The sequence below is a fragment of the Dendropsophus ebraccatus genome, chromosome 8, assembly GCF_027789765.1.
Source record: "Dendropsophus ebraccatus isolate aDenEbr1 chromosome 8, aDenEbr1.pat, whole genome shotgun sequence".
Classification (NCBI taxonomy): domain Eukaryota; kingdom Metazoa; phylum Chordata; class Amphibia; order Anura; family Hylidae; genus Dendropsophus; species Dendropsophus ebraccatus.
This window is the reverse complement of record NC_091461.1, coordinates 99,917,587-100,205,944: the sequence shown is the minus strand read 5'-3', so window position 1 is coordinate 100,205,944 and position 288,358 is coordinate 99,917,587. Positions and strand designations below refer to the sequence as shown.

The following is a 288,358-nucleotide window of genomic DNA, read 5'->3' as shown; positions in this document are numbered from 1 at the left end:
GTGTGTCAGTCAGTAATGTGTGTCAGTAATCTCTGTGTCAGTAAGTGTGTGTGTGTCAGTCAGTAATGTGTGTCAGTAATGTCTGTGACAGCAAGTGTGTGTGTCAGTTATGTCTGTCAGTAAGGGTCCATATACACAGAAAGATTATCTGACAGATTATCTGCCAAAGATTTGAAGCCAAAGCCAGGAATGGATTTGAAAAGAGGAGAAATCTCAGGCTTTCCTTTATTACCTGATCTCTGTTTATAGTCTGTTTCTGGTTTTGGCTTCAAATCTTTGGCAGATAATCTGTCAAATAATCTTTCTGTGTAAATGGACCCTGAGTGTGTGTGTGTGTGTGTGTGTGTGTGTGTGTGTGAGAGAGTCAGTAATGTGTGTCAGTAACATCTGTGTCAGTAGTGTGTATGTGTCAGTCAGTAATGTGTGTCAGTAATGTCTGTGTGTTAGTAAGTGTGTATCAGTAAGCGTGTGTCAGTAATGTGTGTTTGTATATGTTAGTGGTGTCTCAAGTGATTGTGCATAGTGGATGAATGAGGGGCCCGCTGAGGCTCTGTCGCCCAAGGGCCCGCAAAAATATGGAGCCGCCCTGCTCATCAATTATGGTGGAAAAACTGCTCAAATCTGTCAGCTCACTGAGGGCTGTTACAGCTGTATATGTCTAGAGAAGTCTATGGAGTTGGGAAGGGAAGGAAAAGTGAGCTTCAAGGTGAGGCAGGGACGGAGTCTGCAGAGGAGAAAACTGGTAAGTAAAAAAAAGCATATACAAGCTATATAATGGCCACACAGAACAGCGCATCCTATTAAGTTCCCTAATGCTGCGTTTACACGAAACGATAATTGGCCCAATCGTACGATTACGATGTCGAGTAACGTTTTTTTTTTTTCAGAACGATCATCGTTTAGACGGTACGATATATCGTACAGAAAATTCGTTTTGCGACATTGGTTAAATTGGCGAACGACTGTTCACACGGAACGATCTGCAAATTTTTTGCGAACGATCAATGACGATTTGAGAACATGTTTAAAGATCAAAATGAACGATTTCTCGCTCGCCGTTTGATCATTTGCTGCGTTTATATGTACGATTATCGTCCAAATTCGATCGTTATCGCGCAAATTCGCATGATAATCGTTATGTGTAAACGCAGCATAAAGATGCAGGTAGGATACAGATACTTTTATATTTAAAGGCTGGTCACAAACGCTGTCTCTATTCCAAGTTGGCTGATAACAGGGAGCAATAGATAGTATTTACAAAGGCTCTCCCCTGAAATGCCCCCATTATTTCAGTATTTTTTCTGTGTCTTTGAGGGTGATGTTTGTGTCGAGCACACGCATGTACACATAGATATGCGAGCACACACACACACACACTGACAGCTCTGCTCACAGATTCCCCAGCTCAGCAGACGAGGGTCTGGCAGCCAAAGATCGATCGCCCCAGAAGGTGATGGATTGGGAGAATCTGCTGACATGAAACGTGTGAAAGGACACATTACCATGAGAAGGAGCAGCGTCCCCTACTGAGGGAGGATTCCCATCTGTGACTGTACAGGGACACTACAACTGCTCTCATCTCTCCATGATACCTGCCAGCACTGCAGCCACTGCTCTCTGTATCAGCCCTATAAGGTTTGGCCAGAGGTTGGTTAAGGTAATATTATTTATGTGACCGATATCAGCCGCTCCTCTTATAATACTCCAGCACTGATATAACCTCTAGGGAAATCATATGTGACTGACATCAGCCGCTCCTCTTATAATGCTCCAGCACCGATATAACCTCTAGGGAAATCATATGTGACTGACATCAGCAGCTCCTCTTATAACGCTCCAGTACTGATATAAACTCCAGGGAAATCATATGTGACTGATATAAGCGGCTCCTCTTATAATGCTCCAGTACTGAAATAACCTCCACAGAAATCATACGTGATTGACATCAGCAGCTCCTCTTATAATACTCTAGCACTGATATAACCTGCACAGAAATCATATGTGACTGACATCAGCGTCTCCTCTTATAATGCTCCAGCACTGATATAACCTCCAGGGAAATCATACGTAACTGACATCAGCGTCTCCTCCTATAATGCTCCAGCACTGATATAACCTCTAAGGAAATCATATGTGACGGATATCAGCGGCTCCTCTTATAATGCTCTAATACTGATATAACCTCTAAGGAAATCATATGTGACGGATATCAGCGGCTCCTCTTATAATGCTCTAATACTGATATAACCTCAATATGTGATTGAATCCCCTTCTTATAACGATCCAACACTGATATAAAGGTAACGTTGTATATGTGTGTTAATTGTTGTAATCTTACTCCTATGTGTGATACATTGTACATGGCCGCACACACAGTTCAATATGTCCGTGCAGCAGGTGACACGTTTTGGGTCGGTGCTGTCGGGGGGGACAGTTCGCCCCCCTATCCCTTAGCTTTTAGTTGTTCTTTAAAAATGTATGCATCCCCCGCTACTTGGCCTATTCACTATAGTTCCTTTTAGAAGGATCTGATATTGCGCATGAAACATCTTGCGCCCTGTGTGATACATTGCATGCAGCGGTGAGCACCCGGCACCTGCAGCAGGTTCCGCTCAGCGTCTCTCTGTCCGCCGGCGCCCCTGTCTCTGACCAATTTGTCACTGGATGTCAGTAAACGCCATCATTAGCATTTCTCGCACATATTGACACGTCTTGTTCCTGAGCGCTGAGTGATTTGTGTGGACAGAGGCCCCGCGACGACTTTTATCTCCATGGCAAAGATATTGACAGAATAACATTAGCGTCCCTCTCCGGACGACGGCGACTTCTGGACAATCAGAGGCCGACAAGGAGTGAAAGTAATGAAGACGAGAGAGAGGAAACAGAGATCGCTGACACCGAACCCCAGGGCGTCCCAACCCCAGCGTTCAGTGACTAAACACAGCAAAAAAGGATAAAGCACAATAACCATTCCATATACAGAAGAACGCGGAAGACGACAGATCCGTCTAACTCATGATTATCAAGAAACGTATCTGATCTGGTTAAAAGAGATCATCTTCCTCGGGGTGTCTCATATCTCCAGGGGAGCACAAAATTACAATGTATTAGCAAAGTGAGTAAGTTATGTTGCAACAAGGGCAAACTGGATGACCCCTCCATACCCTCTTTCACGCATAGTAATCAAATATTATATCAGGAAAGAAATTCCAATAATTAGGCATCCAATGGTCTAGAACAGTAACTTTCAACCAGTGTGCCACGGCACACTAGTGTACCGCGACACATGGTCGGGTGTGCCGCGGGGAAAGTTCCCCAAACTATGGTGCCCATGCAGATCGCCCTGCTGCTGCTGTCCGCCTCACCTACTGGCCGCCTGTAGTGCCCGGACGTGCTCCTCCTATCCAATCAGCGGAGACCGGGAGCGTGGTGCGCTGCGGCGGGCCGTGATGCACGCATCCAATCAACGTGTGCGCTACGGCCCGCCGCAGCGCACCACTCTCCCGGTCTCCGCTGATTGGCGGAGCACGTCCAGGCCCTATGGGCAGCCAGTAGGTGAGGCGGACAGCAGCGGCGACCATCTCGGAGGAGGTGAGGAGGAAGGGGGGGGGGGGAAGAGAAACAGGAGAAAACAATGGGGGAGAGAAACCTGGGGATGGGGAAGAGAAACATGGGGATGGGGGAGAGAAACAGCGGAGAGAAGCAGGGGGGGAGAGAAGTATGGTGGAGAGAAGCATGGGGGAGACAAGCACAGGAGACAAGCAGGGGGGAGAAGTATGGTGGAGAGAAGCAGGGGGGAGAAGTATGGTGGAGAGAAGCAGAGGGGAGAAGTATGGTGGAGAGAAGCACAGGGGGGAGAAGAAAACAGGCCCAGGTTTCACACTGAGTGAGTATAAATACATTTAGAATCTATATTATTAACTATATGTATAATATGTACTGTTTTAGTGTCATTTCGTGCCATTTTGGTTGGTGGTGTGCCCCGGGATTTTTTAAGTATAAAAAGTGTGCCGCGGCTCAAAAAAGGTTGAAAATCACTGGTCTAGAAGAAAGGCAGAACCTATAGCGATCTGGGATCATAATCCACCACACAACCCCATAGAGCCACATTACACAATGGCCAACCAGATAAAACATGGCGGCACCCGGTCCCCCAGATAAAGCGTTACTCCAGCTCTAATGGAATCCCTCCTTTATAATGTCCTGATATGTTATATATTACAGTGTCACATCCTCGTTTTTAGACCACAGACTAACAAGACGTCTTATGGCACATTAGCTGCAGCTGTTACAAAGCCACAGATGTACAATAACTGAGATATGAGCGCTGCGATTTGTCATCAGTTCCGTTATTCCTTAAAGTGTCACTGTCGTTTTAGGATTTTTTTTTGCAGAAATCAATAGTCCAGGCAATTTTAAGAAACTTTGTACTTGGGTTTATTAGCCAAATATGCCATTATCTGCATTCAAAATGACTTTCCCCAGTCCCCCCCCCCCCCTTTCTCTCTCTCTCTCTCTCATTCACTGCTATGGAGAGGGGAGGAGGGAGATTAGTTGGCAGCAGAGAGCAGAGAACAAAGGATTACACAGTGGGACCTGGGTGAATGCCGGTATTCAGAGGTCAGAGGAAATAGCCTGGTGATGTAGCTGTAAATTAACTCTTTGTTGTTCTGTTTTGGTGCCTCATCTCCCTCTACCCCTGCCCTCTCCATAAGAGAACAATGAAGATGGGGGGAGACCTTCAAACTGCTTTTTTCATGATAAAAATGCATTTTTCGGCTAATAAACCCAATTGCAAAGTTTCTCAAAATCGCCTGTACTATTGATTTCTACAAGACCTCCTAACTGGATGCCACCCTATGATGAGATGATCAAGAGGGCTCTCTAGAGCAGTTCTCCCAGCATAAAATGTATTCTGGGGACACCCCCTTGAAGTTTCTTCCGTTAAGAATGGTGCCATTGTATTGTCCTAAATGGGAAACATTTGTCTTTGTGATGTTTAAAACCACAGGAAGATCCTGCAGTTAAGATCACATTTGCACCCGTATTGGTTTCCTTTCACCATGACCGCCGTTCATTACACAACGCTGTAATAATTATCAGATAAAACAAGAAACACAAAACACGAGAAATCACGGCGGCGACACGGTCGGGTTGCATCATGAGATCAGTCAGCCGCTTTTCTCTCTCTGTGACCTTAAAATTGTTCATTAATATTTCAGATTCCTTGGAATTTGTGCTGCAAACCGCCGGCGTCTCCAGGGAAAAGCGTGGAGCAGAGCAGTGACAGGCGAGACACCGTCTGTAAGGGTTATATGGTACGAGGGGACCCCAAAAACTGCAGAGCCGGAAAGGTAACCAGCAGGTCCAGTAACCACTTACAGCTGGATTCTGATTGGCTGCCATGGGCACGTACATCACTAACATAGATTTGCGTATATATGAGGCTGTAAGTGGCTACAACTAGAAAATCGATATGAAAGGTGAAAGACCGTCAGCGGCAAACGGATCTAGTCCGGTCCGCTCAGCGCAGGAATGAGATGTGGGAAGTAAGAAGATGTGAGTGTGAACAAGGCCTCTGATCAGTAATTAGCGTGGCGCTCTAGGCAGGTGGCGCGCTCCGTTAGTCACCACCGTTCCGCCCACAGACTTATCCGTAATTATTATTATAAAACCCGTCATTTCATTTTAACCGCCGCAAAGAATAAATGGCACCATCCAAGTTTTACTGAGCAGAAAGGTTACAGTGTAACAAGCGGCGGCGGTTACCCCGGAGACACCGCGTCGCCTCAGTCGTCACATAACTCCCCGTAATGATGGACACATTACAGCGAGAACTTTACAGGCTCTGACACCGCGCCATGGCATAGCGAGAGGCTACAGTCCGTGATTCCCCGCACATCACCTGACGGATGGTTTATTTTATTGTTCGTGTGTAAAAAAAAAAAAATCCACAAAATCGGGAAAAACGGTAAAAAGCGCAAAAATGAAATAAAAAGAAATTCCCGGAAGCTGAAAATAAAAAAAATAATAATAAAAAATGCTTTAAAACCCAGAGAGAGGAACAGTGACGGCCATAAATCAGGCGCCACCGCCGCCACAGAGTCCTCCGCACGTCAGGCCGAGGAGCTTTCTGCTGCAAAAATGTCATTGGGAAAATCTGGTGTCTGACAAAATCGTAAAACATGACCGGACGCCATCATGACCGCCACATCATCCCTCTTAGCATCCGTCGTGTACTACAGGATCGATGGCCAAGATCTCTGTTTCCTATTGGTGAATAGAATTATTCCAGATCACATCTAAAGGCTGCAAGTCTGCCCTGACCTGCTCTTGTTCACACAGCTGAGGGTTTGTTACAATGTATAAGTAACAACAATAATCTGAGGTACCTCTTCTGTCCTGATCTTGTCTTCCTCACAAAGCTGATGCTTTGTTACAGTGTGCTAGTGAAGAGAATAATCTGTGAGCTAAATGCAACAGAAGCACACTCATCTTCCATCACTCTCATCCTAATCTACTCTTGCCTACACAGCTGAGGGTTTGGTACAATGTATTAGTAGATAATCGATGAGTAAAACCAAGAAGCCGTACAGATCCTCACAGCACTTCTTCGACAAGATATTAGGGGGCAAACTAGACAACCTCTTTATAATCTACTGACATCCTCCTTGCATCAATAATCTAGAAATCTGGAGCAGACGCCATGTTTTACACAGAGATGGAAATATTAAAAGATCCTTCAAAGAGGAAGAAGACTATACATTATAACATTCCAATAATCCGGCATCCAGCAGTCCAGAAGAGACGCAGGATTAGACCCTCAGGGTGACAGCCACCCTGAACTATAATCATCCAGACTAATCAAATTTGTGCCATCATGCCTGATAATCTGCAAAATATCCCATAATGGCAGTTTAGAACTCATATCGGGCTTCAAAATGTGAGACCCTGTGCAATGTTCTTCACAGAATGGATCTATTCAGGGTAAAGGCCTAGGCAATGTTCTGCAGATCTGTTTAGGCCCGTGGCAATGTTCTGCGGAGTGCAGATCTGTTTAGGGTAAGGCTCCAGGCAATGTTCTGCAGAGCGCCTGTTTGTTTAAACCCTGGGCAATGTTCTACAGATTGCAGATCTGTTCAGAACTTGGGCAATGTTCTGCAGAGTGCAGATCTGTTTAGGGTAAGGCCCCAGGTAATGTTCTGTGCAGCGCGCATCTATTCAGGCCCTGAGCAATGTTCCGCAAATTTCAGATCTATTCAAGACTTTGGCAATGTTCTGCAGAGCATGTATCTGTTCAGGCCCCAGGCAATGTTTTACAGAATGTGGACTTGTTCAGGCCCTGGGAAATGTTCTTCACATCGCAGATTCGTTCTGGCCATGGAAAATGTTCTGTAGAGTGCGGATCTGTTCCGGCCCTGAGCAATGTTCTGCAGCACCCAGATCTGTTCAGGCCCCAGATGATTCATCACTCTTACAGCCGGTGAGACTCAGGGGTTCATTCCAGTAAAGTATTTGTCAGCTCTGAAATATGACGATAAATAGGATATCATGGCCGACAATACCGACCCCGCGCATTCACGACTATTTATTATGTTACTGTGACCCTGCCCAACCCCCGGGCATGACTGCACCACCATCTAGGGCAGCGCTTCTCCACCTGAGACTCTGCAGCTAATGCAAATTTACAGATGGAAGTTGGATGCCCTGGATTGGGGTACACTGTCACAGAGAACGCCCTAGTCAAAGGCTGTCAGGGCATGATGGGGTCTGTAGTTCTGCAACAGTTGCAAAGCCCTAGATCAGGGCATACTGGCACACCTCTGTTGAAGATTGTCAGGGCATGCTGGGAGTTGTAGTTTTGCAACAACTGGAGTTTCACAGGTTGAATAACATTGCTCCCGGGGTTCATGAACAACAAATACACTGAGAGAGACACTAATATCACGTGCGCTTTCTTTTATTAACTTGTTTTCCAGCCTTATAATTAAAGTGTCCCTGTCGTTATAACTTTCAAAATCTACATCAACAGTAGATGTGATATAAAGCAAGTTTGCAAAATACATTCATAATTTTTTAATTATCATGGAAAACACGGCTTTTCCTGTCTTCTGACTCTTTCTTTCCCCTCAAAAACAGGAAACAGTCAGAAAACAGGAAGTCCTGTGTATCCCAGGCCATCTGAGCGCTCACAGAGAGAAGGCAGTCATGTGATTGATGGACACATTGAGCCGTGACTCTCTGTACTGGCCAGAATTCCTGTATTTAATCTGTTTTTTTTAAACCAGCACAAGTCAGAAAATCTGCCTTCTGGAGACTGGACCTGGATTTCTGGTAAGTACAGCTTTGTTTTACAGCACGAGAACAGCAAAAAAAATAATGAATGCAATAATAAATTGCAAACTTGCTTTATATCAGATCTACTGTTGATTTCGATTTTTTTTTTTTTTTTTTTTTGAAGCATACCTGATTTTTAACAAATCAAAAGTGGTCGTGGTTTCAAGCAGTTTTGCTTTATACTTTCTTCAAATCTGTGTTATACATAAGGCCAAACTGTGCTCCATGCTCCCTCCGTGCCGATATTTGCTCTTTTCTCTGTTCTAAAAAAAAGACCCAACACAAGAAGTCCCAGTCCTTTGTGCACTCATACAAGAAAAAATACCTGTTAATCAGGCAGGTTCTATATCATCTAAGGGCAATTAACTGTTTTTTTAAGGTTAATTATATTATTAACTTTTGCTAATTATATTAATACTATGCAGCTTACCAGGAGACAATACTCTGTGTTATGCAACAATTCATTCAGTGTAATGTCACTGTGTGGTTACAGAGGTTTTGTGCTATGTGACAGGAGAGCTGACCATACAATGCGAGCACCATCGGGATTCTCTGCTACAGAATGTAGCCATACACATGTACAGTGAAGATTTGTCCCACTCAGTGCGTACTCAGGAATAGTTGTTAATCAATACCAAGCCATGTCTGTGAGCGTGCAAAGGACTAGGACTTCCTGTGCTTCGTCTAATTTTTTTCAACAGAGAAAAGACAAAATATCGGTATGGAGAGAGCATGGACCGCACTTTGACAGGAAGGGAGACACCTAGTGGCCATAAGTATAATGCGGATCTAAACATGGGGAGCTAAAAATAAATTGTGTGTATATATATATATATATATATATATATATATATATATATATATATATATATATATATATATGTATAGTATATTGCAAAACTGCTTGCGATCACAACCCCTAATGATTTAAAAAAAAATAATAATAATAAATGATCACAGTGCCTCTTTAATCGCATTGCATCATTACATACAGTCATCACGGCACATGAAGCAACCGTCAGCCCCACAGCCGCCAACTTCTCTATTATCAACAATCAATGCTCTGTAATAACAATCCATGGGACTAACTGGTCAGATCCATCATCCTCCAATCAATTTTATCACTGATCCCTGTACACTGTGGTGCAAAGTCAACCCTTTCCTGGCCTGGGGCTCCACAGCAGAAGACTCCACTGAGTCTGCTCCATTATGGCGCAAAGTGGTGTTTACACTTCAGCTCCACTCGCCTCACTGCAACTCAGCTGCAATATCACACACAACCTGAGGACAAGAGGGGCGCTGTTTCTGGAAGGAAGTATTTCTGTTTTTCTAATCCTGGAGAACCCCTTTAAAGCGCAGCAGGCTAGGCATGGGATATAGGCACCAGATATATGGGGAATTTTTTTGGGTGTTTGTCATCCATTTGCTTTTTAACACATTTTAGTGTATGTTCAGTGTATATTTTTAACAGTATTTTTGCATTTTAGTTAGCAATGTTGCAGACAGAGACCTTTACTTTTAATGAATAACTTTATATACGCTTCCTAACACACGGTTCTGTCCACGGATACGTCAGCTTACACATTTGCTTTGCACTTTCGAATATGGAAACGTAAAAAAATATGATGCGACTGCAGCCTGACCGCCTGTACATAAAAAAAAAAAAAAAAAAAATCAAACAAACCGTCCAATGAAGGAATAAAAAATCTTTGTGGCAGATCTGCAATGTAAATGGAGCTGCCCGTCCCTGAGCGGCCGTAACGCGCTGGATGCCCTTAATGAACATAATAATGATGATGTCGGCAATTACAGGCGATCTGGAGACGGGCACCGGATTAACCCGTCCGGCACGAGAGCGAATGCACGGCGGGAAAAGAGTGAATTAAAAAGCGATCTGCATATTACGGGACGGAGGAGGAGGAGAGAAGGGGAGACGAGAGATTTCCTCAGTCTGCAGGCGTAAGAGGGCGAATGAATGGCGAGGGCAGAGATGTTTACAGGACGAGGGGGGGGGCATCACAACATCTGGTTAAGTGCTGCTCAGGCCGCTGCCAGGCTCGGGAATTAGCACAACACTTGTGTCGGGAAATGCAGCTCACACTCACGCCACCAGTCCTGGAGAGCAGCTGGAGAGCAGGATGGCAGTGCACGAGGAGGTGGCCAATACACAATTTTAAGGGGGGGGGGGGGGGCTGGTTACAATTTATGATTTGTGTCAATTAACTTGCACTTTTTTCCTGCACTAATATCACTTGTAAAAGATTTATCAGGAATGATGAATTCTGCACATTTTCCAAATGACTATGTTGCCCTCTGGATTTTAAAAAAGTCCCCAAGATGGGAAACATTGATCTAACACAGCTGAAGGATGTCAGGGCATGATGGGAGTTGTAGCTTTGTAAGCACTACAAAGCCCTAAAATGGGAAAATTGATCGAATAGATTAAAAAAATCTTTGAAATCAGCTGGTGTCAAAAAGTTACATAGATTGGAATATTCTTCTATTTAATAATTTCCAGTCTTCCAGTACCTATCAGCTGCTGTATGTTCTACAGGAAGTGGTTTATTCTTTCCAGTCTGACACAGTGCTCTCTGCTGCCACCTCTGTCCATGTCAGGAACTGTCCAGAGCAGTAGCAAATCCCCATAGAAAACCTCTACTGGTCATGGACAGAGGTGGCAGCAGAAAGCACTGTGTCAGAGTGGTAGGAACACACCACTTCCTACAGGACATACAGCAGCTGATAAGTACTGGAAGACTTGAGATTTTTAAATAGAAGTAAATTACAAATCAATATAACTTTGACACCAGTTGATTTGAAAGATTTTTTTTTTTTTTTTTTTTTTTTTTGCTAGAACCTCTTTAAGGGATTAACTGTAGGCTGACATGACATGCTAAGAGTTGTAGTTCTGCTATAGCTAGAGAGTGCAAACAGGCCCACAATTGGCACAAATGTATAATAAACACAATAAGACGGCTATGCAAAAAGAGCAGTGTTTGCAAACTTGCTAACAATTTCACAACAGGAAGATATTTATTCTAGCAACATTTTTAATGTATTTTTAATATTTCACATTTTTTTTTTTTTTTTTTTACAAAAAAAAATGTAAAGAGTCTCTGACAGCAGAACAACAACCAACGCACTCATCACACTTAAAATTGTATTTATGTCCTTATGTACAAAAAAGCAGACAATGGGGGATTTATCATTGCTCTTGCATCCGTATCTGCGCAATTTTTTTTATTCACGGCCAGCCTCACTTTGGAATATTGACTATGCATTTTACTTTTGGACATATTTAGGGGGGCGTGGTTTGACCAGAATTCTTTTTTTTTTAAGATATATTTGCTGTTTGCAACTCTTAAGAAAAGTTGCTAAATTTGTGATTCTCATCTTTGGGTGACAAGAAAAAAATCTGAAAAAGTTTGCCTAACGCATCATATGTAACATGACAATATATAGGATTTGGAACGTTTGATCCTAGGTATAGGTTTACTAACTCATGGCGATCGCTATGTGTAAACAGGTTTTAAGCGAATGACAAAGAAAATCTTTCCAGTCTCTGTAAACTCTATAAAAGGACCCAAATACCCTACAAATATCGCATATAATACCACTATTGCAATGCTGTTTTTTTTCCACGGCTCGTAATTCAGAGCATAAGTTTTCCGAACAAGTCACTACGTGACCTGAGATCCTGCACAACACTGGTCTCTGTTTCTTTAAATCATAGGAAGCCTGATGGCCGTGTCACTCTTTAAAGTTTTGCAATCCTGAGACCTTCAGCTCGTCAGGAAGGAAGCCGGATCCTTATATTCTCCTGTAGGAATGTCGCTCTCACCACCAATACGCTAACCGCGGTGCATACCGAGGTGATGACATCAGAGGCGTCCACCACCACCGTACAACGACTCCTCGCTGTGACACACTGTATCCGCTGCAGCTGTCAATCACTATTTGTAACTTTCCATCTGGAGTCACGTTGTGCTGGTGAATTCACACGTGGCAGAATCTGGCCGACCATTGATGTGGATGGGGTTGTGTTATCAGCAGCAGCACAAGGGATCTCTATAGGCCCCAGTCAGATGAACAGGGCGGTCGCAGAAACGTCTGCTCCAAACCTGCTGCGTGTGAATTCAGCTCGAGCTCCGCAATAAAATAGTTTTACAGGAACCTAACAAATTTTACCGGACGTAATAATTGTATAAAAACACTGGATTACGTGTATTTTTGGTGTCAATCTCCCTAAAACGCGTTACCATAAACACAAAGGGGACGTGGCTGGAATGGTGCGGGATTGGAGTTGATCACATTGGAGGGTAAGTGACCTCCCCCATGGACGTGCAGTCTCTGATTAGACATTCAGGGCATGAAGCTGGCACAGAAATCGCCAACCCTCGCCAAGTTTGGGCAGATGGGCTCCCGACTGCGCTGTTTTTTTTTCCCACTATCCCCGAATCGCTTTCTGCTAGGAAACTCACCCACGTCAACAGAAGCCGTAGGGTCACGGTTGTATGGTCAATGTGTGTGTATGGTGGATTCAGTGCACCGTTCACATGGCCTGAAATGGGAAGGGGGGGTCTGGTGGATTAACCCTTTCATTTCAGATCATTCATTAACATCATAACTGTAACCACTCCTGAAACTTCAAATAATTGTAACTAGATGGCACGCCGCACCTCGACTACAGCCTGGATTTCACACAATATTTTAGCAGGCTGCACGTAAGACAATGTTCACATCATGGATGCTGATGTTCATAAATATGCATCAATGCCAAATTTTCAAGCCTTTCTTTTATTCTTTTTGTAGCATTTTTATGAACATTTTTAGTTTACATTTTTTGGCATGTTTTACAGGTGTTTTCGCCAAGTTTCATGCTCATGCTCTCTTTATTATGTAAAAACTTTGTTTGCAGATTCGGGTATCTTAAATGTGTTTATGCGCAAACAATGAAAAAGGTGCAAAAATTCACTAAGGTCGCATCACTTTTTCAATTTTTTTTTTACACTCTTATTAATTAAGGCTGTAAAAAAAAACTTTAGAAACAGTAGATTCGCTCTGGATTGGTTGAACATTTTGACTTCCCATTTGTATTTAAGAAATTTCACACAAAAAAATGCAAAAATTCTGCAATTATTTTCCAAGGCGAAGGGGGGTGTCATTACTTTTGCAATGAAAAAAATAAAACAGTGATGAAAAATATCCCTGCAAGTTTAGAGGAATTTATAAGAAATCTGTCTCTATGTCAGTCCTGTATCTGATTGGTCTATAAAATTAATGACCCCTCCCCCCCATCGCCCCACCACCCTGGGGTCCAGGACCCTGATAACTGTCCATCAAGACAGGTGAGACAAGGTCTGAGCCGCTTATCTCCAGTCTGAGATTCACAGTCGACGTGTTTTTATGGCTGCAGCGATGGAGGACGGGGCTCAAAGCGAATCCTTTTTAGCAGCATAAAGTTAACCTGGTGTCTAATTCAAGTCGACAGCAAAGGAAAGTAGCTTCAAGTGGAGAGAAAGAGACAGGACATCTCAATTACCCTCAGTGGCGTCGTAACCAGACGTTACAGCCACACGGAAGACGGAAAATGCTAAAGCCGCGCTCTACGAGGGGGAGAGAAATTTACACTCCGAGAGAGGAGAAAAAAAATGGAGAATAACTATTGCTTTACTTTAAAAATTACCCGTACTCTCCTGCGGGAGTTTTTATCATCTGAGCCGCGAGTGTGTGTCATTTTTTTTTTTTTTTTTAAAGTCAGCAGGATCCGGTCCTGAGCTCGCTGCCGTGCCATCACCTGTGTCAAATGATGGCACTCAGCTCTTTCTCATTGAAACACACAGGTAGCGGAGGCAGTGCCTTTACTGGAGGATTCTTTCCCCTAACAATCCAATATTTTTTTATTTTTTTTTGCAAATTTCGAAGGACAATAACTCATAATAAAAACTCCCATACCTAGCGATACCATAGATCACGTGATCACAAATATTACATTTTGTTACATCCTTACTGGTTGTATTAATCAGTCTAGATCGGTGCTCCCCAAATTAGGGGCTCCCCAGCTGATGCAAAACTACAACTACTATTGTGGGAGTTGTGGAGAGGCTAGGTGAATGCACCAAAAGCTGTCCAGGCATGATGGGAGTTGTAGTTTTGCAACAGCTGGAGAGCTACAGGTCGGCAAACACTGTTCTTGATCATTCACACTGAACCGTAGAAAAAACTATGGCAAAGTGGCATCGTAACTTTACAGGTCCCTGAAGAATGGTCTAGAGCCCCACATAGGAGCATATAGTACAGATTCCTATTCTCCTCTCTGTTATGATATCCTATGGGTATAGTCTCAGTGTGAATAGCGCCATGAGTTATGAATGTTTTCCCTAGTTTCCCTGGTTGGTGTCAGAGGCAGCACTCACTCTAGTCCTCCATCTACAGATCTACTTCTAGTCACTATGTGCTTTATATATTTCTACCCAGATAATGGAAAATTAGCCTTTGGATTTTTTTTGCCTTCCTCTGGATTAACACTGCAGGGTAACAGGAAGAAATGGATGGACATTTGTCTTTTTTCACCCTTACATACTATATTACATTGTAAATCTTCACAGCTACAAATCTGCATCCAAACTTTAGACAATAGGAAGCGGAAGCACTTACACCTTTCGTTCCTGTCCTCCGGGCTCGACGACGTCTCTCTGTCCGATATCAGGCCGGACACAGCAAACAGTTTTTTCCCAGTATCGTCCACCTTAAGTCCTCCAGGGGACCCTGTTGGGATCTGCGTCCCAAATTCGTACTCTTTTCCATCAGCATCAGAGAAGCGCAGGTGCGGGGATTCCGTATCATGGCAGCTCTTTAGGCGTTTGGCTGGGGTGAACGCAGACTGGTAGCTCTCCCGCTCCTCGGGGGAGGTGAAAGGTCGAAAGGCGCCCACGCCACTGTGGTTCAGCATGCTGATTGGGGAGCAGTCTAAGTTCGGAGGGGCAAACTGCGGGTGGAGGTGGAGGAGGGAAGGTGGAAAGTCACGGTTGGAGAAGGCTCCGGGGACCCCCCCCTGTCTATGGTACATGGAGGTGAAAGTGTATGAGCCATTGGTGAACGGAATGTGCACCTCTTTATCTACTGATACAGGTACCCCAAAAGGTCGCGGCTGCTGGCAGGGTATGGAGGCATCTCGACTGGCCTCGGCAGTGGAAGCCAACACCATCAACGCAGGAGAGGCCAGCGGGTTGGGAAGGAAGGAAGAGTTCTCCATCTTAAAGGCGGCTCGGTGCAGATCCATCTCTGACACTTTGGTTCTTGCCAAATCAAGAATTTCGGTAAAGATTCCTTTGGTGGCTGAGGCGACAGGATCTTCACACCAGACGGGAAACGTCACTTCATTTCTCCCTTGTGAGACCTGCATCCACACAACAAGAAAGTGAAAGAAAGATGTGAGCCCTGAGCGTGCAAAAATCAATACATCATTATTGTTTGTGTTAGCGCCATTTAGCCACTGATTCCCCCAATACACAACGAGGAACAAGATTATCAGACACAGGCACAGATCTGCAGCACGGGGGGAACTGAGCCGACACCACATTTACACGACCAAACGCTGCACGATCAGACAGGCATCTATTATTATCCTATTGTAAAGGAGCCTATGCCACGCAGCAATGATAGGGGGGCAGCATGAAGACGGAAACATAGAAGATATAGATGATACTGCACACACACAATGTACACATGCATCATATACACTATACACATACACAGTGTACACATCACTGACACACAGCATATCTAGTACATAGACATACACCTGTAAGATATAGAAGACACACAATGTTCGCACTATATATACTATGTAAACATATACAGTGTACTCAAACACTGACAGTATACAATACACAGATTTACATAAGACATAGATGATACACACAATGTACACATACACTGACACAGCATGTGCCAATGTATATATACACTGTGCATTAAAATATACTATACAAGCCTACTGTACATATACAATGACACACAGCATATATAGATATACAGCTATAAGATATAGTAGAATTTGCACATACAATGCAAACATACACCTAAACGGCATGCACAATATACACTGGAAATATATACACAGTGTATACAATACATAGATATACACACATTACACATGTACACTATACATTTGCATATACATGGTCTACAATACACATTATACATATGCACATGCAATACACACTTTTCTTACACACCCAGTTCACACTATACATACACACTACACACAATACATACTATGCACACATAAATATTATTCATCTATCTGTCTATGGCATTCTGGGGGTGTCTCTTGTCCCCTCTTTACATAGGTGCCCCCAATTTTACACCCGATCTGCTGATGGGATGTTTTTTTCCCAGAACAATCCGGATACTTCCGAATCATTTCACAGAATGTAACAAACAACCTAATAATACACAGGATTTTGGTTGCCCGCCCTAGAATTCATTTCCTTGCACGGTCAGGACTTGTTAGACACCCGATGGAGAGATCAAACGACAAGAAGCGCCGACCGCTAAGAATTTCCCAGCGCTAACGATAAATTTTCCCTCATTTTTATCGTCCGTCATTGCCCTTTCACAGCGGACGATTATCATTAGGAATCATTGTTATCTGTGGTGTTGGAGAAGAAGCGGCCACGTCTTATCTTGCAGGGGGGCAGGGAAGGTCGTGTGTGTGTATGAGGCGAGAGGTTGGGGGGACGGTGGACGGGAGCGCTGTACATCATGTGGATGTATGAGGACATGAGGGGTATTGTCTGCTGAACAGATACACGGCCAGATATAGATTAAAGTGACAAGAGGATAAAAGCTTGTGGAAGAAAGATAACCAAATCACCTTCCCGGCTGCACACAGCGCCCGGCCCTAATGAGCGATGACTCCCCTCTCGTTGGGAAGCGTCGGCCACATTTGCTGTAATTCTTCCCGGCCCCAGAATGATCTGTTTGTTCTGGTAAAAGCAGCTCTACATCTGGAGCTGACACTTTGTACCTGTCGTCTGCCTATCCCCGGCCGCACCATCTCTCCCCTCATCCTGCTAGAAAGTCAAATATTCTCACCCCAAGGGAGTTGCTCCCTGTTTGTATTGTAATTTTGCTCCTCCACAATTCATGGAGAAAATATCGAATTTTAGGATCAAATAAAAAGACTAAAACATTTTTTTACACTGAATATATTAAATTAGAAGGAGGATCTGGGGCCGGCGAGGGGATGGGGCCACCGGAGCCCAAGGGTTTAAGAAATAAGGTAAAGCCCCTGGGTGTCTGGGATCTGCAGCAGCCAGGAAGGGGTTAACCTGCAGCCACTTCTACTCCTAGTGAAGGTATTAATAAGCCGCCATGTAAACAAACCAGGTGAATGCTGCGGCCGGGCGCAGGAACACCTTACGGGAACATATTGCTTTTCTCCCCTTTGGAGACCCATAAAAACATCTCTTTTTTAAGTTTATCATATAAACCGGCGCGGCCTTTTCTTTTAAATCAAAGAGTAGAAGTTTAATAGTGAGGATGAAAGACTTTATACGGAGGGAGCAGGACGCGGCCCCGAGAGCCCGAGCTGGTAAAACGGCGACATCATAAAGCACAAAGCCTTAAAGACAAAGTCATCTATTTCTGATTAGTTTATGAGGAGGCGAGCGAGAAAGAACGAAAGACGGCAAAAATCTGCTGCAACAAAGAGGCCAATAAACTAGGAGAGCAAGCACGATTCCCTGGTGTCAGCCATAGCACAGGGATACAGGGAAGTCAGGGCTCTGAACATTTAGGGGCTGCACCATTGGCTTCAACGGTTATTCATTGTATCATGTACAATGCATAAGAACTGTAGGGGCCCCACAGAGCAGTGACCCCCCCCCCCCCTGCACTTCTTTCTATAGGGCTGTTCAGGTGCTATGTGTGTGTGTGTGTGTGTATATATATATATATATATATATATATATATATATATATATATATATATACAGCTAGTTATACATGTGTACAGTATAGTTATAAATATCTTTTTATATCCGTATAGTTATTGTATCTATTGTAGCTATATATGTGGATTTTTTTTTTTAGAAAAAAAAATCAATCTCTATATATATGTACAGTTACTATCATATAGTTTTGTGTATGCCTGTTGATAATTATAATATGTATATAGTTTTACTAGTTATACATAGTAATTGAATATATATATACGTGTGTGTGTGTGAACAATTATTATATGTACATACCTACAAATGTATGTGTATGGTCATTTGTATATATTTATGTGTGTGTGTGTGTGTGTGTGTGTGTGTGAATAGGTAGTATTGCATTACACTTACTATACTATACATATACTTACTAATATATATATATATATTATATATATATATAGTTTTATTGTGATGCACAGTTATTATGTGTGTGTGTGTATATACTAAATTACTGTATTGTTATTATTCTCTGTATAGAATTGTTACATTGTATATAGCGCAGTCATAGTCCAGAGCCATGTTCAATGTTCTACCAAATACAGATCACAAAAGATAAAATTACAAGCAACGGTAGTAACATAGTCCTGACCATAAGAACCTACAATCTATAGACTATAACCTACGTATATGTTATATGCGGGCTGAGAGGGTTAATGGAACATCACGGCGCCTGTGTACATCTATCTGTATCTTTTCTCTCTCTATGCCTCCCATAAGGACATAGGACGTTAGCCGTGACTTTTGCCCTGGCGCATCGCAGCCTCAGCCGTCAGGTGAGCACATGATTCAGGACACAGACCCCGGGTGTCGCAGCATTTCCGATGCCACCTCAGTGAATTGTGCGGCTCAGCAGACGCCCTCAGATCGCTTCCTCATTTGGCAGGCGTCCGAGTGGCATCAACCCTGAATTATCGCATTATATTTCTCTCATTAACTTATTTTCTCGCTTCCAATTTTTTTAAATAACTCTCACGTTAAGTTAAAGGAGAGGAACCGAGACAAAGGGATCGACGACAGTGACAATTACGATGATGTCAATCTTCGACCTTCAGCGGCGTGAGTTGTTTTTTTTTTTTTGTTTTTTTTTAAGTTGGGGGACATGTTACAGATATAAACCTTTGTTTTGGGGCCACATTGAGTTATTTCCACGACACAATCCTTCAACTTTCTGATCCTTTAACAAATCAAGTCTGTGCTACTGAATATTCATGGGATCTACTGGAAATACAATGTGTCCTGATCAGAATCACAATCCAGAGCGGTCATTGTCATTGCTGTGAATGGTGACGTTGGACTCATTGTAGCAGGAAAGTAACAAAATGAAGCAGATTCACCTCCGGCTCGGGAGATGTTTCTCTCTGATGTCTGACAAAACCAGGAGACCAAATGACGGCTCTGACTGTAACGTCCCATTGTCCCGATTCAGAGAGCAAGAAACAAACACAACAAAAGCTCAGGACAAATTCACACGACTGCGAGAAATTTACAACCATGGAGTTTTCAGCCAGCAGCATCCTCTGTGCCTGCACCCAGAGGAGACAGAGAGGACACAGCATCCACAAACCACAAGCCTTATGGAAATCTATAGTTAATACAGTGCGAATGTCAAGATGTCATCATCCGAAACACAGGACCCTAAATAAGAAAAAACTAACAGACCTTCTTAATTAAAAAAATATGGATTGCCGGGTAATCAGCCAAAGCCGAGCATTGAACACCTCAGACAAGAGAGCAGGCGAGCGGCAGAAACCGATACACCGCCGTCCGACGGCTACTATGCTGATTTTTTTTAATTTAGCACCCTGTGCAAATCCAGATTAAAATAACTCCGGCTATTGATCCGGGCAGTGGGATTGACATTAATTTTAGTTCACTTCTCACTTTGCAAAGGGATCAATAGTAAGTAATAAGGGCTGACATCCCCGCTGAATGGTGGAGAAAGGAGACTTGGAGACAGCAATCGAAGAGGCAGCCATATAAATCATCAAATACTTTTCCACAGCATGAGACAAACTCCGAAGCGATGGCTCAACCGGCAACGGGAAATGAACTAAACAAGTGGAGTCAGATGAGCGCACAAAGAGAACCGGACACTACATCAAAAAATAAAAATAAAAAAATAACTATATATATATATATATATATATATATATATATATATATATATTAGGAACAGTGCAAGAGTGAAATCCCCTGATTATCATATTACTGTATATTAAATCTGATACCTAGATTCTATATCTTAGAATTTCTGCTCCATATGTGTCCTGTATAAAGAGACACAAGCTGTATTTGTTTGTATCAATTTATATTTTACTGTATTAATATTTTTATGAAATATGAAATCTAATAATGTCATAATATTTTTTAATTAACAATGTAACAAATTAATAAAACCAAACCTGAGGTTTGTAATGTGACTTTATACAGTATGACCTCTTATTTCTTCCATTTTTATTACACTCTATAAAGCTAAATAAATGTGAAGGAATAAAATAGAAATAAATAAAGAACTTCAGATATGATTAACACAAGGAAATGAAGGGATGGATTTACTCTTATTTGGTCCATTGTGATCTGTCTGCCATGTAACAGAATCAAAGGCGGCTATAAAAACTGCAGCCGGCATCAGAAATCTGTTTGTAAATGTTTTAAAAAAATTTAAAAGGAAAAGAAAATTTCCCCTTTTAATGGTCTTGTGCACTTGAGCCATTGCCAGTGAATTTTCACCAGGTTTATAGGAAGTTGATCGAGCGTTTACACACAACAGGTTGCATTACAGCGGTCGTGTAATTATATGCAAAAGCCTGGAAAATGAATCAACACATTGTCCCCACTCTGGGGAGACGACGAAAACAAAAAAAAAAATTACAGACCCCTTCAAACCCCAAAACTGAGACTCACAGCCCCAGAGATTCCTCATAGAGAAATAATTAAATTAAAACTAGTAAAAAACCAAGAGATAGAACTTTATAATAAAATCAAAGGTAAAAATGGATTAAAACCTAAAACTAAGATAAACCCAAAAATATAAATGTTAAACGTTTATACATCTACAAATATAAAAACTTATATAATTACATAAATATATTACATAGCTACTGCTATATACACAAATAAACCACACAACTACATACACATATGTATGAATTCTACAACGTCATATATATATATATATATATATACATACACACACACACACAACTACAAATATAGATGCTTAAATAATTACATACATATCAAATAACTACTATTTATCCAGTGATACACACACAAACATATGAAACCCTACAAATACAGTTATATATATATATATATATATATATATATATATATATATATATATATTACCTAAACACACACATAAACAGTAACATTACATATTTCCACAAACATACAAGTATGCCTATGTATAAACACACACATCAATAAGTACATATATAAACAAGCACACACACACATCTATATATACATGTATATATTATACCCTATGGACATGGACATTTAAAACCTGCAGATTTTCTCACCAATGGGACAATAATCTCCATATTTCATCAGCAAAACCTTCTATTCCAGATCCTGCAACTGAAAATCTGCTCCTGAATTCTAAGTGAATTCAGGATTTTTTTAAATGTATTTTTAAATTTATTTTTTTTTTCCTTTAAAACGTTTTAATTTTTTTTTCTCATTTCTTTAAAACGTTCATTCTCTTGTGATTTACAGATGAGATGAATAATCTGTAATCCTGGAGCTGGTATTATCTCTGGACAGTGAGAATATAGAAAGTTCTCTGCAGATTGCTGGCTCCTGCTTGTGCTGTGCAGGAACTTCTCCCAGAATCATCCCTCAGCTTCCCCACCAGGATCCGAAGATGCTGACATCCTGGACCACTGGTGTTCTCACAAGAGGCTGATACTACATGAGACCCCCTAAACCATATGAGGACCCTTGTACCCACCTGGAGCATAGCATCCCAAACATCAACATCCTGCAGTCACAGTGCCTGGTGTGAGCCCCTCAGTCTGCCCAGTACCGGGGGTCTCCTCAGCCTGCTCAGTACCGGGGGTCTCCTCACTCTGCTCTGTACCGGGGGTCTCCTCACTCTGCTCTGTACCGGGGGTCTCCTCACTCTGCTCTGTACCGGGGGTCTCCTCACTCTGCTCTGTACCGGGGGTCTCCTCAGCCTGCTCTGTACCGGGGTTCTCCTCAGCCTGCTCAGTACCGGGGGTCTCCTCACTCTGCTCTGTACCGGGGGTCTCCTCACTCTGCTCTGTACCGGGGGTCTCCTCACTCTGCTCTGTACCGGGGGTCTCCTGCACTCAGTCTGCTCGGTACCGGGGGTCTCCTGCACTCAGTCTGCTCGGTACCGGGGGTCTCCTGCACTCAGTCGGCTAGCTATTGGGGTCTAGCAGCCTGTTTGGTAGCAGACACTAAATGAGCCCCTCATCCGTCTCGGTAGCGGGGGTCTCGTGCTCTGTGGTGGCGCCGCCGCCTGTCCCCCCGCGTCCCCCGCTCGGTGAGGAGGAGGATGCTGCTGCCGCTCACCAGCCACTTCCCTGTGCTGTTATTTACCAGACTTCCCAACAATCGGCAGAAGACCCCCCGCCGAGCCCCCCGTGTCCCCGCAGGAAGGAAGAGGCAACAAAAGTGGCAAAATTCTGCAAACCTGAAGCCGGCGGAGTTAACCCCTGAGAGCCCGCACCCCCGGAACCGGCTGCAACTAAGTAACCAAAGTAACGGAAAGCTGCAGCAAAGCGCCCAGCGGTGCGACACTCTGCGACATCCCGGTAATAGCGAGCATATCCCTCAGCTAGGGAGCAGGTCTGCCGGTGAGTGGCACCGTCCTCACACACGATTTCCTGGCTACAATTTGCATAAAGTTGCGGCAGAAAGTTGCACTTTCCGTTTCCCTCCCCCGGGACCGGCCGGACTCACCGTGAGCAGCTGTAGGGCGGCGGGAGAGGCGGGCAGGAGGGCTCCCTGGCTGCGGCTGGCTCCCCGGGATGCTTGGCTTTGCATGTGATAGCGGAGCTGGCTGTGTGTGAGCGGATCCCGGCGACTGAGCAGCAGAGCACACAGCAGCACACAGCGCTCTCTGCCTCTCACTGCTCTGCATACATTACAGGACAGAGGAGGCTGGATGAGAGCAGAGCACACAGGGCTGTCCTAGCCTGCACCCCGCACTCCACAGGGGCTCCTGCCTGACACTATCAGCTGACTGACCCCTCACAGGGCTCCTGCCTGCCACTATCAGCTGACCTTTACAGGGCTCTGCCTGCCTGCCTGCCACTATCAGCTGACTGACCCCTCACAGGGCTCCTGCCTGCCACTATCAGCTGACTGACCCCTCACAGGGCTCTGCCTGCCTGCCTGCCACTATCAGCTGACTGACCCCTCACAGGGCTCTGCCTGCCTGCCTGCCACTATCAGCTGACTGACCCCTCACAGGGCTCTGCCTGCCTGCCTGCCACTATCAGCTGACTGACCCCTCACAGGGCTCTGCCTGCCTGCCTGCCACTATCAGCTGACTGACCCCTCACAGGGCTCTGCCTGCCTGCCTGCCACTATCAGCTGACTGACCCCTCACAGGGCTCTGCCTGCCTGCCTGCCACTATCAGCTGACTGACCCCTCACAGGGCTCTGCCTGCCTGCCTGCCTGCCACTATCAGCTGACTGACCCCTCACAGGGCTCCTGCCTGACACTATCAGCTGACTGACCCCTCACAGGGCTCTGCCTGACACTATCAGCTGACTGACCCCTCACAGGGCTCCTGCCTGCCACTATCAGCTGACCTTTACAGGGCTCTGCCTGCCTGCCTGCCACTATCAGCTGACTGACCCCTCACAGGGCTCTGCCTGACACTATCAGCTGACTGACCCCTCACAGGGCTCTGCCTGCCTGCCTGCCACTATCAGCTGACCCCTCACAGGGCTCCTGCCTGCCTGCCTGCCTGCCACTATCAGCTGACCCCTCACAGGGCTCCTGCCTGACACTATCAGCTGACTGACCCCTCACAGGGCTCTGCCTGCCTGCCTGCCTGCCACTATCAGCTGACCCCTCACAGGGCTCTGCCTGCCTGCCTGCCACTATCAGCTGACCCCTCACAGGGCTCCTGCCTGCCTGGACTCTGCTACTGACACTGAGGGGAAGAGATGATGTACTAATCTGGGGATAATACCCTGCTACTGACACTGGGGGATAATACCCTGCTACTGACACTGGGGGATAATACTCTGCTACTGACACTGGGGGATAATACCCTGCTACTGACACTGGGGGATAATACCCTGCTACTGACACTGGGGGATAATACCCTGCTACTGACACTGGGGGATAATACCCTGCTACTGGCACTGGGGGATAATACCCTGCTACTGACACTGGGGGATAATACCCCGCTACTGACACTGGGGAGATGGGGTACTAACCTAGGGTATAATACCCAGCTACTGACACTGGGGGATAATACTCTGCTACTGACACTGGGGGATAATACTCTGCTACTGACACTGGGGAGATGGGGTACTAACCTAGGGTATAATACCCAGCTACTGACACTGGGGGATAATACCCTGCTACTGACACTGGGGGATAATACCCTGCTACTGACACTGGGGGATAATACCCTGCTACTGACACTGGGGGATAATACCCTGCTACTGACACTGGGGGATAATACCCTGCTACTGACACTGGGGGATAATACCCTGCTACTGGCACTGGGGGATAATACCCTGCTACTGACACTGGGGGATAATACTCTGCTACTGACACTGGGGGATAATACTCTGCTACTGACACTGGGGAGATGGGGTACTAACCTAGGGTATAATACCCAGCTACTGACACTGAGGGATAATACCCTGCTACTGACACTGGGGGATAATACCCTGCTACTGACACTGGGGGATAATACCCAGCTACTGACACTGGGGGATAATATCCTGCTACTGACACTGGGGAGATGGGGTACTAACCTAGGGTATAATACCCAGCTACTGACACTGGGGGATAATACCCTGCTACTGACACTGGGGGATAATACCCTGCTACTGACACTGGGGAGATGGGGTACTAACCTAGGGTATAATACCCAGCTACTGGGGGATAATACCCTGCTACTGACACTGGGGGATAATACTCTGCTACTGACACTGGGGGATAATACCCTGCTACTGACACTGGGGGATAATACTCTGCTACTGACACTGGGGGATAATACCCTGCTACTGACACTGGGGGATAATACCCTGCTACTGACACTGGGGGATAATACCCTGCTACTGACACGGGGGGATAATACTCTGCTACTGACACTGGGGGATAATACCCAGCTACTGACACTGGGGGATAATATCCTGCTACTGACACTGGGGAGATGGGGTACTAACCTAGGGTATAATACCCAGCTACTGACACTGGGGGATAATACCCTGCTACTGACACTGGGGGATAATACCCTGCTACTGACACTGGGGGATAATACTCTGCTACTGACACTGGGGGATAATACCCAGCTACTGACACTAGGGAGATGGGGTACTAACCTAGGGTATAATACCCAGCTACTGACACTGGGGGATAATACCCTGCTACTGACACTGGGGGATAATACCCTGCTACTGACACTGGGGGATAATACCCTGCTACTAACACTGGGGGATAATACTCTGCTACTGACACTGGGGGATAATACCCAGCTACTGACACTGGGGGATAATACCCTGCTACTGACACTGGGGGATAATACCCTGCTACTGACACTGGGGGATAATACTCTGCTACTGACACTAGGGGATAATACTCTGCTACTGACACTGGGGGATAATACTCTGCTACTGACACTGGGGGATAATACCCTGCTACTGACACTGGGGAGATGGGGTACTAACCTAGGGTATAATACCCAGCTACTGACACTGGGGGATAATACCCTGCTACTGACACTGGGGGATAATACCCTGCTACTGACACTGGGGGATAATACCCTGCTACTGACACTGGGGGATAATACTCTGCTACTGACACTGGGGGATAATACCCAGCTACTGACACTAGGGGATAATATCCTGCTACTGACACTGGGGGATAATACCCTGCTACTGACACTGGGGAGATGGGGTACTAACCTAGGGTATAATACCCAGCTACTGACACTGGGGGATAATACCCTGCTACTGACACTGGGGGATAATACCCTGCTACTGACACTGGTGGATAATACTCTGCTACTGACACTGGGGGATAATACCCCGCTACTGACACTGGGGAGATGGGGTACTAACCTAGGGTATAATACCCAGCTACTGTCACTGGGGGATAATACTCTGCTACTGACACTGGGGGATAATACCCTGCTACTGACACTGGGGGATAATACTCTGCTACTGACACTGGGGGATAATACCCCGCTACTGACACTGGGGAGATGGGGTACTAACCTAGGGTATAATACCCAGCTACTGACACTGGGGGATAATACTCTGCTACTGACACTGGGGGATAATACCCTGCTACTGACACTGGGGGATAATACCCTGCTACTGACAGTGGGGGATAATACTCTGCTACTGACACTGGGGGATAATACCCAGCTACTGACACTGGGGAGATGGGGTACTAACCTAGGGTATAATACCCAGCTACTGACACTGGGGGATAATACCCTGCTACTGACACTGGGGGATAATACTCTGCTACTGACACTGGGGGATAATACTCTGCTACTGACACTGGGGGATAATACTCTGCTACTGACACTGGGGAGATGGGGTACTAACCTAGGGTATAATACCCAGCTACTGACACTGGGGGATAATACCCTGCTACTGACACTGGGGGATAATACCCTGCTACTGACACTGGGGGATAATACTCTGCTACTGACACTGGGGGATAATACTCTGCTACTGACACTGGGGAGATGGGGTACTAACCTAGGGTATAATACCCAGCTACTGACACTGGGGGATAATACCCTGCTACTGACACTGGGGGATAATACCCTGCTACTGACACTGGGGGATAATACCCTGCTACTGACACTGGGGGATAATACCCTGCTACTGACACTGGAGGATAATACCCAGCTACTGACACTGGGGAGATGGGGTACTAACCTAGGGTATAATACCCAGCTACTGACACTGGGGGATAATACCCTGCTACTGACACTGGGGGATAATACTCTGCTACTGACACTGGGGGATAATACTCTGCTACTGACACTGGGGAGATGGGGTACTAACCTAGGGTATAATACCCAGCTACTGACACTGGGGGATAATACTCTGCTACTGACACTGGGGGATAATACCCAGCTACTGACACTGGGGGATAATACCCAGCTACTGACACTGGGGGATAATACTCTGCTACTGACACTGGGGGATAATACCCTGCTACTGACACTGGGGGATAATACCCTGCTACTGACACTGGGGGATAATACTCTGCTACTGACACTGCGGGATAATACCCTGCTACTGACACTGGGGGATAATACTCTGCTACTGACACTGCGGGATAATACCCTGCTACTGACACTGGGGGATAATACCCAGCTACTGACACTGGGGAGATGGGGTACTAATCTAGGGTATAATACCCAGCTACTGACACTGGGGGATAATACTCTGCTACTGACACTGGGGGATAATACTCTGCTACTGACACTGGGGAGATGGGGTACTAACCTAGGGTATAATACCCAGCTACTGGGGGATAATACCCTGCTACTGAAACTGGTGGATAATACCCTGCTACTGACACTGGGGAGATGGGGTACTAACCTAGGGTATAATACCCAGCTACTGACACTGGGGGATAATACCCTGCTACTGACACTGGAGAGATGGGGTACTAACCTGGATATAATACTCTGCTACTGACACTGGGGGGAGCCTATCTGACAATGAAGGAGGGGGTATAACAGTGAGGGAATGACTGCTACTGACACTGGAGAGTATGGTGAACCTGAGTAATAATATATGACACTGGGGATAATATATGACACTGGGGATAATACCTGATACTTTGGGGACAATATCTGACTGTGGTCTATAATATTGTTCACAGGGCATAATATCTTGGGAGGGGGATAATATCTTTCACTGCGGGAGGGAGGAAGGGATATTGTGTGACACATATCTGACACAGGGAAATAATATCTCACATGGGGGGGGGGGTAATATCTAAATCTGAGGGATAATATCCAACATTGGTGGGATAATATCTCACACTGGGTGGGATTTATGTGACACTGGCCATAGTACCTGACTCTGAGAAATAATATCTGATGCTGTGGGGATAATATCTGAACAGGAGTCCGTGGAGCGTCGGTTGCGAGTGTCAAGACACAGGAATAGCCAGTTGCCACGGGGTGCATCCAGATGGTAAGCGCACCACAACACCCTGATAGATAGTCCCACTCGGTTAAGAGTATTGGAACATAAATAGGAAAACAACAGGGTGGCCCCTTTTGTGTCAAAGTCTAACACAAGGTGTGTGTGTATTGTGACATAATAAGGGCGTGCCAAGGCAGGCATCCATCCACAGACAGCTGTTTTGGGGTATTTGCCCCTCGTCAGTGTGGAGCAGGATTCTAGCTAGTTGGGGCAATGACAAATCAACCAACAAAACACAGTAATCACTGAACTCAAGGAGATCGGTGAAAAGATTCCAATGAAGTACTAAATCAAGAGTCTCCACTGGATGGATGCCTGCCTTGGCAAGCCCTTGTCACAATTGGCAAGTCATGTCACACTACTCACACCTTGAGTTAGACTTTGACACAAAAGGGGCCACCCTGTTGTTTCCCTATTTATGTTCCAATACTCGCAACAGAGTCGGACTTAAGGGGCTACCTATCAGGGTGGTGTGGTGCTCTCCCCATTGGGTAGGCTCTCCCCTTGGGTAGGCTCTCCCCATCTGGAGGTACCCCGTGGCAACAGGCTAGGGATATCTGGCTATTCCCGTGTTTTGAGACTTGCAACCGAGGCTCCACGGACTCTTTTACATATTCAAATTCATCAGTGGGGCATCAGTGGAGACTCTTGATTGACTACTTCATTGGAATTTTTTTCACTGATCTCCTTGTGCTCAGTGATTGCTGTGTTTTGTGGGATAATATCTGACACTGTTCTATAATATCCTACACAGGGAATAATACCTGACACAGGAAAATAATATGTGACACTGGGAAGAATATCTTACAATGGCCATATCTGAATCTGAGGAATAATATCCAACATTGGTGGGATAATACCTGTCACTGGGGAATAATATCTGACACTTGGTGATAATCTTTGACACTGGAGAATAATATCTTATGCTGGGAGATAATACCTGACACTGCAGGATAATATCTGACAATGGGCATAATATTTGACACTGGTGATAATATCTCACAATGGCCGTATCTGAGGGATAATATCTGACATTGGGGGGATAATATCTGAAAAGGGGGTAATATCTTATACTGGGGATATCTTACGCTAGGGATAATATTTGACGTTCAGGCTGTGTTCACACACAGTTGAAAAAAAGCAAAATACGACAGTAAAATAGGTATAAAATGCAGCTGTATTTTTAATCTAAAAATATGCTTCAATAAAGGGAACCAATCACAGCTATAACGCATATATAACACAGTTAGCAGCTTTTAATAGGGTCCCTAAAGCGTTTACTTACAACACGTTGCGTGCCATCCTCCTAGAAGGGATATACCAGAAAACGTTTTATTCCAGTGTGTGCTTCAGGGATAGAGGCCGGAACTAGTCATCTGGGCTGTAACTAGTCATGGCTCTCTGCCTGTTAGTATGCTCTGCAGGGATGATTGACAGGCAAAAAGGCCTGGTAGAAGGCAGAGCTGTGACTAGTTATGGGCTGGCTCTGCCCAACGGACTAGTTACCGTCTCTCTCCCTGCAGCACGTCTAGATATAAAACAACAATTTCTTCTTTAAACCCCCAAGAAGAATGGCAAACCAAGGATGATAAGAAATTATATTATGAGCTGCTAACAGCGTTACATGCGTTATAAGGCCATGTTCACATGGCGTAAGAGACCGGTCGTTCCGTTCCCGGCTGGTTCACGGAGCGGCCGGTCTATGAAAAGATCATCCCCGACGGTACTGCAGTGCCCGTACGCGCACGCATCCGAACTCCCCACAGCACACAATGAAGCCAGCGTCCGGAGACGTTCGCTTCATTGTGTGAACTGACAGAGCTTTCTGCGGCCGCTATGTCAGTTCTTTGCAGCGCCTCGAGAGATCCCGGCCGGAGCGTATACTATATGTATACTCTCCGGCCGGGATCCCATAGAAGACTAAACAGTGTAGCTTTTTGTAAAAAGTACGGCCGTTGTTGCAGATTGCAACAACGGCTCTACTTCTACGAAAAGTTACGCTGTGTGAACATGAGATATAATAGCTGATACTCAGGGATAATATCTGACACTGGTGTATTATATCCAACATGTGATATAATAGCTGATACTTGGGAATAATATCTGAGACTGGGGGGATAATAACTGGGATATAATATCTGACACTTCATGATAATATCTGACACTGAGGATATGTGACACTGGAGGGGGGGATTATTTCTGACACTAGGGATACTAAATAACTCTGAGGGGATTGTCAGATAATATATGACGAGGGGGGGGGGATAATATTTTACAATAGGGATATCTGACTCTGAGGGATAATATCTTACGTAAGGGATATTATCCGACACTAGGGATAATGTCTGACACTGGAATATAATATATTACACTGGTATAATATTTGACATAGGGCATTAAAGCGGATAATAGTGTATAATATCTGACAGTGGGTATAATACCTGAGACTGGGGAGGTAATAACTGGGAGATAATTCTGACTTGGAGGATAATATCTGACACTAAGGGGGCAGGGATTATATCTAATACTGGCCATAATATCTGACACAACCCCCATAATACCTGAGACTGCGGAATATTATCTGACACAATGGATAATATATGACACTAGGGGAAATCTGACACTGGGGAATAACATCTGACAATGGGAATAATATCTTACACTGGGAGATAATATTTAACAGGGGGGAGGGGATTATTATCAGACCCTGAGGAATGACATCTGACACTGGGAAGATAATATCTTACACCAAGGGGATAATATCTGACACTGGGAGATAATATCTGACACCAAGGGGATAATATCTGACACTGGGATATAATATCTGACACTGTAGATAATAACGGCCATTGAGGGATAATATCTGGCTCTGAAGGGATAATATCGACATGAGGCATATAAGCTGATATAATATCCGACACTAGGGGAGATAATATAACTTGGGAATAATATCTGACAATAGGGAAATATATCTGACACTGCTGGGATAATATCTGACACTAGAGGGATAAAAATAAATCTGACACTGTAAAATAACATCTGACACTTGGGATAATATATGACACTGGAGACAATATATGACCTTGGAGAATAACATCTGACACTGGGAGGGATAATGTCTGAAACTGGGAGGGATAATATCTGACACTGGTTGGATAATATCTGATATCAGGGATAATATCTGATACTGGTTGGATAATATCTGATATCAGGGATAATATCTGATACTGGTTGGATAATATCTTATACTGGGAATAATGTCTGATTGATATTAGGAATAATAGCTGACACTTGGGAATACTGGTGATTAAAGTGACTTTGTACCCACAATCTGACCCCCCCCCCCAAACCGCTTTTACCTTCGGATAGCTGCTTTTAATCCAAGATCTGTCCTGGGGTCCGTTAGGCAGGTGATGCAGTTATTGTCCTAAAAAACAACTTTTAAACTTGCTGCCCTGTGCCAAACTGGCGTGGCCGAAAGTGACTATGCATAAGGCTGGCATAACCTCTCTGTCCCTCCTCCCCAGGTATTCTCCTATTCATCACCTGTGTCAGCACGGCTCATGGGCTGGATCATTAAGGCACCTGTGTAGTGTTAACTGCAGAGGAATAGGAAAAATCCTGCCAGTGGCATTCCTAATGATGAGGAGGGCGGGAAGGAGGGATGGAGGGGTGGTGCAAAGTTAGGGCACAGATATTCTAGGCCACTGCAGTTTGGCACAAGGCTGCAAGTTTAAAAGACAATAACTGCACCACCTGCCAAACGGACCCCAGGACAGATCCTGGATTAAAAGCAGCTATCCGAAGGTACAAGGGGTTTGAAGGGGGGACAGATTGTGGGTACAGAGTCGCTTTAATACCTGAGATTGGGGGGAATAATAACTGGGAAATAATATCTGACACTTCATGATAATATCTGAATAACATCTGAAACTGGTAATAATATATGACACTGGGTGGGGGGATTATTTCGGACAGTTGGTATAATATATGACACTAGGGGCATTATATCTGAACCTGGGGATAATATTTAACTCTGAGGATGATATCTGACACTGGGGGGATTATATACAAACAATGGATAATTTTGATATTTTAAATATTCTGCTTCATATTATTTCTGACACTAGGGATAATATATGACAATAGGAGGAGAATATCTGATGCTGTGGGGATAATATCTTACCCTAGGAGTAATATCTGACACCGAGTTATAATATCTTACAGTACAGGACAATATCTGATGGGGGGGGGGGGGAACTACAGGACAATATCTAAAGGGTGGGGGGCGTAATATATGATACTGCAGGATAATATCTGACTCTTAGGGATAATATCTTACTTTGTCTGACTGGCGATAATATCTGACACCAAGGGATAATATTTTACATGGGGGATATTATCTGACACTAGGGATATAATATCTTACATATTAGACATAGGGTATAATAGCTAATACTGGTGTATAATATCTGACGGTGGGCATATTACCTGAGACTGAGGAGATAACAACTGGGACATAATATTTGACGCTGGGTATAATATCTGACACAGGGGATAATATCTAATACTAGACATAATATCTGACACAAGACGAATAATACCTGAGACTGTGGGGATAATATCTGACACAGGGGATAATATATGACACTAGGGGATATCTTACACTTGAGTAATGTCTGACACTGAGGGGTAATATCTGACACTTTGGAATAACATCTGACTGACACTGGGGGGGTATGATAAAAAACAAAAACAAACAGAAAGTGCAACAGCAACCCACAGGTGCAAGTGCTTACCGTATATACTCCTCCTGATGTACACACGATAAAACCCTGCTCTGTAGATATTGAAAAATGAGGATCTTAGCAAACTCTTTGATCAGAGTGTACCATGTCACTATGTTAAGGTGTCCTCAGAGACATGGTCCCTACTCTAGCATTTTCACACTAGCAATGGCCTCTCCTGGGCTGAACAAGCCTACAACTGGGCAGATAGGATCCAAATAATCTCTTTTTATAGCACCCTTGGGACATGGGTGGAGTGCAAGCCAACCGGACACTGAGGGGTAATATATGACACTTTGGAATAACATCTGACTGACACTGGGGGGATATGATAAAAAAACAAAAAAAAACAAATAGAAAGTGCAACAGCAACCCACAGGTGCAAGTGCTTACCATATATACTCCTCCTGATGTACACACGATAAAAACCTGCTCTGTAGATATTGAAAAATGAGGATCTTAGCAAACTCTTTGATCAGAGTGTGCCATGTCACCACGTTAAGGTGTCCTCAGAGACATGGTCCCTACTCTGGCATTTTCACACTAGCATTTTCACACACAGGGTATATACGGTAAGAGCTTGCATCTGTGGGTTGCTGTTGCACTTTCTATTTTTTTTTTTTGGTCTGTACTTAAAGTGACACTGTCACCTCCTTTTTGCATTCTGACATCTCTACACAGGTGTAAAGGGTAAATTTAGCGTTTTTCATACCTTATTTTATATCATACGTCATGGTGCTTGTTCAAATAAAAAGTCATCTTTTATCAACTGCAGATTGTGTTAAGTGGGTGGGGTCTCGCGGTATTAGCGCATCTTAGCCCCAACCACAAAGCCACAGTTGGCCCCGCCCCCTTGTCGGCCATTGGAACAGGCTGGCCGAAAGGTGTGGACCCTACCCCCTTTACGTTGGCCAACCGATGCGTGTCAAGGGGGCGGGGCCAACGGTGCAGTTGTGGGTGGGGCTAATGCTGGCTAATGTGGCGCTAATGCCGCGAGGCCACGCCCACTTAATACAATCTGCAGTTGATAAAAGGACACTTTTTACTTGAACAAGCACCATGACGTATGATATGAAATAAGGTATAAAAAACGCTAAATTTACCCTTTACACCTGTGTAGAGATGTCAGAATGCACAAAGGGGGTGACAGTGTCACTTTAAGCCACATGCAGCGTGCATCCTGCAGTGTGAACAGAGGCATAGAGGTGCTGCCATTTTTCATTTTTTTCTGTTGAATGTGGGGGGCGTGACTACCTCCTGTTGGCTTGCACTCCACCCATGTCCCAAGGGTGCTATAAAAAGAGATCATTTGGCTCCTATGTGCCCAGTTGTAGGCTTATTTAGCCCAGGAGAGGCCATTGCTAGAGTGAGAATGCTAGAGTAGGACCATGTCTCTGAGGACACCTTGACGTGGTGACATGGTACACTCTATTTGACTGGGGGATTATATCTTACACTGGGAATAAACACTGGAGATAATATCTTACATTGGGGAAGGGGTTATATCTGACATGGGATAATATCTGGGGTTTTTATCTTACACTGGAAATAAACACTAGGGATAGTATCTGCTATTTAGAGATAATATCTGATACATGGAATATAGTCTGACTGGGGACACTGAATGATGGATCATATCTTGCTATTTGGAATAATACACAAAGGCAAAGCAATATGCAAAGCATATATGAACTTGTGAAACTGCCCTCACAAAAGTGGCCAATGACCTACCAACTGCCAAAACCTCACACCAATAATATGTGCTCCTTCTTTTTGACCTATCTTCTGCCTTTGACACAGTCAAAAATTCCCTCCTCCTTTATTTTAAATTGTTGACCGTGACAAACTGTATCTCATCTGTAATACACTGGGCGAAATGAAAAGGCCACATAAGACAAACAATTAGGGTCCTATTACACTGAGTGATTTTTAACGATTAACGACTAACGATTAGCGATCGCAAACAAGATTGTTTATCGTTAAAGGTGCGTTTACACGTAACGATTATCGTGCGAATTTGTGCGATAACGATCAAATTTGAACGATAATCGTACGTGTAAACGCAGCGAACGATCAATGTTCTTAAATCGACGTTCGTCGTTCACAAGAAATTCGCAGATCGTTCCATGTAAACAGTCGTTCGCCGATTAAACCAATGTGTGAGATAGGCTTAAGCGATCACAAAACAATCGCAAAACAATTTTCCATACGATATAATGTACCATCTAAACGCTAATCGTTATGAAAAAAAAATCGTTACTCCGACATCGTTAATCATACGACCGGGCCAATTATCGTTTCGTGTAAACGCACCTTAACCTGAAATCGTTGACCATATTACACAGATCGATAATCATTAATTACGATCATTACTATGATCGTTATTGTGATCATTACTATGATCGTTTATTCCTTCTGATCCCAGAAAAACAATAAACAATTTGCAATTACACTGAACGATTAGTGAAAAAATGCGGAACTTGAGCGAACGAATGTGGAATTACAGCGAACGATTAACGATAATTTTAGGTTCAGATCTATATCAACGATCAACGAAATACCAACGATTTTTCTATCGTTGCCTGCAATTACACAGAACGATTATCGTTTAAATTCGAACGATTTAACGATTTTCCGCAAGATAATCGTCCCGTGTAATAGGGCCCTAACATATATTAGTGTAGAGATATACAACTCACTGTCCAAGAAACTATTTGACTACAAGAATACTGAAGAAATTGGTCAGAAAACAAAGCATGAGTAAGCAGGAGCTGACGTACTTGCAGCACATATCCTTTAGCTTGGAGCTGAGGCACTGGCTGTATGAGAAGAGGGGGTGGAGCCTGTGATAAGTAGTGCCCCACCCCCATTACATGCAGCCTTTTTCCTGTTTCTGTTACCAAGACAGACGGAACCCAAGAACAGAAAGTAAACAGTAAATTCAGTAGAAGTGTGACCCCTAGTGGCAAAGCACACTTTTTAATAACAATAAAATATAGACTTTATTAAGTCACCATTTAAGCTTGATTGACTGACGCTGATCCCGGCTCGGAAATTGATGTATCTGGTCTGCTGCAGACCAGAGCAATACAAGTATAGTATACATTTGTATACAATACAATTAAGTATACTACATATGCACAAGCCAAAAAGACAGAAATGGCTGCACATCGCACCCATGGCTGACACAAAAGCTTATTCAGCTACATTTAAAACCAACATCAGAAGTTAGTATATAATTTGGCCAAACCATATTGCCTCATGTACCACGTGCAGGTCTTCTGATACACATGAGTCCCTAACCAAAAAACATCACTGTGCCAGTCAGCGACCACAATCCCCGCAAAACGTGGACAAGCAGAGAAGGGGGGCCACGGAATGGCCCTGCAACCCCATTGTCACAGGACCAGACCCTAAAGGGCCCCCCCAGACCCCGCAGGCGCCACCGGCGGAAAAAGTGGACGCCAAGCAACACAAGTGTGAACAAGCTCTTACCTCTCTCCATTCCTCTGCAGGTAGAATGGGAGAATACTAGGAGATCGTCCCCTTATGGACACAGGTGCTTCCTGCTAATTTGGATCACATGGGTCTTACACAGCACGAGTGCTAGCCACAATGAAAAAAGGGACAGAATACATAAAAGAGGTAAGAGCTTGTTCACACTTGTGTTGCTTGGCGTCCACTTTTTCCGCCATTGGCGCCTGCGGGGTCTGGGGGGGCCCTTTAGGTCCTGTGACAATGGGGTTGCAGGGCCATTCCGTGGCCCCCCTTCTCTGCTTGTGCACGCTTTGCGGGGATTGTGGTCGCTGACCGACACAGTGATGTTTTTTGGTTAGGGACTCATGTGTATCAGAAGACCTGCACGTGGTACATGAGGCAATATGGTTTGGCCAAATTATATACTAACTTCTGATGTTGGTTTTAAATGTAGCTGAATAAGCTTTCGTGTCAGCCATGGGTGCGATGTGCAGCCATTTCTGTCTTTTTGGCTTGTGCATATTTTATGTATTCTGTCCCTTTTTTCATTGTGGCTAGCACTCGTGCTTTGTAAGACCCATGTGATCCAAATTAGCAGGAAGCACCTGTGTACATAAGGGGAGGATCTCCTAGTATTCTCCCATTCTACCTGCAGAGGAATGGAGAGAGGTAAGAGCTTGTTCGCACTTGTGTTGCTTGGCGTCCACTTTTTCCGCCGGTGGCGCCTGCGGGGTCTGGGGGGGCCCTTTAGGGTCTGGTCCTGTGACAATGGGGTTGCAGGGCCATTCCGTGGCCCCCCTTCTCTGCTTGCGCACGCTTTGCAGGGATTGTGGTCGCTGACCGGCACAGTGATGTTTTTTGGTTAGGGACTCATGTGTATCAGAAGACCTGCACGTGGTACATGAGGCAATATGGTTTGGCCAAATTATATACTAACTTCTGATGTTGGTTTTAAATGTAGCTGAATAAGCTTTCGTGTCAGTCATGGGTGCGATGTGCAGCCATTTCTGTCTTTTTGGCTTGTGCATATTTTATGTATTCTGTCCCTTTTTTCATTGTGGCTAGCACTCGTGCTTTGTAAGACCCATGTGATCCAAATTAGCAGGAAGCACCTGTGTACATAAGGGGAGGATCTCCTAGTATTCTCCTATTCTACCTGCAGCGGAATGGAGAGAGGTAAGAGCTTGTTCACACTTGTGTTGCTTGGCGTCCACTTTTTTCCGCCGGTGGCGCCTTCGGGGTCTGGGGGGGCCTTTAGGGTCTGGTCCTGTGACAATGGGGTTGCAGGGCCATTCCGTGGCCCCCCTTCTCTGCTTGCGCACGCTTTGCGGGGATTGTGGTCGCTGACCGACACAGTGATGTTTTTTGGTTAGGGACTCATGTGTATCAGAAGACCTGCACGTGGTACATGAGGCAATATGGTTTGGCCAAATTATATACTAACTTCTGATGTTGGTTTTAAATGTAGCTGAATAAGCTTTCGTGTCAGCAATGGGTGCGATGTGCAGCCATTTCTGTCTTTTTGGCTTGTGCAATTAAGTATACTACACTGATCTCTATGAGAGATAAGTGTAGTTGTAGGGGGACTTCTAATTGATGTGTATGTTAAGAAAAAAAAAGTATTTTTTTATTAATAGAAAATCCTCTCCCCTAATAAAAGTCTGAATCAACCCCTTTTTTCCAACTTAATAAATAAAAAATAAACAAACATATTTGGTATTGCCGTAATCACAAGAACTATTAAATTATCACATTTCTGATCTTGCACAGTAAACGGCGTAAGCATCGGCGTTGCATCAAATCCAGAAAAATTGTAATAAAAAGTGATCAAAAAGTCACATATAGGCAAGTAAGGTATAGATGGAAAGTACAGATCATGGCGCAAAAAATGACACCTCACACAGTCCCATAGAGCAAAGGATTAAAGCGTTATAAGGATGGGAAATAGAGCGATTTTAAGGAACATTTAGTTGTTTGTTTTTTTCAAAGATTTTCATTTTTTAAAAGCTGTCAGATAAAATAAAAGCTATACAAGTTACATATCATTGTAATCGTAACAACTATATATAACAAGTCACTTTTACCATAGGATGAACAGTATAAACATAACCCCCACCCCAAATAAAAAAAAAATGTATATATATATATGTATATATATATATATATATATACAGTGTGTGTATATATATATATATATATATATATATATATATATATATATATATATTTAATTGCACCACACACATTAATTATTTTCTGGTTTCACAGCATATTTTATGCACAAATTAGGTCTGTCATTGCAAAGTACAATTATTGACGCAAAAAATAAGGCCCCATGTGGGTCTCTAGGTGAAAAATACAAGCACTATAGCCTTTTAAACACAAGGGGGAGATTTATCAAACATGGTGTAAAGTGAAACTGGCTCTGTTGCCCCTAGCAACCAATCAGATTACACCTTTCATTCCTCACAGACTCTTTGGAAAATGAAAGGTGGAATCTGATTGGTTGCTAGGGGCAACAGAGCCAGTTTCACTTTACACCATGTCCCCCAAAGAGGAAAAACGAAAGCGCAAAACTGAAAATTTTCTCAGACCTTAAGGAGTTATTATCAATCCCATCTCCACCCCCCCCCCAGGTTTTACAAAACGTATCTATCTCTAAAAGTTTGTGTATTTCAATAAATTAATAAAAATGATAATTTAGATCACAATCTGAAGACCTCTTGGCATTTATTTTGCCTTCACACTAGTGAAGAACCGTGCTGCCATGCTCACTTCCTCCATTCAGTCAAGTAGTCTGTTTCCATGTTATTCTTATTCAGAGAATCACGGACTACCCTTGAGGGAGCCCCTTCCTCTGAAGAGCCCTCAGAGCACATTTGGTGGTGTTGGAGTTGGTGGTCCTTATCATTCGTCTCTACTTTACATTTAACAATCTAACCTCATTCATCACTGCTACAGTCCTTACCACAAAAAAAGTTTTATTAAGAGTACAGAGGGGATACTCTAAAGAGTACAAAGGGTGATACCTACATTGGGCATACTGCCTACTAGGGAGGCACTTACTGCTAGGGGTTACCTAGCTAGGAAGGAAGCTACCTACGGATGGACCCAAGTGCTATATGGAGGGCCTAACTATTGTTTGGATTCACACAGGGAGCCTAACTACTATATGGAGGCACAAAGTGGCCTAGTCACTATAATGCGGCTGCACAGAGGGACCTAACTACTATAGAGGGTCACAGAGAGGCCTATCCAGTGGCGTAGCGACCGCGGTCGCAGGGGTCGCCGCCGCGACCGGGCCGCTACCAAGGGGGGGCCCGCGAGGCCCCCCCTTACCACTGCACTGCCCGCCTCCCACTCCCTCTTGTGACCGCAAGCAATGTTTTGCTTGCGATCACAAGAGGCAGGGGCCCCCGGCTGTCTTGCGGCCCCCAGGGAGCTCTGTGTGCGGCGGGGGGGGGGGGGAGTACTTCCAGCGCAGGGAGCATCGCGTTAAGAAAAAAACAGGTCCCACGAAGCTCCGCCCCCTCCACGCTAAGCCCCGCCTCCGCCGGGGGAACCCCGCCAGCGCGTGTGACCTGGGGGCTACAGAAATCATGCAGGTGAGTATAGATTTTTTTTGTTTTTAAGGGGATGATGGGGGTGTAGTGGTATGATGATGGAACAAGAGGATGATGGGGGTGTAGTGGTATGATGATGATGATGGAACAAGAGGAGGATGAGGGGTGTAGTGGTATGATGATGGAACAAGAGGATGATGGGGGTGTAGTGGTATGATGATGATGGAACAAGAGAATGATGAGGGGTGTAGTGGTATGATGATGATGAAGGAACAAGAGGATAATGGGGTGTAGTGGTATGATGATGATGATGGAACAAGAGGATGATGAGGGGTGTAGTGGTATGATGATGATGATGGAACAAGAGGATGATGGGGGTGTAGTGGTATGATGATGGAACAAGAGGATGATGAGGGGTGTAGTGGTATGATGATGATGGAACGAGGATGATGGGGATGTAGTGGTATGATGATGATGGAACAAGAGGATGATGGGGGTGTAGTGGTATGATGATGGAACAAGAGGATGATGGGGTGTAGTGGTATGATGATGGAACAAGAGGATGATGAGGGGTGTAGTGGTATGATGATGGAACAAGAGGATGATGAGGGGTGTAGTGGTATGATGATGATGGAACGAGGATGATGGGGATGTAGTGGTATGATAATGGAACAAGAGGATGATGGGGTGTAGTGGTATGATGATGAAGGAACAAGAGGATGATGGGGGTGTAGTAGTATGATGATGATGGAACAAGAGGAAGATGAGGGGTGTAGTGGTATGATGATGATGATGATGATGAAGGAACAAGAGGATGATGGGGGTGTAGTGGTATGATGATGATGGAACGAGGATGATGGGGATGTAGTGGTATGATGATGGAACACGAGGATGATGAGGGGTGTAGTGGTATGATGATGATGGAACGAGGATGATGGGGATGTAGTGGTATGATGATGGAACAAGAGGATGATGAGGGGTGTAGTGGTATGATGATGATGGAACGAGGATGATGGGGATGTAGTGGTATGATGATGGAACAAGAGGATGATGAGGGGTGTAGTGGTATGATGATGATGGAACAAGAGGATGATGGGAATGTAGTGGTATGATGATGATGGAACGAGGATGATGAGGGGTGAAGTGGTATGATGATGGAACAAGAGGAGGATGAGGGGTGTTGTGGTATGATGATGGAACAAGAGGATGATGGGGGTGTAGTGGTATGATGATGATGGAACAAGAGGATGATGAGGGGTGTAGTGGTATGATGATGGAACAAGAAGATGATGAGGATGTAGTGGTATGATGATGATGATGGAACAAGAGGATGATGGGGGGTGTAGTGGCATGATGATGGAACAAGAGGATGATGAGGGGTGTAGTGGTATGATGATGAAGGAACAAGAGGATGATGAGGATGTAGTGGTATGATGATGATGGAACAAGAGGAGGATGGGGGGTGTAGTGGTATGATGATGAAGGAACAAGAGGATTATGAAGGAACAAGAGGATGATGAGGGGTGTAGTGGTATGATGATGATGATGATGATTATGATGGAACAAGAGGATGATGTGGGGTGTAGTGGTATGATGATGAAACAAGAGGATGATGAGGGGTGTAGTGGTATGATGATGAAGAAACAAGAGGATGATGAGGATGTAGTGGTATGATGATGATGGAACAAGAGGATAATGAGGATGTAGTGGTATGATGATGATGGAACAAGAGGATGATGAGGGGTGAAGTGGTATGATGATGAAAGGGCAGGAGGATGAAGGGGTAGTAGTATTATGGTGGAGGTGGTTGTAGTATGATGATGGAGGGGCAGGAGGATGAAAGGGGTAGTAGTATGATGATGGAGGGGCAGGAGGAGGGGACAACATGGGGGGCATCTGTAAGGGGAATAAAATGGGGGGCATCTATATGGTTGATAACATGGGGGCAATCTATATGGGGGATAACATGGGGGGCATCTATAATAGGGACAACACAGGGGGCCATCTATAAGGGGGAAACATTGGGGGGCCATCTATAAGGTGGACTACACAGGGGGTGTATACAATAGGGGGATATGTACTATAAGGGAGTCACATAGAGTTAGGCTACCCACTAAATGAGGGTGTAAAGGGGCCAATACAGATGTGCAGTTTGTAGAGAGATGAGGATGGTGTCAGTGTGAGGAGCCTAATATGTTTGTCTGGCAGATTCTGTGGATTCGTGGCTCCAAAAAGTTCTCATAATGGCCCTGGGCAGATGGAGAAGATGAAAAGGGAAGAACTCCGATCAGAGAAGACGTCCCCTGTGAGTCACCTGATATATTTGCACTGTAATGTATATGGTGTATAGAGCCTGTGTAGAGCTGGGGCCACCTCTATATGACTGGATGAGGTGATATTGGTCTATGTACAGAGGATTTTATTCAGTAGCAGCGGTTGTGTTAGTCAGTATGTGGTAAGGGGGGGGGGGGGGGGGGGCCCAAGTTGACCTCTTGCACCAGGGCCCAAGAGACATTAGCTACGCCCCTGGGCCTATCTACTATATGGGGTCACAGAGGGGCCTATTATATGGGGCACGGAGTGGGGCTAACCTCTATAGGAGACAAAGATGGGGGCTTTTCTACTATTTGAGGGGACAGAGGGGCCTAACTACTACCTGGGGGCACAAAGTGGGCACTGTTACTGTCTGGAGCAATACAGATTGGAAGTTTGTAAAGAGGTGAGGATAATGCTGGAGCAAAGAGCTCAAAATGTTTGGTAGTATGACAGGAAAGGTCAGAGAAGATGGCCCCTGAATGTCACTGGGAATATATCCACTGTAATCACTTATAGAGTGAGTAGAACCTGTGTACAGTTGTACAGGTGGCCGTACTGGAAATACTGTTTGTTGTATAGTGGATTTTATTTAGTGATGCTATGGGGGTATTTGTCACTATGTGGTGGTCAAGATGTGGTGATAATATTGGTTTCCAGGTACCTAGCCCAACATTAATAGTAGTTATATTTTTGTATATAAGAGCAGTATTATAGTAGTTATATTCTTGTGCATAGGGGCAGTATTATAGTAGTTATATTCTTGTATACAGGAGCAGTATTATAGTAGTTATACACGACATGGAGAGAGAGGAGCGGCCGCACATCCCACATATGGCTGACTCTAGTGCCGATAGGCCTATTTTAAAAACCGTCAGGGTGTCGGTATATAATTTGATCAAACCATAATAGCCCCGTGTACCACATGCAGGCCCCCTGGTTCACACGGGTCCCTATGCTAACTCACCACCGTGTCGGTCAGCGACCACCACCCCTGCAAAGCGTGCACGTACAGGGAAGGGAGGCCATGGAATGGCCCTGCAACCCCAATGTCACAGGACCAAACCCAAAGTGCCCCCCCAAAACCTGACCAGCACCACCGGCGGGGAAGGCTGCCCCCAAACAACACAAGTATGAATGTGGTATTGCGCTCACCAATGCTGCTGCAAACAGAATGGGAAAGACATGAGGTACTAACATGTGAGCACAGGTATATCCTGCCAATTTGGATCATGTGGGTCTTAAAGGTGAGTGCCAGCTGTTCAGAAAAGACAGAACTGTAAAACACGACATGGAGAGAGAGGAGCAGCCACACATCCCACATACGGCTGACACCAGTGCCGCTAGGCCTATTTTGAAAACCGTCAGGGTGTCGGTATATAATTTGATCAAACCATAATAGCTCCATGTACCACGTGCAGGTCCCCTGGTTCACACGGGTCCCTACGCTAACTCACCACCGTGTCGGTTAGCGACCACCAACCCCACTAAGCGTGCATGTGCAGGGAAGGGAAGCCATGGAATGGTCCTGCAACCCCAATGTCACAGGACCAAACCCAAAGTGCCCCCACAAAACCCGGCTTGCACCACCGGCAGGGAAGGCTTCCCCCAAACAACACAAGTATGAATTTGGTATTGCGCTCACCAATGCTGCTGCAAACAGAATGGGAAAGACATGAGGTACTGACATGTGAGCACATGTATATCCTGCCAATTTAGATCATGTGGTCCAAAGTATTATGGTAGTTCTATTCTTGTATATAGGAGCATTATTATAATAGTTATATTCTTGTATATAGGGAGCAGTATTATAGTAGTTATATTCTTGTACATAGGGGAAGTATTATAGTAGATATATTCTGGTATATAGGAGCAGTAATATAGTAGTTATATTCTTGTACATAGGGGCAGTATTATAGTAGTTATACGGACATGAAGAGAAGGAGCTGCTGTACCTCACACCTATGGTTGACACTAATGCCTCTCAGCTACATTTAAAAAACAACGCCAGGATGTTGGTATATAATTTGATCAAACCATATTGCATCATGTACCCTGTGCAGGTCTTCTGGCCCACATGAGTCCCTACACTCATTACACAACCAACACTGTGTCGGTCAGCGACCACCAACCCACAAAGCAAGCGACAATGCAACCCCAATGTCACAGGACCAAACTCACTGGGCACCCCCACACCCCACAGGCACCACCGGGGGAGAAGGCGGCCGCCAAGCAACACAAGTGTGAACAAGGTATTACTACTCACCAAACCACCATATATGTACACCACCAACATATGTACACAGGTGCTCATTATAGTATATTCTTGTACAGAGGAGCAGTATTATAGTAGTTATATTCTTGTATATAGGGAGCAGTATTATAGTAGGTATATAAGCACAAGCCATTGAGATAGACAGTAGAAGCCAGCGGCACTCACCGGGTTAATGCAGTAATCGTGGTTTATTTACAAGATGTCATCATACAGGCAACTTCAGGGCAGGGAGAGACAGGTTCAAGGGTGCTGTGCACCGTGGCTACAGCCGTTTCGCGGGCTAACTTTCCCGCTTCATCTGGCCAGATCTGTATAGTTATATTCCTATACAGAGGAGTAGTATTATAGTAGTAGGGGGCAGTATTAGTTATAGTCTTGTATATAGGAGGTAATATTATAGTAGTTATACTGTACTATAGATCTTTGTATATAATATAGAATTGATTTGTAGCTTTGTTCTTTCCCCCTTTGCCCATAAATTTCTTATTATTGGTTAACAACAAAATGTTGAATTAAGATCGATTGAATGTTATTTCAATAAATTTAAATACACAAGGATTTCTGCATTTCGGTGTGGTCTCTTGTCTCACTACCATTGGATTTCTTTAGTAGCTGTACACTATGACAATTTCATCAGGACATGTTTATGGCTGATACGACACAGTTAAGTCACCTGCAGGTCGCTCAGCATTTCTTATTCTGCAGCTAAAAACTGTTCACATGTGACATCAAAACACAACTAATAAAAGTGTGGAGAAGCAAGTCATCAATTACCAGGCGGCACGTGCCAGGCGGCATCATTTATATTTCACAAACATGTCAGTGATGGCGCTGGGTCAGTGCCCGGGGGTACTCTGGTCTCTCATCTATCTGCTGAGTGCTGATTCTCTCCTTATTACAGACTCTGAAGGGTTAATGAAGCTCCTTTTTGTGCAATGGGTAACATAGCGGCAGCTATCGGTTATCACCAAGCTTTTTCAGAATCTGTACATTTTCACCTTAGGACGAGAGAAGATGCTTTAAGGTTTCCCAGTTTATTTACTGACAGTTTTATGTTTTTTGTGCAGACTTGCCCTTTAAATGTTGGTGAATCTCTGGTCCGCTGTCATTGCTGCGGTGACAGGCGAGCGCTTATCTCCACATAATGATTTGTGTTAAATGGAGCCAAATCATTATCCTAATAACTAGAAAACTGTGTAATGATTTTACGGATATCATTAATATTATCTTGTCACCACAACATCCCCCCTTCTGCTCCGCGAATGAAGGATTTGATGCCTGGGTGAAATATTAGCATACGTAATTACATTTGATTAATACAATTATTGCGGGGAATGCTAATAGTTCACTAGTCCAGTGTAAAATTAGATTCTCCGCCAGCAGAAGACTCCCTTAGCCCGGGGGATGTAATGGTCTCTATACTGTGATGTGTATGGCGGCAGAGGGCACCGCCATATTGATGACTCCGCTGTAGGTAACATACACATAGCTGCAGGGAAAAGTATAGGAAAGAGGTGTCGGTTACTCAAAATTCTGCATCGCCAGAGCTTCCAGCAGCACCTCTGCTAGTATCAATCATACAGGCCTATGGACTAAACCATAAATACAGGTGTATACCAATGGGAGCGTGAGTAGTCAGGAATCATGTAAGATATCTATTATTTATAAGTGAAGCTCTGTCTATCCGTCCTCCAAAGACGTCCAAACACTTCAACCGTTTGACCCCAAATTTAATAGGTACTGGGGCAAGTGTGTGTGGGAGGCAGTGCAGCTGCCCCGGTGCAAGGCGGGTGGGGGTCTTGAGTAGAGTATATTATATCTTACTAATGTAGGGTGTGTGTGTGTGTGTGTAATGTACCATATGTCATAATACAGGGCTTAGTGCATCATACCTCATTGGAGGGGGGGGGGGGGCAGCACAGGGCATTATACCTTATTGAGAAGGGCACAGTGAATTACACCTCATTGGGTGGGCATAGTGCAATATACCTCATTAAGGGGGGGGGGACTGTACATTATACCTTATTAATTATAAATGAATCTTTGCCCCAGGTGCAGATAAAAGTAATGCACCATATATCATAATACAGGGGCTTAGTGCATTATACCTCATTGGGGGGAGCAGCACAGTGCATTATACCTTATTAAGGGCACAGTGAATTACACCTCATTGGGTGGGCACAGTGCAATATACCTCATTAAAGGGGGCACAGTGCAATATACCTCATTAAGGGGGGGGGGCTGTACATTATACCTTATTAATTATAACTGAAACTTTGCCCCAGGCGCAGAAAAAGTTAGCTATTAGAGATGAGCGAACCGGGTTCGGGTTCGAGTCGATCCGAACCAGAACGTTCGGTATTTGATTAGCTGGGGCTGCTGAACTTGGATAAAGCTCTAAGGTTGTCTGGAAAACATGGATGCAGCCAACGACTATATCCATGTTTTCCACATAGCCTTAGGGCTTTATCCAACTTCAGCAGCCACCGCTAATCAAATGCCGAAATTTCGGGTTCAGATCTACTCGAGCATGCTCCAGGTTCGCTCATCTCTATTAGCTATGCCTCTGCATAGGTACACTGGGTTTTCAGAAAGGTTACTGCCAGACATACACAGCACTCGCTAACTATTCTTGCCATGACACTGTATATATTATCCTATTAGTATCCTCATTGTGTCGCTTTATGATTTCCACCTGGTGACACTGCGTTTACCTTATATATCCTGGCGCTCTTTGCACGTTGACCCCTGTTAGGCTTGAGTTTACTGATTGCCACCCCCGATCTGTCATCCTGGCAATGAGACATATAAATTGATGCTTTCTGTAAGCCGCACAAAATCAAATCTAAGAAGCGTCACAACATCGCTCCAATGTGACACGGAATTAAGAAAAAACAATTCTTAAAGGGCCGCTCCATGAGATTTAATATTCCTGGCCTGGAACCAGCTTGGAATTAATCACGGAATCCCAAATCTAATTGGAGCAGGAATTCCGGATCTCGGCATCCTCTGTCCCTGTTGCTGCTTTGCGTTATTATAACATTATTTTATATTACAGGGGTAGGTCTAAAGAAATCCCATTATGGCTCATTTTTCATGCCGTACCTGGGGTTCACCGCGTTCAAATGCAGGGGCTGAGCTTGTGACCTGCCCTCCCGGCTCCGCTTTTCATGTACAATTTATAATAATTACACTGAAGAGAAGAAAGTTGTGTCTAAAACCTGAAAACAATAATTGTGATGAATGTTGTTTCTGGTAAAAGGAAAATCCTAATAACCAGGAGCAAAGGAGAACAACGCCGCTGCCATGTGTAATCCCAGCCTGGGGGGTATATAACAGCCAGCCCGTCATACTGCTGTCCCCGGGAGATAGGGGGTCACACTCCACAAGGATTACGAGTTCCCGGTTATATAAACAGTTACAATGTATCACTAAGTTTATAAACATATAAACCAGCACCAGAGACACAGAGATGACATCCATCACCCTGATATATGATTGTCCTGCACTTCATTGGGTTACACTGATTGGGGAATCCGAGCAAATGGTGGTAATTACTATTAGGAACCAATAGTCATACCAGTTACAGACTTTTTGGTTATTTAAGGGGAATGTTTCCCATTCAGAACCCTGAGAGTAGAGGGGCTACAAACATCTGGTGTACAAGAACCCATTATGTCACATAAGTTTCTTAAAGGGAAACTATCAGAAGGTTAGACGAATCTGACCTGTTGATATGTCCTTCTTACCTTCATCCTTGGCACCATTTCCGTGTAGTATGTAGTTATATCCTTAGGCTATTTAGGCGGTTTGGAGCACTGGGGGTGGGACTACCCACAGCAGCAATTCATCCCCAGTCCCCAGTGCTCCAAACCGCCTAAATAGCCTAAGGATATAAATACAAACTACACGGAAAGAGCACCAAGAATGAAGACAAGAAAATTACCTTCAACCCTTAAGTTTCCCTTTCAGTGAAGCAGGGACTCCTATCAACTTGCCAGGAGGTCCTATTTCTTGCAGTAAGCTACCAGGGGTAGAGTATTCTCCTATTACTTAGGCTGTGTTCACACATGGCTTTTTGTTGCATTTCCATGTGATTTAGCCACAATTTCAGCTAAATTATGGTAAATGATGCTATTTTAAGATGATTTGCGCAGCTGTGGTTGAATAGCACCATTCATATAACAATTTTACTGAAATTGCTACAAAAAAAAGGCTTGTGTTAACACAGCCTTAGAAACATAGAAGATAGGTCCATCTAGTCTGCTTTTCTATTAAAATCTTCAGCAGAGGAGACCCATAATGGTTTATTCTATCCTTGCCATTTCGGTGGTATAATGGCATGTCCTACTTTTTTTTTCATATGGTCTGGGTTGTGTGCATAAGGTCATAGCCTTAAAGGGATATTCCACTCAAACATAAATTTTGATATGTTGCTGCCCATGGCACGACTTAACAATTCATTCCACACTTGTTAATATCTATTCAGATGTTGCAGATGAAGCCAGTCAGGGACTTACATTAACCGTCTCAGAAGGGAAGGAGAGGGAGGGGAGATGGGGAGAAAGGCTCACAGGCAGATTTCTGTGTTTTCAGTAGAAAGCAGCAGCTGAGAACTGGGGGAATGAGACTGAATAGATAATAACAAGTAAAGAAGGAATTGTTAGTCTCACCATGGGCTGCAACATTTCAAAAGTTATGTTTCAGTAGAATACCCCTTTAAATGGGTTCACATACTGTCCACAAATATGGACAGTAATCACGTGTGTGTGTGTGTGTGTGTGCACAAGAGGCCTAATCATTTAAAAGGGTACTCCAGCATGAGAACACTTTTTATATAGTTCTACAGTTATAGAAAATATTAGAGCTTATTCTTACCTCATTGCGCTCCCCCCGGTGTTCTCCTGTAGGTAGATACATATGCACACACATACACAACATGCACATATTACACACAGATATGCACAATACATAAACACATACATGCATATAAACAAGGGCACATTGTATTTATGCATACAAAGGGCACACATATATGCACAATACATACATACACAGATATAAACAAATGCACATTATATAGGCAAATACACTCACACACCTTACATATTCCTACAAAGACCACCAAGCCTGCCCCAGGCCAACTGACAACTTCAGTGTCGGACTTGGGTATCTGGGGCCCACTAGAGGAAATGATCCTAGGGGCCCACCAATGAAGAACCAATGAAAAACAACATGTAAGTCAATGTTAGTGCAGGTTCTAAAGCTGGGGGCCCACCGGAGGATTCTCCGGTCCTCTGGTGAGCCAGTCCGACACTGGACAACTTCCTACAAAAAGAGGCAACTACTGTAACTTAAAATGTTACTGTCGTTTTTTTAAGTTATCATGAAAAACACAGCACTTCCTGGGTTCTGACTCTTTTTTTTTTTTCAGAAAATAGGAAGCCGAGTGTGTATCCCAGGCCATCTGAGCGCTCACAGAGAGAAGGCAGTCATGTGATTGATGGACACATTTCCTTCAGGAGACTGGACCTGGATTTCTGGTAAGTTCAGCTTTTTTTTTTACAGCATGATAACAACAAAAGAAATAATGAATGTAAATTGCAAATTTGCTTCATATCACATAAACTGTCGATTAGATATAACAACAGTGACACTTTAAACAATACAATTCTCTTTATTCACATTAAACACTTTAAAATTACACAAAGTGGAGTAACTTTATGCACACAAGGAGTACTGTCGCAACAATGTAAATGCAAAAATATCCAAATCACATAGCTACAGTTAGGGCCAGAAATATTTGGACAGTGACACAAGTTTTGTTATTTTAGCTGTTTACAAAAACATGTTCAGAAATACAATTATATATATAATATGGGCTGAAAGTGCACACTCCCAGCTGCAATATGAGAGTTTCCATATCCAAATCGGAGAAAGGGTTTAAGAATCATAGCTCTGAAATGCATAGCCTCCTCTTTTTCAAGGGACCAAAAGTAATTGGACAATGGACTCTAAGGGCTGCAATTAACTCTGAAGGCGTCTCCCTCGTTAACCTGTAATCAATGAAGTAGTTAAAAGGTCTGGGGTTGATTCCAGGTGTGTGGTTTTGCATTTGGAAGCTGTTGCTGTGACCAGAGAACATGTGGTCAAAGGAACTCTCAATTGAGGTGAAGCAGAACATCCTGAGGCTGAAAAAAAAGAAAAAATCCATCAGAGAGATAGCAGACATGCTTGGAGTAGCAAAATCAACAGTCGGGTACATTCTGAGAAAAAAGGAATTGACTGGTGAGCTTGGAAACTCAAAAAGGCCTGGGTGTCCACGGAAGACAAGAGTGGTGGATGATCGCCGCATACTTTCTTTGGTGAAGAAGAACCCGTTCACAACATCAACTGAAGTCCAGAAGACTCTCAGGGAAGTAGGTGTATCTGTCTCTAAGTCAACAGTAAGAGAAGACTCCATGAAAGTAAATACAAAGGGTTCACATCTAGATGCAAACCATTCATCAATTCCAAAAATAGACAGGCCAGAGTTAAATTTGCCGAAACACACCTCAAGAAGCCAGCTCAGTTCTGGAAAAGTATTCTATGGACAGATGAGACAAAGATCAACCTGTACCAGAATGATGGGAAGAAAAAAGTTTGGAGAAGAAAGGGAACGGCACATGATCCAAGGCACACCCCATCCTCTGTAAAACATGGTGGAGGCAACGTGATGGCATGGGCATGCATGGCTTTCAATGGCACTGGGTCACTTGTGTTTATTGATGACATAACAGCAGACAAGAGTAGCCGGATGAATTCTGAAGTGTACCGGGATATACTTTCAGCCCAGATTCAGCCAAATGCTGCAAAGTTGATCGGACGGCGCTTCATAGTACAGATGGACAATGACCCCAAGTATACAGCCAAAGCTACCCAGGAGTTCATGAGTGCAAAAAAGTGGAACATTCTGCAATGGCCAAGTCAATCACCAGATCTTAACCCAATTGAGCATGCATTTCACTTCCTCAAATCCAGACTTAAGACAGAAAGACCCACAAACAAGCAAGACCTGAAGGCTGCGGCTGTAAAGGCCTGGCAAAGCATTAAGAAGGAGGAAACCAGCGTTTGGTGATGTCCATGGGTTCCAGACTTAAGGCAGTGATTGCCTCCAAAGGATTCACAACAAAATATCGAGAAAATTTTTTTTTTTTTGGGTTATGTTTATTTGTCCAATTACTTTTGAGCTCCTAAAATGTGGAGTGTTTGTAAAGAAATGTGTACAATTCCTACATTTTCTATCAGATATTTTTGTTCAACCCTTCAAATTAAACGTTACAATCTGCACTTGAATTCTGTTGTAGAGGTTTCATTTCAAATCCAATGCGGTGGCATGCAGAGCCCAACTCGCCAAAAATGTGTCACTGTCCAAATATTTCTGGCCCTAACTGTATATACACAATCAAAGCAGACACCAAACAGCCCCAACTTATCTCTGCAAAATTGCATGGGTTCTAATGCTATTGCACTTATGTCACTTCTATATAGCAGCCAGATGCATGCACTTTTGCACTGCCCCCGGCCCTGGCTACCCTTGAAGGGTACGTTCACTCATAGAATATCCGCAGCGGATTTCACGCTGTGCTAGGAAATTAAACAAAGTGACAGAACCTGATGTTAACTGTGTGCTGTGCCAATTTGGATAATTTTGTCATGCCATTTACATTGCTGTGACAGTACTCCTTGTGTGCATAATTTTACTCACACATTTTAATTTGTTTGATGTGAATAAAGAGAATTTTATGAAGTTATAGTAGATGCTTTTTTGTAGGAAGTTATCATATTAGTGCATATAACCTATGTACATAATTATTACACACACAAATATGCACAATACATACATACACACACATCATACACAGGAAATGCACATTACATACGTGGTAAGTGTAGTACAGGTATAGGTGTTGTTGTGACAGCTCAGCCAAAGATGGTATTGTCATGACGCCAGTGCTTGTCCAGCATACAGGTGTGATGTTGGTACCTGCTTTGTGTTGTGGCTGGCTGTAATCCCCAAATGGTAGGTGGCCTGCAGGGTTGTAGTGGGTCCCTTGGGCTCTTGTCATGGTATTCCTGAGTGGCAACTGACCCACCTGGACTATCGGTAAGGCCACCCACAGAGAGGGGAAAAAATAACCCAAGGTGTGTGGTTTGTGTATGTATGGGTGCTGGTGCAGACAAAGTATGATGGATTCTCAGTCATATAAAAATAGAACAACTTTACTGTGCAGTATTTCAGTAGTACAACACACTCTAGTAGAATAGGTCAATCTTCACACAGACCTTAGTGTTTAACTCGTTTGTGCTTGAGGAGGTGCTTGAAGGAGTAGTGAAGAGGTAGTTGTAGCAGTACTTGGAGAGTTGAGTAGAGTGGAGGAGAAGAGTTGGTCCAAGGAGCCCTGACCCAGTGTAGCAATGTACTCTGCCAGAACTTTGAAGAGATACTTTTGAGTGAGAAGTTTACATGTACCCGTGCATAGACTATGTCTGACCACCCTACAGTGTTGAGTGACTCGTCCTAATAGGGTGATACAAGCCCAAGCCAAGGTTATCTGTGTGAAGCTACAATCCTGGAGGTGTCCCAGTTACCTGCACTACGAGATAGGATACATAGACCTTCCTTGATAGCTTTGCCCTATCCAGGCTAGTTCCTCTTGTACTTAGGATACTGCCTTACTGGCTCTCGGTGTGGGTTAGGGTGTTCCTGGACTCTTCTCCATTTTTAGTGCTTAGCACTGCATAGTAGATATAGTGTTAGTAGTAAACAAACTGGTTGCCTCTAGGTGCATCTGAACACACTAGTGTCTTAGACTAGACTTCAATGAACTGGTAACTTCCTCCCACACAGAGCTAACTCCTCCTACAGGGGGTAAGTGTGTGTGGAGAGCAGGGATAGGCAGAGAAAGAGAAAGCACCTCCTATAGGCTAGCACAGAACACATGGTACAACAATAACATTAACCCATTCCTAACTTCAGCTGTGCATATAAGAACATAAACATATAGGAGATACAGACTGGAGATCTAGTGGTAAAACAGCAAAGTAGTCTTTATCACCACTTAACCTGGAGTGAAAACTTTACAACAGGTGCCTAAGGCACTGAATAGTGGGACACCACACATATATGCATAGACAGTACTTACACATGCACAATACATAGACATATACATACTTTATGTACACAGACAGGTTTACTTTTTGTGCAGGAAAGCACCAGCCGGGCATCACCTACTACATGGAGCGATGGGCGGCTGGTGGCCGGTGATCTCTTGACATGTTAAAAGACAATGATCAGTCGATGAGCGGGGGTTTACTCACTCATCTGCTGACCGCTGTCACTATTACACAGGGAGATATCTGCCTTATTCGGCAGATAATGGCTCCATGTAATAGGGCCTTAATCCTTACCTTGGAGCCCAGACACTTCAGTTCTCTTTTGACATGAAGCTTCCGCCCTGTAAACTAGAGGAATATAGGAAGTTATTTCAGGGTGTGAAAACATTTCCACCTGCATCATATCAGTCAGTAAATGGAGGCAGAGCCGGAACAATATAACAGTGCGACGTCCTGCCAAGAATGTTCTATGACTTTTTGTTCCTATAGCACAGTGTAGTCATGAACACTGCAGATCCAGACCCCTCGCCAGCCGCCATATTGTTGGAGCGTCATTAACGTGCTTTAATACTGAGCCAAGATGAAGAATCTTCAAATGTTCTCAAGACACAAAGAGAAAGTCTTCACAGCACAACCGGACTGAGTGCGGCGCAGCCACCGCCTGTCGGATGTGTCCTTGGGCCAATGTTTAAGACAGGAATAAAAGTCGCCATCGCGGAAAAGTAATGAAAAGATATAATTTGATTCGGAGCTGAGAGGCACTTGTAAGAAAATCAGGATTTTATACAAAAGTTAAAAAGTTAAAACTTTTATGTGGCATTAAAAGTGCGCTGCAGCGGCCATTTCACAGGAAAGAAGGCGAACTGGGAGAAAGGCAATTTACTTACAAAGCGTCTGCGACCGTGACTTTATGTGACTCGAAGCAAAAAAAAAAAAAAACCTCTTCCCTGGCCCGTCCCAGTCTGCGCTCATTAAAGCCATTGTACATCGGAGCTGACGTTCTGAGCCCATTAAACACATATGATATCACTTAAAAGGACGCATGGAAAAATATTTTGCTGATTGGCACAGCAGAGCGCCCTTCTCCGCCCCTGCAACAGAGACTCGTAAACTGTCGCCTGCGTAGGGGGCATTCCACTAAACGCAACTACAGCTCCACTTCACAGCCCAACCTAATTGATCTAACACAGTTCATTGAAGGGGACGTTCAGGAGTAATGAGGACCCCGCGGGGGAAGGGGGATGTTGGGTGATAATCTAAGGTGGTAACTGTGGACATCACACATCAATAAAGGGGCAAAGAAACTGTGTATGTACATCAGATAATTTTACTCCAGTACTTAATATTCTGCTGGTGGAGTCACTATGAGGGACATTTATCAAGACTGGCACACAAGAGGTGCACCCTTAGTAAATCTGGTGGGACCTGTACCTGTTCCACAGCGGGTGCAGAAATCTACAGCTGCTTCAGAGAAGGAGTAAATTTCTGCCTGGTAGATCAGGAGCAGGAGGAGGCTACGCCTTCTCCTCACCTTGCTGCGCACCCCTGCCCACCCATTAGGCAACTGAGGTGTATGCCACTGAAAAGGTTGTGATTTTTGCACAAACCATGCTGCTTGCACAAACATCAGTGCCTTTTCAGTAGCGTACACCAGAGCGGTTAATTATAAATGTCCCCCTATGTACATACATTATATTATTTATCCTTTACTGATCTTGAGTTAGGGCCCTATTATTGGCCGGTAATCGTTAAGTGTAATAGGTCATGTTAAAAGGTCACGGTCAGCCGACATGCACAATGTCGGCTGATTATTGTCTTAAAGCATGTGTTGTGTCCCACCACAGGTGTTTCTTGTGTCACACCTATCGCAAAAGCTTTTTAATCAAAGCTAAGTGGTGATGAAAGTAGTTTCTTAGTTCGCAACTAGATGTCATTGTTTATTATGTCTGCTCTTATGGATGGCACAGCTGAAGCTAACAAAGCATTACTGTTTCTTATATATTATGTATTTTTATTGTTCAATGAAGATACTCTTCTGACCTATCCTTTCTCTTCTTTTCTTTGCACACATTCCTTTCCACCACTCACAGGGTCTTTTACGTACCCCTGTAGGAAGTAATCAGTTTGTGGGAGGAAGTGTAGCGTCAGTTCTCCTTAGATTCTCACACAGAGAGGACACACAGAGCAGACGTCCCTGCTATAGCAAAGCCAGGGCCTGGTTCTGACAGGACCCTTGTCCAGGATCAGTCTAGCCTTAACAGTGTGTTGGTGAGGTAGTGAGACACGTGTATAAAGCAACCAGGGACACTTAGTTTCTCCAGTATCTACCGTTTATCTACTATGCAGTGCTAGACACTACCAAGGGAAAAAGTCGGGGACAAACCCATCCCATGCCGAGAACTACTCTACAAAGTGCAGGGGAGTATCCTAATGTACAGAGAAAATAGCCTGGATAGAACAAAGAAGGTCTACATATTCTATCTTGCAGCACAGGTGAAAACGTGACACCCTCGGACACTTAGCTTCACCCAGGTAACCATGGCTGGGGCTTGTATCACCCTATTATGACAAGTACCTCGACACTGTAGGGCAGAAAGTGGTCAGACATTAGTCTAAACATGGGTACAAGTTAACATCTCAATCTCAAGGTTCTAGTATTTATCTAAAGTTCCGGCAGAGCACAAGTACTACATTGGGTTGGGACTCCCTTGACAAACTCCTCTCCTCTACGCTGCTCCACTCTACACTCAGCTATACAAGCACTGCTAAAACTAGCTCTACTATATTCAGTACTTTCAAGTATCTCTGCAGCACAGACCTGGTTGAGCACTATTACCTGTACAAAGATTATCTATTTGCTGCCAAAGTGTTCTGTATTATTCAGAGACTGCACAGTAAAGCTGGTCTATTTTTGTCACTAGGACTAGGTGGGTCGATTACCACTCAGGACTACCGTGACAAGAGCCCAAGGGGCCCATCACAACCTGGCAGGTCACTGACCATTTCAGGGGGATACAGTCAGGCACTCTGTAAAGCAGGTATTAGCACCACACCTGTGTGCTGAACTAGCACTGACGTCATGACATTACCACCTTTGGCTGAGCTGTATCATACCACTGATAACATCACTCCCAGAGGTCACCACACGTGTTCTATCAGAACAACAACTACAGCAATGATCTGCTGGCTGTTGCTCCGTCACCCCCCCAATCTCTGCCAGCCCGCCCATCGGGCGAGCCGGGCGTACGGGAGGTGTACACCAGGGAGAAGGGGGGCGAATCTGCACCAAATCCCCCCAGCAAGTGGAGTTGCACGTGAATCCCCCCCAGCAAGTGGAATTGATTCTAAAAAGTTTTATTCTGGTCTCATCTGAACACACAACCTTCTCAGTTGACTCCTCTGGATCATCCAGATGGTCATTGGCAAAATAAATTCAAACCGACCTGGACATGTGCTGGTGTGAGCAGGGGGACCTTGTGTGTCCTGCAGGATATTAATCCATGGTGGCATAGTGTGCTACTAACAATAATCTTTGAGATTGTGGTCCTGGCTCTCTTCGGGTCATTAATCAGGTCCTTCCGTTGTAGTTCTGGGCTGATTCCTGACCTTTTTCAGAATCATCTTTAACCAACAAGGCGAGATCTTGCATAGAGCCCCAGACCGAGGAAGATTGAGAGTCATCTTGTATTTCTTCCATTTTCTTATAACTGCCCCAATAGCTGTTGTCTTCTCACCAAGCTGCTTGCCAATTGTCCTGTAGCCCATCCCAGCCTTATACCAGTCTACAATTGTGTCCCTTGTGTCCTTAGACAACTCTTTGGTCTTGGCGATGGTGGAGAGGTTAGAGTTGGATTGATTTAGTGTGTGGGCAGGTGTTTTTTATGCAGGTAATCAGTTCAAACAGGTGCAATTTATACAGATACAGAGTAGGAGGAGCTTCTTAAAAAAAACTAACAGGTCTGTGAGAGACAGAATTCTTGCTGGTTGGAAGGTGATCAAATACTTATTTCATGTAATAAAATGCAAAATAATTATTTAAAAATTATACAATGTGACTATCTGGATTTTTTTTGTCTCTCACAGTTGAAGTGTACCTATGATAAAAATTATAGACCTCTACTTTCTTTGATTCCTCAGTGTATCAAATATTTATTTTGCCCACTGAATATTACTTATCCTGTACTGATCCTGAATTACATCCTGTATTATACTCCAGAGCTGCACTAACTATTCTGCTGGTGCGATCACTGTTTACATACATTACAGTACAGTACAGATAACAGACGTTCATGAACCACTCGGGAATTTTCAGTAAATATCTAAAAGTCCCATCAAAGTCCCACAAAAATCCTCTTCTAAAATGACAGCAGCAGTCACAGACTCACCACACATCTTGCCGCCCACGCTCCCCGGCATCCCCACGTACCGCCGGGTTCACTGTCCGACGCCACCCGCCAGCCTTGTCCCTGATTGGGTGCGTGTGCCACAGCCGTCCGCCGCGGCCCCACGCAGCTGTGGTCACCAGGAAGCAGGAGTGTCGCCCTGCGCTCTGGTAAGCTGTTGGGATGTTGGGGTGGAATCATGGTCCCCCTGGGAAGGGGGGGGGGGGCGGCGACAGCCCAGGTTTGCCTCAGGTGGCAGGAAGCCTGGAAACGGCCCTGCCTACAATGCAACTAAAGGCCCTATTACACAGAGCAATAATTGTTCAAGTCGGCCTGATTCGGCTGACTATCGCTCAGTGTAATAGAGACAACGATCAGCTGATGAAATGAGCTGAGCTGTGATTGATTACTGTGGCAGTTTACACCAGTGTATACCTTACACCCTTTAATAAATCCCCCCAGAAATGTAAACACTTACTTATACTATAAACAAAGCAAAGTACAGGTAACCAACATACACAAAAAACCATATTGAGGTATTCTGGTATAACAAAACAAAAGCTTAAAGCAAATGTACCATCAGGTACATGGCTACTTTTATCTTAATAGATCCGTGCTGGGACGGGGGTTCCGGTGGCGCCGTCCTTTTTTTTTGAAACTCCACCAGGTTCCTGTGCTCGATGCCAGTCATTTTCCGAGCACCCCCTCCCCTCTGAGATGCAGCTCCATTAATTCTGACAGAGGGGAGGGGATATGGTGACTCCGGGGGGAGTTGGGGTGTAGGGGGGCGGACCACAGTGCCCAGGAAAAGACTGCACCACTGGCATCCCCACACCAGCTCTGGTCGGTTACGGTAAAAAAAAGGAACGATGTAGCTGATGGTATATCCGCTTTAATGTATTAGCATCAGTCCAATACTAGGAGAGGAGACGCAGACTAACTATAAAGGTAGAGGCCCCTCCAAAAAGGCTCTGCCAGCCTCTCGTACTCCAGAGAGTGCAGGTCACAGAGTGTTTTCCTCACCACCTCATCCACAGGGAAGAGTTTACGCTGCGTCAATACTAATCTCTGTGCACTGTACCTGACCATTATGCCGACTAGGAATAATGTGCTCCGGTCCCAGCCACCAAGGTTTCTGAATGCTCCATAGCCCCATTCTGCGTAGAAGAGACAGGCCAAAGGATGGAAGGACTCTAGAGCTGCACTTACTATTCTGCTGGTGGGTTTACTGTATAAATTACGTTACTTATTCTCCATGCAATTTAACAAAATTTTAGGAAGCTAATATCTATGCTGCTGTTTGCATAGTTTATTAGTTATTTTCTTTCTTATACTATATAACTATACAGTGGTATCTTGGTTTAAGAGTAACTTGGATTGAGAGCGTTTTGCAAAAACAGCTCACAGTTTTAGAAAATTTTACTTGGATTAAGAGCATTCATTTGGTTGAAGAGCTCCCTGTACTGGGTGGGAGGGGAAGCGGGGGAGGGGCATGGTCTGCATAGCGTGGTCTACAGCACTGTACTCTGACCCACGAAGTCTCCCTCACCTTCCAAATCATAGTAGATCCAATTCAGACTGGGGCTGCTCTCACACTTAGCTATACACACTGTTGCTATAATGTGCCTGCAATCACACTCAGCTATGCACACTGCTGTATAGAAAAGTTTCTGTCACTGTCCTCCTGCGCAGCTCTGATTCTCACTTCTTGATTGGTCCATGCTGACCACACACACCTCTGACAGCAGTCCTGCTTCTCTATTCTAGCCTGTTGTACTTCACTACTGCATTGTGGGGATCTGCAGCTCCATCCTCTTTCTAGAAATTGCTGGTTTTTCCAGGTTTATGCATTTACTATACGTTATACTCCATATGCTGATTGCTATACTGTACAGTAACTTATAATATTACATAGTCAGCTGTTCCTAAATATTTTTTCCATTTGTTTTACATGTTATTCAGAATAAAACATTATTATTTTTTGGATATGGAACTAATTGTCTGAATTTCTATGATTTCTTATGGAAAAATTTGCTTTGGTTTAAGAGTGGATTTGGATTACAAGCGCAATCCCGGAACGAATTATGCTCATAATCCAAGGCACCACTATTCTTGTAAAGGATATAATAAGACGGTGGTGATGGGGGGGGGGGTCTTATTCCCCTACCCTTTTCTCTTTTCTGTGTTACATACAGAAATTATTATATCTTACTTAATATAACATTATTAGACTTCCAGTACTGACACTTGTGATAAGGACGTCGCTCGCTGTCATACATGATGGAGGATGAAAGGAGGCAGAAGAGGAGCAGGGACAATCAGAACATGGAGGCTCCTATAATGACACGGAGCGGGGGCGACAGACATGTACAGGGATGTAATCCGGAGCTCATGCTGTCAATTAGATGTAATCACCAAGGATCATTACACACCACAGCCTGTACAGTGACAACAACGATAACAGCAGAGTACAGGGGTACCAGGGACCATACACACTGGGGGGCTGTGCTCTGTCTATTACAGCCGTGTGCCCCTCTATCCTGGCCGTGCAGCAACATAGAACTCATAGAGAAACCTTATTTTCATCACACATGGAAATAGAGAAGGTGTAATAGACATATAATAAAAAAAAAAAAAAACAACCTGAAAGCATAAAAGTTCAATAGAAGAAATTAGATCCTAAAACAGTAATATAGAAATAAAATTAATATGAATAATAACAATAATCTTATACATACAATATAAATAATAGCAATGCAAAAACTTAGATAGCTGATAAGGTTGAAAAAGACAAGAGTCTACACAGTCACAGGTTGGCGATCATTGCTATAGCCAAAACTTCAATCACTGATAATTGTTAAGTGTCTGTGTTATAGGAGGCCAATAGTGTCCCATATATCAGATGTTCGTATCACTTTGGAGGAAGTTTTGTGTTCAGTTTTCTAATCTATGACGGTCATTCCTGTGGTCTATGAATCTTTCTACGTGTCGCTCTCATTGTTGTAACCTCTGCTCTCTGCGGACGTACAATTCCACTGCTGACATCTACTGGCTGACCAGCAACTGGCAGCAGTGGACACAGAAATATCCGGGATGTGAGGCCTCCATGTCCTCGTTGCATGTGTCTATAGGGAGCACAGTGTAACACAGGAACAGTCACAGCCGCCTGGGCCTCATATATCCAACTTGTCTTCTCTTCTCTATAGGCTGTGATTTATACAGCTGTACTAAGTATTAGACTATGTTCACACAGGACAGAAAATTCATTAAAATCAGCTAAATGTGGGTGTGTCTATAGAATGACTAACAGTTCTGCTCTCCAGTCCTGTGATGGAAGATGATGATGCATACAGTATGTAATATAAGTGCTGCTTGCTGAATGACGGACATACAGGGCAGCACAGGAGTAATATGTGTGTCTACAGACACTGAGCAGCCATCTGAACTATCACAGCTGGAGCTTTCCTGTATAGTGGAGGAAGATGTCAGGAACCATTGTGAGGAAGAGGAGGAGGACAATAAGAAAAACTGCAGGCGAATACAACATTGGGGTCCGAATAACACGTCTGACCCACAACTCACTGCTCCTGGGCACAGATGGACTATAACCGCAGATGACCATTGGACTGGTCAGATGGATCCAGATCTCTGTACAAACGTGGCTGTTCAGATGGCTCCAGGTCTTCGTAGAGAAACATGGCCCATCAGGTGGCTCCAGGTCTGTGGAGAGAAACATGGCCGGTCAGATGTGTCCACATCTCTTTGTGTTCAAATGTGGCAATTCAGATGGCTCCAATATCTGTGGAGAAACCACACCCAGTCAGATGGATCCAGATCTTTTTGGAGAAACATGCAGTGGCGCCGCAATGATGAGGCGACCTGAGTCGTCTGCCTCAGGCGGCGCCACCAGCTGTCATCATGGGGGCGGCATTCAGTGGCAGATTATAATATGGGCGGTTCGGGCGGCCACCCACATTATAAACCGCCACTGATTGTACCATGTACCGGAGTCCCCCCACGCCCGGACAGCATCTATAATTAGATGCTGGGAGCGGGGAAGACTGTATTCATAAGCGCCGCGCTGTACTGAATCAGCCACGCGGTGCTGTTACTACAGCGCGGCGCTTATGAATACAGTCTCCCCCGCTCCCAGCATCTAATTACAGATGCTGTCCGGGCGCGGGGGTCTCCGGTACCGGCATTCCACGTCCGTGATCCGTCAGGATCACGGAACATGGGAATGCAGCCTTAGTCCCCCGGCGGATGTGCGGCTGCCGGGGGTGTCCCGTCCTGTCCCCGGCAGCACGCGCATCAGAGAGCTCCCCGTGCGCCGGAAGTCACAGCCACAGGCGCACGGGGAGCTCTCTGATGCGCGCGCTGCCGGGGACAGGACGGGACACCTCCGGCAGCCGCACATCAGCCGGGACCAGACCAAAGAGGCTCGACGGGGGAACGGAGGGCAGGTGAGTTATGTGCTGTTTTTGTTTTATCTGCTGTGCAGGGGGGGGGACTATATATAAGGGAGAGGGAAGAGGGGGACCATCTATAAGGGGGGGGGGGAGAGGGGGACCATCAATAAGGGAGGGGGGGAAGAGGGGGGACCATCTATAAGGGGGGGGAGAGGGGGACCATCTATAAGGGAGGGGGGGGGGAGGGGGACCATCTATAAGGGGGGGGAAAGAGGGGGACCATCTATAAGGGAGGGGGGGAAAGAGGGGGACCATCTATAAGGGGGGGGGGAAAGAGGGGGACCATCTATAAGGGAGGGACCATCTATAAGGGAGGGGGAGAGGGGGACCATCTATAAGGGAGGGGGGGAAGAGGGGGACCATCTATAAGGGGGGGACCATCTATAAGGGAGGGGGAGAGGGGGACCATCTATAAGGGAGGGGGGAGAGGGGGACCATCTATAAGGGAGAGGGGACCATCTATAAGGGGGGGAAGAGGGGGACCATCTATAAGGGGGGGGGAGAGGGAAGAGGGGGACCATCTATAAGGGAGGGGGACCATTTATAAGAGGGGGGGAGAGGGATGAGGGGGACCATCTATAAGGGGGGGGGGGGGAGAGGGGGACCATCTATAAGGGGGGGAAGAGGGGGACCATCTCCTAAAAGATCAGCACCCTCCTCTCCTGACATCCTCTGTGCTGCTGGGACTTCTCCTATAGGATTAGCACCCTTCTCTCCTGACATCCTCTGTGCTGCTGAGACCTCTTCTATAGGGTTAGCCCCCTCCTCTCCTGACATCCTCTGTGCTGCTGGGACCTCTCCTATAGGATTAGCACCCTCCTCTCCTGACCTCCTCTGTGCTGCTGTGACCTCCCCTATAAGATCAGCCCCCTCCTCTCCTGACATCCTCTGTGCAGCAAGGGACCAAACATTATGTTTATTGGGGACAGCAGTGGGGGGGGGGGGGGGGGGGCAGTAGTGTATTATAATGTGGGCGGATTGATGGGGGGGGCGTCATCCTATAGTTCGCCTCGGGCAGCAGAGAGGCTAGAATCTCCCCTGGAAACATGGCCTGGTCAGATGATCCAGATCTCTGTGGCACCATGCTGATGGGGGAGGGGGAGCAGGATTTGGCATAAGCAGCATGCATCAATGAGCCCTTCCTATTAGGTGTGAACAGTTTCGTGTGGTAGAGAAGATATCACATGGGGGGATGTTTTCGTGGTGCACTTATACTTGCTGATTGATTCCAGATAGTAGGGTTATTTATATATTGTGGTGACCAAGTCTGTTCCACCTAGAATAAAAAACAAGTGGGCGCCACTGATATAAAAAACAGTTGGCGTTTTTTACGCCGGGCGTAAAATGTCCCCGCAGCTCCGGAGCTCAGGGGATTTATGTAGAGGCGCATTGCCTCTACATAAACCCGATTTCACAGAGCCTCTCCATGCGAAAATTGATAGATGCAAAATGATAAATGCCGCGCCCCCGCCCCACTGGCGAAGTAGGCGTAAAATGGCCAGATGCAGGGCTCCAGATGGCGACCAAAATGGTCGCCAATGCGACTGACATTTTGCAAATGGCGCCCAGATTAATAAATCTGGGCGCCATTTGCGACTGGCCGGCGGCGCGCTGTCTCTTTAAGTATCCCCGGCTGATGCGCGGCTGCCGGGGGTGTCCCATCCTATCCCCGGCAGCGCGGCGCATCAGTGAGCTGCCTGGGGCCCTGACTTCCGGCACAGGAAGCGCACGTCAGAGACGCTTCCTGTGTCAGAAGTCACAGCCCCGGCGTACAGGGAGCTCACTGACGCGCCGCGCTGCCGGGGATAGGACGGGACACCCCCGGCAGCCGCGCATCAGGCGGGGACAGCGCCTGAAGAAGAAGAGGATCGCCGGGGGAGCGGATTGTCAGGTGAGTTTGTGTGTTTATTTTTTTTAAATACTGCTTAGCATAGAGGAAAGGGGGGGGGCATCTATAATGGGGGGAAGAGAAGAGGGGGCATCTATAAGGGGAGGGGGTATCTATAAGGGGGGGGGAGAAGAGGGGGCATCTATAATGGGGGGAGGGGGCATCTATAATGGGGGGAGGAGGGGGCATCTATAATGGGGGGGAGGAGGGGGCATCTATAAAGGGGGGGAAGAGGGGGCATCTATAATGGGGGGAGGAGGGGGCATCTATAATGGGGGGGAGGAGGGGGCATCTATAATGGGGGGGAGGAGGGGGCATCTATAATGGGGGTAGAGGGGGTCATCTATAAGGGGAGGGGGCCATCTATAAGTGTAGGGCAAACTGGCTGCAGACACTGGGAGATAGATATATGCACAATTATTATTATCAGGGCCCCTCAGGTGTCTGTATTGTAGGGGGTCACTTGCATTAATCACTAGGTGAGAGATATATCTATCTATATACACATCTTGTGGGGGGGTCACTATGGCTGCAGTCATAAGTCTAGCTCAGTATGTATAGACTGTTGCAAGCTTTTAAAGGGAACCTGTCACCCCCGGTGACGGGGTGACAGGCTCCCAACCCCCCGTTAGAACCCCCTATACTCACCTCATCGCGCCGGGTCCCACTTCTGAAGATGGTCGGGTCACGGAGATCTCAGCCGCTGCAGCCCGGCGCGCACACTGAGAGATGAGTCCAACGCTCATAGAGAATGACGGAGCGCTGGACTCTCCCGTCATTCTCTATGAGCGTTGGACTCATCTCTCAGCGCACGCCGGGCTGCAGTGGCTGAGATCTCCGTGACCCGACCATCTTCAGAAGCGGGACCCGGCGCGATGAGGTGAGTATAGGGGGGTTGGGAGCCTGTCACCCCGGCACGGGGGTCGACAGGTTCCCTTTAAGTTCAAGTTCAGAAGAGTAAGCCTCATTAAAAGGCTAGCCAAGTGAAGCTGAAGTACTGAGTCAGACTGTATATGGTTGTCAAGTTGCAAGTTTCCATGTTGAACGTTTTCAAACTAAGAAAAGAAAGGATCTAAAGGAGGAGGATGCTGCCGTGGCCTCTGCACACAGTAAGTCCCATTTAACATAACATTAATTTTACATGGTTTAAAATGTTGGCGACCAAATATTCTATTTGGCGCCTAAATTTTTCAGGTTAGGAGCCAATGGCTCCCAGGTAAATTTTTTAGTCTGGAGCCCTGGCCAGATGCGAATATTTTATTCGCAAAACGGCCATTTGCGAATAAATTAAGTCGCATCTGGCCATTTTACGCGAACAAATACAACTTTTTTGCTTGATAACTTTCCCCCTAGGAGTGCTATTCAAAACACAACATAAGACATGAACCTAAAGGAAGAAAAAAGAAGAATGTACCTCACAAAAATATCAACATTAAAGCAAATACTTTATTATGACTAAATAGCAAGGTAGAAAAAAAGGACTCGCAAACAAAAGGGACCCCAAGGTCCCATGGACCCAACAGTATATGCAGACAGAAAAGATAAAAACATGACTTGAATCAATGGCCTGATCCTACATCCAGGATACAGGCCCACCACTCCCTGGGCAATAATACCTGCTAGTCTGTACCACAAAGTCTTAGAATGTCCCCGGCACTACTCCTATTAGTCCATTCAATTGTATTTCTTTGCGCTATACGGCTTCGGACACACTTGGGACTATATAAATTGCAACGGAGGTGCACCTCTCAAATAGACAAATTGTGCATACAACAAGTTCACTAAAAAAGCTGAGGGCACTCACCGAATCATAGCGATACTTCTTTATTTCGGCATGTATTGAAATCTTCAGTGGCACATGTCGTTATTGAGCAGACGCCAAACCTGTTCATATGCATAACACAAACATGACAGCCATTTCGCGCACATGCGCCCTTCATCCATTCATGCGAAATGGCCGTCATATTTGTGTTATGCATGTGAAGAGGTTTTGCGCTCAATAACGACATGTGCCACTGAAGGTTTTAATACATGCCGAAATAAAGAAGTATCGCTATGATTCGGTGAGTGCCCTCAGCTTTTTTACCTGCTAGCCTGTGCTACCTTAGTGGATATATCCCATCATATATTGATCAAAAGAGGAAACCCAGGTAGGCTAAACCTTTACCAAAATACAGGTCCTATGAGTGGATGGGACCTGTAACTTGGCAATGGTTTGGCCCACCTGGATTTCCCTTTTTGATCAGTATATTAAGGTAGGGAGGAGATCAACTCAAGCATGCTTGAGTCCAGTCGTTCGGCATTTGAATACCAATGGCTTAAGAAGTTGGGAACTCCAGGAAAACATGGATATAGCCTATGCCATAGGAATATGACAGTGAGTTTTTCATACTTTCACAGCATCAGATCCAGATCCTATAGACATCTCTGGGACAGGGTGGAATCATGTCAAGGCCAACATGTAATGAGCAGCAAGAAGTGATCCTGTCCACATTGGTCAATATTCCTGCAGAACAATTGGATCACCTGGTGCTGCGGTACTATAGTCGTCCAAACCACTACTAGATGAGGAAGGTCTAATAAAAAAATAAAATAAATTATATATATATATATATATATATATATATATATATATATATATATATATTACAATACACAATAACAATATAGAATTTGATTACACCTTATACATAGAACACCACAATCCTCAAAATGATTGATTCAACATGATAATATTGCAATTCTATTATATTGTATACTTAAAATACTACAATGCCCAATGTGAGGACAGAACAATTTTCCTATAGACATGAAGCATAGGGTGACCTGAGCACTGGGCGGTTGTACTGTGCAGAGGATCATAATAACAGAACCTGTGAATTACTAGTGAATATTTCTCATCTCTTCTTGCTCCAGGCGAGGGTTCTTCTCCATTTGTTCCTCTTGTCCTCCTGACCCCGTGTCTGTGTGGTGATAGTGAAGATGTCTTGGCTCTTATCTGTATAACCTGGTTACAGGTGCGGCTGCTGCATACACATGTAATCACACATACGAACACGGCTCATCACCACACATTACCAGATACTCCGTGACAGGGCAGCCGGGCTCCCCAGGGTTTGGGGATTAATTTGCTTTCATCTCCATGTTACAGATTTCCATTTAATACCAGCATCCCTATGAGTCTCCTGTGTTATATATATATATATATATATATATATATATATATAGACTATGTGCCGCTGCTGGCCAACATAACACATCGGCCCATCTCTGAGATCACCTGGTTGTTCCATAATGGGGAAATAATAGAACAAGGCACCATGGTTTTGGACCACTTTGGTGCCTCAAGACCTGGATGCCTTATGATCATTGGGGAACAATGACTAAGTTCCCTCCTGAACCCTCTAGTTCTTTCTGTCCCCTCCTCCAGACTCCTCTGTCCCCCTCCTCTAGACTTTTCTTTCTGCTCCTCTGTCCCCCTCCACCAGAACTTTCTACTACTCCAGACTCCTTTGTCCTCCTTCAGGCCATATACATCAGTTTCTGGTGTAATGGTAAAAGTTATCGAGCCTGGTGCATTTTAGGCTTCATGACAGTACAAGGATATCAAAAAAACCCTGCGGTATGGACCAGTGCTGCGGCATGCATATAGCAGAATAAGCACGTGGACACGGGGTGAACCTCCTTAAGATGTCAACAGCAAAATCACAAAACCGCTGTTATACCTTGCACTGGAGATAGAGACGGCAGGACACTGTCAGACACAAAACAAGAATACAAGATCTGTACACAGCAGCTTGTTGATGGTTTCCACCTCCACTGAATTGAAAACAACAATACAACCTAATCAAATATATGTGGTGACTATGAGGGGATTTACATGAAGGGTCCTGGCGTTGGCTGCAGTAGATGAAGGGTTAATCCCAGCGGGCTCCATTGTGATATGTGAATAGGAGAGGATGGATTGCCTATGGCAGTAAAGGATATGGAAAATAATCGGAGTGCCCGCTGTAGTGTCCTCCTGAGAGCCGCTGCTGTAATCATTGAGCTCTATATAGGGCTATTTGTTTACAGGGTGGCAGCTTTATAGGCGCTTGTAAGGCTGCACATAAGGACGCCAATTTACCGCCGCACTGTGTTTTCATAAGCCGACCTCTCCATAAATCTGTATTAAAATCAAAATGGAAAATTTAAGGGAGCAGGAGACGGGAGACGGATGGGAGGTCGACGCCGCTTATGGCTCCAGTGTCACTGTGGCCGAGGCCGCGCTTCGGTTCAGGATGCGGTCACACAGGTGGGAGATGTATGACAGACAACAGGCGGCTGGAGTGGCAGAGTAGGTGTCCAGGGAAGGTCAGAGGTCAATCGAGTAATGGTGACACCTCGGGAGTGCATCAAAAGAGACAGAGACAGAAAATATGGGATCTAACCAGACAAGAGATTTATTATCCGGTTAATATTCCCTCCATGGTCTGCAGAGCCAATAATGGAGAAAGGAAAAGAGGCTGCGATGCTCTTCAGAGAGGAACGCTTATACGTGCATCACAGGTTTGGTTGCCAGTTCCATTATAATTGACAGCAAGGATAGTACAGCTTGCAGCAGGAGCTTGGCCCAGACAAAACCGTTATTATACGTCAATGGAGTCTGTCCAGCACTGTGGGTATTGTTGGTTGTGAATGGTAACCGTGATGCAGATGACAACAGAGCCTGAGATGTTGGAGAAGAGAGATGTACCTCAACCAGTGACACTACAATTCCCATCATGCCCTGACAGGTTACACTGCTCATAGAAGTCTATCAAGAAGGCAAGTAAAGGAGGGGAGGATTGAGGGAGAAAGAGAGTAATAGAAACATAGAGAGACTCTCATCTTTTCCCAGAGCTGAATTTACAAATTACACTGCTGAATACTGCTCTATAATGTCTTCCATGCTGCTGCTTCTGTGGCTGTACTTTAGAGATATAGGGGAGCAGGATCCTCTCTTCTGAGGGTGTGCTATAGATATATAGGGGTGCAGGATCCTCTCTTCTGAGGGTGTGCTATAGACATATAGGGGAGCAGGATCTCCTCTTCTGAGGGTGTGCTAGAGAGATATAGGGGACCAGGATCCTCTCTTCTGAGGGTGTGCTATAGAGATATAGGGGAGCAGGATCTCCTCTTCTGAGGATGTGCTATAGAGATATAGGGGGGCTTCTAGTATAAGTGTAAAAGTAAAAAAAAAAAGTGTCATTATAAATAAAAAAAACCCTCCTCTAATAAAAGTTTGAATCACCCCCCCTTTCCCCATGTTATAATAAAAATAAAAAAATAAATAAACATGTTTGTTATCGCCATGTGCGTAATCGCCCGAACTATTAATTTATCATATTCTCGCACGGTAAATGGGTTAAGCGCAAAAAAATCCCAAAGTGCAAAATTGCGCATTTTTGGTCGCATCAAATCCAGAAAAATTGTAATAAAAAGTGATCACATAATATAAAAGTTATACATGTTACATATCGTTGTATTCGTAACAACATATATAACAACTCAGTTTTACCCCAGGGCGAATGGCGTAAAAACAAAAACCCTCCAAATGAAAGAAATGCTTTTTTTTTTCAATTTCACCTCACGCTGATTTTTTTCTCTGGTTTCGTAGTGCACTTTATGAAAAAAATCAGCCTGTCATTGCAAAGTACAATTAGTGGCGCAAAAAATAACAGCTCATGTGGGTTTCTAGGTGAAAAAATGCAAGTGCTATGACCTTTTAAGCACAAGGAGGAAAAAAAGAAAACGCTAAAATTGAAATTGGCCCAGTCCTCTAAGGGTTAAAGGAAGACAAGGATGCGGGAAACATCATATGGGGCTGAAAATATTCCATCAAAGCTGAACTTGTCTTTTGTTATCTATATAATTGTCATTAAATTAGTGTTACACTCACATGCTTTTCTGCAATTGTATTCCGTTCACTGACAGCAAACATCCTAAAAAAAAAAAAAAAAAAAACACTGAGTAGAAATTTATGATTTGTGTCCTTTTCATAGCACTTTGTAAAGACATCCTTCATTTCACCGTAAAATGTACTGCAAAATAGAAAATAAATTAGACGTGGACTAAAACGGGCAAAAAAGCCTGCAGGTCTGAGATTTTTAAAGCGGTACTCCGGAGGAAAGAAAATTTACTGGTAATTGTTTCAAATTAATTGGAGTCAGAAAGGGTCCATTTACACAGAAAGATTATCTGACAGATTATCTGCCAAAGATTTGAAGCCAAAGCCAGGAATAGATTTGAAAAGAGGAGAAATCTCAGGCTTTCCTTTATGACCTGTTCTCTGTTTATAGTGTGTTCCTGGCTTTGGCTTCAAATCTTTGGCAGATAATCTTTCTGTGTAAATGGACCCAAACATATACAGATTAGTAAATTACTTCTATTAAAAAAACTTAAATCTTCCAGGACTTATCAGCTGCTGTATGTCCTGCATGAAGTGTTGTATCCTTTCCAGCCTGCCACCTCAGTCAGAATCAGTAACCGTCCAGAGCAGGAGCAAATCCTTAAAACCTCTCCTTCTCTGGACACCTCCTGATACCGATAGAGGTGGCAGCAGAGAGCACTGTGTCAGACTGGAAAGGATATACAACTTCCTGCAAGACATACAGCAGCTGATAAGTACTGGAAGGCTTGAGTTGAAGCAATTTACAAATTTCCAAACTTTCTGAAGTGAGAGTACCTCTTAAAGTCGTTCACTTTGTAGTAAAACAGATGGTAACCCATTAACAAACCTTGCCGTGCATGTACATGAGTTCAGAAGCGAGTTACGGCAGCTATCAGTAGCCGGGTACTGAAAGTCAATAACAGACAGCAGCAATTACGATGCTGTCCACTATTAACCCTTTAAACTCTACACCGTGGCCGTGGCCACAAGGGTCTGTTCTGGGTCCTGTTCTTTTTGATATGTTTATAAGTGACATAGGAGAAGATTTTGTAGGTACGGTCTGTCTGTTTGCTGATGACACAAAAGTGTGCAATAGGGTTGATATTCCTGCAGGTGTCAATGGAAATCGCAGTTCAAAGTTTCCAAATTTGAAATAATGCACTTGGGGAGGAGGAATCCTCTATCCGGGTATCATATCTGCAGTTCTGTGTTGGCAAAGACTTTAGAAGAGAAGGATTTAGGGGCAGTGATTTCTGACAGCCTAAAAGGAGAGGTCCGGCAAAATATTTTATTAAAACATTGTATTGCCCCCTAAAAGTTATACAAATAACCAATATACACTTATTACAGGAAATGCTTATAAAGTGCTTTTTTCCCTGCACTTACTACTGCATCAAGGCTTCACTTCCTGGATAACATGCTGATGTCACGCCCCGACTCCCAGGCTGTGGCTGCTGGAGAGGATGATGGCAGGGGGATGCTCAGTGTCCCTCCAATGTCCTGTGTCCCTCAGTGTCCCCCTGCCATCATCCTCTCCAGCAGCAGATATGGTTGGTAAATCTACAATAACTGAATTTAAAATTTCTATCTATTCTGAGATAATAAGAAGGGAAATACTAAAAGGGCGGACTAGATGGACCCAGTGGTCTTTTTTCTGCCGACAATCCTCTGTGTTTCTATGAGTGGCACTTGTCACTGACCAATGGGATTGGTTTCCCTGAAAGCTGGAGATCTCTTGTCTCCATGTTGCCCAATCAGTGATCTGTATCTAGTAGCAGAGCACCAACATTACTGATCAATGCTATGCATAGCATTGACCAGTATAAGCAATCTAATACTTGCTTACAAAAGTCCCCTAGAGACTAAAAAGGTGTAATTTTTTTTTACATAAAATAAACAAATTTGTTATTGTAGCTTGTGCAATTGTCCAAACTATAAAAATATAAGCATACATAAGCCAAAAGAGGGGGGGGGGATCCATGATTGTGGTCATTATAAAGTAAAATTGTTCAGAAAAAAAAAAAACAGGTGCTTACACAGTCCTTTAAATTAAAAAAAATGAGAGTTAGGCCTTATCACACATTCCGTAATTTTGTTGTGGATCTGCAATTATGGACAAAATTAGCGCCCACTGATGCCTATAAGGCTAGTCACACTATCCATTGTTTTATGGATCAACAATCCTTGCCACAAATAAAATAGGAGATGTCCTAGTACGGACCATAATATGTGACATCTGTAACGTCTTAAATAAAAAATACAGATTCCCCAAGAAAGATCACAGGCTGAAAGCGATCCTATGACCTCTTTTAGGGGTTGGGCATCTTTTTTTTTAACTAGTTTTACTTTATTAGAGTAGCTTCACACGTACAAGATTTGCAGCGGATTTCACGCTGCGAGTTTGCAGCGAAATCCGCTGTGAATCCTTGAAGTTGAATGGAGTTACATACCCGTAGTGCAATTTTCATTCTGCTGCCAGTATGTAACCCGGCCCCTTTAACCCCCCGCAGCTTGTGCCCGGAGCATACATTACTTAGGTGCTCAGCGCCGCGGTTGCATGTGAGGCTCCCGGTGGTCCCCATCACCGAGAGCACTGATTGGCTGATGGGGACCGACAGGAGTCGGGAGCCTCACATGCCGCGGCGCCGAGCAGGTAATGTATGGTCTGGGCACAAGCTGCGGGGGGTTAAAGGGGGGTATGTAACCCAATTTAACTTTAAACTACATGGATATGCAGTGGATTTTGCTGAAAACTCACAGCGTGAAATCCGTGAAATCCTGTACGTGTGAAGGTACCCTTAATGAGCAGATCTACAAAAAAATACTGATTGCGGATGCAGTACAGCCAATTTTTTTGTGTGTTTTGGGGACAAATTTGCAGATATTAATGTATGGACCAGAAAAAAATTCCTAAACGTGTGAATGAGGCCTTAGAGCTCTTAAAAGGTGAGGAGGAAAAAAAGATAAAATGCAAAAAAAATTTATTTGTTTTGTCCTAAACCCTTTTGTTTCCTTAAAGGTGAAGTCCGGCGATCTCCGGTGCTGACACGACCCGACCCGGCTGATGGGGACAGGCCTTTTCCTTCCAGTCGTGATGTCAACACAACTCGGGAGGAAAATGCCTTTCGGCAGGGCTCCCGCCGCTCACTGTAAGCACGGGGAGAGGTAAGTTAATACTTGTAATCAATTTCCCCCCTGCTGGCCAGACTTCTCCTATAAGGGGTTAACAGTGTTCTGCAGGTCAGTACAATTACGATGATTCCCAATTTTTTTTATATTTTTTTGTTGTGTTTCACTAACTCTAAAAAATTTTAATAAAATCAAAACAAAACAAGAAAACTTTGAATCACAGTATTCTGACCGCTATAACTTTTCCATATTTTCATGTATGGAGCAGCAGGACAATTACTATGCACTATTTTTAATCCTTTGCCTCAACTAAAAAATGAAAAAATTATAACTGTCAGAATACAAAAAAGAATTTATTTTTTTTAGCAGGGTTTTCTCAGCATTACAACTGATGATATTACTACGGGATTGTGGCTGATAATGGTCCAGCCACTGTGACCCTGACTGAAAATGAGGTCCTAAGTGCCTCTTTGTGAATGGGGCAGCAGCATACTGGATCGCAGCTTCATTCATGCACTATGGGGCTGTTCAAGATAGCCGGTGCCATATTCCGCTATATTATCCTCTAACCCTGTTATACTACTAGAGCTTGAATGAAGCAGCAGTGTACATACAAGTGGAACAAATTATGGAGGGCCTAGCCTGTGTTTGTGAAATTTTCAAGGCATACAGCTAAAAACCTTCCTCAAGCAACTGTGGGGTCCAAATGCTTATTGTACCCTGAGAATAATTTTTTGAGCGGTGTGGTTTCTAAAATGGGGTCACTTCTGGGGGGTTTTCATCGTACTGCTACCACAGGGGTTGTACACATGCACATGGACTCCCAAAATGGTTTCAACAAAATCTGCTGAAAATTTCATAACAAACTTTAGGGTGCTTATTCTCCAGTGTTCTTCGTAAAATTATATATAACATTTATTATTAATTAAATTATATTCATTAAGAAATTAAATGCTAAAACAAAGTAATATTGAAATTCTTTTTTTTGTAAATTATTTAAATTTTTACAACTTATTTCTAAAACATTCTGTAAAACATTTGTTAGGGTCAAAAGCTCACTATCCCTCTCACCCCCCCTAATTCTTTAAGGGGTGTAGTTTCCAAAATGGGGTCTTTTGTGGGGGATCTGTTAGGGCCAGTTCACACGGCGTAAAAGCCTCCGTATTATACTTGCAATCTATGGGAGGTTCGCCCGCCTCCTCTCTCTACTCGGAAGAATTGACATGTCAATTCTTTCCCGCAGAGAGAGGAGGCACGCAAGCCTCCCATAGATTGCCAGTATAATACGGAGGCTGGCAGGACCCGCCGCGGAATTCCGCCAGTTTTACTCCGTGTGAACTGGCCCTTACTGTTTGGTATGTCATTTCCTTTGCAAACTCAATATAGTGTATGAAAAAGAAGCCCAAAAAGCCACAGGGTAATGCTTTATTTTTCTGTGAGGCAAGAAGAGCATCAGGACCACACATGGAATTTCTAAAAACTGTAGAATTGGGGCTCATAATATGCTCCCTGCTCCTCACTCCTTCCCTAGAACCCCCTTATTAATCCGCATCTACCACTTTTCCATTCACTGCCTGGGTCTGTCCTATGGGGTAAGCTTCCTCTCTCACTTACTTCCAGAGTCTCTGGACTTTTACTCTTTTGAGGAGTTTTTCACCATCTCGCTTTGCGCCATTAGATCTTAATTTAATAACCTCTTCCCCAATTCTGGAATTTTTCTCAGTTCAAGAGCTCTCGGATGCTGCAGACCTCCACAGACCACTGCCAACCGGTAGGCCTACGCTAAATGGATTGTAGACCTCCCATCCCTCACCCCTGAGCACCTATGTACTACCATTATTAGCGCCAGGGATCTCCTAAGTCACTTCCAAGTCTTCCTCTATTACCTTCTTGTGCGTTTACAGAGAATTAGTGTTCCTGCCTCCGACCTCTGTTTCAGGTTTCCTTTTTAGACTCTGTATGGGACTGTCCCAAAATACAGCCTTTATGGACCATTTTGACTTCCCCTGTATTTGTACCCTAACTATCTGTATACTAGGTATCATCTAGGTAGAATGTGAACAGGCTCAACCGTAGCTATGAATATGTGATATAAGTTACTGTACAGTAATGGAGAGGATGGGAAACACAAGGGCTGACAGAGACTGCAGGGAGCATGAAGGAATGAGCAGGGCAGATGTGGGCACATACATGCAGTGCTCTCTGTCCGGGGACAGAGGGGTTACAGCTATGAAGAGATTACCTCCACAGTCCTGTCCTCTGATGCAAGCCCCAGCCTGAAGTGGATCTGCTATGATTTGGAAGGTGAGGGAGACCTCCTGGGTCAGAGTACAGGGCTGTAGACCCCGCTATACAGACCATGCCCCTCCCCCACTTGCGCTCCCACCCAGAACAGGGAGCTCTTAAACCAAAGCAATGCTCTTAAACCAAGCCACAATTTAGAAAAACTGTGAGCTCTTAAACCAAAACGCTCTTAAACCAAGGTACCACTATACATTTTTTTTTTTTTTGGGGGGGGAGAGTAAGTCATTACGCTGCATGCCACGTGGTAAAACTGTCATGTTATCTATGTTCCTCAAGTCAGTACAATTCAAACCATAGGCAATTCATATAGATTTTATTTTACTACTTTTTAAAAAAAAATATTGCTCTCTTCAGATTCTTATAACACTTTTATTTTTTCATCTTTGGGGCTATTTTTTTTTTTTTTGCGCTATACAGTGGTACCTTGGTTTAAGAGTAACTTGATTTAAGAGCGTTTTGGTTTAAGAGCTCACAGTTTTTCAAAATTGTGACTTGGTTTAAGAGCATCGCTTTGGTTTAAGAGCTCCCTGTACTGGTTGGGAGCGCGAGTGGAGGAGGGGCATGGTCTGCATAGCGGGGTCTACAGCCCTGTACTCTGACCCAAGAAGTCTCCCTCACCTTCCAAATCATAGCAGATCCACTTCAGGCTGGGGCTTGCATCAGGGGACAGGACTGTGGGGGTAATCTCTGCATAGCTGTAACCCCTCTCTTCCCGGACAGAGAGCGCTGCTATACTGTGCCCATATCTGCCCTGCTCATTCCTTCATGCTCCCTGCTGTCTCTGTCCGCCCTTGTGTTTCCTATCCTCTCCATTACTGTACAGTAACTTATAATATCATATATTCTGCTGTTTCTGAATGTTTGTTTCATTAGTTTTACATGTTATTCAGAATAATAAATCATTATTTTGGGGTGTGGAACCAATTGTCTGCATTTCTATGAATTCTTATGGGAAAAGTTGCTTTGGTTTAAGAGTGGATTTGGATTACAAGCACAGTCCCGGAACAAATTATGCTCGTAATCCAAGGCACCACTGTAATCTGTAATTTTTATTAGTACCTCACTTTGCAATTTTGCACTTTGGTGGGTTTTTGCCATTAACCTTTTACTGTGTGAGATCAGGAATGTGATATTTTAATAGTTTATGTGATTTTTGCACACAGTGATACTAAGAATGTTACTTATTTTTTGTTTAATTAAAAAAATGGAAAAGGGAGGTGATTTTAAGTTTTATTACAAGATGGGATTATTTGTATTGTACATTTTTTTTTACCTAAAACATTTTTGTAGGCCCCCTTGGGGACTCTAAAGAGCAATACCATGATTTCTCACAGAGATCAATGCAGTACATATGTATTGCATTGACCGATGTTATCAGCACTCAATTGCTAAAGGCTGAAGGCAGCTTTTATCAATCCCCAAGGCAGAACAGTGCTAATATGCAGAAAAGACCTTGGGCAGTAAGAATAACTGATCACTTTGCGGAGAACCGATATCCCCACCGGAACACCAATGAAAGCCATTTTGACCACCCTTAAAGGGACTCTGTCACCTCCAAAACGCTTCCTAAACTTAAGATATCAGTTGATAGATGTAACAAAGTTGATTTTATATCTGCATTTTTTTTTATCTTTGTACGTACTTGCATTCCTTTGCGCTAAGCCCAAAAATGAAGGTGTCTAAGTAGTCCTCTCCATTATATTCATGAGCTAAGTAGTCCTCTCTATGCATCAACATGACCAGTTTGCAGGCTTACAGCTTGGAAATGCAAAAGAGTAGAAAGCTACAAATTACATATTCGGAATCAGCATTGTTTATCCTTTTTAGAGACGCTTTTAGTTTAGGGTTTGAGGGAGGTGGGTTGAAGGTGACAGAGTCCCTTTAAGGACACATCAGCGTAAGGGTGCTGTCCTAAAGAGGTTAATGAGGTGACCAATTCCTCCTATTATCGTGTATTCAATAGAGAGAAAAAGTACTGACACTCCTATGATATCGCGTTGTATACATCTAGGGGGAGACTTATCAAACATGGTGTAAAGTGAAACTGTCTCAGTTGCCCCTAGCAACCAATCAGATTCCACCTTTCTTTCCTCACAGACTCTTTGGAAAAGGTGGAATCTGATTGGTTGCTAGGGGCAACTGAGCCAATTTCACTTTACACCATGTTTGATAAATCTCCCCCCTAGTGAATACATATGTACCCTTAAAGGGGAACTCCGGATAAGGAAAACTTGTTTTCTATTAAAAGTACATTAAAAGTTATATAGATGTGTCTATACAATGTATTACCGTATCTGTACGGTTCTGCAACACTGGTAGCTGATAGAAATCCAGGAAGTGAAAAAAAATGGCCTCTGTGCCAATCCACATTGTCTTCTGCTCCTGCTCCACTGATTGGCTGGGCGGGAGAGCAGTACGCCGGGACCTCGTGCAGCAAGGACAGGTAATGTATACAGAGTAGGAGGGGGAGCCGGGCGGGAGCTGAAGGGGTTAAGCAGCCGGTAGAATTACATACATGCATCGGTCGTTCAGACCGCTGTGTGTATGTGGTGAAAGTGATCTGCCAGGACCTAGCCGACTCGCAGCGTTATTAACGCTGCGAGTCGGTATGTGTGAAGCTACCCTAAGGGTGCCTTCACACCTACCGACTCGCAGCGTTAATAACGCTGCGAGTCGGCTAGGTCCTGGCAGATCACTGTCATTACATACACGCAGCGGTCTGAACGACCGCTGTGTGTATGTAATTCTGCTGGCCGCTTAACCCCTTCTGATGCCGGCCGCCTCCCGCTCCGCTCTGTATACATTACCTGTCCTCGCTCCACGGGGTCCCGGCGTCCTGCTCTCGCGCCCGGCCAGTGTGTTGCCCTGCCGCAGCCACTGATTGGCCGGGCGGGAGGGCAGGACGCCGGGACCCCGTGGAGCGAGGACAGGTGATGTATACAGAGCGGGAGGCTGCCGGCATCAGAAGGGGTTAAGCGGCCAGCAGAATTACATACACGCAGCGGTCGTTCAGACCGCTGCGTGTATGTAATGACAGTGATCTGCCAGGACCTAGCCGACTTGCAGCGTTATTAACGCTGCGAGTCAGTAGGTGTGAAGGCACACTTAGGAGACAAATCTTCCATGCTTCTGTCTCACATTGTGTGTGTCTGCTAGACACAGGCTGATGATGCAGAGAGGGGGCAGGGTGTGATTCACCATCTCTGACCGTTCAACTTTGCTGAAAAAGTCTACAGAGAAATTAGGGCTGTGTTCACACATGTTGGAGTGTCATTGCAGTACTGCAGTATCTGCACAAAAATAATGCAGTAACACAAATAGACAATGCTAAACAGCAGAGAGGATAAGAGCCGGCACTGCCAATCCCACCTGCACAAAAAAGAAGGCATAAACAGTATATCCCATGTAAGATAATATCGGATAAAGTCCTTTTTGCTTTATTCCAATATCAGCATTACAGGTACAGCGTGCTGCGCGGGTGGGACCACAATGAAATGATAAAGTACTACAAATAATTCAGTAACACAATGAAACTGCAATGTGTGAACACAGCCTAGATGTTCTGCAACAGCTTTGGGCGGGGAATGGGCAGGGTGGAGGACTGTGATAAAACAGCTGAGGGAAAGCATTGCATTCTGGAATCTGTAGTACTGTGTACAACTGATAAACTAGGAAATACAGAAACACAAAACAGAACAAAACCCCCCAAAACAAATGAATTTTGGTAGTTTCAAAACTGGGATAGATAGGTAAGTATTGTTATATGCTTCTGCAGAAGTTTAATTTTTTTTTACCTCTACTCCTTTAAAACAATTTTTTTTCAATTTCACCTCCACTTTGCTTTAAAGAGGACCTGTCACCCCCCGTGCCGGGGTTACAGGCTCCCGACCCCCTGTTAGATCCCCCCGGGTCCCGCTTCCTGAGACGGTCGGGTCATGGAGATTTCAGCGCCCGAAGCCCGGCACGCGTGCTGAGAGATGAGTCTGATGCCCATAGAGAATGACGGAGCATCGGACTCCCCATTCATTCTCTATGGGCATCTGACTCTGCTGTCAGCGCGCGCGCCAGGCTTCGGGCGCTGAAATCTCTGTGACCCGACCGCATCAGGAAGCGGGACCTGGCGGGATCACGTAAGTATAGGGAGATCTAAAAGGGGGTCGGGAGCCTGTCACCCCGGCACGGGGGGTGACAGGTGTCCTTTAAAGCTAAACTGTAGCCAGCTAATCACCCCCCCTCAAACCGCTGGTACCATTAGTAGCCCATTTAACAATGCGCCCAGTTCCTTGGTTTACCTAGAAATGAGTCAATGAGGTGTGGCCCAGGGCGGCCGTGTCCTTCCTTCTTCTCTACCCCCCCCCCTTCCTATCTGTCACATCCAAGGCAAGTAGGTTGCGCCATTACTGTTGTCATCAACAGATCGTACATGTTTTGTAGCATCTGAAGTAGCGCAGGCACACTAACACGGTCAAGCCTCTCATTCTAGGCCACCACATCAGTGCACCTGCGATGTCTTCAACCAGCGTCAGGGATTTCTTATTTATGCGGCGCAAGTGCCATAAGAGGGCCTGCAAAGTGGAGCCCCTTGCCTCTCACAGCGCATGTGCTACATAAATAAGAAATCCCGGATGCTGGGTATAGACAGCGCAGACACACCGTATTAGTAGCCTAGAAGAGGCTTCACTGTATCGTGCCTCAACAGTCATGGTGCGACCTTGGTACTGGGGGTGGGACAAAGAGGAAGGGGGTGGAGAAGAAGGAAGGAGATGCGTAGCAAGCCGAGGACACAGACACCCCGGGCCACAGCTCAATGACTAAGCTGCTGTTGAATAAAGATTATTTTTTAGGGAAACCAAGGCACCGGGCGCATTGTTGAATAGGTGACCGGGAAGGACTTTATTAGTCCTTCATTAGATGAGCAGACTAATGGTACCAGTGGTTTGGGGGGGGGGGGGTGATTTACTTACTACAGTATCACTTTCATTCCTATGAACCACCTAAGGTTCCTATAGCCTGTTGTGAATTCTTTGAGGGGTGCAGTTTATAAAATGGGGTGGTAGGACCAGCAGAGATGTGCATGTCCGAGAGCGAGGGCGAGCTGCGGAGTCTGCAGCGTGTGATCCACCGGGATTCCGTTGTGTGCACATACCCTCATTCATGATCCAAACAGTTGATAATGTTAGATAGTTGTCAGGTCACAAGACATATGGCACCTTGCCTTTATCTATCTGTGCTTCCAGGATGTAGAAAGATGCTGAAGTGCACCAGGCTGGAACACCTCCTTACATCTATCATCCATACCTGAACCTGCAAGGGACTCAACTTCCCGATCAAGTAAGGAGGTGTTACAGCTTGCTGCACTTCAGGAGCTCAGGAAAGCAACATTATCTCTTTGTACCATGGAATAAAATACAGCGAGACCCCATACACTCCACTATCTGCTATACAGCGATACCCCATACACTCCACTATCTGCTATACACTGAGACCCCCATACAATCCACTATCTGCTATACAGCGATACCCCATACACTCCACTATCTGCTATACACTGAGACCCCATACACTCCACTATCTGCTATACACTGAGACCCCCGTACACTCCACTATCTGTTATACACTTAGACCCCCATACACTCTTACAATACAGCGAGACCCAATACACTTCATTATCTGTGATGCAGTGAGACCCCATACACTCCACTATCTGCTATACACTCCACTATCTGCTATACACTTAGACCCCCAAACACTCTTACAATACAGCGAGACCCCATACACTTCATTATCTGTGATGTAGTGAGACCCCATACACACTATGGTCTGTGATACAGTGAGACCCCATTCACACTATGGTCTGTGATACAGTGAGACCCCATACACTCCATTATCTGTGATGCAGTGAGACCCCATACACTCCACTATCTGCTATACACCGAGACCCCATACACTCCACAATCTGTAATGCAGCGAGACCCCCATACACTCCACTACCTGCTATAAGGCAAGACCCCATACACTCCACTATCTGCTATGCAGCGAGACCCCCATACACTCCACTATCTGCTATGCAGCGAGACCCCCATACACTCCACTATCTGTAATACACCAAGACCCCATACACTCCACTATCTGCTATGTAGCGAGACCCCCATACACTCCACTATCTGTAATACACCGAGACCCTATACACTCCACTATCTGCTATGTAGCGAGACCCCATACACATTATGGTCTGTGATGCAGTAAGACTCTATACACTCCATTAACTGCTATACACTGAGACCCCATATACTCCACTATCTGCTATTCACTGAGACCCCATATACTCCACTATCTGCTTTACACTGAGACCCCATACACTCCACTATCTGTTATATACACTGAGACCCCATACACTCCACTATCTGCTATACACTGAGACCCCATTTACTCCACTATCTGCTATACACTGAGACCCCATACACTCCACTATCTGTTATATACACTGAGACCCCATACACTCCACTATCTGCTATACACTGAGACCCCATACACTCCAGTAACTGCTATACACTGAGACCTCATACACTCCACTATCTGCTATACACTGAGACCCCATACTCTCCAGTAACTGCTATGCAGTGAGACCCCCATACACTCCATTATTTGTGATGCTGCGAGACCCCTGCATAGCGACACAAGGATCCTTCCCCTCACACCCTGCGTGGTGAGGCCTGAGCCTGGATCCGCTCCATCCATAGAACAGACTGTGCTAATCACCGAGTCATTGTGTCCACCTGTGTGTACTTTAGGCAACCGAAAAACACATGAAAAATACAACTAAACTGCAGTGTGAGAACAAGGACTAAAGAGAGAAACACCCTCACATAGCAGAGGAAGCTGCTGAGAGTGCACACATCCTACAGCCTGAAACCTGCACCAAACAGCCATGTTACATAGAGTCCTGAGAAACCTACAGCATGTGCACATATACCCACACTGTGTGTTACATGGGACTGCAGGTAACAGCTACTACATTATCTGTACTCAGAAAGTTATCACTGTGTTATCTGTGCTGTTACATAGGACTGCAGGTGACATCTACTACATTATCTGTACTCAGAGAAATCACTGTGTTATCTGTAGTGTTACATAGGACTGCAGGTGACATCTACATTGTCTGTACTCTGATAGTTATCACTGTATTATCTGTGCTGTTACATAGGACTGCAGGACACATACTACATTATCTGTACTCTGATAGTTATCACTGTGTTATCTGTAATGTTACATAGGACTGCAGGACACATACTACATTATCTGTACTCAGAGAGATATCACTGTTTTATCTGTGGTGTTACATAGGACTGCAGGTGACATCTACTACATTATCTGTACTCAGTTATCACTGTGTTATCTGTGCTGTTACATAGGACTGCAGGTGACATCTACTACATTATCTGTACTCAGAGAAATCACTGTGTTATCTGTAGTGTTACATAGGGCTGCAGAACACATACTAGATTATCTGTACTCAGATATCACTGTGTTGTCTGTGGTGTTACATAGGACTGCAGGTGACAGGTACATTATCATCTCAGAGTTAGCACTATTATATGTGCTGTTACATAGGACTGCAGGTGACATCTACTACATTACATGTACTCAGAAAGTTATCACTGTTATCTTTGGAGTTACATAGGACTGCAGGTAACTTCTACTACATTATCTGTACTGAGAGATATCACTGTGTTATCTGTGGTGTTACATAGGACTGCAGGTGACACCTACTACATTATCTGTACTCAGAGAGTTATCACTGTGTTATCTGTGGTGTTACATAGGACTGCAGGTGACTACTACATTATCTGTACTCAGAGATATCACTGTGTTATCTGTGCTGTTACATAGGACTGCAGGTGACAGCTACATTATCTGTACTCAGATATCACTGTATTATCTGTAGTGTTACATAGGACTGCAGGTGACTACTACATTATCTGTACTCAGTTATCACTGTTATCTTTTGTGTTACATAGGACTGCAGGACACATACTAGATTATCTGTCCTCAGTTTTCCCAGTGTTATCTGTGGTGTTACATGGGACTGCAGGTAACACCTACTACATTATCTGTACTCAGAGAGTTATCACTGTGTTATATGTGCTGTTACATGGGACTGCAAGTGACAGCTATTAAATAATTACCTCAGTTCTTATATATAGTTATCCCAGTGTTATATATGCTGTTACATAGGACTGCAGGTCACAGCTATTAAATCATTACCTCAGAGGTATTATATATAGTTATCACCGTTACGTGTGGTGTTACATAGGACTGCAGGTGACAGCTACTCCGTTATCAGTACTCTGAGTTATCACTGTTACATAGGACTGCTGTTATATCTGTATGGCGACACACTGGGCTCTGCTACATCCCTATACATAACATCACGTTGCAGCGTCGCTGATGCGCTGGATGCCGGGGGTACCAGGGCCCGAGCAGGCTGCGGCATCACACCTCAGTCCTCCATGCAGGCTGCTTCTAGGCCCCTGTGGCTCCTCATCCTGCTCTCCGGCCTTGGTTCCCATCATTCTCCAGGTGCGGGGATGACACAGGCCATGTGGTCGGAGACTACATTTCCCGTCATGCAGCGGGGGCGGCGCCATGTTGGCCTGACATTCCCACATGATTCCATGCAGGAGAGGAGCAGAGAGGGGTTTGCGACTAAACCCCGCCCGGCTGAGCTGCTATTGGCTGAGTGCGCCGGCAGCGGCGTCGCTGATTGGTGGGCGACATCTGCCCGTCACGGCCGTCTCCATAGACAGGGGGAGAGTGCGAGGTGAGTCGCCGGGTGTTGTGTGTGCGGAGGGGGCGACACCCGGGCCATGGACATGTATGTGCGCGGGCTGTGGGGGGCGAGGTGACCGGGGACCCCGGGGGCCGCGCGGGAGCCTGGGAGGCCCGTACAGCGCATAGGCCTGCTGGAGCTTCAGGCTTAGGGCGAGCAGTGAGGGGCCCCGCATCCTGCTGTACACCTGTGGGGGGCCCCCGTACATTCCACGGCACAGGCGGGGGCCCCCATACATAGCTGGACAGCCGGGGGCCCTCTAGCCATCTCTTCAGAGACAAGGGGTCCGCCATATGGTGCTGTGCAGGAGAGGGGCCTTCATGACACCCCCATACAGTCTGGGGCCCCTCTGTACACATGTATATAGACTGGAGCCCCCCTGTACTGCTGTATACAGTCTATGGGTCCCCTGTACACATGTATATAGGCTGGAGCCCCCCCTGTACACATGTATATAGGCTGGAGCCCCCCCTGTACACATGTATATAGGCTGGAGCCCCCCTGTACACATGTATATAGGCTGGAGCCCCCCTGTACTGCTGTATACAGTCTGTGCCTCTCCCTGTGCCCCTGTATACAGTCTGTGCCTCTCCCTGTACTCCTTTATACAGTCTATGGCTCCCCTGTACACATGTATATAGGCTGGAGCTCCCCCTGTGCTGCTGTATACAGACTATGCCTCTCCCTGTATACAGTCTATGCCTCTCCCTGGGCTCTTGTATACAGTCTGTGCCTCTCCCTGTGCTCCTGTATACAGTCTATGGCTCCCCTGTACACATGTATATAGGCTGGAGCTCCCCCTGTGCTACTGTATACAGTCTATGGCTCCCCTGTACACATGTATATAGGCTGGAGCTCCCCCTGTTCTCCTGTATACAGACTATGCCTCTCCCTGTATACAGTCTATGCCTCTCCCTGGGCTCTTGTATACAGTCTGTGCCTCTCCCTGTGCTCCTGTATACAGACTGTGTCTCTCCCTGTGCTCCTGTATACAGTCTGTGCCTCTCGCTGTGCTCCTGTATACAGTCTGTGCCTCTCGCTGTGCTCCTGTATACAGTCTGTGCCTCTCGCTGTGCTCCTGTATACAGTCTGTGCCTCTCGCTGTGCTCCTGTATACAGTCTGTGCCCCCTCCCACTTGTGTACAGGCTAAGGCTCCCTCCATGCACCTGTATACAGGCTAAGGCTCCCTCCATGCACCTGTATACAGGCAGGGATCCCCCCGTGTACCTTTATACAGGCTAGGGCTCCCCCGTGCACCTGTCCATCCAGTGGCCCTTTGATATACCTACACCTGAGCCCCTGTTTATAATCCCCTACTCCCCCTTCCCCCGATGCAGTGCCCTCCATACACTCCCGTATACCTGAGAGGCCTCTACTCACAGCTGCGACCCTTGCCTGTCTTCTTGTTGGGTGTCTCTTAAAGGCCCAGTCGACCACCTGTTTAGTTTTTTTTCGTACATGCAAGTCTTGGGTGTCACACAGTAGGCCGGGCAGGTCATGTGTCGGCCTTGGGGAGGGGGCTGAGCTGTACTTTGGATCTGGGCATGCTTTGTTTTGTAGTCCTCTTGTCCCACAGACAGATGTCAGCTGGTTGTATCTGATGTGTTAGTGATGTTATAATCTCCTCCTTTGTATAATGGACAGAGCAGATCCCTGGGAATCCTCCTCCTTAGACATGCCAGTAGGGTGACAACCAGTTTGGACGCATTATATAACTCTGGAAGTTGTCACCCTTCTGCAGGGGTAGTCTGCCCTCCTATCATTACACAACCAATAAGGTTGTTTGACGCCTACCAGGTTGTCAACTAAAGAAACTGAATATAAATGAGGATTGGTCTTGGTTAGAATCAGTGACAACTCTACTCTATATACAGTGCCACACCTGTCCACAGAACACTGGTGGTACTGCAGCTCTGCCTCATAAAAGTCAACCCTATACGTTACAGGAACTATAGCCAACCATGACATTGTGCTCCAGACAGAGGAGAATTGCTATGGGGTGCACACCGTTCATCATATGGGCGGAAATCCATCATACATTGTACACAGTGCCAACACCAGCAGAATAGTGAGTGCAGCTCTGGAGTATAATACAGGATGTAACACAGGATAAGTAATGTATATACACAGTGACCCCACCAGCAGAATAGTGACTGCAGCTCTGGAGTATAACACAGCATGTAACACAGGATCGGTACAGGATAAGTAATGTATGTACCCAGGGACCTCACCAGCAGAATAGTGAGTGCAGCTCTGGAGTATAATACAGGATGCAACACAGGATCAGTACAGGATAAGTAATGTATGTACACAGTGACTCCACCAGCAGAATAGTGGGTGCAGCTCTGGAGTATAAGGGTACAAACACACACAGCGTATACGTAGCAGATCTGCAGCAGATTTGATGGTGCAGATTTGATGCTGTGTTCAGTTATTTAGATCTAATCTGCTGCGTATTTGCTGCGTATCGCAGCAGTAAATACGCAGCGTATATGCTGTGTGTGTTTGTACCCTAATACAGGATGTAACACAGGATCAGTACTGGATAAGTAATGTAATGTATGTACACAGTGACCCAACCAGCAGAATAGTGAGTGCAGCTCTGGAGTATAATACAGGATGTAACCCAGGATCAGTACTGGATAAGTAATGTAATGTATGTACACAGTGACTGTAGCAGCAGAATAGTGAGTACAGCTCTGGAGTATACATTAACAAACAAAAGGGTAACAACACTTTGATTTTCAGGCTCCGTATCTCAGTATCCCCTACAGCAGGGGTGGGGAACCTCCGGCCCCTGAGACCTCCCGATGCGGCCCGTGGCTCCCCTGTGATGCGCGCTGCTCTGGAAGAGGAAGGAGCCGGCATACACAGCATCCTCCGGTGTCTGTGACATGCCTGATGGGGGTTAATTAGGCCACCTGGGACATGACTGATGGGGGTTAACTAGGCTACCAGGGACATGACTGATGTGGGTTAACTAGGCCTACCAGAGGCATCACTGGGGGGGTTAACTAGGCTACCAGGGACATGACTTGGGCGTTAACTAGACTACAAGGGGCATCACTGGGGGGGTTAACTACAACAGCAGGGGCATCACTGGGGGTTAACTACAATAGCAGGGGCACTAGGGGAACAATATTTTGCCTTGCCCCGGGTGCTGCAAACCCACGCTACCCTGCTGCGCACGGCATGCGGCCCTCGAATGATTTTATTAATGCCCGACCGGCCCTTGACATGGAAAAAGTTCCCCACCCCTGCCCTACAGCTTTTAACATGAGACCACCATCACTCTATAGACCATCTCCTCGGCTTTGTCATACATAATGTGACTTGTGATTAATTAGCATATGCTTAGTTATGCAGATTCTTGTCATGTAGCTGCATTGTTACTGTTCTCCTAAAAATCTAAATTTTAGTTTTCCATTATTTTGTAAACCACTTTTGGATTTTAATACTGCTTTAATACTGGGCATGTTCCCCATCAGATTCAAGCATGTCTCTACTGAAGTTTTATCCTAGGTAGGGCTGGGAGGTTAATTGAATTAATTTGCCCTGGGGGGGGCGCAATTTGATTTTTAATTTTTTTTAAATTTTTTTTATTGTAAATTCAATTAAATAAAAAATAAATAACCCTTGTGTGCAGCTTGTCATCCAGCAGGAGAGTCTGCTCCACAGCACGACCCTCCCTATCCTGGTCTCAGTGCCCCCTTACGGACGTTGGTGTGGAATGTGGCCACCAGCTCCACGTGGCCAAGAAGCTAATTCCCAAGGTGCAGGGCTGCCCCTGTTGTGGGATTGCGGTGCAGTTACTGGTGGCCTCCAGTGCCCCCTACTGGATCCAGCACTGACAGTCCTTCCTCATGTCAGGTCCTCATAGCAACCAAAACCAGGAGTGGATTGAAAACACAGAAAGGATCTGTCCACACAATGTTGTAATTGAGTGGATGGCCGCCATATAACAGTAAATAACTTCCATTATTTCAATACAACAGCCGTTGTTTTAAAATAACAGCAAATATTTGCCATTAAATGATAGCCATCCACTCAATTACAACATTATGTGAACAGATCCTTTCTGTGTTTTCAATCCACTCCTTGTTTTGGTTGCTATACAGCCTCAAATATACGTAGTGTGAACATAGCCTTAGGGTGTGTGTACACTACTGAATACGTGTGTAAAGGCCACTGCGGATTCCGTCGCTGGCCCCTACTCGCGCGTGCTCGCATCTCCACCTGTGCCATAGACTGCATTGTAGGCACAGACTGATTCCGCCGTCCGTCGAAAGAATTGACAGGTCAATATTTCGGCGGACTGCAGAATCGGCCCGGCCATAAAATGGTATTTATGGCACGAGTGGAGATGCGTGCTGCTGCGAGCAGGGGACAGCGACGGAATCCGCAGTGGCCTTCACGCGCATATTCTTTAGTGTGCATGCACCCTTACAGTGGAGCGAAGATCTTCAGCCGGGTTCTGAAGAGTCCCAGGGACCACCGCTAGAGGGATAGCAGGGATCAACTCCACCACCATCACCGGAGAGCAGTGGGTGATGAAGCACTGTACCCTACCTACCCCAGCTACTATACTGGTATTACCACACCCCTCATCTATACTTATACTACTACTACACCCCTTATCTACTATAACTCTACCACTACACCATACCTAGTTCGAGGCACAGAGAGTGGCTTATATTGTGCATAACTGCATATATGGGGGCACAGCAAGGGCTAACCATGTGTTACAGTGTGAAGTAATATAATTGCTGCCTAAAACAACATTAAGGCTATGTTCACACTTTGTAAGAGACCGGCTGTTCCGTGACCCGGCCGGGTCCCAGAACGGCCGGTCTCTACCAAGATCGTATCGGCCGGATGATCTTTATGGCCGTAGTGTTCTGATGCGGGTGCATCAGCGCGTGCCCACATCAGAACTCCCCATAGTCCACAATGAAGCAAGTGGCCGGAGCCGCTCGCTTCATTGTGTGAACTGACAGGGTTTCCTACGGCCGCAATTCACTGAATTGCGGCCGCAGAAAACTGACATGTCAGTTCTTTGCGGCCCGGCATGGGATCCCGACCAGAGCGTATACGATGTGTACTTTTACATAGCCTAACTTTAACAGTATATGAGGCCCCTGCAAGGAGTAAAATGTTCTATTTATTTTGAACAAAAAAAAAAGATTTAAATTGAGAATTGTCCATAATCCCCCCCCCCAAAAAAATATATATTTTTATTAAATTTTCATATAAAACAGAGCATAGAAACATAGAAAAGTGCCATACACGGCACGATAACTTCACCACAAAACAGGCAAAAATGTGAGACAACAAGAGCTGTCCATAATTTTTATATATTTTTTATTTTTGGCCACATTGCCCAGCCCTAATCCTAGGTGTCTACATACTCCCAATGTTGATGCACACTGGTTGACTCCCTTGGGTTCTACTACAGCTTTGTCTTCAACTCAACCCTCAGGTGTTGGATTGGGTTGAGGTCTGGGGACTGTGGGAGCCGATCCAACAACTGCTCTGTTTGTTGCACCAGAACTTATAGACCTTGGGATGAGCCGACTTGTTGACTCTGATATTTTGCCTGGACGTCCATCTCTTGGATAAATGGACGGGCTTCATTTCATATTCTTCCATGGTAATCGCATGATGCAGTTTGGCAGTTTTCTTGGCCGAGACACCACTATCAGTGAGCCGGATGATGCAGAAGCAGCTTGTTGACGCCTGTACACTTCTGACACGTGTTTCTGTTTTCTTGGGTAATCTTCTTCAAGCCTAATAACACACTGAGCTATTGGGGAACAACAGGTTGTAATTTCTTGTAGCTGCAAGTCACATTTATGTATGAGATAGCCAAGATGATGTTGGTATTATGTTCAGAGCTGTAGTGGATGCTGAGATATGGGGCCTGAAAGTCAAAAGTTCAAAACATTGTTATCCTTTTGCTTGTTGGTGTATACTCCAGAGCTGCACTCACTATTCTGCTGGTGGGATCACCGTGTACATACATTACTTATCCTGAGTTACATCCTGTATTATACTCCAGAGCTGCACTCACTATTCTGCTAGTGGGGTCACTGTGTACATACATTACTTATTCTGAGTTACATCCTGTATTATACTTCAGAGCTGCTCTCACTATTCTGTTGGTCGGGTAACTATGTACATACATTATATTACTGTTCCTGAGTTAAATCCTGGATTATACTTCAGAGCTGCTCTCACTATTCTGTTGGTGGGGTAACCATGTACATACATTACATAACTCATCCTGAGGTAAATTCTGTATTATACTTCAGAGCTGCTCTCACTATTCTGTTGGTGGGTTGCTTGTCAGTGTAATACAGGAGCAGTACAGGATAAGTAATGTAATGTTTGTACACAGTGACTCCACCAGCAGAATAGGGGGTGCAGCTCTGGAGTATAATACAGAATGTAACTCGTGATCAGCACAGTATACGTATGAACACAGTGCCCCCTGGATTATACGGACCAGTAACACACACATATATATAAGATACACCATACACAATAGGTGATAGCCGCAGATCCCCCTTCTGCTCCCTGTGCACAGACTAATGCACAGGTCACAGAGTATGCTCAGTACACTGTCCCATAGAAGTCAGTAGATGATGGATACAACTCCTCTGTTTGCACAGGTCATAGAGTATGCCCACAAGGGGATACCTGATCCAAACCTTTACATATGTTAAAGGGTTATACATGGCTTAGGAATGAGGTGTCCATAATAAGAAGCTATCTGTACATAGTTACATAGATTCATATATTTTTTTTAGATTTTAACTTGTACTGTTTATTGATATAAAGCGTTGAAATGACACCCCCAGACTACTGCCTATGGCCCTTGTGGCTGCTGTAGAGCGCATCACTAAATGTTTTTAAAGACAACATGGCTGCCTCCATAATACTGTACATAAAATAGATTTGATAGATCAAAATATATTGAAAGAAAATTATATATATATATATATATATATTAGTAAGAAAATAAAATAAGATTGGGAGTGAAAAATGTAATAAATAAAGTAGGTGACACATTCCCTTTAAGCCCCGGAGAATGCTGGGATCTGTTGTAGTCGGCTACAGATCAGGTCAGCTATTACTGGAGATAGGTTTTTTTTTTAATAATATGTATATACATTGCAGCCTTATTCATATATGTGAATGTGGGCTGGTCATATAGATACTTTGTGTGTATGAGTATGAATCAGGTGTATACTAGTGAACACTTTGAAGATGCTCCATGTGTGCCGTGCGTGCTGTGTAGATGCCGTGCGTGCTGTGGCTGACGGCTTGTGTAGATGCCGTGCGTGCTGTGGCTGACGGCTTGTGTAGATGCCGTGCGTGCTGTGGCTGACGGCTGTGTAGATGCCGTGCGTGCTGTGGCTGACGGCTGTGTAGATGCCGTGCGTGCTGTGGCTGACGGCTGTGTAGATGCCTTGTGTAGTTGCCGTGTGTACTGTGGGTGACGGCTGTGTAGTTACATAGTTAATACGGTTGAAAAAAGACACATGTCCATCAAGTTCAACCAAGGAGGGGATGGATACAGGGAAGGGGGAGGGGTGATATGTTCTATACATATGCATCTATATTATTTTGGTCTAAGAACTTGTCTAGCCCTGTTTTGAAGCCCTCTACTGTTTTTGCTGTGACCAGATCCTGTGGTAGACTGTTCCACAGATTCACAGTTCTCATGGTAAAGATGGCTTGTCGCCTCCGGAGATTGAACCTTTTTTTCTCCAGGCGGAGGCAGTGCCCTCTTGTCCTTTGAGGGGGTTTTACCTGGAACATCTTTTCCCCATATCTCTTGTAGGGGCCATTTATATATTTAAATAAGTTAATCATATCTCCCCTTAAACGTCTCTTCTCCAGACTAAACAAATGTAATTCTTTTAATCTCTCCTCATAACTAAGATGCTCCATTCCCCTTATTAGTTTTGTTGCCGTCTTTGTACCCTCTCCAGCTCTAGAACATCCTTTTTATGAATCGGGTTCCAAAACTGGACGGCATACTCCAGATGGGGCCGCACCAAAGCTTTATAAAGCGGTAATATTATATCCCTGTCCCGAGAGTCCATGCCTGTTTTAATGCATGACAATATCCTACTGGCCTTAGAAGCAGCTGACTGACATTGTGTACTGTTCTGTAGTCTATTATCTACAAGTACACCCAGATCCTTCTCCATCAGTGACTCTCCCAGAGTAACTCCCCCCAGGACATATGATGCATGCGGGTTATTAGTACCCAGGTGCATAACTTTACATTTATCCACATTGAACCTCATTTGCCAAGTGGACGCCCAAACACTCAGAGTGTCTAAGTCATCCTGTAACATCTGCACATCCTCCATAGACTGTACTGTACTACAAAGCTTGGTGTCATCTGCAAAGATAGAAACATTGCTGTTAATTCCATTCTCAATATCATTAATAAACAAGTTAAACAGAAGAGGGCCCAGTACTGACCCTTGGGGTACACCACTTATTACCGGGGACCATTCGGAGTAGGAATCATTGACCACCACTCTCTGGGTACGATTATTAAGCCAGTTTTCAATCCAGTTACACATTAAATTTTCCAAACCAATAGACTTTAACTTACCCATCAGACGTCCATGAGGAACTGTGTCAAACACTTTTGCAAAATCCAGGTACACTATATCCACAGCCGCGCCGCCATCCAGGCTTCTACTTACCTCTTCATAGAAACATATTAGGTTGGTTTGACAGCTTCTGTCCTTAGTAAAACCATGCTGGTTATCACATATAATACTATTAGCCACTACATACTCCTGGATGTAGTCCCTTATAAGCCCCTCAAATAGTTTCCCCACAATGGACGTTAAGCTTACGGGTCTATAGTTACCTGGGGAAGTTCGAGAGCCCTTTTTGAAGATCGGCATTACATTTGCCTTACGCCAGTCCCTCGGCACAATACCAGTAAGCAAAGAATCACGGAATATTTCATACAAGGGTAGTGAAATTACAGAACTGAGTTCCCTAAGAACTCTGGGGTGCAATCCATCAGGCCCTGGAGCTTTGGTTACATTGAGTTTGTTTAATTTATCTTGGACCATATCTATAGTAAACCAGTTCAGTACATTACATGTGTTAGCAGCACTGGCCCCACCCACCTCAGTACTGGCCCCACCCACCACAGCTCCATCCTCTTTTGTATATACAGAACTGAAGAACCCATTAAGTAACTCAGCTTTCTCCTGATCCCCAGTTATTAATTCCCCGTCGCCATTATTTAGGGGTCCTACATGCTCTGACCTTGGTTTTTTTGCATTAATATATTTGAAGAATTTTTTGGGGTTTCTTTTGCTTTCTATAGCTACCTGCCTTTCATTGTGAATTTTTGCTGCTTTTATTACATTTTTACAGGTTTTGTTGACTTCTTTGTAATGTTTAAATGCTACAGCTGACCCCTCTGATTTATATTTTTTGAATGCCCCTTTTTTCTCATTTATAGCCCTTCTAACCTCGGTTGTAAGCCATGTGGGATTGGATTTTAACCGTTTATATTTGTTACCCATAGGAATATATTTGGCAGTACAGTTATTTAATGTGGATTTGAAGATTTCCCATTTATTAGCTGTATCCGTATGTGACAGCAGCCGCTCCCAGTCTATGCCCTGAAGTTCTGCCCTTAACCCAGGGAAATTGGCCCTTTTAAAATTAAGAGTTTTTGCCCTCCCAACATGTTTTTCTTTTCTACACTTTAAGCTAAAAGTCACTATATTGTGGTCACTATTACCCAGGTGTTCATGGACAGTGACATCCCCAACCAGCTCAGCGTTGTTAGAAATAACCAGATCCAACAAGGCATCACTTCTAGTTGGCTCCTCCACAAACTGGCCCAGAAAATTATCCTGCAGGAGGTTAAGAAACTCCCTCCCCTTTGTGGTTTTAGCTGAACCGTGACCCCAATCTATATCTGGGTAGTTGAGGTCCCCCATTATCACTACTGTTCCCTCCCGGGCAGCCCGCTCTATTTGTCTATTCAACTGGCCATCTACCTCCTCAGTAATGTTGGGGGGTCTATAGATTACACCAAGAATAATTTTTTCACTCTTTACCTCCTTCTGTAGTTCTACCCATAATGCTTCCACATCATCACAGTCATCGCCCACTATTGCATCTTTTACACTCACTTTAATATCATTTCTGACATACAGACATACTCCTCCTCCCCTTCTGCCCACCCGGTCCCTTCTGAACAACGTAAATCCCTGAATATTGACAGCCCAGTCATGTGAGGAGTCCAGCCATGTCTCAGTCACACCAACCACATCAATGGACTCCTCCAGAACCAAGGCCTCTAGCTCCCCCATCTTGCTGGCTAGACTTCTGGCATTAGTAACCATACACTTTATATTACCATTGAGTTTAACCGCTTCATTATAAGAAATGGGAATTATTACTGTGCTGTGGCCACAATCATCCTCACTGTTCATCCGCAACATATGGATCTCCCTATGCACTGTTTTTATCCTCCCCCCACAGGACCCTTCTCCTCCCTCCTCATTGTTCTGTCCCCTCTCTAACCTATCCGCCACTATATTACACACTACATTGTCCTCCCTCCACATCCCTAGTTTAAAAACCCCTCCACCCCTTCTAGGATTCTCTCCCCCAGCACAGCGGACCCCCTTCCATTAAGGTGCAAATTATCTGCGGAAAACAGTTTGTACCCCAATGAAAAGTCAGCCCAGTGCTCTAAAAACCCAAACCCTTCTTCTCTACACCACGACTTGAGCCATGCATTTAACTCCCTAAGCTCCCGCTGTCTTTCCTGCTATGCGCATGGCACAGGCAGTATTCCAGAGAATACCACCTTGGAGGTCCTTCCCTTCAACTTAGCACCTAGTTCTCTAAAATTATTTTTAATAGACCTCCACCTACCTTGTATCCTGTCATTGGTTCCCACATGGACCACGACAGCTGGGTCATCCCCAGCCCCCCCAAGTAATTTATCCACCCTTTCCACCACATGCCGAACCCTGGCACCAGGGAGACAGCAAACCATTCGGTTGAGGCGGTCTTGGCGACAAATTATTCTATCCGTCTTCCTGATTATAGAATCCCCTACAACCACTAGCTGTCTAGGCCTACCTACATTACCATCCCGCCCACTACTAGTTGGACTGTTCCCCCGGCTGTTAGAGAGAACAGGTTCCACTAGAGCTGCCATTTCTGACACGGATGCCCTTGCATCATCACCTAACTTGGCAATTTTGCTTGGGCATATAGTAGGAGAAGTGGCCTTCCTTTTCTTGGATCCCTTACTGGTCCCTCTAACTACATTAACCCAGCTACTTACTTGGGCCTCTTGATCTATATCACCACCCTCCATCTCTAACCCACTAACTTCCTGCTCAGTGAGCCGAAGTTCCCTCTCAAGGTGGCCAAGTTCCCTCAGTGTTGCAATATGCTTCTCCAGATCTCTAACTCGAGCTTCTAGATGGGCAACATGCTCACATCTGTCACAGCGGTACTCACCCTGGAACACCTGCTCCAGTTGTGCGTACATGCGGCAGACTGCGCACTGAATGAATCCTTCCATCTCGCTAGCCATCATCCTCAGTGCAACAAAAACAGTGAAAAAGAAAGAGATTTAGCACTTACCAGAACTTGTAACTCCTTCAACTCCTTTTTTAAACTCCACTTATTTTCAACCACTTGTCAGCAAGCACACACAGTGAGTGCTGAGCCTTGATTTAAGCACCTGAGATCAATTAACCCCACCCCCAGGTGCAGAGCAGACCAGAGAAAAAAAAAACTGTTTGGACCTGTTTAACTAAGGCTAGGTTCACACTGCGTTTTCAGCATCCGTTTAACGGATCCGTTTTTTTTAACGTCCAGAAAAATAGGGTCAGCAACGTTTTTTTGTCCGTTTTGGTCCGTCAAAAAAAACGGATCCGTTTTTTTTTATAATGGAAGTCAATGGAAAAACGGATGCACACAAATGAATCCGTTTTTTGCAATCCGTTTTTTATGCGTTTTTTTCAAAAAACGGATGCGTTAAACGGATGCTGAAAACGCAGTGTGAACCTAGCCTAAGCAACTATGGCACTAGCTATCTATGCACTGCAGCAATGCACACCACACAATTGCACAAAAACAACAATATATCAGTCACTCCAAACCCACAGAATCACCAACAACTCCTTTTTTAAACTCCACTTATTTTCAACCACTTGTCAGCAAGCACAGTGAGCAAGCACCGTGTGTTTGCCGTGTGTAGTTGCCGTGTGTAGTGTGGGGCTGCCGTGTGTAGTGTGGGGTGACGGCTGCGTAGTTGCCAGAAGAAAGAAAAGGTACGTGCTATAATGGCAAAATTGGCACTTCAAAATAATGAAAATATAAACGTACTTTATTAGTCAGGTACAAAATACAGAAAAGACTTTTCTTTTCTGTATTTTGTACCTGACTAATAAAGTACATTTATATTTTCATTATTTTGAAGTGCCAATTTTGCCATTATAGCACGTACCTTTTCTTTCTTCTTACATTTAGCTGCTTATTTGCTGGCATAGAGCACCCATATTTATTTATATATATATATATATATATATATATATATATATGAGAGAGAGAGAGAGAGCTGTGCATGGCCTATTTCTCTTAGATTGGGCTGCGTAGTTGCCGTGTGTAGTGTGGGGTGACGGCTGCGTTGTTGCCGTGTAGTGTGGGGTGACGGCTGCATAGCTGCCGTGTGTAGTGTGGGGTGACGGCTGCGTAGTTGCCGTGTGTAGTGTGGGGTGACGGCTGCGTTGTTGCCGTGTAGTGTGGGGTGACGGCTGCATAGCTGCCGTGTGTAGTCTGGGGTGACGGCTGTGTAATAGCGGTAGTGGAAGAAATAAAGAATAATGGTTAGCTGTGGTGGAGAATGAGGGTAGTAGTCTTAATTCATAGGTTACAGTGAAAATGGGTAGTGGTAGAGCTTCGCATACATCAGAGAATAATCCTAATCCAGGAACACTGCAGTGTGGACTGACACCGGCTGAGCTGACGGGGGGGGGGGGGGTTACTGTAAAGGAGTATGTCTGGCGGAGGACCATATAGCAGCCTGGAGAGGACAGGAGGACGTCTCTGTTACTCCGGGTGTCCTGCTTCTTCTGCTCATTAGAGGACTTATAGACGTGTCCCGGTGTGGTCGCCCTTCGCCCCGTCCTTCATCTCTTGTGATATCCGCCCTATAAACTCCACAGATATTGGATGTGGACGGCCATTCCAGGGTTTATCACTCGGAGATGATGAGCCTGGAGCCCCTCGTACTCCCCCTGGTCTGTGTCAGATGTGATAAGGTGATTCCTTGGATACATATGTTGGAGATCACCTCTTCTCCTCATCCTCCTTGTCATTTTCTTCCCCTGCAGAAGATTTCTCATTTAATCTTAGTTAATTCTTGATCAGATTACCGCACAGGACGCTGACATTTTGAATATTTGGCCCTTGAGCCGTAGCGGGGGCCGTCTTAGTTTCCTCTCAGACCCATCCTGACATGGGGCCCCGGGCGATGACCATTCCCTGTAGGATTGTGGGTCTCCTGGTATGCTGCACTCACTATATACATGCGGTCTGCAGCTGCTCGCAGACCTTTCGCTTTTGTACATAGTTTATATGATGGTAAATGTTAATGGTATCCGATAATTGTCCGGTTTAAGAGACAAATTCATCAGAATCCATTACATTAAGAAGTAGAAGACTTCTGATTAGTTGTCAGCACCAGTTCTTGACGCTGCCACACAAAGACACCGATATTGGTTTCATTCTGCTGATTTTTCTTTCATTTTGTCCGCAGGTTTCCATGTAAATGCAGCAGAGGTTTCAATGCAGTTATCGTCCCTCATCCGGCCGCAAAGACTTCCCTCGCTGCTGCTCTCCAGACCTCTGGGAACCGCGTCCAGCGACCCGTTCTCTGTCCTCCGATCTGACACAGGAGCCGACCCAATGCTCAACAGAAAGCTGGGCTGCCAGGGGTTTGGGGCGTCCGTGGCTGCGATGACCTCCTTCCCTCCACAGAGATACCATTACTTCCTAGTGTTGGATTTTGAGGCCACATGTGACAAACCCCAGATCCATCCTCAGGTAGAGTGATCACATGGCTGCAGCTGCGCAATTGTTCTAATATTACAGATCTGCATCTCAGATCTTCCTGGTGTAAAAATAATTACGTTTTGCAATCAACTGTGGGGAGAATATGTCGCCATATGAGGATCATTGTGTCGGACTAAGCTTTGTGAGCGCAGGCCTTTGAAAAGGGGTACTCCGAAGAGAAAAATGTTTTTAAATCAAGTGGTGTCGTTCATTACTTATCAATTGCTGTATGTCCTGAAGGAAATGGTGTATTAATTTTAGTGTGGCACAGTGCTGCCACCTCTGTCACTGTCAGGAACTGTCCAGAGCAGGTAAAAAAGAGTGCTGTGTCAGTCTGGAAGGAATACACCACTTCCTGCAGGACGTACAGCAATATTGGAATATTTTTTTTTTCTCACTGTCATCCTGACTTAAAATCAACAGTAGATGTGATAAAAAGCATGTTTGCAATTTATTTTCATTATTATTTTTTTATGCCTTAAGGGTGCGTTCACACCTACAGGATCTGCAGCTAATTTTCTGCAGCAGATTTCAGTTAAATAACTGAACACAGCATCAAATCTGATGCTGTGTTCAGTTATTTAACTGAAATCTGCTGCAGAAAATCAGCTGCAGATCCTGTAGGTGTGAACGCACCATAAAAGATATAATTATCTGAAATCCTGGTCCAGTCTCCTGAATCTTTTTAGTCTTGTGCTGGTTGAAAAAAAAGAGACTAGACACATGAGGTCCCGGCCAGTACAGAGAGTCACAGCTCAATGTGTCCGACAATCTCTGAAACATGGGACTTCCTGTGTTAAGACTATTTGAGCCTAAACACAGGAAGTGCTGTGTTTTCCATGATAACTAAAATAAAAATAACAAATGTAAATTGCAAACTTGCTTCAGATTTGCTTTAGATTTTGAAAGTTATAACAACAGTGACACTTCAGCAAAAAAAAAAGAATTCTTTCAAATCAACTGGAAAAAAAGTGGCAGATACTTGTAAATTACTTTTATTGAAGAAAAAAAAAGTCAAGTCTTCTAGTACTTATCAGCTGCTGCATGTACTGCAGGAGGTGGTGTGATCTTTCTAGTTTGGGGAGCTGGAAAGGTTTTCTATTGGGGATTTGCAACTGCTCTGGACAGTTCCTGTAACTGACAAAGATGGCAGCAGAGAGCAGTGTATCAGACCTGAAAGAATACACCACTTCTTGCAGGACGTACAGCAGCTAGTAAGTACTGGAAGACTTGCCATTTTTTAACAGTAAATTAGAAATCTATATAACTCTGTGACACCATTTTTTTCTCCAGTTAATAAATTTGGCCTATGAAATGTATGCCAGATACTTGTTGGATTAGATATCTGGCATAGTTTACACCAGTTTTTGGCATACATTTTAGTAAATCTTCCTAGTCGGCGCACCCCTCTTGCTAAGCCCAACCCTTTTTACTCAAAAGTGACATGAGCCGCACAGAGGAGCTTGTATCAAGACTTGCATCTTTAGTACACCAAAAATCTTCCAGATCTGGTTCATAAATTCTCCACTAGTGTTTTGCACTATAGATCTCTGCTTGCTGGTAATGAATGAGAACAATGGGAAACCAGGGATGCCTGACTTATGGCCTTCCAGCTGTTGCAAAACGACAATTCCCATCATGCCTGTACAGCCAAAACTTTAGCTGTTTAGACATGATGGGAATTCTAGTTTTGCAACAGCTGGAGGGGCGAAGGTTTGACACCTGTGATCTAGACAATTCTGTGATGTAAACTCTTCTCCAGCTGTGGCTTCGCTACAGTGTATCAGCCTGAGGCACAGACTGCTGACCCACAAAGAACAATCTAGACCATGGGTGTCAAACTCAGGCCCTCCAGCTGTTACAAAACTACAATTCCCATCATGCCTGGTCAGCCAAAGCTTTAGCTGTCCAGGCATGATGGGAATTGTAGTTTTGTAACAGCTGGAGGGCCTGAGTTTGACACCCATGATCTAGACTGGGAAACACTGTAGCTGCTTCCCAGTGAGCAGGATGGTTCTAACCAGTGAAGGGTGACAACAAGCAGAGATATTGAGACACATGCCGTATGTTACATTGTTGCATTCGTTTTATTATATGATGATTACATTTTATTTTTGTCATTCTCAATAACAGCCTTTGCCTTTTGAAACTCCCATTGTCTGTCAGACCTCTGCTTTATAAGCTTGATATCTGATGATGTTACTGGTGACAGCAACACTGGGATATTTATCTTGCTTGCACTGTAGCATTGTCCTGTCTGGGAGGAAAAGTAACTTTTGCTCAGCCTGATCTTCATGGTTCATGAACAGAATGCTAGATTGTAAGTGGGTACTGACGCAGGGTAGTAGTAGTAGTAGTAGTGTGGCTGTATATAACTCTTATCTGCTGCTTCAGGGTCTCTGGAAAGTCTTGTGACTGCTCACAGGACCCCGATGGATGGTCTCGTCTCCATTGTACATGTTTGTAGTATTGGGGGTCTGGTTGTGTATCCAGGAGCAGTATTTATTTCTCAGGGTTTCTTTTCTATTTATTGCTGCAAAATGTTGCATGGTAGCAGTTTCCCTGTACGTGGCCCTGCGTCCTGCGCCCCCTGCCCCGCGCCATCGCCCTCACAGGCTTCGCTTTTCATCTGTCATCACGGAGATCAGCAATTAGAACGTGAGGAGCCAAATGCCACACATGACCCGCAGCACAAGGCGGCTGACAAACAAGGCCGGACAAATCGACGGATAATTTATAAGCTTTGCCCTAAAATCTAATTATTTGGCAATTTGAATTTCTCAGCCGTCCGGAGCGCTGCAATAAATTTAAGGCACCATAAATTATTGAGGAGCCGCTGCCGGTGGTGTAAATCAAAAAAAGATAAAAGACGGCGAATCCAGGCTTAGTACATCGGCTTCTAACTAAGAAGATCTGTCAGCCGTCTCCTCTGATCGACTCTCCTGTCTATAGATACAATGGTGAATCTTCCCCACCATCACCACCGCCGGAGTCCGACCACCATTGTCACCGCCGCAGCCTGACCACCATCATCAGCAGATATCCACGTCTTATAGGAAATTCTGCAAATGCATGAAAACATACAAATGATGTCTATACTGTAGTGTCATAAGGGGGTCCCCCATCTGATGCAGCCACCGCGTCCAAGCTCGTAATGAATATGTGCGTGTCCGTTCACTTCTGTGGTTGTTATGGTAACAGCTGAGCGGCCAAGTGTCCGGGATCGGAGAACCCCGCTCACTCATACAAGACAAACAACCTGTCAACTTCTGATAAAAAAAACAAAAAACCAACAAGTAAATTTATACAGCGTATACACAGTACTGCGCTAGCAAAATAGTGAGTGCAGCTCTGGAGTATAATTCAGGATGTAAGGCCCTGTTCACACTACGGAATTGGCGCCGAGATTCCGGGTGGAACTCCTGCCTTCTATCTGTTGCAATAGGAGAGCGTGCGCGTCTCCACTCAAACAATTGACATGTCATTTCTTTAAACGAAGAGGTACAGAGTGGAGGCGCGCGCTCCCATTGTAACTGATAGAAGGCAGGAGTTGATTCCGTAGTGTGAACAGGGCCTAACTCTGGATCAGTAATGTATGTACAAAGTGACTCATCTGATAATAGAAGGGGACATTGTGTGACATCCTTTATAAAATGTGTTCACACATTGTCGCACCATTACCCCAGTCATATAAGTCACTGGGCCGGGGAGGTCTTGGTCTTCCTTCGCCCTGTTTAACTCCTACTATGTGGATTACACAGAAGACCCGTCTCTGTATTACTGCTGACAATGGGAGACATGGGAGCTGCCGCCAACTTCTCATCGCCGCCAAGTAAACTGATTGCAGAATTGTCCGTGCAGAGAGGTGGAAGCAGGATCCCCGGTGGGTGTTAATTCACAGTGTGTCGGCTCTGTATGTGTAACCGGAGGAGCCGGAGTGCTTGCCATATACCGGTGCATGAAACTCAGCACTACAGTCCTATAGCAGTCATGATATTCATGTTTAATGCCTTACAGATGCCCCAAGCCAGAGGGCGTTATTGTACCCAGTAAATGGACTCTCAGATTGTTGTGCAAGTAAACTCTATTAGTCCGCCGTTTACACCAGAGCTGGCTTGTTGTAGCTTCTGTGGTTGTTAGGCCACGATGGTGGCTGTAGTTCTATTTTGTATCAGCTTGATGTCTCGTTTCTGTGGCTATTGGGGTCTAATAGGTGTTGAAGCTGGAGTCTTAGTTTCTGGGCTTTTGATACATGATGGGAGGTGTAGCTTGTTTGAGAACAGTGGTCTACACTGATACAGTCCTGTAACTTTCAGTTTCTGGCGATGAAGTGTCTGTATTTATTGCTGCAATTTTCATAGCCTACACAATAAACAATCACCGGCACATTCTTCATTGCTTTATCCAGCAATGATTGTGTCCAAAAGGTTGTACAGCTCACCTCCCGTGCATCAAATTCACTAGTTTCCAGTGTATTTAATCTTATGGGTAGCGTAGGGACTGTTTTGCTAATGTTGTTCACCTTTTTTTGTATCCAATCCTGTCGGTATCATTAGCACTCTTCTGTATATCCTGCTCATCTCTCATGTATCTAGTCTAAAGGCCCTATTACATGGAACGATTATCATTTAAAAATTTGCTAAAACTTTCAAAATGACCAATTATCTGTCCGTATAATAACACCCAACGATGAAACGACTGAAAAATCGTTCATTTTGGTCTTTTAACATGTTGAAAAACTATTGTTGATAGTTTGCCAATCGTTAGCATATTTGTTTATGTAATAAGTCGTTCGCCGATAAAACATGTGTGGGCTGTCCAGAGAATTGATTAACGACCATATAACGACGTAAAAACGATCGTTTATAACAGCAATCAGTGAATGTAATAACCTCAGAATCGTTCGCTAAAAATCACTAGTTAATGCTAGCGAACGATTGTTATAGCGAATCTTTAAACGATAATCGCTATGTGTAATACGGCCTTTATAGATCTCATCAGGACAGGTGCTGCCCGTCTCCCATATAAATTTTCTTGTCTTCTATAGATGCCACTTGTCTCCCATGTATCTGATCATTTCAGTATTGTCAAGAATCTTTCTTTTTGATGCCACTCTCCTCCTGTGTATCTAATCTTATTGGTATCCTCCGGACTCTTCTGCAGATCTCGCTCCCCTGTGTATCTAATCTTATCGGCATCCTTAGGATTCTTCTACAGATCTCACTTGCCTCCTTTTTTATCTAATCTTATTGGTATCCTCCGGACCCTTCCACAGATGCCGCTCGGCTGCCATGTTGTCAGATCCCCATTGCCCTCTTATCCTCGTCGTGCCGGACTCCTCTCTTCTCTATTTATATGTGGTATTTCATGTTTACCTCGGATGTCATCCCGTAATTTCATAATGCAGAGCGGCCTTGGAAAATTAAGTTAAGAGCCGAGATGAATTGAACCTTCAGAAGGTCCTAACACTTGTCTCTATTAGCTGGACAAACCGGAGACCCCCGTTCCTCCCCCGCCACCCCCTCCCTAATAAAACTTAAAATTAAAAGTCCCATCATGTTGCAGGTTAAATCACATTGTGTGGCGGAATAATACACATTTAAAGCAGCTGATGTGTCTTGTTGTGTAGTAAAGTGGATCTATACGTGCAGCACTCCTCATTCTGGGGCTATATTCATACTGCATGGTAAATGACATCATCTCCTGATCATAAAGATTCACCCTGCTGGTTCAGTCTCTGCACTGATGTTTAGTTAGAAGATAGAGGAATAACTTCCCTCTGTATTTTAGATGTTTGGGAGCTGTTGTCTGTTCACAGGTGTGCTTTCCAGTAACATCCTGCAGAATTATGAATGCAGCTCCGGAGTGTAACTCAAGTTCAATACAAGATGAGTGATTATTTTTCATAATAAGCCATTACTATAAACCTAATTTTGTCAGTGTAGCGACGGACTTGTGGTTACACATTTACACCCGTTCACTGTGTATGAATGTGATCTTATGGAGCTGCCCTCCTTTGCGGCTCATAGAGGGGCCTCCACACTGAGGACCCCCACTATGGCGTCTTTAGTGTTGGCTATGCGCAGGGTTTGTCCCCGTTTACCAGTGTAGACTTGATTCCTGTATACAGCAGGTTGGGGACGTGACTGCGTCCTGTGCCGCCACGTCCCGGGAGACGCCAGCCTCGGCACATAACTCACATCCACTCTTTACACAGAGATAATTGGAGCAGAAAAATATCATCAATCTCTGAGACAATAAATCAAACAGAATCATATTAGTCCATTAAAGGACAGGTCCATAACGTTTAAGCCTGAGACCGTCCTCTTCATTTTCATCAGTCTCTTCCATTTCCCAACCTTTCCACTTTGATCTAAGTAAACTAAATAAAAAGCGCAGCACTTGACCCCCGGCCGCAGCAGGAGCGGCATGTGTTGTACATGGCATTTCTGATACAGAACATCATTGATGAATCCCCCAGAAGCCCTCCGCAGGGGGCCGCACACCGCGATTTACCATCACCAGGAAATAAGATGCGCAATATATCTGGGCTAATATAAAGCCACACCGCCCTCTGTGGTAATGTGCGATCTGTATTTACTAATGGGGTCTTAGCAGAGAGCAGTAAATCGTAGCTGACAGATATCTGTGAGACGCTTTGCTGTGAACCGGAGGGTGAAGATGGATCGGATGCATTACGCATTAATATGGAGGGTGGCTTATCTGCCGCACACCTCCCTCCCATCTACAGCCATCACAGACATTCCCACAAGTTATATGGCAGAAGTATTATGCTGCTTGTAGAGAGGTTTAACTCCTAGCTTTAAGAAGCGACCAGCACTTGCTGCTTATACAAAGATCTGGTGACCTTACTGAGGCATGGAGCACAAATAACATCGTAGAGACAGGTGGCAGTGGGGACATTACTGAGGCCTGGAGCACTAACAATGTCGTGGAGACATTAAAGGAGTTCTCCGCAGTAAGGGTCCTTACATGGCCCGACATGGGGCAGACCGTGATTACCTTTTACATGGCACTATGATTGAGCCGAGCCGCAAAAACGATCCTTGTATCATTTGTGCGGCCATGGAAACTGACAGCACAGATATGTACCATGTTTATCCAAAAATAAGACTCCCTCCTAAAATAAAAAAAACCAACTACCCTATAGCCCAGTGCTTCTCAAACTTTTTCTACTGGAGCCTCACCCAACAGACCAAGGCAATGCCTGGGCCTCACCAGACTGACCAAGAGGATGCCTAAGCCTCACCATATGGTAAGTCCATTTAAAAGCCTGAGATAATGCTAGGGCTAGCTTTCACCCACCTCCCAAGCTCTTTATGCTAATAAAGCAAGACTGTGCAGATCATAGTTACTTTTGGGAAAACTGGCTCCCCAGCTGGGCCTCACCAACAACTAGGGGGCACCTCAGTGGTGAGGCCCGCCTCACAGTTTGAGAAGCACTGCTCTAGCCTAAAGTAAGGTATCCAACCAAAAATAAGGCACCCCCTATCCTACACTAGGGCAGCCCCTGAAAGTAAGGCCGCCTGTCGCCACCCAGGACTCGCCTAATCCCCTCTTTAAGCTTCACTGCCGGTCACGCAGGCAGCTTGGTCCATGGCCCCCACTTCCTCCGCACTTCCCGACCCACAATGCCACCGACATGTGCCGATGCACGCCACCCTTTGATATAGGCTGCACATGTCCCGTTTCATTGGAAGATGTGCAGTCGATAAGCGATTCATTTTAAAGCCTGCTCAAAAGATGCGATCAACCGAGGATCAGGTGGTTTCCCGCTCCTCAGCTGATCACTGACACTTTTATGCAGGCCTATTATTAGCTGAAGGAACATTACCATCGACCTGTGTAAAAGACCCTTAAGGGTATAAACCCACACGCCGTATAAGCAGCGTATTTACTGCTGCGATACGCAGCAAATACGCAGCAAACACGCAGCAAATACGCAGCAAAAACGCAGCAGATTATATCTAAATAACTGAACACAGCATCAAATCTGTACCAACAAATCTGCTGCGTATTTTTTGCGTATCTGCTGTGTATACGGTGTGTGGGTTTGTACCCTAAAACAATTGTTTTCAAATCAACTGTTGCCAGAAAAATATACAGATTTGCAAATTGCAATTTCGTAGCATTAGGGTCCATTTACACAGAAAGATTATCTGACAGATTATCGGCCAATGATTTGAAGCCAAAACCAGGAACAGACTATAAACAGAGATCAGGTCATAAAGGAAAGCCTGAGATTTCTCTTTTCAAATCCATTCCTGGCTTTGGCTTGAAATCTTTGGCAGATAATCTGTCAGATAATCTTTCTGTGTAAATGGACCCTAATGCTACGTATACACGGAACGATTATTGGGCGAATTTTCTCGATAACGATCGAATTTGAACGATAATCGTACGTGTAAACGCGGCGAACGATCGATAAATCGTTCATTTTGATCTTTTAACATGTTCTTAAATCGTCGTTCGCAAAAAAAACGCAGATCGTTCGTGTAAACAGTAGTTCACTGATTTTACCTATGTGTGAGATAGGCTTAAGCGATCGCAAAACAAATTTTCTGTATGATATATCGTTCCATCTAAACGTTGATCGTTATTAAAAAAAAAAAAAAAAAACGTAACATCGAAATCGTTAATCGTACGATCAGGCCAATAATCGCCTCGTGTAAACTTAGCATTAGGGTGCGTTTACACAGAAAGATTTATCTGACAGATTTTGGAAGCCAAAGCCAGGGATGGATTTGAAAAGAGGAGAAATCTCGGTCTTTCCTTTATGACCTGATCCCTGTTTATAGTCTGTTCCTGGCTTTGGCTTCAAAGATCTGTCAGATAAATCTGTCTGTGTAAACGCACCATTAGTAAACTCAATCCTTCCAGCTGTTGAATGTCCTGCAGGAGGTGGTGTATTCTTTCCCGTCTGACACAGTGCACTGGTGAATTGCATTAAAAAGATTAGAAAAAGACCTAAATGGCTAGTATAGTAGTAAAGTATAGTATTTCTGTTAGTATTCTGGTCAGTCTTTTTTTCAACAAAAATTAGAAGTGGATTAAAAACTCAGAAACTATGTAAATCTTTCATTATAATTTTGCCCTGTCAGGTCCACTCCTGATTTCGATTGAAAAAAAGACTGACAGAAATACTGTGTGTGAACATAACTAAAATGTGACGATAAATTAAAGAGGACCTGTCACCCCCCGTGCCGGGGTGACAGGCTCCTGACCCCCTGTTAGATCCCTTTATACATACCTCATCCCGGGACGGAGATATCCTGGTCAGAAGCCGGCGCACGCGCTCTGGAGAGGTCTGGCGTCCATAGAGAATGAATGGAGCTGGACTCATCTCTGCAGCGCGCGCACGGCTCCATTCATTCTCTATTTAAGTCGGACCTCTCTCCAGAGCGCGCGCCAGCTTCTGACCGGGATATCTCCATCCCGGGACCGGCTCTGGCAGTGGGACTCGGCGGGATGAGGTACGTATAAGGGGATCTAGCTGGGGGTCGTGAGCCTGTCACCCCGGCACAGGGGGTTACAGGTCTCCTTCAAGTATTTGCTGTCCAGTTCTCCCGATCTGTACCGAACTATAAGATGTTCCAGATTATCGGCTTATTCCCTAGGTCTCGGTACACACCCTGCACTGCTCTGATTTATTAGTGGCCATGTTCCGTCTCCCCCCCCCCCTCCCTCCTTTCTGTTTGTGACTGTGGGGGCTGCAGCCAGGAAAGGGTTAACCCTCTCTTAATTGCCTTCCTGAGTAGTAAAAAATGTATGAACGCGCTCGTAAAAGTGTCAGCAAGTAAAAATGTTTGCTTTTGGCGGCTTTGATTAAATTTTGCAAACTGTTTGTGAATATTAAGAAGCCGTCGTTATCAGTCGCGCAGTGTTTTTAATGCACGAACCCCCGCGACATCAGTCAGCGCCCGCATTTACATAACCCTGGACACGGAAGCACCGCCGTAAAGAAATATATAGAAATGGTGGCTCATTGCTATGCATCTTTATTACGGGGAACTGACCAATTAATCTTCCCAAGGCACAAAACAAATTGTCGCTCGTCGTCACAGGGGACATAAAGAATGGCGCTAAGCACCTCAAAGTAATGATGGCGCTTTTATCTGCCGCGGCCCCTCGCTGTTTGTTTTATCTTGTTACGCGGATGTTGTTATTACTGACTATGGGCCTTCTAATAGCAAAGTCATGTGACTGGAATAATACCTGATGTCACATATGGGGGCGCACTTGGTGTAGTATAGATGTGCCCCCCATGTCTTTATATCCATACCTGCCAAGTCCACACCTCCCGCCTTGTCCCCCACCTGGTATAGGGATCATTGCCCCTGTTTTTTTTTTCCTTTTAGGTTTCTGGGCTTTATTATAAAAATAAAATTTCATCAATGTATAAACTTTACAACTTTCTAACAGACATTACAGGACATCATCTTACCTGAAATCGTTCACCATATTACACAGAACGATGGTTGTGTTAGTTCCAATGGTTATTGCGATCGTTACAGTGATTGTTTGCTCCATCTGATCCCAGCAAAACAATGGGCAATGTGCAATTACACTGAACGATTGGTGGAAAAATGCAGAACTACAGCGAACGAATGATTAGCGAACGACTAACGATTTTAGGTTCAGATCTAAATCAACGATCAACAACACACGAACGATTTTTCGATCGTTGCCTGCAATTACACAGGACCATTATCGTTTAAATTCGATCGATTTAACAATTTTTTTTGCACGATAATCCAGTGTAATAGGGCCTATACAGTTGTATCCAGCATAGACAATGCTCTGTGAGCTTAACAGCCTGATCTCCAGACTGATACATTGTACATATAGCTAGACCTGCTCCCAGCTGAAGTTGGATTCAGTAGTAGACAATGCTCTGTGAGTGCTGGTCATGTGACCAAACAGTCATCAAGCTGTCACTGAAGCCTCTACAAGCTTTGCCTCCTGGATTTATTGACACTGCATTAAAATGTAGTGGGAAGTTAATGATGGGTGCATCCTTTCTGTCCTCATCCACCCACACTTTGGTTTTTAGTGCTTATAGGCATCTTAAAATGAAAGGGATTTTCCAACTTAAAACTACTCTCCATATTGGCCTCCGGCTCCTTTTGTTTTGAATCAAACCGTGGATATGGCACGTGCCCCGCTGCTCTATTCACTCTCTGTGGAGCAGCCGGAAAGAGACAATTTCTGTTCTCTCCGGCGGTGATATTCATTCTCTATGGAGCCGCCAGAGAGAGCAGAGTTCAAAACATACGACCCGGGTCGGTGGGGCATCTGGGGATTGCCGCAGAGTTTGGAGGTCAGACCCCCCTCGTGATCTCTTGTCTCCTTGTTAGTTTTAAGTTGGAAAACCTTTTTAAAGGCGTTCTCTAGGACTAGATAAACCTAACTTCAGAAACATCGCCCCTCTCATCCTCTGGTTGTGTTTGGTATTGCAGCTCGCTTACATGAAATTGATCTGTGAAATCCCACACAACCTGAGGCCACATGTGGCGCTGTTTTTGGAAGCCGTTTTTCTAATTCTTGATAACGCCTTTAAAGTGGCGATGTATGGGTGTACGGCGGAGCAGGCTGGGCCCAGGCATAGTACTGACCGTTTTGCTCTCATTCCATGGAGCTGCCTATGCTGCCTGGTCCCTGGCTGTGACGGAACGGCTCAGTGGGTAACTTTTAATAAGCCGTCTCTTTGTGCACGATCACAGGGAAGACCACGCGGTCGGATATGACGGGCGGCACAGCACTGAATAATGAGCGCTCACTATTAGGAACCTTTGTGTTACTGACAATTATGTAAGATCCTGCATAAGTTTGTAAATCATCTAAGATGAAGAAGTTTTCTTGTCTCTTGTGATTAATGAGAAGTCAGTGAAAATCTGCAGTGATCAGACGCCACCCCACTTCCTGGATATGGAAGGTCTCTTCCTGCCTGATCCCTGTGGGGAGAGGAGATGCACCCTCCCTGACTTCCACTGAGGGATGCCCCTGCCAGGACTGGTTGCTTGGGACACTCTTCCTGACAACACTTGGTGTCCGACAGGTCGTGTTCACACCTACTATATGTGCTGCCTACCCATGGTCCAGGGCTCCTTCTGCTCCTCTTCTCCCCGAGTCCCGCACGCTGCAGCTCCAGAGCGGCCTGTCTTAGCTGACAGGCCGCTCAGCCAATCACAGGCCGGGACCACCGTGGCCAGTGATTGGCTGAGTGACCTGTCAGCTAAGACAGGCCACTCTGAAGCTGCAGCGCGCGGGACCCGGGAAGAAGAGGAGCAGGAGGAGCCCTGGACCCGGGATAGGTAATTTATACCAGTTTAGCAAGGGCTGTAAGGACATTGGTAACGATGTCCCTGCAGCCCTTGTTAAACGATTATCGGGCCGTGTAATAAGCCCTGTAAACGAGCGCCGATCTAGCAGATCGGCGCGCGTTTACATTTATTATCGGGCCCCTATCGGCCCATCTAATAGTACCCTAAGAGATATTGTAATCTGGATAAGACGTGATGTGGTCCTTTCATGTAGTATATAGCCGCGCTGTGCGGTGAGCTGGGTCGGATGTATAACCTCTGTATTTTCTTCTTGTAGGAAATAATTGAGTTCCCTATACTGAAGTTAAATGGCAGAACCATGGAGATCGAGTCAACGTTTCACACATATGTTCAGCCCGTCGTGCACCCACAGCTCACCCCGTTTTGCACTGAGGTAAGTGTCATTACTGTAGCGCATACACCAATGACCCTTCTCTCCTGCTGTGTACAACATTTATCATGTGGGTTAGATATTTTTGCCCCCTCTTCAATAAGCACACGGAGCCTGGCTTGGGGGATTGTAAAGATTTTCCTGGGGAAGTGAGCATCGACCTGTCAGCTCTGCACTCTCTTCCCCTTCGTTCCAAGCTTGCTGCCTGTGCTATTATTATAGACAATGAGCGTGGAGCAGCAGGAGGGGATGCCTAAATGATCCTTTGATCGTTCGAGTTGCCCGCTAGTTAGTAGCAGTCTGCTTCCGCTGCTGTCGCTGAAATAATCGTGATCTTTCAGCATGTTGAAAGACCAGGATCAGCCAACATCGTGCATGTCAGTTCATTGTTGCCTTTCAACATGTGCTGTTTAACTAAACGATTATCGGCCTGATCAGATGGTAATTGGCAAAGTAAGGCCGATAATTGTTTAGTGCCTTTAGACTTAAGTGCCTGATGATACAGGTATACAGTGATATATGTAGCGCCCTCTCAGTTCCAATATGCGGCGCACACAGTTTAAGTCTTAAGATGATGACTATCCTCGGCTGATGGGGAGTAGTTGTCCTTGGTTCACACGTCTTGTCTAGTAGGTACGACGATGTGAAAAGGTCAGCGCCGCCACTAATTCATGGCGGGATTATGGGCCTGTGTGATAAGGTCAGCGCAGTTGTTGCCGCATTAGTCTGGTGTCAGGACGTCAGGGAATCTGGTATCAACATGTAGCGTGTAATGTACATCAATGCGGCTGGTGCGCGATTCATGTTAGCGGTGGCGATTTGTCCTTGTTAGGTGGTATGCCGGAGGTCACTTCTTCTGGATGATGAGAGTGATTCTGAATTCCATCAGGGTGCAGCGTTTTAGTCCCCTGTCCCCACATATAACCACAGAGAAGAAGCTGGATCAACGACAGTACTTTTCATCTAGAGCTTCTTGCACTAGGGTTTCTATAGCCAAGCGGCTCCTGCTGACCCCAAGCCACCATGTGCGATGCCGAGTGTCAGCTGGAGGGGTAGGACCACTGGTGTATTCAGTGGTGGTGGTTGGAGGTGGGGATTCATCTAATTTACCGCGTGATGGTGGAGTCTGGAATCAGTAGACTCCTTTAAAATAAAACCTGCCCTCTTGTAAATATTACACACCCTGCGCTGCAGGTAGTTTTATTATTACACAATTCTCTGGACAATGCGTTATTACCTAGCACCCCAGACCATGTATTTATACATGCCTCGCACCCCAGACCATGTATTTATTACACAACCTGCTTCCTAGACCATGTATTTATTATGTGTCCTGCACCCTGGATTGTGTATTTATTACAATTCCTGCACCCCAAATTGTGTATTTATTTTGCGCCTCTCACCCGTGAATGTTTATTAGACGCCTTGCACCCCAACCTGTGTATTAAACTCCCTGCAGCCCTGGTCTGTGTATTATTACTTTTCCTGCACCCCTGGAGCATTTTTTTGTTACATGCCCTGCACCCTGGACCATGTATTTATTACACTCCCTGCACCCTAAACCATGCATTATTACATGTCCTGCAACTCGAACCATGTATTATCACATTTCCTCCAACCAGCACCATGTATTTATTACACATCCTGCACCCCAGACAGTGTATTATTATTACACTCTCTGTAACCCTAAACCATGTCTTCATTGCACCCACTACACCCCGGAAGTGTATTATTACACATCCTCCACCACTGGATGATGTATTTATTACACTCGTTGCACCCTGAACCATTATTATTACACGCTCTGCACCCAGGAACATGTATTTATTACACGCACTGGACCATGTATTTGTTACACGCACTGGACCCTGGACAGTGTATTATTACCTGCTCTGCACCCCGGACTATGTATTATTACACACTCTGCACCCTGGACTCTGTATTTATTACACACACTTGACCACGTAATTATACACATCCTGCACCCTGGACAGTGTATTATTACACTCCTTATACCCCCTGGACCATGCATTTATTACACTCCCTGCACCCCGGACCATGTATTTATTATACACACAGCAGCCATCCATTTATGTGGGAAGTGACGTCTCTCTTTCGGGGTGCACCCTCTATAGGAGACTTTCAGGATCCGGAGCTGTATGTTTCCTCATCATAAGAACTTAATGAACTACAAAAGCAAATCCTGCAGCGTCCTCTCTCGTTTTAATTAACATTTCTCCCAGAGACGTATTTATCACTGATCCTCCCCGGTCATTACAGCACAGACGTTCGCCTTAAGTCGCAGCCGGCGATTCATTACCATTAATTATACTTACATTGTGAGTTAATAAACGGCTCCGTACGCGGGGTCAGCGGGAGCGGAGTCACAGCAAGCACCATGTGAACGCATGCGTGCAGGCGTGTATACTTCTCAAAGTTTGGTTCAGTGTATCAGTGTAAGCTAAGGACACATCAGCAGCACAGGACAATGTATATCAGAGCATCGTCTGGGCTGGACACCATCTGTACAGGACAAACTACCCTGGTCTAGTTCTGCCAACTGCTGAGGGTTTGTTACATTTCTATCTATCCAGAACAGTGTAACCCACCCTGTGGCTCCCTGCATGCCCTGACTGCTTTCAGTTGTCGTTTTAGTTGTAGTTTTGCAACATTTGCAAGTGTTGTAAAAGTTTTATAGCATTGTAACTTTGCAATAGTCTTAACTGGGCATGCTGGGAGTGGTAGTTTTCCAAAAGATAGGAGATCTCTCAGTTGTCCTTATTGTTACAAGTATCTGTGTGGACCCCACAGAGTATTGCCTAGACTAGATTGCTTATGGATTGCAAGCTCCTGAGCCCAGGCTTCTGCCAGATCCAGTTCCTTGCTGCCCGGGGCTGTATAATGCTGTAGCTTGCGGTTTCCAGTCCTCGCTGCACTCCTCACCATCTTATATTATAATATCTGATGAGATTTGCTGGATCACTGCTAGGGAATGACTTACCATAAAGTAATCTGCGTTGCGTGCGGTTTCCTCATCTCAGGAAATCCACACCACTTCTCCGCTATTTCTCCTCGCAGCGAATAATCTTCTGCCATTTCTATGTTAATTTGGTCACCGGGGCCCAGGCGGCAGCTGATAATCTCTGTGACACATGTGCTCCTGCGCGCTCTGCAGATTGTGCTAGAGCTGCTCGCCGAGTCTTCTCTGCCACAATGAACATCATCAGGGTTGGAGGGAACCGAACATAGCTAGAGGAAGGAGACCATATCATATGTCCGTCCTGCTTCTGGGGTAGCTGGGCGGCGCTCTCACAAAGTGGCAGCAATGTTCCCTGTCATGCACAGCTATTTGACGTTCTCAGAGTGTTTGCAGCTTTCTGTGTTGAGAACTTTTAAACCACAAGAGGCTAGACTTCTTTGATATGCTACATGGTCATCTTCCCGTTGGTAAAACTTGCCCTCGATTCACTATGGTGACTTTGAAGATGGCGGCAATGTTCCGGACACAGCCTTTAAAATAGACCCCCCCCCCTCATAAGTGAAATTAAAGGATGTTCTAAGACCTATGTCTCTCCCTGTACAAAGAATACAAATATATACAGTGGTGCCTTAGATTACGAGCATAATTCGTTCCGGGACTGTGCTTGTAATCCAAATCCACTCTTAAACCAAAGCAAATTTTCCCATAAGAAATAATAGAAATGCAGTTGGTTCCACACCTTCAAAATAATGATTTATTATTCTGTATAACATGTAGAATAAATGAAACAAACATTCAGAAACAGCAGAATATATGATATTATAAGTTACTGTACAGTAATGGAGAGGATGGGAAACACAAGGGCGGACAGAGACTGCAGGGAGTAAGAAGGAATGAACAGGACAGATGTGGGTACATACATGCAGCACTCTCTGTCCGGGGAGAGAGCTGTTACAGCTATGAAGAGATTACCTCCACAGTCCTGTCCCCTGATGTAAGCCCCAGCCTGAAGTGGATCTGCTATTATTTGGAAGGTGAAGGTGAAGGTGAAGGAGTGCTGTAGACCCCGCTATGGAGACCATGCCCCTCCTCCACTCGCTCTTCCACCCAGTACAGGGAGCTCTTAAACCAAAGCAATGCTCTTAAACCAAGTTACAATTTTGAAAAACTGTGAGCTCTTAAACCAAGTTACTCCTAAACCAAGGTACCACTGTAATTTCTATTGGAAGATTGAATAAGGTTTTATCACAGACAAATATAATTTATTGGTCATTGAGCTGCAATATCCTCACTCAGGAGTCAAGGAAGGCTGAGTAATCTTGTAATCTGAAGCCTATTGAATGGTGACTTCTGAGATTACAGGCAACGAAGGGGTTATCCAGAATAGGAGAGCAATATTCAGCGCCACTTGTGTTTTATAGGCTGTGTCTGGTATCTCCCCATTCCTCTCTATGGAGCCAATCTGCAGAACCAGATACAACCAATAGTAGTGGCGCTGTTTCTGGAAGAAAGCTGACATTTCCTTTTAAATCCTGGAAGCCCCCTGGAATTCCAGACGTTGAGCCTTTTATTAATACTTTTATTGGTGGAATTAGTTTCTAGAAAAGCTGTGTGACAACAAATAATACATCACTCGGCTTTCCCAGACTCCTGAGTGGAGGTATCGCCGGCCTACAGCCAGTATATTTATTCTCGTGGTACTTTTTGTATTCATTGTTGCTTCATTGTTCTACAGCATAGGTGTCAATCCTGCCATCCTCCCTACAATCCTATATATACCGATAGATAGATAGACATATAGATATATGTATAGATATAGATGTTTCCTTTGTAACCTTCTTATTCTACTTTGCGTCTTTGCAGCTGACGGGAATAATCCAAGAAATGGTGGATGGACAGCCGACTCTGAGCCAGGTCCTGGAGGTGAGAGTTATCGGGTAGTATGTTGTGTATATGTATGTGCTCTTATTACACGCCTGTTATTGGGGGGCGGCAGTGTAACCTTGATGAAAGTTCTAATGTTGCTGTGATGTACGATCAATGATTTCCCAGCACCCCCCGGATTATCACCATCACAGGGAATTATGATAAGATGCTCTTGTGATTTGGCCCCGGGCCACTCCGGAGTCCTGTGACCTTCCGCTCCCCCCCCTCCATGGGTAAACATCCCCAGATCTTGTTAATAACGCGGAGAGTCGAGGATGGGGCCGATAAGATCACAATTTTCTTGGCGGTCTGATTGCATGGTCTTATCTGTGCAGGACGCGGCGTCTCCTTCACAGCCACGAGCCGCACATGACATTCCCTTTGTGTCTTTCAGAGAGTCGACGAGTGGATGGCCAAAGAGGGGCTCTTAGATCCCAGCGTCAAGTCCATCTTCGTCACCTGCGGAGACTGGGACTTAAAACTCATGTGAGTATAAAGTGGTGGACGGGTAGTCTCCTGCTGAGATCTGATGAGTGTGATAGAGCCGTAGTGCCTATGTCCTGTTAGTGTATTGGGAGGGGGGCGGACATTGTACAAAATTTTTTTGCAGGTGTTTGCCACAGAGGGTGACAGAGGGGTCTGAAGTAAAGGCCAGGGGGATCTGGAGAAGGGGAGGGGGCAACAGAGTGGTCTGGAAGAGGGGAGGGGGCAACAGAGGGGTCTGGAAGAGGGGAGGGGGCAACAGAGGGGTCTGGAGGAGGAGAGGGGGGAGAGGTCTGAATGAAGGGAAGGGGCGACGGGGGTCTGGAGAAGGGGAGGGGAAAGAAGAGTCTGGAGGAGGGGGAGCGGAAAGAGGGGTCTGGAGGAGGGGAGGGGGCGACAAAGGGGTCTAAAGGAGGGGAGGGGGCTACAAAGGGGTCTAAAGGAGGGGAGGGGATGGGGGTCTGGAGGAGGGGAGGGGGTGACAGAGGAGTCTGAAGGGTCTAAAGAAGGAGGACATCATAGGCTTGTAGTTTTGGAACAGGTTAGGGACCATAGGTTAAGTACGGTATGTCTTCTGTAATGTAGAAAACTATACGTCTGGTTTCACACTATTTTTTGTGTTTAACGTACATGTTTTAAGTGTAGAGTAACGCTTCCCATTGCTGTAGAGCAGGTAAAGCCCTTGCACTGTCAGACATCCATACTCATCAGGTCAACGTGTTTGGCAAAATTCATTGTCCTTAATCATCATCAGAGACATCTAGACGTATCCAGTAATTTCCTAAATGTAATGGTGTTGGAAGTCTTCTTTATTTTCTGCTAGTGTAGACAGCTCCCTTAGGATGGTGTACACTGATACATTGTAACAAAACCTCTGAGGTGAAGTTTTACATACACAGGAGAAGCCCGGCCCTCTAATCTTTAGACTAGTGTTTTCTAAAAGGTCTGCCCCCTGCGTATTCAGCCTTTGGGATCGGACCCCCCATCTCCGGAACGCTCCTGCAGACAGTAATCGCGCTTCTGGTAGATGAGCAGAGCTGTTTGTGTTCTCCATGTTGTGTTTATAGCGTGGCGGAGGGCCCGGTGATGCCAGGCAGTAAATTGATATCTGGATGCGTTATCACTGCTCAGTTTTATTTTGACATCAATTCTTAGATTTGTCTCTTAATAAGAAAATAAAAAACTAACGAGGGGCAGACGGCGGAGCAGACGTGTTTTATGGCGTCCTCCAGAGACGAAGGCTACTGCGAGATTTAGAGGAGGCGGCATCCAGAGAGAGCGCCAAAGGTGACAACAAGACACTTTGGTGTATGCCGCCGCATACTGAAGTATTAGAGTGTCACGTTGTGCTGTTGAGATACTGTATCCAAGCCTGTGCTGTGACAGCAGCACTTACACCACCATCATACTGTCTGCACCCCCATGACCTGCTGAGATACTGTATCTAAGCTTTTTCTGTATGGTTATAAAAGGAGCATTTAACGCCCCTCTCAATCATGTGCCTACTGTATCTAAGTCTGTCATGTGATACTGTCTGAAAAAAGCATCAACCCTCATAATGTGCTGCTGAGCTCCTGTATCTAAGCTTGTCTTGTCATACTGTCACTAGCTTCCATCATCATCTGAGACTGTCCAAGCCTGTCATGTGTTACTGTGTGAGAGTGGCATTACACACCATCATCTACTGACATACCGTATCTAAGCTTCTCCTGTTGTTCCATCTCCATACTCCCATACTCTGCTGTTTAGATACAGTATCTAAGCTTGTCATGTCTCAATGTCTAAAAGGAAGACCACTTCTCTTCTTTGTCTCCAGTCTTATTCACAGTTGCATTTACAATTCTGTTGCTTTTGTTTGCACCAGGAAGCATTGCAATGTGGGAGTTAAGTAGAGATGTAAGAGCAGAATAGTGAGTGCAGCTCTGAAGGAGACAACATGATGTAACAGCGGGATAGTGAGTGCAGCTCTGAAGGATACAACATGATGTAACCACAGAATGACGCATGCGGCTCTGAAGAATACAACATGATGTAACAGCAGAATAGTGAGTGCAGCTCTGAAGGATACAACATTATGTAACAATCAGGATAGTGAGTGCAGCTCTGAAGGATACAAAATGATGTAACCACAGAATGATGCATGTGGCTCTTAAGGATACAAGATGATGTAACAGCAGAATAGTGAGTGCAGCTCTGAAGGATACGACATGATGTAACAGCAGAATAATGAGTGCAGCTCTGGGGGTGACTGTGGTATAAGACTTAACATAATAGCAGAATAGTGAGTGCAGCTCTGGAGTTGACTAGTATAAGACTTGATATCACAGCAGAATAGTAAGTGCAGCTGACTGGATGTGTCTAAAGCATAAAGCCGAGGTAGAGAACACAAATTTACATAGTTTTTTTTTTTGTGTGTGGTGGTGGGGTTATAGGTCGTATGTCCCTGTTCTGGGTCCTATTGGGGTGGGGTCTGTCATTTTTTACGGACTCGGGTGCGGCCTCTGCGGTTCCTCAAGCCATAAGTGAGTCTTTAATGGCGGCTGGTGTTGTTGTTGAGTTTACGGCGGTTATAAAGCAGCGTCTGCACTGAAGTGTTTATAGTCTGTGTCCCGCGTCTTATGTGCACATTAGTGAAAGCTTCTCGGTAAATTACGCCGCTCCTTCCATTTTATTTGCTCGGCGTAATTCTTCTCCGGGAAGAGAAGCTACTCCCCCTCCCCGAATTATCGTGAATTAAGATCTCAACATCTCCTCACTATTTACTGCCTTTCCTTACATTTTTAAACCCAAAATGGCCGATCATTGCAACATCTGTCAGCAAAGAGATGAGCAACACGAGTGCCCCCCCCCATCACCACCACATCACCTGGCTAGATCTATCCAGGTAACTCACTATAGAGGCTCCCAGACCATTACAATATTACACTGGAATAGAAAACATTTTAACTAGGGCTAGGTTTACACTGTGTGTGTTTTCCACTTCCCAGTGATTTAAGCCCCATTTACATGTCCGTATTTTTGGTCTGTAATTGCGGATCCCCAATGTCCTATTGATTTTCTATAGGGCCTGATCAGGTGCTTTTACTTGATCCGTGATTTTGCCTTGAACAGGTAGGGGCTGTAATTGCAGGTTTACCAATAGAAGTCAGTGGGAGCGTCTGTAAGTACGCAGGTAATGTCTGTTAACTCCCCTCCCCCCCCCCCGCCCAATTTGTTCTTTTTTTTTTTTTCTTTTTCTTTTTCTTTTACAAACAATAGATTATCTGACAGATTTTTGAAGCCAAAGCCAGGAACGGACTATAAACAAGAAACAGGTCATAAAGGAAAGACTGAGGTTTCTCCTCTTTTCAAATCCATTCCTGGCTTTGGCTTCCAAAATCTGTCAAATAATCTGTCTGTGTAGACGCAACGTAATACGGATGAATATGGATGAGAATGGTAACCGTGAAACGAACAGAAAAATGCACTGTGACCCTGGCCTAAATTATATCAACCACAATGCATTGCACACACAACACCGCATAAAGTAGCATAACAACAGGTGTGCAAGGAATACTGGTAAAAGAACAGAAAGTTAATTGTCCTATGTTTAAGGGTCCTTTTTAGACTAATAGATTTCTCGGCCACGGGGGCACAAATGAGCGCTGATTTGTAAGATCAGTGCTAGTTTGCACTGCCTTTACACAGAACGATAAATCAAGCTGCCGGCTGCACGAATGATCCTTGTATCGTTTGTGCAGCCCTTGAAACTGACAGCACAGGTATGTATATATCCGTGCTGTCTGTTTCTTGATTACAAGCAGTGCATACTTACCATCCATGCTGCTTATGATTCGGCATCCTCTTCTTCGCTTTTCCGTCCCTGGCTGCTGACCGTATCTTCAGGCTGCCTCTGCCTCCTCCTCCAGGATTGACAGCCGGGGAGGTGGGGCCTGATGATACACCCGGCGCCAAGGATTGGAGAGCCGAAGAAGAGGATGCCGGATAACAAGCAGCACTGTCACTTTTCACAGGCCGATTACTGGCCTACATGAAAGGCCCTTAAGGTTCATTTCACACGTACAGGATACCTGCAGATACCTGTGTGTGTGTGTGTGTGTATGTATATATATATATATATATATATATATATATTTGTATTTAGAACTTACTGATGTCAGCATACACACCAGCAGAACAGTGAGTGCAGCCCTGGAGTATAAAACGGGATCAGTACAGAATAAGTAATTTAATGTATGTGCACAGTGACCGTACTAGCAGAATAGTGAGTGCAGCTCTGGAGTATATTACAGAATATTACTCAGGATCAGTACAGGATAAGTAATACAGGATGAATAGTGAGTGCAGCTCTGGGGTATAATTCAGAATGTGACTCGGGATTAGTACAGGATAAGTAATGTATGTACACACTGACCCCACTAGCAGAATAGTGAGTGCAGCTCTGGGGTATAATACAGGATGTAACTCAGGATCAGTACAGGATAAGTAATGTAATGTATGTACATAGACACCCCACCAATAGTGAGTGCAGCTCTGGGGTATAATACAGGATGTAATTCTGGATCAGTACAGGATAAGTAATGTAATGTATGTACACAGTGACCCCACCAGCAGAATAGTGAGTGCAGCTCTGGGGTATAATACAGGATGTAACTCTGGATCAGTACAGGAAAAGTAATGTAATGTATGTACATAGACACCCCACCAATAGTGAGTGCAGCTCTGGGGTGTTATACAAGATGTAACTCGGGATCAGAACAGGATAAGTAATGTATGCACTTAGTGACATATTGAGATACATTGTATATTAGAAACTGCTACTTTGGAGCTATACAGGAGGCATAAGTGACATCATAGAGGGCACAGAGTAAATAATATATACAGATATTTGTTATTTTATTGTTATCCTTAGAAGAATGAAGTTTGAGTTGTATAAAACTTTCCCGATGTTCGGGCGGCTGGCGGCTTTGGATCAGGATGTGCTGGTTGCAGACAGTGTTGTGATTGGAGCCATCATAACTCACAAAGTCATCTTCTCGCTGCAGGCCACAAACAGATTAAAGATGGAGCAGGGTACTTTGTGGATCGGGGGGCTGGGATTGGGACCCCGGTGCAGGAGGTAATTTAATATGAAGAGGGTGCAGTCGTCTGAGGACTTGGAAGCGGCTTCTTTGTGAGCACTAAATAAATAGGATGTGAAGCTGGAGCAGACGAGTTCTGAAGGACGGAGCAGCAGAAGATTGAAGAGGTGGATGCGGGAACCTGTGCGGCTCCTCTTCTCGCCTGGTTGTCTCTCGCAGGCAGCCTCAGGCGCTCTCTGTATCTCCTGGAGAATGACAGCAGGGTGACACCAGAGAAATAATTACTAACAAATCCCCGAGACTGCAAACAGCTCCATGTCTACAGCAGCGTGTCAGCGAGCATGAGACACCCCGGCCAGCATCAGTGCCGTGTGAAGGCTGCGGACCCCTGCGACGGGCCATCACTATCGGCCTTCATCCCTGCAACCTGCGACCGCCCTGCAGGAAACAGGCTGTGTCCTCAGGCGACTACCAGGTCCTGGAGGAGCGACATTTACCTTCAGATCCTTCCCGTTACTATTTATTGTCCCCTGTAACTGCAGCAAACAAATCCGTTACAATGTGTCGGTCATAAGAAGGACGACGTCAGGAGACGCTGCAGCTCATAGCCTCCAGAGTCCACCATCTTATTATACTCCCCTTCCTCATTTAATTCTCGCATAATTTATTAGTCTTGGATTTAAAAAATGTTAAATCTTTATTGCTGACAACTTTTCTTTTGAACTGAAGTGTTGAGAAATTAGTCATCGACTAGCTGCAATACGAAAAGCACTAAGTGTTAAAAAAAACAAACACTGCAAAAGTGTTGTCAAAATTCCAGTTATCGCACCCCCAGTACATACTGTATCCTCCGGGTTCGCCTCTTTGGGGTTCATGTCCCGTATGAGACGCATCCCATGTCCGGAGGTGACCCAGTCTATAGGGGAATGTGAGGCAGAGCCTCCAGAGCTGTTCTTCCACTGCTTCCATTCATTAGTGCAGGCTGACAGCAGATTGAGACGATGCGCAGCTCCCTGTCATGTCTACACTTCGTGCAGTGATATTTAAAGCAGACGCTCCGCTTATAGACTTGTTGTACCGTGACAAGTTAAAATAAATAAATGTGGAGTCCTCCTGTCAGCGCGGCCTCGCTGCTGTCACCGGCGCGATAATAAGCGGCATCTTATTATGCACGTGTTGTGGTAATTATTTATTTGATATGAGGCTGTCACCGGAGACGGTAAACATGTGTATTGTGCGCGGAGACCAGACCATCGGCAGATTGGGAATAGAAATAGAGAAAACAACAATAATTCAATAAAGCGGACGAGATGCCTGACAGCGACACACAGCAGTTTGTCACGACATGTCAGGTGCCGCCCTGCAACTTGATCATTAGCAGCTTTTCTATAAAGTGTCTTCCCTCTGGAGAAATCCTGTAAGGAGGAGCAGCAGCGTCCTCGGCCACCAGGTGTGTAGTGGAGTAGCCGCCGTGTCCTAATGAGGGTCTGCCGGCCCCCCAGTATAGTAGAGGGGACTTCACTGTGTGCTCTGCCCCTTTGTTGGGGTGTTTTTCTTGTTTGCAGTTTGTTCACACTATCCACTTAGTGGCGTTTTTGTCATTGTAATTTATACTAAATGTTGTGGAGAAATAGAATATTTCTGCAAATCATAAAAAGTAACCTATGGGAATCTATCCTAAAGGTCCCTATACATTTTTGAGAGTTGTACTCACCTCTCGCAGTGTAAGGTGTATGGGGCTCTTCAAACAGTCCACCAACAGACGATTCAATGGAAAATCACTGCCTGACCCCTTTGATCTCAGAGAAATTAGCTGAAGCTAGACAGCTCTGGCGGCAGCTTACCCCTCCTGCCCTCATAGAGAACACATGAATGTTCTGTGTATGGGGAGGATGGGAGATATCATTATTGAAGGTGTATGGCCACCTTAAAGGGATACCTCAACATCAGGTAAAAAAAATAAACGTGTTGTAGAAGCATATAGCATTGCATACCTTTCAGCTCCAGTTCAAAACTACAAAAATTCTGTCTGTTTTGGGGCTCTTAGTTCTGTATTTTGGGGCTGTACTTTGTTTTAGCAGTTTCTTAGTGCTTCCCAGGATGTATTTCTTTTCCTCAGCTGTTCATCACAGTCCTCCCACCCTCCCTACTCCCTTCCCCTAGCACTCCTTCCAGTTCACCACCCATTGCTGTTGCAGAACATCTAATTTCATTGCACAGTATTGCACAGTGGGGTTTAAGCACCTGCTGCTTCATTTACCACAATCCAGCATGTTGTAATCGCACCTTACTGTCCATAAGACTGCATTCATACATGGTATTTTTGTTTTCTCTGATTCTCCTACTGAGTGTTACGCATTTGTGGTAAAATAGACACTTTTTGTGTACATTTGTAGCAAAATAACATGAAAATCATGGTAAAAACACAAAAGAAATGAAACAAAAATGTGACACCTGTATTTCAATTACAAATTTCTTATTCTGGATAACACCAGACACTGTCACCCCCTTTGTGCATTCTGACATCTCTACACAGGTGTAAAGGGTAAATTTAGCGTTTTTCATACCTTATTTCATATCATACGTCATGGTGTTTGTTCAAGTAAAAAGTGTCCTTTTATCAACTGCAGATTGTGTAAGTGGGCGTGGCCTCGCGGCATTAGCGCCACTGGCACCGTTGGCCCCGCCCCCTTGACGACCATTGGTTGGCAGACGTAAAGGGGTGTGGTCTAGACCTTTCGGCCAGCTTGTTCCAGTGGCCGACGAGGGGGTGAGGCCAACTGTGGCGTTGTGGGCGGGGCCAAGTGGCGCTAATGCCGCGAGGCCCCGCCCACTTAACACAATCTGCAGTTGATGAAAGATGACTTTTTACTTGAACAAGCACCATGACGTACGAATTTACCCTTGCAAAATTTACCCGAATGCAAAAAGGAGGTGACAGTGTCACTTTAAGGAAAGCTAATGTTTACAGTGAACTGTACAGTACAGTAACTTTTTTTTTAATCTAAACTAGTGCTGCATTTAATGCTTATACTCCAGTTACCTCCAGAACTGTATTCACAATGCTTATACTCCAGTTACCTTAAGAGCTGCATTCACCATGCTTATATTCCAGTTACCTCCAGAGCTGCATTCACAATGCTTATACTCTAGTTACCTTAAGAGCTGCATTCACCATGCTTATATTCCAGTTACCTCCAGAGCTGCATTCACAATGCTTATACTCCATTCCCGTTCAGAGCTGTATTCACAATGTTTATACTCCAGTCCCCTTCAGAGCTGTATTCACAATGCTTATACTCCAATCCCCTTCAGAGCTGCATTCCCAATGCTTATACTCCAGTTACCTTCAGAGCTGCATTCATAATGCTTATACTCCATTCGCTTTTCGTCACTGTGCTCCTTGGTAATGGCCTTTACCTGGCGGTTAGGTGGCAGTGATGGAGGTGTATAGTAAATAGATCTTTAGAACCCCCCAGGGAGGGTGGATGATGTTGGATCTCATCCTGTGCTGCGTTCCCCACCCCCCCGTTGTGACCCCAGCACGTCGGGGGAGCCGCGGCAGCAGATGGACATTAACCCGCGGTGATTAGTTGCTAGACGGCGACATGAATTTTTGATACACTGGGACCACCTGAGAGATGGAATTCAATTACGCCGCCCTCCGCCCCCCTCTTCACTGTCGCCCCTTCCCGACGTTTATTTCCAGCAGAACCTGTTGAAATTCCGAAGCCTTTATTTGTGGCTCTGACCTCCAGGATAATTAGGGTTAAATTGATAAGCTATCGCCGCGCCGGCACATTGTATCATCCAGAGGATACAGCAATCTGTGCAGCCGGATAAAGATAACCGCTCCTCTCCTATTGTTGTTCAATTAGTGTCCCCCCTCCCCTCCCTCCTGGTACCCAGCGCCGTATTTCACCTCGTGCCATCCAGTGATAATGATGCCCTGTAAAGTGTGAGGGGAGATAGCGCACAATGACCCCTCGTCCATCACCGCACCCAGTGATAAGGAGACGGGAGCATCCATCATAGGGAGCTGGGAGAAAGCTACTATACAGGATGGCGCAGCCTATAGCACCTCCTGGCTGGCTCTCCGCTCTCTGCACACACACAACGTGGCCATACAGAAAGTTATTAAACTCTTCTGAGGATCCAGCGCCGCCATCACCCGAGGGCGCTCGTGTTTATGTATAAGGTTATTATCTAAAATCGAGAAAGGTAAGAGTGCGAGGGCCTGTACGGTATACAGGAATGAGGAAAAGCACATAGACAGATAATATAATCGACATATCTTCTTTCTATCTATCTATCATCTCGTATATACCTGTCTGTCTATTGATCTATATGTCATGACTATATATCTATCTATCCATTCCCCCCCCCCCCCCCTAGTGGATTATCAGATCCAGCAACAGCAGCTTGTTCACAGTTTCTCTGTAGGATTATAGGGTATTATGTAATGTGTTCCATATATATTGATGTGTAATTTTACTTGTTTTGGGAGATGAGTGGCCGTTGTGTCTAGTCCAGCTGGTGACATCACAGCGGTGTGGAGGATTTAGTCTAAATCTTCTGGAATATTATAGCCTGTTATCTGGTATGGCCACTGTTTAACTCCAAACCTTCGGCTTTACAGTTATTGCAAAACTACAGCTACCGTTTTTTCCAGGGCTTGCTGGGAGTTGTAGTTTGCAACATCCGGACAGCCACAGGTTGGGGAACACTGTTACATTGGTTGAAAAACTTCTGATAGGAGCTGTGGTTTTGTGACAGGTTGGACAGCACTGTCTTTGGGTGTTGTGACATGTCACTGGTGAGGATTATGGGACACCGATCCAGTCCTCGCTAAATTCTTCTTTTTTTTTTTTTTCTCTCTCTGACAGGCTGCCGGGACAGTGTGAATATTTAGGGCTGCAGGTCGCAGATTACTTCAAGCAGTGGATCAATCTGAAGAAGGTACTGTGTGTGTGTGTTTGTATGTATGGGTGCGCCTGTGTGTGTGTATGTGCGCCTGTGCGCAGTGGATGTGCGGTGTACTTGTAATTCTTTTTTTTCTTACCAAATACCCCTTTTCCTCAAAGTGTGTTTGTCCTCGGGGAGGGACTGCGGTCAGGGTTATTTGCATGGAAATGAAGTGTAATTTTTTTTTTCCCCCGGGGGGGGGGGGGGGGGGAAGGACGGGTTTCCTGTTTGTCCCTTTATTGTGCAGATAATGGGAGTCTGATGAGGGAGTTTGAAGAGAATACAATGGCCTCAGATCCCTGCCTGTTATCAGCCGTGTCCTGTGCACTCACATACAGTATATCACTATCTCTGATACCTGACATGAATGTAGGATCCAGGGAATCTGCAGCATTCATAATAATGTATCATACAGTACTGTGTGTGTATGTATGTATGTATATATATATATATATATATATATATATATATATATACACATATATACAGTGGTGCCTTGGATTACGAGCATAATTCGTTCCGGGACCGTGCTTGTAATACAAATCCACTCTTAAACCAGAGCACATTTTCCCATAAGAAATCATGTAAATGCAGACAATTGGTTCCACACCCCAAAAATAATAATTTTTTTATTCTGAATAACATGTAAAGCAAATGAAACAAACATTAAAAAACAGCTGGATATATCCTATAAGTTACTGTACAGTATAGCAATCGGCATGTGGTGTATAATGTACTGTATAGTAAGGGCATAAACCTGAAACTCAGCAGTTTGTAGATACAGAATGGAGCTGCAGATCCCCATAATGCAGTAACGTAGTACAACAGGCTAGAATTACCTCCACAGTCCTGTCCTCTGATGTAAGCCCCAGTCTGAAGTGGATCTGCTATGATTTGGAAGGTGAGAGTCTTCCTGGGTCAGAGTACAGTGCTGAAGACCCCGCTATACAGATCATGACCCTCCCCCACTCGCCCTCCCACCCAGTACAGGGAGTTTTTAAACCAAAGCAATGCTCTTAAACCAAGTGACAATTTTGAAAAATTGTGAGCTCTTCTTGCAAAACACTCTTAATCCAAGTTACTCTTAAACCAAGGTACCACTGTATATATAAATAAATATATATATATAATTTTTTAAATTTTTTTTTTTAATTAATAAATGTAAGGTGCAAATTTCTTTTTTAGACACCACCTTCTCTTGTAATGTCTTTTCACAATTTTTCTGTCACCCCCTCCCCACCCTGACATGACTGATAACTTTTATAGAATTTTTTCTTTTAAGACATGATACATCGAAAAAGCGATAATGTAAACAGAATTTCCAAGTACATCAAAAAAGGAGAAACGGAAGACAAAAAATGTACAATCATAACATCACCTGGTCTTACTTATAAAAACATGTAACGTGTCTAAGCTCCAAGATTTCCAGAGTAATAGATTGTATGTACCTGTCCTGCAGTCACCTTTCCCCTGCCTGACATGGCTGATCACAGAGAGTAATAGATTGTATATACCTGTCCTACAGTCACCTCTCCCCAGCCTGACATGGCTGATAACAGAGAGTAATAGATTGTATATACCTGTCCTACAGTCACCTCTCCCAGCCTGACATGGCTGATAACAGAGAGTAATAGATTGTAGTCACCTCTCCGCAGCCTGACATGGCAGTAGCTTGCCTCCACCTGTCCTCTTCATCCCTAGCAGACTGTCTTGCTTACACGTAGCAGTCTGGTAAATGCCGCTCGGTCTGTCTAGAGACGTGCCTGTCACTGCTGTCAGAGTGGATCTGCTCGCTGCCTGCCGCTCCTGTGTAGATGTGATGTGACGGACGGCGAGGCATTGTGCAGTTCACTGACCATTACTCATCGCCATTTGAAGTTCACTAAACTTTTGCTGAACGGATGGCAGCTTGTAGCTGGCAAAGCAAGTAACCTGGGCCGTGACTTGTGTAATGAGGAGCTGGCGCCCCCCTCCCCGGGCCGGGCCCCTGCCTGCAGGAAGGATTTGTGCCCACTCTATGCTGGTCCAGAGCTGCCGGCACAGTCCCCAGCCCCCGCCATGAGTATAATCTGGGGTGACAGGCGTTGACACATGACAGGTTGACGTTTAATATGTCTCTCTGGCGCAGTGTGTGAGGCGGATGCGGAATGGGAAGGGATTTCCTCAGCAGAAAAACTCCATCAGGGAGAGTGATGTGGTACTCTATCAGAAACTGGGCCCCTGCTGGTTCTTCCCATCAGAGATCTGTCCCCACGTTTCCCCATCCACTGTTAAAATAATCTCTTTGTCTGATTTCTTGATTCTCCACCAAATCACAAGTGAAAGCTGGAGAATTTGAAACTTTATATTGCAGGTTGTGACTGCCTAACAATACTTTGGCCATCAGTTATTGAAGATGTACGGAGGCCTTTATACTCCAGTCGTATCCAGAGCTGTATTCACCATTCTGATACTACAATCACAGCCAGAGCTGTAGTCAAAGCCATTTATATGCCAGACATATGCAGATCTGCAGTTACCATTCATATACTGGACTCTAAAAGGTGTTAGGGGTCTCTTCATGTCTTCAGGCATAGGAATAGCCTCTTCTACCTACAGAACATAAGAACATACAGTGATCATGTGACACATAACCTGTGGTCACCCCTAATAGTAATAGACCACCACTAGAGCCCAGTCCGCTGTGAGTATAACAATCATCAAATTGTGTCTGCTCCATATACATTAGAGAACTTTCGTCAGTCCATTGTATACAGAACTGCAGTTGGTCCGTCGTATACAGTGGAGAGAGAACTGCGGTCGGTCCACTATATACAGTAGCGGTGAACGCAGTGGCGACAACAGGACGAACGCAATATCGATAATAAGTAACAAGTAACGATCATTGTTCCGTGTAATTGGGTGAACGATTTCAGGTTGTTCGCCATAGCGGTCGTTTGAGTTCGTTTATCGCTGATCGACGAAAAATCGCTTTGTGTTTTAGTACCTTAAGGCTCTGTTCACACGTCAGAGGTTTTACACTACTTGTGGAGCTGACGGATCCCATTTCAGTTAATGGGGTCCAGCAACACCATTAGGGAATAGTGCATATACAGTATGTGTACATGTATGGAGGAACATTGTATAGATAAAGGAAATATTTAGGTCTCACAATAAACATATCAGAAATCTCACTTGAAGGGTTACTCCAGAGAATATATACAGTTATACAGATCTGTAAATTACTTAACTTAAAAAAACAAACAAAAACAAAACGGACCTTCCAGTACTTATCAGCTACTATATGTCTTGCAGGAAGTGATGTATTCCTTCCAGCCTGAGACACTGCCCTCTGCTGCCACCTCTGTCCATGTCAGGAACTGTCCTGAGCGGGAGACAGTTCCTGACATGGACAGAGGTGGCAGCAGAGAGGACTGTGTCAGACTGGAAAGAATACACCGTTTCCTCTAGGACAGGGGTCTCAAACTCGCGGGCCGCGGGCCAACTGCTGCCCTCGGGACACTAGTTTGCGGCCCCCACCTCAATGGTAGCTTTCCTGTAAGTGCGGCCCTGACACTGTGCTTGTCTTCGAGAGGCCGGGCCGAACTGCTGCAGCCGACCCTGATGCCGGCCCCCCTCTGCCGCGTCATCAGCTTAACTTTATGCTCAGCCAATCGCGGCTGAGCAGCTGATAACGCGGCAGAGGGGGGCCGGCATCAGGGACGGCTGCAGCTGTTCGTCCGGCCTCCCGAAGACGACGGAGAGGTGGTCGGCGGCGGTGGGAGGGGAGGTGTGCGGCGGTGGTGCGGGGCAGATGAGCGGTGCAGGGGCCTACAGCCGCCTAGTAGAGCCTCCGCATGCAGCTCCCCGGTCTCTGGAGGAGGAGGCCGTGGGGACTGCAAGGTCATCGCATCGCTGCAAGTCCTGGGGCTGTTCAGCAGGATCGGGGGATGCACTGCAGACCCCCGATCCTGCTTTACAGCCCCAGGACTTGCAGTGATGCGATCACCTCACCCTGCAGTCCCCGCGGCCTCCTCCTCCAGAGATCGAGGAGCTGCATGTGCGGCTGAGAGGAGAGCGCCGGTGCCGGGGGTGAGAGGAGGAGGAGGGGTGTGTGCCCAGCTCCCCCCAGTCCCCTCTCGGTGACCCCCAGCTCCCCCCAGTCCCCTGTGTCACCCGCCAGTCCCCTCTCAGAGACTCCCAGTCCCCTGTGTCGTCACCTGCTCCCCCCAGTCCCCTCTCAGAGACCCCCAGTCCCCTTTGTCACCCCCAGTCCCCTGTGTCACCCCCAGTTCCCCTCTGTCACCCCCTGCTCCCCCCAGTCCCCTGTGTCACCCCCCAGCTCCCCTCTGTCACCCCCTGCTCCCCCAGTCCCCTGTCACCCCCCAGCTCCCCTGTCACCCCCTGCTCCCCCAGTCCCGTGTGTCCCCTCTCAGAGACCCCCAGTCCCCTCTGTCACCCCCAGTCCCCTGTGTCACCCCCAGTCCCCTGTGTCACCCCCTGCTCCCCCAGTCCCCTGTGTCACCCCCTGCTCCCCCAGTCCCCTGTGTCACCCTCTCCTTCCCCCAGTCCCCTGTGTCACCCCCCAGCTCCCCTCTGTCACCCCCTGCTCCCCCCAGTCCCCTGTGTCACCATCCTGCTCCCCCCAGTCCCCTGTGTCACCCTCTCCTCCCCCCAGTCCCCTGTGTCACCCCCCTGCTCCCCCCAGTCCCCTGTGTCACCCTCTCCTCCCCCCAGTCCCCTGTGTCACCGCCAGATCCCCTCTATCACCCCCTGCTCCCCCCAGTCCCCTGTGTCACCCCCAGTCCCCTCTCAGAGACCCCCAGTCCCCTCTGTCACCCCCAGTCCCCTGTGTCACCCCCTGCTCCCCCCAGTCCCGTGTCACCCCCTGCTCCCCCCAGTCCCCTGTGTCACCCTCTCCTCCCCCCAGTCCCCTGTGTTACCCCCCTGCTCCCCCCAGTCCCCTGTGTCACCCCCCAGTCCCCTGTGTCATCCCCCTGGTCCCCCCAGTCCCCTGTTTTACCCCCCTGCTCCCCCCAGTCCCCTGTGTCACCCCAAGTGCCGTGTCACCCCCTGCTCCCCCCAGTCCCCTGTGTCACCCCCCTGCTCCCCCCAGTCCCCTGTGTCATCCCCCTGCTCCCCCCAGTCCCCTGTGTCACCCCCCTGCTCCCCCCAGTCCCCTGTGTCACCCCCCAGTCCCCTTCTTCTTGTGGAAAACCTGATGCGGCCCAGCCTCACCCAGCGGCCCCCGGGTAAATTGAGTTTGAGACCCATGCTCTAGGACATACAGCAGTTGAGAAGTATTGAAAGATTTAATTTATTTTTTATTTTTATAGAGAACTAATTAACAAATCTCTCTAAATTTCTGGCACCAGTTGATTTTCAAATAACTTATATTTTTCTGTTATTTAAATTATCATGTGGAATCTATTTTAGCCAAAAAATATATAAAGCACTTATTTTTCCCTTCCATAACATGGCATCAGGATAGAAGAACATACAATATCGTGGTGATAGAGATTTTTATTAACAGGGTGGTTTCATAAAGGGATACTTTGGAGAAAATTTAAAAACAACTAGTTGAATAAATTTATACAGATTTTTAAAATACCTCTATTTAGAAAACTCAAACTTTCCAGTACTTATCATCTGCTGTATGTCCTGCCAAAAGTGTTGTATTCTTCCCATTCTGACACAGTGCTCTCTGCTGCCACCTCTGTCCATGTTAGGATTTGTCCAGTAGCAAGTCCCCATAGAAAACCTCTCCTGCTCTGGGCAGTTCCTGACATGGACAGAGATGGCAACAGAGAGTACTGGAAAGTACACCACTAACTGCAGGATATACAGCAGCTGATAAGTACTGGAAGGATTGGGTTTTCTAAATACAGTAGAAGTTATTTACAAATCTGTATAACTTTCATCTCCTCATTCACCTGTGCAGCAGCTGTCTAGTCTCAGCTCCTGGTGCCCGCCTGCCTCGTTCCTGCTCCCGGCCTGCTTGGTGCTGCCCTAATGAGGGAGGTTTATTAGCGGCTGCAATTAATAAGACAATATGAAATCACATCTGAGGGAATTAATCCGCGATTACAGGGGGGGCACAGAGTTCTGCTCCGGAGCAAACGCTTTAATTAATGTATAATTACAGTGTAAACATAATTACAGGTAATGAGCGGATCCTGCACTGTCTGTGGCTGCGCGGAGGAGATGCAGCGGCGGTGGCGTTGTCCTCCGAACAGCAGATTGTTAGCAATCCAGCTAATATTCAATTAGACGTAAAGCTTCCCCCTCTTATAGGTGATGGAGAACAATAAGAAACTGAAGTCTCATAAGACCAAGCAACGGGGGGGGTGGGGGGGGGGGGGGGGGCAGAATTACACGGAAGCCCCCCAACACCCCCTGTCCTTTTTATGTAAAGAAATGAGATCCAGGGTCTTTTCTCTTTTAAATACGCCTCCGAGAAAAAAAGGGCGAACTCTGAAACCGTTCTTTTCATTCTGCGCTTCCGTCTTGTTAACATGTGTTGCCTTTGGGGTAATCAGGGAAAAAATATTATGTCCTTTTACAATTACCGGGTTTTGGAATATTAAAATGTCTCAGTGCATCGGCAGCGGCGCTTTGATTGGTATTCTAACCTTTGACTAGACCATAAAGTGAGCCGCTCTTACCGCCAATATTGCCAGGCTGAAATTTAATTCCGAAATCATTCCAGATAATAGGCAGACAGATAATATATGCATGAAGGATATTATGTTTGGGATAGATGCAGCAGGGCCAGGGCTCAGGAGCTGAATAATAGCCCAGAGTGAGTTATAATCTGGAGGGTAGAAATACCTAAGTGTCAGCCCTGGAATAGGAACCATTAAATCAAAGATGAGCGGAAGGAGCGAGAGGAGAGCCGCCGGCCACCGTCCTCACCGTACAGCCTCCCTGCTGTCCTGCTGCTCCACCTTCTACTCCTGTATTTTTCTTTTTCTTTTTTTTTTTACTTACACTTTGCAGTTTTGCATTTACATCTACGTCCCAACACATGACGGAGACAGAGGGAAACCTTTCTGCAGCCTCATGGGGTCGACCTGTCATCACCTGCTAGAGGACGCTTCGCTACGCTTTTCTAATTGTTAGTTACATAGAACCATGTGATGCCTCATACGGTAAAATTAGTCACCATGCTTTTTGGTAAATGTTGCAAAATTTTTTCTACCATTTTAGGCCACGTTCACACAATTCTTTTGTATTAATCACGGTCGTTGTGGCTGATTTGCAGCAACGGTCGTGATTAATACAAAAGATACATTGCTTAGAAGTCAGAGGAAATCCCGGCCGTAGTGTATACACATAGTATACACTCCGCCCGGGATCCCTAGCAGATGCAGCGAAAACTGACATTTCAGTTTTGTGCGACCGCTATTTATTAAATAGCAGCTGTCAACACCTGGCAGTTCACACAATGGAGTGTGCGGCTCCGGACACACTTTCCATTATGTGCTATGGTGAATTGGAATTTGGATGCACATGGGTGCACCCGCATCCCAATTCAGCATAAATGAAGTTCATCTGAGCGGTACTGCAGTACCGGCCAGGATGATCTTCACTGATACCGGTCGTTCTGTGGGTATGTAGTGTGAACACTGCCTTAAGTGGGATGGATGGTACAGTCACAACCGGTCACACACAGCAGTCCTGGTGATGATGATGATGACAACCACAGATTAATAAAGGGGTATGCCCATCTGCAGTAGATATGCCCTATCCAGAGTATAGGGCATAGCTAAAGGTGGCCAGACCCCTTTGATAACTGCCGGCTAAATGGTAATTCGGCTGACCGCTATCTCTCCATTCTCTACATACACAGGAATATGCGGCACAGATGAGTCTATCCTTTTTCTAAGGCAGCAGAGGGTTTAGTTGCATCCATACTGTTGTGGCTGTGGCTGTGGCTTATCTCTCTGAGAACAAAGGGTTTAGGCAGTGATTTTCCACCATGCCCGAACCCTATTTCCACTGATATCATCTGTATAGGGCCCCATATACCTTATACTGATGGCTGGACCCACCACGTTCTGCGTGGCTTGAGCGATTAATGTCAACCAAAATGCTCCCAAGCGACGACAACTGGTGACCGAAGACTGGGTCATAGGGACCAAGGAAGGACAACTGGTAACCAAGAACAAAGTCATTTGCTTATGGCAGTGTGCTTGGTAGGGGTGGGGCGGTGAAGGCTAGCATGTTTAGTTCAGTTCCACTGTTAGGTTATGTGCACACTACGGAATCTTGTCTTAACACCCATTGCAGATTCCATAGCTCGCATCCGCTCGCGGACTCTGGCAGCCACGCGTAACTCCGCTGCTACCATAGACTTCATTGTATGGTTTGCCAGATTCCTCTGGGTTCATTCTTTGGGCGGATAGCAGAATTTGGCAAACCGTAATATGGAGCCTATGGTAGCAGCGAAGATGCAGGCGGCCACCAAAGTCCCCAAGCGGGTTTGAGCTGCGGAATCAGTGATGCGTGTTCTGTCGGAATTCTGTAGTGTGCACATACCCTAAAAAAGCTTTATGCTTGCTATGATAGAAAGGAGTCCTATCACACAGGAGCAGCTTGCTGGGTATGGGACCCGCAGACTGGTCAGAGAGCCCATGTGACCCCTGCCAGTGTCTACAGTGAGCGTAAGAACTGGATCATTAAGGGATAGAAGAAGGCACCTGATGGATCACATTCTCCATTGTGTGGATGTCTTGGTGCGTTGTTCTGCTGAAAACCTAAGCCTGATCCATGAAAGGTACTACTCCTAACTTACAGGAACAGGGACAGCGACCCAGTATTAGGCAGGGGTTAATAATGTTGTGGCCGGATGGTGAATATTCACTGTCTGTGTGTTATTGCTATATAGTCAGTGACTCTGTATCTGCTGTGTTTCTATTATTCTTCATGGATACAGGATCACATCTCATGAAAGGGACCCGGTTAAGTCTCGACTGTCGTCACCAATGACTTGTGATCCGTAGACAACACATTGTGTTTAATTCTCATAAGTTCAAATAAATATCCATTGATCTGTAATTAACATTGCAATGATTTAATGTGGCCCTGCAGCACAAAGGGCTCGGAAAACGCTTTACACATGCTACATTTAACTTATTCCTGCTCCCAATTCCTCTTCCCGTACAGAGACTAATGTTTATTGGACGTGATAGAGCAGCGTCCGTACATTATCAGGGACGCCAACGTTTGGCTTCTCAAATTTGCCTTTTGGGGTCAATGTAAATTCTTATTAAGCTTTGTCGCTGGATGATCGTCCTGCCAAATCCTCAGTAAATCCTGACAAAAAGTTCAGATTCTTTCACGGAAATCAGAGAATACTATAAAGCATTTCGCTGGAATTTCTGTTGAACAAATCACACAAAGAAGTTTCCTTTAATGTTGGATTCGTTTCTAAGTGATGAAAGCTGATCAGAGAATCCAAATAAAGAGAAATAAATGCATCGGTGCTCACCACCAAGAGAGGGGTCTGTGTAATGTAGACCCTGACTGAACCGAGGCTCCAGATGAGGAAGATGTGCGGAAAAAGCCTCAAATATACATGTATAATACATATAGCGGTAATGCAATCCAAAATAATTCATATATTCAGTGTTCACATATTACTTAGCCTTTACAGTCTCCTGCAGTATTAGGAAAGGGACAGTGACCATGATGAATAATATATTTGCCAGCATTAGACAAGGATCAAGCTAGTGTAAGGCTATGTTCACATGCTGTTTAAACAGTGGTTGTTCCCCTTCAATGGCCGTTGTTTATCGCTACCTATGGGTGGAATTAATAACCGTGATCATTAATTCCGGCTGTAGGTAGCAATAAACAACGGCTGTTCATATGGAACTACCGCTGTTTGTACAGCATGTGAACATAGCCTAATACTATTTCTATATACAAGAATATAACTACTATAATACTGCCTCCTATATAAAAGAATGTAACTACTAAAATACTGCCCCCTATATACAAGAATATAACTACTATAATACTGCCCCATATATACAAGAATATAACTACTATAATACTGCTCCTATATACAAGAATATAACTACTATAATACTATCCCTATATACAAGAATTTAACTACTATAATACTGCCCCCTATATACAAGAATATAACTACTATAATACTGTCCCTATATACAAGAATATAACTACTATAATACTGCCTTCTATGTACGAAAATATAACTACTATAATAATGCTCATATACAAGAATATAACTACTATAATACTGCTCCTATATACAAGATTATACCTACTATAATGCTGCCCCCTATGTGCAAGAGAAAACAACTACAATAACCCCTGCCTGCTGCGGTCAGGCTGGGGTTAACAGCAGTTAAATTAAAAAAAACAAGCAAACAAACAAAAAAAACCTGGAGGATGTTCCGGCCTCCGCGCGCCTCCTGGCCCGTTCCCAGAGCAGGCAGTGTGACGTACGCTGACTGTGCAGAGGATCCCCGAAGCTCTCCCAAGCAGCCAAGCGTCTTCGAGCTTCTCCAACGAGACGCTCAGCTGCTCGGGAGCGCTTCGGGCCAGTGTACCTGGCGTATAATAGGACCCTCAACTTCTAAGAAGATTTTTCGGGGTTAAAAAGTCGTCTTATACGCCGAAAAAATATGGTACTATAATACTGCTCCTATATACAAGAATATAACTACTATAATACTGCCCCCTATATACAAAAATATAGCTACTATAATCAAACTGGGGGAGAAAATCTGAGTTTGCACCAAAGTCCAGTATCATACCATGCGTACCCACGAGCTAGGACTTATACATGGAGGATGTGAGGCTAACGGTATGCAGCATAGGGGTGCAACGCTTGAACAGAGTATATAGATATTCCGACAAGGGAGACAAAGAAGCTTGCACTCACCAGAAAACCGCTGCGGTATAAATCCGTTTATTTCATCTTGATAGATGAGAATGGGGAGGGGGAGTGAAGGCAGGGGCGTCCAGTGGCTACAGCCGTTTCACGTGACTGATCACGCCTCTTCTGGCCTGGTCCCCAGAAGAGGCGTGATCAGTCACGTGAAACGGCTGTAGCCACTGGACGCCCCTGCCTTCACTCCCCCTCCCCATTCTCATCTATCAAGATGAAATAAACGGATTTATACCGCAGCGGTTTTCTGGTGAGTGCAAGCTTCTTTGTCTCCCTTGTCGGAATAGCTACTATAATACTGCCCCTATATACTAGAATATAACTACTATAATACTGCTCCTATATACAAGAATATAACTACTATAATACTGCCTCATATGTACAAGAATATAACTACTATAATACTGCTCCTATATACAAGAATATAACTACTATACTATAAGGTTGCTCACAGCCAGACGAAGCGCCGAGTAGGCGAGAAACAATTGTTGCTGTAAGGAGCACACCTGCGTAACACCTTCCCCCTCCCAGCCCTAGCCTCTGGTGTATGGTCCAATAAACCTGCTTTCTCTGCTTACCGGTGAGTGCGGATTCCTCTTTCTCCATTGCACATTTTGATTGATCTCCTATGTTTCAAGCTCCCCGGTTTACAAGGTTTACCTACATTCATTGTTGACTGCATTGATTTGGTCCTCGGTTCTATTCAAGTGTTGATATCAGCTGGTGCCGGCTGAACTTCTCTCACCTACCATATAACTACTATAATACTGCTCCTATATACAAGAATATAACTACTATAATACTACTATATACAAAAATATAACTACTATAATACTGCTCCTATATACAAGAATATAACTACTATAATACTGCCCCCTATGTACAAGAGTATAACTAGTATAATATTTCCCACTATATACAAGTATATAACTACTATAATACTGCTCCTGTGTACAAGAATATCACTGTTAGAATACTTTGCCCTCAGTCGGCTTTGCTTCTGTTCTATGTTATTTAGCGGTCCTAGTTGCTTCTCTGGTTTCCGTGTTTTGCTTCTTCAGAGCTGAGATTCTGCTGCAGACGTGTACACGGTGAATTATTATAAATGAACACGTCTTTAATTACAGACTTTCCGTTACAATCTGCGCGGCGAGCCGCGATCTCTGGACGTCCTTTACCGGCCGCTGTAATGAGACGTAAATCCAGACTCCATTATTAATTGTGTCCGCACAATGAATCTCGCCGCTTCCTTTGTCCTGTCCGGTTGGTGAGATCTTGTGATGGTTTCATATAAATTACAGACGTCAGGAGTTACATTGTGTTCTGTCTGCTTGCCTCCTTCCCGGATTTTGTTCTGTAGTCTCTGGAGTGTTTGGCGACAAATCGCTCCGTACGGTTCTATTATCTAGTTTGGCATTTCATCTGTGTTTGTCTTACTCTGGGAAAGTTGGGTGGTGATCATCGCTTGCACCTATACGCAGTGACAAGTCCCCCTTTACGTTGATCATTTGTCCTGAAAGTCTGATTTCCCAGGTTCCTGTGCAGTCGCAGAGTTGATCACGGAAATAAATTTGGCATTTGGCCATTTGGTTGTTATCCGGCCTTCCCAGGTTGCGATGTGATGTTGGGTCATGGATGTATTACATGGATACACACGTGACAGATTCATAGCGGCTTTGAGCATCAGGAGGGGACGTCCTCTGTGTACCATATGAAGGGCGTACAGGGAGGGGGATTTTATTGATGTCTGACTCCTCACCGTACAGTCCGTATCAATGTCACATCAAAACGCTGAGATTTACAGACGCCATTCGTATAACTCACGTATGTAACATGCTGAGGAGAGCGCGTCTCTATTTCTGGGATTTTAGGATCCCGTTCAGCCTGACTGTGCTGTGCGGAGACGCCGCCGGAGTGTCGCAGAGTCGGCGCCTGCCGTCATAATTCTCCCTCCTTGTCAGCCCTGACACTTGTCTTTCGGCCGCTATCACTTCATTTGTGGTTTTTATGGCAGAATGAAATATATATGAGCGTGGTATTAAGGCAGAGCATAAAGGCGTCGAGGTCAGGACGAAGGCAGCGGCTTTCGGAGAAAGAGGAACATGAAGCCGCGTCACGGAGGATGAGTCCTGGTAAAGTTACAGAATAGGGGCCACACTGGAGGACCTACTGCTCCCCTGCCCTCCCTGAATATACAAGACCTTATAGGCAAAAGAGTTTCCATCATATCTCCAGTCAGACATGTGCAGTTTCCTAATCTCTATTACCTCCTCACAAAATGAGGGAATAATATACGAGAGATCCAGTCCAGGAACAGTCTACAGATTCAGAGTCATAGAGAGGATATGGTGACCTATGTCTCCAATGTAATCTACAGACCATGACCAACATCAATATTTAGGCTTATCCTGTACTGATCCTCAGTTATATCCTCAATTAAACTCCATAGCTGCACACACTATTCTGCCGGTGGAGTCACTGTGTACATACATTACATTACTTATCCTGTACTGATCCTGAGTTACATCCTGTATTATACTCCAGAGCTGCACTCACTATTTTGCTGGTGGGGTCACTGTATACATACATTACTTATCCTGTACTAATCCTCAGTTACATCCTGTATTATACTCCAGAGCTGCACTCACTATTCTGCTGGTGGGGTCACTATGTACATACATTACTTATCCTGTACTGATCCTGAGTTACATCCTGTATTATACACCAGAGCTGCACTCACTATTCTGTTGGCGGGGTCACTGTGTTCCCTTTGGTTTGGCAGTCTTGTGGTTATCTCCTTAACCTGTGTCATTCGGCCCCTCTCAGACAGCACAGTTCCTTCTTCTTTTTCTCACCTTTGATGCAGTTTTACGAGGATTCTTCTTTATTTCCCTTCTGGGATTTGTGTTTTTATGTTATTTGGAGGCAGAGTAGTTAATATTGTGTAATAAAAGGTGATATCCGCCAAGTGAACGTCAGGAGTTTATAGAAATCATTTATTTAAAATAATCATTACAGCAGGTATAGGTCAGGAGAACAGGACGCGGAATAACCCCCCCCCCCCCCCCCCCCCCCCCCCCCCCCCATTCCTCCCAGTTATCACCGGATACGTGATTAGTCATGTTATTATAGATGGCTTCTCCCGCCTCCGGAGATTGTAGGACTGATTTAGCCATCACATATATTTACATGTTTTTAGGTTTCATGTTTGTGATTTAGTTATCTCTTTTCGGTGTTTTTGAAGCTTTTATGGTCTTTGTTGATCATCGTTAGAAGTCGCGTGGTTAGCGCCACCGTACATCTCCACCCACTGGTGGATCAGACCTCTCTTGTGTTTTATATGTATCCTGCGCATTTTTATTTTCATTCTTTTTTGTTCTCTGCACTTCTGACCTCATCTGTATCTGAGGACAACATGAATGGTGATGGCGATCCGCCGCGCGGGACGAGGACAGGCGATATCCGGACACTCAGAGATGGAGATGTTCAGATTGACTCCTGAGGCGTTACCTCTGCCTTTTTAATTCCACTTGTTTGTGATATACGAGCTGTCCATAAAACCACGATGATACCGGAGGCAGCATTCACCACCCTGAGGAGGGACGCGGCTGCCGCTGTTATTATTCTCCTTATCATTTTACTTTATTATTTTTTTATGAAATACATAAAGAGTTTGATCCTAGCGCCTGTGTCTTCTCATAAACCGTAGCAGCGGACAAGATTTCTGAGTATTTCTTGCCGCAGGTTGTATGGCTCAGTAATAGAGAGTGTGATGTTTGACCACCGGGTGGCGAGTGTCATGTTTTTATTATCTTTATTTTTGCATCTTTTTAGTGAAAGGTTTGTGGAAGTATTCAGCTTCCGGTCTTGATGCTTATATGATTTTTTTTTTTATTTTTATTTATAACAGGGTCACATCTCACCATGTGATAACCTATGTAATACGTCATCACTTGTTTTATCAAGTATGATGACATTTAATGTCAACTGCCTGTTGTTAGGGGATTTCTGTCTCTGTAGAGAGGCCACGACAGAACACAGGGGGCCTGGCCTAGATCAGTGGTGTAAAATCTGCCCCTCCCCAGATAATGCAAATGCTCATTTCTCATCATCCCTGGCCAGCCAAAACTCTGGCTCTCCAGGCTTGATGGGATTGTAGTTCTTGCAGCAACTGGTGGGCCGCAGGTTTCAACTCTGGGCTAGATAATGCGGATGGAATTTAGTGCCGAGACAGTACACAATATTCGTTCTGGTCTAGATTGCTCAAGGAAAGGCTAGTTTGTGTACGCCTGATCCAGTCTTCTTCCAACAGAGGATCCATGCTTTGCTCCATGTGGCCAAAGCTGTGCCTTAAAGATAAATTAAGCCTTCACGCTCATTGCTGACCACCCATAAAGTTCTGAGCAATACATTTAATTCATTGTTCCTGCCTTTAGTCCCCTCCATTATCAACAATGTATTGCTTAGACCGTGGCTGCTTTTGTAATATAATTCCTTGCTTACTGTGATCATCCTGCTGTTTTTGCTCTCATAGCACCTTGCAGCAACTTACATCAGCAAGTACATCAATAACCCTTCTGCCCCGATCTATAGTAGTGTACTGTAGATCCTCCTCCAGCCCATTGCCAACCTGTTCAACCCAATCACTGTGTCAGGGCCTAGCAGAGTGGAGTAGGTGTTGTGCTTGAATGTTAAAGTTCAGTTCTGTGCTGGTAATTTTGGTAACGTTTTCCAGGTGTATTATACAATCTGGCATTGGGTGTGCGGCAAGCTTGCACTGGAAGTATCGAGGGCAATGTGATCTTCTGTTATAAGCTGGAAGCGGATCTGCACATACATTTTTTTTTTTTTTTTTTAATGCCGAACCAAAAAGTGACATTCATATTAAAAAGTCACGAAGAAATGCCCCAAACACTTGGTAAATTTGTATAAAAAGTGAAAGCCATATTAAATATTGCAAAATGTGCCAAAAACGGCATAGAAGACTTGAGTAAATTTCCCCAAAAGTTTATTGAAAGTGGTGGAACTTTTTATTCTTGTACATTCATTGAAAATTATTTTTACACCATTGTTCTTTGATTTGGATCTGTTCTGTCCAAAACCAGATGCCCGTCATACGGCGGGATAAGCTGCACTAAGTGTCCTTTCTGCATCAGCCGGACAGTTATGTCTTATTTTTTAACCTTTTGGCTTCCATAGAAGTGGCTTAACATTTATTTTAGGTTTGACCACTTTTCTTGCCGGATTTGGTCTATGGAATAAGTGGTTAAACATTACAAATGTCTGTGACTCATAGACTAACGATGTACAAGGTGAAGACTCAATGGCTTACATCCATGTCTGTCTGTCACTGACGGCCCCTTCACACACTGGAGACATACTTGACACATCCTCCATAGAAGGTTTGGTTGCTGTGACACCTCCTACATTGCAGGTTTGGTTGCTGTGACACCTCCTACATTGCAGGTTTGGTTGCTGTGACACCTCCTACATTGCAGGTTTGGTTGCTGTGACACCTCCTACATTGCAGGTTTGGTTGCTGTGACACCTCCTACATTGCAGGTTTGGTTGCTGTGACACCTCCTACATTGCAGGTTTGGATGCTGTGACACCTCCTACATTGCAGGTTTGGTTGCTGTGACACCTCCTACATTGCAGGTTTGGTTGCTGTGACACCTCCTACATTGCAGGTTTGGATGCTGTGACACCTCCTACATTTTAGGTTTGGTTGCTGTGACACCTCCTACGTTGCAGGTTTGGTTGCTGTGACACCTCTTACATTGCAGGTTTGGTTGCTGTGACACCTCCTACATTGCAGGTTTGGTTGCTGTGACACCTCCTCCGTAGCAGGTTTGGTTGCTGTGACACCTCCTACATTGCAGGTTTGAATGCTGTGACACCTCCTACATTGTAGGTGCTGTTGCTGTGACACCTCCTCCGTAGCAGGTTTGGTTACGGTTGCAGCAACACCTTTTCCATCGCAGGTCTGGTAACGGTTGCAGTGACACCTCCTCCATTGCATGTCTTTTTGTGGTCACTTTGATACATCTTTCATTGCAGGTCTAGTTGCAGTGACTCCTCCTACATCGCTGGTTTGGTTGCCGTCGCTGTGACCCCCACCCCTACTTTATCACAGGTCCAGATTCAGCCGCTGCAACACCTCCTCTGTTGCAGGTCCGGTTGCAGTCCCTGTACTGGTGCACTGTGGGTTGCTAGAGAAGTCCCAGCGCCCGTTCCCTTTGTAATGATGGAGTAGTTGCTCCTGTTTTGATCTTGCTGCGGTAATTGTCGCCCTCCACCTGCGCGCTTCTTTTTTTCCGTGCATGTAAAAAAGTAATAATGTGTATAAATGGCTTTATTATGGGCCTGCAGCTGCACGTCCGCCCGGAGACCACCGATCTGTGCAGGTTCCTAACAGTTCACGTTCCCGATAAAATATATAGCCCCAGAAAGAAACACAAGCCGATGTTTGTTCTGCCTAATTATCAGAAGTGTTACTTTACGAGGATTGCAGCACATTATACTTTTATTGTGGTGTAATTATAGCGGCTGCCTGTGGTCTGTGTCATAAAACTGCAAAAAAAATGCCTCATTATCCGCCACAGAAGAGCTTTTCCTCCCCATTTTATTATTGTTATTTTTTTCCCTTTTCTCTTTTGTTTTAATTTTCTGAGCTTTGAATTGTCTGGAGACCCCGGGAGATTTGCCTGGTTAACTCTTGTGATGCTGGAAGATGTGTGCCGCCAGCCACTGGCTTCCAAAGCTGAGGTATGGGCTGCTGTATGTGGCCGGAAGACACACGCCTTCAGCCCTTTGCATCCATAGCTGACAAATGGGCTACAGATAACATAGGGACCCTCAGTCTATAGGTCAGGAGCCTGTAGACCTCAGTGTGTGTTCTTACATAGAGGCCATGATCTATAGATCCTGAGCCCTCCTGTATTTACAGTCTGGATACTGCTGTTAGAGGCTGCAGATCACCCAGGGGCCATCACCTATAGATCCGGAACCTGTCTGCAGACTTCTGCCTGTATCCACACTCCATACATTGCAGTAAGTAAGTTGTTCTTTAGTCTTTATATCTTTTTATGATGTTGTTCCCTGGGCAGTGATATCGGTTGCTCAGGTCCAGCATATAGTAGAAGGTGGACAATATTGAGATGTTCCCAAAACCCCTGTAGCATTTAGGGAAGTTGACACGTATTTCTGAACATAAATGACCATTGTATCCTGGCAGTTTCCAGGGACCCGTTTCCTATATGGTTTTTGGTTGAAAGACACATTTTATTAGTAAGGTCCTCTGGTGATAATCTGGTGTCCTTAAGCTGAGATCTCCAGCGATCATCTGTAGTCTATGTAAGTGATCAGTTCTCCTGCTGCACCACCACTGGTGAAGGGAAGCATTGCAGGTTGCACTTTGAAATCATTAGGCTGTATGGAGGTGCTGGGATTTCTGGAGATTCCCATCAGTCCCCCAACCTTACCGCCAACCAATTGTAAAACGAAAATATCAAGAATTTCTGGTGCAGGTTGCTCATACTGGGGGATTATCGAGTTTTGACTCCTTTTTGTCTCTTGATCACATATACTTGGCACTGGCAGCGTTGTCATAGTGTGTAGTGTCCTACTAAAATAAAGATGGGCCTAGATGTGCAGGGTGAGGCCCTCAGACCCCATCCTGCCCTATGCTGACATTAGGCATCGCCTCCTGTAGTTTTGGGTCTCCCCAAGTGCCGCAGACTGGGACTGCCCCTGTACTGTCTATACAGCGCTGTGAAGGTTATATGTCACTGTCTGGGCCGCTCACCCTTCATAGGATTACACGTGTGATATTCACTATGTACAGGCTGCGTGATTGTGTAGGGATTACCGCCGCTGGCATCCTGTGTCTGCAGCCTGCGGGCAGCTGGCAACGCATTGATTGACTCTGTGAATGCTCAGCCGGTGGCGATCGATGAGCTATTGAGATAACGCGGCTTTTCTCATTCACATCATGCCTGATTACAGATCTTCTCCACACGCCGAAGATTCATCTGTGTGACAAGAGGTCAACAGCCGAGCCGGTGCAAGACCTGCGGGTGACACTGTGCCTGGGATTAGAGGGTCCTCGTCCTGAGACTCGCACTCTACTCCAATATATCGGCTAATGTTATCCTCAGTGAATAATGAATCCTCCATCCCTGTGTCCTCCGTGCCCCCAGGACCGGGAAAAGATGAGGAAAATCTACAAGACGAAGAATCAGTGCAGTGGCCACCGTCTGATATGTGTGCGAGTGTCTGCAGGTGGCCCTATCCTGAGCTGCTGCATAAGTGTGAGAGACTGCAGATGGAACTCAGGTGTGCAAGAAACTCTCTAGGTGTCTCTAAGGCTGTGTTCACACTACGTAAAACTACGTTGTTTTTGTGCAGCGGAACACAGCCTATTAAGCAATGGTATCCTGGCCGGAGCGTACACACATTGTATACGCACTGGCTGGGATCTGTGCGGCCCCGCAAATAACTGACATGTCAGTTTTCTGCGGCCGGAATTCAGTGAATTCCGGCCGCAGAAAGACCTGTTAGTTCACACAGTGAAGCGAGCGGCTCCGGCTGATGTGCTGATGTGCCCGCATCAGAGCTCTGCGGCCGGAAATATCACCCGGCCGGTACTTAAGTACCGGCCGAGATGATCCGGCCAGAGACCGGCTGTTCCGTGACCCGGCCGGGGTCACGGAACGGCCGGTCTCATACATTGTGTGAACATAGCCTAAGGGTGCATTTACACAGAAAGATTATCTGACAGATTATTTGCCAAAAATTTGAAGCCAAAGCCAGGAATGGATTTAAAAAGAGGAGAAATCTCAGTCTTTCCTTTATGACCTGATCTCTGTTTATAGTCTGTTTCTGGCTTTGGCTTCAAATCTTTGGCAGATAATCTGTCAGATAACCTTTCTGTGTAAATGGACCCTAATGCTGCGTTTACACGGAACGATTATCATGCGAATTTGAACGATAATCGTACGTGTAAACGCAGCGAACGATCAAACGACGATCGAGATATCGCTCATTTTCTTTCAACAACTTCTCAAATCGTCGTTGATCGTTCGCAAAACATTCGCAGATTGTTCCGTGTGAACAGTCGTTAGCCGATTTAACCAATGTGTGAGATAGGCTTTAAGCGATCGCAAAACTAATTTCTGTACGATATATCGTACAGTCTAAACGCTGATCGTTATGAAAAAAAAAACGTTACTCTGACATCGTTAATCGTATGATCGGGCGAATTATCGTTTTGTGTAAACGTAGCAGTACCTGAGCTACACGGCAACACCTGTTGGGCAATAGCAAATTGCAACCAAATTATGATGGGGGGCTCTGTGATATCACTGGTGATGGGGGCGCTGTGATATCACGTATAAAGGTCTAAGGATGTCACTGGTGCCTAGGGGCACGTTGATGTCAGCTTTGGTGGGAGGTTGTAATGACACTGGTGGTGGTGACACTGTGATGTCACTGGTGCCTGGGCAGAAATACTTGCTCTCATCTGGTGTCTTCCGAAACCTTAAGAACCTAGTAAAGTTTTCTCCTGGAGCGATGTTCATGGTGTCTGTTCGTTGAGGAGTGCGACTCTTTGAAGCTGGTGAATAGCGGGTAAGTGGCGGTGACAGCTTAGTAACTAACCCCCTGCCAGCCCCAAGTCATGACTAGCCTGGCACGGGTGTCCTGCTCTGCTCCCGGTGGTGTCCTGCTTCTCTTCTCGCCTTTTGTTTGGGCCGTGCTTTGAAGCCTTGTCCTTCTCCAGACTGGGCTCGGGATTTCATTAGGAACAGAGATGATCACGGCTTCGCCTCTCGTCTTCTTTCATCCTCCTTTGCTCTTCATTATTACGGAGTCGCCGCGGCTTTCCTCTCACTTGTGCCGAGCCTTTTGTTCTGCCTTTGTCTATTTATCACACTGTGAAGGTTGAAAGAGATGTTATTAATCTGGGGGAATGAAGGCAGGATTAGTGGTATGAATCGGATTTTGAGAGGTGTAATGATAGAAAGAGTCGCTCGGTTGGCGAGCCGGGCAAGTTTGATAAATGGGGAGCACACTATACTGACTCTCACATTGTCGCTGCTGCAAGCTCTTACCCACTGGGGCGAGTCAAGCTGCTCAGATCCGAGAGCCATCCCGCAGAAGCCTCACCTGATCCAAGACGCTGGGACATCAGCCGCAAATATCCCCCCTCCCCCGCCGCAGGTTTAATGGGAAACCAAGACACACAGAGGATGAAGAGTCATTATTATCATGTCTCTCCTCCCGTCTCCTCCACATTTACAGCCTCATTCTGATGTGCCGATCCCTCCATGTGTTGTGGCGAAACCGACGTTGACAAATGCTCCCGGTCTTCACCTTAGAAAACTGAACGTATTTGGCTTTAGGACAAGTTCAGATCTGAGGATGGTGTGTCTGATTCTAGTTTGGCCCAAGCAGCAGCCGATGCCTGGAAACATGGCGGATGAAATGCTCAACACGTTTGTGACGGGAAACAATCCTGTGTAAAAAGTATCAGTGGTGTCTGAGTATGACGGCCGAGCCGTGCCCTCTACAGTGCACAGTAAAATCTGAGATGTTTCTGGCAAGAAAGTCCACATCTCCGTGTACTGGAACACATGGATTTTTGATGTGGATCTTTAAGCTCATTTGACTTTTGATTTTTTACTTGTATTTTGACACAGATCCCGGTCCAGTCTGGGCCAGATACGCTTCAAAGAGAATAAGGCCTCATTCACACGTTCAGTAATTTTTCTGGACCGCAAAACCTCCCGCTATTTTTACTCCGTGGTCCATAGAAATTCATCCGTATTTGCCTCTTTTTCCAGGACATCCGTGAATTTAAAACAGACTGTGTGAATAGCCCAATATAAATCAACTTGCTCTAAGTTGAACCGTAATTACGGACCCGCAATTATGGACAACTTAACTGAACGTGTGAATAAGGCCTTATAATTTTAAGTCCCATTGAAAAATTTTTAATCTGATTTTAACATTTGTATCGAGAAAATCTCTCTGGAAACCGTTCCTGACATTTTAAGGAATTAAAAAAAAAAAAAATTAGTTTTGGACATTTAATTCTTCTTGGTGACGATGATTTTTGGACTGAATTCCGCCTATTTGCTCAGGGTGAACTGGGCCTTACTGATGATAACGACTTATTAAAGAAGATAACACTCAGCAGGCAACTCTGTGTACATACAGTTATAAGAACACAATTTGTCCAGAATTTTTTGGGTGGTACGAGATGAGGGAAGCCTTAATTTACCTTTCAGGCACAATGTGGACCCTCTGAAAATCTTTCGTCCTGGATGACAGGCTCAAAGATTGCAGGATCACAGCTTATAGTTTCTTCTTTCCTGCACATAGCTAAACTTCACCCACACTTTGTATTTCTTCTCTGGCCTCTCTAAGCTTCTCCTCTCCTGTGTTTAGTCCCTTTACAAGCCAAGCCCCTCCCACTTACTGTGTTCTGTCTCTGTCCTCTCTAAGTCCTGTCCTCACTTCCTGTATTCTGTCCTGGTCTTTCTGCTACTTGAGAGGGATGGAGTCTAATACACAGTAGACAGCAGATTACAGAGAAATGAGACATCTAGGGGCCAAGACTTCAGAGCTTTTTCTAATTTTGCGAAATTAAGTAATACAGATCCATAGGTGATATCTCATGAAGGTGAGGGATGTGAGGCCTGCACTCCTTACTGATACATTTTACCTGCACTGATACATTGTAACAGACTGTGAGGAGAGATCTGTGCTGCTGGTGTGTTTAGTTTGCAGAGCATTGCCTACAATGATACATTGTAACAGACTGTGAGGAGAGATCTGTGCTGCTGGTGTGTTTAGTTTGCAGAGCATTGCCTACACTGATACATTGTAACAATTTCTCTGTACAGAGTTTCAGATGTTTTCTTAAAAAATACAAAGAATGATCCAGTTCACTGACCGTAAGCAGAGATGTTAACAATTGTGAGTAATTACAAATGAGTAGAACTTCAATGGCCCGACGACTCAGGATGAGATACATAACTGCGCAGGTGATGGGAGGGCGAGGGTTAAGCAGTGGTGGGATAAGCCGCTGTGATTGGCCGGCAGCCCTGCTGTAATCTTGTTTTCTGTCACAATGATCATAATTGTTGTTTTCAATTAGCGGCCTCATTTGTTGTCAGTAATCTGGCGGCGGGTGTCAGGGCTTGTTAGATAAGGCCCCTGACAGCAGCCACGACTTCATCCTGCCAGGACGCCGAGGACGCTGACAGCCGAGTGACAAACTGCCGTTAAATATGCTAAAATCTTCCCCCGACTATTTCACCTTCACACAGCCGCCAAAATAAATTGGGGAAGTTATCAGTGGAACATTTGTGAATGTGCAGAGCCGGGCAGCGCCTCCAGCAGGTAATGAGGCCCCGGCGCAGATATCATTTAGCATGGAAATTGCCTGACACGATGGCTGAACCTGGCAGCGGCTGCGTCCCGGGGATTCTGCATCGCTGACTCTTCACCTCATCACATGCAGACCCGCCCCGAACATGAGAGACAAGCTGGGCTACTGGATGTATCCAATAGGTGCCCCCCCCCCCCTCCCGGGTTTGGAGGATTAGAATTAATCTGATTCCGGGCAAAACTTGCAATTTAAGTGATCAGCTATATTATTCAAAGGAACTCCTAGAAAGTGTCAGTCTGCCATGCGGCACCCCCACAGGTGTAAGGGAGCATTACACAGGGCTCCTTGAGGTCACAGAGGTTTTGTGTCTGCCAGTGCATTGGATGGTGCTCTGCTTTGGCCGATAGATAAAGGGTCTGAATAGGGATCTCCCCTCTAATAAACAAGTCATTCTCTTTATAGGGTATACCAGCTGTGAACAGAACTACAACTCCTGTTGGCCCCTGGTGGATATGTAAATGGGTTTTCCTATAAATTCTTATGTTAGTTTTCCATGTGTTAAAGGGGTTGTCCAGGGAAAAAATGTTTTCTTTCAAATCAACTGGTGTCAGAAACTTATATACATTTTTAATTTACTTCTATTTAAAAATCTCAATTCTTCCCATACATATAAGCTACTATATATCCTGCAGGAGATGCTGTTTATTTACATTCAGAAACAGTGCTCTCTGCTGACATCTCTGGCTGAGTCAGGAACTGTCCAGAGCAGGAGAGGTTTTCTATGGCAATCTGCTGCTGCTCTGGACAGTTCCTGACTCGGCCAGAGATGTCAGCAGAGAGCACGGTTTCTGAATGTAAATAAAACACTTCCTGCAGGTCATACAACAGTATATAACTATGGGAAGACTCGAGATTTTTAAATAGAAGTAAATTACAAATCTATATAACTTTCTGACACCAGTTGATTTGAAAGAAAATATTTTTCGCTGGGCAACCCCTTTAAGTAAAGTTCAGATATCACTTAAAGGGGTAGTTCACACACATTTTTTTTTTTATTTCAAATCAACTGTAATTTACTTCTATTAAAAAGTTTCAAGTCTTCCAGTACTTATCAGCTGCTGGATGTCCTGCAGGAAGTAGTGTATTTTTCCCAGTCTGAAGAGCAGGAGAGCTTTTCTGACAGTTCCTGACATGGACAGAGGTGGCAGCAGAGAGCACTGTGTCAGACTGGAATGAATACACCACTTCCTGCAGGACATACATCAGCTAATAAGCACTGGAAGACTTTAGATTTTTTAATAGAAGTAAATTACAGATCTCTGGCACTTTCTGGCACCAGAATGAATTGAATTTTTTGTGAATAACCCCTTTAAAAACTTCTGACATGTCATAGCAACGTGTGGGAGGGGGGCTTGGTGAGAAGACCCCCAGTGATCATCCCAGTGTTTAGGGATACAGTTTTGTTTTTGACATATTTTTGCATGATACAATGTTTATAGTAATTCAGTTATTAGAAAAATACTGTGTATATAGTGATACATTATATAGTCATACACTGTGTATGGTGCTGTGTATATAGTGATACAATGTGTGTGGTACCATGTGTATATAGTGTGAGCCAGTTTCACTTTACACCATGTTTGATAAATCTTCCCCTATGTGTGTGGTGCCCTGTATATTCTTATACACTCTGTATGGTGCCATGTGTATAGTGATACTTTATGTATGGCGCTGTGTGTATAGTGATAGTCTATGTAATGACAATGTATATGGTGATATATTGTGTATAGTGATGTATCTGTATAGCAATAGTGTGTGTAAATGGTGCCATATTGTGTATACTGGTACAGTATGTGTATATGGTGAAAAACGATGTATAGTGGTGACACCTTGTATGTATAGTGATGCAGCTGTATAGCAATAGCGTGTGTATATGGTGCCATATTGTGTATACAGTTACAGTGTGTGTGTGTATGTGTGTGTATGGTGAAACATGATGTATAGTGGTGACACCTTGTATGTATAGTGATGCAGCTGTATAGCAATAGCGTGTGTATATGGTGCCATATTGTGTATACAGTGTGTGTGTGTATATATATGTATATGTATATATATATATATATATATATATATATATATGGTGAAAAACAATGTATAGTGGTGTAACCTTGTGTGTGTATAGTGAGGCAGCTGTATAGCAATAGAGTTTGTATATGGTGCCATATTATGTATACTGGTACAGTATGTGTATATGGTGAAACACGATGTATAGTGACACCTTGTGTGTGTGTATAGTGATATAGTGCCTATAGTAATACATTGTGTACAGTGATAGAGGGTCAGTAATAATGATATGTTATAATTGGATGTTACAGTGCTCGCACGGTTTACTGCTCATGGTCAGTAAGGAGCAGCTGAGGGGTCTGCACTGTCCTCCCGTGTTTTATGAAGCAAAGGATCCTTAGATGCCACTTCTGGGTTATTGATCAACGCCCGTCTGGCAGAGTCAGTGAGGTTTGGGAGGCTGTGCGGCCCCCAGATCCACAGCGCGGGGCCCATCCAGCTAATTATTGGGATGTGATAATGCAGTTAGTTCACTATTAAAAAAAGCCCCTGATGGGATTAGTATGGATGTAATATCACATGATATATCATTATATCGTTACCCGCTGACACATGTAATTGAAATACACTTATTACAGCCGGGGGTCGGGTTTCATTCAATCACCGGCCCCTCCGGGGAGAGCCGCCGCATCGGAAATAATCGTCAGGAGGGAAAATTGCAATAAAAATAAAACAAGCGGCTCCTATCAGCTCCCGAATCCCTCCACCCGGGGATGTCGCCGCGGCTTCTGGAGGGCGACTGTAGGGAATCCCAGCTTCATGTCCACGACTCATGCTCAACGTGTGCACTAAGTGTCCCTCCACCTGCGCTGACACTGACACAGAGGACCCGGGATCTGATTGTATTTAACGTTTTGTCATAAGGCGGCTCATTATCCAACACCGGCAGGAGACGAATAATCCAGGCGCTGAAATCACAGAAGTGGCATTTTTATTGCCAACAAAAACCCGGATTTATATGAAAATGTCTTTATGTATTTCCCTCTTATGAGCTGACAGCCGGCGCACGTGAAAAGCGACCGCGACTGGCGAACGGCTCAGATCTTCGTCAGAAGTCTCTGCGTGCAGACGTGCGTGTAAATATCTGTATTGTGTGAATTGCAATGTTTTACACAACTACTAAGTATCTGGGGTGATATTGTTATTAATCGTATCGACTCCTGCCGCCGTGCTCCTCTCCTTCTGTGCGCGCAAGTGCACTCGGCGACTTTTAGTTTTGTCTTTGTGTCATGTGACTGCCCAGAGTAGATGGCCGCCACGGCTTTACAAGCGTCAGGTTAACTTGACTTTGATCCTTGGATTGTGGCGCGGTCCTGATAAAGCCTTTGTGCTCGCAGATCAATACATACGAGGCTGCGGATTTATCGCCGGCCCCGGATTAATCACATCCCACCTCGCGTGTTTACATAGCGCAGCGTCCGATAATTCCAATTCTCCCTCTCCGTCGGCTCCTGCTCTCTCTGACTTTCTGTCCTTGCTGATGCTGAGATCTGAAATCCGCTCAATGGCGGCAACACAAAGTGCAGATAAAGGATCTACGTGTTGGCGATTCTGCTTAATGATGGAAGTTCCGGAGCGTTTTCTGCTGTAGGTTTATTACGGGATCATTACCGAATCCAAACAAAACCGGTCGGTGGCCCAAAATGGGTACGAACAGCACCGCGCCAAAGTGATTGATGATAAATGGAGATGTCTGGAGGGTAATCATTAACCCTGCCAGTGCTTCAGTGCAGCCGGTGTGCAGAGCATTTTAGCAGATACAATTGCTGAACATTGCTGATTTATGTTATTACCTGTTCAACACGTCTCCTCCTTGATGTTCTCTATTACTATTTAAAGCGGTGATTGCGCCTCCGCTGATCTTGTGGTGTTCAGATGTGAGGATTGTATGTTGTGTCTGTACGTAGGGTGCACTGATGTGACGTACCCTGATGTATCCTGGACTGGTCAGAATCAGAAAACGCTTTTAATGCGTTATTGTCAGGTGCAGAGGAGAGATACACTGGGTCTTATGTACTAACAATGGGTCAGTTATAAGCCGTATGCTGTCATTATAGTCTTTTTTTTTCACACCAAATTCAGTAATGTGGCGCACGCCCTTAATAAATCTGGAAGGTTTTTCTCAAAACTAAAAATCCGACCATCCCACCACTTTAGAAGTGTTTTGTGTTTTTAGAATAGAAAACCTGTCAAAAAAATTACAGTTCGCTTAGTAAATCTGTCGGTTGTGGCGGGTTTTAAAGGACACACCCACGGCACGCCCACTTGGCGAGTTTTTGGACAAAAATTAGGGGTTTGTCAGTTTAAAAAAAAAATAAAAATTGTGTCACACACCTTTAGTAACACTGACAGGGAAATGGACAGAAACAATTTGCTGCTGGGAACATGTTAGCAAATCAGCCCCAAATGACAGCTTATAATTGACGCATTGTTAGTGAATGAGGCCCATTGTGCCTGGACATAGGGTGCACTTATATAATGTGTCATACAGGACCCTGATGTCTGAGCTGTAGCCACGGAGCAATCATCGCCTTGCAGGGAGAGCACAGCCCCCTCCCTGTAGGATCATTGTGTTTAATTGAGTGAAAAACTCCTATCGCCATAATTAGAGGAGGTTAATGAGGATTGTATGGAGGGGCTCCGGGGTCCTGAGGAGCGGCATTCTGTATGAAGGTGCACAGGAAGGGGCACCAGGGTCCTGAGGAGCGGTATTCTGTATAAATGTGCACTGGGAGGGGCCCCAGGTCCTGAGGAGCGGCATTGTGTATGAAGGTGCACCGGAGGGGCTCCAGGTCCTGAGGAGCGGCATTGTGTATGAAGGTGCACTGGAAGGGGCCCCATTGTGTATGGAGGGGCTCCGAGGTTTTGAGAAGCGGCATCGTGTATGAAGGTGCACAGGGAGGGGCACTAGGGTCCTAAGTAGTGGCGATGTGTATAAAGGAAAACCGGTAGGGTCCCCAGGGTCCTGAAGAGCAGCATTATGTATGAGAGTGCATCGGGAGGGTCCCCAGGGTCTTGAGTAGCGGCATTGTGTATGAAAGTGCACCAGGAGGGGCCCCAGGATCTTGAGGACTTGCAGGACAACTTATTGAACGATAATGAAGTTTCATTTACAGAAGACTCTGTCGTCCAGCTATGGTCCCTGGCTGCTTTCACGATGATGTCACTATCTGTGATGAGGTCACCAGTATGGTATCAGCAGGTTATTGCTGTGCTCATTGCAGTGTTGTTGGGCTCTTCTTCTCTTTTCTCAGACTCTATTGACCTTCTTCCCCCTTAGTGCTGTGGTCCTTTGCCTCGCAGTCACAGAGCCTCTCTGTGGCGTGGCAGTGTCGGTTACATTGCCGGTGTCCTGTCTGCCTCAATGCCTCCTAGTCTGTCTCATTTCGCAGCCGATTATCCACCACGATTTACTGAAATCCCAGAGAATAAATTTCCAACTATTCTAGCAGTAAATGAGCGAACCTGACGCCATTTATGTTTGGCAAACAGAGAGTGTCAGCGAGGAACGCAGGCCGTGTGGATAAATACATGTAATGTATGTGTAATCCATGTGGAGTGCGCACACACTTACACACACACACACGCTTGTAGTCCCCATCAGATCCATCCATAAGCCTCTCGGGCACGCCATCGCTGTGGCTGACAGCGCATGGAGCTGCCTGATTATACGCACTTCTATTCCAGCAATGTAATTTCACAGGGCGATCAGTGTGCGGATGTAATGGCAGCCGGCGCCGGGTGACAGAATATTAAAGGGGCTAATGGAAAAGCTCCTGGATACACGGGAAGGGGGAGGGGGCAAGAACAAGGGGAGACGTGCCACACATGACTGGGCATGAACTAATGAGGCACGAGGCACAAAGCATCCCCGACTCCCTGAGGTCCAGGCACCTGCTCCCCTCCGCAGCACATGCAGGAGGCCGCAAGAACCACTATGTTGTATTACGCTGCCCTAACCTTTATAAGCGGCTGCTTTTACTGCTGCTCTCTATATAAAGGTGTGTTGAAAGTACGGTTGTAGGGTAACGCCATTGAATATGGCCCATCTGCGTCCAGAACCGCAATAGAGCAAGCGACAGGAAGACCACCGTCTGATATCTGCCATATATTTTACAGTATGTTTCTCCTAGAGGAGCATACGGCTTTATCGGGGCCTCCAATTCCAGTCAATTTGTCACACAGTCAAAAGTTTTGCAGCTTTGAGTTCCGATTCCTCATTGTTTTCCTGCTGTCAGTGAATAGAAGCCTTCATTAATATGTTCTGGGGATGAAGATCTGTCCTGGTCCTGTCGGCACAAGATGCTCTTTATAATGTGATCCCATGAGTAGTAATGAGCGAACTTACCGAACGTTCAGTTTCATCCGAGCCTGAATGCTGAACATTTGAAGTTGGATGCCGCCCTAGGGAGTCCTGAAAAACATTGATACAGCCAAAGGCTTCATAGACTAACTTGAACATTCGATAAATTCACTCATCACTACCTGTGAGGACTAGCAGCATATAATGTCCCAACACCACAGGGGGCCAGGGGCTCCAGCCTTTACCTGACCTAGACAATGGCCCCCAAGAAGAGACTTCTGCCTGAATCTAACTGGGGAGTAGACTTCTGTCAGCTTTACTAATATCCTTGAAGCTTGCGAGGGGAAGACATACGTAGGAGGCAGTGGCGCTGTGGTGTATACAGGTGTCGATCAAATCTGCAAGGTAGTGATGTCATCATTCTGAGCCCTCCAGCCAGGACATGATGACGTCACTGAATATAAGTGGTTCATCTATTCAGTGATGTCACCGCATAAAGTGTGACAACATTATTGACTGATCAACCTTACATTTGGTGATGTCATTGTGCCTTGTATGGTGACATCACTTGTCCTGACTTGAATGCTCAGGATGGTGGCCTCACCACCCTGTAGATGTTACCTGTCTGTGTAGAGTGCTCGGTGTGTTAGGTTCAGGACTCAAGTGTTGTCTCTTTTGTCTTCCTTCCGTCTTATAAGCGCAGTCACTTACATGGCGGCATCACTTAGTAATTGTACGACTTTTGGCATGTGGCGCGGGAGGGGCGAAGACTTGAGTGAATGACTCCTGGTGTCAGGATTGTGATGGCTCTGCCGCTTTATCTAGGAATATTAAACCGTATTGCGTGACATCCGGCGGGAGCCTGAATAGATATTGGAATTCATCTCCCACTCAGGCTCTGACAAGCTACACTGCCCTTGTTGAAAGGCATCCGTCAAACCGGTCCAGGCTGTTGTCCTCACCCTCCATCTTCCTTCTGAGCCGAGCTCAAACCCCGGGGAGAAGCGGCCGAATACACAGAGGAACACAATGTGACCGCGGAGAGAGACGGCGCCCAGCTGCCCCCCCCCTTCTGATAAGAGCCCCAGCATATTAGCGCCTGTTTAGATAACATTGAAAATATCAGAATGGCTGAAACCATTACAGGATGAATAAAATAAAGCAGGCGGAATAAGCCGCGAAGGTGACGGCGCTAATACAGGCGTTTAATATTTGATGTGATGGGATAAAGAGGATCACCTTCGAATCGAATGGAGTGTCAGCCCGAGAATCTATTACTGAAATTCCAGTGTGATTTGACAGAGGAGCGCGCTATGTTATTCTTCACTAGTTACCGCAATCTTCTCCCCCGACATCACTCACAGATTTTTTTCTTTGCATGAGTAAACACCCATTATACCCGCTTTCCTGCTACTGCAACCTTAAATCACCGCCGCCGCTCTTAAGGCTGATGGGCGCAGATTGTTATTTCATTATTTGTCCTGATAAATGGAATTTCGGACCATTTCATGTTGCCATTTTCCCCTCTGCCTTTTGTGACTTATGTGTCGGGAGGGGGAGGGGCCGTCTGAGTTTTATGGTGGAGATGTTTTCTTATAGTTCGACAGGCGGCAGCTCCATCTTGCCACAAGTTCAGTAAAAATTAACACTGTGTACATACATGATGTTACCTATGGTGTATTTTACTGCAGAGCTACACTCACTATTCTGCTGGTGGGGTCACTGTGTACATACATTATATTACTTATCCTGTACTGATCCTGAGTTATATCCTGTATTATACTCCAGAGCTTCTCTCCCTATACTGCTGGTGGGGTCACTATGTACATATATTACATTACTGATCCTGAGTACCCACCTGTAATATACCCCAGAGCTGCACTCACTATTCTGCTGGTTCGGTCACTGTGTACATACATTATATTACTTATCCTGTACTGATCCTGAGTTATATCCTGTATTATACTCCAGAGCTGCTCTCCCTATACTGCTGGTGGGGTCACTGTGTACATACATTGCATTTCTGATCCTGAGTAACCACCTGTAATATACCCCAGAGCGGCACTCACTATTCTGCTGGTGAGGTCACTGTGTACATACATTACATTACTTATCCTGTACTGATCCTGAGTTACATCCTGTATTATACTCCAGAGCTGCACTCACTGTTCTTCTGGTGGGGTCACTGTGTACATACATTACTAATCCTGTACTGATTCTGAGTTACACCTTGTATTGTCTCGGTGCTGTATTCTTTATGGTATATTAGTTATTTGTGGGCCCTTTAGCCGGTCACCACTTTGACTTCATATTTTGCTCTTCTCTCAGGATTTTGCGTCTTCAGACTCGGAGTCACATTTGCATTTAGATTAATATCAATCGCTGGTGATTCCCCCCCCCCCCCCCCTCCCCGGGGTCTCGTGTGGCAGGCGCGTGTGATTTTGCGTTATTTTTTCAGAGATTTGTCGCGTCCTCGAGGTTAAACGTGTCAAGTTCTGGAGCTTTCTGGAGGTTACAACCTCCTCTGAGATGACCTCCGTGCGAGGACAAGCGCTCAGGACGATTTGTCTGTGGTGAATATGAGCGCATGTATGGCCTTGGCCAGCAGTTACCTGCCCTGACCCCCTGCACTGGCCACCATACTATTTTGTCCACCTTATGGCGTTTTCTTGAGATTGCGCCCTCTATCACTAGTATGAATATTGTTGACTTTTAATGAGCTATTGATCTGCACCTACCGGCAGCTCCGCGGTCAGATCCGCACCATGATATGTATTAATGATTTATGTTCCGTGTCGTATGCAGCACATGAGGATCGGCGCGTCTTCACCTGGCTGACAGTCTTTGTCGCGGCGGTGCCGCAGTCTTCCTCCTCTTATCTGTGCGGCCTCCTCAGAAGTCGATCAATGCTCGCGCCACTTCCTCCAACACCAGGAAAAAAAACAATTAAAAAGCGATCGATGGGTGTGCGCTGAATATTCATAATGTGACAACCTGACCTTCAGGCGGGGGCCATCATCGGGGCCCCGCTCCTGCTCTCACCTTCATCTGCTCCTCAAGTCAAAGGAATCCTCTTCCTATCAGGAGTCACTCAGCTTTTCGGGATATAGGGATAACTACTGTTCAGGAATGCTGGGAAGTCTGTGTTGCGGCTGTGTTGATTATTGACCACACAGCTTTTCCAGACTCCGGACTTGCGCAGCAAAACATCCCACTTTCCATCTGAAATACTGTACATACTTAATCTTCTGGACTTTGATTACTTGTTACTGTAATTGATTACTTGTGATCTGTAATTGTGGCTGTATTAGTTTACAGCAAACTATAATGGTAGCTTTTGATCACCCAGCTTTCCTAGACCCCTGAATTCCAAACCTGGCTGGTTTAGCGCTGACATGTTTCATTGTGCACATCTACTTTCCTCAAGCTGCAACTCTCTGGCTATTGCTGGACTAAAACTCCCAGCATGCCCCAACCACTAATATAGGACAGTGTTTACCAACTCGTGGTGTTTAAAGTGTTGAAAAACTACAACTCCCAGCATACCCAAACTTGTGTTACAGAGCAGTGTTTCCCCACCTGTGGCATATGATCTTGTTGCAGGCTGTCAGGACATGCTGGGAGTTAAAGTTTTGCAAGAGACTGAGAGCACCACACAGTGCCCAAGATGCGGAATCTCCAGATTTGCCGCCAGGCCCAGATTTTCTGTGCGTCCTGGGTTCCGTTTCTTGCACCGCGTTGTTGTGATCTGCGTCTGGCATAGGCCGAGGTCTTGACCAGGGAGAAGCCTGAACAATAAAGACATCACAACCTGTTTATCGGAGGGCGGACGTGACGGAACGTGCTCCCCTTTGTGTACACACGCGGTAATTCCAGTGAATTATGCGCAGACTTAATTAGGAGTTTTAATTGCTCCTCATCTCCCTGTAGGATTAACGCTCTTATCTATTAATTATCCTCAGAGCCGCCTGTTTGGCTAAGAGGGAGGGAAGCGGCTGCGGAGGAGTCCTACGTACGCACCACTTAATTATGTGCTAACAGGGAAGTGCGAGACGGCAAATATGGCGTTATTAGCTGATAAATTACCGGAGAGTGCTCCGCCAATCAGCCGCCTCTACGTGCTCCTGATCTGGTGCTTATACCAGATATATAGACTGCAATCTCAAACCAGATTTTGTCGCGGTTCTGCACAGCATCGTAAATTAGACTTGTATGGGTGGGCGCTAGGCATGGTGACTTTTTGTCACTTTACCACTTGTATTTTTCCCCAGTGGAAATAGGCACCACAGCAGTATGGTGACTTTTATATGAAATGTTTTTGGTAAGAAACTTTACATCTTAAGTCCAGATTGAAACTTCTGTATTTTTGGAAGCAGATTTCTAACTCATTTGACTTATTTTTAGCATAGTGCAAAGACAGAACACAGAAAGTTGGGGCGGGGTTCATTGCAGAGACAACACAGAAAGCTGGAGTAGGGGCCTAGTGCAGAGGCGACATAGGAAGCTGGGGCGGGGTTCAGTGTAGAGACAACACAGGAAGCTAGGAGTTGGGGCCTGGGACAGAGACAACACAGGAAGCTGGGGCAGGGGCTCAGTGCAGAGACAACACAGGAAGCTGGGGCATGGTTCAGTGCAAAGACAACACAGACAGCTGAAGCAGGGGACTAGTGCAGAGCCAAAATATAGGAAGCTGAGGTGGGCCTTAGTGCAGAGAGAACACAGAAAGCCAGGTGTGGGGCTGAGGGTAGAGACAAAACCCAGGAAGCTGAGGGTGGGGCTTAGTGCATAGACAGAATATAGAAAGCTGGGGCATGGTTTCGTGCAGAGAGAACACAGAAAGTGGTTTTGCACCGGAATGAGCGTCATATGCTATGGACAGCTCCCTGCCCCCCCCCCCCCCTCGAACGCGTGGAATAGTGGCGGCAGCGAGCGGGGAACAAGGAGCAAACGAGCGCTCGTTTGCTCCTCCAGTCGGCCCGTGGAATAGGGGCTTTAGATGATCCTGAAAGATAAGTACACGCTTCTCTCTCATATCTGACCACTCCTAAATCTCTTGATGTTTCTTGATCTCTTGTGTAAGTAATCACCCAGCCCTGTGCAGCCTGTTCAGTCCATGGCCCTTTCGCCACTACTGTGTCATGGCATAGCAGAGAGGAGTAGGTTCTGTGATTTGCTACACATGTTAGGGAAAGGAAGTACTGCTGTCAAACCCAAAAATCACCTTGTCAGTACTCTGAAGGGTTAATTTAACAATGCAAACAGGTCAACACCTTTATTAGGATTTAATTGATCATAAATAGGTCCGTTCCTGAGTTGGGTTTACAGATGAGCGGATTTCATGCACATTTCAATGTGGACATGGGATTATTGTGGGGGAAAAAACTGTGTGAACATAGCCTTAAAGTGTCTGTCATTATAACTTTTAAAACTTAAATCAACAATAGATGTTATGTAAAGCAAGCTTACAGTTTACATTCATTTATTTGTTTTTATCAGGGAAAACACTGCACTTCCTGTGTCGTGGCTGAGTCTGAATACAGACTGTGTTTCTCAGGTCACCTGCACTCACAGAGAAGGCAGTCATGTGGTTAATGAAGCCGTGACTCTCTGTACAGGTCAGACTCTATGGGGGAGATTTATCAAACTTGGTGTAAAGTGAAACTGGCTCAGTTGCCCCTAGCAACCAATCAGATTCCACCTTTCATTTCTCACAGACTCTTTGGAAAATGAAAGGTGGGATCTGATTGGTTGCTAGGGGCAACTGAGCCAGTTTCACTTTACACCATGTTTGATAAATCTCCCCCAATGTGTTTAGTCTTGTTTTTTTCAGCCAGCACTAAAGACTAAAACTCTGCCTTGTGGAGACTGGACCTGGATTTTTGGTTAGTATAGCTTTGTTTTACAGCATGAAAAGAAAAAAAAATAATGAATGTATATTGGAATTTTTTTTTTATATCACATCTATTGTTGATTTACATTTTGAAAGTTAAAATTGAAAGTGACACTTTAAGGCTAGTTTCACACATACAGGATTGCAGCGGATTCAACGCTGCAAGTTCCACTGCAAATTCCGCTGCGATCCTGTGTTCTGTTCTTCTGCATTGGTTTACATACTTGCAGCGGATTTTTGCGATTATGTAAATCCCCATCCCCCTAACCCACTGCTGCCCGGTGAATACTTTACCGGTCCGCGCTCCGGCCTGCTTCTTTGGCTCCCTGACGTCTCGCTCAGCCAATCAGTGCACCATCCTGCTGTACCCAGTGATTGGCTGAGCGGGACGTCAGGGAGAAGGGAGCCACGAAGCACGCCGGAGTACGGACCGGTAAAGTATTCACCGGGCAGCAGTGGGTTAGGGGGATGGGGATTTACATACTCGCAGAGAAAGGAAAATCCATTGTGAGTATGTAAACCCATACACAATGACAGAACACAGTATCACAGCAGATTTCAATGCGGAACTCGCAGCGTGAAATCCACTGCAATCCTTTACGCGTGAAACTGGCCTAAAGAGTGATTCTAATCACTAACACTTCTCAATCCTGTAGACAGGGGGATAAGTGTTTTGTTGGAATGCAGCGACGGTCATGGCTGGCGCTCCCCTTTAAGGCTGTGTTTCATCAGAATTAGCAAATGGGTGAAATTTGAGAATTTTTTGTCAGTCAAATTCTCATCTAAATGCTACTTGGAGATAAAGGATTTTAGACACATTTTCTCCTAACCTTATATATATTGTAAATAAGCAAGTCCAGTCCAATGCAGCTGAAGTGCAGATCTGCAAAAGTAGGAAAATTCAGCAGATGTGTGATGAGTTTGGGGGCTCTTTATGACCTGGAGCCCAGTAAGTACAGTAAGGCCTTTGTAATGGATTGACTCTTCTCTTGGCGTCCCCGAGACCACTAAGAAGCTGGTTCCTTTTAGCCGAGCCCATCCCCCCCCCCCCCCACACTTGGACCCCTCAATGTGTTTTGTGCCCTACGCACACATGACAATACGCTTTGTCCGCCCGTGCCAGCCCCTTGCCCCTGTACCTGCTATATTCAACGTCTTGCTGTTGCTTCATCCTCTTCCCAAGCAATTTACATTTCAATTTGTGCGGGGCCCCTGCGCCATCTCGCTCCACGCCAGGGGAGAACGATTTACAAATTAAACTGGGAAATCTGCTGCCAAGTCGCCGTCTCCGCGCTGCTATTAACAACCGTATGTTATTACGGCGGAGGACAGCGCGAATATAAACAGCCAGAACGCAATGGAGGAGTCACACTTACCATCGGGTTTATTTATCATCGCAGACAGGGCCCAGACTGCTCGGGTCATCTCACCTGACCGCATGAGGATGGGAGTGGTAGTGCCTTAACAGTGGAGTTGGCAATGCTGAGCTGTGAAGTCATTCAGCCCCAAGTACTCTATACCAATAATCACGTTTACTATACAGTCCATGCATCTTATACAGCATAATGATGTCATACATGACTACACGTGACACCATCAAGGGGTTTTACCTAAGCTGTCATTGCAACATATGGCCTGGATTCACGGCTTCTGCCTGAGACCATCGCCCTCAACATGTTCTGTTACTTCATTCATTCTTTCTTTTTTTCTTTTTCGCATTGCAGTGTTCCTCAATGTTACACTTCAAAGGTTGCAGAACTACAATTCCCATCATACTTTGAATCAGGCTGTCGGTGCATGATAGGAGTTGTAGCTTTGCAGTAGCTTAAGAGACAAAAGCTAGAGAACATTGAGAAGAAGGAATGATAGGACGTGATGGGAGTTGTAGTTTTGCAACAGTAAAAGAGCTACAGGTTGGGGAACATCAGTATAGAGAATGCATCAGTTGACAGCTGTTCCAGCTTGCTGGGAGTTGTAGTTTAGTTTAGCAACAGGTCGGGGACCACAACCTCAGAGCTCCTTTTTGCTAAAACTACTGAAGTAGACCAGAACCTGGCACATTACTGGGGTGGTGGGTCAAACTCCATCCTCCTCTCTGATCTGGGCGGAGTTGACGGCAGGAGGACTCAGACCTGTGCTGTGGCTTATATTGCCCTGTTGTCATTCTCCATCCTCTTCTTTTATCCAGGTGGTGGATGATAGCAAGAGGACACCACCCTGCACTGTGGGTTCTGTCATCCCATTTTTGGGATCCGTGTGGTAGGTGGTGACTGGAGGACATGGCCCTGCGCTCTGGGTTATATCTCCCCATTGTATGTCTCCATCCTCTTCTTACATCTGGACAGGGGTGGTGGGCTATGGTGGGAGAAAGCTGCCCTGCTCTACAGTTTGTATCGCCCCGTTGTCGGTCTTCATCCTCTCTGTCACATTTTGGGCCTTGCTCTAATTCTCGGTCTTTAGTTGAAGTTCAAGCAAAAAGAAACAGATAAAAATGAAGAAGTCAATGAGGATCCGGGCCCCGCGCGTCTTTCTGTAATTTACGGCCCCCCGGGGACACATGAGCAGCCAGATTTTATTATGATCAGTGACAGGAGCCGTGACGGCTACACAAATGTCAGATATGATCTTAATGGCGGGGAGGCACTGATGTCGGATAACTCAGCGCTAATGTCACCGTCCATCTCTGCAGGGAGGCCAGGACACCAGGGAGGCTTGTTTTGTTGCAGCAAACACTCAGCTGTGTATGAGTAGGCCATTTAGTTTTCAGATGTTTGATATAAGAAGAAACTTCCCATTCACTAACAGCAAGCGGAGATCCTGAAAATGGAGAATAACGTGAGATCTGCAGCAGTGGAGATCTCTATTGTTGGTATTGTAGACACTATTAGTCCATCTTTCCCAGGCCCCAGAATGGCCTCAGAACTCACCAGCTCACCGGGGTAGTACACGTCCATAGGACTCTTCAATCCTATGAATTGAATTCAAACAAATTGTACAAGTCAGGACTTTCTCACTATGAAATCCATTTATTGAGGTTCCATAAAATATTAGAAAAAATTATCCAAGGTAGAAAAACATACAGTACACACAGTCTGAGGCGTTTCAATCATATGACTAGACTGTGTGTACTGTGTGTACTGTCCTACCTTGGATAATTTTACTACTATTTTATGGAACCTCATTAAATGGATGAAAAAGGGCCGACTTCTACAATTTGTTTGCAGTGAACTCAGAACTGTCACACTGGTCCTCACCCAGCTTTCCTAGGAACAGAGAAGTAGAAAGGGCTGGCTGGGACTGAAGGTGGCGCCACATACTTACCTGAGCGATCACAATCCTTCCTACGGTATAGACCTAGGGTTACACAGGGACCTGTACGTTCTGCGATTTTAAGTGTTTTCTAGTTTGTGGTGTGAGTGTCTTCTAATCACTACAACTCTCATCATGCATTTAAGTCTATGTTCCCCAATCTTTGACTTTACGCTGTTGTTAAACTGCACCTCTTATCATGCACTTATGTCAGTGTTTCCCAATCTTTGACACTTCTCTTTTTGCCCTGCCATGAAGGGAGTTGTAGTTTTACCTGGAAGCCTGAGGAATCCTTGAGTCGTAAAAAATGTCACGTTTATGATAACACTCAATATTTGGATGGGATTTGCTTTCCTGTGAGATTCTGTGAAATTCCTTTTAATCTGGCATTTGATAATCCAGAAATTCTGCTAATCCAGCAGCTGTTTTGAGCACAATATGTAATGTGCAGAGACGCTATGATCAGTGAAGAGGAGGATGGTGTATCAACCGCAGGTTGTAGTTAACTAATGCCCCTATTCCACAGGTCGTTTAGAGGAGCTCTCAGCGCTCGTTTGCTCCTCGTTCCCCGCTCGCTGCCGCCACTATTCAATGCGGCTGCAGCGAGCGGGAGGGGGTTGGCGGGGAGCTGCGGGGGGGGGGGGGGGGGGGGGGGGGGGGGGATGGGCTGCCCGGGGGATCGCTGATTGTCCGGACAGCCCATAGGATATAGCAGCGTCTGCTGCCGATGCTCCTATTCAACGGAGCGACGGCAGCAGATCGCTGCTATATCAGTCACTTGTTTTTCAACATGTTGAAAAACAAGCGACTGCAACGATCAGCCGACATGAACGATGTCGGATGATCGTTGCACTCTATTCCACCGGACGATTATCGTCCGTAGCGGCCGATATCGGCCGAATACGAACGATAATCGTTCCGTGGAATAGGGCCTTAACTTTCATTGACTGTACTATGAGTTTGATAATCCAAAATCTGATAATCCGGCAGCCATCCCATTGATTTCACTGTTTATACTGATAGTGGACAATGCCCCTAACTCTCGTTTTTTTTTCTCCGCAGGCTTACAGTTTTGCCATCGGTACTTGGCCTAAGAACGGACTCCTAGATATGAATAAGGGCATGAGCCTGCAGCACATAGGGAGACCCCACAGCGGGATAGGTGAGTGTTTCTGGGTGGTAGCATGCTAAGCATGTTTCCCATTTTATTGTCTCATAGATGTGAGCTCCGTGTCCACCCATCTGGGCAGAGAAAGGGTTAATTCTTGTTCTCTTTCTCCCGACGCAAAATCTCTGCAATCGATCGGTGTTAAGGAGATGAATTATTTAAATCTCAGCAGCATTTAATTAGAGCGCCTGCTCCGAGGGACGCCGATCCTGCGCTATTGACAGGACTCGCATTAAAATTTGTGTTGGGCTTGGCGTGGGCATCCATTTGTATTGGGAGAACCCTGGAGGTGCCACTGCTGACAGCGCCCATGTGACAGGCGGCAGCCACATCCCTGGGCCTCTGACCCTGCTGTATGGTTCAGTTACAGTGATATTGTGTCAGCTGGGGGTCATGTACACTTCTCCATACACTGCACATAGAACTGACTACAGGAGTGGCAACTATAACAATACAGACTGGGTGTAGATAATGTATAGAACAAATAAACATTTACTGCAGGGGTCTTTGGCACCCATGTGGCCTAGTGTCATACATAGCTTACAATAAATGACCAAAAGAACAAATACTTCAAAATATCCTATAATTGTATTCACGGAGGAAGTATATAAAATATAACCGGCCCAATTTAGCCTCACCATAACAAATCCACAAACAAGAACCACGTCTATTCATTGTGAAAAGCAACTGTCCTACCGCTCCAGTGACCTTAAATGGCTGACTTTAGAGAGAGGGATTTTCTGTGATCGGTGACGGCACCTCAGCTGCATTATCTACTGGAGTCTATGGTAGTCTGGACTCCACCTCCCAGCTCATCATGTGTCCTCCATGCTCTACACTACAGCTCTGCTGCCTCACATTGGCTATTGTGCAGAACAAGTTCAGGAGGAGGCCGGTGCTTAGAGGACAGGCCAAGCCCCAGGAACATGAACAAGTCTAATAGATCTGCATCAATGTGAAGTAGTGGAGTTCCGGCAGTATCTCCCCACCTCGCAGCAGTCAAATGAATTCGGCTCACCTGGACACTCAGTGTGGATACCACGGTGCTCAGCTACACAAGATGAAGGCTTCAACGTGAGTCAGTAAAGATACATACAATGCGGCACTCGCTTCAATTCCACTTCACTTTATTAAGCCATACACGTAACAACGATGCACACGAATAACTTAGGCTACTTTATTGATGTGCATCATTGTTACATGTATGGCTTAATAAAGTGAAGTGGAATTGAAGCGAGTGCCGCATTGTATGTATCTTTACTGACTCTAATAGATCTGCTGTCTGTGTCCCTAACAAGTGATAGTGTCCTGAGTGTTAGCAGTGAAGCAGCAGCCTCCCTATAGATCTTATTTATGTACTGCTAACTCCAGCCTCCCTATAGATCTTATATACATGCTGCTGACTCCAGCCTCCCTATAGAGCTCATATACATACTGCTGACTCCAGCCTCCCAATAGAGCTTATATACATGCTGCTGACTCTAGCCTCCCTATAGAGCTTATATACATGCTGCTAACTCCAGCCTCCCTATAGATCTTATTTATGTACTGCTAACTCCAGCCTCCCTATAGATCTTATATACATGCTGCTGACTCCAGCCTCCCTATAGAGCTCATATACATACTGCTGACTCCAGCCTCCCAATAGAGCTTATTTATGTACTGCTAACTCCAGCCTCCCTATAGATCTTATATACATGTTGCTGACTCCAGCCTCCCTATAGAGCTCATATACATACTGCTGACTCCAGCCTCCCAATAGAGCTTATATACATGCTGCTGACTCTAGCCTCCCTATAGAGCTTATATACATGCTGCTAACTCCAGCCTCCCTATAGATCTTATTTATGTACTGCTAACTCCAGCCTCCCTATAGATCTTATATACATGCTGCTGACTCCAGCCTCCCTATAGAGCTCATATACATACTGCTGACTCCAGCCTCCCAATAGAGCTTATATACATGCTGCTGACTCTAGCCTCCCTATAGAGCTTATATACATGCTGCTAACTCCAGCCTCCCTATAGATCTTATTTAGGTACTGCTAACTCCAGCCTCCCTATAGATCTTATATACATGCTGCTGACTCCAGCCTCCCTATAGAGCTCATATACATACTGCTGACTCCAGCCTCCCAATAGAGCCTATATACATGCTGTTGACTCAGCCTCCCTATAGAGCTCATATACATACTGCTGACTCCAGCCTCCCAATAGAGCTTATATACATGCTGCTGACTCCAGCCTCCCTATAGATCTTATGTACTGCTAACTCCAGCCTCCCTATAGAGCTTATATACATACTGCTAACTCCAGCCTCCCTATAGATCTTATATACATGCTGCTGACTCCAGCCTCCCTATAGAGCTTATATACATACTGCTAACTCCAGCCTCCCAATAGAGCTTATATACATGCTGCTGACTCCAGCCTCCCTATAGAGCTTATATACATGCTGCTGACTCCCTAAAAATCTTATATACGTATTGATGACTCCAGCTTCCCTACAGTTCTTCTAAACTTGTTGCTGACGCCAGCCTACCTATAGATCTGTAATAGATGCTACTGCCTACCAATAGTTCTTATATACACTCACCGGCCACTTTATTAGGTACACCTGTCCAACTGCACGTTACCACTTAATTTCTAATCAGCCAATCACATGGCGGCAACTCAGTGCATTTAGGCATGTAGACATGGTCAAGACAGTCTCCTGCAGTTCAAACCGAGCATCAGTATGGGGAAGAAAGGTGATTTGAGTGCCTTTGAACGTGGCATGGTTGTTGGTGCCAGAAGGGCTGGTCTGAGTATTTCAAAAACTGCTGATCTACTGGGATTTTCACACACAACCATCTCTAGGGTTTACAGAGAATGGTCCGAAAAAGAAAAAACATCCAGTGAGCGGCAGTTCTGTGGGCGGAAATGCCTTGTTGATGCCAGAGGTCAGAGGAGAATGGGCAGACTGGTTCGAGCTGATAGAAAGGCAACAGTGACTCAAATAGCCAACCGTTACAACCAAGGTAGGCAGAAGAGCATCTCTGAACGCACAGTACAGCCAACTTTGAGGCAGATGGGCTACAGCAGCAGAAGACCACACCGGGTGCCACTCCTTTCAGCTAAGAACAGGAAACTGAGGCTACAATTTGCACAAACTCATCGAAATTGGACAGTAGAAGATTGGAAAAACGTTGCCTGGTCTGATGAGTCTCGATTTCTGCTTGAACATGACAATGAGTTCACTGTACTCAAATGGCCTCCACAGTCACCAGATCTCAATCCAATAGAGCATCTTTGGGATGTGGTGGAACGGGAGATTCGCATCATGGATGTGCAGCCGACAAATCTGCCGCAACTGTGTGATGCCATCATGTCAATATGGACCAAAATCTCTGAGGAATGCTTCCAGCACCTTGTTGTATCTATGCCACGAAGAATTGAGGCAGTTCTGAAGGCAAAAGGGGGTCCAACCCGTTACTAGCATGGTGTACCTAATAAAGTGGCCGGTGAGTGTAGGTGTTGCTGACTCCTACCTCCTTATAGATCCCATTTACATGTTGCTGACCCCAGTCCCCCTGTACATCTTGTATGCATTCTGTTGACTTTACTCTCCCTATAGATCTCCCATACATGCTGCTGACTCCAGACCCCTATAGACCTTCTATACATGCTGCTGACTCCAGACCCCTATAGACCTTCTATACATGCTGCTGACTCCTGTCCCCCTATAGATCTCCCATACATGCTGCTGACTCCCACCTCCTTATAGACCCCATATACATGTTGCTGACTCCAGTCCCTCTGTACATCTTGTATGCATTCTGTTGACTTCACTCTCCCTATAGATCTCCCATACATGCTGCTGACTCCAGACCCCTATAGACCTTCTATACATGCTGCTGACTCCCACCTCCTTATAGATCCCATATACATGTTGCGGACTCCAGTCCCTCTGTACATCTTGTATGCATTCTGTTGTCTTCACTTTCTCTATAGATCTCTCATACATGTTGCTGAGTCCTGTCCCCCTATAGGTCTTCTGTTGCTGCCAGGGCCCTTGCTCGCCATACAGCGTCTGGGGATGATGGTGGAGCTGGCTCAGTTAGATGGGTGGTCATAGGTTCACGTGGTGACCCGGGTGACCCGCCTTTCATCCTCAGAGGCAGTTATGGGGTTTCCAGTTATAATTGAGTCATAATATCAATCACTTGTCAGGCAGAGGCGAGTGTGAGGCGTCCTGAGTGTCTTCTACTCCATCCGCAGCTTGGGACACAGCCCATTACTCGCTCACAGTTCCCAGCACTCCCGCAATCAATGCTTTAATTGATGCTTCATGCAGTTAATGTATCCAAGAAATGAGTAATATCAGCCCCTCGGATGGAGTTCGGTGATGACGCTGAGGTATGGAGTCCTCACACATCGTCTCATAGCAGCCTAATGTGGTGCGGCCGGCAGTCTGTGCCCCGGGACATCACAGGCCGGACTCTCCATCATTATAGAAACCTCGGATCCAGACACCTGAGGGGCCACTCACACACAGGTTGTGAAGAAGAGAAATCTGAGATGTATTTTGGCAAAAAAAAATATTGCACCCAAATTCCATGTAGAAACTAGTATTGGCATGGAAGTGTAAACTGTGACGTAACGTGCATGTAGAATCTACATCAGAATACTTAGTGTGCAGGAAGGTGTCCCGAAATTCTCCCGAGGTAACTAACCAAGAGCCGTGGTCACCAGGGCTGTGGAGTTGGTAAGCTGCAGCTCCGACTCCTGAATTTTATCAGGACCGACTCCGACTCCTGCTCCTTCATAAATGGCCAATCATATACCAGGGGAGTTATTTATCACACTGGCTCAGCAGCTTCTCCCTAATGTCCTACATGATCCTGGGGCGACTTCTGAGTGAATAAAGGAATACTGTATATAAAGCAGCTTCTCCTGTGTGTGCAGTGGATGCAGCCAGTCTCCAGCCTCCATGTCCTGAACAACTCCGAACTAGACTACATGGAGCAGGTGATTTTTCCTGCTGACAATCTTCTATGTTTCTAACTAAATATTCACCATACTTGAAGAAACACTGCTAACCATGCCAGATACCTGTAATATAGAGGTCAGCCATAGTGATATAGAGGTCACACAGTGATATAGAAGGTCACTGTGGAGGCACGCAATAGCAAGCACACACACAGCCTGCTGCAGCCATAGCGCGCACACAGCCCCCCACACAATGGACTCTTCCAGCTCAGAAACAAACTGCCAAATAGTGACCGACAACTTTTCCATGACCCCCCTTATGTAATAGGGCTAGTGTCCTATTAGAATGTTGCTCATAATATATATTCATGAGCAAAACTTGTAAAATTCATATCAAAATTCAATTCTACATTTTTTAAAGATTTTTTTTAAACCTGAAGTCGGTACATTTTTTTCCGACTCCAACTCTGATTCCAGCCAAAGCTAGCTCCGACTCCAACTCCGACTCCAGCCAAAACAAACTCCAACTCCGACTCCAGCCAAAACTAGCTCCAACTCCGACTCCAGCCAAAACTAGCTCCAACTCTGACTCCACAACTCCGACTCCACAGCCCTGGTGGTCACAGTGATCGCTGCTCCTCAGCAACAAAATGTTAATGCTGTTAAATCCCACCCCTTTATTAAAGAAGTTGTCCAGGACTAGAGAAAGCACAGATACTTTCTTGCAAATACAGCGCCACCCCTGTCCTCAGGTTGTTTGGTATTATAAATCAGCTCTCACTTTAATGGAACTCAGCTGCAAACCCACACCCAGCCTGAGGACAGAGAAAAGTCTGCCATGTTTTTTTTTTTTTTTCCAGGCCCTATTAGGATATAAATAGAGAACAGGTCATAAAGAAAAGACTGCGATTTCTCCCATTTTGAAATCCATTCCTGGCTTTGGCTCCAAAATTCTGTCCGATTAAATCTCTGTGTAAACGCACCATTACAGTAAATGATTATCGGCCTTACTTACTTACTTACTTACCGATTACTAACAGTCAGGGCCGTATTTGCCACTAGGCACCCGTGGTCCCCTGCGGGGGGCGGCACCCGCAGGGAGCACTTTTTTATTATTTAAAAAAAAAAAAAAAAACCTCCGGAGGCACGGGCCCACGGGTTCCTAGTCCGCGCCGGGGGGGGGGGGGTGACGGAGCGTCCGGGAGCAGGAGCAGGATGGGCGGCGCTCACGTGATGTGACGTCATTGTCGAGCAGGAGAGAAGATCCGGCGCTGCGGGGCTGCAGCTGTGAGCTTCCGGCCTCTGCCAGACTGTGTGTGCCGGAAGCTCAACACCTGCCCCGCAGCCCGGTCCCCGGCGCTGCATGGGGGGAGGGAACCAGCCTGCCTGCCCATCCTGCTCCTGGCCGCCCCGTCTCCCCCCCAGCCTCTCCCCCCTGCCCCACAGCGACTGCCCGCCCCCCGGCCCCCCTGCATCCTCAGCTGCTCCCCTGCTGGGGCAGCCTCTCCCCCTACCCTCAGCCTCTCCCCTGCCCCCCAGCCTCTCCCCCTACCCTCAGCCTCTCCCCCTACCCTCAGCCTCTCCCCTGCCCCCTCAGCCTCTCCCCTGACCCCCAGCCTCTCCCCTGGCCCCCAGCCTCTCCCCTGCCCCCTCAGCCTCTCCCCTGGCCCCCAGCCTCTCCCCTGCCCCCCAGCCTCTCCCTCGCCCCCCAGCCTCTCCCCCTACCCTCAGCCTCTCCCCTGGCCCCCAGACTCTCCACTGCCCCCCAGCCTCTCCCCTGCCCCCCAGCCTCTCCCCCCTAACCCCCAGCGTCTGCCCGGCCTCTCCCCTGCCCCCCGGCCTCTCCCCCTGCACCCCAGCCTCTCCCCCTGCACCCTAGCCTCTCCCCTGGTCCCCAGCCTCTCCCCTGCCCCCAGCCTCTCCCCCCTGCATTCTCAGCTGCTCCCCTGCCTCCCAGCCCCTCCCCCTGACCCCCAGCTTCTCCCTCTGACCCCCAGCCTCTCCCCCTGAATCCCAGCTTCTCCCCTGCCCCCCTACCGCTTCCCCTGACCCCCAGCCTCTTCCCCTGAACCCCAGCTTCTCCCCTGAGCCCCAGCCCCCCCTGAACCCCAGCTTCTCCCCTGCCACCCTAGATGCCTCTTCCTGCTGCCTGCCCCCCAGCTGCTCTCCCTTTCCCCCAGCTGCTCTCCCTGGCTCCCCCAGTTGCTCCCCCTGTCACCCCCAGCTGCCTCCCTTCCCCAGTCCCCCCCCCCCAGCTGCCTCCATTCCCCAGTCACCCCCAGCTGCCTCCCTTCCTCAGTCCCCCCCAGCTGCCTCCCTTCCCCAGTCACCCCCAGCTGCCTCCCTTCCCCAGTCACCCCCAGCTGCCCGCCTGCAGACGAGTTGTGGTCGGAGAAGTCTTCATGATGCTGCGCCAGATGGAGAAGAAAGCAAAAAGTTAGCGACGGCAATTCGAGAAGACGTCACCTGTGAGTCATTAGTAACTGCACTGTAATCACTTCTATACTGTGCAGAGCCTGTGTACCATTGGGGTCTCAATGGGTCAGTGTATTGTTTGCAGTAGTGTACTGACACAGCCCTGCGGTCACTACAGTACACTAGCGCAAACTTTTAAACTAGGACCCAACTACAACAGCTGCAGGCACTACAACTCCCAGCATATCCTGAGGGCTGTAGACTGTCAGTAAATGCTGGGAGTTGTAGTGCCTGCAGCTGTTGTAGTTGGGTCCTAGGTGCATTATACACTGGAGGCTTTGTGGGAGATCAGAATACATAGATCTGTGGGGGCTCAGTGTAGGGAAGTGACCCCAGAACATCACTAATAAGATATAGGGGGAGATGTTTTTGTTCTATCCCCTATTAGTGCGGTTCTGGGGTCACTTCCCTGCACTGAGCCCCCACAGATCTATGTATACTTATATGCCACAAAGCCTCCAGTGTATAATGCACCTAGGACCCAACTACAACAGCTGCAGGAACTACAACTCCCAGCATGTACTGACAGTCTACTGCCCTCAGGATATGCTGGAAGTTGTAGTACAGTGTAGACTGATGTATTGCTGGACCTTCAGGGCTGATGGTTGTCACCCACAGATTGCAGCCACCAGGAGCCTCTGCACACAGTGATTTATTACAGGGTTGTCCTCTCAGAGACTACAACTCCCAACATACCCTGAGAGCTGTATAAATGAAGGGTGTTCTGAGATTTGTCACAGATACAGATCAATTCAGGAAAGGAGCGGGTCAGCATGTGGTGTCTCACTGGTTGTATATTGGTGGGCTCCAGGTACCCCAGCCCAACACTGGACAGAACCAGTCCCCAAACTAAGACGTCCCCGGCCTCCTTCCTCCATCACGTCTGTTTGATGAGAACAGCGGGCATCAAGCAGAGCGGCACCCAAGTGCCAGGGTATATACCATGCATGTACAGTAATGGCGGGGGGGGGGGGGTTGTTGCCTCTGCGTGCAAAGTGCCTAGGGCAGCATGAACTCTAAATACAGGCCTGCTAACAGTTTAGGATAATAATCATTTAGTGTAATAGGACATGTAGGAAGGCAGTGATCAGCTGGCATGCACGACAATGGCTTATAGTAATCTTTTAACACACCGAAAGATCCTGATCCTGGTTAGCAACGGTTTGCAGCGCGTCGCTCCATGTCAATGGGATCTAAGGATCATTTGGGCACCTGCTCTTGTTCCTTCACTGTGCTGCTACACACATAGACAGTGAGCATGGAAGTAGCAGGAAGTGAGTGCTGAGCCGACAGGTCAGCCCTTGCTTCCCCAGGACAATCATGCAGTGTAATACATCCTTTAGCCACCCCCCCCCCCCCCTCCTTCTGTCTGTAGATCGGCAGAGTACAGCATGGGAGAGGAGCTGCAGTGTACAGCATGTAAGTAGAGAAGAGCTGCAGTGTACAGCATGGGAGACGAGCAGAGCAGCAGTGTACAGCATGGGAGAGGAGCTGCAGTGTACAGCATGTAGGTAGAGAAGAGCTGCAGTGTACAGCATGGGAGAGGAGCAGAGCTGCAGTGTACAGCATGGTAGAGGAGCAGAGCGGCAGGGTACAGCATGTAGGTAGTGAAGAGCTGTAGTGTAGAGCATGATGGGAGAGAAGCAGAGCTGTAGCGTACAGCATGGGAGAGGAGCAAAGCAGCAGAATACAGCATGGGAGAGGAGCTGCAGTGTACAGCATGTAAGTAGAGAAGAGCTGCAGTGTACAGCATGGGAGAGGAGCAGAGCTGCAGTGTACAGCATGGGAGAGGAGCTGAGCTGCAGTGTACAGCATGGGAGAGGAGCAGAGCTGCAGTGTACAGCATGGGAGAGGAGCAGAGCTGTAGTGTACAGCATGGAAGAGGAGCAGAGCTGTAGTGTACAGCATGGGAGAGGAGCTGAGCTGCAGTGTACAGCATGGAAGAGGAGCAGAGCTGTAGTGTACAGCATGGGAGAGGAGCAGAGCTGCAGTGTACAGCATGGGAGAGGAGCTGAGCTGCAGTGTACAGCATGGGAGAGGAGCAGAGCTGCAGTGTACAGCATGGAAGAGGAGCAGAGCTGTAGTGTACAGCATGGGAGAGGAGCAGAGCAGCAGTGTACAGCATGGGAGAGGTGCAGAATACAGCATGGGAGAGGAGCTGCAGTGTACAGCATGTAGGTAGAGAAGAGCTGCAGTGTACAGCATGGGAGAGGAGCAGAGCGGCAGGGTACAACATGTAGGTAGTGAAGAGCTGTAGTGTAGAGCATGATGGGAGAGAAGCAGAGCTGTAGTGTACAGCATGGGAGATGAGCAAAGCAGCAGAATACAGCATGGGAGAGGAGCTGCAGTGTACAGCATGTAGGTAGAGAAGAGCTGCGGTGTACAGCATGGGAGAGGAGCAGAGCTGCAGTGTACAGCATGGGAGAGGAGCAGAGCTGCAGTGTACAGCATGGGAGATGAGCAGAGCTGCAGTGTACAGCATGGGAGAGGAGCGGAGTTGCTGTGTACAGCATGGGAGAGGAGTGGAGCTGCTGTGTACATCATGGGAGGGCAGAAGAGCTTCAGTGTACAGCATGGGAGAGGAGAGGAGCGGAGCTGCAGTGTACAGCATGGGAGAGCAGAAGAGCTGCAGTGTACAGCATGGGAGAGGAGAGGAGCGGAGCTGCTTTGTACAGCATGGGAGAGGAGCGGAGCTGCTTTGTACAGCATGGGAGAGGAGCGGAGCTGCAGTGTACATCATGGGAGAGGAGCGGAGCTGCAGTGTACAGCATGGGAGAGGAGCGAAGCTGCTTTATACAGCATGGGAGAGGAGCGGAGCTGCAGTATACATCATGGGAGAGGAGCGGAGCTGCAGTGTACAGCATGGGAGAGGAGCAGAGCTGCAGTGTACAGCATGGGAGAGGAGTGGAGCTGCAGTGTACAGCATGGGAGAGGAGCATAGTTGCAGTGCACAGCATGGGAGAGCAGAAGAGTTGCAGTGTACAGCATGGGAGAGCAGAAGAGTTGCAGTGTACAGCATGGGAGAGCAGAGGAGCTGCAGTGTACAGCATGTGAGAGGAGCAGAGCTGCAGTGTACAGCATGGGAGAGGAGCAGAGCTGCAGGGTACAGCATGGGAGAGGAGCGGAGCTGCAGTGTACAGCATGGGAGAGCAGAAGAGTTGCAGTGTACAGCATGGGAGAGCAGAAGAGCTGCAGTGTACAGCATGTGAGAGGAGCAGAGCTGCAGTGTACAGCATGGGAGAGGAGCAGAGCTGCAGGGTACAGCATGGGAGAGGAGCGGAGCTGCAGTGTACAGCATGGGAGAGCAGAAGAGCTGCAGTGTACAGTATGGGAGAGCAGAAGAGTTGCAGTGTACAGTATGGGAGAGGAGCAGAGCTGCCGCGTACAGTATGGGAGAGGAGCAGAGCTGCCGCGTACAGCATGGGTGGAAGTGGGGTGTCTGAGCATCTGATGTGACATAAGGGGCGTGTCAGACTACCTGAGACCCTATAGACAATGCAGCTGAGTCAGAGTCACTGATCAGAGCGGCGACTTAATGGAGCAGAGGTAACAGCAGCTAACAGTGAAGAAAGTCAGTGCAGTAAGCAGAGGTAGTGACCAGTGGGGAACATCTTTTTGTTGTCTGGGCCCTTCATCCTTGGAGGACCATTCATCCCCCGAGCAGCCTCACCCGCTCATTACATTTATTGGCGACCTCCTCAGACACATTAAACAGCGACGCGCCTGTCTTGTAAATGCGCCGCTTGTCCATCCATCGCGGTGACCGTATTGTGGTGCCGGCCGCGCCGGTGATTGCACAGATAAGTAATAGCTGAGGAATAAACACTTTGTGCATGTGCTGGTGATGGATCTCGGACATTACTCCTGAGCGCGGCGGTTTGGAGATTTTTGGCATGTCACGGGCGGATGATGTAAGTCAGGTATTTATCTATCGGAGAGCGAATAATGGCTGATGACATCATCAGCCAGCGAGATAATCTGGAAATGGATAAAAAGCGGCAGCCAGGATAATTTGTCCTGCATGAAAGGAGGAAGATGGATCCACGAGGACGACAACATCAGTCTGGTGAGAACACGGGGCCTGAGGTGGACGAGGGCCAGACAACCCCCTGTAGTCTGCACCTCTTACTGTTCTGCTGCCCCAGTTTCAGTATAGTCCCCAGTCTCTTGTGGCATATCCTGTCAACTTATAGCAGTCTCTGACCAACAACTGTGGCTCTCTAGATGATGCAGAACTACTTCTTCCAACATGCTGGGAGTTGTAGTTTTGCTGCATCCCGAAAGCCTCAGATCAAAGGTCACTGGTGTTGAGTATTTTGGAGAAACCACAAAGTTCCATAGAAACTGAAGTTATGGCACATTTCCCTGCGCCATGCTGAAGATTTCCAGTCTAATCTTTGTGTTGGATTTGTGTATCCATTATTTGCCGAGGCTTGTAGGGTCAGTGAGGATCTACTGATGGAAAAACAGTATAATGTCTGTCACGGGCAGCAGAATATGGCGGGCGCGTTGCTGACGTCTTTACGGTTGCCGTTATTTTCTTTGCTTGACCTTGAAGTTTGGAGAAAAAAAACCCCTTTCTGTATAATAGAAAAGAGAAAAGATGAAGAGATAAGAGCGGAGCTGGGAGACGAGGATTTGTGTGACTGGCAGGAGTCACCTGCGTCGCGGAGACGGCGCCATTATTCATTGTGTGCACCAGACGGATCGGCAGATAATGGCTTCCCTCCTGCTCATTTCCATATATGCAGCCGAGACCCGCAGCACCCGGAAACTTCTCCGATCAAACTTCTCTGCAGTTATCCGGGATCTGCAGCAAAAGAGGAACGGAGATATGGAAGCCGTGGCTGTTATTTATACAACATTTATGTGTACGGGTGTCACTCCAGTTATGATATACTTACATCCATCCTTTAACCCTTTGAGGACCAGACCCAAAATCACCCAGTGGACCGCGCAAATTTTGATCTTAGTGTTTTGGTTTTTCCCTCCTCCCCTTCTAAGAGCTCTAGCACTTTCAGTTTTTTATCTACAAGGCCATGTAATGGCTTATTTGTTACAGAAATAGTTGTACTGTGTAATGGCGTCATTCATTTTACCATAACATGTATGATGGAATTCCAAATATATTATTTATGAAGATGTAAATTGGTGAAATCGCAAAAAAGAATGCAAAATGGTAACGTTTGGGGGGTTCCTGTGTCTACGTAATGCACTATATGGTAAAAGCGACATGATACCATTATTCTATAGGTCAGTTCGAACACAACCACATGCAGGTTACACAGATTCTCTAATGTTATATATATTTTTTAAATGAAATCCTTTTTTTTGGCAATTAATTATAAATAAAATGGGACTATTGTGACGCTTATAACGGTTTTATTTTTTCACCTACGGGGCTGTATGGGGTGTCATTTTTTCCGCCATGATCTCTAGTTTTTATTAATACCATATTTGTGAAGATCGGACGTTTTGATCACTTTTTATTATTATTTTTTTTATATATATAATGTAACATAAAATCGGTAATCTGCGCACTTTTTCCCCTCTTTTCGTGTACGCCGTTTACCGTTCGCAATGACGCTTGTTATATTTTAATAGATCAGACAATTACGCACGCTACGGTATATTATATGTTTATTTGTTTATTTTTATATGTTTTATATATATAATGGGAAAGGGGGGTGATTTCAACTTTTATTGGGGGAGGGGTTTTGAGGTTGTGTGTTAGTGTTTTTAACTTTTTTTTTTACACATTTGAAGTCCCTTTGGGGGACTTGTACATCCAGTACTTGGATTTTTACACTGATCATTGCTATGCCATAGGCATAGCATTGATCAGTGTTATCGGCGATCTGCTCATTGAGCCTGCCTGTGCAGGCTCAGTGTAGCAGATCGCCGATCGGACCGCACAGAGGAAGGTGAGAGACCTCCGGCAGTCCGTTTTACCGATCGGGACCCCCACAGTCACACTGCGGGGGTCCCGATCAGTAAGTGACAGGGGACAGGCGATCGCGGCGTTTAAGGAGTTAATGACACGCGGCAGCGCAATCGCTGCAGCGTGTCATTACTGGTGAGGTCCCGGCTGCTCACTGCAGCCGGCCCCCACCTGCTGTGAAGCGCGCTCCGCTCCGGAGCACGCTTCATTGTGGGAGAAACACCCAGGGCGTACAGTTACGCCCTAGGTCGTCTGGGGACAGACTTCCATGGCGTAACTATACGCCCTGGGTCGTCTAAGGGTTAAAGGAGTATTCCTTCCAAAATTATTTTGGCATTAATACGTTGCCCACCCGTAGCTTTCCATCTTTCCAATTTCAATTTATTATGGATTCTGCCCAGTTTTGCTGTTATCTAGTTGCATTCACCCCCACTTAATGCATAGAATCATCAAATCTCAGTCCACTTTGACACCACTCCCTTCTCCTTGCCCCCATCCTCTGTGTCGGGATCACATGTCCTCCGTCTCTTCAATGGGCTGGGTTAGCGATTCCAACCCTGCCCACTAATGTGAAGGAGGGCACTGAAACAGTGACAGCTGCTGCTGATCACTGTCTCCCTACGACACTGTGTGCCCCCCCCCCCCCCCCGCCCCTGAGCGGCGAGTTTAGGTAGTGGCAGAGTTGAGGCAGTTACATTACTATGCCACTGCCTCAACTCTGCTATGCCACTGCCTTAACTCTGCTATGTCAGTACCACAACTCAGCAGAGTTGAGGCAGTGGCATAGCAGAGTTGAGGCAGTGGATGCGTTGAGTTGAGGCAGTGACATAGCAGAGTTGAGGCAGTGACATAGCAGAGTTGAGGCAGTGACATAGCAGAGTTGAGGCAGTGACATAGCAGAGTTGAGGCAGTGACATAGCAGAGTTGAGGCAGTGACATAGTAATGTCACGGCCTCAACTCTGCTATGTCACTACCTCACCTCAACTCTGCTATATCTGCTATGGACTAATCAGGCATAAGCATTGCATGATGGGAGATGTAGTTTTCTGGCTAGCTCCATGTTGGATATAGATCGTTTTTTAAAAAACTATGGAACGGTAGCAGCTAGAAAGACGGAAGATTTCTCAAAATACTCAGAGGGACTTGGTGAGTAAGACCAGCTATGTTTGGGAGCAATTTATTTTTTTATCTTGGTAGGTGAATACCCCTTTAGGATCTTCTTATAGAACCCAGAAGCCCTAAATGAACTTCAATAAGTCCCGCTTATCCAATCATGTGTTTTATAATTCTCAGCCCTCTAGGCTCCCTTTAGAAGCTTCAAAAAAATTCTCCAGGCTCTCCCATAGGTCCCATCGCTCTAGTACCCATCAATGATCTTGGCCTTTAAAGAGCTCCCAGAGATCATTGCCCTTTGGGACCCCCTGAAGTTCCCATAGACTTTACCCTTCTCTGCCCCCAATAGATCAGGGACCCCCATAAATTTCAGCCCTGCTGTTGTCACCCCAGAGTCACTTTACTGTACTGGTGTAATTGTAGTTTTGCAGGATCTAGTGAGCCGCAGGTTGGGGACACTGACACAGAGAATTCTCTAGAGCTGTCAGGATTGGCTAGGAGTTGTAGTTTTTGCATTGCTGTAACCCCTTGGTTACCAGTGAGGGTATGACGGCAGCTGCTGTCATTCCCGCTGCTGTCTCGCCTTACAAGGCTCCCTGCTCCCGGGGTCGGCTGCTGTCTTTATTGGGGTGCGTAGAGGTCGGGGTGTCATATTGTTACAGATGCAGAGTATTAATTAGGCCCGGCAGAGGAGGCAGAATAAATGGCTGGCGCGGGGTTAATGGGATGCTGGGAGCGCAGACAGCTTTAATGAGCTTCAACTGGATGTGCCGGGAGTTTACTGTGGGTGTTAAAAGGGTCACACTGCAGTAGTTTGATGTGGATTGTGTGCGGGGACCCCCAGGGTCAGAGGTCAGCATCTGTCAGAGTGCAGGCTGAGCTGCATTCACTTAGTGACACCATTCTAATTAACTACTGGGGAGATGGCGGCAACTGACGAGAGGTGCAGCATCCCAGGGAGCGCCGCTATAGTCCTCTGCGCTGACACCGAATGGGCGAGAAGGGAGGGAAACACATTTACTAAGTGCATGAGCTGAGGCAGTGAGTGCGGGACATCCACTAACACCCCTTTGGCCCCCAAAGACCCCTGAACTCCTCCTGCTGTGGCTACTGATGTCCAATGGGCCAATATGGGGTCACTGCCTGTCATCCTGATGCACGTCATCGTATATGACCACCATCCGCACGGCATCGTGTATGACCGCCATCCGCACGGCATCGTGTATGACCGCCATCCGTAAGTCACAGACGAGATATGAGTGTAGCCCAGAACATGTTTAGGGTCTGATCATATTTCGCATTTGACAAATGTGTCAGGGCCGCATCCATAGACTGTTGTTCGCCACAAGGGTCTTTTGGCCTCTTTCTGGGCGATACATGCGATAAACTTTTATTTTTCACTATATTGCAACACTATGCTATTCTGTATGATGGAAACTTGTGTCTCTGTGCCAGTTTTAGTGTTATGTTAGAAACGTGCTGAGTTACACAGCTTCCGATAGGTGTGTCATGTAGGTGCGTCCAATATAGGGTGACGTGTTATACAGCGGTCGCCATTTCAATAGTTTTAGCATCATTTGCACCACACTTACACTTGTGACTAGTGACTTCTTAGGTTCTTCTGAAAATCTCAAATATCATTAAGTCTATGCAACATGCGGACTCTCAAACAGAGGCTGGCCAGAGTAATCCGCTTAAAGTTTCTGTGTGGATTTCGCAGTTTGAACGTACCCTAATAGGGGAGAAAGAGGGAAGGCGGCAGGGTGATCACTGTCCACCTCATGTCTATAGAGGGGTATGGCGGTATTGGTCAGGTCTGGTGTGGCAGTGTTATCCAGTCACAGTATGGCGGTATTGGTCAGGTCTGGTATGGCGGTGTTATCCAGCACAGTAAAACACAATAAAGTGAAAAAATGTGGTCAGCTCACCTCATCCTGTTATTGGTATGACTTGTGATCCCGCAATGGATATGGGAGGGTGCACGGAAGATTCAGCGGCGGCCAGCCGTTCAGGTAAGTAACACGAATCCAAGTGAAGTGGGGGAAATCCAGCACTCCAAGAATACAATTTTCAGTTAAAACGATCCTTTATTGTTCATATTGTTAAAAACTTTTCCTCTCCCAAGGAGAGACCCATCACCAACCGGTTTCACGCTCGTGGCGCTTAATCATGGTATGTCCGTGAAACCGGTTGGTGACGGGTCTCTCCTTGGGAGAGGAAAAGTTTTTAACAATATGAACAATAAAGGATCGTTTTAACTGAAAATTGTATTCTTGGAGTGCTGGATTTCCCCCACTTCACTTGGATTCGTGTTATCCAGCACAGTATGACGGTATTGGTCAGGTCTGGTGTGGCAGTGTTACCCAATCACAGTTTGGTATACCTGTCCTGTAGTGCCCTGTATATACATTTACTGTATAGATGGAGTAGGGGGTCCTGTATACATGTACTGTATAGATGGAGTAGGGGGTCTACCAGTTATTACTGTGGATGTTGTGAGGCAGCTTCCCTAGCAACCATTGCTCCCTGTGAAAATGAAAGCAGTAATCCTATTGGTTGCTAAGGCTCCAACTGCCGTGTCTGCTGCAGCTAATTATATCACCTGTGTTTGCAGTGAGGAGATTTTCCAATTCATCTTTATGGGGCGCTCTTTCCCCTCCCCCTCCCCTCCTGTACATCTGGCGGGGACGGGACCTTCGCTAAAACCTTCCCGGGCACCCAATGTATCTGTGTGCCAAATTTGGGGTTAAACGGTTCAGGCGTTTGGAAGTCTATTTGGGACAGACAGACTTTGATTTTTATGATATAGATGTATATACAGGACCCCCTACTCCATCTATACAGTACATGTATACAGGGCCCCCTACTCCATCTATACAGTACATGTATACAGGGCCCCCTACTCCATCTATACAGTACATGTATACAGGACCCCCTACTCCATCTATACAGTACATGTATACAGGGCAGTATTACTAGATGCTGCTGCCCTACTTCAGGTATACAGGACCTCCAGCAACTATATACTACAGGTATACAGGACCCCAAACTATACACTACAGGTATACAGGACCCCAAAACTATACACTACAGGTGTACAGGACCTCCACCAACTCTATACTACAGGTATACAGCACCTTTACCAACTCTATACTACAGGCATACAGGACCCCCAAACTTTACACTACAGGTATGAAGGACCTCCACCAACTATATACTACAGGTATACTGGACCCTCAAACTATACACTACAGGTATACAGGACCCCCGAACTATATACTTCAGGTATACAAGACCTCCACCAACTATACATTACAGGTATACAGCACCAACTATATACTACAGGTATACAGGACCACCGAACTATACAGTACAGGTATACAGTACCTTCACTAACTATACATTGCTGGTATACAGCACTTCCCAAACTATACAGTACAGGTGTTCAGCCCGCCCCTTCCCCCCCCCCCCCCCAACTATACACTACTGGTATACAGGACCTCCCTCAACTATACACTACAGGCATACAGCCCCCCCCCCCCAACTACACACTACAGGTATACAAATATATACACTACAGATATGCGAGACCCCTAAAAACTATACATTGTAGGTATACAGAACCCCTTCAACTATGCACTACAGGTATATACTAATTCCACTGATTAACTCAGATGAAACAACACCTTTAGATTGGCCTCCTGGGCACCTTAGAACAAATCTAATTAACACACTGACACTTTATACCCTGGCAGCGTCGGGTACATTTTTCTATTTTATAATAAATTTGCCGTATTTCACCTGTAAATTATTACCAGAATGAAAGGTAATAATAATAATGTTGTGCCGCGCTAAAAAGTTACCATATTGTAATGAAATGGTTAACTAATTCACATAATATCATTCATGTGCTTGTTAGAACTAGAGTCACTCACCACATAGGTGTACTAGTTGTGCTCTGACTTGTGATCCTCCGTATCAGCCAATACTGCATCCGGTAGGTTTTAGTTTTCTTTCAAATTCCTTTAAGGTCCACCGTTCAGGATTATCCCAGCAAGCGGTTGCACGCGCCACCGGCCGGGGCGCACGCTTTGCAAAGAAGTTATAAAACAACTACAAAGGACGTAGAGAACTCTAACTTATCCCGTGGACCTTAAAGGAATTTGAAAGAAAACTAAAACCTACCGGATGCAGTATTGGCTGATACGGAGGATCACAAGTCAGAGCACAACTAGTACACCTATGTGGTGAGTGACTCTAGTTCTAACAAGCACATGAATGATATTATGTGAATTAGTTAACCATTTCATTACAATATGGTAACTTTTTAGCGCGGCACAACATTATTATTATTACCTTGTATTATAGTTTTATTGAGTGGGAGCAGTAACCACTTGTTGGTAGCCTGCAGCTATACGGACACTGGTATTTTACAAATAGCTGTGTCTGTCAGGAGCGCGGTTGTTTTTTATATATTTTTTATATTACCAGAATGATATTATACACAACTACTGGTAAATGTCAGCGACCCGGAGCCACAGCGGCAGTGATCTGGTAATATCCTGGGGAGACCCTGGGGAGGGTAACACAGTCATCTGGGGGTGCCAGAGGTCACACCTGTGTCCTTAGTGCCAGTGCAGGTGATGTAAAGCTTGTCATGTCCCTGTCATGAAGTCAGCTGACAGGTCTGTTAACCCACGCTCAGCAAGGGCTGACTGCAGCGAATGCCGGATCACAGTGGAGGGTGGGGGGGAGAGAGACAGAAGGCGATGAAGGAAGCAGGTGGGACAGCGGTCCATCAGCGGCCAGTCACAGCGCATTAACACAGTGACATGATTCTCATTAACCAGCCTGAGAGGTGTCACAGCCGGGATGACAGCAGAGCCGAGGCAGCGCGAGCAGGCGGAAAGGAGAGCTGACAGCCCTCAAACCCCCCCCCCCCCCCCCCCCCCCCCCCCCCTCACTACCTCTGCTGCCGCCATGTGTCCCCCTTGTGAATAATGAGGATACCTGTCTGCTGCGAGGTGAGGTGTACGGCACAGGGGGGCTGCTTCATACTTTGCGGATCATTGAGCATCACACAACGTTGCAGTAGAGAAGGTCATGGAGCAGGACCAGGTCAGGGTATATACAGTGTTCCATTCACTGATAACAAGCGGAGATCTCGACAATGTGGAGAACCTGATATAGTGCCATGTTTCCAAGCCATCTGCATGGTGGTTGCCTCTCACAATCTGTTATATAGAGTTATATCCGGGCTGCTGTGCTGCCTGCATCTCAGTAATCACTGTAGTTTTGTTTCACCTCATGAACCAGGAGGCTTAGGATGAACACAGCTACAGGTTCTCATAGATAACTGCAGTGTAACGGATGTGGAGGACAGTAAGTACAATGAGGGAAGTGCACTTGTGCCTGGGGCTGGGATCTTTGACAGGCCCTGGACCTCGTGCTGTAGTTTTGCACACTCCATTGCACGGTTGTGAGGGGTGCAGGAGTTTTAAGTGTGTGCCTTTACTTCCCTGCACTGCTGTCGTATTCGCTCTTTACCTTGCACAATAAGAATGTTGTGGCTGAGCGAGGCGCTGGGTGTGGGGGGTGGCCTCTGTGGGGTTAATATGTGTCTGTGCACTTGTAACTATCATTGATCAGTTGTCCTGCTGTCTGCTTCCGATCTCTGCTGGCAGCCGTGCTGGACCCCTGGCCAGTCAATGTCAGCTAAATTATTACCTGTACATGATGCCTGAACTGGGGGGGGGAGTGGAGTGCGCCCATTACTGGTGACTCCACACCTCACTGACCCCTATCTGTCAGATCCTCCAGGGGCTGCAGCACCCCCTTCTCTGAGGCATCACCCACCAATAATTTACTGTCATACAAAGTCCATCTACACACCCTGCGCCATTATTATCCTTGTCTTCACTAACAACAACACCATTATCACCACCACCGTCCTCACTGTGATCAGCATCAATAACAACATCATTATCACCAACATTATCATTACCACCTCCATCATCTTCACTATCACCACCATCCTCCTCCTCACTGTAATCACCAACATTACCATCATCACAATTGGCGTAATTAACACCATTATCACCACCATTATTATAATTACCCCCCCCCCCCCCAAATAGGACATTTCCAGGTTTGTCACCTTTCTCAAACAAGGAAGGTGGATCAAAAAACTTTGCATAAGGAGATAATTATATGGTGTATGAAACAGACATGAACTCCTTGGGGACAGAGCCCAAAATGGCCTTAAGGTCCGGGCCAATTTTCGGTTTTGCATTTTCGTTTTTCCCTCCTCGCCTTCTAAGAGCTATATCTTTTATTTTTCTATCTTTTTTTCAGGAACAGGTGTACTTTGTAATGGCGCCCTTCAATCCACCATAAAATGAATGACGGCGCCCCCAAAATATCATTTATGGGGTGAATTTTGGGCAAAATTTTTTATTTTTTTTTATTTTTTTTTTTGGTGGTGGGGGGGGAGGGATCCGTATTTACATAATGCACTTTACAGTAAAACTGACATGCTATCTTTATTCTATAGGTCAGTCTGAATACAGCGATATGCAGTTTATATAGCTTTTCTAATGTTTTACTGTTTTTATTCGCAGTAATGTTTTTTTGTTTTTTTTCAAATGGGTATATTTAAAATGGCCCTATTGTGCGCTTTTATGTATGGGGCATCATTTTTTGCGCCACGATCTATAGTTATTATTAGTATAACATTTGTGTACATCGGACGTATTGAACACTGTTTATTATTTTATTTTTTTTATACATAAAATGTAATGAAAAAAATCAGCAATCTTGGCGGTTTTTACCGCTTTTTATTCACACCATTCATCGTGCAGAAATATTGTTTTATTTTAATAGATCGGATGATAACGCACGCTACTGTATATTATATGTTTACTTTATTATTTTTATGTGTTTTAATTATAAAATAGAAAGGGGGGTGATTTAGACTTTAATTGGGGGAGGGGCTTTGGGGCATTTTTTGAAAAACATTTATTTTGTTTTATTTTTTTACACTTTTATAGTCCCCTTAAGGGACTTTTACATAGGTACATTAGATTGCTATCACTGATCCCTCCTATGCCATAGCATAATAGCGATCACTGTTATCTGTGATCTTCTGATCAGAAGACAGAAGATCAGACTGCATGGAGGTAAGCAGTACACATCCAGCCGACAGTCAATGCGATTCCAATCGGTAGGTGACAGAAGCTGCTCCTGTCAATTACACTTAAAAGCTTTCCGCGTGTTCGCTGCGTTAAAGTGGTTAATGGCGGCCCATCATTAAGGGTTAGGGCCTGGCTGCTGATAGCAGCCGGTCCTCACCCCCTATGAAGTGAGCTCAGCTGCTAAGCCCGCTTCATAGCGCGGCCCCCCAGCAATCAACCAATCAGGGAAATGCATGATAGGAAATCTAGTTTTCTATCTTGGTTATAGATTGTCTTGTTACTCAGTAATGGCAGCAGCTAGAAAGACAGGAGACGTCTTAAAATACTCAGGGGGGCTTGGTGAGTAAGACCAGCTAGCAATTATTTTTGTCGCTGTAAGTGGATAACCCCTTTAAAGGGAAACTATCAGCAGGTTAGAAGCATCTAACTTGCTGTTATGTCCCTATTCCCACGGAGAGCTGAGGATGAAGGTAAGTTTCCTACCTATATCCTCTGTACCGTTTCCATGATATTAGCAGTTTATTACCTATGCTAATTTGGCCTTTTTTGGTGCACTGGAGGCAAAGCCGGAGAAGCAAAACTATTGTGCGTCCTATGGTTTTTATTATTTTCAGACCTAAGGACACTAACTACATATTAGCTGAATAGTGAGTGCAGCTCTGGAGTGTAACACAGGAAGTTATTAATGACCATGTATTCTGTATAGAACAGGACAAATATTCAAATTACAGGTGTTATTTTTACACTGACTGATCTCTGTGTCTAATGCTGACATGCAGTTTCTCTCTGTGGAGCCGAATGATATTTGTCAGATCCGGTGAGTTCTCTCCTGTACGTCTTTTGTTGTAATCTCCTTCAGTTTCCTTTCTTCTCCTTCTGGTTTCTTCCTCGGTGGAGGCTCCTGTGTGTCTTCCTGTGTGTTCACATTTGATCCTCTGTTACATTATAAGCTGAGCCGGAGATTTCCCAGTGTCGGTATCACGTCCCGGTCTCTGGGAACACGCTGACAAGAGCAGACGACATCCCACAGCAAATTCCAGAAAAGCCTTGTCCTCATCAATATTCACAAGTCATTACCAGCAATGGCAGTTCAAGGTGAGACACAGGATGTCAGAGGACGGCAGAGACGCCGCCGGGGCCGCTCGCTCTCCTCCTGTACCCGGTGTGATTATCGGGGTCTGTGTTTCCTGCTAGTTGTGTCAGTAGATCAATGGAGCTGTCTACATGTGTTACTTGGACTATGCGACGTGGCCACACTCCTTAAAAAAAACATCTAGTTCCCTCACTGTTTTACACAGAGGAGCCCACAACTGTCTAGTAGAAAAGTATAAACCTTTTATAATCACTTCCCATAATGTATCATTTCAGATTTTTCTATATCATTTTGTAGAGTTTGTTGTCAAAAATAGTGTAGACATGGCAACTGGCACCTGACACCTATTCAGAAGAAAAAGTGGATAGGCCAAACACCTGTAGAGAAGAAAAAAGGGAAGGGGACTGCAATGTGTGTAGATAAAGAGGTGATTGCGGGGGAGCTGGACATGTGTAGATGAAAAGGAGGAGGAGCCTAGCACATGTGCAGAGAAAAGGAGGAGCCTAGCACATGTGCAGAGAAAAGGAGGAGCCTAGCAAATGTGCAGAAAAAGAGAGGAGTCTGACAAGTGTACAGAAAAAAAGGAGGAGGAGATGGACACATACAGAAAAAGGAGGAACCAAGCACATGTGCAAAGTAAAAAGGGGGAAGATTGGGACACTGCTGTATAAAGGAGGAGGGGTCAGACATGTGCAGAAAAAAGGAGTCTGATGCAGGTGCAGAAGGAAAGGAGGAGGAGCAAGAGGCAAACATGTGCAGATGAGGAGGAAGAGCCAAACATGTGCAGATGAAGAGAGAGAGGAGCCATATACGTGCCGATGAAAAAGGGGAGGCACCAGACTTGTGCAGATGAAGAGGGGGAGGAGCCAAATAAAAATGTGGAGGAGGCAGAGACTTGTGCAGATGAAGGGGGCTGATGCCATACATATGTGCATATGAAGAGGGGGAAGGGACAAAGACTTGGAAACCAACATAAGGCCACTGTTGACCCCTGGGTTGTCTTTGGCCCTTAGGGTGGGTTCATACTGAGGAATTCTTGTGGATAAACTCAGCGGAATTCGGCTGTCTGTCCGTGCGCCTTTCTGCCGGCTCCATAGACACCATTCTATGGGCCGGCGTATTCCGCTATCTGCCGAAAGAATTGACATGTCACCTCTTTTGTCGGATAGCGGAATACGCCGGCCCATAGAATGGTGTCTAGGGAGCCGGCCGAAAGGCGCGCAGACAGACAGCTTAATTCCGCAGACATCTGCGAGAATTCCACAGTATGAACCCACCCTTACAGTGGAAATGACTGGACCAGGACTGAATGACCATGTTGTCCTTATGGTATTGGACACAGTGTCCATCCTGATCAACATAGAAACCATTGTGGCTGTCTCTTATAGATCCGAGTGGATGTTTCTACCATAGAGTCACTGTTTCTAGATCCGTTACACAAACCAGTTATTATCTCGATCAGTGGGGCCCTGGCCGGAGGAGTCCTGAATCTATATGAGAAGTCCTGATCATTAGTAAGTGTCTGATACTCGCTAAGGTGAGCTCCTCCAGGACTAATAAAACTGTGAGGGAATAAACATCGGTTCCTGACAAAGCTGCAGCGCGGCGCCTCGTTGTATCGAGCCGAAATGAGGACACGCTGAGGAGCAGTCGGCCTTGTTTCTTGCTTGCTCTGTGCTCCCGCGGTGAGGCCCTCCCTATACGGGGAGTTAACGAGAGCGTCTGTTCGCCGCGGTGACCTTCTGCCTCCGTGTCTGCTGGAGCCTTCCTTGATTAAGCCGGACTTGAAGATGCTTCACCTCCGTTAACTTGTTTTACATGGAAGAGAAAAAAAGAAGAAGAAAAAAAAAAAACTTTCTCTTAATTGGTGCCGGCCGCTCGGCGCTCTCCATGAAGGCTCTGATCAGGATAATGAAGTTGGAGTGTACGATGAGAAAGGAGCAAGAGTGCGGCCATCTGGAACCGCTCACTGCTGGACGCACAGGCGGCCATTTTGTACCAGATACAGAGCTGATTCTAGATAGCTGCATCCATAGGAACGCATTCAGTTTTTTTTCAGACTTTTCGCTCTTGTTTCTTTTGGAATGCAACAAGTTTCCTCTCCTCCATCTGATCACTTACATCTCGCACTGATTTGCTGATCCCTCATTAATGATCTTTGTTGGAGATTAAAGCGCCCATAATAAAGCCAATGAACTGCAGACTTAGGTCAGAGGCATAAATGCTGCAATTTTAGGATTGTGCATCTATTTACAGTCGTATTCAGATTGACATTCTATCAGATTTGATCCTTTTGCTATCCCTGTTAGCGTGTGTATACTGTGGCATCCGCTGCGGGTCAGCTGAAATGGTGACATTTGGATTAAGATATAAATGTGCGACAAGCAGAATCTGCAGCATCAAAGCTGCAAAAATCTACATACTATATGAAATGGACAGAATGGCACATTGCATTGCTTCACCCTTACAATGTACCCCCCTACCCCTGCTGCGGTCAGTGAAATGCGCCCCTGTGGTTGTAGTCCCTGAAGTGTACAGCTGCCTCCTAGTGATTGACAGCTCTTCTCTCACAAGAGGTCATGCAGCATCTCAAGGTGTTTTAGGTAAATTGTGTCCTGAATCAGAAGGCCCCCCAGGGGCAATCTCGCTCTCCCCCCCCGCCATAGTGCCCCCATTATACGCTGCTTTGTTACTTTTAGTCTATTGCTTTGCCTTAAACCATCAATCTACATGGCTTGCATTTACCCTTCATTTTTTTGTGGGGTAGTGTCTGGAATCAAAGCCGTTCACTGTGTGCTGTACAAGTCAGTACCACCTTGTGTCCACTAGATGTCACAGTGTCTTAGTTTTGGCGGTGTAGACCCTGTGGGTGTGTGCGGCAGGTGAGGGGGTCCAGGTGTGTGATGAGAGGGTTGCTGTGATGTTACATGCCGCACATTATTATGTACAGTCATCACAAGCTGTACTCATCCCTCCCATCACTTAGCTAATTGATCACAATCGCTTCCCACCCGGCGACAGATCACAGGAATCACAATCAATAGCCGGAGGCTGCTGCGCTTCATCCCTAATAGAAAATGGAATATTTGATTAATATCGAGAAGGGAAGGAACCAGACTGTAAATTGTAGCTGTCGCGAATTAGAGAGAATGCGGTCACAAGCGGGAGTGATATAGGGGTCTATAGGCTTCAATCTCACAGGCGGCTCTTTAACTGAAAGGGAAATGTAAAGGAAGATTACACGTCCCCTCCTGCTGAATCCACTTCTGGCTCCGACTCAACAATAGCACCAAAAATTGAAGGTGTGATTTGGCTTTTAGAAACCTGCAATGCCCGCACCTGGACAATTCCTTGGTGGTTGCAGCAAATGGTAAAATTTGGAGACTCAGTGAAGCACCAAAGTGTTTGTACCATTGTGTGGTACACCTGTAGGTCACTTTACATGTAGAATTCACAATGGAAGATGAGTGAAATACAGGATTCTTGCTGGAGCATCCAACGCATTTACAGTATTAACCCTAATAATTTGCAGATATAAACATAGAGCTGATACCATGTACTCCATTGCTTGGTCCTTACACGTTGTGTTCAGACAGTGAGGAGTTAAAAATATAAAAATAACTATGACTTTGGGTAAGTTTCTTTATTCAGTAGCTGCTAATCCTAACCCCCCCCCCCCCCCCCTCCGCAGATCAGAGTGGCGCAGACACCAGCCGCACTCCTATTGAGCCGATCCCGGCAGGCCTATCTCTCCGCCACACAGAGTCCGGCTCCTAATGAGACGACGGCAGCTAGTTAGCAGAGGGGTGTGTGTGTCGAGCTAAAATGAGATAGTTAAACTGCGGTGATTGAAGGTGGAGGTCGGGGGTCAGCGCAATTATGTTGTTGCAGAATAATCGCTGGGTCGTTTGATATGGAGTTTCTAAGCCGTCCCGGCGGCACAGACAAGCTGCTTTGTGTCTGTGTAAGAGAAGAAGAGACGCTCGCACCAAATGAGAAGTATTACACTAGTTAAAATCATTAGAAAGCGTTCCTGAACAGCCTCCCCCCTCCTCGGGGGTGCGCCCCCCCCCCCCCCCACACACACACACATACCGCACCATTTCAGAAGCAGGACTCATACTGAGACTGGAGCTTCACTCTCTAAAGATTCAGGACCAGTTACTCGCACCAAAATAATCCTTACGTTCCCCATCATTTACTCCGCACAAAGTCCCTTCCGGCAAATAGTCGGAATTAAAGGCGAGCACATTGCTTTATACAGGGATGCCATCGGTAATGCAGATCTTCCTTCCCTGCAGCGGCGCCAAATGACGGAGGTGTCGGTGTCCGATGGGTTAATGAGCCCTAATGGCGGAATGTGTTCAGTTGTGACGTTGATGAAGATTATTGCGGAGCGTTCACACTGAATGGTTGGGGGCACAGTTGTTGAAACCAAAAGAGAGGTCAGGAATTGTTGTTTTTTTTTTTTTCTTTTTACCTTGATTAATGCGACCTTTGCAAACCCCGAGTATTTTACTGTAGCAATGCAATACGAAACAATTAGCCGCATCATCTGAGTATATCCTTGTTGCATATACATGAGGATACAAATTATTATACATCCCATTGTTTATTATCACAGCTTTATATTATAGTGTAATTTTCCAAGATTTGCAATGATTGTTGTCTATGTCTTCCAGGAGACACTTATAGATCTGCCCATCCTGAACCTCCTGGTTCTGGGTTCTGGACAAGAATGTTAGAACTGAAGAAATACTTGTACAGGCAGAACAATAGAAGTGAAAGATAATCATAGGGTAGATTACTATGCCTTGAAGGGAAAGCTGAGGGCATCAGCAGGAGATCCCTCCATATAAACTGAAAGGTGAATAACTCTGTTATGTATCTGGAGTGTGGAGGAATTCTCCTGACCTAGTCCTGCTCACAGAGCTGACGGGGAACACAGTATCAGGGTAGGTAAAGGTGAGCAGCTCGGGGTCCCGGAGAGATATTTGTGCCCCTGCAGATTTATCTGATAGATTTTTGAAGCCAAAGCCAGGAACAGACTATAAAAAGAGAACAGGTCATAAAGGAAAGACTGAGATTTCTCCTCTTTTCAGATCCATTCCTGGCTTTTGGCTTCAAAAAGTTGTAAAATAAATCGGCCTGTGTAATCACACCATAATAGACTTCAATCTAAAAATCTACGTTTATTAGTAAGTTTCAGAAGTTTCCTTGTACCAGGGATTAAGCTCTGTTATAGATAATTGGACAAGCCCTTTAAGAGACAACCTGGGTATGTCAGACGTATTGGATGTAATGATGTGATCTTAGGGCCGTATTACACAGGACGATTATCGTTCGAAAAATCGCTAGATCGTTCGGATTTAACCGATAAACTTTTGTGTAATAGCAGACAATGATTTGTGTAATAGCAGACAATGAGAAATTGTTGGTCGTTTGATAGAATTCGGACCTATTTTTATTGTTTGATCGTTCGCAAATCGTTCTCACATCGTTCGGTGTAATAAGTCATAGCTAAAATTGTACGCAATAGCAACGTCAAAACCACCGTAAGAACAATCAGAAGTAACGATCATCGTTCAGTGTAATTGGGCGATCGATTTAGGGTAGTTTGCCACAGCGGTCGTTTGAGATCGTTTATAGTTAAACGTTAGTCGTCAAAAATTTGCTTAGTGTAATAGTACCCTTAGGTTTTCTACCAAAATTCTGAAGTTGCAGAAAGGGCAATGATCAGTAAAGGTGCACAGGGAACATTCATTAAATCTTTACTCTAATTCACAGGAAATAAAGTTTATTACTCTCCATTTCCGGTATGAGATGAGTCGTGACGTCCTGCAGCCAGCGCTCCAGACCAATGTCCGCTCTGAGGTTCTGTGGTTCAGCTAAAGCACAGCCTGTAAATCCTTATTGTAAAGGCGAAGGAGCGGAGCGGGCAGGAGGGAGGGCGCGGGAGATAAATGTTAGCTCATTTCTTAAGTAATTAGTTACCTCCTCATCCCCGTGTTGTAATTGTGAAGAAGCTGTAATGTTTAATTAGTCTGTAAATGAAACCCCAATTTCATAATGGCTGCGTTGACAGCGTTAAGTGAGACGGGCGCAGAAGGGGATGCATTGTTTCAGCTGGAGATGAAGCCGTCCGTCAGTAAACCAAGCGTCTCAGGGAGAAAATGGAAATGATAAGCGAAGTGAGGCTAATTAGCAAAATCATACGGGCCCCCGCTGATGGCTCTCAGGAAGGAGGGAGGGTAATGGGGCCCGGCCGCTGAGAGAGCCATTAACTGGAGCTGATCCCTGCGCTGACGCATAGCACAGGCTGCCAGACACCACGTCCGCTCCTCTGCATCCTCATCTGGTGCAGTCCGGACAGGACGTCCTGCACAGACGGTTCAGTGGTTTGTTAACAGCAGTCAGGGTTTAAAAATTGTGATATGCGAAAAAGCTGATACCAAAAGAGCCGCAATGACAAAACATTTCCATCATTCTCATCCCTTTCCCCTTCATTCTTCTGACCTTTCAGTTCCATTTATGTTCTTTACCCTTTCTTCTGATCATAACCCTCAGCTTCCTTTCCCCCCCATTCTCCTCTTTACCTTTCCTATTTTCCTATATTGTCCTGACCTTTCCTTTTTTCTCTTTCCTCCCTTTTACCCTCCCTTATTCTGACCTTTCCTCTCTCTTCCCTTCTCTTCCCCTCTCTTTTCCCTCCTCTGTTCGTCTGTCCTTACTCTCTCTCTTTTTAATCCCACCTGCTTTCCTTCCTTTGGGTGGGTTCACACTGAGGAATCCCCACAGAGAAGTTCCTGCGGATTCTTTTGCTCGCCCCCGCGTGCATCTCCACCTGTGTCATAGACTCCATTCTATGCCCAGGCGTAATCCGCCATCCCCCGAAAGAATTGACTCGTCAATGCTTCCAGCGGACAATGGAATCTGCCGGGCCATAGAATGGAGTCCGTGGCACAGGCGGAAATGCATGGGGGTGAGCGATGGAATCCACAGGAACTTCCTCGAATGGATCCCTCAGTGTGAGCCCACCCTTTCCCCTATGACCCGTCCTCTTTTTTCTGATGTCATTCCCCTGTTCTCCTGTCCTTAGGGCCCTATTACACAGAATGATAATTGGCCATATTGGCTCGATGCGGTCGATTATCACTCTGTGAAACACAACGATCAGCCAATGACAACGATCATCGGCTTATCGTTGATTTAGGTTTGAACCTATAATCGTCGGGCACCAACTGCTTATTGCTACGTGTAATAGCAGTGTGTGGCCGGTGGCTGACAGTTTGCAAACAGTACATTACCTATCCATGCTTGAGGGCTCCTCTTGTGGTGCGCTTCTCCGCTGCGGCCAGTGATTGGCTGAGTGGCCTGTCAGCTAAGATGGGCCGCTCTGAAGCCACGAAGCAGCAGAGCGCAGGAGGAGTCCTGGAGTATGGACAGGTGATGTATACAGTTTAAGCCACTGATGCTTCTGGCCCCATCTCTTAAGTGACAGGCTGCTTAGCCAATTACTGGCCAAGATGGGACATCACTGTGGTCCAGAAGCATCAGCGGTGAGCAGGGGACACGGGTAAAAAGGCTTCAGGAAAAATGGGGGAATAGGTAAGTATACACTTAATTATTTTTACACTGTCATCAGCCGCCAGCCATGCACCCCTACATGTAACAATACGGCTGATTGTTGTCTTTATTACACAGAGAGATAATCTGTCAAATCGTCCTGATTTGTTAGATTATCGCTCTGTGCAATAGGGCCTTCCCCTCCTTCCCCTTCTCTTGCCTTTTGCCCTTCCCCTCTGTTCCTTATCTTCTGCACCTTCTCCTCTACTTTTCTTCCCCTACTTTCTGTTCTGTTGCCCTTCCCCTCTGCTCTCCTGCCCTTTCCCTCTGCTCTCCTGCCCTTTCCCTCTGCTCCTTCCTCTCTGCTCTCCTGCCCTTACACTTTGTTCCTTTCCCTCTGTTCTCTTGCTCTTACCCTCCTCCCCCTGACTCTCAGGTGTTGGACAGGGCACGTTTTGATCGCGGTGTTTACAGGAGCCGGTGATGTCCGGTAGTCGCTCACTGCCAGCCTATGTGTATTATTCATTGCAATAATCTTGGCGATTGTTATAAAGCGCGGCAGCGGCAGGCCCAGAGCAGCAGCGGCACGCTGGGTTCAGCCGCTCTCTTGCCCTCGCTGCACTGAAATATTGGCATATACAACCATAAATCTCAATTTACAAGTGTGAGTGGAGCGCAGGGAGCACAGTCATACTAATGATCACTTCTCACGCTTATTTTTCATGTTACAACAGAGTTATAAATTTTTAAGAACAGCAGCGGCTGTACAGATGGCTCCAGCTCTTAATCTTTGCTCTGGTTAACCCTTCTTGTCCCATCAGCAGGTGCAACATTTACCTGCCTGACCCTTCTGTAATGGACGGTGCCCTGCGGGGTCCTTAGATCCTGTCCTGATCTATCCTCAGCTCCTGCTGTGGGAGGTCATCACAGGGTGGTCAGGGGTCCAGAATAGAAGAATACTTCATTGACCTTGAGGGTAACTCTCAGGGGTCTGTCTTCTCTTCCCCTATATCCTGACAGGCACATAGAGCAGATTACACTTAACACTTTCTTCCTTTAAAGGAGAAGTCCACCGAAAATTTTAATAAAGTATTGTATTGCCCCCCAAAAGTTATACAAAACACCAATATACACTTATTATTGGAAATGCTTATAAAGGGCTTTTTCCCTGCACTTACTACTGCCTCAAGGCTTCACTTCCTGGATAACATGGTGATGTCACTTCCTGAATAACATGGTGATGTCATGTCCTAGCTAAACATGGTTATGTCATTTCCTGGATAACATGGTGGTGTCACAACCCGACTCCCAGAGCTGTGCGAGCTGTGGCTGCTGGAGAGGATGATGGCAGAGGGGCACTGAGCATCCCCCTGCCATCCTCCTGTCCACCTGCCACAGCCTGCACAGCTCTGGGAGTCGGGTCGTGACATCACCATCTTATCCAGGAAGTGAAGCCTTGATGCAGTAGTATATGCAGGGGAAAAAAAGCACTTTAGAAGCATTTCCCATAATAAGTGTATATTGGTAATTTGTATAACTTTTAGGGAGCAGTGCAATACTTAAATAAAAAATTTTGCCGGACTTCTCCTGTAAAGTGACACTGTCACCTCCTTTGTGCATTTTGACATCTCTACACAGGTGTAAAGGGTAAATTTAGCGTTTTTCATACCTTATTTTATATCATACGTCATGGTGCTTGTTCAAGTAAAAAGTCATCTTTTATCAACTGCAGATTGTGTTAAGTGGGCGGGGCCTCGCGGCATTAGCGCCACTTAGCCCCGCCCACAATTCCATTGGAGCAGGCTGGCCTAAAGGTCTAGGCCCCACCCCCTCTAGGTCGTCCCACCAATGGGCCTGAAGGGGAGCGGGACCAATGGTGGCACTGGGATCGGGGCTTGTGGCGCTAATGCTGTGAGGCCCCGCCCACTTAACTTAATCTGCAGTTAATAAAAGATCATTTTTTACTTGAACAAGCACCATGAGGTATGATATAAAATAAGGTATGAAAACCGCTAAATTTACCCTTTTACATCTGTGTAGAGATGTCAGAATGCACAAAGGGGGTGACAGTGTCACTTTAAGTGCCTTACTTGTGCACGAGTCAGTCTTCACTGCAGTGCTGGCATTCTGTTCCTACTGCTTCGGATGTACTTTGCTTCTGCACAGTGCACATACATTAATGGTTGAATGAACACATCAGTAAGTAACATCTGTAATGTTATACAAGTTACTGCATGATGGGATTTGTAGTACCCTACCTCCCAATTGATTGATATAAAGCCATTACACTGAACTATTGATCATATACACTGCCCTGCTCTGGATTGTATATTTTAGGAGCCTACAGACCATCACTATGGAGGTTGAGGAGCTGCAGAGCTTACAGTATAAACCACCATATTGCTTTGCAGCTGCTAGTTCCTGGTATTGCTGCCTCTCCTACAGTTATGGCAGCTTCCACAGAAGGGATGTAATCTGCCGCCTCCTGTTGCCCTTCGTGTCATCCTCACGTTGGTCACTTGATGAAATCTATAGATGAGCGTGGCCTCATTACATCCACCTGTCACAGCGAGCCCCGGCCACATTCATCAAGAGCCCGGTATTGAGCCGCAGCCCCTGGGTCTGGGCCCTGCTCTCTACTGATAAATTACCACCATATTACAGGCCCGGTATTGGCGCCACCACCTCCCATTCCGTGAGTCCAGTGTTATGTGAGCAAAGCTTCATCATAATGTAAAGGCTCACATGGGGGGCAGATGTACGAATAGTGTTTAACACTGACACAAAGCAAACCAGACCACCCATAAATCCGGCTATTGATAATTTGGTGGCTCTATAGTCTGTCTAGCCTTAGTTTAACCCTAAGCCTTTTTTTTGTGCACAAATTTGCACCTAAGCCACACCCACCTCCAATAAGCCACACCCTGCACCTATAAGTCCCACCTCCTTCATAAGGCACACACCCCCTCCAACAAGCCATACCCCCTCTGATAAGCCACACCCCTTTCTATTAGACTATTCCACTTTCTTGAGTGTGGCTAAAACATTTAATGTGGTACAAACCATGGGGGAGATTTATCAACCATCGTGTAAAGTGAAACTGGCCCAGTTGCCACTAGCAACCAATCAGATTCCACCTTTCATTCTCCAAAGAGTCTGTGAGAAATTAAAGGTGGAATCTGATTGGTTGCTAGGGGCAACTGAGCCAGTTTCACTTTACACCATGTTTGATAAATCTCCCCCCATGTATCCCAGCTTTTGGTGTAAATTTTATCTGTATTAGTAATTCTACCTCATCGTGTTTCCATTTATTACCATTTTCAATAACTCTGCTTTTTGTCAGTGAATGGGAATAGAAGACTTAGCATAAGGGCAGAATGATGCAGAGAGGGAAACCTCTAAAGATCAAGATGAATGTTGGGGTGGACAGGTGCGGGGTAAAAGAGGGGGTCTCCACCCAGCAGGCAGTTGCCCCAGGATATGCCTTACAGTATATCCTGGCTGCAGAAGGATGCCCATAGAGGCTGGGCCCAACCAATTCCGTAAACGACAGGATGCAGCGCAAAAAGTTTTCAGGTCACCAGTTTCACAAGTGCATCGTCTGACATTCCCAGCGAGAGCCGCTCACTCAACAAATGGTTGTTTTGCAGACAAGGGGCGATGACAGATTTGCAGCTGTTAGGGCACAGCCATTAAGTCAGTATCGTGGCTCTGACCTACGAGCGATGGAGTGATAGATGCAAGTAATTTGAAAGCCAAAGCTGCCATGAGGCTGCCCCTCTGAGTGAGACGTACACATCCCCAGTGCATAAATAATGCACATCACAGCGAATGTGCCAAACAACACCATTAACCCTATGTGAAGCCCCACGTACCCGCCTTATCCTCTGTCTGGGGAGTCATCCACCTGTTACCCTGAAATTTTCAGAAGTCTTTCCTGCAGCCGCATATACATCCAGGTGGTCCTGAGCGGGGTCTTTGAAATGATCCGCTTATCATAATGACAACTGACACACGCGCACACGCACACACGCCATATGTCAGTACCAGTCCCAGAATTCAGATCACTAGAACGGACACTTTGCAGAAACTGAATAAGCAGCATATCTGTCTCCATGAGATTTTTTAACTCAGAAGCTGCCAAATTACGAATGGAGCTCTGGAGTCTTGTGTATAAATAGGAGTTCTAGATTGTCAATAAACATGTAGTCCTGAAGGTGTAAACTGTAGTCCTAAAGCTGTGTGAGGATTTGATGCTCTATTCTTGTTGGTATGGTGCAGATATATGACTGCTTGTCAGTATACATGTTTCTGGTTATCCTGGCATCTCGCATCAGCTTCTACAATTTGCCCTGACGTTTAGATAATCAATGCTGGAAGGCCATGACAGTGAGGAGACATCACCAAACACTGGACCGTGACGAGATCCTCCGCTGTTGCTCCATACATCCATACATAGACAATAACCCCATCATTATATACCAGTGTCAGCTCATTGGGGCACACACTGGGAGATCCATCGCCGGTCGGAGCAGACCCCCACGATGGAGGTTTGATAGTCATCTCCTCTTATTACACATGGTAAATGCCTCCCCAGGGACTGATGAAGAATAGATTGTCTTCTCCATAATGAGATGTCTATGGCGGAGCGCAGGCCCCCCATCTCACTCCGGGCACCGTCAGCTCTATGGGCGAGCAGTAAACAAGGCTGTCCGTCTTAATGGGCCGATGTATAAAATCTTCTTCCAGTCCATAAATCAGGCTGCGCATTCATTACTGGGACGCTGCTTTCCGGGCCTGGGATCCTCACTTCGTCACAGCAATTTGTTCCAGACAATTATCGCAGAGCTCCGACAATATTCCTCCCTCTAATGTTGGACATTTTTACTCACTACAGGAGTCACGTTGTCACCAAAAATCTGTCCCCGGGGAAAAGTGTGGAGGCCGCATCAGATAATGTGTTAATTCTGCCGTGACACTTTGTCTATAGAGCGAGGGACCTGCGAAAGGCTTCACATTCGATTTCATGTCAGACCCGAGTTATAATATCAATGATCATAAATAAAGAGGAGAAAACTCAACCCCACCGAGAAAGTCACGTAACCATCTGCACTCAGACCTGCTGTCGAGTCATCCAGGGTCATGAACTGCCGATGCAACTCTGGAGGGGACTGGAGCCTCAGGATTAGGACAGGAAAGGGACAGCAAAGACTATGAAATTACTAGAAGTAGTAAACTGAATTGTAAGTGCAGCTCCGGATGGGATTGGAGTACATACAACAGACCAGTGTTATATACAGAATTAAAGGGCTCCTAAAAGTGCACTGGGCCTATGCTGTGTGCTGTTTGGAAAGTGCACCACAGCAGCAGATGCTGGCGGGAATTTATCAAGACTTGCATACCCATATGCCGGTCTTACATAAAGCCCTGTTCCCATGCACCCCGCTGGATGTGCCTGTAGATTTCTGCCATGATTTACACCTATTTGCCTACATAATTCACTTTAAATCTGGCATGAGAGGAGACCACGTCTCCTCCCTGCCTTGCTGTGCCCCCTACCAACACCCAATGTGCAGATTACCTGGTTTGTGCAGTATCTGCGCCTTTTACCTTGCATATGCCAGGGCATTGAAACCTCTCTCCCACTCTGTGCAGACACTGAACAAGCAGGAGGCTCAGGAAAGAGCATGCAGATTGAGAGCTAATAAAAATGCAGCAGTGCAGCTCTGGAGGGGACTAGAGAAATAGATGTTATATAAAGTAGTGAGTTTACAAAGTTTCTCAACATTATTGTAAGTTCAGCTCTGGATGTGATTGGAGTCATGTTACAAGGTCAGCCTGTTATTTGTAAATTCAGCTGCAGCTCTGAGACAAATATCACATTATTGCCTTCACATCTCTAAAACCGGGATATAAGGTAAGCACTCCTAACACTGATGATTACCATATCCTCCAGAGCTGCATTCATGGGTTTTCTGGTTTACTATTTGGTAACACTGTGGCTGATGTCTTATAATGCACGGAGCCCATTCGGTTTACATCAGGGGTAGGGAACCAGGAATCATGCCTGGAAAGCTTTAGCTTTGGCTGTCCATGCACAATGCGAATTGTAGTTTTGCAGCAGTTGTAGGGCCGAAGCCGGCTGCCTTTGAAGTCTGTGACGCTCTTCCCTGGGTGCCTAGAAAAGTTGGATCCAGTCCTGGGAAACTGGTAGAAGTGGACTGGATTGCATCCAGCTTTTCCTGGTATCGGGGAGGAGTGGCACAGACTTATGGTGCATTTACACAGAGATTTATCTGACAGATTTTTGAAGCCAAAGCCAGGAATGGATTTGAAAAGAGGAGAAATCCCAGTATTTCCTTTATGACCTGTTATCTGTTTATAGACTGTTTCTGGCTATGGCTTCAAAAATCTGTCAGATAAATCTCTCTGTGTAAACACACCATTAGGCAGCAGGCTGGTAAACTGACTGCCAACCTAACAAAACAATTTTCCTCATTTTTACTGTAATTTTGCTCATCTCTACCGGTAATACATCAGACTCATATAGTTTGGAAACTGGTCTACGGAGCTAGTGCAGCACAGCAGAGCCTGCTCAGTACAGACACTGAACAAGCAGAAGGCATCAAGGAGCATTGACATCACACAGACTGAGCCCTAGCAGAAGGGCAGCAGCGTTATATATGAAGATCATATCCATCAGTGAATCACAGAACTGCAGAACATCTTCTCCTTGATCCATCCTCGCCATTAGATTCTGCCGTCTGTTCACGTCCTGATTTGTTTACACTGAATTAATACGTAATTGTCTGGCGGCAGACGCGGCGCAGAGACAACGGCGGCCTCCACACACTGACGAATCTGTCCATTAGTCCGAGTGTCCGACGTTCTCAGCACGATGTGTGGGGATGATGGACGCCGCAGCCTCTCATCTTATTAGTGATGTGTAAACAAACCTGATGAATGCGACGCCGTGTTCCCAGCAATATGTAAATGAGCTGTAATGGCGCCAAATGGACCCAAAGTCGTTTTCTGTCGTGATCAAATATTAACAACATTGGGGCCGAAGCTTCACCAAAAAGAAAGTGAGTAAACATCTAAGAAGTGGATGATGGATCTCAGGATCGCTGCTGTAATGAGAGCTGTGGCGCTTCAGAGTGGCGTCTGTCTATCGTAACAAGCCTCCTCCCCCAATGTAACCAAGAAGTAACTCCAATTGTCGCCTCTAAGTCATAATGGTGTCTGATATCCGTGACCTGTCCCCCAGTTCTCCTCACTTCTGTTACTGCTTTGCCTGTCATTGTCAGTTTTCACTGCAGTGCTGGCATTCTATTCAGGAAGCAGGAAGCTCAGGATGAACAGGGCTAAAAGCCCCTTCCAGATAGAGGAGATCTGCAGAGCAGGCAATTGTAGGAGGGCATATGTATATAAATGATAAGAAGACTCCGGTGTGTATGGTGGGCCTGAGGATATGAGTGGAAGCAAAGCAGAAGCACTTAACATAAGATGACATGTATCATGGCCCAGGTTGTGCTAGAGAATTGCCAAGTCTTTCTTAGGCTGTGTTCACACAAGCCGATTTTTGGCCGCAATTATCCTATTTTGCCGCAGATTGTGCATTTTTGGTCAAATATAGCCAAAAATGGTCTGGGTTATGGCCGTTGTGTGATGCCGGTACATTTACAGAACAATACAAGCATCGCCTCGGGGATGATGGCTGCTGACTGCGCATTTCTCGGCCCGGCGCTGATCCGCAGATCTTCAGAACCAAGCATCTTGGAGCTGTGGTCGGCCATGACTCGTGTGACGCAGGTGCTCCGCTGCCAGTCTCCTGTGAGGCCTGAGCTGTCACTTACTGTCAAGACAGATGGCAGAGAACATGGCAGCCGGGGGCTATCTGTTTCTCCCCCCCCTGTAATCGCCTCCTCCCGCTGACATTTGAATAAAGTAGCGCTGCCTGCTCACTGTATGAGCGCAGATCCTGATGTTCCCGGGGCGGGGGGCGCCGCTATCACATCCCGTCCATCTTATCACAGGGGTAATTTGATGATAACAAATAATCCGCTGCTGGAAAGGAAACATGTGTATCCAACTAAAGATTGGATGTAGGTGGATTGTGCCCCCAGGCCGTCAAGACGCGCAAATGTCCTTCTGTTTGACATACAGCAAGCAGCTAGACCCCTGAGCCGCCGACTGTTAACCCTTGTGCCACCGAGTCCCTCAGTGTAGAATATGGGGTAATTAGACAGATTAACTGAGGACCCAGAAGATGAAGAGCAGAGTGATGTATGAAATGCTATGTAATGTATGAAGAGCAGCCTGATGTATGAGGAGCAGTGTGATGTATGATGAGCACTGTGATATGTGATGTATGAGGAGCGCTGTGATGTATGAGGAGTGCTGTGATGTCTGAGGAGCGCTGTGATGTATGAAGAGCGGGGTGATGTATGAAAAGTAGCCTGATGTATGGTGAGCGATGTGATGTATAAGGAGCAGTATGATGAGTGATGTCATGTACAGTATGAAGAGCACTGTGATTGCTAATAAATAAGGAGTAGTGGAATGAGTGATGTGATGTATGATATATGAAGAGCGGGCTGATGTATGAGGAGCACTGTGATGTGTGATGTATGAGGAGCGCTGTGATGTGTGATGTATGAAGAGCGGGGTGATGTATGAGGAGTGCTGTGATGTGTGATGAGCGCTGTGATGGGTGATGTATGAAGAGCGGGGTGATGTATGAGGAGCGCTGTGATGTGTGATGAGCGCTGTCATGGGTGATGTATGAAGAGCGGGGTGATGTATGAGGAGCGCTGTGATTGTGTGATGTATGAAGAGCGGGGGGATGTATAAGGTGCGCTGTGATCTATGAAGAGCGGGGGGATGTATGAGGAGCGGTATGATGAGTGATAAGGATTAGTGGAATGAGTGATGTGATATATAAGGAGCACTGTGATGTGTGATATATGAAGAGCAGCCTGTTGCATGAAGAGCGAGGTGATATATGAGGAGCAGTATGATGAGTGATATCATTTATGAAGAGCACTGTAATTGCTAATGTATAAGGCAGTGCTTCCCAACCTTTTCCACCTCGGGGCACCCCTTGGGAAAAAAATTAGCTTAGGGCACCCCTACTAAGTAATGTTCTACAAAATAAGAAAACCGTCATACAGTGACTCACAGGTGACGTCTTCTTTGATCTGAGGCGTCACTTTCCCTTTTCCTCTCCATCCGGCCCCGGCCTCCATGATGATTTCTTCCAGCTATGTTTCATCTCTCCAGAACCTGCGAGACAAACATCTCAGGCTCCGCACATTTCTAGCAACTTCCTTTCCTGTCTCCCTCCTATAGGCTCCCAAAGTAACTGCGCTGTTTGGTGTTATGTGCAGTAAAGCGAGTAGGAATGTGGGTTGCCCCCTGTATGTAGGATCCCCTGCTGTGCCCATATACTAATAATGCCCTTTGCTGTGTATTACCATACAATAATAATGCCCCCAGATGTGCCCCCAAATGTGCCCCATGCAATAATATTGCCCCCAGATGTGCCCCCATGCAATAATGATGCCCCCATGCAATAATAATGCCCCTAGTTGTGCCCCCATGCAACAATGATGCCCCATGCAATAATAATGCCCCTTAATGTGCCCCCATGCAATAATAATGCCCCCAGATGTGCCCCCATGCAATAATAATGCCCCCAGATGTGCTCCCATGCAATATTGATGCCCCCAAATGTGCCCCCATGCAATAATAATGCCCCAAATGTGCCCTCATGCAATAATGATGCCCCCAGATGTGCCCCCATACAATAATATTGCCCCTAGATGTGCCCTCATGCAATAATGATGCCCCCATACAATAATAATGCCTCCAGACGTGCCCCTATGAAATAATAATGCCCCTAGTTGTGCCCCCATGCAACAATGATGCCCCCAGATGTGCCCCCATGCAATAATAATGCCCCTAAATGTGCCCCCATGCAATAATAATGCCCCCAGATGTGCCCCCATGCAATTATGATGCCCCCAGATGTGCCCCCATGCAAAAAATGATGCCCCCAGATGTGCCCCCATGCAATAATGATGCCCCCAGATGTGCCCCCATACAATATTGCCCCAGTTGTGCCCTCATGCAATAATGATGCCCCCAGATGTGCCCCCATACAATAATAATGCCCCCAGACGTGCTCCCATACAATAATAATGCCACCTGCTCTGCCCCTAAAAAAACAAAAAACAAAACAAAAAAACATCCTACTCATCTAATCCTGGCTGTGTGGCTGCAGGGAGCAGCTCTACTCTTTCCTCGGGCTCCATCTTGCGAGCCGCGGGGTCACGTCCCGGCGTCCCATAGGCTGCAGGTATGAAGTGCTGGCGGCCTATGGGAGTAAATGTAGGAGCAGGATACTGAAAGGTCCTGCTCCTATATTATGCTCACAGTGCGGGCGGAACATCACAGTGATCTGTGCATCCCTAGAAGCTGCGTGGCCGCCACTTCTAGGGATGCTTAAAGAGACATTGCACATTTCCCACCGGGATCCCGCAGCAGTAGTGTAATGGGTGATGTGATATATATAAGGAGCACTGTGATGTGTGATGTGATGTATGAGTAGGGTTGTGATGTATAAGGAGCGCTGTGATGGGTGATGTATAAAAGAGTAGTTGGTGGAGGCCTTCTCATACAGCCAGAAAGATTAAAGAACAATGTGTCACCTATGTTTTCTATTCCTATTAAAGTCAGGTACTAAAACTTGTAGGAAAAACAGCAACTGAGTTGAAGAAACTAGACTGCACCTCACAAAATATACTTGAATAATCTATCAAAGTTTATTGACATAAATTCAGAGGACAAACAATTAAAATCACTTTAAAAACACTAATACATGTCTCAACACTGGTTCTGATTCAACACGGTGAATTCTGACCGATCTAAACAGATAAATGTAGTGGCAGCCATCACAAATAATGGTCGTGCAAATAGAGATTCCTTAAATCCAAAAAAAAAAACAGTAATATTAATGCAAATTGCAAGTGCAAATCTTAATATACAATATAAACTGCCAGAATAGGATGTATACAGTGAATATCAGAACTGGAGCATAGGGAAAATGAAGAAGGTGCCTGGTCTGATAGATCACATTTTCCATGTGGATGGGCAGGTCACTTACTTGGAGAAGAGGTGGCACCAGGGTGGAAGGAACACATTACAGGGCCATGTGTTTTGGGCCTCCAGGGTTTCTGGGTCTTTAGGCACACAGCACAGGGTTATGTGTCGGGGAGCTGGGGGACCACACCAAAGGACAGTGGGGTGCTGGTCTTCAGGGGAGGTTACATTACAGAACACAAGGCTATGGTTCCGAGACAGAAAAGCATACAAGGGGCGTGACATGATGTCCAGCGGGTGGTTTTAATGTTATGTTTGTTGGTTGTACACGTATCCCTCTTGTGCTGTACTCACGCAGTGTCACTGTTATAGTCATTTATCACTGTCCCCGGGGACGCTGACCCTGCGCACACTACTGATCTGATCGTGCCCAGCGCAGGACGAGCTCCGTATAACCGACTGGTGTTACTTTTGAGATCATCCACTGCTAAATTGAGAAGCCGCTGTTCCATGAGAGTGCCCATCATGTGACCATGTCCTGTCCTTTCTCTTCTGCTCCCATCGATTGGAATAACCTCATAAGACACTGACTGCGTGGAGGGATCGATAGCAAAGCCTCCTGGAGATAAGGAATATGGTGTCCCCGGTCTGTCAGCGCTCTGGCCTGCGTCTCCTCCTTTCCTCAAAGCTGATGAGGCCGCAGGTCAGAAATTGCAGAATTGACAGTGGAGTCGCCCACCGCTCTGGCCGTACATCTCTGTGAAATCTCATTCATTTACTTGACACTATCTTGATTTCTAGAGATCACAGGGCGACCTAAACCCAATTCTACCTCATGTCCCGGTGCAGCCGCCATAACCGCAGGCTTGTGTATTAACCTGCACAGCGCATCGCTGCGTCTCACCGGAGCCCATCTCTATATTCCCTTATCGTCTATGTATCGTATGAGCGCTATGTTCTGTAAATACGATCTTCTACAGAAAACGCCAGGGAACAAAGCACAGACAACATGGCTCCACCAAGACTTTTATGATCATGTGACTTATTTCGCATTGAAATTTTCACGTCATGATTTTTTAATAGAAAGAGATCAAATATATGGATTTTTCACCAGTCACCTGCTTCTTACCAGCACCAAATCAGAGGTGCCAAGTCACATGATCCCTCCTAATCATTCATCAGCTCTGACAAGTTACAGTGTGTATGTCACATGATCCTCTTCAGAGCTGCTGATTGGCTGAGAGGGATCATGTGATGTTCTGGTTAGACTGGCTCTTGCCAACCTGTATGGTTGTTACAATGTTTTCATAGCAACAAGACTGTCAGACAGAACCAAAGTGATCAGTGGCGTCAATCCAGTCCTTTTATCATTGTTGTCAAACTAATAAAGTTTTCTAAAAGTATGTGAATTCTGCTTGCTGTCAGTGACTGCATATATTTGTGTTATATATAGTTGTGCGGATGTTCAGTTGACTCGTCACAGTGTGTCAGTGTCCTGTCTGTCTTGACATCAGTGCTGTGAGCAGGATTAGGTCAGGACATAGCAGTGTTGTTTCCATTCACTGACAGCCCAGTGATCACTTACAGTGTCATCGCCTCACAGCCGGGATCTGACAGGAATCATCCTCTGGATTGTGGCCGGACGTTTGTCAGAAGCTTCTTATTCTCAGGATGAATGCGTAATCTTATAGACAGGCTGATAGATGCCATGAGATTGTGCTCCCTCCCCCTCCGCGGCCATTGTTCTGCCGCCATCACCTTCACCGACAGACCTTGTGCCACTAATGCATTAGTCCAATAGCGCAGAGATTAGACGGCGCCTTTATCTGACGGAGAGAGGCCTGATAATAGCGCTCAGCAAATCCTCGCCTGTCACAGATTAAACCGTCCGAGGCCGCCGCGCATTAGCCGCCGTCTCATCGCCTCCTTTTATTCTCACTTTCTCCATCAGATTTTTCTCGACAATTGGATTGCAGGACTGTGCGGAGGCTGCGGGAGTCAGGTTTAATCTGATCTGCGATTGGTTTTCCTACCGCTGATCTCTGTTCCCGTATCGATCCAGGCGGCCCTGAACGCTCGTCACCTTGTTTGTCTGTGGGAAGTGATGTGATGAAAGATGTTTGGCACGGGGTGGGTGGAGGTTGGATTTTCACGTTAAACTTTGATACATAACAATTGAAGTGAGGCTAAGCTGGGGCCAACATGAGGGGAGGCGCAGGAAAGTGTCCTCATCAGGGAGCATAAATGGCCCTGACCTTCTGCTTATGGGCTAGAAAATATGAAAGAATGGACGCCGCTCATCATCGTCCTTACTGGTAGATAAGTAGGATTTACACCACTTTGCTGCTTTGTTTCTTAGGGTCTGAACACTGGAGTTCACACAGAAGTTGTTTCAGTCTTGTTCTAAGGCCACGTTCACACTTGGTGAAATGTTTCCAATGCAGATTTTAATGCCTGTTGCTTTGTGTACATGTACAGCAGATCTGGGTGGGTCATTTACTGCGCACAGCACGGGGCAGCAATTTGTCGGTGGGTATCTGTGCATGGGCGGTGCTAAGCAACAGGTGTCACCATTTCATGTCCCTGATTATACATTCATCTCCCTGTGTTTCTATCTGTAGCCTTTGCTTATGGTATCTGTGGATGGTGCTGTGCCCTTTGACATGGCAAGCCAGATCTTCTCTTCTTTACTTAGAAAAGGGGTCGACACTTGATTTCCCTTGTACAAGCTGTATGGAGAAGTGGTTAACCATCAATGCCTGTGCTCACAGGTGAACATTACACATGAGGGGCTCCGACCTTGTATATTCTTTCACTCCACCGTTAGATATAGTCTTCCTGCAGTTATATAAGCCTCACGTAACCTGATTCTACATCTGCACAGTGTAAATTCTGTTTACACTGCATAGTCTCTTCTGTGGGTACAGTCTGGTGGGGAGAGTTCTGCATGGGCGGTGCTTAGCATGGGTGTTATCCCAGATCCCGCCCCTGATTATCCACACATTCCATTATCCTTTCCTGTTTTCCCTTGCTCTTGGTTTCCATGAGCATAGCTGCCAGATGCACAGCACAGCTTCCCATACTCCGGCCATTTCCACGCATTGTGTTGGGCATCACAGATGTTGGCGTGTGTGCGCCCCGGCGCTGGCGTGAATGCAGCGTATTTCACTTTAATTCTGACATATCAGGTAATGATCTTTTTGAAGCTCCTGGGGTATTATGTGCATGGCTGCCTTATTGAGCTCTCATCACCTCCTGATAACTTTATAGCCGAGATGAGGCCCAGAATTTATTATCAGTCAATGAAGCTCAATACTCTAACAAGGCGTGTAATAAGATATACATATTTAATGATCTGAAGTAAAACATTCTCTTAATGGGATGATGAGAAGGAGCCTTTTAATTTTCTTCCCCATCCCGGCCTCTTCCCTGCTCAGTAATGTCTCCATATAATGGCTTTATTATGGGGGACTGCGCTGAGGCCACATTTAAAGGGACAGCGCCGTTCACCTGTCTCATTGCGGTCAGGGACTCTGCAAATGGCGCAGATTTTACAAAGCTTCAGAGGATTTTGTCTTTGCATTTTAGTTTATTTGCAGTTTTACCATCACAAAGTAAAATATGAGATGCAACGATACAATCTATTAAAATATCATAGAAGCAGGCCAGATGGCCGCCATTGACTATAACACGTTCCATTAGTTTTTTTCCTGTGTCGTCATAGTGCCGCATGCTGCAGTTTTTTTCTGGGATTTTTGCAGCAGAGACTCCTACTGGAACAAGGCTTTAGGCGCACTGATCTCTAAGGGTATGTGCACACTATGGAATCCTGACAAAACAACCGCCACGGATTCCGCATCTCCGCTGCTCCCATAGGCTTCATTCTATGGTTTGCCAGATTCCGCCGTCCGCGAAACCAGCTCATCGAGTGGGTGCGAGCTGAGGAATCCGCGGTTGTTCCATCGCACCTACCCTAATGGCGGAAACTATTTCAGCGGTGCCAAATCTGCATTGATAACTGACAGACTGGCATTGACTTACAGTGGAGTTCACTGGATTCCGTCTCTGTTTCGCCTTTTTTTTCATAAAAATGTGTTCTCAAAGCGCACTGCAAATGAACTGTGACATTTTGTTATAACAGTGTATCTGTGCCAGTGCACATGGCAATAACCAGATGTTGCCGTCTTCTTCTGCGGTGGATCCGGTTCTCGGGAAGATCTTCACCTGGTCACATTTAGTGGCGCCAGGCTCGGAGGATGAATGGCGAGTAACAAGCGGCCGCTCTTTTCTTCCTTCGAGGCTGAGAGCGGTGGTGAATGACCCCATAGAGTGGCTTGTTCCTATTACGGCGGCTTTCTGGGGCAGCGCTGCCTTCTGAGGATCCTACTGACTTTGTATCAGTTTTTAGAACTCTTTTAATAAAACACTTTTTGGAGGTTTTTCAAAGCGCTGTTTTCATGTCACAGATTCCCCGCGCCGCGCCGCCGCACTCTCCGGGAGAGACAGGACGATGGAGGAATGCTTGGGTTTGATCTGTCTCCTGCAGAACGGAGACAAAGGTAGCGCCAGTGATTCGGTGCCAGTGTGTAAAAATAGGCCACAGTCTCCCTGGAAGATGAAGGAGCCGCCGCAAAATCAAGTTTTTAGTTCCGCGCTCAGACCTGGGGAAATGCACCGCACTCGCTTTGAGGGCCGCGCAGCTACTTTTGATTTACGTATGAAAGAGAGAAATGAGGAACATGTTAGGGCTTTTGACACAGCCGCCGCGGGAGACGTAAGGATACGGGGCCAAGCAGCCGTGTGCGGTATTCTGACTCTTCCGCACTCACAAAGGGGGCACTTACTTACTGGATGGCTGCGTGTTATCATTATAATAGCGCCCTCTGTAGGGTGTAACTAGACACAGCTCTGATTCCTGCAACTGTGAGAAAATTAGCAGCTGTGTGCCCAGGAAATGACAGCAAGCAGAGATACTGAAAACTAAGGAATTGGTACAGAGAGAGAGTACTCTGGTAAGTTTCCCCTCAGTGTAAGGAATACACCGTAACTGAGGAAGCCACAATCACATTCTGCAGCTTTCATTCCACCATCGTTTTCCAGATCTCTGATTGCCGTCAGTGGTACCATAGCCCAACTCATACAGGAGACTGTTCTGGGGTGACCTGGCCTATATAGTGGGGGACCTGGCTCATATATTGGGGTGACCTGACCCGTGTACTGGGGTGATCTGGCCCATAGAATGTGGCGACCTGGCTCATACTGGGGGTACCTGGCCTATAGACTGTTGGGACCTGGCCCATATTTTGGGGTGATAGAGATTTAGCCATTAACCCTCTCACCGCCTCAGTGTGCATAGACTCAGAGACTGATGGACTTTTCACTGCAAAACAATTGATTTACACTTGAGAAGAATTGACTTTGGCCGCACATGGGGCCCTGACACAGTGTACAAATGGCGACTGCACACAACTATTATAAATGTGGGGGGAGTCACCAACAGACACTTATAGATGAGAGGACATGGGCTGCATTTCGAGGATGGTGGAGGAGAATCGGGAATTACAGTTGGGGGGATATGCTTGAACATTCATGGCCCCCCCTTAATATGACTCTGTCTGGGGTAGTCATGTGACTATATTCATAGTATAATTATTTGTTTCTCTAATCCCATGTTTTGGGTCGTGTGATCCACCGGGAAGCTGTGATCTTGTTGGATGAAGTTGTCATTCAGTTTTATCCTTGACCTTTTACTTTGTATTGCACTACGAGTGAGAGGGAAATCGCCCCCTAGTGGTGATTGTATCCTATGCTCTCACTTTGTGACTGCTGTGAATAACTTCAGAAGGATATACTGTACAGAGGTATAACATACTGCCCCGGGGAATTCCTCAGGTATGCTTCATGTAAAGTTACAATGGTTCATTCTGGGTCAACACCGCAGCCAATGAGAGTGACCGCCATAGGGAGGAGGGATTGTAGGGCTGTCGGGTTCTTAGTAAATTCATCATTAACCCTTTGAGCTTTTCATTGTTCATGTCTATCCAGCTCCAATATTGATCCCTTGAGGAGCTGCCCGGGCGCCATAGCTGCCGGTCCTGGCCCGGTGCGCTGGCCCTGGTTCTCCAGGCTTAGCAGGGCCGTCAGGATGAGCTGATGTGCAGGAGCCTCCGCTGTCTGCTATGAATAGAGCTGTCCGGCTGATTGTGATATATTGTTTTTCATTACCGCCTCCTGCTCTCGGACGCCCCACGTGTGGAAATCCTATTTATTCCTTAATTTGTTAAGAAGCAGGGGGAGGGGCGCCCTCCTTCCCTTATCTGCGCCCAATCAGGGGGGGTAATTGGCTGAGGCCGGTGCACGGCTCGGGCCTTGATGAAGAGATATGTGTCTGCGGCGACTGTCCGGGCGCGCTGCCCCTGCCGCACCGGCCTCCTCGGCCTCAATTAATAATGATTTGCAAATGGCAGACAAGCAGTAACGTAGAAGGATGGTCGCCGGCCTCTCTCCCCGCTCCCCTTAATTTCCTCCTGTAATATAAATTGCGCGGTAACGGAAAACCAGCATCATAAATTCTCAGATTAGTTATTCAGCGTAATAAATGGCCGCCTGTCTGCCGCTGCTTCCACCTTCATGCTTCTCTTGTATCCACAGAGCTCTAGGCTCGTCTGACGTGCCAGAACCTGGTAGGTTCAGCCGTTCAGGAGCCTAGGAAAGCCGAGTGGTGGCCCCTGCTAGACAATGGCTCTATAGGATAAGGAAAACACGAAGGCAAAGGTTCCACGCTTATACGTGCCTCATATCTTCATTGTCGTTTCCCACATGGGGTGGTTTCTATAATATAATGTAGATACAGTGTTCACTATTGTTCTCTGTTATCAGCCATTTCCTGGAGCAGCCATGTTGTTCATAAGATTGGTTATATCTACGTATAATGTTTTCATAGGTTTAAAGACACAGCGTCGTTGTTGCATATGGAATTAGATCAGTTAATGGCGTCACAGGTCCCTGAAGTGTCTGTGTGTTCGTTATGACAAGTGTTCCAGTGTTCCCCAACCTGTACAAAACTACAACTCCCAGCATTCCCTGACGGTATTTGGTGCTCTACCCTTCTTATTCTCTGGGGTATTCTGTAGTCTGCTCATGAACCAGGAGGCTTAGGATGAAGTGGACCACGTTAAAAGATGACGTCTGTGGGTGACATCACAAGGAGTGGATGGGGAGCAGAAGATGGGTGATGTCTGGTGGGTAGTGGGGCTGGTGTGCTGTGCTGCCATCCTTCTCTTCTTCTAACATTGTACTCAAGAACCAGCAAGCTCAGGATGAACAAGACTTAATGCAGAAATAAACAGTGTCTGTGGGCGACATCACATGGAATAAATGTGCATCAGACGATGGGTCATGTTTGGTTGCTCCAAATACTTGTGTGCAGTGTTGTTGCCCTTTTTTTCTTCTTGTCTGTGGCATTCTACTCATGAACCAGGAGGATCAGGATGAACAGAACAGCATGGTGAGGAGGTATTTCTGGTGCTTCTTGGTAACATGGCATTTTGCAGGTCGTGTCTAATGACCCGGCTGCCCGTGTGCTGTGCGGCTGCCTTTGCCTTATTGTCTCTGCGTTTTGCATACATATTACTCCCCCTTCCTTATTTTCGCTTTTTTACAGACAATATGCAAATGAAGTCATTTAGCTAGATGCAGAAGTTGATTTTCACTTTAACTTAATTACTGTGATTTATGTGCCCCCCCATCACCCCTCATTCCGTGTAGTTCTGTCTTGTTGTGGACCCCCCCCCCTCGTTCTTTGTAGTACATGTTGTTCTGTTGTTACGACACCTTCCCCCCCATTTGTTTTGACTCCTTAACAAGTTTAGTGTTTTATTAGCTGGCGTTAAGTGGACTGAAGTTGCTCCTCGCTGCAGCAGGATGAGGGTGGAGGGGCGTCCGCTGCCGCCATCGCCGCGCTTAATCGTGCCCGGATAATGGATGTATAATTGAGTCATTTGAATGCTTTTTTGCCTACAGGAGCGCGTGGCATTAAATGTATGAGCGCCCGGATTGTGGATCGCATCATTATGCCGCCTGCTCCCGCTCTTAATAAACAGTTTATGAGGCCTGGCGCGCACGCTGCCCGCAGACCCCCGCAGATGCCGCCACCTACCCCGGGCCGCACTCACTTCTGCCGAGTGATAAACTCTAATTAAGTCTAATATTTAAAAATATGGTAATGGCGACTTGTGTGAATAAGTGATCGCCATCTCCATAATTTCATTATTACGTAAAATACGCTAATTATTCTGAGGAGCTTATTACGGCGAGAGTATTCGGCTTCTAATAAGGGGGGAGGGTGGTCCTGATCGCTCTGTGATGCTCACATCATCACCTACAGTATATTTATTGTCTGTACTACCCCATCCGTATGACTGAGCGGATGATGGGAGTGACAATCATTACTATAGAGGGAGTGTATGGATGATGGGAATGATAAATAAACATGAGGGGATCCTCCATGTGGATAGAAGGGTCATATGTGGGAATGAGCGGGATTCTGGGTGAGAATGTTGGAATCAAGTGTAATCATAGAGCCCTGTGTAGGGTTATGATGATCACTACATTGGGATTATGTAGATGTGTGTCATGTGTGTGTCTAGATGATGGTGATCCTGTGTGTGTAATTAAAGGGGTTGTCCAGCGAAAATCTTTTTCTTTCAAATAAACTGGTGTTGGAGAGTTATATAGATTTGTAATTTACTTTTATTAAAAAATCTCAAGTCTTCCCATACTTATCAGCTGCTGTCTGTCCTGCAGGAAATATTTTATTTTCTGTCTGACTCAGTGCTCTCTGCTGACTTCTCTGGCCGAGACAGGAACTGTCCAGAGCATGAGAGGTTTTCTATGGGGATTCATAGAAAACAGAGAAGACAGAGTTCCTGTCTCGGCCAGAGATGTCAGCAGAGAGCACTGTCAGACTGAAAATAAAACACTTCCTGCAGGACAGACAGCAGCTAATAAGTATGGGAAGACTTGAGATTTTTTAATAGAAGTAAATTACAAATCTTTATAACTTTCCAACACCAGTTGATTTGAAAGAAAAAGATTTTTGCTGGACAACCCCTTTAATGATTATCTTTTGTCTTTGTGCATTATGGTGACCATATGTGTATAGATGACAGTGATCATGGGTGTGTGGATGATGGTGATCCTGTGTGCGTAGATGATGGTAATCATGTGTGTACAGATGATCGTGTGTGTGGATGATGGTGATCATGTGTGTGTGTGCGTGTGTAGAGATAATGTGAGCGTGTGTGTGTAGATAATGATTGTGATTCTGTATGTGTTGATGATGGGGATTCTGTGTGTACAGATGATCGTGTGTGTGTGTGTGTGTGTGGATGATGGTGATCCTGTGTGTGTGTAGATGATGGTGATCATGTGTGTACAGATGATCGTGTGTGTGGATGATGGTGATAATGTGTGTGTGCGTGTGTAGAGATAATGATCGTGTGTGTGTGTGTAGAGATAATGATCGTGTGTGTGTGTGTGTAGATAATGATTGTGATTCTGTATGGGTAGATGATAGTGATCCTGTGTGTGGGTGATGGTGATCCTATTTATGGTTTGTGGGGATCGTGTGTATGGATGATAGTGATCCAGGTATTGTTGATAAGGATCCTGTTTGTGTTGATGATGGGGATCCTGTGTCTGAATGATGAGGGTTTCTGTTTAACAAGGTTCTTTGTGTACCTTTCTCTTTTATCTGGTCTCCTAGTAGATTCCTTTCAATGTAGGGGTGCTGGGAGGTGATCTCTCATAGCCACTGTTAATGTGGCTTTAAGAGTGTAGGGGCCATGCTAAAGCCGGGGTCCACAGCACACTTGGGTCTTGTGTACCCTGGGGAGTAGAAGCCACATGCCCCTGATCCCTGTGGAGCTTGAATAGTTAGGTTTGAGGCCACCGTCAGTGTATGGTGTTTTGGGGGGTGGTTGCAGGCTCATCTGCTTCCATAGACGGGATCTTCGGCCCTTGGTGACAGAACTGCGGTTTGTTATTGGGAAGTTGGTTACGTTCTCAGTAGCTGCAGTAATGGAGGCGTGAGGCCCAGGTTCCCAGTGTCTCCTTCAGATGAAGGAGTCCTGTGAATTGTAACATTGGTATTATACTGTCAGTATGAGGTCACAGGGTTAATAGCTTCTCGTAATGCATCTGCCCCTCTCATTGCGAGCAATCTGCCCGGGATACGCGTGCGGTCGATACTTTGTTCATTAGACAACCTGTTACTTGTGGCCGATCGTCTGCCGCTGATCTGAGCTAGGACCAGCGACTCTGCAGACGTCGTCACATCATGTTCTGTACGTGATGGCGACATTGCGGTGAAGACTGCAGCCCTGGGCAGATGAGGACATCACACATGATCTGTGTTAGTCGGGGTTACATGCAGCAGATGGATTCAGGGGCGGTTTTCTGTAAAGGCCACATCCCGATGACTGAAGAGCGGCCAAAATGTGTCCGCATTATGATTTGTGGCTGGGAGGTCACCATCATCTACGATATACAGCAATGTCTGACTCCTCGGGGGGGAGCGAGGCCATCATATGGCCTTAAGTACTTGCACTTTTCAAAGACTGGAGTAACGCGTCCGGTCTGCGGCTGACCACAATGACCTGTGAGGACACTGCACGGTATAGACACTATCTGACCATGCGCCATCCTCAGATTACCAAGACATTTCCAGGTAATAAAGATGCTTGACCACCCAGTGCTCCGCTCAGGAATGAACACCATGTGACCAAGACCTGGAAATCATTGCAGCGTTAAATGTGCGCCATCTGTTATCATTGATTATCTTCTCAAAGGTGATCGATCACTATCGGCAACCACCTATGTATTTTATTACACCAGGTACATGCCCTTGCATCTGATACTAATAAGTGATCCCTCCCCATAGATTCCAGCACTGATCCCTCCCATCAATCTCAGAAACCCAACTAGGACCCCTTCCTAGCCCCCATTCTATCAAGAATCCCCCCTAGATCCCAGCAACATGTCCTAGTACCATAAAAATACTAGTCCTAATCCCTCCATAGACCCCAGCTCTGCTCCACAACTACAGCTGCTGATGGAGCATCAATACTGTTTTTACTCTCAGGCTTAAATGGGTACTCTGACGTCAGGTAAGAAAATAGACAAGCGGCAGAAGCATATGGCATTGCTTACCTGTCGTCTCCTAGTTCTCAAACTGCAACTTACATTTGTTGGGTGGTCTTAGTTCTGTACTTCCTTGTCAAGCAGTTTCTATATTGCTTTTCTCCAGCTCTCCATCACGGTCCTCCCACCCTGCTTACTTCTCTCCCCCAGCACTTTTGCCAGTTCCCTGCTAAAAGTTGTTGCCAAACATCTCATTTTATTGCAGACTATTGCACATTGAGGTTGCAGCACCTGCTGCTTACTTCAGCGCGAGGCAACATTTTGTAGTCACACTAATCACCCTATAATTTTAATTCTATACGTCCCAATAAATATATATATATGTATCTGTGTATATGACAGGAAGATAGTGATGTAGGCTGGAGGAACTGGTCAGATAGTGACATCACTAAAGGGATAGGGCTAGAGCTCAGAGACAAGATCCAACCAACCTTGCTGTGACATCAGAGGACGATGCATTGTCTACGGAGAGAGTTAGGAGTCGGGGAGCTGGAGACAATACACATTTTGGAGTTTTTCTATTTTCTGTTTCCTGTTAGGGGTGAATCAGGTAAAGCCATGCTACAGACAGTACTATTACTGATAACACTATTTTAGTGAGTTATATATGATTCGTGGTTTTATTTAAATACAGTTTTCTAATACCGGAATACCTCTTTTATGGAATACCTCTATTATGGGTTTAATCATTTATAGTCCATGTTTCCTCAGTTTCCTTCTTTGTGGCACTGCTTTATATATACACTGTAGATCTGTTCATCCTGAGCTTTCTGGTTCTTAGATAGAATACAGGACCACAGTGATGACCAATGCAAAAGCTGGGTAGGAAACTATCTTTATCTGTAGGGATTAAGATGGTGCCCTTAGTTTCGCTCGCACCTGCAAGCCCAAATTATTGCACCTCAAAAAAGATTTTGATCACGGCACAAGTCCAGGTAAACCCCCCTCTTTCATCCCGCTCAGGGGTCCTCAGGCGTCCACATAGGTGACAGGAGCAGGACTGCTAATGATGGGGGAACAGCCAAAGAATTGGGATAATAAGTATTAATTGCTCAATTATCAATCCGGGAGCCGCAGCCTCTTCTGGCGATCTCCGGCCGCACCGACTGACCGTGTCAATAGAAAACTAATTTTCTTCCTCTGCCAGAGAAATGAGGCGCAGCCGTAATGGGGGAAAATGAGCAAAGTTTTTCTTAATATTCGTCCCTGGGCTGTCAGTAAGGATCACTGCAGGAGACCAGGGTGTGAGCCCCAGCCAGGATCAGTAGGTGTAACCGAACCAGGAGCTGATCTATGACCCCGAAAAGCTGCAAGTCTGTGATGATTCCACTGTGTGAACAGGACACTGTACCCAGTTACAGGACATTGTACCCAGTTACAGGACACTGTACCCAGTTGCAGGACAGGTAGTGTAGTGTTATGATCAGTGCAGGACAGGTAGTGTAGTGTTATGATCAGTGCAGGACAGGTAGTGTAGTGTCATGTATTGTAATCAGTGCAGGACAGGTAGTGTAGTGTTATGTAAAGTGATCAGTGCAGGACAGGTAGTGTAGTGTTATGTATAGTGATCAGTGCAGGACAGGTCGTGTAGTGTTATGTATAGTAATCAGTGCAGGACAGGTAGTGTAGTGTTATGTATAGTAATCAGTGCAGGACAGGTAGTGTAATGTTATGTACAGTGATCAGTGCAGGACACAGGTAATGTAATGTTATGTACAGTGATCAGTGCAGGACAGGTAGTGTAATGTTATGTACAGTGATCAGTGCAGGACACAGGTAGTGTAGTGTTATGTATAGTGATCAGTGCAGGACAGGTAGTGTAGTGTTATGTATAGTAATCAGTGCAGGACAGGTAGTGTAGTGTTATGTATAGTGATCAGTGCAGGACAGGTAGTGTAATGTTATGTACAGTGATCAGTGCAGGACAGGTAGTGTAATGTTATGTATAATAGTCAGTGCAGGACAGGTAGTGTAGTGTTATGTATAGTAATCAGTGCAGGACAGGTAGTGTAATGTTATGTACAGTGATCAGTGCAGGACACAGGTAGTGTAATGTTATGTACAGTGATCAGTGCAGGACACAGGTAGTGTAATGTTATGTACAGTGATCAGTGCAGGACACAGGTAATGTAATGTTATGTACAGTGATCAGTGCAGGACACAGGTAATGTAATGTTATGTACAGTGATCAGTGCAGGACACAGGTAATGTAATGTTATGTACAGTGATCAGTGCAGGACACAGGTAATGTAGTGCTATGTACAGTGATCAATGCAGGACAGGTAGTGTAGTGTTATGTACAGTGATCAATGCAGGAAACAGTTAGTGTAGTGCTATGTACAGTGATCAGTGCAGGACAGGTAGTGTAGTGTTATGTATAGTGATCAGTGCAGGACAGGTAGTATAGTGTTATATACAGTGATCAGTGCAGGACAGGTAGTGTAGTGTTATATACAGTGATCAGTGCAGGACAGGTAGTGTAGTGTTATGTACACAATGACTGCACCAGCAGTATAGTGAGCGCAGCTCTAGAGTTTAATGCAGGATGTAACGTAGGATCAGTAATGTGATGCACACAGTGACTGATCATGTAGATTATATGTGTTCTGTGTATTGGGGTTCTGGGGAGTCTTCGGTTTCCTGTATATTTGTACCTAATTGTAATTGTAAGATTTTGTTGCTTTGTGTTTGTATCTTGGTTTCCTCTGTATTCACCCGTTTTCCGGCTCCAGGTCCTCTGCAGGATGATTTGCAGACATTGTACATTGAGTTCCTGGTCCCCTTTTCAGGATGAGCCGGTGACCTGTGTTATGTAGGAAGCAGCCGCCGTATTCATTAACCGGAATCTGCCGCTTTAACATTGACGGATGAGTCGTTCCCCTGTGAGGCTCGGCGTGTGTTCAGACCATAAAACATGGGGACAGCTTAAATATGGACCTGTTCAGCTGCACACCCGTCAGTGATCAGTCTTCCTGCTCTCACCAGATGAGAACATTACAGACGCCCGCTACTCTGATGGCTGCTGCTCCGTGACCCTCATCCTGTCTGCTGCGCACCCCCCTCAACGCTCCATAGACATTTCCTGCAGGTAACGTCCAGACCCCGATCATTTCTCACCTGCACTACTGTAACCTATTACTGAGCTGTAATCTGTTAACCATACTGGCTCTGCATCAATCCACCCTGTCCTGTTATAAAACATCTGATATCACTGCATATGGGGTCCTATGGGAACGTACAAAGGGCCCACGTCTCATGCCGCCCCTCCATTGTTTGGGAATAGAATGGTTCCAATGGACAGCGGGTTCCATGACATCTGTGCTACTTACATCTGGATCTTGGTTACTTGTTCCTTCTAGGGCAGTGTTTCCTGACCTGTGACTCTCCACAGGCTATCAGTGCATGCTGGGAGTTGTAGTTTTGCAAAAGCTAGAGAGACAGGTTGGGGATCACTGTCCCGGAGTAAAAATCACAACTTTTGTTCACCATGCTCTACAATGCAGAACCTCTATTCCTCTATCTACCTTCATTCGGGTGTGCAGGACTTTCCCATAATGCATCTGTTTTTTGTCGACATGGAATCAATATAACACGTTCCATAGAGGTTATTCCAGACCTGGGCTGATGACCACTGCAGTAACGCTTCTCTGTAGAGTGTAAGCTCATGTGTCTACACTGGACAGAGGACTTATATACTGGATGACGCTAGATACTTGCACCTCCCGTATTATCACTCGTCGCTGTTTCCTGGCCGCAGAACATGGCAGCCATTGATAGGCAGCGGAGCGGACTCCCGGCCTTTACATTACCCGTGGTTCATGGCCCGCTCGCTCCTGATCCCGCTCACTTTATGTGCACATTTTTCTTGTCCCCCTGACAGAGGCGCTAAGTGGATTTGTGCCTTGTGCACGCCGGATTATCGCATTACCTCAATGTCCTACATAAACATATTACTTTATATTCAATCGGCCTAATGAAAACCAAGCCGCGGCCGCGCTTCCCGCATCTCGTATTTGTGACTGATGGATAGAAGCGCACATTTATAAAAAAATGAAGATGCCACCGCCTCCGCCACTACCGCCCTCGCCACCACCCCCCATTTCATGGACTGTGCTGAAAAATCAATACGGTTATTGTAGGAATATTGTCTATTGATATTGTAATAATACGACAGCGATTGATTTAGGGCCGAGATGTGAATGCAGCGGGTCAGTCCAGGGTTAGCGAGGAAACCAGACGCGGCCCCATCTGCTGCATTATCACCTGTCCGCTGCCATGTCACCGAGGTCACGTTACTGCCACTGCCTAATATATATTTCCTGATCAAAAGTTCAGATGAGTCACAGCGGCGTCCGGTCATAAATCTGCGACTTTATAGCCCAGAAACGTGAGGAATAATATTAATGTTGGGAGATCGCTCAGATCTCTGCGCCATTCACAGTCATAGCAACATGCTCTTATATAGGGCACATCCAGGGCCAGGAAGGAAAGTAACCCATCTTTCCCAGGTGCAAAAAAATCCCACTAAGTCATCATCTGATCCAGTCCTGAGCCAATTATACTTGGATGTTCTTCCTGCGAGATCCCAAAAGTTGATCTATAGATCCCAGGTTGCCATATTGTGTCTGGTTTACATCACTACAGTAGTTCGCCATCACTATCATGGAAGCTATAAGCAGGTCCAGGCTCCAACTTCCACTGACCACTCCGTGCTGCATTGTTTTCCGTCCCGCAGTTTTTGATTAGAGTTTATAAAATCTCGCGTCTCCCGGGCCGCCGCCTGATGCGTTATTAAATCAGTGGCAGCGGATTACATGGTAAAATCAATGAGCAGCTGTAATTGCATATTAGCCGCGTGTTCCGCCATTGTTATTTTATTCAGTTTTTTGATGTGGGGATAATTATAATAAGTGTGTTTACCTCGCCACTGATGGGAATCTGTCCCGCTAAGTGATTTACGGATGCGATCCTGCCAGCGTCAACAAGCGATGTACAGGGCGGGAACTAAGCCGCTCATGTGCTGAGTAATGTGCGGCCGCCAGTGGACCCAGGACCCCATCATAGTCCAGAGGGGAGACACATGCTGTTCCCAGGGATGTCCAATAGTGTAGGACAAGTGACCCCTCCCTCCCCAAATCCCATCCTAAGGGGGTCAGTAGTTATGGTCTACACATGGACACTGCACAGTACCACTTCTCTTGTCCTATATTCTGGGAGTTATCTATATGGATGCTGCACAGTACCACTTCTCTTGTCCTGTATGCTGGGAGTTATCCATATGGATGCTGCACAGTACCACTTCTTTTGTCCTGTATGCTGAGTATAATCCATATAGATGCTGCACAGTACCACTTCTCTGGTCCTGTATGCTGGGAGTTATCCATATGGATGCTGCACAGTACCACTTCTCTTGTCCTGTATGCTGGGTATAATCAATATGGATGCTGCACAGTACCACTTCTCTTGTCCTGTATGCTGGGAGTTATCCATATGGATGCTGCACAGTACCACTTCTCTGGTCCTGTATGCTGGGAGTTATCCATATGGATGCTGCACAGTACTAATTCTCCTGTCCTGTATGCTGGGTATAATCCATATGGATGCTGCACAGTACCACTTCTCCTGTCTTGTATGCTGGGTATAATCCATATGGATGCTGCACAGTACAACTTCTCCTGTCCTGTATGCTGGGAGTTATCTATATGGATGCTGCACAGTACCACTTCTCTTGTCCTGTATACTGGGTATAATCAATATGGATGCTGCACAGTACCACTTCTCTTGTCCTGTATGCTGGGAGTTATCCATATGGATGCTGCACAGTACCACTTCTCTTGTCCTGTATGCTGGGAGTTATCCATATGGATGCTGCACAGTACCACTTCTCTTGTCCTATATTCTGGGAGTTATCCATATGGATGCTGCACAGTACCACTTCTCTTGTCCTGTATGCTGGGTATAATCAATATGGATGCTGCACAGTACAACTTCTCCTGTCCTGTATGCTGGGAGTTATCTATATGGATGCTGCACAGTACCACTTCTCTTGTCCTATATTCTGGGAGTTATCCATATGGATGCTGCACAGTACCACTTCTCCTGTCCTGTATGCTGGGAGTTATCCATATGGATGCTGCACAGTACCACTTCTCCTGTCCTGTATGCTGGGTATAATCCATATGGATGCTGCACAGTACCACTTCTCTTGTCCTGTATGCTGGGAGTTATCCATATGGATGCTGCACAGTACCACTTCTATTGTCCTGTATGCTGGGAGTTATCCATATGGATGCTGCACAGTACCACTTCTCTTGTCCTGTATGCTGGGAGTTATCCATATGGATGCTGCACAGTACCTGCCCTGCATGCTGGGTGTAATCCTCAGTATCTGCTCCTTTTCTGTATATATGGACACTGCAGCATACCACCCCTCTCTGTATATATGGACACTGCACAGTACCATCTCTCAATGTATATATGTACAGTGCACAGTACCACTTCTTCTGTCACGTAGACTGGGTATAATTCTCATAAAGCAGCAGACCTTTCTGTGATCCAGTGATGGTGCGTTACGTGCTGAGCTCTGCTGTGCTGTCCTGGCTCTTTATGTCTCTGGGGACGGATAAGGGGCTGCACAAGTTGGGACCTGTCTCTGTTGTCAGCCGAGGAGCCCCCCACCCCCGAATAGGAGACAATTTGTTGTGTGAATTGATAAGATAATCCGTATAACGTTGCGAGGTCTCGGTCTGTGTCGGGGGCGCAGTATTGATGCAGCGTTCGCTCTGTGCTCTATCGACCACTTTGGGTTTGATGATATGGAAGTTCACGGTGGCTCTTTGTGTACAGGTCAGAGAGCGCGTAATCCCCCAGACCCAGCTAATCCCTGCCACTCACCGCCGCCAATAGTCAGCAATTATCCAGTGTGGTCAATACAAGATGGGAGCCACGTCTGATGTGTAATCCCTGTCCTGTGATCAGGATCCAGGAATGTATCACCAGACCCTGTGCCGTTCAGGTCTCCGGGTAAGCTGGGTGCCATCTCCTGTGATCAGGATCCTGGAATGTATTATTCACTAGACACTGCACTGTTCAGGATTCCGGGTGCCATCTTCTGTGATGCCATATTGGTTCTCACCTGCAATGAACAATAGTTCCAGAGGAGGGGAACAGATTACAGGGAAACACTTTAATCTAAAATTTCATGGACATCCTCTGTTGGCGTCAGTGTAGAGAGACGATCCCCACCGCTAAGTTATTGGGGACATAACCCTGTCCATTAGCTAAAAATTACTGGATGAGTCTGTACGGTGTGGTGAGTGACTCCATCCTACATGAACATGTATGTAGAGCTGGAGTGTGCGGCCCCGGGCCCGCGAGCGGCTCTACACTTAATTAAAATTTGTTCTGCCTTTGGTTCCCTGTAGGTGACCTTATCCACAGAATGTCCTCCGATACCATACACTGTGAGTACACAACTACAGAGCGCAGCGGTGGGCATCCCAAGTATACAACCATATGAGCGTGCCACAATGTGCTTCCCAAGTACACCACCGAACGAGCACCACATTGTACACACCGAGTACACAACCATACTAGCGCCCCACAGTGTCCCACAACTATAAGAGTGTTTAACAATGTGCACCCCAGGTAAACAACCATACTAGCACCCTGAGTACACAACCATTCCAGCTCGTCCCAATGTAAACAGAGTATACAGCCACATAAGTGTGCCACAGTGTGTACCCTGAGTATACAACCTGATTAGTGTGCTGCAATGTGCACCAGGTTTAAAACCACACAAGCATCAATATGTAAATTGTTTAGAAAACCATTTGTACACTGGGCTACGGAGCGCTCGCTTGCTCCTGAAGATCACCCTGTGTAATAGGGCCTTAGTGTCATATTTTCATAGACTGGCTCCAGGAACTTGGCAGCGAGTTCTCCTTGCTTCTCAGACTCCAGACACCTGGACAAGGTAAAAAAAGGGATGTTTAGAGCATGTTAGGACCTCCATCTTATGGCGCCCGAGAGTGCCAGAGATTTTCCTGTACTTATCAGCTGGTGTATGTCCTGCCGGAAGTGGTGTATTCTTTCCAGTCTGACACAGTGCTCTCTGCTGCCTCCTCTGTCCATGTCAGGAACTGCCCAAGAGCAGTAGCAAATTCCTAAAGAAAACCTCTCCTGCTCTCCAGACTGGAAAGAATACCACTTCCTGCATGACATACAGCAGCTGATAAGTTCTGGAAGATTTCAGAATTTTTAATAGAAGTAAATTACAAATCTCTGGCACTATCTAGCACCAGTTGATTTGAAAGAAAAAATTTGGGGTTGAACAACCCCTTTAACCCTTTTTGCGCTTTCCTTTTTTCCTCCTTGTGTTTAAAAGGCAATAGTGCTTGAATTTTTTACCTACAGACCCATATAAAAAAATTATTTGAGTTGTGAAATTGAAAGAAAAAAAATACGCAATTTTTTTCAGTTCCGTATTGTATCGACTGTAATCGAACATAGATAACAAATTAAATGCAACTTAAATAACTTTTATGCTATTTGACTTCTTTTAAAGAAGTAAAACCTTTCTTAAAAAACAAAATGTTCTTAAATTTTCTCTATTCCCATCCTTTGGTCTATGGGGCTGTGTGAGGGGGCATTTTTGGGGCATTGATCTGTACTTTCTATCGGTACCTTGCTTGCGTATACGTAACTTTTTTAAATTGCTTTTTATTACAATTTTTCTTGATTGAACATGACCAAAAATCAGCAATTTTGCACTTTGGCATTTTTTTGCGCTTACACAGTTTACCATGCGAGATCAGGAATGCCATGACTTAATAGTTCAGGTGATTTCGCACATGGCGAAACCAAATATGTTTGTTTATTTATCAAATCGGAAAAGGGGGGTGACTTAATTTTAAACTTTTTTTATGGGATATAATAGTAATTTGAAGTCCCCCGGTTCGGGGGAAGGGGGCCATTCACTGTGTGTTACTTAGTGAATAAATGTTAAACGCTGCTGGAGCCCATAGCAATCAAAAGCAGAGTCGCGATCAGCGTCATTGCGGCGCTGAGGTCCGGCCTAGCCAGAAGCAGGGACCCCTCTGTGATCGCATGGCGGAAAGGGAGGCCATTCCACCACTATACCACCACTGATGGGGGGAAAATCCCATTTAAATGCAGCTGTCAGTTTTTACTGCTACATTTAAATGGCTAATTAGCCAGGTGCAGCCGGTAGCCGCACAGTTCAGAGCGGGGTCACAGTGTGATTCCTCTACCTGCCACAGGACATACATGTACGTCCTGGATCGCCAAGAAGTTAATAAAGGAGACATTCATTGTAGATCAGCTGCATAGGAGCTGTATACCCAAAACAAGGGAGTTAGTAGGCTGGTGATGTATAGAATGTGGTTTGTTAGAGTCTTTTTTTAGATTCTCACACAATTGGGTGATGGCGGCAATGCTGCATGCTGTCCTCATTATTGTGATGTGGACATTATTTTAAAGTCCTCATAGGACGCCACTGGCGGTCCTGATGTTGGTGCCACGCTCCCTACTGTGGTTAGTGCCTCTCTCTTGCTCACAGACAGCACCGGAGCCTCGGAGACAGTGAAATATGGCCGCAATTAGCCCGGATACAGTTCAATTATGATAAACAGCGCGCACACCCTTTATACTGTGATTAAGAGGCCCCGGCGTGATAGAGAGACCTAATTCCACATTATTATGGCCCGGGCCTGATTATAAAGCGCTCGGCAGGTTTACAGGACGAGATGGATGTCAAGTCTTCTTTATCATTTACACATCACTAGGAATACGGCCGTCCTTCCAGCTCACATCCATCCTCATTCCGTACTCCGCCCTCCCCCCGTACCAGGGCACTGCCACATGCAAGTTGGCAAAGTCACCCTTACGGTAACAGCTTGATAAATGGCCGCGGCGTAATGAAATGGAGACATCAAGGCGCAGGGGCGAGGAAGAAAAAGCGTTAATCCGACACGACGCAGCTGTCCCACGACGGAAGGGAGAAGGAAGAAGGATGGCCGTCCCTGCCGTGTTCTGTCAAGGGAGAAATTACACATTTACTTTTGCTTTTTCTTAAGGAGACGGTTCTCATAGATCAAAACCGGGATTTACAAGCCAATTTCCAACATGAAATATAGACAGCGCAAATCAATTTAACGTTGTCCTGCCCTCCCCCCCACCACCACCATTAACCCTTCAGTGGTGGCCATGTCCAACAAGAAGTTTGGTTTCTTAATTGGGGGAGATTTGCGTGAACAGAACCGAACAGCTGTGCTGAATTGTATGGGTGTTGGGGGTGCAGAGCAGTATGGAGGGGTGGACAACTATACAGAGGGGGTGCTCAACTGTAAAGAGGGGAGCGTGGAGCAGCACATGTGGGTGCAGAGCTATATGGAGAGGCGTAGAGCTGTCTGGAGGGGCATAGAGCTGTATAGAGGGGGTGCACAGCTGTATGGAGGAGAGACCATGCATAACACTATGGGTGGAGGGGGTCAGAGCTTTTACAGAAGAGCCATTACCATAAATCTCAGGGAATTGTTCTATGATGCGATAATAAGAACATTAATAGAAAACAAACAATCATTAATATTCATACGATTAGAGATTTCCTGCAGCCGCCGACACTTTAATAGAGAATCACAGAGGTGAAGCCTCGTATAATTGTTACCAGTGCTTTCTGGGTTACAGAGATGGCGGTTGTGTTGTGATTTAGGGCACCGACTCCTGGGTGTATTGGGCTCCTCTCCGTAGATTGGTCAGCCCTGCTTTGGTTGAGTCTGCCCTGAATTCATAGAATACACTCATGCCGGGGGCCAATCTGTAGCAAGTCTTGTATTGGGCGTGCTCTGTATGGGCCGGACCTGTGCAGGGTTCACATTGGGCATGTCGCATGGATACAGGACAGACCTGACCAATCAATTCCGCAGTCTGAGCAGTACTTATAGCCTTCTGTGATGGATTTCTGTATTGACACATAGCTCGGTAGCAGTGCTTTTAAGGAGACTGGAAAAGCTGGGTGTCTTAGGTGATAAAGGTTGTTGTCACCCAATTTTTCCAGATACAGATAAGTGCAGATATTTGGGGTGCACATGGCCTGACATATCTTCTTGTCTCTCCACAGATGACTGCAGGAACATCGCTAACATCATGAAGACTCTTGCTCACCGAGGCTTCATCTTCAAGCAGACCTCCAGACGCATCTAACGTAGTCGGGGGGCCCCGGGCTGCGGGGTGGGGCAGGAGGCTGCATGTAGCTCTTTCCTTACTGCGTCCACTTGGCTGGACAGCCCCGATACAGGACATTAGGTGGAGGACGACGCATTGTTACGGACTGACCTCTAATGTGAGAATCGCTGTACATACGGCTCCACCATGAAGATCTGTCACACTCCATCTGCTTTCCCCCAGACATCGCCACCCCCATCCTCCCCACCTGCCCCTGTGTCTTGTCCCAGGTGACCTGGGGCGGCTCAGTAGACAAGACCTCCTGATTTGACCCCCAATACAGATCCTCCAGACTGATCCTCCTCTGAGATTAAGCACTGAAAAGCTTTGTCCCGATGGGAAAGACAAGAATCTACAGGCTGAAACGTTGGTAAAGGCGGAGCGGTGTTATTAATGGTGTGTGCTTATTATAGGACGCTCCGCCGCCATGGTGTCAAGGAACGTGACTGAAGGAGAAGGGCGACAGTACGAGTGCGAAAATGCCACAGAACTGAGAAGCTGAGGCTGACCTCATAAACGAGACTTCACATGGAAGCTTCTAGATCCCTGGGTGTGGCCACTGATCTCCATTACTGACACTTATCCTTTAAGAGCATTTATGTAAATGAAGCTAAATGGTTGGATAATGGAAAGCTCTGCAAATTCCTACCTTTAAAGATATCTGCTTGTTGTCAATGCTGACAACTTAGTCTGACGTAGACCTTATCACAGCAGAGCGTTTGTTACAGTGTGTCAGTGTAGATGATACTGAACAGCCTGGGGTCCAGGACAGGTTGGAGATTTATGCTGCTGATACAGAGAGCTAACGGTAACAAACCCTCAGTAGGGTGACTAGGATAGGATAAGTTTCCAGCTGTTCTTTTCAATGACAGAAATGGGAAACCTTTAGAACTGAGTAATGGAAACCAATGATATTAGAAAGTTACAGAATGTTTTCCTGTATATTGGATATAGCTTCATTTACGTTAATCTCTGTGCGGTGGTGAGCATCAGTGGGGGTACTCTGGGGTATGCCATCAGTCTATGACTGGTGAGGGTCTGATCTGCGGCACCTCCAGACATCCTGAAAAAGTTTCTGTTTCAGCACTGTGGCCCCTCCTGTAGGGGCACAACAGCACAGAGCCTTTCAGCGCTGAACCAGACTGCTTCTCTGTCAGCATCGGCAGGGGTTTTAGAGGTTGTACCCCCACCCAGTCATAAAGTGACAGCATTGTGGACCCTCCTTAAAACCTTTAAAGTTTTTTTTTTTTTTTGCATGTCGTCAAATTTGTCCAGTGACAGATAATGGGGAGGTAAATATGAAAACTCTTGTTCACTCTCTGTACAGGATGCTGCAGCAGATCGATGTCATCGGACACGTTCACAAAAAACTACGGCACAGTGCTGGTCTAGGAGCGGGCAGAGGGGTGGGCGCAGGTCTCTTATTACTCCCAGTTCTCTGCTGCTGGACAAAAATATGAACGTTCAAAAACCGTAGCGCAACTGAAAGCGCTGGGAGCGGAATTATCATGTGCTGTCCAGAAGTAATGGCTCAGATTTAAGGGGTTTTCTCAACGCTATCAGTTTTAGCTGGAATCCCACCTTTAAGCCTATTTCATCGAAGCAGGGCGACAACTCTGCTCCCCATACCATGAGGCTATGGGCAGATTTGGAGGGCGTTATGTACCGATTAGAGATGAGCACAACTGAAGCATGCTCAGGCCTCTCTAAAACCGAGCATGCAGCATTTGATTAGCGGTGGCTGCGAAAGTTGGTTGCAGCCCTAAGGGAATATTTACATGTTCCATGCATGGTCTGTAAATAGGGATAATGTGCTACAGAACAGAGTTTTAAGCTCAGGGCATCATGTATCATGGTGACGGGAGCTGAGAAAGTTTAAATCTTTACTTTGCTGTAATGCTACATGATAACGGGCGTTCCGTGGTTCTGGTCTGTAGCACATCTTCCGTGCACGGACTGTAATTATGGAACATGTGAATGCCCCCTAAGGCTGCCTGGAAAACATGGATAAAGCCATAGGCTGTATCCATATTGTCCAGGACTCCTTAGGGTAACTTCTTTAGCCACTGGCAATCAAATGCTGCATGCTTGGGTTTGGACAGTGCGCTCAGCTCTAGTACCGATAAGCAGGTGTTTTTGAATAAAGTGACGACCTTTGATTTGCTCATAACCAAGGTCAGGTGATCAATTAGGAAAAGGCCGATTGATCCATCACATGACTGATTTCACAGCGATCATGATTCTGTAGTTCGCTATTTACGATGACACAGAAGTTGCAGATGGCAAATATTGACGAAAATGATTGCTATACAAAAGTGCTCCCCAAAGGTGCCCAAATCCTTTAAGGTGGAGCCGTCGCCTGGGATCATCTCTTAAAGGGCAAGATATATTAGGAGATCCCAGGGAAGGATTTTGTTGTGAACGTTGAAATTTTTGTTCCCACCTGATACCTGAATAAAAGATGTCATTGCACAGACAGAGAACGGTCAGCGTCACCCACAAGAACCGTGCTGTGGTTTTCTCATTTTTTGGCACTGGTGGAGATGACGAGAAGCGCCATATATGATCCTCAGACTGCCCCACATCAGCCAATCAGAGCTCAGCTTCCATTGTCTCAAGTGTATTGGTTGGGCAGAGAGGATGTTCTGGGGGCACATTATGGAAGGGGTCTCTAATTTAAAGGGCCAGGCTCCTATTATAGTCAAGTTTTACATTGGACTCAATAAATGAGGACTGCAGCAAACTTAGCAAGGGGCACAAACAACATGTCTAAATCCAGGGGATGCTGCAAGAAAGAAAGAAACTTATTTACATTTTTAAACTAAATTTCAAAATAATGATTTGTGATTATTGTCACGCAACGCTCAATGTTGCTTGATACAGAAAGGGGGGCCCTTATATTATAGACGTGGTGACGTTTGGCCCTTTCATTTCTGTTTCTCCCCAGAAATAAGATTCTCAGCTCTGGGGTCTTGTCCTCCATCAGTTGTGGAATGTTGTCTTTGTTTCGTCAATGAGGCCGCCATGACAGTTCATGGATTTCCACCCAGCTTTCCCAGACTATCTGTGCAGTGATTCATGTCTGTTTCCCCACAGTGTATCCAGGCAGATTGGCCATTCAGGTCTCTAGGAAAGCTGGGAGACAACCCGCCATAGAGCCATCATGGTGGCCATATTGGTTTTTACTCTGCTTTCTCAGAACCAGACATAAAAAAATGACTGAAAATTATTGTTTCAGACCTTGACTCTGGAGCTGTTGGCTAAGCACTCCCTAAACAGTAATATCGAGTGGCTTCTCCAGCTCCTGACGCCGTGCGATGTCCAGTTTTTCAGGTTTTCATCTCAGTCCAAAAGTTTCACCCTATTTGCCTGGAAAAGGCCGCACAGGTTTGATTTCGGCCTTTCTTCCATGACAGTCCATTCATTATTAGCCTCCTGCCCCTCACCAAGACCCGATTCAGACGTGGCGTCACGGCGTACCGCTGCGATAGAGGAGTGTCCAGACGCGGTTACATCACATGCACGGTGTAGGTCGTCGCTCCACTCATGTGAAGATTATAAATGAACAAAATAAAACAAGAAAAATAAAAGAAGTGAAATTCATTAATGTGTGTCTGGTGATTGCTGCGATGCGGGGGCTGGGTTCTACAGTGGGCGGGCATACTTATGAGTGTTGGGGAGTTACCAAATGAATCTAGACATTTTCATGTTTTTTCTTTTATATGCAGACAACATGGTGAACCTTTGAGCTTAGGTAGAAAAAGAACTGACCCTTGGTAATAGCCCAGAGACTACACAGATCCGATTAGGTTTAAAAATTATTTACCAAGATGAAGAGATGACGCGAACTGTTCTGCAGATATCATAACTGTACGGATGTAAGGCTGCAATCACATGTTCCGTGTTTGGTCCATGTTTACACTGCCACGGAGATTTAAACTGTCCAAGACAGGCATTCACCGTCCGTGCTATGCGTGATTCACGGACCAAACATAGGACTTGTGAATGCAGCCCTGTCCCTAAATCCTTAACCACATGAAGCCAAAGCCAAGTCATGTGAGAATTGTATTTTTCTGGTTTACGTTGTGCAGATGAATTGTATAAGCTTGGATGGAGGGGGGGGGGGGGTGTTTGAGGTCATTTTTCTTCATAGAAGTTGTTTTATGGTTGATTTCCCTCCCCCATGGTGGTGCTCATTTTTTTTTTTTTTTTTAAAAGCCGAAACCACTACAACACGAGGTAACCAGATATTAATAATAAATCACGGCTGAGCAATAACATTTATATTATTGACACTGCCCATCTGCTCCCCCCACCGAGGATGCCATGATTCTGTATTTTATAAATATTGCTGCCAATTTTTTGTTTAAAATTAAGATTTCAGTGAATATTGAATAAAAAAATTTAATTCAGAGCATTCTCTAATGGAAACTGCCAGCAGTAGTTCTCAGACAGAGATGCTGGATCCAACACTGTAATGGTTGGTGTCAGTTGGGTTTGGAGGCTACAGTCACCCCACCCTATAGGGGACAGCAGGGTATATGGAAGAGGCAGATTGTACATTGGGCTTCTGAAGCATGCAGCACATCAAGTTCATCAGCTTCTTCTTCAGCCCAGGCTGCAGTTTCCTCTCCAGCAGGCAACACCTGAGAGATGGAGAGAGTTGTCAGCTCCAGCCTGTGATCTCCCATGTCCACACGATGGACTCTGTGACCTTCAACATTCAGAGACAGGAGGCTGTGATTAGTGACAGTAGAAGAGACCAAGACTTTATCTGGATGCAGGAGCCGTGACAATCCTGTGTCCACGATGCAGGGAGAATCTCGGACACAGACTCTCATTCTGCACTACTTATCTACGGACTGGAAGGGGCCATCTGGATCAGATTGGGGAGGTGTAACTGGTGCAAGGTGAGAGTAGAGCAGTCATCCCAGAGCACCCCAGCCCCTCCATAAAACACAGGGACATCTATGTGCAGTACTTTACAGTAGAATTATTTGAGGTCTGCTGACATCTGTGATGGGATTTCTATTTTGAATTTTCAGTTCACACCCTCCATTATGCAGTCACCTGTAGTTACATGGCCTGTAAAAGAACTGGAGGAGCCAGCCCTTGTTTTTCTCTTCCAATACTGCAAGGGTTATTGAACAAAAACAAATAACAAGCCGCATTTGCCTTCCTTCCTTCCTTCCTTAGGAATCCTATGTCTCTTCCACTACCTCCAATAGATGACGCTAGAAAGCAAACTCTGAAGAACTATTTTGTACTTATTTCCCCAGGAAGCATTGAATGGCCTATAAGAATTTTAACAGCAAGGGTCTCTGCAAGGCCCTGTTCCTCTACTTGTGGTGCTCCGAATAAATCCCAAGTGTCCTTCTTATTATCACAGAGTAGCGTAAAAGGTAACACCAGTATATAGATAACAGGCAGGAGTAGTGACAGGTAACACCAGTATAAAGATTTATAGTAACAGGTGACACTAGTATGTCGATAACAGAGGTTACAATAGATGTTGCTTACAAGTCAGACCCACTTTTCTGTGGAATGAGCCCACAGAGCATGCCCACAAATGTGTCCCATACCCAGAATAGGGTCTGGAGATGTTCAGTGTCTATGTCCATGTGGCCTGTCATAAAGAATTTCACTAAGAGAGGTTATCCAGGGCTTAGAGAAACATGGTCGCTTTCTTCCAGAAACAGAACCACTTTTGTCCTCAGTTTGTGTGTGGTTTTGCAGCTCTGTTCCATTGAAATGAATATAGCTCTTTATGTTTGTTTCTGAGTGCTTGTTGTTTGATATCTTATGTCATATAAAAAGGAAGTAAATGAAGCAATACCACACACAATCTGAGGACAGGGGTGGTGCTGTTTGTGATGGAAAGTTAGTGTGCCTCTGCCTGGATAACCTCTCAAATACTTTTAACTACAGCTCAGGCAAGATGGCCGTCTCCATAATAAGAACAAATCTAGATGACTTGTGTCACTTTAACAGCATACCCCAGGTCACAGGGTTATGTCATGCCCCACCCCTCTGACATCAAGTATCAGTTTAACCTGGAATGTCCCTTTAAGTAATAAAAAAAAAAAAAAAAATCTCTGGCAAAATGGACAAATAATGCGCCGCTGTTTCCCTGCAGTAATAGGAGCTCAGTGTCAGATTATAAAACATAAAGCCAAAGACTGAAGGACGTCGGCTCCAGGGTCACAAAACCAAAGTGCGCTCCTCCCGTATTTCAGGCCAGCAAATGGTTGTCAGAGGATTTGCTCTATTGATTTGATGCTTCAGCTAAACGGCTTCACAAATTGTCTCAGAACCCCAAGTGTCATAAACAGCAGAACAAGCGGTGCATTATTTACAGCCCGAAGACGCAGCAGGTAGGCAAACCCTCACAATGAAACCACTCAAAAAAAAAACACACACCTTTGGGGGGTCACCCTAACGTCCATACTCTATACTGGAGTATCAACTTCCTCGATCTTACAGGTCACAGCTCCAGAATCTGCTGTGTGCTCTGAAGTTTGTGTCAGATGGAAAATATTACAGGTGGTGCAGTCGTCTTATAAACAGCTGGTATTAGAGACCATATTGGTAGAGATGATCGAACATTGGGAAATCTTAGGTTCGATCGAACTTAAACCTTCTGCATGCCTTTCTGTTCCGTGGGGAAGGTGGAGACTCCCTGAGTACCACCTGGAAAACAGGGATTCAGCCTAGCTAATAGGCTGTATCCCTGTTTTCCAGGCGGTACTCGGCAGTCTCCACCTTCCCCATGGAACGGGAAGGCATCCGGAATCAAATGCAGAAGGTTTAAGTTCGATCAACTCTACATTTTGGAAGGTATTAGGCCTTATTCACACGTTCCGTAATTTACGGATCCGTATTTCCGTATCCGAGTTAGTGCACATTGAAGTCTATTGGGCTATTCACACGATCAGTAGTAGAAATGGATGAAAATCAATCCGTAAAAAAAAAAAAGGACATGTCCTAGTGCGGACCCATTTTTTTTTTTTTTTTTTGCGGATCCTCTCATTGAAATCAATTGGTTACGGATTGTTTACGGATTGTAACATGTTGGCATCCATATTTCCGCAAAAAAATACGGATTAAGTGCATTGAAAAGCAATGATTAGTAAAAAAATTGAATTATGGAAATACGGATGGAATACGGATGTCCAATCCGCAATTTCTCACGGGTTGTTTCAGGACCAGAAAAAAATACTGAACGTGTGCATAAGGCCTTACGCTTCCGCTAAAAATCTAGGAATTTATTGTAATTGACGTTCCTATAAAGTAAGCATAGAACAACCTGCAAACAATTAGATCAGGACAAGGCTAACAGCAGCACAGAGTATATCAGGAAGTGGTTGGTGGTGACCTACACAAATAATGCCATAATATCATGTACGTGGAAAGTTAAAGTGACACTGTCACCTCCTTTTTGCATCTCTACACAGGTGTAAAGGGTAAATTTTGCGTTTTTCATACTTTATTTCATATCATACGTCATGGTGTTTGTTCAAGTAAAAAGTCATCTTTTATCAACTGCAGATTGTATTAAGTGGGGCGTGGCCTCGCGACATTAGCGCCACTTAGCCCCGCCCACAATTGCACCGTAGGCCCCGCCCCCTCGCCGGCCATTGGAACAGGCTGGCCGAAAGGTCTAGACCCCACCCCCTTTACGTTGGCCAACCAATGGGCGTCGTCAACATGTCGTTGTGGGCGGGGCTAAGTGGCGCTAATCCCGCGAGGCCACGCCCACTTAATACAGTCTGCAGTTGATAAAAGGACACTTTTTACTTGAACAAACACCATGACGTATGATATGAAAAATGGTATGAAAACCGCTAAATTTACCCTTTACTCCTGTGTAGAGATGTCAGAATGCACAAAGGGGGTGACAGTGTCACTTTAAGTGTCCTCCCTTCTGATCCCCGGCAACTGATACTAGTGGAAGTGCACTATTACTATAGATTGTCTAAACAAGTTTTCTCATTGAGATAAAAGTAATAATTTAAGAGGTCCCATTCTAATATAAAGGTTTCTCTAACACTCTTAGGGCCCTTTTACACAGAAAGATTATCTGACAGATTATCTGCCAAAGATTTTAAGCCAAAGCCAGGAATGGATTTGAAAAAGGGAGAAATCTCAGGTTTTCCTTTATGACCTGATCCCTGTTCATAGTCTGTTCCTAGTTTTGGCTTCAAATTTTTGGCAGATAATCTGTCAGATAATCTTTCGGTGTAAAAGGGCCCTTAGAGGTTCAGGAAGCCTGTCCTATCCACCATTACCCTGCACACAGACTGAGTGACGTCACTGGGACGGTGACCTCACCTCACTGCCCTCCTCATTTCATGTCATCTCAGACTGACCTGTGATTTTCATATCCAATCAGACTGCCCTTCCTAATGACATTGCCCAGCCTCAGCCCAACAGACTACAGGCTGTAACCTTAAGACCCTATTACACAGGCCAATGTTGAGGAAGCGAGCACCTGTCAGCTCAGTGCTTGCTTCCTCCTCGTTTCCATGCTGATGGTTTTTTAGTATGTTGAAAGATCACAAACCCTATCACTCTGAGTGATTATCGATCCAGAATGGTCGGTAATCGGCCAAGTACGTCCAATAATTGCTTTGTGTAAAAGGGCCTTTAGGGTACAACCAGAGAATGAGTACCTACATAAACTGTGACCCCAGTGCCTCACCTAGTAACTTCACCATTTCATACCAGATTAACCTGATACATACTGTGACACACCATCTAATCACATACTGATCTGCTACATACTGCGACATCACCATCCAATCACTGACTGACCTGCTACAGAAACTAAAGGCCCTATTACACAAGGCGTTTTAGAGGAGAGAACAAGCGCCGACCTGTCAGGTCAGCGCTCGCTTGCTCCTCGTTCCCTGCTCGCTGCCAGTGCTATTACATGAACCAACAGCGAGTAGGTAACAGCTAGGGGGCAGCATATCGCTGCTATCCTCATAATTGCTATCCTCATGTTGAAAGACAACGATCAGCCGACATTGTGCATGTCGGCTGATCGTTGTCTTCTATTACACTAAGCGATTATCAGCCGTAACAGTCGGTATAGGCCAAATACAGCTAATAATCGCTTCATGTAATAGGGTCTTAAGTGAACTCATCATTCAGTCATTATCAGATGCTGTGCTGTCACAGCTGTGATGTTCAGTTTAAATGCAATGTACCAAAGGGGCAGATACAATGCAGGAGGAGCAGGTATCACTAACTCATGTGTAACGTACCGCCGCAGCATCAATTACTTCACCAGCCATTGGTCAGCAGCATAGTACACAAGGTGCCCAATGGAACAGCCTTAATGTCTGACATTATCACAGAAGAGGCTCCTGCAGGTGAATGGGGCCCCTACTAGAGCTGTATGCACAACTGCTAGAATATGTCATCACCTGCTGACCAGAAGAGGCACAAGTGCAGGGATTCCAAACAGTGAAGACAGTGATGGGCCCCACCTGAAAGCTTCAAATGTTATGCAGTAATGACATGTCAACTATCAAGACTCTGACCACCTGAGAAACTACAACTCCTAGTATACCCTGACCACCTTCTGATATTGCTGTATTCATGGTTTACTCACCCCACCCAGTGGTCAGCACTGGTTTGAACCAGATGGGTAAAACAAATTGTCTTCCCTGATGTTCTTTGCTGCATGGTTAGGCTAGATAGTTCATCCTTTAAGTATTAAAGGTGTAAGGGGGCCTTAAGTGATTGCACCACTGCTTCCTAGTGATGGATAGGTTGCATTCTCAGTGATGTCACTGCTCTCTAGTGATATATAGGCTGCATTCTCAGTGATGTCACTACTCCCTAGTGATGGATAGGCTGCATTCTCAGTGATGTCACTGCTCTCTAGTGATATATAGGCTGCATTCTCAGTGATGTCACTACTCCCTAGTGATGGATAGGCTGCATTCTCAGTGATGTCACTGCTCCCTAGTGATGGATAGGCTGTATTCTCAGTGATGTCACTGCTCTCTAGTGATATATAGGCTGCATTCTCAGTGATGTCACTACTCCCTAGTGATGGATAGGCTGCATTCTCAGTGATGTCACTGCTCCCTAGTGATGGATAGGCTGTATTCTCAGTGATGTCACTGCTCCCTAGTGATGGATAGGCTGTATTCTCACTGATGTCACTGCTCTCTAGTGATGGATAGGCTGTATTCTCAGTGATGTCACTGCTCTCTAGTGATGGATAGGCTGTATTCTCAGTGATGTCACTGCTCTCTAGTGATGGATAGGCTGTATTCTCAGTGATGTCACTGCTCTCTAGTGATGGATAGGCTGCATTCTCAGTGATGTCACTGCTCTCTAGTGAGGGATAGGCTGTATTCTCAGTGATGTCACTGCTCTCTAGTGATGGATAGGCTGCATTCTCAGTGATGTCACTGCTCTCTAGTGAATGGATAGGCTGCATTCTCAGTGATATCACTGCTCTCTAGTGATGAATAGGCTGTATTCTCAGTGATATCACTGCTCTCTAGTGATGAATAGGCTGTATTCTCAGTGATGTCACTGCTCTTTAGTGATGGATAGGCTGCATTCTCAGTGATGTCACTGCTCTCTAGTGAATGGATAGGCTGCATTCTCAGTGTTGTCGCCGCAGCTCTTTAGTGAACTGATAGGCTTCACAGAACTTCATAAGTTAGCATCTTTTACAAAAATGGTCTTGAACTTAAATATTTCCCCAGTGTCGGGAGGAACAAGCCCCCCCACCGTGTATACACACACACACACACACTGCAGCTCAATTGTCACCTACCTCCAGTAATTGGGTACAACCCATATCCGTCTCTTTCCTGTCCTCCACCTGTACAAAACTTATATAAGGCCTTCTCACAGATCACTATCCTGCTACTGTCCCCTAGACCCCCCCCCCCAGGTCATGACCAGGAGGAAGTAACATAGGTATAAATCCTGTTTATTTTATTCGCTTCTTATGCATCATTTCCAGCTGCCATTTGCTATTTTGGCATCTAGGTGGAACATAAAGCTGTGTGCACCTAAAAACCCGAGGAGATGTAACAGAAGTGGGTGGACTGACACCTTTTATAAGGCTTGGGAAGGTAAAAGCCACAAACTGCTACAATGTAGAAACCTGCAGACTGTAAACACTGAATACAGACACTGGGGTGATGGACCATTCACATTATATAGAGGTGCTGACTGACCCACTGTCTGAAGACCTCAAGCCTGGGGCTCCCAAATTTCTCCATGCCACTGGATCTTGTAGCACTGTGCGGATCCTGCTTGCCGCTCACAATGGTGTCCATGTTGCAGGATTTGCACCGTCTCCGTCTATCTAATTCTCTAATTGCAAACATAAAAAATATATACATAAATTAAAATCCCTCGCTGCAGAATGTCAGCGGCTCCTTGCGGCGATCTCCCAGCAGGCACACAGATGCTGGAGTCCAACCAAACTTTCTCACTGGTCTCTGTGCCAAGAACCTCAAGGCTTCTTCATCTTCTTCACGGACGATGAACTCGAGGCGGATTCTCTCCTCTTCCGCTGCAAGCAAAAGAAGGGACAAGCGTTATGAGATGAGACCAAGAAAACAGAGAAACCCATCATCATGGACAGGATGACCTTAATGAATTAGATGTAAAAAAAAATATATATATATATGACTAAGATCAGACTACACAGAAATAGTTTGTAGTCTGTTACCATGGACTTGTATGACGCCAAACATCAATTGGTGGTGGGTAAAACCACTGGGCCTGGGTTCTGCAGCAGGGGAGACATGAAGCCTGGAGGAGGAAACATTGGCACATCTACTGTCTGATGGGAGGAAGGACACATGGTATGACCGCGATCAGGATTTTTTTTTTAGCAAAAACTATTTGTAAAGGTGACTGAATTCTTGTAATGGAGGATGTAGACCTAGAGAATTGTGGGCCATATAAGGCGAGGTCCATGAGCCATCACCTGAGAGTGGGTCCTCATCATCATCTGATATGGCTGCAGAAAAAAACACTTGTCCGTATCACCTTCTATTCTTATAGGGCAGGAAGATGTTTGGCGGGCCAGTGATGTCCGGAGAGCAGGGCTGGAGGGGGGCTTATACCTGGGATTAAGCAGCCAGATAAAAGCACAATTATTGCTGCAGCCGACAGATCTCACTCTGCATTATTCAGCACGGTGATGAGCGGATCACAATGCCTGGTGACGGGCGTCGGGCTCCCCTCTTCCTATTCACACCTTCTACCTCCATCTGGAACAGAAGACGATTGATCTTAACAATGTAACTTCAGCTCCGAAAACAAGGAGCCGGCAGGAGAGCGTCGGAAAAAGCTTAAAAGTCTTCTAATTCTGACTCACAGCCGTAGACTTCACAGAGCGGGGGTCTTTTGCTTTTGCCCATTAGTGGGCTGACTTCTGAGAGCGGGAACAAAGGCCTGCGGTGTGAGGCATTCTGGGACAGCCGACTCATTAGGGATGGGCGACTGGAGTGCGAGTTTACGGAATCAAACACTGTTCTAATCTGGAGTAACTGGACGAACTTCAGCATGGAACTAATCTCCGCCAACTTGGGCTTTGTTTTCACCAGACCTTCAGCCTCCCTGGAGAGGTCAGACAGGCTCAGAAAACCCGTCAGGGACAGAGAGAGAATTACCCCACAATGTCATCAGAAGAAAACAGACACATGAATCCTGGGCTGGAAACAGCATTTGCCCTGCTGTCAGCTCCGTACACGACATACAACACATTTATGTGCGGGGCCTCAGACAGAGAGAGGCATTTACTAATCATATTGTGCTACTGCCTATGTTCACATCATGGAGTATATAAGGGATGAGTGTTTATTTTAAAGGAGGAAAGGGGAGTAAGCTGCTGCCAGAATTGTGTGTGCCAGACTTCTCACCTTTTACTACTGACTCTTACCCGCCGACTCCTCAGCTCTTCCTCCAGACCACCCTGTGGCCTCCTCCACCAGACCCTACTGTCTCCTCCCCCAGACTCCTAAGTGCCCACCTCTGAACTTCCTTGCCCATTCCTTTTGAGTCCTCTGTCTCCACCTTCAGACTCATCTATCCTTACCTCCCTCTGCTCCCAACTGACTCCTGTCTGTGCTCCCCCTTCAGAGTCATCACCTTTTTCTCCTGTTACTTTATGTAGGCTCATCTCTTCCCTCCAATCACTCTTTTCCATTCTCCGGACTCCTCAGCCCCCTTCAGACTGTCCTGTCTTCCCTCTAGCTCATGGTATCTTGCTCCAGAACCGTAAATCCCTTGTACCACACTCCTCTGTCCTCTCCTCCAGACTCTGTTCTCTTCCAGAATCCTATTAATCCCCCTACAAACCTCATCATCACTTTCAGACTTCTCTGCCCCCTCCTTTGGTTCCTGTCTCCTCCTTCTGAACCCCATCTCTTTCTTCAGAACCCCCATCTCCACTCTAGATTTCTGTCCCTGTCTCCAGACTTCTCTGACCTCCTCCTCCATACTACTCTGCCTTTCCTCAGAGCCTCCTGCCAGCAGCTTACTCACCATAGGACCAATAAGATAGGGCAATCTTAGTTTAGCCTCCCCAGCATGTATCCCTGTTGTGTGCATGTATCCCTGTTGTGTGCATAAAGCAGGGTTAAAAGTGCACTTGCCATCAGCTTTCAACAAAGTGAAAGACACTTCTCAGCCAGTAGGTGGCAATATGTCAAGAGTCAAGAGGCATCACCTAGTGCATATTTTGGGTGCTGGGTCCAGAGTCATTTTCATATGCAGTGAGGTCAGGTATGTAACACTTGTTATGTATCAGTGATCACTATTCTGCATTTCGGGTGACCTTGTGTCATTTCCACAGTACTGGAGTATTGTTCAGAAATGAGTCCACTGTAAAACACACAAAACGCACATAACGCCACCGCAGTGAGCAGAGGGATAACATTGCCGGCCCGGCCCCCATTCACCCTACGGGCTCCTGTGAGATTTCTCTTCCTAGGTAGTGTAAGATGGCCGCAGTGTGAATGCGTCTGACCTTTTGTCTTGGACTAATCTAATTGTGTCGTCTTTGTGTAATCAGCCGGTAAAGGTCAGTGCCGGATGGGGCCGGGGCCCGGCTCTAGGTAATGAATTTGCCTTGTAGTAAATTAACTTGATTATACTTCCCTGATATATGTCAAAGACCAGGTCATGTTAACCGTGAGAACGCCAATGAGTGCATCTTGCGTACACATCCAGGTAATGCTGAACGCTTCTAAGATCCAGAAAAAGTCACACATACCACATAATAATAATATTCATGTAAGAAACCTCCCCCAGAATAATCACTGTACAGGTAATAATCAGAAAATTATCTCCATGCAGGTAGCCTCCATGTGATCTCACAGTCTCTGTACAGGTAACATCTTCCTGTGCGATCTCAAAGACTCCATGCAGGTAACCTGCTCCTGTATGATGTCATAGTTGCCATCCAGGTAAACTCTTCCTCTATGAACTCCTAGGTGCTGTACAAGTAACCTCTTCTGCTATGAACTCCTAGTCTCCACACAGGTAACCTCTTCCTCTACGATCTCAGTCACTCAACAGGTAAACCCTTCCTTTATGATCTCATAGTCTCCATACAGGTGACCTCCTCCAGTGGGATCTCATAGTCGCCGTACAGGTAACCTCCTTCTCTATTAGCTCAAAGTCACTGTGCAGGTAACTTCCGTATGATCTTATGCTAGCTGTACAGGTAACTTCCTCCTCTATAATCTCAAAAACTCCATACAGGTAACCTCTTCCTGTATGATCTCATTGTGTCTGTACAGGTAACCTCTTCTTGTATGATCTCATTGTGTCTGTACAGGTAACCTCTTCCTGTATGATCTCACAGTCACCGTGCAGGTAACCTCTTCCTGTATGATCTCCTATTCACCGTGTAGGTAACCTCTTCCTGTATGATCTCACAGTCACCATGCAGGTAACCTCTTCCTGTATGATCTCATAATCTCCATACAGGTAACCTCTTCCTGTATGATCTCACAGTCACCATGCAGGTAACCTCTTCCTGTATGATCTCACAGTCACCATGCAGGTAACCTCTTCCTGTATGATCTCATAATCTCCATACAGGTAACCTCTTCCTGTATGATCTCACAGTCACCATGCAGGTAACCTCTTCCTGTATGATCTCACAGTCACCATGCAGGTAACATCTTCCTGTATGATCTCATAATCTCCATACAGGTAACCTCTTCCTGTATGATCTCACAGTCACCGTGCAGGTAACCTCATTCTGTATGATCTCACAGTCACCGTGCAGGTAACCTCATTCTGTATGATCTCAGTGTCACCGTGCAGGTAACCTCTTCCTGTATGATCTCACAGTCACCGTGCAGGTAACCTCTTCCTGTATGATCTCCTATTCACCGTGTAGGTAACCTCTTCCTGTATGATCTCACAGTCACCATGCAGGTAACCTCTTCCTGTATGATCTCATAATCTCCATACAGGTAACCTCTTCCTGTATGATCTCATAATCTCCATACAGGTAACCTCTTCCTGTATGATCTCAGTGTCACCGTGCAGGTAACCTCTTCTGGGATGATCTCACAGTTACCGTGCAGGTAACCTCTTCCTGTATGATCTCACAGTCACCATGCAGATAACCTCTTCCTGTATGATCTCATAATCTCCATACAGGTAACCCCTTCCTGTATGATCTCATAATCTCCATACAGGTAACCTCTTCCTGTATGATCTCACAGTCACTGTACAGGTAACCTCTTCCTGTATGATCGCACAATCACCATGCAGGTAACCCCTTCCTGTATGATCTCATAATCTCCATACAGGTAACCTCTTCCGGTATGATCTCACAGTCACTGTACAGGTAACCTCTTCCTGTATGATCGCAAAAGTCACCATGCAGGTAACCTCTTCCTGTATGATCTCACAATCACTGTATAGGTAACCTCTTCCTGTATGATCTCACAGTCACCGTGCAGGTAACCTCTTCCTGTATGATCTCACAGTCACCGTGCAGGTAACCTCTTCCTGTATGATCTCACAGTCACCGTGCAGGTAACCTCTTCCTGTATGATCTCACAGTCACCGTGCAGGTAACCTCTTCCTGTATGATCTCATAGTGTCTGTACAGGTAACCTCTTCCTGTATGATCTTACAGTCACCGTGCAGGTAACCTCTTCCTGTATGATCTCACAGTCACCATGCAGGTAACCTCTTCCTGTATGATCTCACAGTCACCGTGCAGGTAACCTCTTCCTGTATGATCTCACAGTCACCGTACAGGTAACCTCTTCCTGTATGATCTCAGTGTCACCGTGCAGGTAACCTCTTCCTGTATGATCTCACAGTCACCGTGCAGGTAACCTCTTCCTGTATGATCTCATAGTGTCTGTACAGGTAACCTCTTCCTGTAGGATCTTACAGTCACCGTGCAGGTAACCTCTTCCTGTATGATCTCACAGTCACCGTACAGGTAACCTCTTCCTGTATGATCTCATAGTGTCTGTACAGGTAACCTCTTCCTGTATGATCTTACAGTCACCGTGCAGGTAACCTCTTCCTGTATGATCTCACAGTCACCATGCAGGTAACCTCTTCCTGTATGATCTCACAGTCACCGTGCAGGTAACCTCTTCCTGTATGATCTCACAGTCACCGTACAGGTAACCTCTTCCTGTATGATCTCAGTGTCACCGTGCAGGTAACCTCTTCCTGTATGATCTCACAGTCACCGTGCAGGTAACCTCTTCCTGTATGATCTCATAGTGTCTGTACAGGTAACCTCTTCCTGTATGATCTCACAGTCACCGTACAGGTAACCTCTTCCTGTATGATCTCAGTGTCACCGTGCAGGTAACCTCTTCCTGTATGATCTCACAGTCACCGTGCAGGTAACCTCTTCCTGTATGATCTCACAGTCACCGTACAGGTAACCTCTTCCTGTATGATCTCAGTGTCACCGTGCAGGTAACCCCTTCCTATATGATCTCGTAGTGTCTGTACAGGTAACCTCTTCCTGTATGATCTCACAGTCACCGTGCTGGTAACCTCTTCCTGTATGATCTCACAATCACTGTATAGGTAACCTCTTCCTGTATGATCTCACAATCACTGTACAGGTAACCTCTTCCTGTATGATCTCAGTGTCACTGTACAGGTAACCCCTTCCTGTATGATCTCATAGTCGCTGTACAGGTAACATCCTCGGGTATGAGGCTATAGTTTCCGTAGAGGTAACTTCTTCCTCTTTCCAGTGTCACCTGCCTTTATACCATGTAACACAGAGATGCCGAACACTGGGTATATTGCACTTGCTGTTTATGTAAATTTATTCAGTTCTGCTGCAGAGAAACTATTGATCACATGACCTGGAAAATGAATTACATGCAGCCGTTCTGGGGCAATTCTTCTGGTGTAAACCTCTGCCCTGATCAATAAAGGTGAGGAACCTGTCAGCCGGCTTTGCCTTTCCAGGACCCTGAATATTTCCAATGAACACATTGTAGCCGCCCGCTGTAAAGTTTTTAGCAGAAGAGACATTCCTGGGGGGCGGACGTCCTACCTGGAGATAAGCATGAAGCCCCCAGATTAACGTGTCGCCTCTGCAGCCGATAGATAAGACACTTTCAATCTCCTTGTAAATCACACTACATCCTGCATGTGTATGAAGTGGGCAGCTGCTTATCAGCCCATCGGAGGACGGCGCTCTCTATTGTAGGAGCTTAAGCAGCTGCCAGCGAGATGTGGATTAAACATGAGTATCCGCTGCGGGTTGGCTGAAATGATTAGTTCCTCAGAGACCCTGGGGCAACGTTTCCATGTGGTCCCTGTGAGGCCTTGGGGCCGCTCTGCTCTGATATGACGCTTATTATTAGTGATTATAAGGAAGAATATAGAATAGGATAGCAGAAAACTCCATCACATTATCCGCTCACCTGATAGTTATCAGCCAGAATAATGGAGGGATGGATATAAGGCATGGAAGACCAAGATCACCAAGGGAAGGGGCAACCAAAATATAAAAGAATGTAACTACTAAAATATTTCTCCTATGTACAAGAATATAACTACTATAATACTGCTCCTATATACAAGAATATAACTACTATAATACTGCTCCTATATACAAGAATATAACTACTATAATACTGCCCCTATATACAACAATATAACTACTATAATACTGCCCCTATATACAACAATATAACTACTATAATACTGCCCCTATATACAAGAATATAACTACTATATATAACTTCTTGTACATAGGTACCAGTATTATAGTAATACATTCTTGTATAAAGGAGCAGTATTATAGCAGTTATATTCTTGTATATAGGGGGCAGTATCATAGCAGTTATATTCTTGTACATAGGAGCAGTATTATAGTAGTTACATTCTTGTATATAGGAGCAGTATTATAGCAGTTATATTTTTGTATATAGGGGGCAGTATTATAGTAGTTATATTCTTGTACATAGGAGAAGAATTATAGTAGTAACAGTCTTGTATATAGGAGCAGTATTATAGTAGTTATTAGAGATGAGCGAACCGGATTCGGGTTCGAGTCGATCCGAACCCGAATGTTTAGCATTTGATTAGTGACGGCTGCTGAAGTTGGATAAAGCTCTAAGGTTGTCTGGAAAACATGGATACAGCCAATGACTATGTCCATGTTTTCCACATAGCCTTAGGGCTTTATCCAAGTTCAGCAGCCACCGCTAATCAAATGCCAAAAGTTCGGGTTCGGATCGACTCGAGCATGCTCCAGGTTCGCTCATCTCTGGTAGTTATATTCTTGTACATAGGAGAAGTATTATAGTAGTTATAGTCTTGAACATAGTCGGTAGTATTATAGTTATTATATTGTAGTACATAGGGGCAGTATTATAGTATTTATGGTTCAGGGAAGAAAAAGAGTGCTGCACCTCACACCGATGGCTGACACTAATGCCTCTCGGCTACATTTAATGACCAACGCCAGGATGTTGGTATATAACTTGATCAAACCATATTGCCCCATGTACCACGTGCAGGTCCCCTGGTTCACATGAGTCCCTACACAAACTCACCACTGTGTCAGTCAGTAAGCAATGTTCCTGCAGGTAGAATGGGAAAAATAGGAGGTACTAATCATGTGTGCACAGGTGCCTCCTGCTGATTGCGGTCATGTGGGTCTTACCAGGAGGAGTGCAAACACTCAGAAAAGAGAGAAACGTAAAATACGGACAAGGAGAGAAAGGAGCGCTGCATCTCACCGCCCCTATACCAACATTCTCGCATCGGTTTTTAAATGTAGCCAAGAGGCATTAGTGTCAGCCATAGGTGTGAGGTGCAGCGCTTCTTTCTCTCATTGTCCGTATTTTACGTTTCTCTCTTTTCTGAGTGTTTGCACTCCTCCTGGTAAGAACCACATGACCGCAATCAGCAGGAGGCACCTGTGCACACATGACTAGTACCTCCTATCTTTCCCATTCTACCGGCAGGAACAATGGTGAGTGATAAGACCATTAGTGTCAGCCATAGGTGTGAGGTGCAGCAGCTCCTTTCTCTCCTTGTCCGTATTATAGTAGTTATATTCTTGTATATAGGGGGAAGTATTATAGTAGTTATATTCTTGTATATAGGAGCAGTATTATAGTAGTTATATTCTTGTATATAGGGGGAAGCATTATAGTAGCTATATTCTTGTACATATGGAGCAGTATTATAGTAGTTATATTCTTTTACATAGGGGGCAGTATTATAGTAGTTATATTCTTGTACATAGGGGGCAGTATTATAGTAGTTATACAAAACTAGAGAAAAAGAGCTGCTGCACCTCACACCCATGGCTGACGCGAATAGTAGTCAGCTACATTTAAAAGTAGTAGTTATAGTTATATTTTGTATATAGGAGCAGTATTATAGTAGTTATACGCTTGTAAATAGAAGCAGTATTATAGTAGTTATATTCCTGTATATAGGAGCAATATTATAGTAGTTATATTCCCTGTATAAAGAAACAGTATTATAGTAGTTATAATCTTGTATATAGGAGGCAGTATTATAGTATTAATATTTTGTACATAGGTGCAGTATTATAGTAATTATGGCAAAAGCAAGAAACGGTTCCAAAGCATTCACCGATGCAAAAGTCTTCAGTGATTTAATTCAGTAAATCATCACAGGGAGGTGTAAGGCTGCATTCTCACGTTCTGTGTTCCTCGCGAAACACGGACGAGGAATGCCTGTAACAGACTCTCCCCTGCCCGGGCAGCATCTATAATTAGATGCTGAGAGCGGGGAACTGTACAGATATGCGCCGTGCTGTAATGAAAGAGCCGCGCGGCGCTGTCATCACAGCGCGGTGCATATCTGTACAGTTCCCCCGCTCCCAGCATCTTACCAGGCGGGAAGAGTCCGTTACAGGTATTCCAAGTCCGTGTTCCGTGAGGAACACGGAACGTGAGAATGCAGCTCAAGGATGGTACAGGTGCAGAAGCTTTGAACTTGACAAAAAGACGCTCCGGCACCTGTAACATCCTTACCCCTCCCTGTGATGATTTACTGAATTAAATCACTGAAGACTTTTGCATCAGTGAGTGCTTTGGGTCTGTTTCTTGTTTGCTTTTGCCACTTTTAGTCCATGCTCTTGCCGTTGCACCCTGATATACAGTCCAGTAAACCTCAGTTTTAACTCCTATGTGGCCTGAAGTTACTCCTGCATAGTCAGTTATACCGGCAGTGCCAGCTCTATTTGCATTCATAGAGTGTGCTCTATTTGGATTCATTATAGCAATTATATTGTAGTAAATAGGGGCAGTATTGTGTAGATATAGTCTTGTACATAGGGAGCAGTATTAATAAAAGTTACAGTCTTGTATATAGTGGGAATTATTATAGTAGTTATATTCTTGTATATAGGAGGCAGTATTATAGTAGTTATATTCTTGTATATAGGAGGCAGTATTATAGTAGTTATATTCTTGTACATAGGAGCAGTATTATAGTAGTTATATCTTGTACATAGTGGGCAGTATTATAGTAGTTATATTCTTATATATAGGAGCAGTATTATAGTAGTTATGTTCTTTTATATAGGAGCAGTATTATAGTAGTTATATTCTTGTACATAGGAACAGTATTATAATAGCCATATTCTAGTACATAGGGGCAGTATTATACTGTATTAACCATATTCTAGTACATAGGGGCCCTATTAGTTATATTATTGTACATAGGGAGCCATATATTACTATAATATTGCCTTCTATGTACAGGAATATAACTACTATATGGTTTCCTATATGGTGTGCAGGATTTTGTCTAGTATATAGATATTGGGGGTTGTATTAGTGTTTAGTCGATGTATTGTTGAGTTATATAATCTGGACACCCATAGTAAGGATACAACACCCCCCGTCCTGGCTGCAGTGAACAGACTCTGTGATGGGACTGGCGGAGCCTTGTGCAGTTTTCTCCTGGATACCCTGTCCACCATACAGTGCACCAGCAGCGACCCTTCAACATTCCTCCCCTCTTTCCTATAGATCAGTTATTACACTCACCGAGTTAGGGGTCAGAGGGGCCCCCACAACATCTATGATGGGGTCCTTCCCTTCCAGCTTGATGTCCTCCGTGCTGAGAGGGGCCTGGTTCTCCCCGCTGGATCCCTCTACCGGTGTGGGCGTGGTGATGGTCCCGGTTTTAGACAAAGCCTCAAATCGGTGGCGCAGCATCTGCAACTCATACTCGCAGTTGGAAAAGGCTTGTTTGAGCTCGTAGAGCAGGACCAGATCACTGCGCAATTCATTGAACATTTGCACTATGTCCTCAGTTGGCATCGGGTTCAGATCTATGGAGAAACAAATGACATGTTCATATGATGACAGCATGTCCCCAGCAACATTCCCATCGCAGGTTACTGAGATATTCATCTTGGTGAATAGAAACTATTAATTTTACATCTGGAGGCTGAAATTCCATGGTGACCTGGTGCTTCTTACAGCAGGGACCCTTATAGTGAAGACAATGCTCTGTGAGCAAACACATCAGTGCAGACAGCTCTGACCAGCGATCAAACACTGCGGACAGATGAGAAGTCAGGAGATTTATAAAATCTGGCAGGCGGCAGGGGGGGGGGGGGGGGGGAATTGATTACAAGTACAAACTTACCTCTCCCTGTGCCCACCATGAGCGGCAGGACCCTCGCCAGAAGGCATTTTGAGTTGTGATGACATCACAACTCAGGGGAAAAAGGCCTGTCCCAGCTGATGGACTGGTTGCTCAGCCAATCAGTGACTGGAACAGAATCCCGCCTCAGTCACTGACTGGCTGAACGGTCCTTTGGGGGGTCCAGCCTCTCACCACGGGCACAGGGAGAGGCAAGTTAATACTTGTTATTAATTTTCCACCTGCTGAATCTTATAAATTGCTGGATTTCTCCTTAAGCTTCTAAGTAATAAACATTGCTTCTTTTTACTGACAGCAAACCTGACCAATTACATGACTGTATCTGCATCCTTTCCAGGAGCGTTCCTAGTCACAAAACTACAACCCTAGTATGCTGCCGGGGCATGCTGGGAGATCCACAGGTGGGGAGACACTGACATAGAGTGTTCCCCGGTTGAAGGCTGTCAGGGCATGCTGGGAGTTGTAGTCTTGCAACTCCTGGAGACCCCCAGGCTGCAGATCATTTCTTAAAGCTAAAGCTACATGGCGAATCGGGTCAGGGATCAGCACACTGCATCTATGTCATATGAGCCAAACATCAGCGCAATCTGTCTGTAACCTGCTGTCACGCAACTCTCTTTCAGCAGCCAAGTAAAAGTCGCCAGCAGGTCGTAGCCAGTGCTGACAAAGTCGTGTGTAACTAGAAACCAAAAATCCATCAGAATTTGGCGACTACTATGTACTAACCGTATTGATGATCATGTGATGTGACGCAGCGTGTGCGTGCCATGTGACCAGAGTCACCATAGCTTCTGTAGCATAGAGATCGCAGCCCTCCGCCCGGACACGACTGCGTTGTCCTATGTTACTCCCTGTCACTGCACTTCAAAAAATGTGTGCGGCTCCACACAAGACGTAATCCTAACGCCATGCGTTCCGCCAGGTCTGCAAACTCTCTGTATTAGTGGTTAATAAAACACACAGTCCATCGGGATGACAAAAGAAGAAGAGCTGCGGCTGGCGGCCCGCTCCCCTCCCCCTCCGCTCTGCCTGTTTTTTTTCTACACTCACCTACTCCAAGTTCCGATAGCATCTGATCCAGAGCTTTAATCTTCTTCTGTCCAACTGAGCCTGGGAGTTTCATCTGCAAATACAAAGGTAGAGAGGAGCCACACAGCTCTGTCAGGCCGCACCGGCAGACGCCTAGTTCAAAAGGTAGACGGATCTCTTTATATAGAGCAGAGAAAAGCGAGATGGAATGAAAGGAAGAAAGGTAGCAATGAAATCTGGGAAATAAGAGGGAGCCGGGAGCAACGCTGGGGGGACAGCGGCCTGACACCGCCGGGGGAGGGGGGGCGCGCTCCTCATTGTGAATCCTACCAGGAATCCCATTTCTGCAATTGTCTGCCGTAACCAAACCCCTAACAAAGAGGCGCGGGGGAGAAAGTTCACCGCAAAACTACTTCCTGCAGTGGGCTGAAGATGAAAGGCGCTCACTCGCAGGATGTCTCGTGTACAATGGCCTCGTTTGATGCTGCGTTCCCATTTAGCAGCTTTTTCTCTCTCATCCTTCTAGGGCAGGACGCTCTTTCTCCGGCGCCCCCTGAGCAGTGGGGATTCATTTAGCAGGTGATATAACAAAGAGGCGAGAAGTTAGACTCGACACAGAAGTGCGGCCGAAAGCCCACAAAAGACGGGGAGCAAGGAGTAAGCGCTGGCGGAGCAGAAAGCAGCGGGGAACACGGGCGCTGAACGCGGCAAAACGAATTACCCGTACTCATTAAAAATGACAAGTAAAAAATAGGAGATCACTTATCAGACACTTGTTACCTATTGAATTACATGGTGGAAGATCACAGCCGGCACCGCAGCCTAAATTTCCGCAGCATCACAAGGCCACGGAGACGGCGGCTTCGGCACCTATTCACCGGCACTGGCGGCCACTTTGATTCTTACAAAGCTCGGTGGACTTAGCGCCATGTGAATAATTAGACAAGGAGTAAATGGCCACTACCCGACTGGCCAATACTGCGCTATTCAGGTGCTCCGCGCCTCAGTGTCAACACAGACTCAACCTCAGTAGCTGCAATCGTACCAGACTGTAATGTCTCAGCTCTCATCAGCATCAAAGGCGATCGGTGGCGGCCTGTGAAGTGACAATCGCATAAAGAACAACTCCCCCATGCACAACTATCAGACAAGGCAGTAATGGGGGGCCCCACTACTATATTGTGCTGGTCTCCAGCCAATGCCACTCCAGCTGCTGTAACACCAAGCATATCCTGACAGCCTGGAGCTGGCCAATGTCACAGCATGCTGGGAGTTGTCATTTTCCAACACCTCGAGAACCTGTGGGTTCCAGAAAATGCTGGGAGTTGTAGTTTTAGAACAGTTGGAGAGCCACAAGTTGAAAAACAATGTTATGTTTGATAGGTTGGGAAAAAGGGGGGGTGCGATGCTCTGCGTCCCCGTACATGTAAGCTCTGTAGGGATCTGCTGTAGCCCAATACACTGCCTGTGCAATGCTCAGCGTCCCTGTATCTGCACTCTCTGCATTAACCTTCTGTAGCCCTGTACACTACCTGTACAATGCTCTGCGTCCCCGTACCTACATGCTCTGTAGTGACCTGCTGTACCCCTGTACACTACCTGTGCAATGCTCCCCGTATCTGCGCGCTCTGTAGTGACCTGCTGTACCCCTGTACACCACCTGTACAATGCTCTGCGTCCCCGTAGCTACATGCTCTGTAGTGACCTGCTGTACCCCTGCACACCACATGTGCAATCCTCTGCACGCTCTGTAGTGACCTGCTGTACCCCTGTATACCATCTGTGCAATGCTCTTCACGCTCTGTAGTGACCTGCTGTACACTACCCTGTGCCAGGCTCTGTGTCCCCGTATCTGCACTCTCTGCCATGACCTGCTGTACCCCTGTACACCACCTGTGCAATGCTCTGCGTGCTCTGTAGTGACCTGCTGTACCCCTGTACACCTGTGCAATGCTCTGCACGCTCTGTAGTGACCTGCTGTACCCCTGTACACCACCTGTACAATGCTCTGCGTGCCCTGTAGTGACCTGCTGTACCCCTGTACACTACCTGTGCGATGATCTGCGTCCCCGTATCTGTGCGCTCTGTAGTGACCTGCTGTACCCCTGTACACCACCTGTACAATGCTCTGCGTGCTCTGTAGTGACCTGCTGTACCCCTGTACACCACCTGTGCGATGCTCTGCGTCCCCGTATCTGTGCGCTCTGTAGTGACCTGCTGTACCCCTGTACACCACCTGTACAATGCTCTGCGTGCTCTGTAGTGACCTGCTGTACCCCTGTACACCACCTGTGCGATGCTCTGCGTCCCTGTACCTACATGCTCTGTGGTAACCTGCTGTACCCCTGTACACCACCTGTGCGATGCTCTGCGTCCCCGTATCTGTGCGCTCTGTAGTGACCTGCTGTACCCCTGTACACCACCTGTACAATGCTCTGCGTGCTCTGTAGTGACCTGCTGTACCCCTGTACACCACCTGTGCGATGCTCTGCGTCCCTGTACCTACATGCTCTGTAGTGACCTGCTGTACCCCTGTACACCTGTGCAATGCTCTGCACGCTCTGTAGTGACCTGCTGTACCCCTGTACACCACCTGTACAATGCTCTGCGTGCCCTGTAGTGACCTGCTGTACCCCTGTACACTACCTGTGCGATGATCTGCGTCCCCGTATCTGTGCGCTCTGTAGTGACCTGCTGTACCCCTGTACACCACCTGTACAATGCTCTGCGTGCTCTGTAGTGACCTGCTGTACCCCTGTACACCACCTGTGCGATGCTCTGCGTCCCCGTATCTGTGCGCTCTGTAGTGACCTGCTGTACCCCTGTACACCACCTGTACAATGCTCTGCGTGCTCTGTAGTGACCTGCTGTACCCCTGTACACCACCTGTGCGATGCTCTGCGTCCCTGTACCTACATGCTCTGTGGTAACCTGCTGTACCCCTGTACACTACCTGTGCGATGCTCTGTGTCCACGTATCTGCGCTCTGTAGTGACCTGCTTTACCCCTGTACACTACCTGTGCGATGCTCTGTGTCCACGTATCTGCGCTCTGCAGTGACCTGCTTTACCCCTGTACACTACCTGTGCGATGCTCTGCGTCCCCGTATCTGTGTGCTCTGTAGTGACCTGCTGTACCCCTGTACACCACCTGTGCGATGCTCTGCGTCCCCATATCTGCGTGCTCTGTAGCGTGGCGCCAGTTTCCTGTGCACGTTTCTCTTTCCTCCGCCCTCTAAATATAATCAATTAATCTTTCCACTAATTCTTCTTTTTGCGCTGCTCTCTCTTCCGCGTGGAGAGACTTCATTGGCTCCTGGGAGCCGGAGTATATTTTAATTTTGCCATCATTAAGAAAATGTTCTGATTTATGCGGCTGCTGTCACACTAATATCTTTAAGATTTAGCTGGCCGCGGCGATTCATCTTAAAGAGTGATGAAGCTTGATTGCTCTCTATGCAGAATGTATTAGGAGTAAATGAGCAGTCTATTACTCACCGAGCACTGATAATCTGTTAGGTAAGCTCCGTTAGCTAAACACATTTACAGATAGCGTCACACCAGGTGACCGCACGGCCCGGCGTCAGCACAAGATGATTAACCCCCAGCATACCACGCCACAGGGAACGGAGGCGACAGAAAAGCATCTGCACTAAACTACAGGGACCCCCAGAGCACCGAAGACTAGAATCGCTGACCACCCCAAATCCTATAACATCCCCGATAACCTCCAACCCATACCTGAGCGAAGTGGGCGCACACAGCAACACCCAACCCTGGACAGTGACAGCCTGTATTATACTTCAGAGCTGCACTCACTATTCTGCTGGTGGGGTCACTGTGTACATGCATTACATTACTGATCCTGAGTTATAACCTGTATTATACTCCAGAGCTGCACTCAATGTTCTGCTGGTGGGGTCACTTTGTACATACATTACATTCCTTATCCTGAGTTACATCTTGTATTATACTCCAGAGCTGCGCTCACTATTCTGCTGGTGGGGTCACTGTGTATATACATTACATTACTTATCCTGTATTGATCCTGAGTTACATCCTGTATTATACTCCAGAGCTGCATTCACTATTCTGCTGGTGGTGTCACTGTGTATGTACATTACGGATCCTGAGTTACATCCTGTATTATATTCCAGAGCTGCACTCACTATTCTGCTGGTGGTGTCACTGTGTATATACATTACATTACTTATCCTGTATTGATCCTGAGTTACATCCTGTATTATATTCCAGAGCTGCACTCACTATTCTGCTGGTGGTGTCACTGTGTACATACATTTAATTACTTATCCTGTACTGATACTGAGTTACATCCTGTATTAGACTCCAGAGCTGCACTCACTATTCCGCTGGTGAGGTCACTGTGTGCATACATGACATTACTTATCCTGTACTGATACTGAGTTACATTCTGTATTACACTCCAGAGCAGCACTCACTATTCTGCTGGTGGGGACCCTGTAACTTGCTGCCTGCACTGACACAGTTGGACCTGCAGGATCTTCCTCTGGCTATGTATTTGTGCAGTGATATATTTTGGCGGTCCTCGCACTCCTGACATCTTCTCCCCGTGGTCCTGTACAGGACTCGTACAGATAATTACGCTCATGTCTCCTCTGATTTAGGGACTACGGCTCCCATCGCTGTGTAATAAACAAGCGCTTAAGCTGCATTGGAGACTCATAAATACACAGGAGAAGATGTCTAACAAAACGCAAAATCATCACAGGACGGCGAATGCACGCTGCGCTCAGGTATAGGGAGGTGACAGCGTGGATTCGGTCTCGTTTCTGATAAGTTTTACACACAATCTTATGGGGTCTGCAGCATTTTCTTTCTGACACAGACTAAATGCCCTAATAGACTATGATAAATCAGGCTGCCACCAGCCTCCACTAGGGGGAGCTCACTGCAAACAGTAATACTACTAAGATTAACCCCTTAAGGACCACGGGCGTATATATACGCCTATCTCATCGATCTATGCTATATATCTATACAGCAAAGATCGTAATGAGAGATCAGTGCGCTTATACTAGAAGTCCCCAGGGGCGGCTTCTAGTATAGGTGTAAAAAAAAAAAAAAAAGTGTCATTAATAATAAAAAGCCCCCTCCCCTAATAAAAGTGTAAGTCACCCCTCTTTTCCCATGTTATAGACAAAATAAATAAATAAACATGTTTGGTATCGCTGCGTGTGTAATCGCCCGAACTATTAATTTATTACATTCCTGATCTCGCACAGTAAACGGCATAAGCGCAAAGTGCAAAAAAAGCGCATCAAATCCAGAAATATTGTAATAAAAAGCGATCAAAAAGTCACATATGTGCAATCAAGGTACCAATAGAAAGAACACATCATGGTGCAAAAAATGACACCTCACACAGCCCCATAGACCATAGGATAAAAGCGCTATAAGCCTGGGAATGGAGCCATTTTAAGGAACATATTTTTGTTAACAATGGTTTGAATTTTTTACAGGCCATCAGATACAATAAAAGTTATACATGTTACATATCGTTGTAATCGTAACGACTTGAGGAACATACAACAAGTCAGTTTTACCCCAGGGCGAATGGCGTAAAAACAAATACCCCCCAAATAAACAAAATGCGTTGGTTTTTTTTTTTCAATTTCATTTCAAATTTATTTTTTCCCCGCTTTTGCAGTGTACTTTATGAAAAAATTCAGCCAGTACAATTAGTGGCGCAAAAGATAAGGGCTCATGTGGTTTTCTAGGTGAAAAATTGCAAGTGCTATGGCCTTTTAAGCACAAGGATGGAAAAAACAAAAATGCAAAAAACAAAATTGGCCCGGTCCTTAAGGGGATAAGGTACAGATCAGATGCAGTGGGCTCCCCCTAGTGGAGGCAGTGAGCAGACAGGATTTGTTACATTAGCCACACAACTACACTACTGCTAGGAGATCTAAAGCCCCCCACCCTCACCTATAAATATGAGATCATCCTCATCTCAAACCTTGTGCCTCCACCAGGCAGAAGAACAAACAAGTTTTTGCATCTTGTTTGGCAAGAGGAGTGACTTCTAAGAAAAGGGGTAATGGAGTTTAAAACTGGACACGATCCAACAAAAATTGTGCTAGAATTGTGAACATTTTGTGTATACAGTTAACATAGTAGTGAAAGATTATGGCAGATCTGCGCATACACTGCTGAAGTCAGGCATGATGGGAGTTATAGTGTTGTAGTTGTAAAGCAGTTTAATCGCTGTCAGGGCACAATGGGAGGTGTAGTACTACAAAGTTATAGCTTTGCCAGGGCATGTCAAGTGTCAAAGTTTTGCAACAATGTATCCTTGGCAAGTTTTTTTCAGGGATTGATGAGAGTTGTAGTCATGTAACAGCTAGAGAGGCACAGCTTGGGGGGGGGGGGCACTATATTCTGCCAGTTGCTACACATTACAGTGGTGGATACTACAATGATGGGGTTGATTGTTCACATAGTAACCCCTCTACAGTTATACCGCTATGTGTTCAGGCTGTGACACGTATAGTGGAGGGATGGGCGTAGCATGCTGTGTTGTCCTTGTTATTGTGTTATATGAGGGGGGGGCTCCCCAGGATAAGGGGGATTAGAATTTGATGCAGCCCCATCCTTGTGTCATGATCGTCACCAGCGCCTAAATCCCGATGGGCCTGCGCTGATCCTGAGCATTTCCATCCAAGGTGAGCAGAGGTCAGGCGGAGGCACCCGGCGCCTCAATCATTATTAGTGGATGAGGAGGACGCGGCGCTCGGCTCTAGTCAGCACAGACTCATCATCCTGCGGAGATTCGCCACCGCTGATAATTAATCAAATGGCGTCTGTCAGGAGCGGAATATTAATAAGTGCTGACACCGCGCCCGCTCCCTTCACTGTCCCGCGTTCCAGCGGCCATGTCCATCTCTGTCAGCCAGGCACCAATCGCGCTTTGCATTTGTGAACAGAAGTAATTTTAAGCTGGTGAACTCAATCTGACGCGCCTCGTGTCGTCTCTACTTCATTAGGCCCGGCCGCCGCTGTTTATTTGTCGGCATGTTGCAGATTTAACCACTTCAGTGCCGGACTGTTACAATTTATGCACGTCGGTGAACGATTTAAGTCTGACAACTCGCATCTCGCTGTGGCTGGGGATCATCAGACCTGCAGTCCGGGTAAAGGCCCTATTAAACAAAACGACTATCGGCCGTATTCGGTCGCTATCAGCCATTATGGACGATAATCGTCTTGTGTAATAGAAGGCAACGATCAGCCGACATGAATGATGTCGGCTGATCGTTGCTGTTGTTTGTCTTTCAACATGTTGAAAGAAAAACGACTAATATAGCAGCGATATATGGCCGTCACTCCGCGCAATAGGAGCGGAGGCAGCAGAGCGCTGCTATATGCTATGGGCTACTCGGACGATCTAGCGTGTACTAGGGGCTTAAGACTTGTGGCCATTATACCAACGCCAAAACGCAAAAGCTTCCATATCCCATGTTAGGCTGGGTTCACACTGCATTTTTACAATATGTTTAACGCAAAAAAAAAAAACAGATAAAAAAAAAAATGGATGCATTTGTGCTCATCTGCTTTGAACGGATAAAAAAAAAAACGTGGTTGGGTACGCTAAAAAAAGAACAGGTGCATTTTGATCCGTTTTTGTATTATGGAAGTGAATGGAAAAATGGATGCACACAAATGCATCCATTTTCTGCATAAAACGTATGGAAAAAACCGATTGCAGAAATGCAGTGCAAACCCAGCCTTAGGTTGATTAGCAGCTGATATAGGCGCCACTGTTTGCAGGCTCTTCACACTACATGGTCCCAGTAGTTTTCTTCAAAGTCAATTAATTTATTTTCCAGATTGTATAAAGAATCCCCGGAGACCACAAAGCCCCCTCCATGACACACGGACAACCAGCACAGCTCTACAGCAAACTGCTCCTGATATCTCAGCTTCCTGAGGTGTGAGATGAAGGGAGTAGTCACCCCTACATGCTTAGCTCTACTGCTCTATTAGAATAACCCATGCGGATCTCAGTGGGAATACATATTAATGTGGAAGCTTTGGCTGTAGCGCCCCCCATGGTCCACGTTACAGCCGCCGCATCACAATCACGTTGTAATAACAACAGGTCTGGTTCTTACAAGAGACGCATGGGGACACATGATAATATGGGATTCATTCAGCTCCCACTGACATAAATAATAGATTTGTCTTAAGTGAGCGCTCCCTTGTGGTGGCAGACGGCAGCACATAAATGGAATTTATATATGAGTGAAGGGGTGCAGGGAATTTGTGTAACAGGAAGACAGAGCAATTCAGAAAAAGAAAGAAAATGATGCATGCACTTCAAGGTGATAAAAAAATAAATAAAAAACTTTCAGATTTCAGGTAATAGTTTCTGCATAATGGAAATGACCGGTGTCCCCAACCTGTGGCTTTCAGAGGCTGCAATAGTGGTTTTGCAATAACTGGAGAGGCACAGGCTGGAGAACAATGCTGTATTGTATCCTCACATTACTATGTCTACAGGTAATGATGGGGGGTCAAGGCCTCAGGATACAGGGTCATGTGATGGGCTGGGAAAGAAGAGATGTGATATAGCATATTAACGTACCCTCTGGCTGCGCAGCGTCACCCCTGCCGACTTGAAATCTGGAAATCTGATCCCAGCAGTTTCGGGTACAGCCTGGAAAATAAAAAGATGAAGGCGTTAAAACGGTTCAGAAAAAAAACTCATGTAAGTTCATGTAAAACCTTCAGCATGAGATGTGTAACTACAGTCCCAGAGTAAGGGTATCAGTAAGTTAGGCGGAGTTCTGCCGTGGAATCCCGCCTGTCTTAGTGTGTCATTGCCCATGTATGGGAGAGCGCACGCTCCTCCGCTGCCGCCGCTCTCCACTCAAGTTGCTTGTTGCGTGGAATTCCGCCTAATTTACTCAGTGTGAACATACCCTTAGAGCTTAAGTACAATAAACGAAGGAATGACATAGAGCAAGTTATCTTCTGATCCAGCTGATCCAGCAGAGCTACTGAGGAAGGCTGGGTGACTGCATCTGTGGCAGTATACAGCGCTGTGCCAACAGTGGGTGAGAAGTCCCACACAGCGCTGTGCCCAGGTGTTTAGTGAGGGGTTATATACAGCACTGTGCCCAGATGTTGGGTGAGGGGTCATACACAGTGCTGTGCCCACGAGTTGGGTGAGGTGTCATACATAGCACTATGCCCATGAGTTGGGTGGAAGGGATCATACACAGCACTATGCCCATGTGTTGGGTGGGGGGGATCATACACAGCACTGTGCCCATTAGTTGGGTGGGGAGTCACACACAGCACTGTACCCATGAGTTGGGTGGGGGGATCATACACAGCACTATGCTGATGTGTTGGGTGGGGAGTCACACACAGCACTATGCCCATGTGTTGGGTGGGGGGATCATACACAGCACTATACCGATGTGTTGGGTGGGTGGGGGTGGATCATACACAGCACTATGCCGATGTGTTGGGTGGGGAGTCATACACAGCACTATGCCCATGTGTTGGGTGGGGGGGGGTCATACACAGCACTATGCCCATGTGTTGGGTGAGGGGTCATACACACCGCTGTGCCCACAGTGGGTGAGCGGTCATACAATGAACTATGCCCATGTGTTAGGTGAGGGGTCATACTGTACCCATGTGTTAGGCGAGGCGTAATAGGAAACAATATGTCCACATGTTGGGTTAGGGGTCATACAAAGCAATATGCCCACATGTTGGGTTCTGGTTCTTAGTGTGCACAGTTCTATGGATAATATCCCAAAGCTCAGAACAACACAGTTCGCTTTGCGTTGCCGTCCTGACATCTCAGCACTTGAAGGACACGATTAACCCCTGAGCTGCTGGACCCAGGTGATGGCCGGACCCAGGAAAATGCCCTAAAGCAGCACCACGTCACTTGGCTCAATAGCTGTTTGATTGCAACCATTAAACACCCAGTAGAAGAGGGGCCCCGGGGACCGCCACCGTCCTTGCTATTGATTCAAGGTTTCCTGATTGCCCCCTGAGCGTAAACACAGCAGCAGAGAGGGCACTTAGCATGCAGGCGGCACAAGGGCGGCCTGACACTTCTCAATGATTTTACGCCAGGACCCATCAGAGAGAAGTCGTCGCCTCCAGACACGCGCGAGGTGTTAATTCCAGTTATTTGCAAAAACAAATACGAGACAACACGGCACATGCAATTAAAGCGGGGAAGGGCAAGGAAAGAACCCGCAATATATGTGTCATGCCGGCGGCTCAACAACTGCTTATAGCGTGATATGCGCCAATCTGAAGCACCGCAACCTCTGGGGAACACGGATTACATACACAAATGGGTATTAATGTGGAATCAACAGAAAGCAGTACTTGGAACAGTTCATGTATACACAAACCCCCAATAGATAGGCAGGAACATTAGATTGTATGCTCATGAGCAGGACCACCACCCCAGGATACCGTGACCCTGCACCAGAACGGAAAGGATCTCACATAATTATGGTAGTACTAATGTCTGCCACATTGGGTGGATGTAGTTGTCTTAGTAGTTACAGTCTGGGATCTTCCATTAGAGGGGTCTCCCCTGCAACCTAGTCAGCAGAGACGTGCTGACTAGGTCTATAGCTGTTTATAGGGGGGGGGGGGGTTCTGTATGTTGACCCCACATCTATATGATCTATGAAGATATATGCCCTGTAGGCCATCGGTATTGGGCTCTATCTTGAAATAGCTCTGTGGTCTCCAGCTCCGATTTACTTATTACAATTCAGAGCTATAACAATGGCTCAGGTAACTACAATGACATCATGTATGCCCTACTGCAGGCAAGTAACAGGATGTTAGGACTATGAAAGGGCAGGAATCTTACAGGTTTCTCAGTCTCTTTCTTTTGAGGCAGTTTCTTCTTAGTGGCTTTCCTCTCGGCACGCCGAAGTTCGGTCGTGGTGTCAGCCGCGGTGATGAGTTTCTGGAGGTCTTGGGCTTTCTTCTCTCTTTCCTTCTTCCTACTCTCGATCTTGCGCAGCTCTTGGATCAGATATTCCTCCTCTGACACCTGCAGGAAGAAAGCAGACATATGCATCAGAATAAAGAGAAACCTGAGCAAAGAGCACAGCCTAGTGGGCAAAACGTGCATTACACCACATAATAAGATATTGCTCCCATCAGATATGTGCTAAAGTACTGAGGGGTCACTTTAGGCCAGGAGAGGGGGTATAGGACACAAGCCTCACCCGTATACTGCTACTAGCAGCAATATTAAGCAAAGCACAGCTCGGTGCACAGTGCGTGCTGTAATACCGGTGGGGTCACTATAGGCCCGAACTGGAGGACTGAGGGGTCATGATGGATCAGGGGCTACACATATCAGTTCTATACTGCTTTAAGCAGACAGATCAGGGACAGTACAGAAAGGTGCACGGTGCATGCTGTAATACTGGAAAGTCACTATAGGCCAGAACTGGGAAGGGGGGCACAGATGTCACCCTCTATACTGCTCTGACAAGAGACATCACGGCCAGTGCAGATGGGTGCATAGAGCGTGCTGTAACGCTGGGGGTCCTTATGAACTAGGTAGTAACCACATCACCTCTATATTGCTCTGAGAAGACACATGAGTCAGTAAAGACAGGTGCATGGTGTGTACTGTAATATTTATACAGCTCCATTGTAACCTTGGTCTATCTAAAGGGGCTTAATGTAGGAAAGGATGTAAACACAGGGGGTCCGAACTGGATTAAGCTGTGTGACAGCGAAATGTGGATCAGGTAGGACTATGGGGCTCCTTGTTCAGTAACTACCTTAAAGTGTCACTGTCGTTTACATTTTTGGGCAGAAATCGATAGTACAGGCGATCATCATGAAAAAGCAGTTTGAACCTCTCTCCCCTGTCTTCATGGTTCTCTTATACAGAAGGGAGGGGTGGAGGGAGATGAGGCACCAAAACAGAACAAAAAAAAAAAAAAAGTTAATTAACAGCTACATCACAGGGCTATCTCCTCTGAGGTCAGCACTGACCTCCCTGACCTCTGAATATCTGCTTTCACACAGGTCCCACTGTGTAATCCTTTGTTCTCTGCTCTCTGCTGCCGACTAATCTCCCTCCTTCCTCCTCCCCCTTCCCTCTCTATAGATTAAACAGGGCCCAACTGATGTGAAAGAGTCGAGATTTCCTGATAATGAGCAGTGGATGAGAGAGGAGGGAGGGGGGACCTGGGGAAAGTCTTTTTGAATGCAGATAATGGCATATTTGCCTAACAAACCCAATTATAAAGTTTCTTAAAATCTCCTGGACTATTGATTACTGCAAAAAAAAAAATTATAATAATAATAATAATACGACAGATACACTTTAGCCCACTTAGCCCTAATTCATCTTTGCTGTAAGAAGATACAGCTGGCTTGCACTGTGTCATGGACCCTGTTCACACTGCAGGACCGTATAAGCTGGTAGCCATGTGGGAACACTCAAGGAATAGCATTGCTACTGCAAGGTGCCTGCTCTGAAGAGCTGAGACATTCAAATGCAATCACATAGAAAGAAAAAAATCCTGCACAGTATGTAGATTTGCAGCTTTTTTCCTCGGATATCATCCTAGCAGGGAGGGGATAGTGAAGGGTGCAGGCATGTCTCTCGAAGTGAAGAGTGTTTCAGGCTAGACACGCCTGCACCCTTCACCAACACCTCTCTGCTAGGATGATGTCCACGGACTAAAGCTGCAAATCTACAAACAGATCGGTGAGTTCGGGATTTTTTTCTTTCTATGTGATTGCATTATTCACATTTATCTTTAATTTCTGGGCTACTTGCCTATGTATTTGTGCATGTTTTTTTGCTTCATCTTGTAGCTTGGTTGATGCCTTTACATCTAATTGGTTCTATGCGATATATAATAATATACTATTACTAACTTATACAGACCCCCTTCCATGAACATTTGTGTGGGGGAGGGTTGCATCTTGTTACGGCTTTTACCATTCTGCAATATGCACCTGGCATGACCAACAAAAGCGCCATACACTCTCTACACATCTGCCTTGGAGCCTCTATGATATCTTTTCTTGAGTTGTGTGAGGTTATTGCATGCCTATATGTTTACAGCATTGACCCTTTATCCAAATCAAACAGGCTTTTTTTCTGTTTTTGTTTGGTGTATATACTGCACCGATACACTGTAACAAACTATCAGTTTTTGCCACTGAGGAGTTTTGGTCACAGCGAACCGATCAGACTAAAAACAACTCCAGCAAACCCTCAGCTCGGAGAAAGTATTTCTGAGCCTACATCCTAGGAATGTGAGAAGTAAATGTCTATTCACTGACAGCAAGCATGTAGGAAAGCTGCAGGAGTCTCTTACTAACAACTATACAGATTAAAGACACAGTGCTAGTAGTGTTGTACATTAGGTAATAGGACCCGTGCACTGTGACCAATCATCCACTCCGTGAGAATGGGTCATGTTTGGTGGTTGCTATCAGGTCTGGGCAGATCTGCAGGCGGCACTGGACATCAGCAAGAGGCGATGGGACCACTCACTATTTTGCTGGTTTATACTGGTCAGGAATCTGTGAGATCAGGTATAAGAAGAGCAGCGTGGAGCTCCGGGACTTCAAACCCTGAATCTGCAGACCTGAGGGTAACGCGAGCCGCCAAAATAAAAAGGAACGTGAGCCTAACCTCCCTGCTCCACAGCCTCCCTTCAGCTTTACAGCAATAGCGCCAAAAAGCTGAACACGAAAGGGGTGCACCTCACCCTGACGGGCACCTCTGTACTGCAGACTCCGAGCTCGGGGTCAGAGGAAAGCGCAGTTCAAGGAATACTTTTCTTAGATCCCAATACTAAAAGCTAACAAGTCCGCTGGCGGGTTCATCCTGTGAGCAGCCATAGGATACGGCGGCAACGCTGAGGGCTGCAGCACACGGAGGGTTAATGTGTCTGACATTACTATTACACTAAGAAAAAGTCAAGCATCCAGACAGATATGCCCTCCGAACACAGCCAGCCTATATCACCCCCTAGTGGGGAGCCTGTCAAAAGCAGGAGGCTTAGCTTTATGATGCAGACGTTAACAAGCCAGGGAACGTGGACAACGTTCTGGCACCCCAGGGGGGAACACACAGTGTGGCTTCTGAGAATAATGCCCATCTATGGTTATGCAGCTAAACTCCACATGTGGCCCAGGGAGCGGCGCTATTTGAGGAAAACAATATGACCAATGACAGGCGGCGGACAGAGCACAGGACAGTACCTGCTCTGGGGTCCTGTTATAAAGCCTCTCTAGCTGCTCCTTCCTTCTTCGCTCATGAGCCGCGTCAAACACTGGGATTTTTAGGTCGGTTCCTGGAGTGGCGCGAATGTTTGCCAACTTGGCGCAGATAGCGTAGTACCGATCCTTCAGATCCTCTGTTGACCTTTTCTATGACACCAAAGACAAAGAGTAGACAAGGACACGTAAGTTGAGCTTCAACTATAGTCATGTCCTAACATATATATTTCATATGGGGTTATCAATATGTATATATGCAGTGCCCCCCATGGCTATATCTGGTACTGCAGCTCATCCTCACTCCAGAGAATACCAGGCACTGCCCATGAACATGAGCTCTCTTTTTGTTTCTTAGAAAAACATGGCAGATCCTTTCTAACCTCACACAGACAGCCTCCGGATGCAACAATGTTCCGTTCACTAACAGCAAGCAGCAAAGTCTATAAGAAGGCTGCAGCTCCTGTGATGATCTCTGTAGTCCCAAAAAAAAACACTTCAAACAGAAAATCCTTCTGATAATCTAAAACTGGTGCCACTGAGGTTGGAGAGTGGCCAGCGTTGAGCTGTGACAGTGGCAGGCACTATCTCCTACCTTGAACTGCTGGTGGTCGTAGCGATCGTGGATAACAATGAAGCGGAGGTCAAACCGCCGACAGAGGTCAAACAAGTGGTCGGTCTCCGCCTTGGTCCAGCCGTCATCATGGAGGTACATCTGATATTCCTGCTCCGAGTAAACTGGAACTTGCACTGTCTGTGAAGAGATATAGGTTATTAGAGTTAGATAGAGTATATTGCTAAAGCTGGACAGTCTCAGGTTGTGAATCACCACTTTAGTCCGGAATATGTCACATGACTACTGCTGCTCCTCAGCTTTTTTATGCACAATATTAAGATTACCGGCCCTTTAAATGACTAACCAGACGTGTAAATCTGCAGCTATTTTTCAGGAAGAGCCCTGTACACACACGTGCTGCTTTGTTACATATAAGTTGTGCGGTAATAAGACGCAGTGCAGTTCCCGGATCCCTTACATGTTATAATAATGCTCATATAACGTAGCTGAGCCGCTTTCCACACCATCCTCATCCTCGCTGTCACCTCTGTACGTGTAAAGTGATGAGCAGACAAGTGAATGCATATTCAGAGGCGGCAGCTGGGACGGTTCCAGCGAAAGAAGCGCGGCCCCAATCCTCTGATCTGTAAAATTTGCTGGAACAGGTTGTTTCATCCCTTGTGAGGAGGAGGAGGAGGAGGGGAGGGGTGTGTGGTGGGGTTCAGCTCCGTATGCAGCCGCCTCATCTGTTTAACAGAACAGCAGGGACAAGCAGCTGGATGACTGCGCGCAAAACCATCCCCGAGCGACACAGCCAGGTCTTCTAATCACCACCGCAAATATCATCTCTGCATGGGGACTGCAGCTACTACTGCTCCCACCATCTACATGATACAACCACCATTCACACCATCTATAACTTACACCAGCTGCTCCCTGCATCTACAACATCCCCCCCCCGCCCACATTATCTACAGCATACACCCGCCACTCACCCCATCTACAGCATACACCCGCCGCCCAAATTGTTTACAGCATACACCCGCCGCCCAAATTGTTTACAGCATACACCCGCCGCCCAAATTGTTTACAGCATACATCCACCCACCCACATTATCTATAACATACACTCGCCACTTACTCCACCTATAACATATATCCCCCGCCCACATTATCTACAACTTACACCTACCACTCACCCCATCTATAGCATACACCCGCCACTCACCCCATCTACAGCATACACCCGCCACTCACCCCATCTACAGCATACACCCGCCACTCACCCCATCTACAGCATACACCCGCCACTCACCCCATCTACAGCATACACCTACCACTCACACCATCTACAGCATATACTGCAGTTCCCACATCTATACTATACATCCGACTCTCACATCATCTACAACATACACCCGCAGGCCCGCGCATCTACACCATACATCCGCCACTCCCTCCATCTACAATTTACTCCCACCATGTGCAACATACATCCGCTGGTCCCCACATGTACAACATACACCCACTACGCAAACCATCTACAAGATACACCCATAACCTACAGCATACACCTGCCAGCTCACACCATTTAAACCAATCACAGCTCAGCTTTCAGCTCGGGTAAAATGAAAGCTGAGCTGTAATTGGTTGCTGAGAGCATTTTACAACAGTCTATATTTTACACCCTTTGATAAATCTGGGCCTTAGTATTTATTATTTACTCCCCGTATATCACATGCTCTCTACACATACCCTGTATATACATTTAGTCATATACCCTGTATATTACACACTCCCTATATATATGTTATATATTACACCCTATACATACGTCACACTTAGTATACATATTACATACTTATTACTTGCTGTGTATTTTTTGAAAGGTATACACTACGATATACGCTTCACAATTTCAGGGGCTCACTCTTCCCATCTATAGTCCCCACCACTATGAGCGTTCGTCCCTGTGTGTCAGCGCAGGAAGGGACAGTCTGATGACATATATGGAAGACAAAGGAAACACAATACTGGCCCCTAATAGTTCATGAGTACTTACTGCCCTACCCCCACACCCCAAATCAATAGCATACCGCTCCTCCATTTCTCTGCAGCTTTAAAACAAACTCTATATTCCAATTCCTCACCTATTCCAAGAGCTCTGCTTGTTGTCACTGTCACACATTGTTCATAAGGACAGGACCTAGTCACACGGGGCACAGCTCCTCACACAGAATCAGCACTCTCTCTCCTCATTCCCTGACAGCAAACAGAACTTAAAATGCTAGAGAACCTCTAGAGAGAATGCTGAATTTTTATTAACCCTGGACGATCAGCTGACTGCACAGAGCCAATCTGGTACCTGATAGCAGGCAATGACCACAGCGCTGTCTGCTAATCCCAACCCCTCGTCCTCTGCTTGCCAAGCACAGAAGGTGATATATTATTTATGTGTAATTATACGTAACAAACACAAAGCGGAAAGGACTCTACAAATCAGCTTCTGATCCGGACGCATCACAGAGAGAACATCTCAAAGACAGCGACGCAAATCACACAGCAAACTATCCATCTTGGCTACAACAAAAGAGAGAGGAGCGGTCAGACGCCGTACAGGTCGGAATCCACCATAAATGCAGAATGCATCTAATATCCAACTATCAACTTTGCTTTGTTTAGATTCGCTCATCTCTAATAATGTAGACTAGACTAAATGCCACAGTAACAAATCCTCAGCTGTGAGAAGTATTGTCTTCTGTATAGAAATAAGAAAACTATTTTCATACTGACAGTGACAATGGTGAGAAAAATGGAAAAATACCCAATAAGCTGCAGAAAAAAAACTCAATTACACGAGCCTCAATCCTATACTAAGCCTCATGTGTATAAAATCTGGGGGACCACAGACACTCCTAGGCTTCTCCCCCATACCCAAAGATAAGGGGCCCAAGATGTTTATACCAACAGCCTCAACGTAAAAATCAGTGTGGAGAACACCAGAACGCCTCACGCACTTTATTAAATCTGGCAAATGGGTAATCCTTCCCCTCCTCTGAGGCCCGCCTCCAGTGGTAGAAGATGGCGCCGTCCTTTCTGGCTGGGTTGGTGAAGGGCATCCACTTCCAAGGTCGCACTTTCTTACAGCCCAATTTTGCCTTGACCGTACGGTAACCCTGTGTGGTGTCACTGGGGAGTAATGGCGGAGCGTCCCTGCAGGAAGATGGAGAAAGGTAAGAGGATTTCTACTGGAAGAAGCATTACACCTCAGAGCTGCACTCACTATTCTGCCAGTGGGGTCACTGTGTACATACATTACATTACTTATCCTGTACTGATCCTGAGTTACATCCTGTATTATACTCCAGAGCTGCACTCACTATTCTGCCGGTGGGGTCACTGTGTACATACATTACATTACTTATCCTGTACTGATCCTGAGTTACATCCTGTATTATACTCCAGAGCTGCACTGACTATTCTGCTGGTGGGGTCACTGTGTACATACATTACATTACTTATCCTGTACTGATCCTGAGTTACATCCTGTATTATACTCCAGAGCTGCACTCACTATTCTGCTGGTGGGGTCACTGTGTACATACATTACATTACTTATCCTGTACTGATCCTGAGTTACATCCTGTATTATACTCCAGAGCTGCACTGACTATTCTGCTGGTGGGGTCACTGTGTACATACATTATATTACTAATCCTGTACTGACCCTGTATTATATTCCAGAGCTGCATGCACTATTCTGCTGAGTAACATAGAGATAACTGATATGATTGGATTACACAGATGCGTCTTACTTCTTGTCAGAGTAAAGTAGAGCGTACACCTCGCGGTGCATGCCCTCCGGCCTCTTGAAGGTTAGGGTCTCTGAGGATTTCTTGGACTTTTTCTGTAAGGAAAACCAGAAGATTATGAACAGACCGTTTTGAAGGGCCAGCATCCATATAATAGCCCTGTGTTTCAATATACTCCCAATCCCTCAGGCTAAATGCCTGGGGACAGCTAAAATATACCCAACTAAAATATAATTTTTAATCTTACATACAAATAAAATCGGTGTATCAAGTGGTAGAAAGAAAGTGTTTTGCTGCATCAGCAGCGTCCTCAGGAAGAATAGCTATTCCTGAGGAAGCTGCGGACACAGCAAAACATGTTGAAGGGGCTATAGGCAGATTTTAAATAGCAACAGCACACTGCGCCACCATATTTAGTGACATAGACCTGGTTTGGTTCTACTGCATATGGTTTATGCCCACTGACACCTAGGTGTGCAGCCTGTGAAAGAAAAGTGTATCCATTCACTGACAGGAAGCAAATATCTTCAGAAGGAACTAAAGCAATTTTATTGAATATAAAAAGAGAAAAGTTATCTCCCTTTTATCTTGCAGATGCCGATAAATCGCCTGGAATCCTGCATCAGGTCGGGACAGTTTAACAGTAAAAAAAAATTCAATTCACTGACAGCAAGTGGAGATTGTAAATCCTGTGAGAAGCTGAAGCACCAGTCTGGCTGGCGGACCGCCGATCAGAGGATGTGGGGCTGCACAGTGACCTAGAATATAGCACACATTTATATATATATAAAACGCACCTTGTCGGCATTTATAATGTCCTTCTTGCTGATGATTCCAGTGCTCTCTGGCTCCACACCGCCCAACTCCAAAATATCCCGGACATCGGCTCCAGTCGTCATGGTGAAAACTGAAGGACAGCAGAAAAAAACAAGCATTATAGTGACACACAGCACCCTGCACGCTGGTACAGGCGGGGACTGGGAGCACAGAGTCAGAGCACCCCACCACCGGATGCCCCCGGGCACAGTCAGGGCACCCCACCACCGGATGCCCCCGGGCACAGTCAGGGCACCCCACCACCGGATGCCCCCGGGCACAGTCAGAGCACCCCACCACCAGATGCCCCCGGGCACAGTCAGAGCACCCTACCACCGGATGCCCCCGGGAACAGTCAGAGCACCCCACCACCGGATGCCCCCGGGAACAGTCAGAGCACCCCACCACCGGATGCCCCCGGGCACAGTCAGAGCACCCCACCACCGGATGCCCCCGGGCACAGTCAGAGCACCCCACCACCGGATGCCCCCGGGCACAGTCAGAGCACCCCACCACCAGATGCCCCCGGGCACAGTCAGAGCACCCCACCACCGGATGCCCCCGGGCACAGTCGGAGCACCCCACCACCGGATGCCCCCGGGCACAGTCGGAGCACCCCACCACCGGATGCCCCCGGGCACAGTCGGAGCACCCCACCACCGGATGCCCCTGGGCACAGTCAGAGCACCCCACCACCGGATGCCCCCGGGCACAGTCAGAGCACCCCACCACTGGATGCCCCCGGGCACAGTCAGAGCACCCCACCACCGGATGCATCCGGGCACAGTCAGAGCACCCCACCACCGGATGCCCCCGGGCACATTTAGAGCACCCCACAGGATGCATCCGGGCACAGTCAGAGCACCCCACCACCAGATGCCCCCGGGCACAGTCGGAGCACCCCACCACCGGATGCCCCCGGGCACAGTCAGAGCACCCCACCGGATGCACCCGGGCACAGTCATAGCTCTGTACAGACACCTACATTATAGGATGGGACTATAGAATACAGATAGATACACAAAGACTGGTGCAGTGCTGTAGTTATAGTAACATCAGGGGTAAATGGCGGGTGAAAGAGAATGTAACCAAAACCAGTGTTATCGTCCAACCAATTACAGCGCAGCTTTTATATTCAGGAGGCAAACCTGCCATGTGTTACACAGCGTGACAAGAGATGGCGACATCTAAGCGATATTAAGCTTTGTGTGTAATGTGCAGGAGCCGCTCTGTTGTGACGAGACGGAAAACTGCTACATGTTCTTCACACAAACACTGCATTCATGGTGGGGGAGGCGATTGGAGACCCCCAGGTGTAAGGTGGTTAGTGACACACATTACAATGTGACCTTATGGAGCTCGTGAGGGAATGACGGCGTTCTGTGCAATGAGCGGGCGCAATGTCTACAGTCTGAGGAGACAGACACAACTCCTACTGGCACATGTTACAGCAGGGGCAAACTTGCGGCCCTCCAACTGTTGCAGAACTACAACGCCCATCATGCATGGGCAGCCAAAACTGTCCAGGCAAGATGGGAACCATAGTTCTGCAACTCAGGGGAAGATGGTGCTGTGTTATAATAGGATTCTTTAAAACAACCAATCACAGCTCTGCTTTCAGGTCTTAAAGGGGCTGTCCAGCGAAAATCTTTCATTCAAATCAACTGATATCAGAAAGTTATATAGATTTGTAATTTACTTCTATTTAAAAATCTCAAGTCTTCCCATACTTATTAGCTGCTGTATGTCCTGCAGGAAGTGTTGTTTTATTTTCACTTAGACACAGTGCTCTCTGCTGACATCTCTGGCCGAGAGTCTCGGTTTTCTATGAATCCCCATAGAAAACCTCTCCTGCTCTGGACAGTTCCTGTCTCGGCCAGAGATGTCAGCAGAGAGCACTGTGTCAGACTGAAAATAAAACAACACTTCCTGCAGGACATACAGCAGCTAATAAGTATGGGAAGACTTGAGATTTTTTAATAGAAGTTACAAATCTAGAGTGAAAACAGGTCTGTATAAACTAGCTGCGTACTACGGACAGATGGGATCACCTGAATATCCTAATAGTAGTACCAACAAAAAACAAAGTATTTGTACCTGTTCTATTTTCACATTCTATATATCATATGTGCGGAACAGGTACAAATACTTAGTTTTTTGTTGAAATTACAAATCTATATAACTTTCTGACACCAGTTGATTTGAAAGAAAAAGATTTTCGCTGGACAACCCCTTTAACCAATCACAGCTCAGCTTCCATGTCTCACACTGCTCTGGTAAAATGTAAGCTAAGCTGTGATTGGTTGCAATGTGTGACAGAGTGACCCTTACTATAAGAGAGCGCCATACATCTCTGTGAGGTCTATCCGCAGGACGGGGACCTCCACTTCCATTGCGATGGTCGCCGATACCGGAACGTTCAATCAGCTGCGCCAGAAACGATTCACCAATGTTGCGCCGGCGTCTACGATACACACAATACTAATATACTGTACATCACAGCACAGGCGTCTACATTACGGTGCGGTACCGCAGCTGCTCACCTTCTCTCCGCTCCGGTACCGGGAATACGACGGATCTTTTCTCCACACACCGCGCGCCCTGATGACGTCAGTCTCCTCGCCGCAGGTCGCACGATGAAGCGTAAGGAAGCGAATGCGCGGCACCTAGTGGAGGAAGAGGAGAACTGCACCCTACGCTCTGACGTCACCAGTGGTCTGTAATAAGGTAATGCTGATTATGTCACATCACCACCATATATCTATTCAGTGACAGAAGAGTTGTTGACAATCCTGAGAAGATAAAAGACATTGGTAGAGCTGTCTATTATATGCTGATTACTCTCCAGGACTGGATGATGCCTATCAGTGGCGGTCTTTGGCACCAAGCACCCCAAGCGATCGCTTGGGGCCCCCAACATCCAGGGTGGCCCCCACACCCCGATCTTGTACTCAAGACCGCTGGACAGGGCCGCTGTCCAGCGGGAGACATTGGCCCCCTTCCTGTCAGTCACTCTTGTGGCCGCAGGTAGGGTTTTCCCTGCGGTCACAAGTGGCAGCTTTGTCCTTGTGGTGCTGGCGCTCCAGTGACATCACTGGAGCATCTGCGCCAGGACAAGGGGAGTGCGGCCTCTTGTGATCGCAGGAAAAACCCTTCCTGCGGCCACAAGAGTGAAGAGGAGACGCCTGGACCCAGGTGAGTATAAGTGTTTGTTTTATTGTGTTATATACTATATGGGAGGGGGAGCACACAGGGGTCTGTTTAACTGGGGGAGTGCACATTGGGGGTCTATATAAATGGGGGGAGCACACAGGGGGGCTATATAACAGGGGGAGCACACAGGGGGGCTATAGACTACTGGGGCTTCACAGAGGGGTCTATATACTACTGGGGGCAGCGCACAGGGGGTCTATATACTACTTGGGGCAGCAGAATGAGGTCTATATACAACTTGGAGAGCACACAGGAGGTCTATATCCAAGTGGGGGAGCACACAGGGGGCTATATACTACTGGGGGAGCACACAGGGGTCTATATACTACTGGTGGGGCACACAGGGGGTCTATATACTACTGGGGGAACACACAGGGGGTATATACAACTGGGGGCAGCACACAGGGGGTCTATATACAACTGGGGCAGCACACAGAAGGTCTATATACTTCTGGGGGAGCACACGGGGGCTATATATAACTGGGGAAACACACAGGGGTCTATACATTACTGGCGGTAGCGCACAAGGGGTATATACTACTGGGGGCAACACACAGCAGTCTATTGTTTTGGAACGCATGTCAAGGGGGGGGGCCCCAGACATAACTTTGTGTGGGGCCCCAGAAATGCCAAGACCGCCCCCTATACATAACAAACAGGGGGTGCTGATGATACATTGATCACATATTGTATGTTAGAGGGGATCGGACGCCATTTATATATAATGACAAACAATATTTCTGTAACGTTTATTTTGCTGTATACTTGGTCATGTGACATGAAGATTGCAGCGTCTACTATAACGTGACAAGGATCATGGTTAATGGCCGTGTCACAATGTGTGGACCTCACCACTGACCCCACAGTTGCTGGGAGTCCATCTCCGGTGGGTTCTTGTGCCGCTGACACATTCAGGTCGCTGTGGGACCCCATTTACATAGCTGCCATCCATTCAGGGCGACACAGCCATCTACGTTGCAGGCTGCTACATTCACCCAAGCGTCCAACCTCATGTCCTGCGGACTTTTTGGAGGATAGGCTCCTCCTTCTTCACGCACAAGGACGTTCGGGGTTAGAAGTCCAATATATGTGAGTCTAAATTAACCCTTACATTACAGGAATGTACTTAACCATATACTATTTAAACTTTATCACAATATGCCACCATTGACCTCAGTGTTTGTCACGTGCGACTGTGACCTGCAAGTGTAACAAAGGGGGCAGTAAGAAGCAGTTAGCTGTTCCTCCAGCAGGGGCAGTATGAAGCAGTTAGCTATTCCTTCAGCAGGGGGCAGTATGAAGCAGTTAGCTGTTCCTCCAGCAGGGGACAGTATGAAGCAGTTAGCTATTCCTTCAGCAGGGGGCAGTATGAAGCAGTTAGCTGTTCCTCCAGCAGGGGGTAGTATAAAGCAGTTAGCTATTCCTCCAGCAGGGGGCAGTATGAAGCAGTTAGCTATTCCTCCAGCAGGGGGCAGTATAAAGCAGTTAGCTATTCCTCCAGCAGGGGGCAGTATGAAGCAGTTAGCTGTTCCTCCAGCAGGGGGCAGTATAAAGCAGTTAGCTATTCCTCCAGCAGGGGACAGTATGAAGCAGTTAGCTGTTCCTCCAGCAGGGGGCAGTATGAAGCAGTTAGCTATTGCTCCAGCAGGGGGCAGTATGAAGCAGTTAGCTATTCCTCCAACAGGGGGCAGTATGAAGCAGTTAGTTATTCCTCCAGCAGGGGGCAGTATGAAGCAGTTAGCTGTTCCTCCAGCAGGGGGCAGTTTGAAGCAGTTACTTATTCCTCCAGCAGGGGGCAGTATGAAGCAGTTAACTATTCTTTCAGCAGGGGGCAGTATGAAGCAGTTAGCTATTCCTCCAGCAGGGGGCAGTGTAAAGCAGTTAGCTATTCCTCCAGCAGGGGACAGTATGAAGCAGTTAGCTGTTCCTCCAGCAGGGGGCAGTATGAAGCAGTTAGCTATTCCTCCAGCAGGGGGCAGTATGAAGCAGTTAGCTATTCCTCCAGCAGGGGGCAGTATGAAGCAGTTAGTTATTCCTCCAGCAGGGGGCAGTATGAAGCAGTTAGCTGTTCCTCCAGCAGGGGGCAGTATGAAGCAGTTAGTTATTCCTCCAGCAGGGGACAGTATGAAGCAGTTAACTATTCTTTCAGCAGGGGGCAGTATGAAGCAGTTAACTATTCTTTCAGCAGGGGCAGTATGAAGCAGTTAGCTATTCCTCCAGTAGGGGGCAGTATGAAGCAGTTAGCTGTTCCTCCAGCAGGGGGCAGTATAAAGCAGTTAGCTATTCCTCCAGCAGGGGGCAGTATGAAGCAGTTAGCTATTCCTCCAGTAGGGGGCAGTATGAAGCAGTTAGCTGTTCCTCCAGCAGGGGGCAGTATAAAGCAGTTAGCTATTCCTCCAGCAGGGGGCAGTATGAAGCAGTTAGCTATTCCTCCAGTAGGGGGCAGTATAAAGCAGTTAGCTACTACTCCAGCAGGGGGCAGTATAAAGCAGTTAGCTATTCCTCCAGCAGGGGGTAGTATGAAGCAGTAAGCTATTCCTCCAGCAGGGGGTAGTATGAAGCAGTTAGCTATTCCTCCAACAGGGGGTAGTATGAAGCAGTAAGCTATTCCTCCAGCAGGGGGCAGTGTGGAGCAGTTAGCTATTCCTCCAGTAGGGGGCAGTATGAAGCAGTTAGCTGTTCCTCCAGCAGGGGGCAGTATGAAGCAGTTAGCTATTCCTCCAGCAGGGGGCAGTATAAAGCAGTTAGCTATTCCTCCAGCAGGGGGCAGTGTGGAGTAGTTAGCTATTCCTCCAGCAGGGGGCAGTATGAAGCAGTTAGCTATTCCTCCAGCAGGGGGCAGTATGAAGCAGTTAGCTGTTCCTCCAGCAGGGGGCAGTATGAAGCAGTTAGCTTTTCCTCCAGTAGGGGGCAGTATAAAACAGTTAGCTATTCCTCCAGCAGGGGGCAGTATAAAGCAGTTAGTTATTCCTCCAGCAGGGGGTAGTATGAAGCAGTAAGCTATTCCTCCAGAAGGGGGCAGTGTGGAGTAGTTAGCTATTCCTCCAGCAGGGTACACTGTGGAGCTGTTAGCTCTTACTGCAGCAGGATGGTAGAGTGTAGGGTAATGGACTCCTGCTCCAGCAAGGGGCGGCGTGGGGTAGTTAGTTGTTCCTTCAGCAGGGGGGGGGTTGTGTAGGGCAGTTAGTTCTTACTCCAGCAGGGGACGGTGTGGGGTACTTTGTTCTTTCTCCAGCAGGGGACGGTGTGGGGTACTTTGTTCTTTCTCCAGCGGCGGGCAGTGTGACGCACTTAGCTCATACTTCAGCAAGGGGCAGTATTGGGCAGTTAACATGCACTTCAGTGAGGGAAGTGTGAAGCAGTTGGTTTCTACACCAGCAGGGGGCAGTGTAGGGCAGTTAGTTCTTACTCCAGCAGGGGGCAGTGTAGGGATTTTAGCTCTTACTCCAGCAGGGGGCAGTGTAGGGCAGTTAGCTCTTACTCCAGCAGGGGGCAGTGTAGGGATTTTAGCTCTTACTCCAGCAGGGGGCAGTGTAGGGCAGTTAGCTCTTACTCCAGCAGGGGACAGTATAGGGCAAGTTAGTTTGTACTCTAGCAGGTGGAAGTTTGAAGGAGTTGCACTCCAGCAGGGGGCAGTGTAGGGCAGTTAGTTCTTACTCCAGCAGGGGGCAATGTAGGACAGTTAGCTCTTACTCCAGCAGGGGGCAGTGTAGGGATTTTAGCTCTTACTCCAGCAGGGGGCAGTGTAGGGCAGTTAGCTCTTACTCCAGCAGGGGACAGTATAGGGCAAGTTAGTTTGTACTCTAGCAGGTGGAAGTTTGAAGGAGTTGCACTCCAGCAGGGGGCAGTGTAGGGCAGTTAGTTCTTACTCCAGCAGGGGGCAGTGTAGGACAGTTAGCTCTTACTCCAGCAGGGGACAGTATAGGGCAAGTTAGTTTGTACTCTAGCAGGTGGAAGTTTGAAGGAGTTGCACTCCAGCAGGGGGCAGTGTAGGGCAGTTAGTTCTTACTCCAGCAGGGGGCAATGTAGGGCAGTTAGCTCTTACTCCAGCAGGGGGCAGTGTAGGACAGTTAGCTCTTACTCCAGCAGGGGGCAGTATGAAGCAGTTAGCTATTCCTCCAGTAGGGGGCAGTATAAAGCAGTTAGCTATTCCTCCAGCAGGGGGCAGTATGAAGCAGTTAGCTACTACTCCAGCAGGGGGCAGTATAAAGCAGTTAGCTATTCCTCCAGCAGGGGGTAGTATGAAGCAGTTAGCTGTTCCTCCAGCAGGGGGCAGTATAAAGCAGTTAGCGCTTACTCCAGCAGGGGGCAGTGTAGGGATTTTAGCTCTTACTCCAGCAGGGGGCAGTGTAGGGCAGTTAGCTCTTACTCCAGCAGGGGACAGTATAGGGCAAGTTAGTTTGTACTCTAGCAGGTGGAAGTTTGAAGGAGTTGCACCTCAGCAGGGGGCAGTGTAGGGCAGTTAGTTCTTAGGCCCCGTTCCCACTGAGCAAAGCTAGCGGAATTCCGCGACGGAATTGTCCGCCGCGGAATGCCGTTAGCCTCCCGCTCATAATGGGACTCTATGGGAGGCGCGCGCTCCTGCCCTGTCCGCGCTGAAGAATGAACATGTTCATTCTTCAGCGCGGATAGAGCAGCAGCGCGCGCCTCCCATAGAGTCCCATTATGAGCGGGAGGCTAACGGCATTCCGCGGCGGACAATTCCGTCGCGGAATTCCGCTAGCTTTGCTCAGTGGGAACGGGGCCTTACTCCAGCAGGGGGCAGTGTGGAGCAGTTAGCTATTCCTCCAGTAGGGGGCAGTATGAAGCAGTTAGCTATTCCTCCAGCAGGGGGCAGTATAAAGCAGTTAGTTATTCCTCCAGCAGGGGGTAGTATGAAGCAGTAAGCTATTCCTCCAGAAGGGGGCAGTGTGGAGTAGTTAGCTATTCCTCCAGCAGGGGGCAGTATGAAGCAGTTAGCTGTTCCTCCAGCAGGGGGCAGTATGAAGCAGTTAGCTTTTCCTCCAGTAGGGGGCAGTATAAAACAGTTAGCTATTCCTCCAGCAGGGGGCAGTATAAAGCAGTTAGTTATTTCTCCAGCAGGGGGTAGTATGAAGCAGTAAGCTATTCCTCCAGAAGGGGGCAGTGTGGAGTAGTTAGCTATTCCTCCAGCAGGGTACACTGTGGAGCTGTTAGCTCTTACTGCAGCAGGATGGTAGAGTGTAGGGTAATGGACTCCTGCTCCAGCAAGGGGCGGCGTGGGGTAGTTAGTTGTTCCTTCAGCAGGGGGGTTGTGTAGGGCAGTTAGTTCTTACTCCAGCAGGGGACGGTGTGGGGTACTTTGTTCTTTCTCCAGCGGCGGGCAGTGTGACGCACTTAGCTCATACTTCAGCAAGGGGCAGTATTGGGCAGTTAACATGCACTTCAGTGAGGGAAGTGTGAAGCAGTTGGTTTCTACACCAGCAGGGGGCAGTGTAGGGCAGTTAGTTCTTACTCCAGCAGGGGGCAGTGTAGGGATTTTAGCTCTTACTCCAGCAGGGGGCAGTGTAGGGCAGTTAGCTCTTACTCCAGCAGGGGGCAGTGTAGGGATTTTAGCTCTTACTCCAGCAGGGGGCAGTGTAGGGCAGTTAGCTCTTACTCCAGCAGGGGACAGTATAGGGCAAGTTAGTTTGTACTCTAGCAGGTGGAAGTTTGAAGGAGTTGCACTCCAGCAGGGGGCAGTGTAGGGCAGTTAGTTCTTACTCCAGCAGGGGGCAATGTAGGACAGTTAGCTCTTACTCCAGCAGGGGGCAGTGTAGGGATTTTAGCTCTTACTCCAGCAGGGGGCAGTGTAGGGCAGTTAGCTCTTACTCCAGCAGGGGACAGTATAGGGCAAGTTAGTTTGTACTCTAGCAGGTGGAAGTTTGAAGGAGTTGCACTCCAGCAGGGGGCAGTGTAGGGCAGTTAGTTCTTACTCCAGCAGGGGGCAATGTAGGGCAGTTAGCTCTTACTCCAGCAGGGGGCAGTGTAGGACAGTTAGCTCTTACTCCAGCAGGGGACAGTATAGGGCAAGTTAGTTTGTACTCTAGCAGGTGGAAGTTTGAAGGAGTTGCACTCCAGCAAGGGGCAGTGTAGGGCAGTTAGTTCTTACTCCAGCAGGGGGCAATGTAGGGCAGTTACCTCTTACTCCAGCAGGGGGCAGTGTAGGACAGTTAGCTCTTACTCCAGCAGGGGGCAGTATGAAGCAGTTAGCTATTCCTCCAGTAGGGGGCAGTATAAAGCAGTTAGCTATTCCTCCAGCAGGGGGCAGTATGAAGCAGTTAGCTACTACTCCAGCAGGGGGCAGTATAAAGCAGTTAGCTATTCCTCCAGCAGGGGGTAGTATGAAGCAGTTAGCTGTTCCTCCAGCAGGGGGCAGTATAAAGCAGTTAGCGCTTACTCCAGCAGGGGGCAGTGTAGGGATTTTAGCTCTTACTCCAGCAGGGGGCAGTGTAGGGCAGTTAGCTCTTACTCCAGCAGGGGACAGTATAGGGCAAGTTAGTTTGTACTCTAGCAGGTGGAAGTTTGAAGGAGTTGCACCTCAGCAGGGGGCAGTGTAGGGCAGTTAGTTCTTACTCCAGCAGGGGGCAATGTAGGGCAGTTAGCTCTTACTCCAGCAGGGGGCAGTGTAGGACAGTTAGCTCTTACTCCAGCAGGGGACAGTATAGGGCAAGTTAGTTTGTACTCTAGCATGTGGAAGTTTGAAGGAGTTGCACTCCAGCAAGGGGCAGTGTAGGGCAGTTAGTTCTTACTCCAGCAGGGGGCAATGTAGGGCAGTTACCTCTTACTCCAGCAGGGGGAAGTGTAGGACAGTTAGCTCTTACTCCAGCAGGGGGCAGTGTAGGGCAGTTAGCTCTTACTCCAGCAGGGGGCAATGTAGGGCAGTTACCTCTTACTCCAGCAGGGGGCAGTGTAGGACAGTTAGCTCTTACTCCAGCAGGGGGCAGTATGAAGCAGTTAGCTATTCCTCCAGTAGGGGGCAGTATAAAGCAGTTAGCTATTCCTCCAGCAGCGGGCAGTATGAAGCAGTTAGCTATTCCTCCAGCAGGGGGCAGTATGAAGCAGTTAGCTACTACTCCAGCAGGGGGCAGTATAAAGCAGTTAGCTATTCCTCCAGCAGGGGGTAGTATGAAGCAGTTAGCTGTTCCTCCAGCAGGGGGCAGTATAAAGCAGTTAGCTATTCCTCCAGCAGGGGGCAGTGTGGAGCAGTTAGCTATTCTTCCAGCAGGGGGCAGTATGAAGCAGTTAGCTATTCCTCCAGCAGGGGGTAGTATGAAGCAGTAAGCTATTCCTGCAGCAGGCGGCAGTGTGGAGCAGTTAGCTATTCCTCCAGCAGGGGGCAGTATGAAGCAGTTAGCTATTCCTCCAGTAGGGGGCAGTATGAAGCAGTTAGCTGTTCCTCCAGCAGGGGGCAGTATGAAGCAGTTAGCTATTCCTCCAGCAGGGGGCAGTATAAAGCAGTTAGCTATTCCTCCAGCAGGGGGCAGTATGAAGCAGTTAGCTATTCCTCCAGTAGGGGGCAGTATAAAGCAGTTAGCTATTCCTCCAGCAGCGGGCAGTATGAAGCAGTTAGCTATTCCTCCAGCAGGGGGCAGTATAAAGCAGTTAGCTATTCCTCCAGCAGGGGGTAGTATGAAGCAGTAAGCTATTCCTCCAGTAGGGGGCAGTATAAAGCAGTTAGCTATTCCTCCAGCAGGGGGCAGTATGAAGCAGTTAGCTATTCCTCCAGCAGGGGGCAGTATAAAGCAGTTAGCTATTCCTCCAGCAGGGGGTAGTATGAAGCAGTAAGCTATTCCTCCAGCAGGGGGCAGTATGAAGCAGTTAGCTGTTCCTCCAGCAGGGGGCAGTATAAAGCAGTTAGCTATTCCTCCAGCAGGGGGTAGTATGAAGCAGTAAGCTATTCCTCCAGCAGGGTACACTGTGGAGCTGGATGGTAGAGTGTAGGGTAATGGACTCCTGCTCCAGCAAGGGGCGGCGTGGGGTAGTTAGTTGTTCCTTCAGCAGGGGGGTTGTGTAGGGCAGTTAGTTCTTACTCCAGCAGGGGACGGTGTGGGGTACTTTGTTCTTTCTCCAGCGGCGGGCAGTGTGACGCACTTAGCTCATACTCCAGCAAGGGGCAGTATTGGGCAGTTAACATGCACTTCAGTGGGGGAAGTGTGAAGCAGTTGGTTTCTACACCAGCAGGGGGCAGTGTAGGGCAGTTAGTTCTTACTCCAGCAGGGGGCAGTGTAGGGATTTTAGCTCTTACTCCAGCAGGGGGCAGTGTAGGGCAGTTAGCTCTTACTCCAGCAGGGGGCAGTGTAGGGATTTTAGCTCTTACTCCAGCAGGGGGCAGTGTAGGGCAAGTTAGTTTGTACTCTAGCAGGTGGAAGTTTGAAGGAGTTGCACTTCAGCAGGGGGCAGTGTAGGGCAGTTAGTTCTTACTCCAGCAGGGGGCAATGTAGGGCAGTTAGCTCTTACTCCAGCAGGGGGCAGTGTAGGGCAGTTAGCTCTTACTCCAGCAGGGGGGAGTGTAGGACAGTTAGCTCTTACTCCAGCAGGGGGCAATGTAGGGCAGTTAGCTCTTACTCCAGCAGGGGGCAGTGTAGGGCAGTTAGCTCTTACTCCAGCAGTGGGGAGTGTAGGACAGTTAGCTCTTACTCCAGCAGGGGGCAATGTAGGGCAGTTAGCTCTTACTCCAGCAGGGGACAGTATAGGGCAAGTTAGTTTGTACTCTAGCAGGTGGAAGTTTGAAGGAGTTGCCCTCCAGCAGGGGGCATTGTCTCTTTGCAGGCAGGGTGTGGGGCTGTTGCTGTAATTAGAACTATTACAATGTAAGGAAACTAAACTACAAACAGCAGATAAGCGGCAAACAATGGCAGATTGTGGCAGCAGCCTCCACTCGGGGAAGTCCTGTGTAAATATAGAATGGATGACACAGTGTATATTGTGCTGAGATCCTGGAGTCAGGCTGGGGAGGTCTGCGGAGCCGTGACACACTGCAGTGCTCCCTGCTCCATAGTGAACACCTCATGTGTCACATACAGGACACTATATATCGCTATATACCATGTGTACAAGAGGGTATATACTGTACCACCATATACCATGTGTATATACTGCCATATGCCATGTGTACATGACAGTATATACTGCTATATTCCATGTGTACAAGACAGTATATACTGCTATATGCCATGTGTACAGTACAATGTATACAGCTATAACTAGTGTCAGCTCCTGAGAACCGAAACTCCCATGACCGGCTCTGCTATGTGCCAGGACTTGCTGTGTCTCTGCGTTGGCGTTCATGTAGAACATAAAGTGCAGCATCTTCATCAATGTCAGTGGTTTGGCACAGATCATGTGTGTCCCCGCAGCCTGGCACAGATCATGTGTGTCCCCGCAGCCTGGCACAGATCATGTGTGTCCCAGCAGCTTGGTACAAATCATGTGTGTCCCCGCAGCCTGGTACAGATCATGTGTGTCCCCGCAGCCTGGCACAGATCATGTGTGTCCCTGCAGCCTAGCACAGATCATGTGTGTCCCTGCAGCCTGGCACAGATCATGTGTGTCCCTGCAGCCTGGCACAGATCATGTGTGTCCCCGCAGCCTGGCACAGATCATGTGTGTCCCTGCAGCCTGGCACAGATCATGTGTGTCCCTGCAGCCTGGCACAGATCATGTGTGTCTCTGCAGCCTGGCACAGATCATGTGTGTCCCTGCAGCCTGGCACAGATCATGTGTGTCCCTGCAGCCTGGCACAGATCATGTGTGTCCCTGCAGAGGCTCCATAGTGTGACTGCTCTTACAGTAGAGATTGCATAGTGTGACTGCTCTTACAGTAGAGACTGCACAGCAGGGGCGTAACTACCATTGGAGCAGCCATAGCAGCTGCATCAGTGGCCCCCATGACCCGCTCCTGCAATACACTGGGCCCCTTGAGCTTTCATCACTTGCAGCACCAGAAGGCCGAGCAGGAGCCCTGGTTTCTGCAAATGTCCCTTTAACTGCACTTGCAATTATGAAGTTATGACTGAGCTTGACGGCTTAGTGGTCAGTCAGGAGGGGGGGGGGCAATCAAAAGTTTGCTATAGGGCCCAGCCATTTATAGTTACACTTTTGCTGCATAGTGTGACTGCTCTTAAAGTAAAGACTCCATAGCCCGACTGCTGTTAAAGTAGAGACTCCATAGAGTGACTGCTCTTACAGTAAAGAGTCCATAGTGTGACTGCTTTTACAGTAGAGACCCTATAGTGTGACTGCTCACTAAATCACAGGCCGCTCAGCCAATCACAGGCCGGGACCGCCTGTTATTAGCTGAGCGGCCTCTCAGCTGACAGGCCGCTCTGAAGCTAGAGCACGCGGGACCCCGGAGAGAAGCGGACCGCAGGAGTAGCCCTGGAGCGTGGATAGATAAAGTATATAGTTTAAGCAAAGGCTGCATGGACATCAGTAACGATGTCCTTGCAGCCCTTGTTAAGCGATTTTCCGGCCGTGTAATAGGCCCAGTAAATGAGCGCCGATCTAGCAGATCGGCGCTCGTTTACAGTTGTTATCGGGCCCCAATCGGCCCGTGTAATACCACCCTTACAGTACAGTCTGCTTCACTGTGTGCCATGGGAAGCTCTGATGCGGGTGCGCACTGATGCGCCCGCATCAGAGCTCTGCGGCCGGACGGATCATCCGGCCGATACTTAACTACTGGCCGCAATGATCCGGGCACAGACCGGCCGTTCCGTGACCCGGCAGGGGTCACGGAACGGCCGATCTGATACGTAGTGTGAACATAGCCTAATAGTGTGACTGCTCTTACAGTAGAGACTGGGTACTGTGACTGCTCTTACAGTATAGACTCCATAGTGTGGCTGTTCTTACAGTGGAGACTCTATAGTGTGACTGCTCTTATAGTAAAGACTTAATAGTGTGACCGCTCTTAGGGTATAAACCCACA

General features: G+C 46.1%; 3 protein-coding genes across 5 annotated transcripts in view; 1 reads left to right on the top strand and 2 right to left on the bottom strand.

The window, feature by feature from the left end:
* The window catches only part of RNF220 (ring finger protein 220), a 167,388-nt gene extending 151,661 nt beyond the window's left edge, over nucleotides 1-15,727 (bottom strand). The window contains exon 1 of one of the 2 annotated variants that reach the window (XM_069981219.1): nucleotides 14,995-15,727. In XM_069981219.1, coding sequence (XP_069837320.1) covers nucleotides 14,995-15,619 — 625 coding nt within the window. In that variant the 5' untranslated portion in view covers nucleotides 15,620-15,727. The remainder of the gene's footprint in view (nucleotides 1-14,994) is intronic. The other variant, XM_069981217.1, reaches the window with a different exon arrangement.
* Nucleotides 15,728-85,069: 69,342 nt separating this feature from the next.
* Nucleotides 85,070-235,141, top strand: ERI3 (ERI1 exoribonuclease family member 3). 2 transcript variants are annotated; one of them, XM_069981203.1, is made up of 8 exons: nucleotides 85,070-85,223; nucleotides 99,077-99,363; nucleotides 111,994-112,110; nucleotides 116,951-117,010; nucleotides 117,408-117,499; nucleotides 127,464-127,536; nucleotides 167,531-167,630; nucleotides 231,435-235,141. In XM_069981203.1, the coding sequence occupies exons 1-8, from the start codon at nucleotides 85,070-85,072 to the stop codon at nucleotides 231,515-231,517; spliced, it is 966 nt and encodes a 321-aa protein (XP_069837304.1). In that variant the 3' UTR covers nucleotides 231,518-235,141. The 2 variants fall into 2 exon arrangements, with proteins under 2 accessions (XP_069837304.1, XP_069837306.1); XM_069981205.1 differs by lacking the exon at nucleotides 85,070-85,223 and adding an exon at nucleotides 85,257-85,277.
* Nucleotides 235,142-242,477: 7,336 nt separating this feature from the next.
* On the bottom strand, nucleotides 242,478-276,892 carry DMAP1 (DNA methyltransferase 1 associated protein 1). The gene is made up of 11 exons (XM_069979368.1): nucleotides 276,759-276,892; nucleotides 274,197-274,306; nucleotides 273,403-273,494; nucleotides 272,605-272,800; nucleotides 269,627-269,785; nucleotides 269,017-269,184; nucleotides 265,637-265,822; nucleotides 263,363-263,434; nucleotides 254,759-254,831; nucleotides 253,084-253,370; nucleotides 242,478-243,092 (listed from the first exon to the last, which is right to left on the bottom strand). The coding sequence occupies exons 2-11, from the start codon at nucleotides 274,296-274,298 to the stop codon at nucleotides 243,033-243,035; spliced, it is 1,395 nt and encodes a 464-aa protein (XP_069835469.1). The 5' UTR covers nucleotides 274,299-274,306; nucleotides 276,759-276,892; the 3' UTR covers nucleotides 242,478-243,032.
* Between the last annotated feature and the right edge of the window lie 11,466 nt (nucleotides 276,893-288,358).

Excerpts from the sequence above, each read along its gene's own strand:
- ERI3 (XM_069981203.1), top strand. The coding sequence starts at position 85,070 with ATGATTCCATGCAGGAGAGGAGCAGAGAGGGGTTTGCGACTAAACCCC. Across the intron at positions 99,364-111,993 it reads AACCCCAGATCCATCCTCAG|GAAATAATTGAGTTCCCTAT; the intron begins GTAGAGTGATCA and ends TTCTTCTTGTAG. Across the intron at positions 117,011-117,407 it reads CTCTGAGCCAGGTCCTGGAG|AGAGTCGACGAGTGGATGGC; the intron begins GTGAGAGTTATC and ends TGTGTCTTTCAG.
- DMAP1 (XM_069979368.1), bottom strand. The coding sequence starts at position 274,298 with ATGACGACTGGAGCCGATGTCCGGGATATTTTGGAGTTGGGCGGTGTG. Across the intron at positions 273,495-274,196 it reads ACATTATAAATGCCGACAAG|AAAAAGTCCAAGAAATCCTC; the intron begins GTGCGTTTTATA and ends TTTTCCTTACAG. Across the intron at positions 263,435-265,636 it reads AGAAAGAGACTGAGAAACCT|GCTGTACCCGAAACTGCTGG; the intron begins GTAAGATTCCTG and ends TTTATTTTCCAG.